We start from the raw sequence: 213379 nt of genomic DNA on the forward strand, positions 1-213379 counted from the left end.
CTAGAAATGAAACTAGCAGTGTACGTAAAGAAGGATGGTACTTAAAGGATGAAAAGGGAAAACCAGAAGTAACCATCTGACTTTTCATACTGCTTTTGTTACATAAAAAGTATATTTCTGGCCTCTTCCAGACTTCCAGTGGAAGGATTTAACCACACATGGAACAGGCCTGCCAAGATGTGCTCAATATACTCAGTCCTGAGTTGGCAAAGCCTTCTCACAAAGCGTGATGCACATCGCATCAAAGCTCCTGGGTTTTCTCATTGCGTAGGCGTATATTTGGAATTGGGGCTTCAATTAATAAACATCTTCTCTCATTACTGTCATCCTTTACTCTCCTCTTTTTTCCTCTGATGCCTATTTTCTGATCCCTCTTACTATGTTCACACCCTAAGAAGGCACCTTTTCCTGCAGAAGTATGTGAGTCTTGAATCCAAGCAGGGTTAGTTTCCTGTGATCTTTCTCAATAGGGAATGGTTATCATCTGCATCAGTTTCAGGTCCAAGACTTTAAGCCTTGTCTAAACAGGGAAGACCCTGGAGCAGTCATTGTGGAATAGCAGTTATTCTACATTAGCTCCTATATAGACTCTTCTGGTGAGCATCACATTCAAGCACCCATGTTACAGTAAGAAATGGGGCGGGGGGGGGGGGGGGAACAAATTTGGCATAGCTACAGCACTTTGAATTTCTGCTTTCCCAGATTTATATTAATTCTGCGAGTGTTCCTTATCTTGGCAAATCCTGAGATTAAAAACTGTTGAATGCAAGAATTACAATATTTGCTTGTTTCTCTAATACAGCTAGCAGATTTTTAGGCATTAAAGTATGCTTCTAATAGTAAGTGCATGTGCTTAGTGCTGGAAAATTCAAATTATTACCTCTGTGATAATGCCAGCAGAGTCATTTCATGCCGTTCTCTGGGACAGGCACACACTTCCTTCAAGAAAAGCATTAAGGGTGTGGATTATGCTCACAGTTTTGAAGTTGTCTTTAATTCTGTACTATGTGAGTTGTCTTTTACAGTTCTGAAGGAAGTCAAAGGAAGGCACTGCAGGCAAGCTTTAAGGGAACAGTTTGTAAATCCGATTGTATTTCCCTTTGATTCACCAAATGTGAGTTTGGCCCTCAGCCTCCCATTTTTTTCCACTTGTTTACGATGCTCACTTATGCAAAAGTATCCCTGTATTACCCCATGTATCTGCTGCATCTGTCAGATTGGAAGTTAAGAATTGCATTAGCTTGCCCATAAGGCAACCTTTCTTTGCAAAACAGACTGGAAAATCCAGGGTTTAATTGATCCCCATCCCTGATGAGGCACCTGCGTACTAATCTGAGGGCTTTGTACGGGGGAGGAGGAAGTGGGCAGCTGGGGATGTGAAGGAGGGGTTTGCAGTATAATGTTTGAGGGGGGCAAACCTGGAGCAACACAGAGTACTGTTTTTCCCAATTGTGTTCCTGTCCTTGGAGGAAGAGAGCGGGAAGCAGCTTGAGGCTCAGTGCCTTTGAGGATTCACCTGCTGTGGTGTCATCCTCCTTCCCCTGGATTTGCTGGAGCTGGGCTGTTTCCTAGCACTGAGCCATGCTTGTGCCTTGGGAAAGCTCAGGTGGAACCAACTACCTCTCCCTTTGTTGTTACCTTGCTCCTTTTGTCCAGATCTGTTGAGGCCAGTGATTTACAACTCACTGAGCCAGTGAAAGAATGCTCCAGCAATACAAGTGTCTCTAGAAGAGCTGCAAGATCTGTGCTTGGATGGGGGAGTAGTGAGTATGAGAAAAGCGATAGTAGGAATAAGTGAAAAAGAAAAGACAAGAGTAGATGAAGGGCTTGTAGGGGGGTTTCTGTAGGCATTTTAGTTTTCTTCTTCCTGTTTCATGTGCGTGTTTTGTTCATTTAGTGGGTGTCGGGAAGGGACAAGAAAGGGGGTAGGTGGGGAAGGGAGGACGTGCCTGTCACTAGATGGCACACCAGGCACGTCTGAGAGCAACCAAATACCTGCTTGGGGCGTTTGCAGTGGATTTCACAGCAGAGGGGGATTCTTAGCCATTTGTTTTAAAGATTTTTCTCCTGCAGCAGGTGGGATAGTCCTGCCTGTTGAGCTGTGAGACACTGATGACCCAGGCAGGTCGGTCTTCTCCTGTCATTCAGAAGTAGTAAGAATCGGGTATAAGGAAAAGCGAGACTGTACTGAACAGCAAGCTCTTTCCTTAAACCTGCCTTTCTCTATAGCTTCAGTAAATGCTCATTTTCAAAAGGAAAGTCTTAAAGACTTATTAAAATGGTAAATACAACGATTGAAGTCTAATAGCCTACTGTTGGGACACAAACAATACAGTGAGAAGGACTGCCTCCAGCAAGTTGTGATGAGGATGATAACATGCTGGGATGTGCACTAGAAATCAAATATTTCACTGAATCTTTAGTTAGTTAATTGTGCTTTTTTGCATGTTCTACATTTGACCACAGACTATGAGAATGCACCTCACCAAATGAATCTTTTTGAATTACTGATAAAACGCCATGTTGTGTCAATCACTCTTGAAAAGAGAAATTTCATTCAACATTTTGAAAGAAAAATGCCATTTGTTTGCATGTTTCTGAATATAAATGGTCTTTAGCACTTCCTGAGGAACTCATTCCCCATTACGTGATTGCACCTGTTTAATATGATTTGGATCTTTATGAGAGTATTAGACTCTTATTGCGAGTCTCTCAGAGAGAATTATAGAAGCAATAATACAAAGTTAGCATGCCAGATGTAGTGATGTGTTGAATGGTGTCCGTTCGCTCCCAAAGGGAAATTTGGGCTGCTGTGTCCCTGAGGGCCCCATGTCCCTTTACAGAGGTGGAGCATAATCGAGGTTTGTGCTGGTGTAAATGAGAATAGACTTTGGCTGCTTGTCACTTATTCAGGCTCATCACACTTTCCCACACAGAGAGTGTTCACAAAATCCAGGTCAGTCTAAAGCAATCCAGTTTATGCTTCTTCAAAAATTAATTTGTCTTCATCCAGCTAGTTGCAATAGGAAGAGAGGTATTTGGGAGCAAATTAAACCTTACTGAAATGCTACAGATGCTGTTGGGGACTGAATTTGAATCAGTAATGGCTTACCATTGTGAATCAATATAAAAGAGTAACAGCACAGGAAAGGAATGTGTTCCAAACACTTGCTCAAGAAGCAAAGTCAGGCATGTACTGCCCCGTTCTGCCACTGGAATATAAAAGCTCAGCCTGCAAAACCCCACATCCATTATGTAACTCCTCCTACTCTGCCATACTCAAAGTCCTTTGCAAACACTGAGTAAATAAGTTGTAAAATATGTTTGTGAGCTGTTGTAATAAGTCTAACAGTGGATGTTAGGACCTGGTCTGTTGCTAAGTTGGTCATTGCTACTAATGTCCAAGAGGAGAGACTTCAGTGGGAATACAGCTGAGAAGAGGGACACAGTCAGCCCTGTAGCCACGGCACAGTCCTGTCAGAAGTGTATTCCAGTTAGGTTCACGTGTATTCGTTGACTTCTTGTAATATCTTCAGTGCCGTTTGGAATGTTAAATAATGGAATCTGGTCCCAGCACAGAAGAGGTAAAGGTAGACTAGAAGTAATTCTTGATCATGCCTGTCTACTTTTCAAGGAATGCAGTGGAACATTTTTGCACACGTATGGCTTACTCACTGAAAAAAAGTTTTAAACATCTGAAAATTAACAATGTTGAGCTCAATATAGACTTTGGGGTGGAAGCAGAGTGGAAAATCAGAATGTTCTTCCTAAGTATTCCCTAAGCTAAACAGCTAGTTAATTTAAATTGATGATGTTGTTTAAAATTGGCCTAAATTCAATTTTATAATTTAATGATAAATTTAAAAAAATTCATTTTAAATCTCCTAACATTGAAATGGGTAGCACAAAATTCTTCCTACAACATAAAGTGATCTTTGATTTTAATTTATCTGAGAAAACTTTTTTTGTTTGTTTGTTTAGGTGGATCTAAACCAACATTTTCTGTATTTTTCATTTTGTTCAGAGAAGTAAAAAATTTGCATATTGCTGTTCCTTTTAACGAAACTCATATATTCAATATACTCAAGCTGCTTATAGTGAACATTTTGATACAAAACAAATTTGTTTAATTAGTCTGTGTAGAGAGGATAGAAGCTACGTTTCCATGCCAAACGCATGATTTTTCCTGTGTTTGCAGACTCGTCAATCAAAACTGACAGCATGATGATTTGTAAGAGCTGCAGCTGACAACTTGTTGAGCCCCATTTATTTGATTTGCCTATTAAATGCTTCAGCACTGGCAGGCCAGTCATCTACACAAGTTTATCTGGTCCCTTAACACTGCTGAAGAATCTGGCATATTGGTCCTGAGTGCCAGGGAATGGCACCACTTTTACATAGAGTAGGTGAATTATAAAGAGGAGAGACAGGAAGATTCAGAATTCCTTTGTGTTTACATTTTATTTAATGTTTTAACTGTAGGATCCATATGCCACAATGTCTAGATTACGTTCAGGGCTCATTTCAGATTTCAAGCACACCCATATTTGGGTGCTGTCTCCTATAGCCTCTCTTGTCTTCTATTTCCCCTACAAATTTGTACAGCAACCAGTTCCCATCTTGAAAGCAGCATGTCTAAAATCAATAAGCGGAATACACTCAACAGTGGGTATTCGACAGTGAATGATTTGTGATTTTTTGCAGGGCTGTTGTTGCTGTCTTCTTCAACAACACCTGCTTGTTCAAAGAGCTTGCTTTTTGTCTTCACTGCTTGGGCTCAGACAACCTTTCATAAAGTCTTACTGTATTTTTCATTTGTCTTGGTTTTTCTCTCTTCTCCTCCTCCTCCTCTTCTCTTTTTACAATAGCTTCTTCAGGCACCCCACACATCAGTACCAGCTTCAGAATCAAGAGGGAACTTATGCTGGAAACATGTGCTTCTCTGTGAAAATTAGTTCAAAACAGCAATCGTATTTCAGGCAACCTCTTCAAAGCGGGTCACCTTCCCTAGTTTTCCCAGTCATAATCTCACGTTTTCCCTGTACCAACCAGCTATTAAAGTGTCTACGCTGCATCATATTCAATTGCATTCAGTTAGGATATCCATTATAGAGAGGATGTGGCAAGTTGGATCCTCGTTTACCTCCATCCCATTTTGCAGGAGTATTTGCGTGATTTATTAAGTCCAGATTTTCCCTCTTTCCGGTTCATGTGAACATGAGGAAGGTGCAGTGTATGTTAGCTGTGAGTAAACGAGGAAGGTGTTCCTTCGGTCACTCAACGCTTCCTGTGCCAGCGTGTCTATGAGATAGCTGCTTTCTTGTCTGGATCACTGGCTGTCAGTTCAAACCAAAGTGGCTGAAATAAACTCAAGAGCTGTCTTTGCCTTTTGGCTAGGATCATTCCATTATATTAGTATCTGACATGCCCCATCTCTGTCAGGAACCAATATCATGCTCCAGCATACCAGCGCAATTTGTGATCTAGTAAGATTTTGGTTCTGCTTTACCCTTCTTCAGCCTGTGCTCCTTCATCTCATGTGAGCAAAGTGAATTGGCAGATAACTGATGAATGTCCTTTTCTTAGTTTCCTTCTTAGGACTTTTAAGCTGCAGTGGTTTCATCAAGGAAAACAAACCACAGATGTCTTTACACAGGTCTAAAAGTAATCTCAAGGCAGGTAAATAACTCAGTTTTCTCAAGGAACTTCCTCATCTGTTTTTTTATCAGAGGTCTCTGTGTTCAACCTGAATCCTTCCTCATTACCCTGTAGGAGTGGGGAGTTCATGCTGTTCCTGTTGAGTGGGAAGCAGGACTTTTGCGCTCTAATGCAGATAGTCCACATATCCATTTCCTAAAACCAGAAGGATTTACCTGTCTGCATCTTTTGTGTCATGTCTCTCTGCAGCCTAGACCTCACCTAGGCTCATCCCTTCTGCAGTGCTTCTCCACTTGACTGCTTTTGATCGTAATTTTTATTCATAGCAATGTCCTGACTGATGCTTAAAATTGCAGCTGGCTGTTTAATGTTAACTGAGGAAGTTACCAGGCAAGCAGTGACTCTACTTCAGCTATGGTGATGATGTTGTTTTCAAACTTTCTCCAACTAGTGAGTCATTAAAAGTAGTAATTAAGGGGTTTGTTGGGGCCACATGTCCCTTGGAAACACTCAGCCCATGCTAATTACAGTGCGTTAGCAGAGAGGTCAAGGCTGGTAAGTGCGTGGGAGGGGGCACAGAACAGTAATGGTGAGAGGAGTTGAAAACAGTTGCAGGAAATGTTAATTATACAGCTTGTTCACATCAACTTTCCCCTCCCATTGAAAACAAAGCTCATTTTGAAGACACTTGTAAAAGTTGCTCTTTAGGAATCAAACTCCCTTATGTCTCAATAACTGGTAACATGCCAGAAATGTAAAACTGCAGTAGAGCAAACAAAGAACTCATCAGTTGTTTTAGTCTCAATTAAAGCTGGAAATGAGATTTTGCATGACTGTGGTGCCGCATTAGGGCCAGTACACAGCTTTGCTCTGTGGACCTAATCGAGATTCTGCAGAGGACAAGGGAGATTTTTCCACTGACTTCCATGACCTTTGGACCAAGTCTGCTTTTGATCTGTTATCATTCCTGAAGAGCCACAGACTGTCTTACAGACAGATAGTGCACTTCATCAAGGAACTTCGCAACTTAAGGGCCCTGTTCTGCAATTATCAAAATGTGCAAGTACGTTTATGTGTGTGACTGAGCAAAGCTAGTACATGCGTAGATGTTTGCATGGATGTTAAATTCTAATAAAAGATGACAGTGAGGGGAAGGTATACAATAAAAATAAGATGATGAGAGATGTGCCATTCACAAATTCTTACCTTATAACTAAGTAGTATATATCTGTGTAGTTCATGTTGCTAAGAGTTTGCACTATATTTATTATTCAAAGAAGCAGAGCATTATAGCGTAGAAGCTGGTTCTTTTCTGGTTAGTCCCTTAGCCAAACTCCAGAGCCAAAAAGTTTTTAGGGTGTAGGTAAATCTGACAGATACTTAACTTCAGAACCTGTGCTTATGTGTGTTTCATAGTCACAAAACTGTCAAATCACAAATGGCAGGCGGTCCTCTGAGAATGATGTCTGTAGGAGAAAAAATGTTGTACTTGAATGGTGGTATGTCTGCAACACTGCAGAAGACAGGAAGAAATTAATTAAGACAGGTGAAATTTTCATGCAGATACTGAGAGAAAATATACTTTCAATCAAAAAAATCTGGAGAAATTTTGTTGGCAAGATTGAAATATTGTTTTGAGTTACTTAAAAAAAAAAGTAGGAGAACTCTTAAAATATGTAATCTTGTTCCCTAATGAAACCCTTCTCTTCCTTTTCTTGAGTGACAGTCTTTTATGGATGTAATAGAATGACTGAGTAATTTTCTCCATTGAAAATAAATGCTAGCTTTTGAAAGTTTTAAAGGGAGAATTTAATATAAAATGGAGAAAACCAGGATTTTTGTTTGCTTTTTGTAAATGGTCTTATGTTTCAAAAAATGCATGGGATTAAATAAGGTTATCAGATCCCCACCAGGTGCAAGTTCTAACCTACCTGCAAAATTTGAATTCGGTGATTAATTTTATTCTTTCCTAGGTTGCACTTGTAGCTCTATCTCCAGGTCTTTTCAGAGATAATGTAGCTCCATGAGCCATGTTTAGCATAATGAAAATAATCATGCAGGTGCAGGAACCCCAGGATTAAAGAGAACTACAACTAGCAGTAATTAGACAAATATCTGTGGAAGGTTAAGAGCATCCTACTTCATCCTCTTGGGATTTCTGTCAGGGCTGTCACTTTTCTGGCTACTTAGCAATGGTGGTTGCATTTTTATGGCGCCTCAGTAGCAGATTTGCTGGCTCTTTTGACTGTTGTGTATATGGGAAATATGATGCAGAAAGTTGTCCTGTATTCAGTTCTGTGTCCAGGGTCATCCTCTTTGAGTTTCTAGGATTTTCAAACCCAGGTCATTGACAGAAGCTCAGGTCTTTTGGCTCATGTTTCAGTCTCCAAATGATTCTGTTTTCTGTTCATGGACGTGTCAGGCCAGCATCAGGACCCATACATGTGCTTCTCTGAATAGAAATCTGTGTCCTGTCCTTTAAACTGACTACTGGCCTACACAAGTTGGAAGGGGATCTTTCACATGTGGTCTCACCCCTGTCCAGGAATCCCTGAGAGTGTTTCTGTCATTTTCCAGAGACCTTTTGCTGGAGTAACAAAGTTGTTTGTTTTTTTTAAAGTAATTGAAATGGGTCAGAGCTCTCCCAGTATCTGCTTACATTGTGCCTCTCCCAGCCAGGCAAATGCATTTTCGGCAGCTCCAAACTGAGGCAAATTTTAAAAACTGCAGGCATGATAATAATGACGTGATAAATCTGATTTACTGTAAAGTGCTGTCAGCTCAGGCTTGGCTTTTTAAAAAAAAAAAAAACAAACCAAAACACAAACCCAACAAAACAAAACAACTCAAAACCAATAGAAATAATTCCTTTAAAAATTATAGTAGTGATAGCCTTGCTTTTAAACTGATGGCTAGCTGCTGGCAGAACTTGGCATCTCTGAAAATACTGGAGCACTCAGAACCTAAAACACAGAAGATGGAAAAATTAGACTTACATAAAATCAGTTGTGCTAGCTTTTCACTGGCCACACGGAGAGGAGAGCACACTCTTTCCTTTTTAATAAGTGATTGATTTATTGATAATACAGCGCATCTGAGATTTACTCAGAATGGTAGATTTTGTAGGCAGTAACCTAATAGCTTGAACCAGCTGTTTGTAGCTGCATATTAAAAACTTTGACCTTGGGCTTTCATGCTTCTCTCCCTTCCGCACCTTGGCTTTCTTGTAGCAGCCACAGCAGCATCCTTGTCTTGCAGGAACTGTGATGCATTTTTGCTGTTGCCCATGTTTACCCACTTGGTAATTTTTTCTTTTCTGTTTTTCACTTACTTTGGACATTTTATAGCAAGTGGTAGTGGTCTTGTGTAGTAGTGTTCCCTGAGGTTTAAGAAGCATTCATTCATTGCGGGAAATGGTATATGAAATGGTATTCTTTAGAGAAAGCTTTTTTTGCCTTATAAAATGAAAACTGAACATTTTAAAAGGCGTCATATACAGAAAGTGTGCTGAAGGAATTTGAAGTGTATGGAATGCTCCCAGCTACCTCCTCTGAGGATTTCTTCAGCACTTGTTAATTAGAAACCCCCTGTCAATAGAAGAGGTCTGCCAGTTGTCACATGTATTAAACAGCATATTATCTCCAAAGTTAGAAATTGTTTGATGGACCATGTTAAGTGTTGATCAGCCTGGGAGCATCTAACTTCAGTGAAACTTGCTGAGATGATTAATTATTCTTCTTCAGGGCAACTAAATGATATGGCAAAACTAACTTCTATAACTGAGGAAGTGTTCTGAGGCACTGAGTGGGGAAACAATCATATTTAAAAGGAACACTCAAAGCACTTAATGTGTCTTGATGGTATTGAGAAGGATGAATGTCAGTGGAAAACATACTCGTTTATAAAAAGATAACATTCTAGCAAAATATTGACATGCTCTAACCTCTTTGAATGTACAAGAAGTGATATGAATAACTCAATGCACTCAATAACTGTGCATTAGTTGCAAAAATCAGTAAATCTATTGTTTAGACCTGTGAACAGGAAATCAGACTTCTAGTAAAGTTCCCTGTGAACTAGGTGACAAGGTTGCTGTGGGTTTAGCCCACAAGCATAATTTTGTGTGTCATACAGGTAGAAGATCTAAAAAGGGGATCTATCTATATTCATATCGTCCTTCCACTTCAGTAGCAAAACAGTTTTACATATAAACATGTGCTGACCACCAGCATGCAAGAAGATTGTGCCTAGAAAAATACCCTTTGATGTTAATTTATTTTTATTTAGCTTGGGTTGGTTTTATGTTTTTCACTCTATTACAGTATGTTTGCAAAATGAATAAGGACACCCAGAGTTGGCTATTGATGTTTATTGAATCATTCATATCAAATAAACACTTTCGGGAGTCTGACCACGGAAAGTAAAAGCATTCCTTTGAGAGGAGAGAAATCAGAAATCCTTATTGGAAGAAAAGGATGTCTGCTTGTTTCATTTTTAAATGTCTGAGGAGGAGGCATGATTTCAAGTGGCATGACTGAAATGTGGACACACCAGGGTGGGAGCTCTAGTATGGGGTGTACGCAGTCAGGTTCACAACTTGCGATTGAGATGCTCTGGGATGCATTTACCCTTTGCACTGTACAGTTTCTTAGATGAAAAGGGTTTTTATGTGCCAGTTCCAAGTCAAACTATGAAGTCAGTCATCTAATCTGTTCCGGTTGGAACAGTTCCTATCTCTGGTTAGTGATTACTGTCTGGACAGATTGTAGTGCACAAGGGTTCAGGTCCCATTAATGTATCATTTAGAATTGAAAATCTATTCAATTTCATTTTGAAATAATTGGCATATGTTGTTCTTTTTCTCCGTCTCTATTAATTTACTGATTTCACTGACGTGAGAGGAAACCATATAATTATTCCACTTTAATAGCATCAGAACAGATATTTAAGAGCCTGTTTTAGTCATTTGGGAACAGAAAATTGGACACGCATAGTGGGATTATTCTGGGGTCTGGGCCCGTAAGGAAATGAGCACTCTTAACTTCCTAAAGTGGGGGAGTTGAAGACACTCAGTACTTGCCTGTCCCATTCAACTGGGTCCTTTAGTTCCTTTACTTTAAGTGTGTGACAAAGCCATTAACTTAAATGGGAACATTAATGCACTGAAAGATAGGTGCAGAGGTCAGCAGCAGGAAGGCAAAAGGGAGTGAACAGAATTTTTTAGTGATCTGGCAGTTTACTTCACTAAATGCAAACGGTACACAATTATTTTCTCATTCTTCTGTTTCACTCTCCCATGCTGATCTCTTTCCTGGGTGCTGACGTTTTTCTTCTACCCTGCCTTTGCTAACATCTTGTACTAAGTCAAGCAACAAGCTGCCTTTGTTACAGGTGAAGGACTCCTGAAAGATGCAGGGGCCTGCATCATCTGGGCTGTCAGAATTCCAGTGCTGTTTTCCAGGGTGCTGGCGTTTCTCACCATATTGGTCATTTAGGTCTACCTCATCATTCCAGCCTCTTTTGCTAGGATGCTGGCGCTTGTACATCAGATACCTTCTGCCTGGATGCTGTCTTTTGGATAACTCATTCAAGTAGGTTAGCTGTGGACTGGAGGTGTCAGCATACTGATCTGACAATGACCTTCTGCCAGGATGCTGTCGCTTTTTCAGCTCCAGATAGCCGTCAAGGTCATCTTCCATCTCTCTTTTCCCTGGATGCTGCCTCTTCTGAATGTCTCCGTAAGATGTGTCTTCCTCAGAATCTCTTTTTCCAGGATGCTGTCTCTTCTCCAGGTCACTTAGGTACTTTTTCCCAGGGTGTTGTCTTTTGGAAAGCCATTCTGACAGAGGGGCATTTGATTCTGTCCAAAGAAAAGAATAATGTTAATGAGCCCCCATAATCCTCGCTAAGGAAGTTGAAATGGGAATTTGTGGAGTTCTGTGGTGCAGGATCATAATCTGTTGCTCGTTATGCCCATTTAATTGCACAGTTAACTGTATGGTTGTGAATTTGATCACTCTGGATGGCATCTGTCGAAACAGTTCTGGCACATTTTTAGCAAGGATGGATTGATACATTAGGAACTAGCTGCAGCCAAATGGGAAGACATGCAATGACAAAGCCTAATGTGTTGATTCAGGTAAATGTGTCAGGTTCAGGTAAATGGAGGTAAGTAAAAGATGCTGAGCAGCTGGAAGAAATCAGCTGCAGAAGCTGGGTATGGGGAAGAGCTGGAAGTCAGCATGAGACAGGGAAAGGGTAGGGCTGAGACACAAGTAGAAGTAGGGATGTGGACATTTGAAAGCCAGCTCAGTATTTCCAGCTACCAGTCATAACGCTATTAGTATCTCTTACTCATCCTTAAGCTCTTTTTAATATTTCAGGTCTTGGATGGACATGACCAACTCTCAGCATTCATGTGAAGAGGGAGGAAGGCTTTTTCTACGGGCACTTGGGGCCAGCTCCTCTTTCCACTCTGAAGGGGCTCTGTGCTCCTTGTTGGTGGCAGGCGCCTATGTGCTGCTTCTTGCAATCCCTGAGTCTGATTTGCTTCCACTGCTGTGATTAGTGAAAGCAGAGCATCTGCAAACTAGGAGGCAGCAGACACTAGAGCAGCCTCTGCATTCCCAGCCACTGAAAAGCCCACCTCTGTTGGGGTGTAGAAACCAGTGGGTTGAGGTAGTAGGTGAATGGCAGCACTCCCACCTCCTATTAACATTAGGTACAGGGTCCACAACTGAGGAATGTCCTCCAAGTGTCCTCTTAGAGCTTGCCTAGGGAAGTACTTGCCAGACAGGCAAGTTTTCTGTGACAGGCTTCTACCTTCTTATTATGCAGCAGCTGCATAGTGATGGTACAGCATCACCTAAGCGGGGAGATCGTAGAAAAGAAAGCGCCTTTTGAGAACTCTGTGTCAGTGTATTGCAGCAGACCTCCTATCCTTCCCTTCCCCTTAGTTAGAATAATAAAAATATACATTAGAACCTGGAAGCTATACATTGGATCTAATGATCTCAGCCAAGTACTATGCCAACATCACCAGATGGATGTCCCCAATGTTATATATACCTTTATTCATCTCTTCTTCCTTTTCAGCTTTCTTGAGGACAGACTGAAGAACGAGGCTTTCAGATCTCTGCAGGATGTCATCCAGGGGACTTCTTCCCATGTTCTCACTTCGCTCTGGAAGAGGCTGCCCCCGGTTGAGGCAAACACCACACAAGGTCAGGCAGAGGAGTAGCAGTGGCAGCTGGATAGATGGCATTGTGGGACGGGGGGTTCCTGCGACTTCCATGGGAGAGAGAACAACAGGGGAGGAGCATGGCGCAAACAAACCTAGCAATAATAGCAATATTTCCAGACACTGAAAGGCACTGCTGTAGGGATTGAAGTCTTTTATGAGGGTCCTTCCTCATTTCTGTTACTAACCTCTCAATTTATTTTGTATTCTTCAAAGAATCTGTAAATTCTTCATAATTAAAACCAGGCATTTGTTCACTTTTCTGGCAGAATAAATATGAACTTTTTAAACACCTAACTTCCTGATGCACAGATAGTTCTGAAAGCCAGTGATTTTGCTTTGCCTTCTGCCAAGAGGCAAAAATAATTTTCCTCTGGAACTCTGTGTTGTTACCCCACGAGGTACACACACATATACCTGCACTAACAATCTCTACCAGGCAATCCCCTTTGCTAAGGGTTCATTTTAAAATAATACTGGGATTTGCAGCACTTTCGTTCCACCTTTAGTTAAAGCCCAACTTTAATAGTCCATTAGTTTTTTAATATCTATTTCTATACATTTAAAGTAGCCGTGTGTCTGTGTATTTGTCAATATAATAAGATAGCTATGCTCTGTTGGTCAGGGAGATTTCCTGCATTAGGGAAGCACCTCATATTTTTTTCAGAGACTTAATAATAATCATATCCTCTCTTACCTCTTGCCTAGATAACAAGTGTTTTTGTGTTTCTTCTAGCTAGCACTGGAATTCCTAACTCACTTATTATGGATTTATTTTCCAGTAAGCAGAGTTCCTTCAGTAGAACGGAATACATCTTTAATACTAGTATAGCAGTCATTTAGCTTAATTATATCTTCAGAACATAAAAGAAATGCACAATTTTACAAAGTTCTACAAATTTAAAAAATAGAGAATGAGTATTACCTCTCTTATTGGCAGGTTTCTATCAGTTCTGATGAAGTCCTTGGATAACAGCCCTCAGAATATCACATAGGCTATTTGGCTCAGAGTAATCTTTAGAAGGAAAGTTAGAATCAACTAAAAAGGAAATGATTTGGTAAATTACCTGGTTTGTAGTTTCAGATTTTTGCTTGATGCATCTGCCAAGAGATTGTTTATTCCTTTAAAGCTGTTTGCACATCTGAGCTTCAAAGTTGCCCTTTTTCTGCTACAGACAGACAGAGTATCCAATAGAACTGTTGCTAAGTTCTCTTTGGATGGCTTGTGTCTCTGTACTTATACTGTACTGCCTCTGGACCCTTTATGCAAATAGCTGTGAGGTAATTTAGGTGATGTGTTGTTTTCTTTTTTTTTTTTACTGATGTTGAGATCTGCATTTTGAATGCATTTTAAAACTCTGATAGTTATTTGCTGACCTCCGTATATCCATGCTCGACTCCCAGAAATTGCTATTTTTCCATTCTCTAAAGAGGTGATGTTGAATTTTATGTAACACAGCATAGAGAAGAGGAGGTTTTTCTCTGCTTAACAAAAAGAAGCTTGTGTATTCTCTATAAAGCAAGCACTGCGGAGTAAATGCAGAGAGGTAGGTAATTTATTAAGCTAAGGAAGAAAAACAATGAAAAAAATGTAATGGGTTATATTTAAATAAGTTTATACTGTGACTTCTTATTGCGAATGACACTATACAGTTTTTGGCTCACAATTCCCTATTTTCTTGGCATAGGCTTCCATAAACAGTATATTAGAATATGGGGTGCATAGCATTAGATGTTAAAACATAGTTATGTTGTTGCTATGTGCTTCAAAAAGCATTATTCTGTTGTAACTAGAAATAAGGCTCCCTCCCTTTAACCCATCTGTCTATTTAAGATATTCTTCCACACAGTACTACTAAAAACAGATCATGCAGGGGGCACAGATAAAGAGCTAGTGATTCTTTGATAATCTTAGTGATCCTGATGACAATACGTAGGACTAAAACTGGAGTACGGATTGCTCACAGTATTGAAGCAATTCAGGATTCTTTTATTGTTACTACATGGAATGTTTCAACCAAGTGAAGTCAATGTTTTTCTGCTTTCCCATTTACTACCATTGTCATGAACACAAACCCACCTTTGTGTGTCCTTCTCATCACTGCCATCAAACTGAGTTAAAATGTGTTTTCAGCAGTAAGTAGTGACAAAAACCAACAACCTGTCACTATGGCTTGAGAACACCTGTCTTGGTAGGACACTGGCATTTTAGCAGCTTTCTAGGGTGCTGTGCCACAGTCTGATACAGAAGGCATTTTGGGGATACTCTTAAAAGCACTGCACTTAAAAGTGGATCAGTTATGCTTATAGGTAATGTGGATCCTCATGTGGCCCGTAAAATTTCCTTAAGGCAAAAATATTTTATGTCTGAACAGATGACGGAAGTAATACCATATAAAACTAAAAAGGGGTGAAGTCAGTTGTTCTCTATCAACGTGACTTATTACCCATCAGAATTTAACAAAAACCAGTCATCTTACAGAGCTTTTTTTGCCCACGCCATTCAACTTTATATGATGGATCAGAAAATACACAAGAATAATCTTGTTTTCAGTTCTTTAGGAAATGAAAGCTGACTTCTTTGGGGTGACTTCAGTGGAATGCAGCTGTTACCTCAGTCTTATTCCATGAGAGTGTGGTCATCTCCTGAATTTTGTCTTAATATCTCAGGAAAAATGTATGAGTAATTGTATATAGATGTGCTTTTTGATGCTAATTACCCTGATGTAATTTGAGAAGAGTCTTGGATGTCAGTGCACTTGTTCCAGATTTGCAGTGGGGACAGAGATTGGGGCTTACAGCATTATAACTGCATTTGTAACCTTTATATTTAAAATGGAATATGTTTTCCTTCTTGTTCGGATTTCTAAGGGAGTTTGAGACATCATGCACCTTATGTGCAGAACACATCTATGGCTTTATGAAGATGTTGTCTTTGTCAATCTAAGACCGCGTCAATATTGTTTTCCTGAGCAGGCATCAGAACCAAAGATCTGCAAGGCAATTAAATGCAAAGACCAACAGGCAATTTACTATAGCAGGCGAGTAAACAATGACTGGGCAACTAATAGTCCCTCATCCAAAGCAAAGATCCCTGTAAACAGTTCCTATGTATTTTTAGTTTTAAGCAATGCACTAGGACTTTCCAGGAATCTAAAAAATGCTGGAAAGTGTTTTAAATGCTTTCATTAATACCAGAGTTGCTTGTTTAACAAAGCAATAGCTGCCTGTAGCTTAGCCCCAGATTTGCCCTAACAAAACGCCTAATCCAGAGTCCACTGAAATCAGCCAGATTTCTCCTTTAATTTAAGTGGGGTTAGCCTTAGAACTTGTCTGTCTCTGACTTGAAATGATCCACATATTGAATTGATTTTTAAAAAATCCCCTCACAGTTTGAAGCATGGCTCTTGAAGAACATAGATGGGAAAAGAGAAGGTTAAACAGCTGAAACGCTTTCACATATACAAAATCATATAAGCAAATTAATTCAAGGAACAGCTAAGAATTTGATATTAAAAATAGCCTCCCATATGAATGTATTTCATCTTAGCACTGAGTGAATGAGTCAGATTTCACTTGTGATACAGCAGTTGACATACTGAATTTCTCAGCTACCTAGAAATGATAGGATAGCTAAGACTTATGCTTTGGAACTTTGTATGGCTGCAATTTAATAAATCTGCATTTGCCACATATCTTCAATGTGAAAATCCTCGTAATATGTAATTATGAGCTGGAAATAATTCTTAGCGTGTAGTTCTCCCTCCAGTCTGAAATTAGTCCAGACAGCATAGAAGGCTTGCATGTGTAGCTCCAGCTTAGATACAGCAGGAGCTGCTCCATGCAGAAGCCTCTTTCTCAATCTTGTAATGCATGTGCAGTAATGGCCAAATGCATGAGACTGTGCAGTCAATGCCCAGTCTGTCACCTAACCTTTGGTTACTTTTTTTTTAAGACCCTCCAATCATCACAAACCAAACTGTGCCCCCTGATTTCTCTGGACAAGCTAATGGGTCTTCTTCATTATGCTGTTTCTAGCATAGTCAAATACTAATGCCATAGATTTGGGAACTGCATTTTTAAACATGTCTTTAGAAAAGTGAAACAGAACAGTGAAGTTGTTAAGAATTCTGTTGCTGGCTCCCTACAATGCTTTCTTGATAAGCTGCTGAAGCCAAGCATGCCTTCTAAATAAAAAAAAAAAAAGGATGTTTTCATCATGTGGTTCAAGGCTTCAGTAATACTGAATAGCTTCTTAATCTTGCTTCGTTACATTTTTTTCTTCAGTTAATCACATTTTCTCTATTCTTTTTAACATAAAATATTTGGAGCACATTAAGCATTGTGACTATCTGTCACATCATAGGGTTTCTCTCTTCCGCAAGGCAAGAAGTGTGTGAAGTGAATTGGCTTGTTTTGGTGGGATTTTTTTTAAATTAGATTGCATGGATAGCTAGGTTGCTATCTATGTATTGTGAAGAAGCAAGGTTAAAAATTTGTCTTGCCCTTGGAGCACAAGGTGGGGTTTGTACTGATGGTTATTTTCTAGTGGATTTTATGCACAAATCTTGAGCCAATCCCTTAATCCCAATGGGAAGTTCTCTTACCTGCACAGACCATCAGGCAGCTGGGAGCAGTCAGGAAGTTCTGGAGTCAGCAGATCTGAGCAGTCTTCTTAATGTGTGTTTGGGGCATTGGTTCCTCAACAGCCCTGCTAGGAAGCTGGTCTCAAAACTCAGTGGAATTTTTTTTTCAGCTAAAATGTATTTACAAAGCATTTCAGTTTTGAAAAAGCATTTTCTGACAGAAACTTGTTTCTGTGGTACATCCCCAGTCAGCTCTTGTGGATGGGATGTTCTTATTAAACCGTCAGCTCCAGCCCTCTAAATCACAAATAGAGGAATAGATTTGCAAGGCAGGCAATACTTTCAGTCCCATAATGTCTGTACTTACAGTTACCAATACCCCCATCCCAGACACAGCTAGCATCAGTCTCTGGTCAAAATGTTGTCCAGATACCATCCTGTTCAGTTTGGCATTCACATGTAATCAGAGAAGCATGAGGTGACTTGATTACTGCGTTTATGTCCTTATATATGGAGGAGATAACAACGGGGTGTTTTCTGTCTTTATGCTGGTAAAAGCATAAGAAGGACTAGTACCTGGAAGCTGAGGTTTAAGAAATTTGATTGAATTCAGATTCCTAGCTATGATGATAATTAAACATTGACGTAATTTTCCATATGTAGCCTTGGTGTTGCTTGGAGATTTAGAAATGAAATTCATTTTCTTTTGGCAGGACAACTGTTTTACTAAGACATTTGAGGAAAAACATTTAGGGTGAGGAATTTTCCCCTGAGAATGCAAGAATCTTGGTGGCAGTGGACAGAGATTCTGCTCTGTGGGCCAGGATCATCAGGGCATCTCAGCAACAAATTCTTTGTCTTCATAGGAGTACTGAGATCAATGTTTCCCCAGCATGTAGCAGTCTGAGCTCTGGGGACAGAAATACTTTAGTCTAACAATTTTTTTTTTTATCTGATTTAAAGTACCTGGATGAAACTTGATTAGATTAGATTTAGCTAATGATCCTTTCTGTTCCTCTGACAGTAGGAACCGCCCAGCAATGAACACCTATGTTCTAAGACTGCAATGCAGTTTTCATAAGAAGCGTGCTTAGAAACAGAATTATTACAAACAGAGTACTGAAATGAGTACAAAGAGTGTCTTAGGCCTGCATACATGGCTACAGCAGCAATGTGATTTCAGGTTCACAAACGAGGAATAGGGCATCTCCAAACAAGTTGTGGGGTTTGGTTTTTTTGTCTGGGCAGACTTCTGGACCTCCGGCACCTGGTCAAAACAGGAGTAGCTCCAAATTGTCTTCTAGACATTGTAGATGAGTTCCTGGTTACTGGTACAGGTGTTCTACGTGGCATAAAAATGCATGCAAATCCCTCATTCCAGCAGGTAGGGGCTAAGAATTCCCTTTCTCTTAGGAATACCCTCTATGCCAGAATGAATAGGAGTACAATCCAATGCCAGGTCAGAAATCCTACGCTGTTTCCTACACTGTTCAGGGATTCCTTTCCCATAGGAGACAACTCAAAGGGAAGGCTTTCTGAGTGTTCTGGATCCAAAAGTCAGGCTCAGTAGAATTCTACAGGGTGAAATTTGGCTTGTATTCTCATTCATTTTCTAATCATAATTTCATAAAAGAAGTTCCCTTATCTGTTGACAGAAACTGTATGTCAAAAATTATTCATGGAAGCACATGAAGAGAGGTCAGCCTGTTTTCATTCTCATTAAAATCTGCCTCTTGACACCTTTGAGCTGAGGACTCCCTTTAGAGAACAGGGATGAAATCCTGTGTTACAACTACATCCCCATGCAGAGCTTCTCAGTAGGTGTGAAATTATATCCACAGTGCAATGGCCAGGACTTCCAGCTAAGCATCTAGCCCTTTGCTCAGACTTATTTTTGTCATATTTTGGACTGATGTAGTAGAGCTTTAATGCTTTGTTTAAAGGAAGAAAGTTAAATTTAAGCACCTCAAAAGGTCTTTTGTTTCATGAACAATGTCCTTTTCCTATTTCACAGCTGCAAAACTGTCTCTTTTTAATATGCTAGCTTTCTTTTTAGAATTCTCTTTTGCTTTTTTTGGCCACATTTTTTCTGTTTCATTTTCCCCACAGGTGATTTTTCTATTTAAAAGATTTCTGGAGGTTTATTTTATAAGTGTTAATGTCCTTTCTTCCCACTCACTGCACAATTACTCATGACACTGTGAGCTGAATTCATGGGTAGGAGGGAGGGTTTCTTTTCTCAAACTCCAGAGCCATCTTCCAAGCTGTACTTTTCTGTCTGTCACAAATCCACTGACACCCCAGGCTGACACCCTGTCAGCACAGGGTTTGTCTCCCAGTACACGTGTATGTCTGTGGTTGGTTCTAGACTTGCACACACATGTCCAACTATCCCGTTTCACACCTAAATACAGCATTTCAGCACCACTGTGATCCTCAACCCCTTTGTCCAACCGCTGTCTTTTATCACAGGTGCTTCAATTCCCTTGAGCTTCTGTATCAACTCTGTTGATGAAGTTACTTATTTTTCTTTTAAATATTCTCAAGGGCACACCAGCTTCTGAAAGGGCTTCTAAATGGAGAAACTGAGAGACAGACAACTCCTTCAAATCCAGAGTCAGACCCTTACGTGTGAGCTGTGAGGACTGAGGTTTGTGTTCCTCCTCTCTCCAAGCTGCTTGTTGCTTGGATTGCTGGCTCGGCTCACTCCCCACGTCTGTGCAGCAGCCTGGGTCCTCTACTTGTGCCGAGTACTTGCCCAGCTCCGTGTCAGTGTTTGTAACAATTGGGCCTTAGCATTAGGTCTCTCACTGGGCACACAATCATTGGTACCTAAAAAGATCTTGAAGGTGAATAATGAGAAAATCTGCTGCTAACCCAAGTCTGATCTCTGTTTTAAAGAATATAAACACTCATGTTTTGTGCAATCAGTCAACTATGACAGCCGGGAGTTAGGCAGAAAGTTCTCCTTGGCAGATTTTTGCATTTTTACATCTTCCTTGGGACACCTTGCTCTGGTCACTGTCAGAGATGGGTAACTGAAGTACATCGGTCTTCTTCAGTATAGTCGTTCCTCTAGGAATCCTGAAATGTAGAAGTTGTTATGGAAACTGCTCTTCTTTTCTTGAACTATAGGATAAAAAAATATTGTTGTGTGAAATTAATGTGCTGCCTGCCATTGCATTTGTTAGCAGATTCACTGAGAGGTGCTGAATGTTTAAGTGGTTTGCCCTAGGTGGCAGAGCTGTAGTGGCAAAGTCAGGAAGTGAGAGCAGAATCCATTCACTTCTTCCATTCACTTAGCATTCCCTTATTAAAACAGCTTGGGTTTTTGCTAGTACACCACAAGACACACATCTTTCTCATTCAAAAGGTTGCCTACATGACATTACTTCTGTGTGCAAGGCTGAGAAATATCTCCACTGGCTACTTAAAGCATCCCATTGATTTTTATTAAGTGTACACTGTCACTGGGACTGTAGTTTCTAGCTTCTCATCTGTTTAAACAATTTTATTCTCTTGGTTATTTACTAAACTGTTTCTTGCAGTGACTGCAAATCTAAGCTGTTCTGTCTGAACCTCCTCTTGTTAACAGTGTTGTAAATTAGGAATGACTTGTTTGCTAACAGAAATGAGAGGCAAATCAGCTCTTCTGTTTTCTCTGGAAAATCTAAAAGCACAGCTTATTTATATCGCTTCTCCCAGTTTGTTCCTTGAATTGAACTAATCAGGGAGAAGATGATGGAGATGGGTATCAGTAATAGGTGGACAATTCTCTCTCTTCCTGTGTGATCCTTTCTAAAATGCAGCTTCTCATGCATCAGAATATGTAAATAGTTTGCCCTGCAGGAGGACATACTGTATTTTTGTGAGAGGTATAATTCCTGCTTCCCTTCATCTTGATTTTAGTAACATCAGAATGCCAGAGTGAGTACAGCCACAATGATCTTTATGTGGTCCCTATTATTAGACCAATAGTATAGTTTTACAAGGCTGGCAAGCTTTCAGGAATACGGACCTTTCTTAGAGCTAAGGAAAGGCATTTATGTCTGAAAGTTTGTCTCTCTTCTTAGGACTAAAAAAGGACTTATGATCCCCCCAAATTGTCAGCTTTTCCCAGCAATAGAAGTCACTATAATAAAAGGTATTATACCTAACCTACAAATCCTGTATTAAATATTAATCATTGCTGGAGGCAGGGTACCAAACAATTTGTATCTACCTAGTCCTCAAAATTCGTTTGCTAAGTAAATGGGCCTGGATAGTATGCAGTGGATTTAATGACACGTGAACTAAGTTTTAGAAATGCAGCCCACTGTAGTCACAGCCAGCATTAGCATTAAGTGAGCCCCTTTGTGGTGGACATACCCAACTAGAGGAGCTTCACGATAGTCAGCAGCACAGCATGTCACAGCCCAGCTGGCTTTGTTGCGATTCATCAAAAAATAAAAACATTGAGGAATAATAACAGTTTTTTCCGCTCATTTTCAGTAGTTGGGAATATAAAATCTAGGAGGGGAAATGAAGGCAACTCCTCTACCATGTTCTCTGTTCCAGCACTGAACCCCAGCTGTGGTGCGTCTGCTGTTGCTCAGTGCAAGCACCTGTGGTGGGAAATACTTGTTTCTGGTATGAGCTCTGAGGCCTTTTGGGGGTAGCTGCTAGTTAAAGCCAGGTGAATGAATTGGCCTAGAGCATCTAGTGGAATCATTAGAAGCTCTGCTGGCTAATGCTGAATGTCACTTGAAGTGTGACCTGAAAATGGTGAGGAACAACAGTAAAGGACCTCTTTTGAAGCCTCTGTAACTTTCAATTGACGCCCTCCTTCTCAAAAATTCCAGAAATGGCAAAACCTTCTGCTCTAACTGTAAGCCCCAGAGTTTTATAGTTTTGCAAACACAGAAGTGTTAAAGCTTAATCTTTTGAATTCCTTGAAACTAATAGAAAATCCTTTGAGGAAACTTAATATCGGGAGAGATTAGGTCTTCTGTTTTAAATAATGAATAGGACGAGTATTGAATGAGATGAAAACATTAATTTCTGTGCAGGGAAGCTCTTAATAGAATTACTGAGTAAATTCCACATGGAACGCACACAGCTCCCCTTACCAATTTAAACCCATAAAGGCCAGGGAAGGCTACTATATTAGAGGGAAGGGGGAGTATCCCACATAGCATTAAAACTGTTGCCAAAAGGAGTATAAATAACATGTTGCTTATATCAGCTAAATTGTTTTATAGTTTCATGAGGAAGCAAAACCAAAGCATTATGACGTTAATCCCACATATTGGTTTGCTGACAGACTTTCAATATTAAACAGCATATTATGGAGTCAGAACTTGACAGGCTTAATTGTATACTTAAGAGTCAGTCTAACTCACAGTTTGTTCCTTCTGGGATGGTGGCAGTTTGGAATTAAAGATCTCAATGGATTCACTGTAATGTTTCTTTATTTTGTAATTATCTCCTCAATGTTTATGCAGGGTCATTTCTATAGTTTTCTAGTCAAGAGAACCCTGTGATTTGGGAAGAAAGTGGCCATCTTCAGAAAGAGTATCACTGTGCCCTGTCTCTTCTTTCAGGCACAGTCCAGGATCTTTCAAACCAAATAATGTCACTTAATGAAACAAGCAAGACCCTATGCCTCCAGGCACCAAAAACCCCAGCTGCCCAGCCTGGTTTTTTTTCACAGCTGCTAATGACAGCACTCAAGAGATTCTTGTTCACTTCCAACAGAGAATTAGTCATTGGACAAAGCAAATTTACAGCTCAGTATACCTTGTCAAAATACTGTTTTTAAGGTGGGGTGAGTTTCATGATGTAGCAAGAAGAGATTCAGGGAAATTTGATTTGGTATGATAGAAATGGTGGACATCCAGCTTCCTTTTAAGAAGTAAGTCTGATTCACCCTGTCAAGTAACTTGCAAAGTCAGTTGGAGGTTTGTAAATAGGAGATTGCTACTTCCCACAGCAATTAAAGGAGTAACATGCTAATTTGTTTCCTCTATGCTGTTCCTTTACACTTGCTGCTAACACATCCTAATTAGGATAGAGGAGCCATAATTGGGTGTGAAAGGGAGCAAATTTGTGAGTGAGAGAAGAGTTGATAAGAGATTTAGTGTTTGGCGCAAAGTGTTTGAAAATGCTGGTTTGGATTTTAAACTCACAAATCCTCAGCTTGCAGCTAGTCCTCCTGTCAAGTTCACTGGAAGCAATCAGCACAGGGCATATTTGAAAATCCCACCTGCCAGTCCTTGCTTGTTCAGATGTCAAAGATACAAGGCTCAGAAGCTCCTGAAGGCTTGACATACATAATGCATGCCCAATGGTTAGAGATCAGAGACCACAGTGGGAGCACAAATAAGAAGATGGAGTAAAAGCAGAATGAAAAGTTCCAGAGCTGGACCCTGTGGCTGACTGTAGAACATCTTCCTCTTGAAATTCAGACATTTCTATAGCAGCTTTTAAAATTAAAGAATTTTATTTCTTATTGTTGCTTTCAGTTGCTGTAAAAGACAGCTGTTCACTTGTATAAATTATTCAGTAAAGTGACCTCAAGCCTTGCCTTAAGGATGCAGTGCAAATGTGACTTGCCTTCAAGTTGTCTATGTTGGTCTGATAAGAAAGGGAAACGGGGCCAGTGGCAGGACCACATCAGCAAGGCAGCTGCATTTGTGCCTACCTATACACAACACCCAAGAGCAGCTATTCTTAATGGAGGTGCAACCTGGAATCAGATGTAGAGAGGAGTTTTGAACAGGCATCTGGCATTAATAACAAAGTTAATTTCAGGTACCAGTCATATCAGCTGATCTGGTTGAAATAGATAACAGTTAGTTCAAGTATTGCTCCCTTCCCCTCTATTGTTTCTATGTGCCTCTGAGTATGCATATGCATTATGTGTGTGTTTTTTACTAATGAACTGTTCCTGACTTTTTTCTAGTGGCTTTATTGTTCTTAGTAGTTACTAAGTTATTTGGCCTGCTCATTTTGTGAGGGCTTAAATTTGCTCACCATGTGTTATTCTTCCTGCAGTAAGATGAGTCATTTTATCTTTTAGGCTGCTGGTTTTTAAGAGTCCTGTGGCACAGCAACAGTGAAGATCAGAATCCTGTTATGGTAAGTACTATACAGAAGAAAAACTGAAACTGTCCATCCCAAGAGAGTTAGAATGAAGTGTAGGTGTATGTATATACACCTACCTATACCTACACCTACTGTACATATGTATATACACCTGCAGGTGTATGAAATGATTGAGCAAGTGAGAGGATGGAGTAATCATGTCAGTTACGTTGGGCAAAAATATGATATTTCAAGAGTTTTGGTAGCTGTAGATCATCATCAAGCTAATCAGGGCTAGGTTACAGTTGATTTGTAAGCTTTGCTGCAGTGTTTCAAAAGGACTTGAAAGAAAGAAGACAGTCATTTTATCCTGGCAAGGATTTCTTCCCCCTTGTAAGGACAGGCTTACAAGAAAGCTGGTCACCTGGCATTACCAGCAGGATGAAGACAACTGGAGTTTTTGCTCTCCAGTTCCAGCATGGACCATTTATGGCAAGGTCTTAGCAAATAGTAGTGATACAGTTTACAGTTTCTGGTACTGTCCATTAGTCCCACTGTGTCAGCAAAGCATGTGGCAAAGAGAATAGTTAGGGGCTTTTTATTTCTATCACTTGCACCCATCACTAATGGCACCAGTGAAACTGGAAGCTGTTACTTAAAATCCAAGCTTTCACTGTATCAAAGGTAAGGATTAGTGGCTGGAAATCAACTGGGAAATGCTTCAGCTTGTACTTGGCTAACCACAGAAGCCACCAGAGATCTAATACAGTGCTGAGATGTGCACATTGCGTAGAGCACAATAGGTCAGCAAGTCCCTTCTTTGGAGGGTTGAGTGAATTACCTGGTTAATATGAGGGAAGTTCATAGAGTACTCAGTTTAGAACTGTTCCCCTGCCCATCATTCATAGTCATTTAGATGAAGCTTGATGCCCAACAGAGAGACTTGGGGGGGCGGGGAAGAAGATCCCCACAACCAGTTGTTCAAGTAAGATGATTTTCATATTGTACTACTAGCTACATAATGACAAAGACCTTTATGTAATTTGCATCTTTATAACTTTCACAGTCATTGTAATAACAATAGACTTCTCCGCTGGTGCTTAATGGGTTTGTTTACAGGCAAACAGCATGAAGTGAGAATCAGTGGGTATTCAGCTGCTGTTTGGGCACAGAGGTTATAATTAAGGCTGTTCTACAGGCCAAATACTGGACGTCATGCTTTATGGGACAATAAAGGCACATATGTGACCAGTGAGGTATATGCTGAGACCAGGAGTAGTATTGGCTTTTAGAAATGGCTTCCGTGATCTTCTTGTGGCTTCCTCTTCCCATCTGCCCAGCTGGCACACTCTGTGCATCCCAAGGGAAGCTGAGTGAATGAACATGTAGCACTGGAGTAGAAGTGCCTTGAGTCATATGGTATCTGCTTCTGCTGAGAAAACTGTGAGGCACAAAGTCTATATGCTTCTCAACTCTTCTGTCACTCCCTTCCCCCCGGGCCTTTTCGGCTGAGCCTGAATATGAACGAAGATACATTTAAAAGCAGTTAGAGAATGGTTTGCAGATGCAAACTACGGCAGCTGGTGTATTTTATAAGCACCGAGCTGGGAGGTCACATGGTCATTTGGTTAGAATGGAGTCTGAGAATTGGGACAGCTGTATTCTATTTCTGTCTCTCCCACTGAATTGCCTTGTGACTCTTAGTGTTGCATTAAGGCAGAAATCTAACTGTAGTTAAAATCAGAGTCAGACTTTTCATAGATGGTAACTGAAATTAGGTAGACCCTTAAATACCTGAGTTTTGTGTTCCCTGTCCACAAATAAGCGACAGAGATACAATACAGTAACTTTTGATGCTTGTGATGTGCTTTGAAAGTCTGAGATTGTGACAAGAGAAGCCAAAAGCATTGTTAGTAGTTGGATTTTTTCCTTTAGGAAGCAAGTAGAATTCACCAAGCCCAGTGGGCCTGGCGTGGAAGTTTAAGTCAAGAAAATGGTAAATAGAAAAGTTGTGTTTGGACTCCAGTGAAGCTTTGGTGTGACTGTTTGTGATATGAACACTTTTCTTGGCCCATAAACAATGATGTAACATCCTGTTAAATGAGCGATTTCACAGGATTCTTTCTACAAACCACTGATGACTTTAGTAAACAGTTTTCTCCTCCAGATTGCTTTCCTTCCTTGTCTGTATCTGCTATCAGATTTGAAGTGTTCTATGTTGGCACCTAAATGGTATGATGGAATTCTAGAATGCACTCCTGGAATGGCTGGTGATGGTCTTCGTATCCTTGAATGCAGAGATAGCTGTAATGCATCAGTGATTTTCAACTTGTGGTACAAGACAATGCAGGGTTTAGAGTGACTTCAAAGGGATGAGTAAAACGTCATTAATAAAAGCAATCCTTTTGTTAAATTTGCTCTGTGATAATCTATAGGTCACCTAGAAAATGCTTATAGATCCAGAAACTATAAAAAAAGTAAAGCAACTAGAAAAAGTAAAAAAATATTCTTAGAAGTCCTGCATTTCCATGACTCTGATTCAGAGGCCATCATGGAAGATGCAGAGTTAAAACTTTCATAACATTACATTTTTGTAGCTATTGTTCAAAAATGTGACCCAACATTTTGACATTTGAAATGGCTCATCAAGAACAAGAAGCTGATAGACTGTTTTTAAAATACTTTCTGGAAGATCTCAGCAATAATCTGTGATTATTTCTCAGCCTCCGCTGCTCTTGTTGAGTAAGCGAAGCTCAAGTCTTATTGCATGGAGAAATTATGGAAATGCCAGGGATTGCCTGATAAACAGGTAGTGCCATTGATCACTAACTGTACTTTATAAACATAGTACCTTTGTCATTTGAATAACAAATGATCTCTAAGCCAACACCAGAGTAAATCTTATTGACCTTTTACAACTACTTGTGCTTTTATTGAAAAACAGTAACTCCATCTTCATTAGAATCACTTTCAGTTCTGTATGGGGCCAGCTACTGAGCAAAGTAGTTGTATAAACACATACTTGCATAGGAAGAAAGAAGGCATGTAGCAGTTTTCTTTACTTGAAGGTACATAGCATTGGTCAATACAGCCTGTAATGAGGAACTGAAAAACACTGCTAAATTGATACTAAGTTAATGATGATACCCACATCTGTGAGTGTGTTACATAGTTCAGCTGGAACTGGGTTATATTAAGTATTTCACATCTCCAGCTGAAGTTTGCTTCCATCAGTGATGGTTCAGCTGCTCTTTAACGTGGTGCTGTGAAAAGAATCTGGAGACTTCAAGCCAGCACACTGCCCTGGCCTTAGTTACGTATGCCTTTGTCACCTCTCTGACGGACAGGAGTAACTGTCTAGCTAAGCATGAGATGTTTACAGAATTCTGCAGAATTCTGTACATCCCTCATCATTTCTGCCTATGAGCACATCACCTCAGGTTCAGGGTCTGCCAGGTTTTCCAATAGTAAAAAGGTTGTCTAAGCCTCCTGGGTAAAGACTGGTATAAGACCTTGTGTAGATTTAAGAACGGAGATGATCTTGCAGAGAGTTGCTTAAAGGCATTTACCTTTTGCATTTCTGTCTCCTGTCTGTAGTGTGAGATGGGTGCCTAACTTAGAGAAAAGCTGTGTGCAGGAGTCCCAAGAAAAAGTGAAATTCTCCACTTAAACTGCTAGACCCCCAGTGGTGATGACAGACAATGTGGATTTTGCCCTCCAGAAGCAAAACTTAACATCCATCTTATTGGGGGCTAGAACCTGTCAACTGCTGTTGCCTCAGAGAGTAGACTTTAACTTGGTCTTACATAGGGAGTTTCATACAGCATATATGTAAAATGACATCAAATCAAGAGAGGAGAATCTTGCAGTTGGCACCTTCTGAGCACTTGGACATGGCGCGCTGCTTAGTACTTGTGTTAACTCCATCCCAGCCAGACCCAGTACAGCAGTAGATACAGAGGAGCTCTGAACTATTGGTAAAGCTGGCTCTGAGTTAGCAAGTCCTTTTCCTGGCTTGTATAAAGAAGCCAGTTTTGCCAGTCAAGCCAGGTGCAATGTGCTCATTCTACAGAGGACTTAAATTGCAAGGTTATTAAGTCTCTGGTAGCTGCAGACCACTTAATTACAAGGTCAGCGGTGTATAGTAGTAGAGAGTTGGGGGACCTTATGAGGCGAAACAGTACCTGATTACACAATAAATCATGGCTTATCTGGACTTCTGCTTCAGAATCCTGATTACATGGTGTTATTGTTTGGACCTTCCTAGTATAGTAATTTAGCAGTCTGCAGGACTACAACAGTTTTGTTACCACTAAATTCTGGTGTTCAGAGTTCTCAACTGCTTGGCAAATTGACAACATAAAAAATTAAAAACAAATTAATGACCATGAATTGACAGTTATGTGATGATATTTTCAAAAGTTTATCTTTCCCATTTAGACACAAATGAAGTAGTCAGGTTTGCTGAAGTAGTCATTGTCTTGGGCACTTTTGTCTTTTGAAGACCTGACAATACATGTAATAGTGGCAGCCTCTAGGTGCCAGGTATGTCTGACAACTGTCCCTTCTTTCTGGGTGTGAGAGTGGAAGCAGAGCCCTACTATAGCATGTGAATCAACTTCAGCCCCTGAAGTAGTACAGATCTAGAATAAAAGTCTGTGATTTTAGCAGAATTTACATGCTATGTCCTGGAAACCCAAGTGAAAAGATCAAGTTAAATGAGCGATATTGTATCATCTTATTTGATATCGCTAGAGGTTGCTAAAGGTCTTTGGTTATTTAATGTTTTTCTGCTTCAGAAAACATGTTAATGTCCTTGATCACATCCATGCTTCAAAGGCACTGAGATAAACAAATGACTCATGAAGTGACTGCCTATTATTTTTGCTGCAATATGGGGGGGGGGGAATCAAATGAAGTTGATGTCTAGTCTCAAAAGAAAGTTTCTTTATAGTGATGCTAAAAAAATACCAGTTTTGTGAAGCTTAGAAGACTCTGGAATAAGTTTCCACACAAAGAAATCTCATTTAAGCATGTTCAGTGGATGCTATAGCAGTTGGTAAATCCTCTATTTTAAATTGGCACCAGCAGTGTTTGATAGCCCAGCAGAACCAAATTTCTCCCTGTCAAAACTCTCTTGATTTCAGGTTCAAGACTGAATCAGGGTTGGGGTTGAGGCAATAATTTCAATGGAGTTATATCATGGATGAATTTATTTAATTTTTAAAAAAATTAAGATAAAGATTAAATAGCATGAGGCTAGAAGTCTAGGGGGTTTTTTGGTTTTTTTGGCTTATGAATAGGAAATAGTCTATTCATTGTTTCTGGTCCAGTCTGGGGTAAATTTTCTATCTATCTGGTAGACTACAGCAACTCCTCTGTTCAGTGGCATTTCTTTCCAGGATTTGGTCCGTAGCGGCTGTGGCAGGCTGACAGAGCTAACAAGGTACTCTTCAGAGCTTTGTACTTGCCAGTGCTGCTATGCTGTTCAGAGCCCAGTGAAGCAAATGGGAGCTATATCCATTATATCATCTTTAGCTGGTATAAATTAATATTGTGCTTGTATTATTAAATTTTCAGCATTCAGATGATGCTGAAAATTTTCCATCCAGATGTGCTTTTCATTCCTGGGGAGCTGTTCTGTTTTGTTGGGTTTTTTTAAATCTCCTCTAAGCAAGACAAGCCATAGGTTGTAACAGGGCTGAGTTGGTATTGACCCAAATGTTTCAGCTGCTCCTGTGGGTCTGGTATCGGTCAATATCAGAAAAAGCAGTAAAATAATGTGAGAACTGCAATACAAGAGAAGTTGAGTAATTACCTTTGGGGCTGTATTAGAAATGAAATGCATGATCCCAAATTGAACATCGCAAGATACAGCTGTGCTCTTTTGAGTGCCATCAAAACTGCTCCCAGCCATGACTCCCCCCTTTCTCTGCCTTTCTCTGTATACCTCCTCCTGCTTCCCTTTTGCCTGCTCTCCCCTTGTGTTCCAGCTCTGAAGTCAAACTCTGGCTGCAAAAGACACCACTAGTCAGCCATCTGGCAGTAAGCTACCTAAATGGTCACAGTACTCAGATTCCAATTTCAATTTTCTGTTAGAGCTCTAGAAGCATTTCTTTGTTCAGGGAAAGATGAACATAGTAAGAAATGTTTTGCTTTGAGGAATCAGATTAAATAAAACTAAACTTTTGATTGAAGTTTCAGGAAAACTGAAATCTAGACTGAGAAAATTTAGCTGTGATGAAAGAACAGCTCAGAAAACCCCACACAATCCCTCAGTGTCAGCTGTAAGACCTGGCTGTACTGACATTGCAGGGAAATTATCAGCTTCTGGTTCGTATCTGCGCTTCTCAGACTTCAGTCACTCAAGACACTCCTTTGGGTGTATCAGAAGTGTTCAAGTGGGGACAAAAAGTGCAAGAAAAGCTTGAAAATGCAGAAACATGAAGGATCTTTCTTTGACACAGAGTTGCTGGCAGAGGCTGCATAGCGTGTATTCTAAGTTAGCTGCATTTTTCTCCTTTAGAAGTAAATACTGGGAATAACCAGTGTTAGAAGTTAGGTTGAATATCTTTTAGCAGTGTTTCTTGGGCTGATTCCTCTCCTTGTCACACTCACTGAGAGCATCAGGAGAGACACTGGTGCCACACTAATGTAAAATAGTTCAATAGACAAACCAGACCCTCCGTGGAGGCACACAGAGCCTCATTTAGCAGTCCTTCACCAGGACTTCCGCAGGAAGTGCTGGTTCTGCCCAGTCTGTCAGGATCAGACCCATAAGTTAGTTGAAACAAAATTATACCTGTTAATGATGCTGCTATTTGTCCAGCATCATCCAGCAAAGTCCCTTTGCCTGTACTACTCTATTGCAGCAAAATAGGAGTAACATCTTTTATTCAAATGTATAGTTCACTTTCAACTCAAGCTTGAGGATTTATTTCCTGCCTGTAGAATACAGCAGTTGCTTATCTGAAATCTGACAGAACTACAAAATATTCACTTCTAATATCCTGTGAGCATTTGTATGAAGTGAGTAATCGCTACAAGTCATTAATCAGCCTGGAAAGGATCCTTGTGCTAGTTGTTTTTGCTTTCCCCATTGCCATAATCAGTTTCCTCCTGATTGCCTGGTAATTTGGGTTCTCTGGAGTTTCAGCAGCAACAATCTCAGACAGACTTACATAGAAAACTTACCTGTTGCAAAGCAAAACAGTACCTGGCAGGATTTACTGCTTTTACAAACAATGACTAAACAGCTTAGCTTCCAGTCTCTCATCTGAGTGCTTTAGGAGGAACATGTAAACAGATGCTTGACATTTCCCTGTTTGCTGCTTCCACCAGATGAGAGTAATTCTCTACCTTTCCATCTGCTCTGATCATTGCAGGCCCGGTGACTGGCCTGCCTGTACTCCCAACAAGCTGAAAAGGACCATATGGAGTCTGGTTTTACTCCTTGAGGACTTGCTTTTATCAGCCTCCTCTTGAAATGTGAAGGAGAGAGAATCACCAGACAGGTCAGCCTTGATCTTGGTTTCAGTGGGCATCACAGTAATTCCTCAGTGAACGAGAAAACTAAGGCAAACAGGCAGTACAAGCATCAAAGGGTGACCATACTTTCAGCTTGAATAGCTTCCTGGCTATAAAAACATAATAACTGAGCAGGCTGATGAGGGAACACACGGATCTACAGTGTGAAAACAAAACCATGCAAAGGTTATTCTCACAAATTATTCACTTTATAAGAAAGGCCTCAGTCTAATTCACTCAAAGCAGGAGCATGCAGAATGGCCAGCAGGTCACAATCATCAGGCAATACCATTAAGCAGGCATTAAAAACTAATTATTAGGTTCATCCAAATAGTAATAATTAGATTTGAATCAATCTGTGAGCAATTAATAAAATGCAAAATAATTAAAGCGGCAGTTAAATGTAAATTTAACCACACCTTACCATTTAAAACATGTTTCTCAGATTACTGTTAAAAGCACATTCAACCATGCTACATTCTTAATGATTATGTGCAATGTCACATGGTTCTTGTTACCAAGCAAAGGGATTTAGCAATCCTGGATGTTAAGCTGTAATGCAACTCCTGTCTGGCAGAACAGAGTCGAATTGCACCTCCATTCACATGGGCTCAACCTGAGATTTGTGAATGTGTATTTAATATTTAATCATTGAGCACTTAGCACAACATACCACTTAAAAAGTACTACCAAAATAAATATATTTAGCATAGTTTTGGGAATACTAAGACACTTTGCAATTATTTATAGTTTATAATTTCAAAATCTCAAAATACTTCCCAAACATATAACCATACATGGAAGCTAAGGATTAATACTTGGTTCACAAGTGATAGGCCCATTAGAATTTCACAGGGATGTGATTGTAGAGTAAGGGTTAGACTCTCAGTACCAATGAAAATAGCTGAATTACTCATTGGCTTTGTGCTGATGTGGAAGAAGGGCGCACAGATGACTACAAAGCAGCTCTACTGGAGAGGCAGTAACTTTTAGGGAAAGGTAGCAAACAGGTGGGCAACAGTAACATCCAAATGTCTGTAAGCATCACATCCACTCAAGCTGAAAGGGTATTTTTCCATTACCTAAATATAAATAAATAAATCTGTTTCTGATATATGGCTACCTATGATAGCTCCACCCTTCCCCTCCTTTTTTTTTTTTTAATTGTGTTTCAGATATCAACAGATGTATTTTTCAGTGCTGAGCCTCCAAAGAGGTTTGAGCTGATATTTCTCTGAATTATTTACATGCATGGGATAAGAGGTATCTATATAACTGGAACCTGCAATGAGCTTTTCTAGAAATGCACCTCGTGCCAAGAAAGATATAATAATAGACTCTGTTTTGTTCTTCGCAGCAAATTACTGCTTTTTCCTGCTTTCAGTGCCCTTTGGTATTTCCTGAATCTCAGCAGAGTTCACAAGGATGACTGAATTGGTTCTTTCAGACTGGTATCTGTAAAAAGGTTCTTTAACAGTCCACTGTACCTATTTAGAGATTAAACGAGCGGATCAGTAATATTCTCATCTTCCTAAGAAAACCAGCTTATAGTTTTTCATTAAGCATATTGACTGGTGTTCTGAATGGGATTGGATTTATTTTTTTTTAATCACAGGTTGTTTTCAGATTAGATTCAAGCACCAAATATTCCTTTATGTGCAATCTAATGGGGAAAAAACCCCAACAAACAGCGATGGAGCACTGTTCAAAAATTTCTGAGTTAGATTTGAACAAAACAAGTCAGGAATGAGAGCAGAATAGTTAGATTGACACACTGTGCCCAGGCTAGATAGCCTTGCTGATCTGCTTCTTCCAAGGTGAGTGTTTTTGTGCCGTATGGACATAAAAGAGCATATTAAACACAATTTAATATGTCTGAGGATGTTCCAGAGTTCATGAGATGAGCAATGAGCCAACATAGGTTCATTTGCTGGTGAACTTGCCAATTGTTAATGGCATACTCAGGCTGATTAAAGCCTTGCAATGTCAGATCTAAGATATTTCCTCAAGTATGAAGGTGTGATTCAGTTCTCATCTGGAGACACCTGGGATTCATAAGGTAGATCCTTCATGGACAACGTTGGTAGACCTGGACTGAGAACTTGATATGATCACTTCACATGGTAGGAAGTCTGCAGAGGCCCTTTTCTCCCAAACTGTGCAAGTTTTCCTTGCTTTCAGGATATTCTCTTAGTGTGCGTCTGCATTTGCACAGAAACCCTTACAAGAGCAGCCTCAGCATCACCAATCAACGGGAACAGGCAGACTGGCTGACAGAGATGGAATTTACCTTTCCCATGCTGCTGTGTTGTGGCCTCTTTGTAGTCTGGTCTTTTTAAGGGCAGGTGACTCCATGGCTTTGTGAGGATGCAGACTATTGTTGGAAGCAAATATCAGGTTCCTTTTTAGCTTTTTATTCCAGTTTCATGTTCAGCAAAATGCAGGGAGGTTTCTGCCTTGTTTCTAATCATCAGTTTGTATGCTTTATTTGACAGATTTTTTTTTTTTTAATTCTCTGTACCACGCTCTAAGGGTGATATTAAAAAGTCAGGCAACAAATTAAATCAATGCTTCCACAGAATTTCTAGAGCTCTGGTTATTGAGAAGGAAGAAGGCAGCATGCAAATTGGTAACAAATGAAAATGGGAAAGAACATAGCAATAAACCCACAGCAAAGTTAGGCCCCATTGCTAAAAACTAAGGTTTAGTCTGCCTAAAAATTAAGTTAACATGGTGCTAAGGGAATATATCCATGTCCCATGGAAAAAAGCCCATTAACTTTCATCCATTCACACCTGTGGAAAAGAAATGCATTCAAGAGCAAGGATGAAAGGGGTTGGTTTGCCAGTAAAGTTAGTTTTGCCAGGTATTATTTTCGATATAGTTCCAAATTACCTGAAAGTCTTGCATATATTGTTAAGAGAACCTGGCTGCATATTTCTTGGTTGTAACACTAGTGCCTTTGTATTAGAAGTGGTCCTGAATTAAAAGTCCTGATTTAAACCTTCTGAATGCTGAAGTGTTCACAGTTGATCTCCAGGCGTTCAGGCTTGCATTCATACTGGGTCTGTACTCTTTGTAGGCTGTTTCTGATCAGTTATTCATTAGCAAAAATGCAGGAATCCAGTCTCATCTGAGCTGACCTGAAAACACCTATTAATACAGAAGAGCTCAAGCAATGACTTATTTTTGGCGTCTTGTATTCTGAGCATACCCCCACTTATCACAGTTGAAGGCCATGTGCTGTTTTCTTCCTTCATTTGATTATCAGTAGTCTTGCTAATTGCACAGGTGCAGTTTTTCTGCAGTGTGATGTTAGAGTTGTCAGCCAAAGCAAGTATGGATTAGAAATTCTACTCATGGTTTGTTTGGCTACTTTTGCAGCTGTCAGTATTGCTGCTTTAAGACAACAGTGGTAGGAATGGGTCTGCCTCACCTCTGTGGCTTGCTTTGTTTAAAAAAGCGTCTTACTGCTTCAAGGAACCATGTTTGCTGTTTATTAAGAACATTTAATGAGAGAATCTAGCTCTGCTCATGGACAAGATAGTTATGCCAGGCTTCTGAGAGAACATGTATCACTTAACAATATTTTAGTTACTGTTTTTGTCATGGAATGGGTTAAAATGCAAAAAAGCTGACTGTAAAATTCAGAAGTGAACATCAGTTCCTCCAATATGAGGATCTATCCTCACCTCTGAGTGGGAGTTCTGCTGTTCAATTGGTGTAAAGCTTCTGGGGGGGAAAAAAGCTGTCATTTATTTGGGAGTCTCAGAAACCTACAGTATCATGAAAGGCACTGTAAAAGGGCAGTAAGAGCAAAAGACCTCCACAAAAAGAGATCAGAAAAGTTTCTGATTAGAAGGCAATGACGGAGTAACTGTAATCCAATTAACTGTGCAGAAGAAGCAGGTTATACTAGCCTGTGTCTGAGCTGTGTGAATATAGTTGGCTCATGTGTGATGCCACATAGGTATACCCAGGATGCTTTGAACTTTTATTTCAGTTCACTGTGAATTTTTTTAACCTGATCACTGTATCTTCACATTTTCCATATCTTGGCAAAACATGATATGATACAGAATGCTTTGAGTTGGAAGGGGCCTTTAAAGATCATCTAGTCCAACCCCCTGCCATGGGCAGGGACATCTTTCACTGGATCAGGTTGCTCAAAGCCCCGTCCAACCTGACCTTGGACACCTCCAATGACGGGGCATCCACAACTTCTGTAGGAAACCTGTTTCAGTGTCTCACCACCCTCATAGTAAAAAATTTCTTCCTTATGTCCAATCTAAATCTACCCAGTTTCAGTTTAAAACCATTGCCCCTTATCCTGTCACTCATCGCCTTGGTAAAATGTGTCTCTCTTATCTTTCTTATAAGCCCCCTTTAAGTATTGGAAGGCTGCAATAAGGTCTCCCTGGAGCCCTTTCTTCTCCAGGCTGAACAACCCCAACTCTCTCAGCCTTTCCTCACAGGAGAGGTGTTCTAGCCCTCTCATCACTTTTGTGGCCCTCCTCTGGACCTGCTCTCACAGGTCCATGTCTTTCTTGTACTGAGGACCCCACAGCTGGATGCAGTACTCCCGGTGGGGTCTCATGAGAGCGGAGCAGAGAGGGAGAATCACCTCCCTTGACCTGCTGGCCATGTTTCCTTTGATGCAGCCCAGGATACGATTGGCTTTCTGGGCTGCAAGCACACATTGCTGGCTCACGTCCAATTTTTCATCCACCCGCATCCCACACGGCAGCTCTCAATCCATTCATCCTCCAGTCTGTATTGATACTGGGGATTGCCCCAGCCCAGGTGCAGGACCTTGCACTTGGCCTTGTTGAACTTCATGAGGTTCACACTGGCCCACTCCACAAGCCTGTCAAGGTCCCTCTGGGCGGCATCCCTTCCCTCTAGCGAATTAACTGCACCACTCAGCTTGGTGTCACCCACAAACTTGCTGAGGCTGCACTCGATCCCACTACCTGTGTCACTGAAGAAGATATTCAATAGTACTGGTCCCAGTACGGACCCCTGAGGGACACCACTCGTTACTGGTTTCCACTTGGACATTGAGCCATTGACTGTAAGTCTTTGGATGTGGCCATCCAGCCAATTCTTTATCCATCTAACAGTCCATCCATCAAACCCATATCTCTCCAATTTAGCAGCAAGAATGTTGTGGGGGACCATATCAAAGGCCTTACAGAAGTCCAGGTAGATGACATCCATAGCTCTTCCCTTGTTCACTGATGCAGTCACTCCATCGCAGAAGGCCACGAGATTAGTCAGGCATGATTTGCCCTTGGTGAAGCCACGTTGGCTGTCTCTAATCTATACATATATATATCCCCCATTCTTTACTTAAGGAGTAACAGGGCTCCTTTATAGGGAACAGACACAAAGGGAGAACATGCACTGGAATGATGAGGCCTTTCTTTCTCCAGAAGGAGAATGTAGAGAAGCTGTGGCATTATTCTGTCTAAAGAGTTTTTTCTTGCCACTTTAGCCTCCAGTAGAGTCTGTCGCATTCTTCATTAATAAAAACCATTATCAGCGTGATTTCTCAGGCTCACAAGCAAAATGAAGAACAATGAGAATTTCATCTAAACCTGATTGAAAGTAGTAAATTATTGAACTACCCCTGATTTTAATGAGCATTTGAATCTCTGGTATAACACTGTTGGCAACTTCAACAATCAATTCCTCAGCTGTGTAAGAAAGCCTCTGCCAGTCAGATAAATGAAGAGCTTCATAAACTCATGCAGTTCAACATCAGATGTCATTAAGTTGACTAGAGTCACACATCTGAGACTGCTGTACCTTCAGGCTATTAATTTAAATCCATTTAGTTTATTTTGTTTGGGAAAATCTTTACATATAAGCTGCAAGTCCAGCCTGAATCAGACCAGATAAGGATACAAAGTGCTTTTATTACTGGTCAGCATAAAGGCTAAAATATTTTATTCCTTCTTCACCACATTGGAAATCTTTTATTACCTGAGGAGATCACAGGCACTCTGGAATGAAATACACTGAGGATGCAATGTAGACATGTTTCTGCAGACTTCATTGATGATGTGCACTTAAACCAGCATTTCCAGGGTTCTCCATAGCCACAGGTTGACCAAAATCAGAAAGACAGGATCAGCTTTTAAGTCCGTTCACAGCCAGATAATCCTTTTGGTGCAACTTTGGACTTGACTGTGAATGGCAGCTAATCCCATGGGGGAAGGGGAAACACAGATCTAGGCTTAAATAGAGTTCAGGAGCCATTAATGCCTATTGGTGCACTCTGGGCCCAGACAATTGAGAAACAGTTGCAAATCCTACTCTAAGCTATCTATCTGTAGACAATTTAGGATTCCTTCCTTACAAGACTCATTGATTTGTGTATGTATATCAAAGTTGTAAGATACACTCCAAGCAAGGTCTTGACCCACTTGTTGAAGAAGTAATTCTAACTGCAGACTGACCTAAATGTGACACTTTCCACATAGCAAAGAATAGTGGCACAATTCAGATAAATCTGGAGCTGTTTCACCATTCTACATGCCCTAGCACTCCAGTTTTAACAGTAGTGTGAAAAGCATGGCCTATCTGAAACCTGTCTAGAACAGAGCAATTTTGTAGTGTCACCTTTATAATTCCAGTAAAAGTAATTTGAATGAGCCACATTCTGGCAACTTGTCTTGTCTGAATGCATGGTCCTGTTATCAAAGGAGGAATCTGTCAGAAACATCGTGATCTCCTTGAAATTTCAGCTATATGCTAGGATGTAGAGCCTACAAATTGTAATAGGATCACATAATCACAGACTGGCTGAGGTTGGAAGGGACCTCTGGAGTTCATCTGGTCCAACCCCCCCTGCTCAGGCAGGGCCACCTAGAGCCAGCTGCCCAGGACCGTGTCCAGGTGACTTTTGAATATCTCCAAGGATGGCGACTCCACAACCTCCCTGGGCAACCGGTGCCAGTGCTCAGTCACCCTCAGAGTGAAAAAGTGTTTCCTGATGTTGGAGGCAACCTCCTGTGTTCCAGCTTGTGCCCATTGCCTCTGGTCCTGTCACTGGGCACCACTGAGAAGAGCCTGGCTCCATCTTCTTTGTACCCTCCCTTTAGGTATTTATACACATTGATTGATGAGATCCCCTCCTGAGCCTTCCCTTCTCCAGGCTGAACAGTCCCAGCTCTCTCAGCCTTTTCTTGTATGTGAGGTGCTCCAGTTCCTTCATTATCTTCATGGTTAATTGTGTGTAAGTGAGATTATGTGCAAATATTACCTGTGCAAGCAATAGAGGCAATCATAAAAGGTGTTTCTTACTGTAACTCTAGGCTAGCATCTCATTTTAGTATAATTAGAATAGATTTCCAATAGCATGTATGATTGGCTGAGGATCTGGCTAATTGGAGTTTCCCATATTTATGGCAGGAGTGGGTTTCTTCTCACTTTTACCATTTTAAACTACACTGTTATGAGCTTTATTCATAATTTCATTCAGAACTACCTCTTTCATTTCATTTCATTTAAATAAAGCACGAGCTTTTAAGAAAAAAACATTTTTTCTTTGTAACACAGAGCATCTTCATTTGCGTCCTGACCTTTTCTGCCTGTTCTTCTTTGAAGAATCTTGGTTCATTTAAAAAATGACAGCAAAACCCAGAAGAAAGCTGCTTTCACATTATTTCACACATAGGCTGATTTCCAAGCAGTCGTTCCCAGACGCATAATGACTGTTCCATGAGCACACTGTGAGAATCAGAATAATTTATTCGGAGAAGGAGAGCATGTAGCCCAAGTACAAGAAGTGCTATATAAAACCAAATTTTATTCTGTTTTATAAACACACCTGAATATTCATAACTTTTTTTAAAATGGAAAAATAAAACCTGAGGGCATAAAATTTGAGCTGAAGGCTGGTGAAGAAATCAAGTAGAAGTCGCTCTACTGCAGTGGACTAAACTAGACTGAAATTGATTTGATTACTCTGAGAACAGCAAATCGTCAAAACGTAGTGATGCTATTGCTTTCATAATACTAGAGATGAACCCAACCCATGGCCTTGAGCATGTACTTGAGATTTGAAGGTATTAAAACCCCATATCTGATAGGTCCCTAAAAATGTATAGAGGATATAATTTGTTTCCTCAAGATCAGTCGTTATGACCAGAAGCTGCAGAAAAATCTTTTGTTTTGAAAAAAGCAAAAGAATTTCAAGGTACAGCAACCACTCCTGGCAACAGCTGTGACCTGCTGATGGGGACGGGGTTTGGTTGTCAAAAGATCTTGCACTGTAATTCTGGCTTTGCCTTTTTTCCTTGTGAATAATAATAATAATAGCAGTTGCTTCAGAGATGTTCTGGAAGGTTTAGGGTAAGTGGCCACTACAAACTATTTGTGTTCTTTATAGTGAAGACAGAATAAATGGGATTTTAACTTAGATTAGCAGCTCAAGTTCACGTTCACAGATAAGACTGCCGTTCTATGACCTACTTAAAACACCTGTAACATTAGTTAGTGTGAGTGAAACCCAATGAAGAGAACGGATGATTTTCAAGGATAAGGATGCATCCCCTAGTGTTTAACATAGGTGAAATGGTATGTCCTGGAGCACTGGACAAAATGGCATAGTTAAGCTTCACTGAGTGGAGCTAAGCTAAGGGGATGGACAGGTGACATAGGGTATCTCTATCATTTTAGTTCAGGTCAGAAGTGCACTTCTGAAGCAAAATTCCCAATCATCTCCGCTTACAGCACTTAGATCACATTGCAAAGTACCAGGACACAAAAGAAAAGCTTTCATTTCATGCCTCCTCATAGCTTTGGATTCTAAAAACTGAATTATCCACAAACTGAGTGCTCTTAAAGGAGTCCTGCTTTCCTCTAGAACTGCCTTGGCATTTGCAGCAAAGAGTACTATTTTGCACTTCAAGAACTTGAGAACATTTGGTAAGAAACTTAAACGCACCTCAGCATCTCTTGCTGTATTAGCTGTGAGCTGCTGGTACTGTTCAGTATCATGTGCTGCATTGCTGCTGAAACCAGAGGTGCTCAGAGAATGGATTAGAAAGTGACAATCAGTAACTTAGAGCAGGCACTGATTTCTGAGTTATGAAATGTGTAATTATTAATAGAATTAATATTTGCTCGCAATCCAGCAAACAGCAAAGATTGCACAAGGCAGTACTTGAAGTGAAAGGAAGAATTATTTCCCAGCTCAGCAGGAGCTAGGCTGCTGCCAGGCTCGGGAGATGGGACCAAAGCAGGGGTTGCTGGATCAGTGGGATGTGGGAGCTGGGACCAGCTGCCTCTCACAGAAGTGAAGTCTTGCTTCTGGCTTCTTCTTCGGGGCTCAGGTTTGTGTCTTTAGGATTGTGTGGCTGAAATGACAAGTGATAAGAATCATCTAGGCATGCTAGGGAGCATATACATGGTAAAGAGGTTGGTTCAGTTGTGGACAGCTGTGAGTTATAGCTGGTAATACTGTATTTAGATAGCGACATCTTGAAATGTACTCACAAAAGCTTTAGCATGGGAAAAAACCCAAGGGAATTGTGAACTGAAGAAATGCATCGCTTTGGGACAGAGAAAGCCTTGAAGTGATGCAGATGTGGGTAGCTGACATTGGAATTGTCGTCTGTTTTATAAGGGATGTTGAAGGCAAAGGGGCCTAGGAGAGCCCTTAGTGCCAGATGCCTGTTGCTGTGTGTGACTCAAGGGTAAATGTCCCTTTTACCTATATTACTGTAGACCAACCTTGTAGTTTCTGATCTGCAGTGGTATTTAGAAAAATGACCAGGAGCAGGAGTCTGTGTGGACACCTTGTCTATACGCTGTACACCAACCTTCGCTCAGGGGAAATCAGCATAGCTACGTGAAAGCATTAACCTTACTCCTGTGCTTACTGTCTCAAGGGATAGGGAACACGAGCAGCATAGGAAGTGTGTTTATACAAATGCTTGTTATGAATGGAAAACAACTCTTAACACTTCTGTCCTGTTCTAATGGATAGCACACTATGACTATCTTAATGTTCTCTGCTTCGAGGACCTAATTACTTGTGTATAACATACTCATTTGAGGACTTTATTTGCTTTTAGATTCCGGTGATGGGAGCAACATTTCTGAAGTCACCTTCCAGAGAGACTTAGGTTTCAACCTTCCCAAAATGTTGGCAAAATTATGTTTTTCTGCCCATAAAAATGGAAGGGGCTTTTACAGGTCTCTGCAGCTAATCTATGCACCTATTGTGAAATGTCCATACATGAGGATATATTCTGGGGTGATTCTTCTCCAGGGTCCTTGCAGATGCTTCTAACTAAGCAAAGTGACTGGGCCTGAACTTCTTCATCTCAATTCAGTGGCAATCCTCCTGGTTCTCAGGAGTGTGAGAGTTTAACCTTGACTTGTTCAAACTCTTATTTTTTATTCCAGTAATGTTGACACAAGCCCTGTAGCCTGTCTAGTAACAGGGACAGAGCACAAATAACAAACAGTTTCTGCTTTTAAAGAGACTCACATCCAACTAAGGAAAAACAATCAATGACCATTTAGATGTTTCTGACTGAACAAGATGTCTTTAAATTGTCTCGCTACTTCTCATACGAGACTTGAAAATAAGAACACTCTGACTTCCTAATTTAGCCACTAAATAGCAGAGAAAGAAGTTTTATTAGGTTGTTTGGCCAGGTGACAGGCCTTAAAGTTCCACCAGGGTTCTTTGTCAGGGAAGCATTTTTCCGTAGGGTATCTGTCACAGTGAACAAACTACCTGTAGGGGAGCATAAGGACTGAGGAGAAAACTAAAATACTCAATTGGCGACCTTGTAATTAAGCAGCAGTTGATGATAATTCTCAGACTATTATCTTGGTTCAAGGAACTAATTAGTTTTGTAACTAATTGCTGGTGCAAGGGACAGAGCACAGTCGCACAGCTGGAGGTATAGAGAGGGTAAAATTGAGGCAGCCTGGTTTTAGACCAGTGTCAGTTGGGTCACTGTTAAGCATAATCAGATCTAATTGCAAGTCGTCACTGAAAAAGATAGTCTCATTCCTCTTTCTTCCTATCCATACCATATTCTTGCTTGCATAAATTGTAGGGACTGCTGAGCCCCAGTTGATTTAATTCAGCATACTGGTCAGATGGATCAAGAAGGGCCAGAACTTCTTGGCACAGGGCTAGACATTCTCAGGACAAAGACTGAAATATTTACTCTGCCTTCATCCCGATGTGATAAGACCTGCTTCTCAGTGCAAGTAATTCTAGGATTGCAACAAATTGTGCTGTTGATCTTTGCTTATTTTATCAAGGGCAGGGGCTACTGTTATCTGCTTATTTAGAAAAGAAAGATCCCAAACATTTATTTAATTACCGCTTGCCAGAGAGAATTCCAGGGCCTCTGGGGCTGCTCTGTGACATTGTTCTTCACAGGATGCTTCCAGGTAGAATTGGAACACAACTCAATTATGTTTAACTATGACGAGGTAATGAAGTGTGTAGTAAATATTATTGTTTCATTAGCAGCTCTGCATTTAATTTAGATATGTATTTCTGCACAAATGAGAAAATGTTGCACACTCTAATGATAGCACTACCCCATGTAATAATTATCGTTTGTACCCCAACCCAGACACTCTGACAGTGTGGGCCCACCCTGCAAAGCACTCAACCCCTGAGGCAGGGAGGGGAGGACAAAATGAAACTGATGTATTGGGACCACATCTCAGACAGCCTTTAGGTGTTGGCAGAAGGAAATATCTTTTCTGATTCTCTCTTTGGCATGGGTCACACACAGCACCTGCAGGCAGTTTGTAGCCAGACTTCTGCCTGCTTTCTGTTCTTCCTCATCCACAGACAATGTGATGACCAAGCAAGGCCAGTGACTGTTGAGCCAGAACTCCGAATTAGAAGGACAGTTACCTTTCAAACTGCAATGCCTTTGCTTTTTCTGTCCTTAGATCGGTCTGGGAGCTGCCTCTTCGGAGCTAATACAACAGCTTCGAGAGGGAGTTTATCAGGCATCTGAAAACATCACACCGATTACCTGAGTGCTGGTTTTTTTTAGCAATCATTGTTTTATCAAAAGAAAATCTAAATTGTATTCATGCACTGCTCTTTCTGCTTTGATAACAACACCCCATTTGCAACTGTAGGGTGGTTCAAACAAAGAATTTCTGAGAGCAGAAAGATTTTTGCATACAGTTTGTATCTTACGGAAGCTAGACAAAAGAAGCAGCCTAAATCCCTAAACAGGGTAGATCACAATAAGGAGAAATTGTTTGTGATAAGTCACTGCTGCATCCCAACTAATTCTACGCTGACAACCCCAAAGAACTATTCACATTTGTTTCGGGGATGTTCCTGGGATCTTAGAGCCTGGCACAACAAGAGGGATGATCTTCATGATGGTTTTTGAGTGAACTGCTTGACTTTTAGCCTTTCCTAACATTGGCATAGCTCCCTGGAAGTCACCAGACAGCCAGAGGAGGACACATGGTGTGGTCTGTTGTGGCTTGGAAATGATGACCAAGACTGACTGACTGCATTGTCATGTGCCACACTGTTATTTATGTGCAGTAGCCATGCTCCTGTGCATGGTGCTGTACCAACATGTAAAACAGTATCACTCACAAAATGTTAGCTGTAACACTTTATACAAGATTAATTTCTCTCCCAGAGGTAGCTGTGATCTTTGTTTGTGTCTAATTTATGTCCTAGTTTACCAGCTTGTTCTTCTCTCAGTCATGGCTCTTGGACACAGAAAGGAAAATGCCAGCTTTGCAGTAACTTTGTTATGTGAAATCCACCACTAAGCAATAAAACAGTACTTTCCACTTTCTTCTCCGATGGGCCAAATGCCTGTTTCTTTTAGGTTTTAATTAAAAGTTCCCATATTAATCAAGCTGTTAATGTGTACTGCTGTTGATAATTGTTGAGCAGAGGATGGGGGGCATAGGAATTCACTTGTGTGTAGGGAGATTACAGAACAATTTGTAGGGATGCCACTGGCAATCTTAGCACAGTTTGTCATATAGTACTGTCTTAGACCAGTGGTCCATCAAATCCAATCCCTTGCCTCCAGCATTGCACAAGATGTGCTGGTGTACTTTATTTACTCTGTTCAAAAATATTAATGCTCTTCAACAAAAATATCTTACAAGAGAGAAGTGAAAACAGCCATAGTGGTAATACGTGAGAACATAGATTTCCTTCCCACTCACATGGAATTCTCTAGTCAACAGACTTACTAAAAACTCCTCTTCATCCCAATGCCTATCCTCCTACCCTTTGGCTTCCCTTGAACATCTGTTGAAACAGATGTCTCTGGGACCATATCCAGCCAGATAAGCAGACTGTGGTCCCAAAGACTGAGCATATTTCAAAGGTGAACATGCCATGCATATCCTGGCAGTAGGATCCTCTCTTCCAGTTTTATCTTATAAGTGATGGTAGTTGTAGTGAAGTAATGCAGGGAGAGAAGTGACTTCTTAATGGGAATGGAAGATGTAAGTTGGGCTTTATATGTCAAAGTCTTACTCTTATAATACTTGTATATTCACACAGTGAAACAGGACATGGTGGAACTATACGGTATCCACTTACATTTTGTGGCTCGCATTTTCAGCAGGGCTTCATCCAATCTTTTTTTGCTTGGGTGTCTCATTATAGCTACTGGCTCTGACCTGAAATAAACCATATGCACTAGTATTAGGAATTAAAAGCCTTAAAAAAATCTCTTGGACCTGCTACTCATTTGAGCCACAAAAGGGGAGCTGCCAAGTTGCTCTCATAAATATCAAAAAGTTAAATCTGGTATGGAAATAAGAGCCAGAGTGATTAAGAATTGATTTGCAAAGCAAGGATTACAAGCTTGTTTGTTTTCTCACACCTGCTCTCCACTTCAGCAGTACAATAAAGCAAGGCGTATCTAATGCACCTTTCCCTTAATTGGATAATGCACTCAAGGGAATATGATCAACTAAGGCTTTTAAGATCACACCACCATTTGCCCAATTATACCTAATGACAACACATTGTTCCTGCAAAATGCGTCGTCATTCCTTGGTAGGTTACATTTCCTTTCAGCCTTTTACCTATTGATCCAGCAGTACCTCATGTAGAACAAACTTCTTTGTTGGCAAGTCTTGTTTATGAGACCAGAAAAATCTTTTATGTCATCTTCTCAATGTCTGACCAAGTCAGCGAGAGAAAAAGCTTGTTGTATGGAGCATCACAAATTTTAGCTATCTTTGTAAAACAAAGCAATAAACAGAATGTCTGTATGATTTGGGCTATACAGATAATTAATATTCTGTGTTCACTATTTCTTTGTGTACTTGCTGCTTTGATTTCATAAAGCATCTTCAACTATGTGAAGAAGGTGCCTGCACTACATAGCACTTGGAGTAAATGATAGTTTTAATCTTGGACTCCAAGTAGGTATATACTCACTTCATTACAGAAAATGAGATGTTTGCTGAGCAAAGCTGCAGCATCATGAAGGTTGAGGAATATTTAATTCACTTTTTTTGTGGGGGTAGAAGGGCTTGAAGAAAGCTGGTGAAAGGATGTATCCCTAAATAAAAATTTTTGTGTCTGTCTTCTCTGAGTATTCATGACTACAAGTACAGGCTGATGAGTAAGGGCAGGGTTGGATTCTGATTGCTCTCACAAATTGTCTCCCTAGTTATTTTTACTAGTTGTAAATTACAACAGAAGAAATATGTTTTTACAAATGCAGAACCATTTTATAACTTCATAGTTGTCATGCTAGCTCACTACTATCATTCAGCACTTTCTAGTGGGGTTAACCTCAACCCACTGCTCTGGTCTCCAGACCCTTGCCTAAATGAAAAAAATGTATCCTTGCCCTTTCCAAACGTAATCCTGATTTTTGCCCAACCCTAACTGCGATGTAGTTCCATTGCCGAGGGAATAGTTTCAGTATTGGCCAGCACACTACTTCTGTTTTCAGTAGTTCCCTCCAGAGCCTGTTATGGAATATGAGCATTCCTGTGTCACCCACGTGTTGCCCCTCCTTGTCCCTTTTCCCAGCTCTCCCCGTGGGATAGCTGGAGCTGGTTCTATTGACGTGAGTGATTTTATTATGTCTCTTCTTCAACTAGATGAACTTCAAGACTGAACAACACATCCGGCCAGAAGGTCTTACAGTCAGATAAGTTATTTCTCAGAGCCTGCACTGGTATAATTGAGATCAGCATCTGGCCTAATGGGAGTTACGGCTGCTCAGAATGAGCTCTGGTAGGAACTGTTTTTGGAGGAGTGAATAGCAGTTCTGACTGTGCCATGCATGCATTAATACCTAACTACTTCACCTCAAGCAGCCTAGCACACATGCCACTTTATCAGGCTTTGAATGTACTCTGCAGTGTAGGCTGGCATGTGCAAATGTCTCACAAGCCTTGCTCAAGATCCTGTAGGAGCTCATTGACAGAGTGGATTAATGTCAAACAGCAACCCCCTTCAGTCATAATCCCTCTTTGCTACTTATATACTGAGCTGATAGAAAGAAACAATTAAATTGAAGAAGAGTTATTTTATTTAATGATACTTCATCTCCCCCAGCACAAATAGAAATTATAGATTTTATTGCTGCTTTTGGCTTGTATCTGTGTTTGCATTTTCTCATTTCTTATTACATACATGGATCTAGAACAAAAGGCCTGATGAACCTAAATTTCTCAGGATGTCCCATTAAATAGGTATCTTACACTACTCAATTTAGTCTTTAAAATTTGCAACCTCATCATTATTGTTGTCCTTCCTTCCACCATTTCTCCTGAAGTGCTCCCTGTACAGTGGGCTCCTTCTTGTAAGAACATTCAATTTTGTTCTCACAAAGGTTCTTACCAGTGAATTGAGCTGGGGGAGTATATATGGGCTTTCTACTCCCTTGTGAAGCCTGAAAGCACGGAGTCTCTGAGAAACACAACTGAGTACACTGTGCTCACCTGCTTGAATCCATTTTGTCTCCTCCACAGACTTCATTTTCTGCATCCATCCTCAGAAAGATGACAAACCTGGCAAGTTTTACTTACATTGAAAAATGGAAACATGTTTTTTCTGTCGCAGTGTATGAGAACTGGGAGTTTAGCACTCATTGTTGCAAAGAAAGAAACTCATTATGCCACCAAATCATTCCTCCCAAGCTGTCTGTCTGAGTATTGATCCCTTGTTCCTGAGTAAGTAAACCCTGCGGTTGATCATAATTATTCTGGGACATCTCATTCCAGTGACTGGATCAATAATGTCTCTCATGGCCTCCTGCTGTGTGTTCCTGTCATGCGTTGGCACCTCTGCATCACCTGCCGTTCATCAGGAGCCCAATGAAATAATTTGCTGTGGTGGTGAGAATGCTGTCAGCCACTTCACACTCATTTAGGTCTCAGCCAGGACACGACATGAAGCCTTGGATGTACAGCATTTGTAATGAATGTCAGTATTAACTTCACACTGTCCCACACGTTGAGGCTGGAAGATTTCCCCTCGATGTCACGTTAAGTCAGGCATAGTGCCTATAGGATGCTTGTCATGAAGCTGCCTTTGAGCAGAAACAGGGATAAATACCCAAGTTCCCCTTTTCATCCAGAGGCTCACAGTAAACCTGTCAGGGAGCAGCAAGGCCAGGGGCTCACTGAGGGATGGAGAACCAGGAGGTGAGTGGCAACAAGGCCAGCAGGGCAGGGGCCTCGCTGACCAAGGCTCACACTGCGGTACCCGAGTGCAGCAAGCACGGCAGGCCTGAGGATGGCAGCCAGGGTGAACCAGATCATCAGGGCAGTTTGTGGTGACAAGGTCAAGCCAGGAAGTCAATCCGCAGGTCAGGGTCAGGATCAGGTCCAGTGACGGTGACCAGGGTTAGACACAGTCCAGTGATTGCCAGGCAGGTCCATAGTGACAAGGCCGGTTTGAGGTGAAGCTGGGAAGTCAATCCATGGTCAGGATCCAGATCAATGGGGCACAGCTATGAACGAGCAAGAAACTGGTACACTTTCAGTGTAGCTCAGGCAGGGACTGAAGGCCCAAGTTGCAAAACAGAGTGGTGCTCTGTCACCAACTTATCCAGAGAGTTAGACATGTGCTAATCTTAAATGATTTCTGAATCTTTCTGATAGATGAGGCCAGTTGCGTGTTTGTTATGCACGAACCTTGGTAATTCAAAAATTGTCGAACAAGGGTGTGGGTTTTCTTTGGGGCTTCTTAGGTTTCTCAGGGATGCGATTTCTTCCTTTTATTTTTATACTACTTTGGTGATACAAATCCCATCTCTTGTTTAGATGGGGTTATAGAGAAACCAACTACATTTGCTATAAATTTCTGTTAGATCTAGTATAAGTATATCCCCATGAAAGTTTATATTAGATAACTGTTGATGCCTCCCACCAGCTTCAATGTTTTTAGCACACTTACACACCTGGAGACTAAGAAATATTTGGATCTGCCCTAGAAGTGTAAATGCGTAAGTCTGTAATGGTAGTGCAGAAAAAAGCTTTATAGAAAGTATTATAAATAAAATTTAAAAATGCATCCTGCCCCATACTCTCTTAGTCATCATCACTTGAAAGAAAAGCTGCATTCTTAGATCATAGCTTAGAGCCTGAAAGAAATAGGCCACAATGAGATTTTGTTCTGAGCGAAGGATGTCTGGTAGAAATTTGATCTGCCAGCACTTTGTCTGATCACGTGTGAGCACCAATGAATAAGAAGCCTACATCCTGGTTTTTTTGTCTGCACTGGTTTAATGCATGCATGTGGGATTTCTGGTCTCATTAAAAAAGAGGCCCTGCAGTTTTTTGGTGTCCATCCCTTCCACCTCATGATCTCAAACACAACTATACCTAATGTCATGGTTTAACCCCAGCCAGCAACTCAGCACCACGCAGCCGCTCACCCCTATCCCCCTCCCAGTGGGATGGGGAGGAGGATCGGGAAAAAAAAGTAAAACTCCTGGGTTGAGATAAGAGCGGTTTAATAACTGAAGTAAAATAAAATATAATACTAACAATAATAATAATATTATAATAATAGTACTGAAAAGGAATGTAACAAAAAAAAGAGAGAGAAATAACGCCCAAGAAAAGACAAGTGATGCACAATGCAGTTGCTCACCACCCACTGACTGATGCCCCAGCAGCGATCCGCCCCTCCCGGCCAACTACCCCCAGTTTATATACTGGGCATGACGTTCCATGGTATGGAATATCCCTTTGGCTAGTTTGGGTCAGCTGTCCTGGCCATGCTCCCTCCCAGCTTCTTGTGCACCTGCTTGCTGGCAGAGCATGGGAAACTGAAAAATCCTTGGCTTAGGATAAGCGCTACTGAGCAACAACTAAAACATCAGAGTGTTATCAATGTTATTCTCACACTAAATCCAAAACAGAGCACTGTACCAGCTACTAAGAAGAAAATTAACTCTATCCCAGCCGAAACCAGGACACCTAGCTGCTTCTGTAATTCTTTGGGGAGGAGTATAGTTAACTTCAGAGAATGGAAATACCAGTGACAATCTGCTAAGGAAATATACAGCACAGTGACCCATTCAACTTACACCCAAACAGCTATTGCTCTAAATATATTTCCCCTGCATACATACATGTTCTCATAGCATTCATTAGCTTTCTTATAAATTTGGGCTGGACTGTGGCTGACAAGGTATCAGCAGCACCTCATTATAGGCAGTTTTCTGCCTGCTCTCCAGTCTGCCCAGGTACTCAGAGTGGACTTCAGGGAACAGGTCTGTTGCATGATAATCCTGCCTGCAAAGAGCTAGCACTCGAATTGCAGCACACTCCTTAAGCTCTGACTGATTTCTGTGAAATAAAATGGCAAGGGTAGAAGCCTGTGTTTCTCTTCCTCCAACGTGAACAATTATGGCAATCTCTTGTTGCTCAGTGATCATCTTGCTAGAGACAGTGTCAGTTTGGTGCATGCAGCTCTTCCAGGAACAGTGACAAGACTAGGTAGGAGTTAGCCAGCTATCAAAGACTGACAAAGCCTGCCATAAAGCAATAGACAGCTTCCCTGCAAACTGCTCTCACTTTCCCATGGGGTGGGGATTCACATAGAACTCGGGTATGTTGGATTTTTGTCAGATGCTCCCTCAATGACACAATCCCACAACCCCTTTCCGACATCAGACTGCTGCTTTCTATCCCATCGGAGTGTTTTCTTTTCTCTTGAATTAAATAAAGGCAAACTGTCCCAGTGCAGTAGCACTGGGAATGCTCTTCAACAGCTCCTTAATGATGTTGGTCCCTACAGGATATATTTCATATCTAACCCATTAAGCATTTTTGTATTTCTGATGTTGATACAAAAATATTTGAATATTTTATCTTTTCAAAAGTGTCAGTCACATCTGCTGTGGGCCCTGGGATATGTAGCTCATAGGATTGTCCCAGGAAATAAAGTCATGTTCTGTCCCTAGGTGAAAAACTGTTAGAGACGGGAAACAAAATGTGCTGGAGGTTCTGGTTTTCCCAGAGTCAAGATTAACTTAGATAAGGCAATAGGCAAGACATTACTACATTTGAATGTAGAACCGAGGTGTATTACAGTTCAAGGCAGTTCGAAAGGAGCAGTTTGGTTTGCACTTAATTTTATCCAGTGAGTATTTTTAATGACTACCTCAAAACCCTATTCCGTCACGTGGCAGGGGCAGAATTCTAGTTACAAAATGCTTTTGTCCTGTTTTGTGCTTTGCTCTATTACATGAACAATTTTAATTATATTTTCTTACATCTATTCCATAGTTACACTACAAATCTAGGGTAAGACGTCCTTCTTATAAATTCAACCGTAGAATATAAAGTCAAATGGGATTGTTGTAATCCCTTTTTCTTACTTCCTGCATAAAATAGGCCTTCTTCATCTTTGATTCAGGTTCTGTAAATGTTACAATGCCGTGCCCGTTACAAGCTGATGGTTCTTGCATCTAACATGTAACATAGGGTGTACCTGGTCATTCTGTCGCTGTAATAATGGTATGACAGCTTAGAGAGCTTTTAAGACTCATGATTTTCCCTGCCTATATGAGCTGGGCAGGTATCAAAATTAAAATCACATTCTGGTCACCCAGATAGGCTAGTCTCTTGCTGCTACATTTCCAATTACCATGTTCATCTTCCAGTTTTCTTCCTATGCCCAAAAGGATCATATGGAAAGGAATTTGGGTCTAAGCAGAAAGTGGATTGAGATTCAAAGGGGGAATGCCAAATAATGTACCCTTTCTAATTTGCATAATGCAAATATTTGAAAAGTGGGAGAAATACTAAATTAGCAGGAGGTTTACTGGAGGAGTGCAAGATAATGTTAGACCGCAAACAGTGACAATGAACAGTAACTTAGAGAGGCTGGGAGTAACACATTGATAAGTAAGGATTACCTGGGTAATTAAAAGCAACTTAATTACCTAATTTTTAAAATCTTATGCCTCCTAGAGTTTCAGGCAGCCTCTTCATGTTTTGACTGCCTGGATGGGATACTCGGATCCCATATTTTTACAATAGAAAAACCTACTCGTAACAGTAAAGTTACGTGACTTGATTTCCCACTTCATCAAACTTGTGCTTTTTATGAGCCATGCGTAAGCAATTCAGAGGTTGCAGCTCATCTGGGATGGGCAAATAATGAACAGAACATGCAAGGGTGTAGCTGCTTTGTACTGGGGGCATTGAGCATTAGCTCAATGACATGAGAATTTAAAATCAGGCCATACACACCAGCAAAGCTTAAAGGCAATGGGAGTTGGTGTAATGTAACTGTTCTTATTGACATGTTTGCGTTGACGTGTACAGATAATGTATGTTGAATGCTTGCCATTTAGATTTGATCTTGTCGGGCCCCCTTCAAGTGATAGGGTGTAAGGTGTGGTGAGCTACACTGGTCGCGGGGGAAAGTGTAAGGCTCTGAGTATGGGCAGCCAAGTGAGTTACCCAAAGAGGCTAAGGTATGTACTATGCTGGCTGTTCAGCAAGTACATGCTTTTTCTGTAGGTGTTCCTCTCCCGCTGAGAGACCCATTACCTGTATGTGCTGCAGGGCAAATGAACTTGTGCAGGCTTCTAGCACAGAGTGCTTGACCCTGCGCATTCACTGCCTGACTCACTTCACGGTCCTTTACACAGCACAACTGAATTGGCCCCACAGGGCCTGGTCTTCCTTCCAGTTATGTAGACTTTGCAGTTGAATTTGATCTGCTTTGACTAGGCTTGCACCCAAGTACTAAAGTGGGAATTGGAGTCTGATGCGGTGTCTACATGACAGACTTCTGTGCAGCCCTGCTTGTGCAGGGTGTGAAGAAAGCTCATCTCTGCCTGGCCTTGCGGCACCAACAGAAACCTCTGGAGCTCTAGCAGTGTACCTTATTTTATTCAGGTTTATGGTAGCTTTTTAAATAAATTTAAACAAAACTACAAGAAGTTCTCTTAGCTGTATTACAAATGAGTAGTCTTCCTATGCTAGTAAAGCACTTCTAATGAACACAGAGCAAAAATTTTAAGGAATACTTTAAAAAAATTGCAAGTGGATTTGTATTACATGACTTACCTGCAAGTCAAGAATTGAGCTTGACCCAACACATTGTTCCCATCCTCTGTTCTTATGATGCTATTTTACTGCAAGCTTAATTCCACACTGGTTAATGAACTGGAGTATGTCAAAGGTAATTTTAGTTTAATGCACTGGGATTGAACTACATAATATTGCATAGCCTTCGTCTAGCAGTCTGAATAGAAGCCTGTTAAGTGCTCTAAAACTTGGTGCATCCCTAGATGCTGTAAACTGAGCGAGGTTGAAAATGGGGTGGACAGCTTTTAAAAAGAGGATTCTGAGCACTTCTTTATTTAGCCTAGAAATGGTACTGTCACAATCCTTTTTTATGCTGTTGGAACAACCACTGGTGTTTCTCTAAAGCCTTTATATGAGGAACTTGTCTTTTACAAAAGCAAATTTTGTTATTGCTACTTGGAAACACAGAAAAATGAATTACAGCAAGGTACCACGACCTCACTCCTATCTGTAGAATGTAATTTTAATTCTGGATTAAAATATCCCAAATTCAGATGTTACCGTCCAGATCTGAACTCTATAACCTGAATTCATCACAAAGTCCAGCATCAGTTGCTCACCTCAAACCATCTTTCAGTTCACTGATACTCTACGCTTCAGGGCACACGGTGTGCATAATGCTGTTCTCAAGCCAGTCTTATTCCTTTGTTCTCTCTCATACACACAGTTAAAATGGAAGACAGAAAAAAAAAGCAGGAATCAAGGACTTCCTGCATTCTTGCATTTCTTTTTTTCCCAGCCTGATTTGTGCTTCTAGGCAGATTGTGAATATTCAGCTCACACAGTACAGCCAAATCAGAGCCTACACCCAGCAGTCTCTTGAAAACGAAGAGAATATGCTCTATACAAGTCTGTACTTCACAGTCTGTTCCCTGAACCAGCTCATGTGGCCTGAATACCTCAAAGGCCTGCCGTTTCCACATTTCAGCTGTATCCCAGTGGCAGCTGCATTTTAGTGGATAAAAAGTTCTTAGGTGTTTCAGCTGAAGTTTGCGAAGAACTTTGTGGGGAAAAAATGATGCAGAAATGTATTCATGGATTAATAATAGTCAGGTTTGTTTATTGATTTCTAACTAACTGACCTGAATCTCTCCATGTTTCCTGAATCCATCTTAGCACTAAATTGTTTTGAATAAAACCTCATTTTTACTAACCCACCCCTGTCTGTGTCTGTAATTCAGTGTTACAAGCTTAGCTTCTTATATAGCCTTTACGTGAACATGAAGCGTGAGGCAGGAAAAACATTTAGACGGCAAGAGCAGCTGCTAACAAGACATTGCAAACAGGCAATGAAGTCCCTGTGGTCCCAGACGAGGATGAACACAATCACTCTGAATGGTGCAGTGCTGCTGGATATGTTTACAAGAGTTCAGACTAATGAGTTGTGTGTTAACATTTGATTAATTGTCACTGGTCATGATGTAGCTGAGTACTGCATCAGAGGAGCAGTATGAACTCTAGGGACAGAAGCATGAACAATGCCTACCCACTCCTTTCCCTCGGAGAGGGGTACCACTTGATTCACCAGTCTGAGCCAGATGCTGTGATTTATTCCACCTGAAGATCTGGCCCATGTGGAACCCCGTAACCTCTGCTATGATACAGTTGTGTTGTGTGTCCCCCCCATGAGTGACCTGCTCTTAAAGGTTTCATTAGTCCACCACCTCCTCAGTTCAGGCATTCTTCCCATTTTATACAACAGAAGGATTAAACCATTTCTCTCTTGATTCTCAGACATGAGTTCAACGGAACAAAGTTTGAGTTAAAAATGCAAAAGCAAGGAAAAGTGCAGTAGCAGTGTGAAATAAAAATGGTGGAAATGTCCAGAATGGCTATAGATCAGATAATAGCTTGGGTTTTTGCAGGAAATAATACTTGCATCCTCTTCAAGTCCAGGGTACAGTTCTGTAGTAAGCAGTAAAGGATCAATATGAAATTCTAGCCCAGACACTAGATATGAAACATAGGTTTCAGCCCTAATTTGAGTGTGCGCTCTTCCTGGAAGTTGCCAGTATGTGCAGTTCTGGTCTGACACTTTTTTCTTTTTTTTTTTTTTTTTTTGTGTGTGTCTTCATAATACCCATTGTGTGCAATAATAGTGTCTTTCTGCTGCAGATTAGTCATGCCGGAGCAAGCTACAGAGCTTGCCTATCTGTTTCCAGAGGTCTGTTGTGTAGACATATCCTGGGCAGGTATATCCCAGCCCTTTCATTCTTCTTTGTTCTTCAAAGAAATAGAATTGTTTTTTGTCAACAGTTAAAAAAATGGTTCTGTATCGCCCAGTTGAAAGATGGCAGCTCTAGGCTCACAGGAAGAATGAAGGGGCATCACGTGACATGAGAGTGCTGTGAATTCTATATATGCTGGCATTGTTCATGATGATCTTCAGGGGCATAGATTAAAAAGTGAAGTATACCCCCTGGAAGTGATCTGTCCAGAAATGAGAGTGATGGATGTCTCATGTTTGGTCAAAGAAGGCTTTGGATTTTGAGTAGTCTTAGATGCTGTACTTGACCACTTCAGAAAAAGAGCTAGAGGGAATTATCCCAGCAACTCCCTAAGAGGTCTACTGGTCTGTATAAAGGCTGCTCACAGCAGAAGGAAGTTGTCATCTATGAATGTCATTAGGTTTGTGCCTGCTAGAAGAGGATTTCCAGCACACCTAACTTGCGAACTTGCCTGTAGTTAAAAATCGTGATTATACGCTCTGCAATACTTCTATGGACACTAAAATGACAACAGAAAATGTGATACTTTTCTCCCTTTATAACTTTTGCTTCCTCAGTGAGGATTTCTTTGTGTGGGAGACCTCCAGCATGCTTGGGTTTTGGGCAGGCTACTGCACAGGCTCCCAGCTTGCAGAAAAGCACCTAGATATGCGAGTCCACCTATTTTCCTGCTGCACCTCCCCGACTGACAGAACAGAGCGAGGACAGAGGAAAGCTGTACCTGCAAGGCGCTCCTGCTTACGATCCTCGCCTGGCTGCCTTAGCTTGGACAGTCCAGAGATCGCATAAGTATTCGCAAAAGTGGCATAATTCGCCTACGTCTTTCTCCTTCCTTCCTACGTGAGGTCCCTGAGGAGTTGCTCCCAGCGCAGGGCGCAGCAGGGATCAGGAGCGTGCTCGCCCGGCGGGGTCACGGAGGAGAACGGGCACGGGGGGAACCCCGGCACGTCCCCTTGGGAGGCGGCTCTGGCCTCCAAGTCGCCGACCCGTGGAGGCAGCGAGGGAAATGGTCGTGCGTGGCCAACGCCGCGGCCCCCGTGCCCATCCCACGGCGCTAACGGCTGCGGCCAGCCCGGGGGCGCGGCCAGCCCGGGGACGCGGCCAGCCCCGGGACGCCGCCAGCCCCGGGACGCGGCCAGCCCCGGGACGCCGCCAGCCCCGGGGCGCGGCCAGCCCGGGGACGCGGCCAGCCCCGGGACGCCGCCAGCCCCGGGACGCCGCCAGCCCCGGGACGCGGCCGCCCGCAGCGAGCCGGTGCCGCCGGCCGGTGCCGCCGCAGGGCGGTGCCGCCCGGAGCGGCGGGGCGCTGCTGCCCTCTGCCGGGGCCGCCGCGCGGGGCGAGGGAGGGCAGGGCAAGGCGGGCAGGCTCGCCGACCGCGGCGGGGGCTTCAGGCGCCCGTGCTTGAAGAGCGGGGCTTTCTCCTGAGGGGGCTCGGTGGTTATCGAAGCAGCCGATGGGTACAGCCTCTGCGTGCGCACCCTGCCCTGTTTTCAGGCGAGGCGGTATGCAGCCTGCTCCTGCGCGCAGCTGCGCTCCGGGTTTGATTACTGGGCGCATCCTGGACTTACGTAGTGGAAGCGCTCATCCGCCGGGTGTGGGGTGCACATCCACTGGCTGTACAGATGTGACCAGCTCATTCTGAATGTGAATTGCTGGGTCTGAAATATCAAAGGGGCCCTCAGGTGTGTTACGTGTTTTAGGAGCACACACACAATTTGTTCTGCCGGAACACCAGCGGCGTGCAAGTCAGGCCAACATCACAGCCTTTGTATGTTGCTCCAAGGCTTGGCTTTCTCATGTGTATCATGACACCCAAGGAAGCACACACTCGCTAGTGATGCCTTTGCAGCACTGGTACCGTGGGCTCCTCAGCCAGCAGCTACTGCGTGGTGGTACCTGTGATTCAGCCTGTGAGCTCCCGCAGGGCGAAACCCGCGGGCAGCAGGGGCAGGAGGGCAAGAGGAACTGCTGCACTGCAGGGCCCAGTGAGGCAGTGGGGAGCTGTGCCCCATGCCACCCTCGGTACTCGGCCAGCACTCGCCCCCTTGCCCCCCTGCCCCCGTGTGTGCAGGGGAGCTCTGGGAGGGAAGAGCCAGCGGGTACTCCTGTGCGCAGGACCCCAGGACAGCCAGAGACTTGGAGCAATGCTGGACTGGGCATGTGATGATGAGGTAGGCTCCTTTGTCAGCCCAGTTGCAGTGAGATGACAGGAGCAGGAGGTGGCACTGCTGGGTAAAAAAAGTAGATTTCACATGGTCAGTTTGTTATGCTCACGGGCTTCTTGCAGCAGCTCTGCCCCCCAAGGGGAAAAAAATGTCCAGGGTTTCATTCTAGTTCTCTGAAGACCACTGGGAATCAACAGCAATCCATTCACGAAATAAGGAAATGTACAGGCATGCACAGCAAGGTGTAGTTCAGAGCAGCTGTGGGGCCCAGACATGTTCCCTGCTGGTAGCTGTGATGCTGAGCATTATGCTGGACTAGGCCCCCGTCCTCTAAGCCTCAAACTCCCTATATCGGGAAATTTGGGAAACACTGTCCCCCTAGCTTGGCAGGTGTAATGCAGTTCAGTTAATAGTGGATGCATCAGCATGGGAAGTGCTATATCATTCTAAATATTCTACACTGATTTTGTAGATTTGGGACTTGACTAGATGAAAGGCCTTTGAAAAATTAGGTCATCCTGAAATAGAGTGAGAAACGCATGAGATTTGCTGCAGTGTTGTAGCAGAAACAGGGCTAGTCAGCAGGGTGCCAGGTGCCCAGGGAGGCAAACAGCATGTTTGCAGATGACACAAAACTGTGAGGAATGGCTGATATGCCAGAGGGTCGTGCTGCCATTGAGAGGTACCTCGACAGGCTGGAGAAATGAGCTGACAAGAACTTCATGAAGTTCAAAGTCCTGCCCCTGGGGAGGCACAACCCCAGGCACCAATACACGCTGGGGGCCACCCAGCTGGAAAGCAGCTTGGCAGAAAAGCACCTGGGGGTCCTGGTGAACACCAAGTGGAACATGAGCCAGCAACATCCCCTTGCCGCAACAAAGGCTAATGGTATCCTGGGCTGCATCAGGCAAAGCATTGCCAGGAGGTCGAGGGAGGGGATCCTTCCCCTCTACTCGGCACTGGTGAGGCCACACCTGGAGTGCTGTGTCCAGTGCTGGGCTCCCCAGTACAAGAGAGGCACTGGAAAGAGTCCAACAAAGGGCCATGAAAATGATGAAGGGACAGGAACATCTCTCACAGCAGGAAAGGCTGAGAGAGCTGGGACTGTTCAGCCTGGAGAAAGGAAGGCTCAGGAGGGGATCTCATCAATGTATATAAATACCTGAAGGGAGGCTGTAAAGAAGATGGAGCCAGGCTCTTCTCAGTGGTGCCCAGTGACAGGACCAGAGGCAATGAAACACTGGAGGTTCCCTCAAGCATCAGGAAACACTTTTTCACTCTGAGGGTGACTGAGCACTGGCACCGGTTGCCCAGGGAGGTTGTGGAGTCTCCATCCTTGGAGATATTCAAAAGTCACCTGGACACGGTCCTGGGCAGCTGGCTCTAGGTGGCCCTGCCTGAGCGGGGGGGTTGGACCAGATGAACTCCAGAGGTCCCTTCCAACCTCAACCAGTCTGTAATTCTGTGAAACACACCTTTTACAATTTTAGGTACAGAAAGGGTCTGATACTGACGAGTGCTGAGACCTTTCTGCTTCAACAAGAAGTGCTAAAACTCAGCACTTACAGAACCAGACCTAAAAAAAAGGAGGTTCCTTCAGACTACAAAAGCATTTGCCCTGTTCAGTTGAGAGTCTTGGCTGTTGTCAGCCTGTGCTACACACGTTTCGGCCTGGGTCAGGCTCTGGGTGCGAGGGGGAATGACTTCCCATGAAAACTGCTGTGGTGTTGATTCCTGAGCTGAGCACTGAAGGGCTGAAGAACCCCACCAAGGTGCTGAAATGACAAGGAGCTGAGGGAGTTCAGCACAACCTGGATCAGGCTCTCAGTAGCAGAAAGTCACTTGGCAGTGTCCTTGCCTTTGCTAGTGTGAAATGCTTGAACAAATGTAAACAGTTTACAAAGCAAGAAAATAGTGTCTCGTTTATAAGCCAAAGCAAATAATAAAAGTCTGTCCCAGAGATACTGCATTTGGTCTTCTCTGGCAAATGCCACAGAACATCATCAGTTTGGAATTAGCACATTTTCCTCCTGGTTCGCCTGCTATGGACTGGGACAGGATCCCAGAGGAGGGGGCATGGTGGGAGTAGCACAGGAGCTGTTGTGCTGGTGAAACAGAGATTGGGAACTAGACCCAGCCACTGAAAAGGAAAAGGGAGACAAATTTTAGGCCCTGCCAAAATCTCCTGTTTTATCTTTCATCCTAAGAGTGCCTTTCCAAATTCTGCACCCAATGGTCACAGGTTCTCAAAACCTCTTTCTTTTTGTCCGTCTTATCTTGGCCAGGCACTGATTTGCCTGATTCTAGTTGAGCTGCCATCTAATCAGTGTTGCATGTAATTTCCTCGCACAATATTACCTCCTTCTTCCAGGAGATAAGAAGGAAGATACTGTAGCCAACACCATGCTGTGAAAAAAAATGATGTAGATGCAGAGTAGCTTGCTTTCTTGCTGTATACATTGAACAGAGCCTTTCACACTTAAAGAATCACACCTAAGCCATTTAACCAGATTCATGCAGGAATCACTACAGGTTGTTCAGAAGCACAGCTCTCTCTTGGGCTGAAGTGGCAGTCAGAGAAAGGGTTGATGGTATTCTGTAGAACAGCATGAGGCACGACGAGTTTTAGCCTAGCTGCTCGAGCCTAACTTCTAATCTTACAGCAATGCCATCATCTCATTAATGTGTAGAACTAGCAGGTAAGATCTTTGTTTTATGGTCTTAGTGCAAACTAATGTACCAGCCCTGTCTCAGTTTGAGGCAGATCAACCTGAATTGGAAAACATGGTGCTGGCAAATTTGGATCTATCAGACTTGTTACATTGCACTGTGCTGAAAATGATGGCAATGCAGTAGCTGTATTATTTGCAGATCAGCTGTCCTTGCTGTGTGGGTAGCCATGGCAATAAAGAGTGGAGGTGGCTGCAGGACAGAAGATGGTCACCTATGTACATTGTTCATGGTCTCAGTTATTAGCTGAGAAAGTCCTGTTACATTTAGCAGCTTCCACACTATGTGCAGAGACTGTGATTGGATACTACGGGAAAAAGTACAACACGAACATTAATTATGCTCAGTTGCTTTTTTTCAAACTGAACAGAGCGGATAGCAGCTAAGCTGGGGATTCCCAGTTGAGCAGGCTCCTTTATCTTCTGCCACTTGCTTGCAGGTACAAGGAGTTCACCAAGGAGAAGCCTGGGAAGACAGACCTGCCGAGGTGCCAGCATTGCCTCCCCAACGTGCCAGTCTGCGTACCTGCCATTGCTCCAGAAGACTGAAAAACAAGGTGATGAGTCTTTAAACCAGACAAAGATTAACAGGAAAAACCACTCTTGCCCTTTCCTATGTAGTGTTGGAAGCACGGAGCAGTCTTTCTCTTAGCGCTACCAGCAGAGCCTTCATCCCCAAAAGGAAGTCAGGAAGAGATACGGTCCAAGCCCATAGGCCCCCATTGGTCTTTCGGTACCAGGACTATTACAGGGAAAACATTCCCTGAAAGTATGCAAGAGCAATAAATTTCCTCCATGTTTTATTGGCTAGGGAATGTTACTCATTTTCATTGCTTTTTATGACTGGGTATTAATCCCTTCAGAGCATCCCTTCCTTGTTATTAGCCCAATACCTGGGCTTTTCTCACCTGTTTCCCCCGAGAAACAATGCTACCTGCATACTCCAGAGCCATTACCTTGTACCAAATGTGTTTTGCTGTTCTTTTTCCTTCCCCGTCCCTTGAAATGTGCCAGCCCTGTTACACACTGCCTGAGCTCTGCTTGTGGGAAAGTGGTTTGGGACATTTGCAGGCCATCTTTGCCTTGTGAAATGGTCACTCACATATTCCCAGCCCCTATTTGGTTGGTGTCAGTATCTATAGGAGTCTTGCCTTTACTTTCCTTAGCTACTGAATCTGGAGATGGCCCCAGACAGGGCCTTTTGGGGCAACAAAAGGACTTTTTTTAATTGATGAGTAGAGCTTGAGATTTTGCCATTCCAGCATCAGGACTTAGTAATACTGGTGGTTTCGTTTGCAATAACTACAGTGTTTGCTTGATGAGCGTCAGACAGAGAGTGGATCTGTATTTTTAATCATTGATATTAGTGATTTTACTTTCAATGTAGGAACTTTAATGTAGGTCCTGATTGCTCACAGGAGGCAGAGCACTTTGAAAATCAAAGAAGTGCATTACTTTTTATCATATTGTTACATTACACCATTATCTAGAGAATGAGGTGAGCCATTCAGGAAACTATTTGTAAAGCTACTGGCCTGACAAAGTTGAGCAGCACTTCACCAGCGTTAAGAAAAGAGGGTAAGCATGCACACATTAAGAGAAAGATTCCTTTCTCTCCTCCTCTCCCTCATTCCTGCTGATCTGGAAAAGAATGTGATAATGCAGAAATGAACTGTCCTCCTTATTCTGTGGAGTCAATAGTGATTTGAGCCTAATATTCCATTGGTTTATTGTTGTAATTCTATTGAAGCCAGAGAAACACACCAGCAGAGAAAGTAGCCCAGCAACTCATTGCTCTGTCGACATCCTCTAATGGAAAGGACACAGAATAACTTCCTTGAAAAATTCCACAAGTTTTCTTAAGTGCTTAGCTGGTTGTTTGCTATCCTCTTTACTTCTTTAGCGAATGGCAAGTGGATGATACTTCGCATATCCATGAGCCGCAGGCATCAGTGTTTGTGAAAGGCTCAAACTTTCCTTCAGCTCAACATCACATGTTTTAATACAGCATCTCCATCTGCAGAGGGGGTTGATCGTATTTGTCTAGCTCAAGAGTAATGATATGAGGCTGACTTGCTTGGAAATGCCACATGGAAAAGGCTACATTTTTATTACTATTTGCATTAATTACTTTTCTCTTATTAACTGCCTCGGCTGGATTGGAGCACTTACAAGAGACAGAGCACTTTGCAAATGAAAGTACATTATTTTTCATCATATTATTGCATGACACCATTATCTAGAGAGTAAAGTGCACCCTCCAAGTTATAACAAGCTGTAATTTCATTGAAGGCTCCCTAGGATTTCTGGACCACAAGAGCAAAGCTGCAGCAATTTAGTCACAGGAGCCACAAAATCAAATTACAACCCCTTTAATACCTAACTGGGGATATGCTATTGCTCTGATATACCCGAGGTTGGATTAAGTGTTTCTGATATGCTGAAACTGGATGGATTGTACCTTTTAAGGACATTTCAAGCCATAGTAACCATTCAGAGCCAACCTTGGCATCACTGTCCTTTTACTGCTCCTTTGACATAGAGGTCAGAGCCAAGAGTCTGTTTGGCAAGGAAAGGTGTGGTTTTTTCCTGCTCCTTGGGAGGCTGTGCTCTACTTTGTGAGCCATAAGGAACAAAAGTGAGGAAGTACCTAGAGAAATGTTTTCTGCAACTGAAGTTAGCTGCTGACTTCAAGACCTATGGAAGTAAGCCACTTGCTGGCAGAGTTTATGGGAAGTCTGTTTGCTTACCACACAGTGAAAATCTCATTGCTCTACAATGAATGCTTCACATTTTGCAGCACTCCTCTTTGCTTTCTTGCTAGTGTTGTAGCTGGGTGCATCTCACTCTCACTATGGTCTGTGGATGACTTGTGTGGGATGCAATGCTCAGCTCAGTCGGAAACACAGAAATGTTATGATACCTGGAGCTTTGTTTGAACTCATTGCTGAAACATAAGCAGCTGGCTCACTGGTACAGTAATATGGCATGGCTCTATCTGCATATCAGCATTAGAGTAATTTCTGGTCTGGGATTTTGTAAGTTGTTCATACACGTACCTGGGACTAAGTGAGCCCCTGATCAGGAACCACTCTTGGAGAATTTCAAAGCAAAGCACTGTTACCGTTCTTGGACTTCTGGGATTTAGCCTGAAAAGATTCCCACTGAAGCACTTTACTTCCTGCTGATTCTTGGCCCTAAAGTCATTCTAGCCTTTTGTGATTTGGAAGTTTTAATAAAAATGACTCCATTGTGTCGGCCCTGGAGGGAAGGGGGGCCCAAGAAAGCTGGTTAATATTCAAGGATCACCTCCTCCAAGCTCAAGAGTGTTCCATGCCAATGAATATAAAGTCAAGAAAAAATGCTAGGAGGCCTGTGTGGATGAACAAAGAGCTCCTAGCCAAACTCAAACACAAAAAGAAAGCATACAGAGAGGTTGGAAGCAAGGACAGGTAACCTGGGAGGAATACAGAAACATTGTCTGAGCATCCAGGGACAAAGTTAGGAAAGCTAAAGCCCAAATAGAATTGAATCTGACCAGGGATGTCAAAGACAACAAGAAGGGTTTCTGTAAGTACAAAGGAGACAAAAGGAAGACTAGGAAAAATGTGGGCCCATTGCTCAACAGGACCTGGAAAAACCTCAAGTACTGAATGCCTGATTGCCTCAGTCTTTACTAGCAAGACCAACCTTCAGGAATCCCAGGTCCCAGAGACCAGGGCGAAAGGCTGGAGCAAGGACAATGTACCCTTGGTGGAATAGGATCAGGTCAGGGAATACTTAAGCAAACTGGACCGTAAATCCGTGGGCCCTGATGGGAGGCACCCAGGAGTGCTGAGGGAGCTGGCCGATGTCATTGCAAGGCCACTCTCGATAATCTTTGATCGATCATGGTGACTAAGAGTAGTGCCCGAAGGCTGGAGGAAAGCAAATGTCACTCCTGTCTTCAAGAAGGGCAAGGAGGAGGGCTCAGGCAATTACAGGCTGGTCAGCTTCACCTCGATCCCTGGCAATGTGATGGAGCAGCTAATCCTGGAAACCATTTTCAGGCACAATAAGGACAAGAAAATCATCAGGAGTGGTCAGCATGGCTTCATCAAGGCGAAGTCATGCTTGACTGCCTTGATAAACTTGTACAATGAAATGACTGGCCTGGTAGATGAGGGGAGAGCAGTGGGTATTGTCTACTTGGACTTCAGTAAGGCCTTTGACACTGTCTCCCATAAGACCCTCATAGACACGCTGTAGATGTATGGACTGGGTAAGCAGTCAGCGATGTGGATTGAAAACTGACTGAATGGCCAAGCCTGGAGGGTGGTGATCAGCATCACGAAGTCTAGTTGGAGGCCAGTAACTAGCAGTGTACCCTAGGGGTCAATACTGGGTCCAGTCCCGTTTAACATCTGCAATAATGATCTGGATGATCTCCATCCTTGGAGATACCAAAAAATCATCTGGACATGGTCCCGAACAGCTGGCTCTAGATGGCCCTACTTGAGCAGGGAGTTGGACCAGATGACCTCCAGAGGTCCCTTCCAAACCCAACCGTTCTGTGATTCTGTGTTACTAAGGAAATTTCTTTAATTCCAGCCACTGGCTTTTGAGAAAAACAAGCTTTACATTTTATCCCCCTTAAATTGCTTCCAGTGGTGATTGTTTTATTAGGGCACTTTCTGTTTTAACTTCCATCTCTGTTATGCTGCAGCTCACGAGACTTTCCTTCTGTTGTAAAGCAACATGATTTCACTGGGCTTTTGTTTAACAGATGCCTTGCAGGCTTTTTTCCATGACACTAACTGGGACTTCGTTTATCATGTGGATACCACACACCTCCTAGATGTTAGCCATTGCTAAACACAAGAGGGGAAATAGGATGTAAATCTTTTAAACTAATATTTTCTGGCAGAGATACCTATTTGATCTTTCATTACTTTACCACACATACAGAACATTTTTAACAAGTAATTTTTGATTCCTTCAGCTTCTTCAAACTTCTGTAACCCTTTCTAAGTGAACAGTCTGAGTGTTGCAGTTTCTGTCTTGGCAAAACTACCAGCCAGTATGGAAAGAGTCCCCAGATTTCTCACGCAGAGACTGAGCCAGGCAAAATCAGTCATAACAACCACCTCCTCTGCATCAGCCCAGTACGTAACAGAGCAGGCAGGATACAGAGCACTTTCTGGGAGGTCCTAGAATTTTGTGGAGCAAATTCTTAGTTATATCCATCAGCAGACAGTTTTCCATCTCTCTCAAGTTACTTCTGTTGAAGTAATGAGTGAAAGGCTCAACTGATATCTGTAAAATACTTTGGCTTCATGCTTTGCCAGCATAAGTGTCTCCAAAAGCTGCAAAGGCAAGGTAAACTGTGAAGGGTTCAGCTGGGTTTTGGCTGGTGAAGGTGAATACTGAAGGGAGTCTGCAGAAGGATGCAGCACTCATTTCATCCTGTCTCCTGGGAAAGATGCTCATCCGTTGTCCAGCCTCATTTTTTTTTCTCTCCAAGGGAGGGTCTTCCCATTAGGCAGTCTTTGCTTCAGAAATCCAGCCTCTGCCTTAGTAATTCACAGGTAATAAATCTAAGAGGTAACGAAGAAGCCATAATTATGCACCATAGGGTGCACATACAGTACCTGCTAGCAGGATATATGAGCCATAGTGTTTGCAGGCCTTAAATGTTACGTAAGTCCCGCTCAATTCAGGGGAGATGCCTTTTTTGGCTCCCCTCTCCGCAGTGCCTTCTACACATGCAAAGCCACATGGAAATCAGGCTTCATTTACAGCATTTGCAGCATGCCCTGCAATCTGTGGAGCATGAAAAACAAGATGTTGCCCAGCTATGCTCCGTTCTTTTCGGCAGAGTTTTCCGCTTCATTGAGAAGAAGTTTCAAAGCAAGGAGTGTTTCTTCTGCTCCATGCCTTTTCCGCACACGCAGCATTGCAGCATTATCACTACTGTGCCTGTTCTCAGCACAGGCCCTCCGTGGGAGGGCAAGGCAGTAGAGGTTCAGTGGACCTCTGTGGAGGAAAATGTGTCCCACACAACATATTAACGGGCCCAAACACAGGGGTGTTTCCTGGCGTCACCTCACTAGTACCGTCAGTTCCCCAGCAGCACAGCCTGCTGCATGGCGGGGGATGCACTGTCACATGCTGGAGCATGGGCTCTCCCCAAACTCCTCACAGATAAACAACCCATCTCTAACTATTCTTCCTCATTGATCCCAATTTTGTTACATCTGTACCCAAATTTGGTGTTTCTGACACTGTTACGTTTTGGCCTGGTAAGATATTATTGATACAGTTACCTAGATGAAGGTAGCCTTGCATCCCTTCTCCCTTCTGACCCTATGGTCCATGCTGGTTGTATTTAATTACCATTATATGCTTTTTGGACAGAATTATCTTACTTTAGCCTTGATACCCTGTCGTGGTTTAACCCCAGCCAGTAACTCAGCACCATGCAGCTACTCACCCGTATCCGCCTCCCAGTGGGATGGGGAGGAGGATCGGGAAAAAAAAAGTAAAACTCGTGGGTTGAGATAAGAGCAGTTTAATAACTAAAGTAAAATAAAATATAATACTAACAATAATAATAATAAAAATATAATAATAGTAATGAAAAGGAATATAACAAAAAAAAAGATAAATAAAACCCAAGAAAAGACAAGTGATGCACAATGCAATTGCTCACCACCCGCTGACTGATGCCTGAGTGACGATCTGCCCCTCCCGGCCAGCTCCCCCCAGTTTATATACTGGGCATGACGTTCCATGGTATGGAATACCCCTTTGGCTAGTTGGGGTCAGCTGCCCTGGCCACGCTCCCTCCCAGCTTCTTGTGCACCTGCTTGCTGGCAGAGCATGGGACACTGAAAAATCCTTAACTTAGGATAAGCGCTACTGAGCAACAACTAAAACATCAGCGTGTTATCAACATCATTCTCACACTAAATCCAAACCACAGCACTGTACCAGCTACTGAGAAGAAAATTAACTCTATCCCAGCCAAAACCAGGACAGCAGGGTAGCCCTTCGGTGGACTGATTAAAGCACATGAGCTTTTGTACTGTGTAGCATCCAAGGAAGTAGTGTGGCTAACATTTACAGTCCTACTGACTAGTGGCTATAGGAACTGTATAGGAAGAGAAGCTCTGGCACCTGGCCCATGAGCGCACGCTGCCAGAAGGAAGATGCTGGGAGCTTGGGTGCAGCCACACAAGGCTCAGGCAGCTGAAGGGCAGCTGTCTTACAACTCCCATCACCCATGGGGCATGTGACATCAGGATCTCCTCTGGGCCCCGGTCCAGCTTGTCTGTGAGCCACTTGAGGCTGCAAGGACAGATGGCAGCAGACTAAATGGGGCATACTCTACTGAGCTCACCCATACTGCAAGGGATGCGGTCTAAGCTTTGAGATGCTGGGGTCAGTCGCTCTACAAATCTGGGAGTTAAACAACTTGAAAACTTCCTTGTCTAACACTGAAACCAGAAGGTTCACTGCAAGTGGTGGCCAGACAGGCCCATGCTCAGCCTACGTTGGACTGCCTGGCTTCCAAACCCTGTAAAGTAACCCCTTGCAAAACATTGAGAATTGTTTGTGACCCATTAAAAAAATCCTTTTTTCTCTTCTCTTTGCCCAGTATCATTCTGAACCCTATCCCCAGACATCTGTTGGTACATGTCAAAGTAATAATTCCCTCACGGTGAGAGCACTACAAAACTGAACCATATCACATGGATATTGGGAGACATCTGTAATGTAGCCATGTCTTCTGACGCTATGCAAGAAGGAATGAAACTGCCATGTGAATGTAAAGGGAGTCAGATTTCAGGAGGACGGCAGTCACAGAACAAACTCATGGTTGTTGCAATGAGATGCTATGTGAGAGCTGATGCTGAATGAAAAGGTACATTTTTTCCAGGTCAGATCAGCAAAGATTTTTCACCATTCTAACCAGAACTGCCCTCCTGAGCGTGTGTTTCTCTCTGTAACAAACTCCCAGGGTAGCTCATGTCCTTTATTCACCATTTCTGGCAGTATAGCTGATGCCTGCTGGTGCTTCTGAAATGGCATCCCAGCAGTCAGGCAGGGTTAGTTTCTATAGTGACTGGAGATTAAAGAACTAAGCTTTAATCTGAATGTAATTTATCAGCCCATTACATTCCGTTCACCTGGTTATTTCATGTCCGTCTTCAGTCTGCTACTTGGTTTCTTCCCAGCAACTCCCTATTGAAAAAGCAAAAATTATACAAGGACAGGACCAAAAAAAAACCCAACAAAACCATCTGGAGGCACAATGGTTCATATCTACAAGGCTGGGGACTCTCATCTTACTGACGGGCCTGGCTAAGAAACCAAGGGTGGCATCATCAGAACTGGCCAGGGTAGTGTAAGTAATGTTTTGAGGAAGGCATAGAAAGGTAAATCTAACAGTTCACAAGCTGTTTTCTTCCCCCCACGGGAATCAAAATCAATTAATAGAAGCACAAAGAGACCCTCCCCAGTTTCAGCCCCATGCAAGCTACTTGCTCTCGTGTTTTAGCCCAGCTTTCATCCTCCTACATTCTATTTAGACCCACAGTCTGTCACAGGACTTTCCTGAGCAAATGAGCATTAGGAGCTGTGCTGAATGCCACCAGCTCGGAAAAATAACTGCTGTGCTTATTTTGCATTCGCTTTGCACTGGCACAAGCCACTGTGTTGGACAGAGACCAGTGAGGCCCAAAATGTTTTCTCCTGTGCAAGGAGTGAACTGATTTTAAGTTGGCACATTGATCACCTGAAACTCTAGAGCTCTCTATTAGTGTGATAGCTCAGATAAGTGTCCAAAACAGAAGTCTCTGTAATAGGTGTTGGTTCCTGTCCACAGATACACGTAGGTCTACAGATCTGGAGTGTGCATGCACAAAAACACTGTGCTGTCTGGCTTTCAAAGACACTGAGCTCCTTGGGCTTCAGTTGTTCTGAAAAAAGCTGTGATATAAAAGCCATTCCCTGAATACCTATTTGTAGATTTGCAATGTTCCCCTCTTTGAATTAGTGAATATAAAATAGTTTTTGAAAATGGATTACACAGTACAAGATCAAATATGTAGAAATATATTCCAGAAAGTCCTATTAGAAAGTATATAAAGAAGGCATATAATTAGTAAGCCAAAACATCAATACCCAGTACCTGCAGAGAGGGACAATTGTACTCTAATTACTTCCTTGGCTACCTGGTTCATCACTTCTGTGTGTTGTCTAAAACCACAGATTTCTTGTGAACTTTTGAATCTGATATTCTTAATCATGTTGTAGTTATTAGACTTAGGTGTTTAAAGCCAAATGTAATGTCAACTGGAGATCTAACTAACAATTTGTTACTTACTTGGATATTTGTTATTAATAAATAAGAAAAAATTGAATTAATAAATATGTTGACTATAAATGCCACCATGTATGCTGTTTGTTTACATTGTACACGCTCTGAAGTTAGCCAATGAAATTCAGCGGGTCAGGTTCACTTGCTGCTTTTGGTCAGTCTCACTTTCTGTTCTCATGTGCTGCCACAAGATCCCAGCGCTTGATTATTCAGCTTTGAAAAGGAGGAGAGGTGAAAAATGGTTTAAAGAGGAATTTTAAAAGATCTCTTACTAGTTCTGCAAAATGTTTTTTTTAGGAGATAGGGGAAGGAACAAAGTTCCCGTCAGCTTTAAACTGTCCTTGTTTCCTAGCTCCTGCAAATCATGCAACGCCCAGCCAGACCTTAAGATGACCAATTGTTTATGAAAAGGCATAAGGCTTATTTGACTACTGAAGCATCAAAGGAAGGTGGTAAGGAGGGAGAGGCCCTTGACAGATGATACATCCATCACACTCCTCACTCCTCAGCGGAGCTCTGACTATGTCAGTGGTGCATATTTGCTTCAGTAGGCAAAGATTCACCATCTCTTATTTCCTGCCTTTAGGTTTTCTTGGCATGTCAGGATCCACGTCCTCTCTGCACACCCTGTGACTGTAACTTCAAGTGGCAGTGCTTGACTGCAGCACACAGCTCTTGCCTTCCCTGTACACCCCAACGTGTCAGCCAGGCTCTGCTCTAGCTTCAGGACACACTAGAGTGTGACCTGGGGGAGGGATGGGGGGAGAAGGGGAAAGATAGCTGGGGACGGTGAGGGAGGGATTTGAGTGGGAAAGATACTGGCTGGTGTTCATTAATTCTTCAGCTTTACGTGAAAAAATGTAAGAAGTAATGAGCACGGGTTTGAAATAAAAGTCAAGTTGTATAAATTCCAACTTTTTTGCAGCTAAATACATTAATTGCATCAGACAAATACAGATCAAGGCAAATTTTTCATCGAATCAGCTTCCAGAAGGGGTGCAGCCATCTAAAAATACACAAGCACAGTCACCCTAGATAACATTGCTGTTCAGATGAAGAGAGATGGTCAGGTCAACTGAAGGAGTGCCTTTGAGATCCTGGTCTTTGGTGTCTTCTCAGAGCACTTCATCTAACTCACTGTTAGATGAAAACGATGGTGGAAAACCAGAAGCAGCTGATGAAGGAGCCCTTCTGAAATACGTACAATACAGTTTGACTATTCTAGAAGTTTCTGTATGGTCATCACAACCCTAAGCACTATTCCATATGGCAAACTAGAGGTCACAAACCAATTTGCAACCCGGTACCATCTATGAATCCTTCCTAGAGCATATGGTTTTATGGAGAACCTCAGTGACTGCCGCCCATCACGGACTTCGAATGGGAGTTCATACAACCATTTTGTCAGGATTGGAGGAGCAGCGAAACACCTGCGCCGAGAGATCTGGGGCAGCAGAAGTCACTGCTCAAGGCAAAGAGCCACACAGTGGAGCTCAGACATGGCAAAGCTGTGCCGTATGAGGCCTCTCTCTGGCAATGGCTCCAGCAGCAGGGCCTGCAGGGCTCGGTGTAAGTTGCGCGTACGGGAGAAGGACCAGGGGAGTAGAGAAAACCATTTCAAAGGCGCTAGGAGAGGAGGGGGGCGAAAGACCTCTTGTCTACAGTTCTGGATGCCGGAAAGATGCTTAGAAGTGACGAGCGATACAACTGTTTACTCGCACCACGGTGGTCATCAACGCAGCACGGCGCGCCCCGCGCTGCGGCCAGCCAGCACGCGTACGCGTGTCACCGAACCGACCTCCGGTCCGCTGCAGCAGCCGGCACAGGCAGGCCGCCCCGGGGCCCCGGAGCCTTCCCGGACGCCGTGTCCGGTGGAGGGGGCCTCCGGCCGACGGGGCACAGCAGCAAGCCCGCCGGGGTAGGTCCCCGGGGAAGGGCTGGGTGAGTGGGCGCCACACCCAGGGCAGAACGCGGGCCGCGGCCTGCTCGCTGACGGGCGCCTCCCTGCAGGCCGCAGGCGGGCCGCGCCGGCAGGGGCCCGGGCTGGGCGGGGCCCGGGCCCGGCAGGGCGGGGCGCGCCGCGCCACCGGTGGCAGAGCCGGGCACGCGACAGGGGAGCGGGGGCGGGCGGCGGCCGCCAGCGGCGGCCACGGACCAACGCCCCGGCCCCGGCCCCGGCCCGCACGTGACCGCCGGCAGCGCCGCTGGGGGCGTGGCTTCGCCGCGCAAGGTGGTGTCGGGAGTGGCCGCGATCTCTCGCCTCGCTCCGCCCCGCCGGCTGACGTCACCGCGCGCGCCCCGGCCCGGCCCGCCCCCCGAAGCTGCGCGCTGACGTCGCTGCGCGGCCGGGGCGAGCGGACTGGCGGCGCGCGCGCGGGGATGGAGCAGCCGCCGGCGACGCGCTCGGGGCGGCTCCGCTCGGCCGGTGAGTGACCCCGCGGGCCGCCCCCCGCCTGCCCGCGGCGCGGGAACCGGGACCGGCCCCGGCGCGGGCTGAGGGCGCCCCTTCCCCCGCCCCGGCCCCGCGCGCATGGACCGGGGCTGAGGGGACCCCCGCGGGCCGGGGCGGGCGCGGCGGCGGCCCCGGGCTGCGCCCAGCGCGGGCGGCCTCACCCGCTTCCAGACCTGTTGCTCGGCCGCGCTTTCCCGCCCCCGCCGCCCCGTTTTTCTGTGGCCGGTGCAGAGCCCCCCCCCCCCCCCCCCCCCCCCGGGAGGGGGCCGCGGCCCAGCCGCCTCGGGGCCGCCCGCCCCGGTCCGGCTCGGCCCGTCGGGGCTCGCGGGCCTGGCCGGCGGGGGAGGGGCGGCGCGGCGGGCCGGGGGCGCAGGTGCACGGGGGCGGGGGGGAGGGCTGGCGCCCGCCGCCGACCCGCGGGGAGGCGCTGCCTGGGCCGGCGGGGGCGTGAAGCCCGCGCAGCCCCGCCCGGGAGGCAGCGGGGCCCGGTCCACGCGTGCAGCAGTGTCTGCAAAGGCGCTGCTGGTGCGTGGGCTCTTTGTTTTGGAGGCGCCGGCTGCGTCTGACCGTACGGATTTTTAAGGTAGCTGAAGTTTGGGTGTATTCTTCACCTGTTCCTTCCCACTTCAGTTGTCTTTTATGAGGTAATTAAGATACTGATTATTTAATTGTGCTGACATGTAAGGGAGCTCAAATTTTGCTGCTCTGAAAACAGGTTTTCAGAGATAGGCCTTTAAAGTAGAGAATTTCAGATGTAAAGCAGTGGCTTCTGAGCTTTACAAGTACCAAAAGTCATGAGGCTTAGAACTGGAACTGTTTGTCAGCTTAACTCGTGTGTACAGCTGCTGTCGTCAGTGGTACCAGAAATACCTAGTGAGCGTTAGTAACAAATACTGTGGCCAACAAAGCACGTATAGGGGGTTGAGGCATCACTTTCACTACAAGATTTGATCAGTGAGGAAACTTAAGGAGGCTTCGTGGTGGGCAGAAGGTGTAAAGGTGTGAACTGAAGGTATAAAGATCTGAGTGGAAGCGTAGAGGAGGAGGAGAGTGACGTAACTACCACTGCATCAGAAACGGTGTCCATCGGCCACAAACCTTAAGTCAGGTGTTTCTGCGAGGTGGAAGCCCTTAGTAACACACATCTGGGCTACAAGCGTGGCCACTGAAGTAGTAAAGCCCTGAACCTGAGCCAGTGCCAGGGGGTCCTCCTGAGTGGCACTGTCCTTGCTGCTTGCTTCTGGTCCTGTCTGAAGCAAGATTAACATGTGGATAGCTTCATGCTTAGTCAACAGGACAGTGCTCCTCTCAGGGTGGATTCTTTGTCTGTCTTGAAATGTCCAGAGGTGAGGAAAGCCAGATGTGCTAGCTGGGAGGATTGTTCCCCTCTCGGTGCTGGGGGACTCTCTCCCCTCTCTTGTTTGGGGACAGTGGAGCCCCCCCAGCTTGCAGGACTTGCACTGCTCAGCGACCTCCGCAGCCTCACAGGGTTCCTGTGCCACATGGACAAGTTTATTGGAGCTTGGTATGCACTATGTCCAGTTCAGCTGCCTGATAAACCCACTCAACTGATCGGGAAGTCATTCAGAATATGGAAGCAAACTGAATTTGGAGGAAAATCTACTTTGTGTAGATTTTGCATTAGAAATAAATTGGGACTTCAGGCTTTCATGCCATTTAAAAAAAAAAAAAAGTTTTTTGCCATTAAAAAGTTTGGGGTTTCCCCCTGCCATGTACCACATAAAAGTTGCTGGGTTTTGTTTTTTAAGCAGGTCTCTGGCATGGTTTGGACTCTCTCACATCTTATTTAATCATAGCTAAAGATCCAATAATTAAAAGCTGCATCTAATTCAGATACAAAATAGAAATAATCAAAGAACTACAGGTTTTTTTCTGTGTGTTTAAAAAGGTACTTTCTTTAGGAAATGGCTTATATCTAGCAAGTCAGCAGTTCTGGTCCGGTGAATGGTTTGGTGCCTGTCTGTAAGCTGGCGGCATTTGTATTGAGCGGGCTGCTGCGGCTTGCGCTGGAGTTAGGCAAACCTTGTATTAATATCTCGTCTGGTCTTTCAGAGAATTGTTTTTGAACCATTCAAAAATAATTGGCGTGATAATATCTTGGGCTGGGTTTCTAGGAAAGTTTGCTTAGAGGTCTTGTGGAGGAGTCTTCTCTCTCCACGTGCTTCTCCAGTGTGTCTTCCCAATGTGGTGTGTTCTCCTCAGCTGGTTTTCATAGCTGTCGTCTAATGAAAGCTGGGCTTTGAGAGCTGGAATCACTGAGTTTAAGCTGTTGCTCGGGTGAGCTGGCTGAGTGGCTTCCCCTTGATGGACCTCAAGTCTCCTCACCCCTAAAATATGGCTAGTGGTTCTCCCTTATGTCTGTCCTCTAAGGCATTGTGAAAGCTAACTACTGCAGTGTGCTCGGATACTGCTTGATAACATGGTACTTCCAGAGAAGATCATACCCTCTTGATGAGGATATGAGTTTCTTTAGAACTAATAGGGGACTCATGTTAACTCTCTAGCGTGAGAGAGAGGGTAGTGTTTCAACAGTGAGACTTGTTAAAGTGGTTTGTGGGCAACCAGCTCTAGGTGGCCCTGCTTGAGCAGGGGGTTGGACTAGATGACCTCCAGAGGTCCCTTCCAGCCTCAACCAGTCTGTGATTCTGTGAACTCGGCACAATGTTTAACAGTGGATAAACCAGCATCTTTGGAAAAAGTGCAGATATGTGAATGAAATGCAACGTGAAGGTGGCAGGCTAGACGTGATTTGTCAGCACTACTCGAAAGTGAGTAGTCTGCTATGACTTAAATAGTTAAATTAAAATTCTTGAAACCCCTAAACAGTCGAGACACTGGATATTGTCACAGCGCAGTGAGCTTATTCTTTAAGCTTGATTATAAGCTCCAAATTCTTAAAATTGTTCCTCCAGCCAAGCATGTTAAAATGGTCACAGAAGGAAAAGGAAACAAGGAAACAAGTGATTGTATGGAGTTAAATGTCTTTTTTGCAAAATGAAATCTCTTCATACTTTCAGAAGCATTTTATGATAATGCAACGCTAGCTGACCTTTTTTATTTTTAAAGAAGAATCCTGCTGTTGTACCAAAAGTACAAAAACTTGTATCACAATAACATTGAACAGCTTTGATTTGGAACCTAGATCTGCCATACTATGTGAAATGCAAACACAGAATAGAAGGTCTCTGCCCCAAAGGATTTACATTTTATTAACTTAAGTCCTAATTAGATAAGTTCAGAAGTACGCCAACAGTCCTAAATGTTTTTGCCATGCAGGAACTCCCCTAGTATGTACCTTATATCTGTGCTGTGTTGGACTTCCATCACTCTCTGTGTTGGTCCTCGTTTTGGACAGCAGCTTAATTCTTTGGTCTGACACTGGTCACACAAGCATTCCTGTGTGAAAATACGCAGTGAACATCGAGGCATCTAATGAGTTGGGAAGTTTTGTCTGAAACAAGGTAGTGTGGCATTGTGTGGCACGCTCTGTTATGATCAGACATTATCTGAATGCTTAGAGAATTTTCCTCCTTGAGATAATTTATTAGGTTAAAGTACTCATTCTGAGGTAACTTCAGAGGCTGCTTCTGATTTTAAATACGTCAAAGCTAGCAGAAACCCAATATTTCAAATGAGTTAATTCTTTTTTTTGAAGGAGTCTCTGAATCTGTGGTGCTCTTTTGTTGCTTATCAGATGTTAATGATGTTTCTTACTGTGCTTGTTAATTTTGGCAGGTCTTTCTCCTCTACAAAGAAGCTTTGTTGCCAAGATTTACTCTGAAAATGACCTACACTACTGACTGCAGATGTCTGCAAATGTAGAAGCTGATAAGTTGTATCTCCTTCCCTCCCCTGACTTCCCTGTTTCCTGTGGAATTTATACTTCTAAGTATTTTTAAAATTAGACCTCTGTTGAAGACATTTGGATTACAACTGTGAGCATATCTATGCAAAGAGACGAGCTAGCCTGAGCAATTTTGAGGTATGTATGCCTACTATGACTTATAACAAATGGGAAGAAAAGGCCATCTGATTATAGGGCAAAGAGAACTCTAGGCATACATTTTCTAGATTCAGATGATCTGCACCATTATCCATGGTTTTAGCAATGGAATACACATATGCACAGTGAGACTGTACGAGCACCAGAATATCCAGCTGGCATTGTATGGAGGGTGACCTTGTTTGAACCTGCTGTAGGAGTATTCACAAGATTCCTTTCAGAAGAGCTTGTGTTGTATGACCTGAGCCTTCACTGCTTACCCGTTCAGTTCTTAAATGTCACCAAGGTCTGTAGAGATTTTCTTCTTCCAAGCATTTGACAGACATTAAGTAGTCATTCAAATGCACTTGGGAGGCAACGGTGGTTTCTCTGTTTGGTTGTTAGAAGTTAGAAGATATCTGCCTTGAATTGGAAAGCATCTTCAACGAAGGCTAGAAAAGAAGTAGGTCTTGCTTGCCTTCCTATGCACAGGTCATAGCGCAGTCGTCTTTTTGCTCACAGAAAGCAGCGATCTCGCGGGGCAATCTGCCTGTAATGCACAAGACTAGCAGAGCTGGGTGGGCTTTGCTTTGTGACTGTGCAGCTTTGTCCCACCCAGGTAACAGAAGATGGAGAACCTTAGCTGTTTAAAAAGTGCAGAAATTCACCAGCTTGCACAGCTGTATTTTACCTTAAGGCTTTTTGCTGTGCTTTCATATTGAATTCTAAACCTGGAATGAGGAAGTCTGCTAACTTCCTCTGTATGGGCTTAGAAGAGGCCAGTGTGCACTGATAACATCTGCTGACTCTCCTTTCATAAACTACTTGGACATGGTTATCTTTTCTGTGAGGTAGGTGTTCATGCTAACACTCCAGGGCAGTGGCAGTCTTATCAATTAATTGTGGGTTACAGTGAAAGGTAGCCAAACACATCTCTGTCTTCTAGAAGAGACTGATTATTCATTAGGTTGGTTTTTTTTTTTTCCCCCCAAAAGGAAAACTAATGTGCTGAAAGTAGATACCTGACTGAATCATTTAGCGTACTACATTGCTGTACAGTATGTATTTAGCAGACACACTTTTAAGAGCTTTTGTTCATGAGCTCCAGTGATTCGGGCTGAGAGAATACTGGAGGGACACAGAACTAACCTACCTACCTGTCTGGCTTAATAGCCTGATGATGTTGTTCCTATAACAGGAAGGCAAAATGGACTGTGTCTGCAATGCTAGTGTGAACTTTAATTGGCAGTGAAGTGCTGTGGTTGAGAAGGGGATCCTTATCTGCACTGCGGTTACTCCTCCCGTCATTCCCCTACAAGCAGAGCTAGGGTCAAGGGGTGACAGCTTGGTACATTTCTCTGTTGCGAGTGGGCAGAACTTAGTGCAGCGAACTTTAAACGTGTTCCTTGGTCTGACCGGGGCATTGTTATTTGGCTGTGGTAGTATACTAAAATAACATTGGGCAGAAAAGCGTTTTTGTTTCCTGTGAGTGGCTTACATGAAATCTGGAGAAACACACCAGAGCTTCAGGAGTGAAATGGTTTTCTGAGCTGCCCGTTATGATCTTAGTGTGTGTTTTAGATAGTGTACCAGGGACTTGGATTCTGTAACTCAACTAGGCGCCTTTTCTTAGTTGTATATAAATAAGTTATGGTCTTTGTAATTCCATCAATTAAAATCGGTGTGCGTTTCCCCAAAAAGCTGCTGTTCTGTGCAAATTGAACAATTCCTGCAGTAGCTCTGAAAACCTGTCAGAATACATAGATTCCGTGTGTCCCTGACTGTATATCCCTAAGCGAGGTATGAATCTTTATTTCCTTATCTAAGATGAGGTTGATCTACTTCTGTGAAACATTCCGTTTCATGAAAAGCAGCATTTAAGCGTTGTTTGCAATAACTGAAGTTTCATTATTCAAACGCATGTGACTAAACGTGAATACTAATGTGTGGAGCAGCAAAGAATTTGAGTATAAGATAAAGTTTCCTTTTGATATAAAGAAATGGTCTGAAAGGTGAAATTGTGTACATTGGAGAATGTTGCCCTAAAACTGCCCTACAAGGTGTCTAAAAAATTTCAAAGAACGTTAGAGGGCACTGAGATGTTGAGATGGATGGTAGTGCCATTGATTCAACTTGTGTGGTGGGTTATGGTAAGAAGTTTGCAGACATCTGCTTACCGTCTCTTCAGAGGTATATTTGGCAATTTTCAGTATTTTTCAGATTTGTGTAAGCTGGTTGGTCTCCCTTAACAAATTCCTTAGTGGCCTGTCTTTGTCCTGGAGTTGTTGGCTGTTATTTTCCTGGAAGCTAGTTGCCACGGTGATTATCCTGTTAGCAAATAAATGTGTTTTTCATGATCTCCAGGTATACTAGTTTGGAGCAAAAAGACTGTAGCCTTTTCTGGGGTCGATAGAAGTACTGCAACCGTAGAGGCTCAGTGTTTGTCCATCACTGCCTGTGGGAGAGTGCTGAACAAGCATCTTATGCTTTAGTGGGTCATAGTAGTAAGGTGTAATATCATTTGTCTGTAAGGAGCATTGAATGTGTGTTACCATGAGTCTGAGGCTGAATAATGGTTAAAATTGGAGAAATGAAAAAAGAGCGACTTTTGGTCAGGATCTGTTACGACTGAACTTACCTGATTCAGGCCAGTAATGGTTGAATGACTATTAAGGTGGAAGTGTTGAAGGGACTGTTTTCCAACAACAAGGCGTGTGGTGCTGGGATCCTTTGCCGTGTCGGCTTTCAGTTGGGATAACCTCTAGCTCCAGTCTTCAGCGTTCCTGCTGGAGCTGGGGTGCTGTTTGTGTTGCACTGCTTTTTGTTTTCAGCTCCTTAAAGCCAGGGCAGTGAGATGTGGTCCCAGCTGAACCTGCCTGTGCCAGTGCTGTGGCGTGGGCGCTGCAGCTCGCTGCAAAACCCCTGCATATCTGTCTCCTCATACTCCTCCAGAAGCAGGTCTCAAAAGTGGGATATGCCTGTGTCGTTGCTAGGGGAAAGCGCAGGTTGATGTGGCTCAGTGGCTGTTGATTAACATTAAGTTCTTTGCTGGGGAAGAGCATGAACTGCATACGTGAGCCTTTTCTTAACAGGAAGAGCTTGGTTAGTTCGCATTGAATACCTGTGAGAAGTGTGACTGCTTTGGTCTGCAGAGCGTCCCAGGGTAGAGAAGTGAGGGCTTGTTGTGTGTGGTGGGGATGGGGAGGCCGTAACGGTTGCTGCTTGCTGGTCTGCAGAGCAGTTTCCATGCTGGTCACGCTTTTGCTGTGGGTGTTGGTTTTCAGATGGTTTGTTGTGCTGAAAGAGTAAGTTTTGGTTCTGGTTTACCAAAGTCCTTTAAATGCTTCAGGTGCAATTCCAGTTTGTGGGAGAAGAAAAAAAATCTGAAGTGGTTTTTGGTTTAGTGTTGGTTTGACTCCTTGATGAGTGTCTCAAGTTTTCATCTCTAAAAAGTCTGCTCTAGTTGAGACAGTCTAAGAAAACAACATTTTCTTTTTAAAAAGCAAAATTTATGTGTGTCACAGATGACACTCACAGAGTCACTTGAAGACATCCAGTAGTTTTTAGGATCAGCTCGGATTTAATTCCAGTGCCAAAAGATGCCAGTTCAAACTACTAAGCTCCTGGCTTCGTGAACTCTTCTGGCTTCCTAAAGAAACATGCCCATTGAGGGCTCTTTTGTTTTGGCATCTGTCACTTGCTGGGAAGACATCCATTTTCATGGTGCATTCCAGTAACTACTGACTTCAGTCCTCCTCTGCTGAAAACAGGCTCCCTCTACTCTTCTCTGAGTGTGCTGTGTGTATTCTCTAGTAAGCCTGCCCAAGGAAACCTTCAAATATTAACGTAAACAGCAAATCCAACAAATTCCTGTTTAGAGAACAGTCAGATATGTTTTTTGGTTGCTGCTGAAATGAGTTAAGAAATTGTTCTGACTTTTTTCCTCGCTCGCTCTGCTTCCTAAGCTAGTTTTTCTTTTTAAAATTTAGATCCCTTTAAAGAGCAGAGTTAGGGAATTCAGCAGACATCTAGCAGAACGGAGGGGATGGCAACCTTCAGTGGAGGATGACAAGGGGAGCAACAACCTTTTTGCTTGTTGGCTGCTGCCAGTTTGGGCTCATCTGACTGCTCTAAGTTACCCTTCATCTGTAAATAGTTTAAAGAGAAGCTCTAGGTGATAGGGTACTTCTAGGTCATTAATGGACAAGCATCTTTAATTGTGATGACACAGTTAATACTTGTCCTTACGATTTAGTGATAAAACCTCACAACTGTGGATATTCAGGTATACAAGGAAATATTTTCATTCATTTTGTGGAAGTGTAAGCTTTTAATGAAGCATGCTTTTTATCCAGGAAGTAAAGTCTGTCTTCAGCTTTTTTTAGATGGTTTTGCTGAAATAAAAGATCAGGCTGCAAACTTCTACCCAAAGGGAGACAAATAACCTATAATCCAATGACTTTAGCCATTTCTCATTGGTTTTGTGCGCGTGTTTGTGGAGATAACAGTAACTCAGCTGAAGGCTGTCTGGAGTTGAGTATGAAGCTATACCAACAGTGAATTTTGACCTGGTCTCCTCAGGCAGTCTCTGCTGATCACAAAATAAAACAATACACTTGCACAGAGAATCACTATAGGCACTGTAATCACTATAAACACTATAGGATTGTTGTGAAACTTAAAGGAGGATCTTTACCCCTTTAAGTTGGCACTTAACTTTTAAAAAAAAAAATGCTTATGTTTTAGCAAACTCGAGGAACTGGCAGTGACCCACTATTGCTGACTCACCTTTTTTGTGCAAGGTTATTAAGGAAGTGCTAGAATAGCATGGGTTTTGTGTTCTGTGGTCGTGTTATATGAGACTTTGAAAAGATAAGCATGTGTTTCAAAAAGAAAAGAACTGTCGCTATCTCTAACCTTGTTCAGTTGCTTTGAGGATAGCAGCTTTTAGATTGAGAATCACTGTGCTCTGCTGACAACTGAGCCTCCACTCTTAATTCGTGAGAAAGTCCAGCAGGTGTATGTGATCGGTGTAGGAGCTGTAGCCTCACTTACTCCCTCATTAGAAGACAACCAGCAATCGTTTGTTGAACACTCCGATTTCAATGTTAGCTTCTTACTAGCTCTTGCAGATAATGGTAAAAGACAGGATTATTATTGGATGGCACCATTCTTGGGCTGGGAGAGTAATTTCATCTGCTCGTTGGTGGGTAATATAATTGGACTGTTCCAATACCTGAGCTAGTCTATATAGTTCTCTATAACACTGCAGTTCATAGTGTGGTTATAGCATGCATGTCTATACGTTAAGCAGTACTAAAAAAAGCTACTTGATTTCAAAGACCACCCTAGAAACTCAGTACTGTCTTACATCCCGAGAAGCGTATTTTTGTTCTGTCAGAAAAGATAAAAGGGAATAGTTGGTTGGAGTGCTGTTTCTCCATTTGGAGTAGTTCCTCAGATCTGTGGGGGATCTGTAACACAGGGATCTGTGTTACTGTTGAGATGGTGTAAGGAAACTCACGATTTGGAGGCGTCCTTGTATGCCAGTTTGGTTTTTTTTTTCCTCGTGTATTCATGTTGATTCACTGCCTGAGATGTTTTGTCTCCATGCTTTGCTTCAGGATCGTGATCGAGTATAGCTATTGGTCCTCTTATCCCTGACTGGATGATTTCAAGAGTGGACACCTGCAGTGTTCAGTGAGGCTGTGCTTTAAAATAGCAGTTGTGACCGTCTAATGGAACTACGTTCTCTACTCCGTGCCTTTGGCACTTAATGTCATGGTGTGTCATCAGGTTCTGCTGATTTTTAATGCCTGAAGTAGCGTACTCAAAGAAATCTGTAGAAAGTTCTGTAGCAAGGATCATAATAAATAGCAGCTGAACTTACACATGTCCTTTGGTGGCAGTGGAGAGTAATTGATGGCTATTTACGAACAATTTGGTGTGAAAAATGGTTTTTACTGAAACTGGGACTTCCTGAACAAATTTCCTCTTAAGTGGGTTTGATCTTAAGTTTCAAAACAACTTCTTTCAAAACCGAAATGCTGGAGAAGGGAACCTATTGTGCAATAAAGGCAAAGATTACTAATTTATCTTGTGACCAGATGCAATATTGGTGTGAAAAAGATGTGCATTTTTTACTCTGATGGATGAAAGTTCATTTCTTGAGGTTTTGGAATTGGAGTTACTGATTTCTTAAAAAAAAAAAAAATTGTTGAAATTCCTGTAAACAGCTGCTGTCTTGGCCTTTCAATACCCATCACGTAGCTGCATCTGTGCTGCTCAAATTATCTTTGTTCTTCATCTTTTTTTGTTGGGGATATCACTACAGAAATGTTTATTGTTTGGCACCAGTGCAGCACCTTTAAAATTCTGGTGTAGGTATGGCTCTCTTGCAATGACAATTGCTAAGGAAGAGCCAACCTGAGATCACACTACTTAGCTGCAAAACTTCCATCTAACATCTCCAGAAGCCTTGGAGGAGGTAAAGGTGGCAATGAAAGCAAAGTTTAAAGCCACAACATCTAAAGGAAGGCTGACACTCCAAAATCTGTGACTGCCCATGCTTGGGGGAGAAATGGAGACTGTGGTGAGCAGTCTGGCTCCTTCCTCCTGGTTCCAGGTTTAGGAATTTTCTGGCCCCAGTGTGTGAGAGCTAATTTGTTTGAATCTTCATTACCTTCTTTTTTCCCTCTTTTCAGTTTTACCTTTTTTAATCAGTTGGGAAGATGTTTACCTATGAAGGTGTTCAAATATTCGTGACTATTAATGTTTAATTAAAGTCCATCTGCAAAAAGTGATGGAAGGAAAACTTCCTGAGATTTAAGGCTGAAACAATGTAGGAAACGTTAATCTCAATCCTCTGAGAGTTCTAAGAAATTAATTGATAACTGAACTATAGAAGGAAGTCATTGAAGTTTGGCTTGGGAAATGCTTAATATGATTGGGAATAGGCTAGAATATGGGCGGCTTGCAATAAAAATGTAAATCAAGGGGAAACTTTGAAAGTGAACCACAACTACATAACCAAACATTAGCTTATTTCGTCTTCATGTTCAAATGCTCACCAGTTCAATCTTGGTAAGCATTCACCTAAGTAAACCTCAGGCATTTTATGACTAAGTGGCCAGACTAATAAGGATTTGTAAGGGTTAAATTATTCTAGCTGTGGAAAAAATGAATTCCTATTCTATAAGAAAAGTCACTGATGGATTTCTTCTAGATGATAACTGTTTTTCCTTAAGTAGCTGTTAAAACTATACTTTTAATAACTTCTAAAATTAGGAAGACATCAAGATATGCAGTTCAAGAGAACAACTGCTGGCTGTCTTGGTGAGGAACATGTGTTCAAACTCTTCGGGAGACAGTGATCGATGTTGCCTCTCCAGACCTCCTGTAGTAAATTTCTGCCCCTCACTGGGGCCTGTCAAGCAGAATTTTCTCTGGAGCTTTAGGTCCTACCCATTTGTGGGTTTTGGTATAATTTTCTCAATCACCAGGACATGGTGAAAAGCCTGAGTGAATAATAGGTGAGGAACAGGTATAGCAGGTTCTAGACCAAAGATGTCAGAATTAGTAACAGACTTCTCTATTCTAAGAGCTCTTCAATTACGTAACTGCCATAGCTATGTATTGACGCTGTTTTTAAAAAAAAAAAAAAAAAAAAATTTGGTCATAGAATTTGAGTAGTGGGAGAAATCTCTGAAGATATAAAACTCTTGCATCTTAATCAGTTACATGTAAAAAAAAAAAATCATTAAAACCCTTTGTGTGAACTGTTTTGTTCTGTATCTCTGAGTGGGAAATCTGAAATGATAGCCTAGTAGAAATTGTTGTCTGAGAGTGGGTAATTAGAGTGGTGGAAGGGCTGGGTGTTTTCTGTGTTTTACAAAAAAACCCTGTAGCTGTTTGGCCTGGTCAGTTAAATATGGCTTTTGAAAAGTATCTGGTGATTGCTTTCTTCATCTTGGTCTTACCTGAAGGATCATCTTCCCAGTAATCCCAGATCCTTGTCACAGTGGTGTCCTGGTTTCGGCTGGGATAGAGTTAATTTTCTTCCTAGTAGCTGGTATAGTGCTGTGTTTTGGATTTAGGATGAGAATAATGTTGATAACATGCTGATGTTTTAGTTGTTGCTAAGCAGTGTTTACACTATGTCAAGGACTTTTCAGCTTCTCACACCACCCCAACAGTGAGTAGGCTGGGGCGTACAAGACGCTGGGAGGAGACACAGCCAGGACACCTGACCCAAATGAGCCAAAGGGATATTCCATACCATATGATGTCATGCTCAGTATATAAGCTAGGAGGAAGGCTGGCTGGGGGCTGCTGCTCAGGAACTGGCTGGACATCGGTCAGCAGGTGGTGAGCAATTGCATTGTGCATCACTTGTTTTGTATATTTTACTTCTGTCATTATTTTTTTCCCCCCCTTCCTTTTCTGTCCTATTAAACTGTCTTTATCTCAACCCACGAATTTTACTTTTTTTTTTTCCCAGTTCTCTCCCCCATCCCACTGGGGAATGGGGGGCAGTGAGCGAGTGGCTGTGTGGTGTTTAGCTGCCTGCCATGGTTTAATCCAGGGGAGAGAATTGGGGGGGGGGGGGGGGGGGGGGGGGGGGGGGGGGGGGGGGGGGGGGGGAAGTAAAATTCGTGGGTTGAGAGGGGAGGAACCACCCCATGTAGCAAGTGGTATACCCTATATGGGCCACCCTATATACCTGTATACATGCTGGGAGCCCGACCAGCTGGAAAGCATGTCTGCAGAAAGCGACCTGGGAGTTCTGGTGGACACCCAAGTTGAACAATGGTTCTCTAAGGAGCCATTAACATGGGTCTTGGTTTTGGCTCTGGTTATAAGCCTGCATCTCCTCAGTGGTAGGGAAACTTCAGCCTTATTTCAAACAAATCTGCTCCCTTTTTGTGCTGCTTTGGGTAAAGATTTTGTGGATTTTTTTTTGTGTGGACTCTGCCATGAATGTGGGAGGAAACATTCTGATTTTGGCTGAGGCTTTAAATGTATGACTACTTGATTCCCATTGGCAAGCAAGTCGTCAAGCCCAGTTTCTTTATACCAAAATCACCGAGTTAACTACCGTCTTTGTGCAGTTGGATGTGGAGGTGGATATTGAAGAGCTAGCATATTTGTGTGTGTGGCTGCTTAACTGTGCTGTGTTTGTGCAGTTTGTGTGTGTTCTCTAAAAAGGCATAATTAGATCTATTAGAAGAAAAGGACCATAGATGGGCATCAGTATTTTTATTGCTTTATTTTTATCAAAAGTGTAGGCCTTTACTCCTTTTAAAAGCCTTCTCAAGACTAGTCAGCCAAAGTTGAATCTATCTCACCTTGTAGTGAAATATTCAGTGTCTGTGCCAAGAAAGGTGATTAAAAGTAAATGTGGAACAGTGATCATACTTGTGGTATGTCAAAACTTGCACTAAAAAGGTCCCATATTAGTGCACAAGCAATAAAATAAACCTCAGCGTGCGTGGGATGCACGTGTTCATGTTCAGTGAACAAAGCAGAGAAGTCACAACTCCCGTGTGGTAACAGTTGCGTCTACAGCTAACACAGACTCCGTTTCCAAATGCATGCTGTTGTGCTGTAATGAGGAGTTGCGGCTACGTTGAGTTCCTTCCTCAGCACTAGAGAAGAAGCCTGGCAGCATGCCCGTGTACTTCAGGACAGGTACTTGTGACTCTGCTTGGGCTGTGTTCCTGAGGCACAAGGGCTAATTTGCCACTATTTCTACCTGGTAGGGTACATGCATACGCGGTTATGTTGTTCCTTGTCTCAAGCTGTGCTTGAGCTACCTGAGACTTGGAGAAGTGGCTGTAATGAGTCGAGTTAAAAGCACATTATGCCTGTATCCTATTTCTGTTGGCAGCTGGTAGCAGATTCTTAGGAATGAGAGTAGGTAAGGAGGTGTGGATAGGGTAGTCTTTTACTGGTAGGTCCTCCCAGCCTCTGTCAAGTGTTGGCTGAAGGACTCCAAGCGGTGTTTAATGGGCAAACGGAACATCTTGTAGCACTGCAAGGAGGGACTTGCTAATGCTTAATTAGAAGAAAAGAGCCATTTAAACAAACCAGCCCCAGATTAAGGCCATTACTGTTATACTAATGTAATTTTTTAAGAGTTGCACTTAATTAAAAGCTCCCTGGACTAACTCACTTGAAAGGTCAGGAAGGACAATTTTCTTCTGAAGAGCAGGGATGACACTGTTGTATCATGAATATGAAAGACAGTTTTGGAAGTGGTAGAGCAATGTAAGCCATCAGTTTGTTAGTGAGTCCTGTTAACTTCTGATTGGAATTTGTCTGTCTTACCGGTTTTGTGTCACATTTTAAGCAATACTAACGCAATAAGCTGTCAGGTTTTGCAGCCTGCAAGCAGGTTTTTCCAATGACAATGGTCTTCAGACAGTAGAGCTTTTCAGGTATCCTTCTCAACAGCATGGAGGGAACTATCACATGAGATGCATATTGCTTCTTTTGAGTCCAAGTTTTATGTCTGTAGGGAGTGGTTAAGGTACACTGTTTAGAGCAGATGTGTTAAAGAACTGGGTTGCGGTATGGGGATGGTTATCAGTGTTTTGGATTAGTAGACTTTTCCCCATTTTGGGACTGAATATGGTTTGAGTTAGTCTTTGTAAACTGTTCTAAGTCAAACTTCTACTTTGTAACTCATTTGATGCTAAATATCAGTGGAAGACTTTCATATACCTAATACCAAGAGGACCTGAATCAATGGGAAGAGCATTGTGATTTTGCTGATCCAGATGAAAACTTCTTTTGATCTGTCTTTTAGTCTCAGTGAGTTGAGTCAACACTTCTGAAAGATCAGAGAATTAATACTGGTTTTGAGTCATCAGGGGGAGTATTTTACCACTCTGTGCCAGGTTAGTTCTACTTTCTTCTTTCACGAGTCATTGTAAATATGATACTTTCCAAAATTCAGGGCTAAAAGCACATGTTAAAATCGCACATAGTGTGGGTTGGTGGTAGATGGTATCTTTCTTTACAAGCCTGCTAATTTAACTTGCTTTAACCCTCTTACAACTCCAAGCCTGGAATAAACCTTTCTTTTAGAACTAGAGGTGCTAAATCTTGCCAGCTTCTGTGCTGGCATTGTCACAGATGAATCTGCTAGGAGTTAAAATGAGAGGCCATTGCTCCCCTTTTTTTTTTTTTTTTTCCTGACCAGCATGCTTAAAAGTCTCTCTGTAATGCCTGAAATAGCTGTGGTGTGACCTTTTGTTTTGCCTTGGAAGTGGAATGAAAATACCTGTATTTCCACTTTGTGGTTCACTTGTTCCTGACATTTGAGTCAGCTTTGACACACTGAAAGTGGCAGCATCTCCTGGCAGACGGGCAATGAGGATAAGAGCAGCTTTGATCTCCTCCCCAGCCCTTCCTCTCCTGAAAAGGTCCTGTCAAAATTTTTGGCATGGCCTAGTAATGTTGCATTTTTCCAGAGGCTGGAGAATCTGATCCAGATAATGCAAATGTTAATAGGAAGAGTGGATAATAGGAGTGCAGCTGACCACAGAAACATTTGAGATGCTTCAAGGAATTAAATCTGTTCCAGTGAAAGATTTCTTTAAAGAGGGGGAAGCTAAAAGAAACTGAATTACTCCTTTTCACCTTTGCACGTATAGAATTCATTTGATATTTGAAAGTAGGCTTTTATTGTTGCTGTACTACTCTGAACAGGCTCAGTTCAGCACTGAACAGGCTGTACTACTCTGAACAGGCTCCTGCCTGTGAAGAAAAAACCTCCATAGCTGGTCTTACCCACAGTAATCAAACAGTTGCATCTGCTGCAGTGAAATTGGAGCATATTTCTGCTGCTGTATATCCCTGCAGCAGTGAAAATTGATAAAGCAGCTTAAAACAGTTTCTTCAAACAACAAACTGTGGCTTGTTTTGACAAACGGGACTCAGCGCTTAAAGCTGCATTTTAAATGAGACAGACACTTATGAGTGTATATTGCTGTAGCAGTTTTTCGTTGTCATGGTCCGCATAAGCCTGGAGCTTTCCCCATCTCTGAATTGAGAGGGGAGCGAATTGTGCCGATGACCACGTTTTCTCTCTGTTCCTTATGCATTTTCCCAAAACATCACATATCTTAACTCATCTTCACCCTCTTGCCATCCTCTGGGCTGTGGGGCTTTTAGCTTCCCCTTGATTTTGCTCTTAGCCTCAGTGAGTGTGCCTCCAGGCAGCTGGGATGCCTCCAGCCATTGCTGCCTCTTTTGGACTGTGCACGTGGGACTGATGTGTCTGTGTCATTGTTTTCCCTGCTCGAGTCCTTGATAATCACGCTGCAATTGCTTATGACTTTGCTGTGTGCTGGAATGTAGAGAGTTAAGTCATGTTATTAAAAACCTCACAACTAATATGCAGATCTTCGTTGTTTGTCTGCTCACTTGTGAGCTCTGGCTTCAAATTGTGAGTCTATGCAGGCTTCTAGTGAAAAATGACTTGTTGCTAATGATAATGTTAGCCAGTACCTCTCTCTTGTAATCCTGGTCTATTTGTTCCTTCTTTACATACATACGGAGCTCTTTTCTTTGTGGAAGACCCAATATTTTGAATATTTGCTTAATACTTCTTCATCCTTTTCCTTTAGGGAAGGTAGTTTCTCTGTTTACCAAATGCAGTATTTGAACTGTAAAAAAGAAATTATTTTTGTTTTGATGAGTCATTGCTGAAACTCATGTGAGTTCCTGTTTCTCCAGCTGTTGTGGCCGTAGCTTCAGATATGAGGTTTTAGATAACACTGTTTTGGAGTAATTCTGCCCTGTCTCTGTACTGCCTCCCTTCTTTAACCTTATCCCAAAGTTGTTATAACCAGCTCTGTGGTCAGATTCTTCCCCCAGTCCTGTTTTCCTTCTAAGCTGAGTTCATTTTTTTGTTTTGGTTCATATCACAGCCCCGGAAGCAGCTGTGCCTACAACTAAAATGGTGGGACGTCATGCTGTGGGACTGAAAATGAGCCACAGGGGGCAAAAGAGGTTGGAAATTCTTTAGATTGCTATTTCTGTCGTGCTTCTTGTATTGTGAAAGGCCAGCCTCAGATCCCTGCTTGAACTGTGAGTGGAGATGGTGCCTTCAGATGCCCTCCAGTGAAGCACTGAATTCAGATTATGCAGTTGACTGGTTTGTAGAACATGTAAACATGGTTACAACTTTTTTCCCTTTAGCAAAAAGCAGAGGTGTTCTTGAGGAAATACTGTAGTTTGGGTTTCCTTTCAGTTTGGTTTTGAGGAAGAGTATGTGAGGATGTGGCTTTTCTGAAACAGATCACTAAATAAAGTGAAAGTGTCAGGTATCGGTCATCTCTTGGCAAACTGCGCAGTTGTAAATTGCAGCCTTGTGTAACTTCTTCCACAGTATACATACTTGTGGTGGACACAATGTAAAACTACTAATTTTTAATCCATCTTGTTAAAAAGACAGACTTGCTGATAGGCAAGTTTCCTCTTATGTCTGGTAAAACAGATGGTCTTTATAAGAATTCGTTGTATATACCCAGATCCATCAAATTTGTTTTTCTTCTGAAATACCTGCAGGCTGCATTGGTAGTGTTGTCTCTGAACTCTTAAGTACATTCACAAAAAAATTTGTAGAAAATGTGTATGATGTATGTAATTGTGAATGTTGGCAAATTAGAAGGCTCTAGTTAAATCTTTCTTTAACCTTGAGTGAGCTTTCTTGAAGCACTGATTTTATTAATTTGATGGAAAATAGCCTGTGTGTAGCCTTTTCTAGGAAAGGGTATTTTTAAAGTGGTTTTAGTAGGTTCCAGCTGTGGCACTGTACACTATCTGTTCATAAGCAAATCAGAAAGTGGCAGCAGTGAGAGATCATGTAGGTATGACATTAACCTTATAAGGGTAAATTTTAAGTTTCATTCTGTGCTCCAAAAGTCTTACATAACCTTAAGGCACCTTCTTGACCTTTCTATGTTGTTTTTTTCATCTGAAAACTGGGGAAGTAAGTAATTCAGTATAATATAGGAGCATTCCAAGGGTAAATTCATAGACTACTCACCTGTTATGGTAATGTAAGCCTATGAATACTTTATAGCTAAGAAATTCATGAGAGGTGAAGGAAGTGCTTTAAAGACAACCAGTGCTTTCTAGAAGGAAGAACAAGAAGCTCTGCTAAAGTGTGGAACCAGTAACATTGCCCCACAGTCAGACTATTATGGAATATCAGCTCTAGATGCAGCAGCACAGTCTTGAAAGTCTTCTAATAAATCTACAGGTCACAAGCTATAGAAATACAGCTGAAATATTTTGCTTTGATTTTCATGTGATGATTATAGCATATACCAAAACCTGAATGATTATGTATTGGTACCTCTGCATGGTTCTTCATTTTGGAGAAGTCTTGACCTCTACTTCATAGCTTTCATTCAGATAACAGCGTAAACACCAAGTTACTGGAATGTTCAGAGAAGGATGGAAAATATTTCAGTGGCAATTGGTTGTACTGCAAAGCAGTAGAAACATTTCTGAAAACCAGTCACTCAACTTTAAGCCACTGCAGTTTCCTAATAAACAAGGAAAACTACCTAATCTTTGATGTTTTTGTCTATGGTCCTTACACTGTAAACTTCTAACTTTGCAGAAGAACCATTGGTCTTTATAGTCACAGCAATCAATGAGCAGTACTTCTTACAGGACAGCAGTAATTTAGAGGTGGCCCATGGGTGGTATTGAAGATGCTTGATTCTGATGTAGGTGTATTCAGGAAGATGTTTCTTAAGTAATTGGAAGGAGGAAGGGATCTGTTGCTCGTTAAGAGAATGTTTGGTATCTGCTCATCTGTGACTTGAGTGTAATTTTATCTACAGGATTAATATTTGAGCTTTCAGGAACAAAAAACTGTGTACATTAGTTTTGTTGGTCAGCAGTATTAAATATAAAGTTATAGGAAGGAACTTTTTCAACAGAATGTGGATCTGAGAAGAGGCTGATGTTGAAAAATCACCTTCGGGTGTGTCTATGAACATGCTACCGTTGCACAGTACGAGCATGTGAACCATTAATGGATGCAGCAGTAGAAATGATGAATACATTTTGGTGTGCCAAAGCATAAAATCTTCTGCTGATGAACCCTTTGAAAGGACCATTTGTTAATGTGCATGGAGAAGGCGTGGGAAAAGGTGACTCTCCCTCCCCACTTCTGCTCCAGAGAAGAGGAGGACAATTCTTAATGCCTTTTGAGTGACCTCAGGGATCTGCTCCCACCCCCTTTTCCTTGCAGCATACTCACCCCTAACAAATGAGTAGATGTATTTTAGGTTTGTGAGGATTCTAGGAGAAAGGTTGTATGTCTCATGTTTTGTATGGGCTCAGACATAGTGCTATTTTTGTCCCTGAATATCTTAAAAATCTTACTAAGTTGCTCCTTGGTGATGATCATGTAATTCATACATAAACACACTGCCAGCCTCTCTTATTTTATTAACAGTGTGCTGGAGCAAGTTTTTGTGTTCTTTGGTATTCAAGTGACCTGTGGTTTATTGTGTAAGTTGTGGGACTACTAAATGAAGAATTGATTTATAGTGCATGTGTCAGTTGACTTAAATAATCCTTTAACCAAAAGAATACAGTTGGCTACCTTTATAAAATTCAGCAGCTTGGCATTCTAAGTGTGAGTTATTCTTAACTGAAATCTGTACACGTTGCCTTCAGAGGAATATAAGTGTTTTGCTCCATTATAAAGCATATTATTAAAGTCCCTTCACTGGTATTACCCTCAGTGTTTCTCCCCTTCTTCAGCTAGCTGGGTTGTTCATGTTTTGCATATAGAAAAACATTAGGCGCAGAGGCTGACTTTCTCAAGATCTTTTAACAAGGCTGACAGAGCTGATTTAGCCCAGTCTCCCAGCTTGTACTTTAGCCACCAAACTGTGTTCCTGCTGAATCTGTGATATGAGAAGGGAGAGCAAGGATAGCAGAGATGGCATCATTCCTTCTTGACTTCCAGATAATGTTGGGAATAGGTTGGAGGGTTTAGGGAAATCGTTAGGCAGAAATCAGGAAAACCTATTGTTATCCTACTATGTTGGGTTTGTCCTGTAACGCTGTACGGTTGGCTTAAAAAATAGGCCGTAGGTCTCTTGCTTTGCCCTGTGCCCCTTGTTCCTATTAAAGTGGCAGTTTCTTTCCATCCAGTGCGGCTTTTCTTGCTATATTGAATGGCGTGGACTCCTTATCCGGATCACTGTGGATTAATTCAGTGAATTCCTTGGGGCATGCCACCTGCCGCTCCTTATTGTTTCATCAAAAGTAGCTGGCTTTGGGCTATTCCCTTTTTCTAAAATCTTAGATGCAGAACCTCAACAGAAGTGTCGTGGTTTACACATTGGCTTGCTTTACACATACTTGAAGCTGGTTTTTTTTTTTTCCCCCCTCATCTCCCAGCTGCACTATTTAATATGCTGAGTCTTTCTATTTTTCTTTCAATTTGCTCTTTCAGCCACACTCCATTTCTGTTCTTGCATAGAGTACTGTCAGTGTCAGGGTTGTGGCCAGGTGAGGGGCTTTATGTGTATCTATATATATCTTTTGTCCCTGGTTTTTCTTTTGGACTTCACTAAAATTCCAGGAAATCTTTTCTTGGTTGAATTTTGGGGGAGGAGGAAGAAGAATTATGTCTTGAAAACTACAGATATCCTTTCTGTTAAAAATAGTATTGTTTTCTGGTCTTTTTTTCCCTGTATTCTGCCATCTTACCTATGTTCTTTGCATTTAATTATCTCTTGTACGTCTTTTTCTTCCATTCTTGCCCCAGTTCTCCACTCTGACATTTTAAAAATTGTTCTGTTATAATAGCTAAATATACCTGTTTCTCCAGGTATTGAGTAGTCATGCCACTATCCAATTGGGTTGTTGAGTCGAATTATTTACTCTATTACTGTTGTCTTCCTCTTTGAATGTTTTCCAGACCGCAGCCCCCTTGAATTTTACACCCATTCCGGTTTCTCATCAGTTCCTCTTTCGGACAGGACTGGCTCTGAACGCCCGGAGCGCGCTCTCCTTATTTGCTCTGCTGCTTGTTGCTGCTGGACAATGATGCTTTTAAAATATCTTAATCCTCCTGTGGATATAAATCACTTGCCAGGGTTCCCAGTTCCCATAATATGTGGTTTTCCAGCGTGTGACTATTGCCCCTCTAGTTTTTCTTACTAAACTGTTTGCCTTGATACAGAATCCATTTGGGGATGAGTTTCTGGAAGTAATCTGGGATTTCTCAAACTAAGCTGGGCTGTTTCTTAATAAATCTTATCCTGAAGCAACTGAAAAATGTTTTTCTTTTGCCAAATAGGAGGAATGGGAAGCATTTCCTACCTAAGATCCCTGCTAACTGTGGACTACAACTCTATGATGAGCTATTAAACTGACCTGTTTATGGAATAAAACAAATGTGAGGGTTCCTTAGGTAATTGTACTTCAACATTAATGTTAAGGGTTTGTGGTGTTCAAATACAGCATAAATAATAGGTATTTGAAATATTCTACAAAAAGGCAGAATCTTTTCTGTTTTCTTTTGTTGAAAATAATTTTTCTTCCCTATTTCTACAGTTCTGTACTGTTTATATCTGTAACAAGTACTCCAGTTGCAGCTAAGTCAGCTCTGAGCTGGGTTTCAATGGTAACTTCAGAGTTTGTTTTATTCACAAATAACAAATAAATGTAGTTTTGAAGGGAATTCATTAAACTGCAGTTAGAGTAAACTTTTACTTGAATAAAGTTAACTAAAATCTAATGGGCCAAAGTCTTTTCAGACTTCTGATCTTGATCTTAGATACTTGACAAATTTTTGAAATTTTCATGTTATGAATTATTTGAAGAAAAGTGAAAGAGTGGGAAGAAACTTTTTTGTCTCTATAGACAATCTAGCTGTCTTGAGCAAAACAGCACCGGCAATGCTTGATTTATTTCTGCCCCTCGAAGTTCTCTCTATGCATGTGTAGCATTCGTGCTAAGTAAATGGATCTGCAATAGGGCCATTATGTATGCAAAAAAAAAAAAAAGCTAAGATTGTGTCTACTCTTCCTAAGTACAGGAAAGTGAAGGAATTTTGATTAGCCCAGTGGAGTAGCTTTTCAAAGTTTAGAAAAAAATGGGGCTTCTGACAGAAAATGGGAGATTTGGTTTGTATGTCAGTGAAGGCTGTGATTCACAAGGGAGAAAATACAAGTAGTTTTCATGACTCTACAGCTCAAAGCCCATCTGTGGGCACTCTGGAAAGCGGACTCTGCAGTATAAAGGCTGGGTATTGGTCAAAAGCATCTGTTGACCTACAGGGTCCTGTAGTGCTGTAGGGCATATCTATGAAGACCTCACTGGCAGAAGCTCTTAGAGTTCTAATACATAAAAAGTAACATTAGAACTAAAAACAGAAAAAAGACAAGTAGAATGGCTATGAAGTTATGTTAGCGACACCTCATGTTAACAATACTTCACACATTGTGCCTAGTTCTCCACTCATACTATTGTAGAAATAGAATTTCTTCTATGTCAAGATCTTTTTCAAAAATGCATTCATTCATTTTTTCTAAGTTCTTCATATTTGCTGTCATCACTTTCTTCATATTCTAGCATCCCACTTCAGTGGTTCTGATTAACATTTTCTTTATCTCTGCTGTCGTGTTGGAGGTGGGAATCTGGCGTGTAATAAAATAGTCAAAATGCCCCAGTTGTGCAGAGTCTCGTAGTATTCTTCTGAGTGCTAATGTATGCTGAAGCTTGCGTCCCTGTTTTCAAGAACTAGTTGAGTAACTAGTAACCTTTGGAAAATCTGGGTGATTTAGCTGTGTTTCAGAATAGTATGTGAGTCTGGCTAGAGAAATGCAGTCATTGTATCTGCTCTCAGCTGTCCTCTGTTGTGTTCTTCTGGCAAGCATCTGACCTTACCTTGGGCTTGTCGCAGAAACGTTAAACAGATCATCAAAATGCCTTTGAAATACTCCGTTCCCTCCTTTAGGAAAGGAGAGCAAAGCCAGGATGGTGTCCTCGGGCATGGTGTGCTTTGCCTAGGTTGGACTCAAACCTTTGAATCCTTCACGCTCATTCTGTGGCTTGGATCCATTACCACGTCTCCGCACAGACGGGTTCAGCGTGTAGGTGGTCTGCCATTACGGAAGGGTGCTGCCATTACGGAAGGGTGCTGCCATTACGGAAGGGTGCTGCCATTACGGAAGGGTGCTGCCATTACGGAAGGGTGCTGCCATTACGGAAGGGTGCTGCCATTACGGAAGGGTGCTGCCATTACGGAAGGGTGCTGCATTACGGAAGGGTGCTGCCATTACGGAAGGGTGCTGCCATTACGGAAGGGTGCTGCCATTACGGAAGGGTGCTGCCATTACGGAAGGGTGCTGCCATTACGGAAGGGTGCTGCCATTACGGAAGGGTGCTGCCATTACGGAAGGGTGCTGCCATTACGGAAGGGTGGCATCGGGGGTGCTGCCATTACGGAAGGGTGCTGCCATTACGGAAGGGTGCTGCCATTACGGAAGGGTGCTGCCATTACGGAAGGGTGCTGCCATTACGGAAGGGTGCTGCCATTACGGAAGGGTGCTGCCATTACGGGGGCTGACGGAAGGGTGCTGCCATTACGGAAGGGTGCTGCCCAGGGATTAGGGCTGCGGTGGACAGGGGTTGGTTTTGTTGGCCTCCTGGCAGAGGTTGCTGTTACGCACAGTAGCAGTTCAGCCAAGGTGACAGAGGCTTCCCTGTGAAATGAACGGAAAGGTGCTCGTGTTTCACAGTGCTCACAATTCTCACGTCCTGTTAGGTGAACTCCAGATAAACAAAAGCAAGCTGTTTGACCTATGCCCAGAACGTTTGAATGACTAAATAGGAGGAGAAAATAAAATCTCTGTGGACCAGTCTGACCTTGCAGGCTGGAACCCTGAAATCTGCCTGTGCTTTCAGTGCATACTGGTGGCCATAAACCCCAAGAGAAAACATTCCTTCACAAGAACTTCTTGATTAACTCTGTAAGATTCAGTTTTAACTTCAATTATATTTGTATCCCTTCAGTTATTTGAAAGAGTTTAAAATAGCTCAGCTTCCAGAGGCACTTGCGTTTAAATGAACAAGAAAAAAAACAAACCAGAAGTTGGAACCATGCTCACTTTGTTGTTTGTGTACATCTTTCCTCCCATTTCCAAGAATTGCATCTCATACCCAATTTCTTTTGCAGTTTTGTTCAGTGGAGGGACTGCTGTATGTCAGCCATGCTAAAGGGCAAGTGATGGAGGCAAGTACTAGTTTATATATTCACAGTTATCTAATACTGTTTTTGCCAGTTTCTCCTTTTGAACTGTTTTGTTTCCCAGCGCTGCTGTGAAATAATTGCACAAATGAAGGACTATATTAGCATGTTCTGGGATGTAATAATGTTGTAACATCTGCTCAGTGTGACTGTGGAATTGTGAATTTTGTCCCTGATACATTGTATTCTCGTACGAATAAGAAATGTATGTTTTTGAACTTCATGCTATAAAGTACTGCATTTCCTCCCTCAAACAGAATATAAAGGTTGTTAGAAGTGGGAAAAAAACAAGCACAAAACTTGAATCCTAATGCAAATAAATGTGCTAATTAATTCTGCTGATTCACAGTTCTTCATGTTTGAGTAGTTTTTTCCCCAGAAGTAGATACTAGGACAAATAGGTAGTTTTAAGGATCTTCATACTAGATATGCAATTTGAAAAGCTCTTTTCAGGCTCACAATGGACTCATCATATGGAAATCTGAATAGGCAGATGACCACAAAGCTCCCTATAGGAGCCTCTTAAAGATAAGAGTCAGTGTAATTTCAGAAATCAGTCACAGCATACACAGGGGTAGTAGTGACTTGTTTGTGAGCTAACTGAAGGCTGATTTGTTTCAGGTTGGTTTCTAAATTGACCTAGAGCTAATTTAAGCAGGTTAATGGTTTCCAGCAGATAATGCATGGAACTCTAGTTAGACTGAAGTGGTATTCTTTAAAAACAACAGTATTACCAGTGGTAATCTGGATAGAAAGCATGCAGGAGATGAAAAAGATACTGGTTAGAGAGTATATTGGGCATCTTTGATATGAACTACAGTTCTTCAGTGAGTCCTGACTAAAAAATGAATACTGAGGGAATTAGCTAGAATGAAAAAGGCAGTTATGCGTCAACTGTCAGGTTTGTATTTTATACGCTAAATAACTTTGGGACTCTTGCTTTTTAGCCAGTGAGGTTTGTTCACTGCACCATTTGGTCTGTTGGATGAAACAGGAAATCTAGTTTTGCCTTTTTTCCCCAAAACTTAATTTAAGTGGAGACCTGCAATTCAACTTTCTGGAAAACCTGTTCTATGAGAAAAAAAGAAATATTAAGAAAGAGCAAGCTCAGAAGTCAAAGCATAATACTAGTCATAAAGGCACTTGAAGTCATTTAGGAAAGCGTTAAGTATGTAAAAAATAAAAGGTTGGTTGCACTTTTCTTTATTCTGCCACACAATTTCTGCATGAATATGGGTAAATATATATTTTTCTGGCATGTGGTTTATTACTTTGCGTTTAATATGTTATCGATTAAACTGGCCAGTATATTTAGACTCAATGCTTATAACATGTTCAAAGTACTGAGATAAAATCCTGTATAATTCTAGTGTTTTGCTTTCTGTAAGTACGGAGTTTCATCTTGCCTCCAGCTGATAGCAACGACATTTGAAAAAGAGCGTGAGGCAGCTCTTCTGATATTTTTGGATGCCAATTTGGAAAGCATTTTGGAATATCTGTTTAACCCATTGTGTCAGGTTTCAGATGCACAAAATTGAGAGCACTCTAATTGTAACCTCAATGCATTATGTTTCTGCAGCTGTTTTAAGATAAAAGTGAATGCACTCAAATCCCAAACCTATGTTGCATTTCAAGTAAATTTTTTTTTTTTAAAGCACAGGCTGCTTTCTGCCAAGATTGAGGTAGACCTCTGTGATCTGGTTTCTGTATTTATAGAAGCCTAATCAAAGCTTTCTCCTGCAAGAAAACAATGATCAGCTTCCGAGCATGTGATCTCATGGTGCTGATGTGAAACTCTTTCAGATACTGTGTCCTTCCTTCCTTCCTCATTCCTTTGCTGTACTTCTCCAATAGTGTGTTGCTATATAAGTGCTCAGCTGCAATGTCGTATAACCAACTCCTGCCTGAGCCCAGCTGATAGGTAAGGTTGAGCTCTCTTGGAGAAAAGCTGTGTGTTTCCTCTCTGCTAGAGACTGAGCTACACATACGTGGTGCTGCTCCCTTTCAGATTGGTTGCTTAATCTACTTTTTAAAAGGCATTTTTGTTTTCTCTGAGAACTATGGACAAGACTATGCCAATTGAAACCATTTCACTTGCCTGTTCTTGCTTGAAGACAGATTTCACATCTAGTTTCCAGTGCCATCAGCGGATGTTGGCAGTAATAAGCCATTTCTTACTATTTGGAAATGCATAACTGATTTGGAAATGTTCTGTTTTCTTGCATATATTAAATACTGTGAAGTTAGGCATTCTGCAGGAGAATCAGGTAGGCAGAGCAGACATTACATTTGAAGCACAAAATGTCAGATCTTTGTCAAGGAACAAAATTAATTCTGCCAAAGAGACTAACATGCTCTTCAGAAGTTTAACCTCATGTTCTGTTAGATATTATTATGGGCTTGTTCTTAATAAACAAAACCCCACTGGTTTCTCCTTGCTTCTCCCCCTTTTGAACAGCTTGTTTACCTTTCTTGCTTTCCTATACCCTTTGTGCTGGGCTTCTTCCCCTAGGCGATGAATGACTTCTCTCATACAAGCTTTGGCTTCTGCATACAGCCTAGATGCAACTAATACCACATGGAGGGATGCTTGGAAAACTGATACATTTTGTTTTGTTAATGGCATGTTTTGCGCATTGGATTCTTTAACCCACTACTTTCTGCATGGATGTATAATAATGACTCTTTTGTTTAACATTAGATAAGCATGAGATCACCGTGGCACAGCTGCATGTGTAGTCACTCTTGAAGCAATTGCACACCTAATTGGCTGACAATCTTGGCATTTTTAAAACAAACACAAGCCTTTTAAAGACAGGGGACGTACTTATGTATGAATAGTCAAATAAACCTATTGGGTGTCATCAATGGAGCCCTCTGGCACTGAACAGTTGTGTGATGACCCTGATCCTGGAGGCAAATCCCAAGATCAAGAGACCAAAAAACAACATGAATCAGAGCAAAAATTATCCAAAATAACCCATAATGCTTTGGAGAACATTAATGTGATTGGTCAAGGCTTGAAGCACCTTTTCCAGCATCAGCGCAGGAGGTCGTCCGTTTCTCCACATGATGTTCAGCAAGCTCAGGCTGATCTGGAGCCTGACATGGATTTGGAAAGCCAAAGCGTCTGTGCTGAAATTGATGGTGTCTCCACCCACCCCACAGCTCTGAACCGGGTGCTTCAGCAGATTAGAGTGCCACCTAAAATGAAGAGAGGGACGAGCCTGCACAGCAGGCGGGGCAAGGCGGATGCCCCGAAAGGAAGCCCGCAGATCAACAGGAGGTCTGCCCAAGATATTCAGTCAGGTCGGCCCAGATCGTCATCTACTACAGATGCTCCCACAAACTTGTCCGTGATGGAGATTGCGTCTTCTATCTGTGTAGGTGGAGAGGAGGCCACAGCAGCAGCAGTAAGTTACTCAGATTTACCTTTGGTCTTTATCATCTCCTTCTATGTTTTCTTAAGCCTTTTGAATCTTGTTTTTAAAAGCAAGTTTCTTTCAGCAAACACTAATGCTACTGTGTTCAAAAGCTTCTTCAGTGGTGAAGCAAAGAGCTTAAAAGATGCAAGCATTAGTCATTTTCTCACATGGCAGGTGGCTTATTTTATATGTATTTGATCAGTGAAATGAGAGCTACTTTTGAAACACATCAGGTTGGTTGGATGGCACACCACAGTCAAACAAGGAGTGATGGAAAGAGCAGCAGCCAGAGTAGTCCTCTTTAGCAGCTGTTATCTAGTTCCTGCAACAAAACCTTGCATTTACATGGGTGGCTTTTTTCTTCCCCTCTTGTTTTATTGTGTATTTTATAAAAGTGAGGAATTCCAGTTTGAGTGAATAGTGCTGTCAAGAGGCTCCGGGAATGCTGGCTGCAGCCTGCAACTGAACTGCAGTGCCAGGTTGACTGAATCTGATTTAGATCAGCCTGGCTGCTGTTCTGATTTGGGATCACTGCTGTCTTTTAGTTTGTCTAGCCTGTGTGGAAAACATGTTCACCAAAATGACAGTCTCTGTTCTGTGACATGTTCTTGCAAAGCTATGCATATCGGCTTATTGATGATACCAAGAAGTAGTGTTTGTCTTACTATCTCTCCTCTTTCCCAGATCAATTTAGTTGAAGCACCCCTTTTTTTGAAAAACTAGATTTCTGATTTAACTGTAGCTATAACCTACATTTTCCTAAAGTTCTTTGCAGGCTTGTTCATTGGAGGACAAACTCTTTGATAAAGATAGGAAGGACTGTGAAACTGATTTCTGGTTCGTATGCTCTTAATTAAACAGGGTCTGACCATGACTCTTGGACCAAGAGAAACAATCCTGCTAGTGTTTGATGCTGTTGAGATAGCACAGTCCTGAAGCTTACGTAGATTTTTTGTTATGAAAATTTCTTCTCATATACTACAGTTTCTTTGATGTTGGCTAGATGGCGATGGATTGGGGCCCAATAAGATCGCCTCAGTCATCTGGAGGTAGCCTCACCTTGCCTCTGCAGCAAGGTTGTTCCCTTGTTGTACATTGTGTTCCTCCCCTTGAAGCCTACTTTGAAATACTCCAAGTGAAAACCTTTTCAGAGTATTCGGTGGTATAATATGCTTTCAATGTATTTCCCTGATAGTCATCCAGAAATTAGCATAGCCTGCATTTACAGATGGTAATTAAAAAGTATTAGTGTAAAATCCAATATCATTCTAAGGCAGTGAGTAAAGTTTCCTCTTGGGAGAAGCATTGAAGGAGTCTGCCTGGAGCTGTATCTGAGGTTTTTGTTTCTTGCCAACAGTTAAAAGAATAGAAATAGTAATAAAGTAGTTAGGAAAAGTGTACGCTCTCCCAGGATGGGTTAACTTTGCAATTGAGCCATGCCAATTGAGCCATTAAGAGGCCTCAAGAAGAGCCCTCTTAACAGCTTCAGGTTTATTTGCTTACCGGCTCTCTTTTCATTGTGAGTGAACTCATGATCTTTGTTTCAAGAGAATTTTGGGGAAAGTTGATAGTTTTCCAAGTTTGTACCCCAATCCAGCAACTTAAGTTTATGAAGCAAGCTCTGGTTTGTTGGTTTAAAACTGTAGTTCCTTTACTTAGTGTATGAGCAGGGAGATTGAACAGGCCTAAACATACTAGGTGAATGTGGGAAAAGACCTGGAGTGAGGTGTCCTTTCTCCCCACTGTGTCAGCTGGTCTGATGAAATGTTACCACCTTCGCCTAGATCAGTGGGCTCCAAAGTAGGGTATGCGCAAGACAATCCATTGGAGTGTGGGAAGGAGATATTTTTTGTACCATTAGTAAGTAAAAATTTTTTGAAATTATGTTTGTTTTATCTTTCTTTTCCTTTTTAATTTATATTTTTGTGTATGTTTTATATTGTATTAGTTCAGTAGTACATGTGTATAGCTTATAAATAAATATACATGTATTGGCAGTCCATGCTCAAAAATTTTTTACTGATAGGGGTGTGCAATCAAAGTTTGGAAACCACTGGCCTGGATGAATTGGATCACTTGGCAGGAGTGACTGGAAAAATGAGAACTGTTAATCTGATAGTAACTGCATTCTGCTACATCATCTGCTATGTGTGAGAAAAAATTTAGGAGTCAGGTTTTGGTAGATAATGGCCCTTGGTTACTGAGGAGCAGCGACTGTAGCTGTTCTTCCCATTGAGAAGCATGCCATAGAGAAGCATTTTCTATGAACGGTGGCTGTTCTGCTCCTTAACCCAAGTATTCATCTCGGAGGTGGATGTGAGAGCAGTTCTCGTTGCTGTTTGCCGTGTCCTCAGCTGGACGGTCCTCATGCCCTGTGCCTTGAGGAAAAGGGGCTGTTCAGGCTTTCTCCCCTCCGTATTTAAGAGAGAAGGGAGGGGACTGGAGTCTGAAAGAGGAAAATGAAATGCATGTGAGGAAAGGCCTTCTTTGGGGGCTAAACCATCCAGAGACCTCTCTGACCAGTTGTCCCTCTGTAGAGTTCAGTGAATTTCCAGCTGCTTTTTAATATTTGCATATTGCACCATTTTTCCGGCAGACAATAAAGATGTATACTATGGGTCTGAAGTGACATAACCAAGGAAGTGCTGCCTTGCTTTTTCGTCACGCTTTGGGGAAATACACCTTTGTCTGACGTCTAATTTGGGTATTTTGGTCTGGTGGAGAAGCTTTGTACAGCATTTACAGTGTACCTGAGCTGACCTCAAATTTAGGTTTTGCCCAAGAGGATTTTCCTTTGTGGTAATGAACTGATGGATGTAATGGGGAGAAAAGGGGACAGGCAATGAGACCGTTGGACCAGCAATCCCTGGATTGCATCTGGAGCATAGCCCCCTGGACTGTGACTATAACATAAGCTTTTGGAAGAGCAAGGGTCAAGAGTGGCTAGAGTTCCTGATGGACCTGGACAGAAATGAATCTTTTAAAAACCTTTGGAACATGAGAATGGAAAATCTGATATACTTGGGGTTTTTAAGTGTAGCTTGCTTGCTTACAAACAGCTATTGCAAGAAAGTGACAGCAGCAATCTCTCCTATGCATATGAGCAAGAGGGAGGGAATCAGCTGTTCTAGCAATGTTCATGTTTTCCTTTCTTAGTGGTACTTGTACCTCTCTGGTGTGTGCCTGAAGGGTGGGAACCCTTTGTCATGGGGCTGAGGGAAACGGTGGAAATGAAGTTAATGCACTTCAGCATAGCTCCCTTCTCTTGCATGATCCAGAGCATGCGTGCTGCTTCGGGATGTAATACCTCACCCTCCTTAACCTGAGCCCTCCAGTTCCTCTGTTCTAATTGGGAATTGCTTTCTAATGCGCGTTCTGGAAACTGTGGGTGCATTTGTAGATAGAATCCAAATAAACACTTTGGGAATGCTGCAACATTTGTTGACAGGGCTCTGAGATTTGTTGGATTTATTTTTCCATTCTTGTTATGTGTATTTCTTAAAATCTCACTTAATTCTCTTTTAGATCACCTAAAAAAAAAAAAAAGAAAAACTGATGAAAAATAGCTGCACAGAAATAAAAAATGTTGTCTTCTCTATAAAGTAGAATAAATAAAATCTTGCTTACTGGTCGCTTCATTCTGTAAAGGTATTTCATTCCTGTAACGTGAAAGTGAAAGACTTGTCATGAGTTCACTGGAGTCCTGGCTTTGCCTCTGTTGTCATGTATGTGCTTTCTTCACTCATAAATCTATTCCCATTTGTAGCATAGATGGTACTTAAACGACACTTCCTAGCTAACAAGACCCTACCTGGGCGGAGGGAAAGAGCTGTTCAGCAGGAGGTAGTAACTGATCGAGACACACAATAAATAATGCATTTCTTTAATGAGAACAGCAGTGTTGGTGAAAGATTTAAGACTTAGTATCATCTATTCAAGTAGGGAGCAGTACTGCTTTTTAGCAACCCGTTCAGTTGCTTCCAGAAATGTAGCTATGAACTGGGATAGCATTTGTGAAGGCCCTTTGAGTTGCAAAAACAAAGAGTCAGCAGGATTTCAGATTGCTCAGAAAAGGGAATTTTTTATTACAGGTATTTTATTTCAAATAGTTCATGTTGATGAAGAAGCCAGAGGACCATATAACAAAACAAATTTAGGTATCATGGCAACTCTAAAACTCTCTAATACCAATCTTCTTGCAAAGTACATTTTTATTTTCTTAAAGAAGTATTTTGTAGCTATGTGTAAAGTTTACCCATTCTTTTGACTGCTGTTAGTTTCAATATTACTCTTGCATGTTTTCTTTGGTGAACAAAGACTTAAAATGAGAGCACAGAAATTTTTTTTTAACTGAACCAAGTAAAAAACATAGCTAAAGCAGCTCTGAAGTTTGTTCTTAGTTTAGTCAAGTTTTCTAAAGGAAAATATGTGTTCCTGCTTTCCTTTAGCATTATTGTAATTTCAGTGTTTGAGTGTTTATGCTTGATTATTGGCTTTTGTTAAATATAACTATAACATTCTGCCCAGAGATATGACAAAACAGGAACTTTCTTCATTGTGCGTAGTCTTAAGTGGGCTCAGAAACCTTTACTGCCCTCAGACTCATCAGCCTTTTGTAATTAAGCTACAGGCAAAAGCCTTGAGTTGTATAAGCTACAGTTTACTTCAGAGATTTGACATGCTTGAGTATGCACTCAAGCTGAGGCAGTACTGATTCTGGCTGTGCACTTACTTACACATGTAAAATTACAAGATAAATATGGCTGTTTAACAGCATTACATTCAAGATGCAATTAGATGACCCATTGTTCGCCTTTTTCAGCATTCTGCAGTTGTACTTTCATGTGATGTAATTTTTTTTTTCTTTTATCAAAAAGACTATGGGATTAAGTAATCTCAGATACAATCTTTCCTCATCCCAGTCCTGCCTGAAACTTCCTCATATCTTCACAGAAGATGATGTGTGCATAAATTGTAAATGTATCTATAGCTGGTAACAGCGCTGTCTCACAATGTGGCACAAGAATTGGAAGAGTTATTCAGGAGCTCAGTGCAACCCTACACCTCAAAAAGTGGGAATCTCTATTCCCCCCTGCAAGAGCTAGAAAGACTAAGACTTCTGCAGTATTGCTATGAAATCTGCATAATTTGGGGAGCTGTAATAGTCATGTGAGCTGTCCTTGACTTAACTTGCATAGGAAACACACAGTAAAAATTGGAAAATACAAATGCTGGTTTTTTTCACAAAGGACAGAATGTTGTCTGTTCGATATTCTGTGAAAAGCACTGTGTGTTGCCATATTAACATAATACCTTGCAGTTATTCCAGTCTGAGACATGCTATCTTAGCGATGGCATGTGTCTGTAGGTATTAGGCTTAAAGTGTGTTGATTCCACTTGAAGTTACAAATTAATGGTAGACAACTCTCAGGTTAAGTGCAGATGATTATACATCTTTAAATAACATATGACAGCTTTTACTGACTTTACAGTATAAAGATGTAATGCATTTAAAAATCAGCTACATGTAAATTTTAAATCACTGACATGATTACTAGCTGAGCTTCTTGGTTTATGATTGAGTGAAATCAGGGAAGTATGATGCAGCCATTTGTTAAATCAACCTGATAAGACATCAGTGTTTTTGGCATTTGAGAAGCCAGCTTAGCATTCAGTCTGCTACACTGTCGTAATTTTTGACTAAATTCATGAATTGCTGAATTGCTAAAACTATAACTCTTTGTTCAACAGTTTGCATTGCAAAATTAGTTGCAACACAATTCGAATGATGGAGTCAGTGAAGAGCCAGGTAAAATCTGAAATTATTAGAGCAGACTTAAATGCAACAGAGATGAAGTTAAGTGTGAACTCAAACTTTAAACACTGTCTTTGTTAGGAGACATCTGAAGTTGTTTCACACAGCATTACTTTAACCCTAATTTTTCCTAATTTATTTAATCTCATTGAGACTACATTATTTAATGAAGCTTAAGAAATAGAAATAATTTATTTAAAGTATCTGGCAGATAGCATTCAGTGATCAGGGTTGAGTCTCCTCTGGACCGCTGGGTTCTACTCGAGTCTGTATGGATCGTGTATACAGCAAACCTTCTGTATGGATCATGTATACAGCAAATCTTCCCTTGATTTTTTTGTTTGTTTCATATTCGCTTTCTCAAGACTTTGCCTATTTGTCTCTTTCAGCTCTTCATGATCTTATCTTTTAAATAAGTTTGCCTTTTTTTAATAAAACACTACCAATTTAACTTCCTTGATTTTTGGTGTTTGCTGATGACAGTGAAGATATGCTGGTTCACCTCGCCTCAGCAGGGAGTATTTCCTTTGAAATTCTTTAAGAATTTCATAAATCCAACTATAATTAGAAAAATATCACTGAGCTACAGCGTTGATCCATCTGTTGTGAACATATGGGCTATACAAGCTACAAGGACAAAGAAACAACGTATATAATGGAAAAGCTGTGATTTAATAATGACAAAAACTGCATAACATAGGAATTGTAGTCAAGCAACATAATTCTCATTTTTCTGATTCATGTCTTCTGTCATCATTTGATCTGCTGGTACTTATCGCTGTCGTGATGTAGCCTATTTTTGTCTGCAGTAGATGTCTGCCATCTATTGTGGAGCTCTTCTGCCCCCATCAGATATTGGTGGCAAACTGTACAAGGCTGCTTCCAGTGCCTCGCTCCTCCCGCGTTGCCCAGGCGTTCATCTCTACCGCTGTGGTTGGTACTGCTCTTGTAGCAGAAATTCCTGCTCTGCTTTCCCTTCTTTCTTTATTTTCCTCCCAGTGTTCAGATTTCTGTCGTTTGGAAAAAGTAATGGACATCTTGTTCTCTTGTAATGATTTGTTGTTGCACTATGGTATGTTGAAATTAGTGGCAATGCATTCTGTCAGCAAGACAGCATCCTATAGCTATGCTGCTATAGCATTATGCTGCACAGTGTCTGTGGTTATTAAGTCTAAGATTTGCCTGTGACTGCAGAAGATTTTGTTACATGTAGATGTAGGAGGTCAGCAGACTTGGATTGCTGAGAAATTAGCATTCAATTGTATTTTATTAGAGGCTTGTAAAAGCCCTTGTGGGCTGCTGTGAAATTGTCAGTGCTTCTTATTGGAACGGCAGGAACCTTACCTGTTGCAAATGTATTTGTGAAGCATGGATGAGCAGGAGCCCACGTGCTTCTGTCTAGAGTTCACTACTGAAGCTTAAGACCTGTTGAACACATCCAGACTATTTCCATATCTTCCATTTTCTGCGCAATCAAGCCCTGAGCTTCATCCTTCTGTGCGAGGCGAGGCTGCACAGTGATTTAAGTTTGTGCTCACTCTGCCTACATAAATGCTGTTCTGAGTTTGTTTAATGTTTGCGATTTATTTGCTTGTTCAGTTGGTCCTGCTGGAAACTGTTACGCTTGCTTTTTAACACTAGGTGCTGTATCTGAGATACAGTTTGGAAAAGGAAAAAAACCCCTTATCTTTATCAGCATGGCCAGGTCGATGAGGTAAGTGGCAAAAGTGAAAGAGAAAGTTTGTGATTAAATTTCCTGGTATACTTAGAAACTCAGGCCACAGTGGCATGGGGCAGCTGTGAAAGGCCAGGACGCCTCAGACCAGGAAAGACCTGAAGCAGATCTTGGAACCTGCGTTCTCCCACCTGCTCTTCAGAGTCCCCTCGCGGGGAAGAAGTTTCTCATGCCTGCCTGCCTGCCATGCACGAGTGCTGAGTGCAAGTTCTTGCCAGGAAAAGAGGCTAAACAGATATGGTACTGATATTTTCTGGTCTGATCTCTATTCTGTCTTCGACTGTGTAAATTTCTGAAAGCCCTCATCTACTGCCATGCTCCTATCTTATCACCATTTCCACCCTCCTGCCCCCCCCCCCCCCCCTTTTTTTCTTTTTCTGGTATGTTTGTTCCAACTATATGAGCCAGACTGAAGTCTTCTTTCTTCATGCGCCGGGCACAATTTTATAATTGATATTGCATTTTTAAAAATACCTACAGTCAGTGTCTGTCTTTCACTCCTGATCCAGAGTTTCTGGCGTGCCACAGACTTCTCATTAGGCTTCATTCTTCATTTTCCAGGAGCTGCTTCTTTCTCCAGCCTGCTTATTTCACGTGACGGGGTCAGTTTTCAGCTGTCTCCTGATTAGATACTCCTACCTGTCCCTTTTCATGCTGATAACCCTGTTACATCCCCCACACTAAACACACTGCCAGGAAGCTTAGGAGGTTAATCTCCTCAAAATATTGTATCGTTAACCCAAGAGGGGTTTTTGCTTGGTTGGTTTGTATTTTTTTTTCTTTTCCCTCCCCATGTTTTATGTGTGGATGCTGCAAAATTTTGGAAACAAGAGTCTTTATTTCTTGTTTGTTCTGCAAAGCCGCTCGAACAAGGTCGAGACTCAGCGAGGTAGCGAGTTGCCCAGGTACTGGGTCAGACTGAAGCATTTAGTGCACTGTCACTGCTGCTTACAAAGGCAATAGAGCTACCTGCTTAGTGTGTTGATACAGTTTCAAAGAGGTTCTCTCACCATACAAACAAAAGCATAATAAAATCTTTACAGCACTAGTTTATGTGAAGAACAGGGTTAAGTCTGGGGCAGCTGTCAGGGTTTATCATGGGGTGGGATAGTCCCTTTCAGGTAAACTTTGAGAACTGTGGTACTGTTTTAACTTTGCTTGTAAATTGGTTGATGTTGTAAGTGTTAACTCGTGTTTTTATGGTTCTCCAAAATAATGCGTACTGGATGAGCCTGATTCTGTGTGGTGCTGAGATCCTCTGCTCCCAGTGGGAATTAAGGACATGGAGTACTTTGTGGCGTAAGGGAGAGTAAATTCTTAATAATCCTCTGCACACAAAATATTTTTAGTTCACAGTATTGTTTCCTTCTCTGTTCTCTCAATTTGTTGTTGAAATAGAAGGGCAAAGTGTTATCCCAAAAGCACAGATTGGATTTGTTCTAACACCTCATTTACATGCATTTGCATGTGTAATAATCCTGCTGCATGTTGTCAGGCTTTGTATAGAAACTGAGAAATGAGATTGTCATAGCATGGAAAATAATGTAATAATTAAAGTCTTACCATGGTACTTCACTTGGTCTTGTATGTCAAGCAGTCTAAATTTAAATATTTTTGCATAAATCTTTTCTTGTAGAGTGTCTTAGTTTCGGCTGGAATAGAGTTAATTTTCTTCTTAGTAGCTGGTGTTTTGGATTTAGTGTGAGAATGATGTTGATAACACACTGATGGTTTAGTTGTTGCTCAGTAGCGCTTATCCTAAGTCAAGGACTTTTCAGTTTCCCATGCTAAAAACCAAGCAGGTGTGCAAGGAGCTGGGAGGGAGCACGGCCAGGACAGCTGACCCGAACTAGCCAAAGGGGTATTCCATACCATGGAATGTCATGCCCAGTATATAAACTGGGGGGAGTTGGCCGGGAGGGGCGGATTGCTGCTGGGGCATCGGTCAGCGGGTGGGGAGCAACTGCGTTGTGCATCACTTCGGGTTTTTTCCTTGAGTTTTATTTCTATTTTTTCTTTTTTTCCCCCTTTTTTGTTATATTCCTTTTGATTACTATTATTATTATTACTGTTATTATATTTCATTATTATTGATAGTATTATATTTTACTTTAATTATTGAACTGTTCTTATCTCAACCCATGAGTTTTACTTTTTTCCCCGATTCTCCTCCCTATCCCATTGGGAGCGGGGAGCAGTGAGCGAGCAGCTGCGCAGTGCTGAGTTGCTGGCTGGGGTTAAACCACAACATAGAGGCAGCCCACTGAGCTGAGAAATCAGGATTGTGGTGGTTTGAAAATGGTTGAGCCTGCATGGGTCTCATTTTGGTTTACTGTACTTCCAGAGCTTCTTGTGGGGTAATGAGTTATATGTGAAGACATGGACAAACAGAACAACATTCAGGTTCCAGAGATACAAAAGTAACAGTACTTTGGTGAGAAATTGTGTCCGCATGAACTTTTATCAGTGCCATGAAGGTAATGACGATGCCCAACCACTGCATTGCATTGCAGCCAGTGCCTCTGAAGTTAGTTCTGGTGATGGTTACCTGAAGGTTGATGTTTGCTTTCATGAAGAGACGGGGATTTCTGAATGATGTCCTGCTCCCGTCCCTGCTGGCAGGAAAACGTGTGGGAATGAACAATAAAAGCAAGTGTTACCCTGAAGTTTTACCCTAATTTTAGTAGGAAAAAAAATGCTTCAGGCGCTTTCAGGCAATAACTGTGCCTGCAGTTCTGAGTGGCCACCTTGCAGCAGTGCAGTGCAATGACCTGAGGAGGTCTTTCCCTCGGGACAGGGGAGGAGTGCTTGATGTGTCCACTCCATCTGCCTCCCTGCCCCCCCACACGTGGCGAGTTGTTATATCCTCCTGTTTGACATTTGAAACGTTACTGGCATGCTATATCTGGATAATAAATACACTTTAACCAGTCATTTCTTTAGGTTAGATGAGCAATGTGCGGAGCAGAAGCGTGGAAAACAGCCAGTAGGTGATCAAAAAGGTAACGGAGATATGGGAGGAATAAAGTCAGGATTACCTCAAAGAAGCAAAACCATTAAGAGTGTTAAAATAACGGAACAGAAGAATGAAGGAAATCACACTCTCTTTAATTGAAAGAAGAGTAGAAGACCTGTCCACTTCTGCTGGAAGGACTGGCATTTGTATAGACTTCCACGCTGGAATAATGAAACCTTTTGACATTGCTAGGGTTTTATGGAAAAAATACAAAATCAATCTTATTGAAACAGAAATCATTACAAATGTGCAACACTTTGGTTTTTTACCACTGAGATCTTATATGATTTGCTGTCATCTGGAGTTACACGCCAAGCATTGGTGTTAGAGCAAGGTGGTAGTGAGGTCAGTTTATTCATGCAGAGTTTCTGTACAGTGGATTGTTTTGGAATATTTGGTGGAAGCTCTTGTCTGACACCTTCTGGTATCGCTAAGAAGGCAGACCAGCCTGAATTAATTTAGTATCAAATTGTTTCGTGCATTTGCAGCTTTTTGCCTCCATAGACCCACACATTTCCAGTTTGCCATTTGCTTGCCTCAGGGTTACAGGAATGATGGGAAAAAGGATTTGCTGTCCTGCAGTGAGATCCCCATAGGGCAGCTTTCCAAGGCACCACTCACTTCACTTCTGTTGTGTCCTGACGGGACTTCCTCTGTCCTCATCCTCTTTTCGGTTTTGATGATCAGTTTTAATAAATATTTCAAATATCTTTGGATTTTGGTTAACAGCTTAAATCTATGTTCTGTTACTGTCCACATTTTGAAAAATGACTACATATGCTTCTGGAATAACAGTTTCCAGTCTTTAGTTTGCAGACTCCTCAATATTTTCCAGTGATGAAGCTGACCCCATGAGTATCAAAAACCTAATAACAGTAAGCTTGCTTTTCTTAGTTACTTATAATGACTCTTTTCAAGTAGTCACACTGGTCTACAAACTACACATTAATATAAACAAGGTAGCATATTCAACTGTGCCACCCTTCCAGTATATGTAGCAAAGATGTGGAAGAATGAACAGTTTCCCTCCAACTGTAAATGGTCTTAAAGCAGTAATTTATTTGCCAGAAACATTTTTCACAAATTCTTTTGTCCTAAACACCATGCAACACGCCTGGGACAACCACCTGTGAAAAGGCAAAAGATGGAGTTTTTTATAACATTAAAACTGTGTGGAAAGTCTACTGTGGCTATAAACTATTTCTTAGATCTATAAAAGATCACTTAGGCTTTAACCCATTCCCAAAAGAACAAGCAATCTTCTTAACATAATACTGTAATGTTTGCTCTCCCGTTCAACTTACGTAGGTGGTAAAGTGGGAGTTACTTGTATCCTGACAGCCAGGCGTACAAGAACCTGGATGGACTGGTGTATGAGGAGCATTTCAGGACAACAGTAATTTATTCTCTGTCTTAAAACTGGTGCTGCAAGCACCTGGAGCTACAGATCTGGGCTTCCAGCAATCTGAATGGACAGCTGTGTGCTGCACGTTGTGACTAATGCAGCTCCAGCCCTTGTGACAGCGAACGCTCTTCTCCTCCTCCCCCAGCAGAAAAGTGCAACCTGATGTTGATGCTTTGTAGGGGGATAGGGTTGCATTGTTTGCATCTTGCAACAAGATAAGATACTGGCAGGTCACCCTAATGGCTTAATTGCAGATTGAGATAGGTCAGGAGTAGGCTGAGGATTGTTTCACAAGCTCAGAAATTAATCTTCAGTTGCTTAATTGCTCTGATAGACCATGCTGTACCAGGCGCTGCTTTTCCCTGACTGGTAACAGTAACCTTTGTGAAGCACAAGAGTGGTGTTAGGCTCAAAGTCTTGTTTATAGGCAAAGGGGATGCACATTATATGTAAGGAGAGCCAAGAATTTAGTTTTACTATAATTGAAATCTTAAGGGTCTAATCATTATTAGTCCAGACCTAATTGTTGCAGGGGAAAAAAAAAAAAAAAAGCTGTTAAATTGTTATACACATGCTTCTTAGTTTATAACCCCTTTCTTTGGGTTATACTCACCCTTCCACTGCTTTTCTGGGTCCTACAGTTGGTGATTTCATTCTCGTCAGGGTGGAGATGTGTGGGTATTACAGCAGGTTGTGAACATTTGGAGTCCTTCACTGGGAGGAATTCAGTGTTCAGGCTGATGGTTTCTTCTTCCTCACCCTAGGAGGTAATTGGGGGGTTTTTTTAATGTGTTTGCAAACGCACGTTTAGACCTTTCTCTTTCTTTATTGGTCTGCAGCTCCACGTGCATCCAAATTTACTATGTATGGTGCCTTTTCTGTATATCACATACTGTTTCTTTGTTCTCTCTTCTCCCCCTGCCCCCAACAGCTGTCTGCTGCTCCACATCTACATTTCTTTAACTGACCATTGGCGAGTTATTTATAGCTGTGAGGTCTGTGCCCCATCTCTTACCAACCCCTGCCTGCGCTCCTCTGTGTCGCATCCTACATCCCCACTTGTCACAGCCTCTCCTGTTGTGATACAGGCCTGTATTTCATTATGCTACATCAGTACTGTGGAGCTGTAAGTATCTCGTTCCATGTAGAAAAAACGCTTGCTACTGCTGTCTATATAAAAGTATGGTTTGTACCTCACGATGATAAACACAAGTGAGGCAGTGTAGCCATAGACACCCGGTCAGTTGGGGAAATCGCTGTCACAGCTAAACCGAATGGAACAAAACTGTCAGTGGGTCAAGAAAAGTTCTGACAGAGCAAGCCTGAGTCCTGAGGCATTGCAAACTCAGCACAAAGCTTGCGGCATGTTAGTAACGATGGCAATACTGTGTTATAGGGCTACACAGTGACGGTGGGAGCTCTAAAACGCTTTGGTTTTTTGTTTAACTGTTAATAATCTGAATACTGTTTATGTTAAGAAAATAAAGGTTAGTCAGTTTTATTACTATTGCTGCAATGTGTAAGTTAATCCAGTCCCAGACAATGTATTATTCCTTGGGTTATCATATAATTTAAACTTCATCTCAGCGGAACCAAAAATTCTAGAAATCTGTTAATACATTTGTCCATCTACAAGTGTATGAGTGTTATCTATGATTGTTGTCTTTAATTTTGGAAAGTGGCAGCTGTTTCTAGTTTTCTTCATTATTTTTTTTCTCTTCCAGAATTCAGTTCCATGGAGAACAGTAGATCATCTGAGAGTTTTAAAGATTCCTTGTAAACCTGTTTTTTGCAACTTTTTTGCTGAGCATGGTTTTAACTTGGAAGTTTTCCAATCCAACTGTTTTTCTCTCATTTTCAACTTGCAGTACTTTTTCTCTGTGTCTGATTTCAGAAAGATAATTTTTTTCAGCTGAGAATTGTAGACGTGATTCTGCTGCACAGTTCTTTTTCCAAAGGCCCACAGACACTCTCGGGTCAGGGAGACTTTCCTTCCCTCAGTGTTCTAGAAGCCTGCATCCAGGGGTATCAGAGAAGCTCCTTGCTTGTGGTAGGTCAGGGCACAACAATAAGGGAAAGTGCCCTCTGCAAAGGACACTTATACATCCAGAAATTTAGCGGCACTGTAATTATAGATTTTTATAAATACCTATGTTTTACTGTAGTTTGAGTTTTTTTGAGTCAGAACAATTCCTTGTGACTGACAGTAAGTGAAACACATTAACTTTCCATAATAAGCTTGCTAATATTTTCTTGAGCAAGTGTGCAGTTTGGTCATTTGAGGATTATGTCCTTACTCTGAATACCTAATCTTATCTCAAGTTACTGATTTTTACTCTACAGGTAACAGTTGTTTTGCTGGTAGGGACTAAAATGACAGCAAGGCTCAAGAATGCAGTGTTGTAGATTGAAATCCCTTTGCAAGCCCGTAGGTTTCACTGCTTAGATTCAGCGTGGTGAACACCTTTTTCTGCCCAAGCTACTTTGTCTTCCCGAGTAACAGGGAGACACTGTTTATGATACAATTAGCTGACACTTTCCAAAGCTTTTTGCTGCAGTATTATGTATTAGGGAATAATAGTGAATGCTGTAGAATGGGAAGAATCATTCATTATGGTTAAGGGAGCATCAGTAGATACCAGCAAATGTGGAATTAAGAGGATATTTTCTGACACCACAACATGAAATGGACCAAGACAATAGAAAATATAATGTAGATGAACAATCCACACTGACTAGAGAATAGATAGAATGTCTTAATAGGCATTGTGCATCTTCAAGTTCCCTGTAATACAATACTGTGTTTTTCAGCTGAGAGCATATGCTATTTGTGGTTACCTCTTTCTCCACAAACAGCCGGTTACTTGGTTGTTCAATTACAAAGCTGAAAATTTAAACTTCTGTAGGCAGTGCTGTTAAAACTCAGCTATACATCTTTTGCTGACATCGTTCAGAGTCATGATAAAGCAAGCTATGGAGACATGTATATGCTGAAACTGGTAGCAGAGCTACTGGAGCTGTGTAACCAGTATTTTTGACAGGTTCACATCCTCCAGATTAGAATCCTATCCATGATCATCCCCAGATCTCCCTTAGGATGGCAGTCAATTTCAATAAAATGGTGATTTGAGCAATTAGGAAATGCGATGAACCAACTTTATCCACATTATCTTTAACTCTGGTGATGTCACCAAAGTTAAAGATAATGCCTTGTTTGCCTGTTGTTCACTGTAGCAACAGTGTATATGATAGTTATTGTGCTAATATCAAATTCCATGGCAACTCAAAAACATTTCAAGTCATTGCTAATTGTAGGATTGACTGCGATATGTACATATCCTATTTATAATCATTTTTGCAAAGTTGTCATGAGTGCTTTCTGAAGCTTCCTGAAACTGCTGTTCTGTGGTAATTCTAACCGTAACTTAGTTGGAAATTAATGTTAAAATAATAAAATTTCATTTCTGTTGCAGTAGCCCTTATACCTCCATTTGCTATTTTTCGAATGAAAAAGTGGGTGGCGGAGAGTGGTACGTATCAGCGGTGTCGGAACACTTCTTGCCAGGGTGCTCATAGCAAGTAGGGCTTGTGGCATTGCTGGTTGTGTTCATATGCCTTGTGCAGTTTGCAGCCAGAGATCCTGAATAAAAGAGCTAATCTAATCTCTTGGTCCCATGGTGTGCAGGAAGGGAGGAGATTTTACAAACATGGGAAGGCTGTGACTTTACTGATGAGAAGTGGAGACTTGCTGTACTCAGGCAGCAAACTGGTGCTAGCCAGGAACAGAAGTACGGTCCCTGGTAAAACTTTTTCTTTTAACTTGAAGTAATTTTTACTTCCAGTTTAAAAAAATATATCTAAGCAGTGCTATGTACATGTCCTCCTTTCTGCCAGCATTGAACGTATGCAGGACAGATGAGCCTTACCCGAAGTAAGACCACCTAAAATAAGGTGGGCAAGGAAGCCTGAATTAGGAGTGTTTGGTACTCTGAGTGAAGCAAAGACATGCTAATGGCAGCAGCAGCAGCGGCAGCAGCCGTCCCTATTGGCCTGAAAGCCAAGATGCTGGGGTAAGGGAAGTAGGTTTCTATTTTCCGCTCAATCATTAACTTTATTTATGGACTTGGTCATTGTGTGTTGCTGTTTGAGATTTTCGTAAATGGGGATGACATCTTTTAAATATGAGAGTGTTTTGGTTTTAAATATGAGAGTGTGAAGGGCTTTGATAGGAGAAGGTACGTGAGGTGGTTTGGTGGAGAGGCAGGCACAGTGGTTACTGACGGCGCCTCGCTGCCTCTTCCCCTTTGTGCGGGATGGGTGTCCTCCATCGCCCTACCGCTCACACAACGGTGGCGTCTTGAAAGCCAAACCAAACCCAACCAGAGCTGTTTGTAAGGTGCCTTCGGTTTCTGTGCGGAGCATTCTCATGGCAGCAACACTTTAGTCAACAGAGGGAGCTGTGACTTTTCTGGAAATGGACACAGAAACAGTTCACTTGCTCTGTCCTGAAAATGGAATGGTTGGAGCTACTGAATTGGCCTTTGGAGATACTGCTTATCGTCTGTGCGATGGTTGAGAGAGGGAATTATCTTAACACAACAACACAATCAAATGTTTTCTGGAAAATACAAGTGATTATGAAACTAGTTAAATATTTTTCTTCTGGGTTATTTAAATTCAAACACTTTTCTTGAATCTAATTTTGTTTTCCTAAAGCAACTTGCACCCTGTCATATATGGAAACCTGTAGGCTGATAGTAACAAATTTAGAACGTATAGGTATCTTTAAAAATATTTTATTTTGAAGTATATATAAAATAAACTGAAAGGGTTGATCCTGAGAATGTGTATGCTTGAATACATGAAACTTTTATCTTCCAAACTTTCTGTGGTAAGAAAATTTCTCTACTGTTGGTTATTCCAACAGGTCCTTCTGAAAGAGGTTATCAGTAAGACATCTACCTATTCGTTTAAATTTATGAAGTATTGATTTGACTTTTATATATATATATTTCTGCTAACCCTATATAATACTAAAAAATAATTTAAAAAACTGCTAAACACTGTGAATTTGATGTATAAGTAAAAAGCTGTAGAAGGTCTCAGTGAGACCCTCAGTGAGAGGGATATTAAAACAAAAAATTCAATTCTTACTGAGCATTTTTAAAAAGAAAAGTGGTTACAAGATATTTTGTACTAAAAATAAATTCTAATTGTGTTTTGTATTCTCATGAAAGGATATCAGGCGGAGGCACTAGTTCATTAGGTCAAGTTCATTTTAAATTAGAAAATAGAATTTGGTGGCTTTTACTAAAATCTGAATTTTCTCCATCCTGAATGTGGTAACAAAGTAAATAGTTTTCCTTGTCTGGAGAACAGGCTTAGGGTTTGGGAGAGGGACTGTGTAGAAATAAGAATTGTATATGGTAAGCTGCTGTTTTCATGGAAAGCATCGGTGAATTTCCAACACTGCTGAATTACTTTTTTAGACGTATCTCCAAGATCATAGTAATGTCCCCTCTGAAATGGTTTAGACATAAACAGGAGAGTATCGGCCGCCACTGGGGATGTGTGCCACTGGCCCCTCACAAGCCATACAGACCGGGAGGGTAGAGCTGTGTGTAAAGCATCACGGCTGCTACAGGCCCCCATCTCTTAACTGCATGTGTTTAAAGTTGGGTGTGTAAGTACTGACAGGTTGTTCTCCTGAACATCCTCCGTGGGAGGAAGAGACGTTGCTCTCTTGAGAAGCAGTACAGCGAAGAGGAATGCGGAGGAAGGACAGGCGGCTGTTTCAGTTGTGGACAACTCTTCCCACCCGGGGAATGCAAGTGCCTTGCTTTCGTTTGGCTGTAGGTTGCAGAGGGCAGTGAGTTAGCCCTGGGAAAGCCAGTGACAAAACTGCCAGTGAAAGCGGGGTTGCTCCTGGCACTGCATCATACTTGATCCAACTGTTGGGTTGGGGAGATTGCTGTTCTTTTCAAGAAATAGCATTATGATTGATAAGTGGCATGGATGCCTGAGCAGGTTTGTTTAACTGATAAAAATTGTAACCACAGCTTTTTTTTAAGAAAAAAATCTGGCAATGTACACAAAGACAGAGGTGCCGATGTGTACAGGAGACTGTTGGGCATTGTGTTGCCATCGGGAAGAGCCAGCGTACAGCGAAGCCCTGCGCTGCGTAAGGCTGATTTGCCTAGAGCCTCGTCAGAGCCCTCTGAAAGGATCTGAACGTGCCACCTCATATACAGAAGCAGCATTTGATCACTTGAGTGTATCAGCGTTTCGTCACGTTAGTGTGTTTTCTCAATCTGACTGAAATCTTTCTGTTTTTATAATTTTTAAAAATCTCAAATTGCTAAATGGTTGCTGGATGAGATTGTCTTGACTGCTCCTTGTAACTAAAAGTCATGTGTTTTCTGCCGACAGAAGCATTCATGCTGGTGACCTGGCCAAGGTCTTTTTACATTCTCCTTACCTAAGTTCCACTTGTGTTCCTATCACAAGAGGAGCAAATTGAGTTTTTTGGCCTACCTGTGTAGGGCTGCTGCTCTGAATAGAACAACGGAGGCATTCCACTGCAGAGGTGGCTACACTTTATAGTGTGTGGATCGATTCACGTAAAAGCCATGTGACTGTGAAGTATTAGCTGGCAGCAGTTTCTCTTGTAATCCCGTTGTCTGTGGAATGTGCCATTCATTTGGTTACAAGCCTTGCCCGTGTGGGGACAAGTTCGCAGAACTGCAGACGTACAGTGGGGTAATTCCGAACCAGCGGCACCGAGTGGAGCCTCCTGTTAAGTTAAGGCAGTGCTGCAGCCGGGGTCCCTGCCTTTGTTTCTGCTAGGGTTGATTACACAGCACATGCTTACTTTTACGCTCCTTTTGGCTAGACTTGTTGGGAAAAGCTCTTCATAAGGCCCTAAATTCTACTGAAAGCATTTTGGACTTGTGTGAACTAGGAGAAGAGAGTACACCCTCTTGCACAAAGCTTGATTGCATCGTCTTTGTTTAACATAGAAGTGCTGCTACTAAAAATTTACTGTTTCAGCAGTAAACTAAGCGGATGATTGTAACACCCCCCACCCCCCCCCAATTTATTAAAAAAAGGTTGGGGAGAAAACTGTGGTTTCTTTAGGAGGCTTCTTGAAGTTTTAAAACCATGAAGACAATACCTTGGGTGGAAATAGATTAAAACTATGGAAGTCTCATGTGTGGATATTATGTTGATAAATAACACTGGAGTGTCTGTACACATAGCATAAATATAAAATATTTCCTGATTTTTTTCCATCCTTCCTTCCCTTTAATTTACACAACATACTGTTTGTTGTTTATAGCCACATTTTATACCAGTTTGCATATAGAAAGCTTTCTGTTACTCACTGCTTTTACTTTTCAATATTTGCTAAATATTCAGATGTAGTTGATTGTCTATATATTACACATTTATGTATACTTATACATCTGTGTATAATTTAATGCCATTGCCTCTAGGAATTCTGATGCAGTAAGCTGTTTAGAATATCTCTTCGGAAGCTAGGTATATCCAAATCTTTTGCATTACTTCTTTAGTCTGTGGCTTTAGAAGTACTATATATTATAGGCAGCTTTGGAAGTGTTAGCATGATGAGAGATTATTTTGAATGGTTAAGTGTTTTATGTTCCTGAATAGAGGGAGGAAAATTCACCAATTAATCTATTACACAGGAATGAATTGCTGTAGGAAGGTAATACTAGGAAAAAGAGTTATGATAGCCCAGCGAAAGGGGACTAAGGGAAAAAGATGCATGTGTCTACATAAGAGTAGGAGCCATTCATTAACTATGCAGATCATAAAAATCAGTTTGGAAATGCTGAGTGTGAGGCCTTGGCTGCAGAGGCAAAGGAGAATGTTGCTATCATCAGTTTTGCTAATCTACCAGTTCCATCTCAGTCTGATGTGGATTACATTTCAGCCAGCTGGCTCCTTTCCCTTATCTATATCTCTGTCTCACCCAGACTCTGAACCATGCGGCCTGATGGGAAAAAGAGATATGGGTGTCCGTGAACAAACTGAGGCACTATGTGTCCGAAGTGTTGGACAGAGGAGGTACCAGGTAGTCCTTGGGACTTTTGGCACCGAGCCCTGAGGGTGGGAGGGTGATTACCCAGAGCCGCCTGTATCTACTGTCAGACAGCGTGGAAACAGGAAGGTTTAGATGGGGCAGATAAAACGGCAGGACGGACCAGCCTTCCCTGGCTGCCCTTGTTCCAGCGTTTCGTTCTGACGCGGTCGTGGAGGGAGTTTGTCTCCCACGCTGCATTACTGACTGACTGCACTTCCTTCACAAGTTGTCCGACTGGTCATTGGGTTCCCAGATGAAACACAGAAATTCTAGGTGTATCTTTGAACACACAAAAAAGACCAGGAGATGATGGAGAGAGAGAGTTCTTTGGAGAAGCTATTTTCAGCCCCGGGAGGATGTCGTCGCAGGAATGCTGACAAGCCTGGTGGTCTCAACAGCAGTGAGTGTGGCAGCTTTCCAGACAGGGAGACTATTCAAGATGGTATAGATTTCCTGCAGTAGGAATTTAATGGTATGCACAAGGCTTCTGAATATAGTCAGACTGCAGAACAAGAAGTACTGACCCAGTTCAGAGAGGAGAATGATGCAGCTGCTAGATGCAGAATCCCCTGAGCATCTGGTACGTGTTCCACCAGCACGACGAGGTTTTTCTAGTGTCTCCGTCCCATTGGTTTCCTTTGCTGTCGGCTCTATGTGGTCATTGTAAAATTGAGGCCTGGTAACTGGGTAATGTACTGTCTATGTATTTCCAAGAAAAGTGAGTATTTTGAAAAGGAGTCCAGGTTCTGGTAGGGAACGCTTTCTCTGTACAGAACACATTTCTGCATTTTCAAACCTCTGAGTTACCACTTACAGGGCAGAATGCTACCAAATAATGCTCTCTTATCACAGCTGAGGTTTTCAGTGCTGAAGTATGCATCTCTAGATGTTACTTTTGGATGACAGTTATAAAATAAACACCTCTGTTTAATCTTTTTGTAACTTTCCCATCAAGTTCTATTTAGAGAACCACACTGACCCTTCTCATAACCCTTCATGGCCCAACTGCAAATGTCTCCTCTATCTCTAGCCTCCAAGTCATTTGATGACTTTAAAAATAGGCTAAAAACATTTTTCCTTAACAAGGCAAATATTCTGGCCTAAGTCACCTTCGTTTTTCTACAAGACTGTGCAACCATGCATGGCAGTGAAGTGTACTTTCCCGGTGCATATCATAGAGAATAATTTTGTATGGAGTCAGTGCACAACTGTTTTCTAACAGCTGGGTGCTCACCATAGCCATAGCATGCCATGGGATCCAGCTCCCTTGATTTGTTGTAGCTGGAGCATGCCGTGGGATCCTCTTGGCCACTGTGCCAGGGCTTCCGTCCCATTGAAACTAAGGTCTGAGGAGAGTGCTGGTGAGCAGTGGAGTGCTGGATAATCCAGCCTTGCCCTGATATGGAGTCAAAACTCAGCTGGGACATGCTCTGGCCCCAAGAGTTGGGAGCTGTTCCGGATTCCAGTAGTTTTGCTCATAGACTAGAGTTACTCGAAAATATTTTCCTGTAGGTAGGTCCATGTACTGAAGGGATCAGTGTTATAGCCATTTAAATGTAATGCAAAAAGGAGCAATCCCTTTTGGATTCATGTTGCAATTCTGTGTCTGCGTTTGAGTTGTATTGTAAAAATTGTACATGACGTGTAAGTTCTCAGAATGCATGCTGAGGATGCAGACAAACATTATTCAAGTATATGGGCCCCCAGTCATTTAATAGTGGATGGATAAATTAGCAGAAAGGAATCAAAAGCATATAGTTTTGGAGGTGTTCAGCATCAAACCAGACATTTCCTGACTTCGGCAGCTGTTCTGAAGCAGCTGGAACCTACTTTGCAGTGTAGGGTACATCTTCAGTCTTGAGTCTGACATACGGTTAAGTTCAGGTCTTGCCCATTTGCCTTCTCTGTCAGCCCAAACATCTACTGAGAGTTAAGTACGTGGCACTGCTCAGGATGTTGTGTTCTGCTTTCGCTCAGATGAGCAATTTCCCTATCTTGTTGTGAGCATACAACTGCATGCTTAGGTCAAGTCACTTGTCTGGTGGTAGTCATCCAGTGCCTTTCTGTAGTTTTCCACTGTATGCCCAGAAAACTTCCAGTACTTTCCTGTGAAAGAACACTACAGTGGATCTGTTCACTGCAGCGTACGATGCTGAGATAGATGCCATCAGGTCCTAGCTGTGTGCAGCACATGCGATACCCTAGTCAAATGTGCGTGCATTTGCATCACGGGTACTCGGGCTCTGGTTAAGCTAACTCTGTATCATGCGGACTGGGTCTGCAACAGTGATGCAGTCATAAATTTTTTCGAATTTTTTTTTTTTTTTCAATATCAAATCCTTTTAAATTTCCTGCTGCTTTAAAGTTTCAGGATGTGTCCAGTGTGAAAGGAAACACAGCAAATCACTGCCCGATGGATTGATTTTATTTGCCTTTTTAAGGCTAAAAATACCCACACATTCATTAAAGTAACTTTCTTGTGGCTGAGCGTGAAAACATATTGGTTTGCATTGGTCTTCAAAATACGGATTATAGATGTAGTCAGGACAGAGAAATACTGCAATTACAAGTCAGCACTACATTCACAGAGCATTCAGATCATGGTTCTGGTGGTGGTGCAGAATGAGCTTTGTGGGTTAAGTAGTAATAGTCAGTTGTGAGTACTTCTGCCATCCCAAGCAGACTTTTTGATCTAATTCCATGTTCTTTCTGAGTTGCATAATGACAGCCTATTTAAGGTTTAAGTTTTACTAGTAAAAATCAGGCTGTGTAGTTGGCACTGAATAACTGCTGCTGTTGTAGATGATTGGAGCAAATGAGCTGAATGCTGTTTGAACAGTGAGCTTTTGTTTAATTAGACTTGGAATATGAAATCTTTAATGGCGGGTGGTTAGCTTAATCTCTGCTATCCGACAACATTGTCCATACTGGTGACACGTCTTTGGATGTCCTGAGTCAAATAACATACATATGGGGAGGAGTAATTTATGTGGTTTCAAAACTGTGACACAGCAAAAAGAACATAGAAGCAATCAAATAGAGGAAAAGTTTTGATATTCGTATGAATGAATTCCCGTGTTTTATGTAGTGAAAAATATTTGTCTACGTGTTAGGGGCAAAGCATGCCTGTAACTTTGTCTCCAACATGAAAGGAATTTCTGAATAGCATTTCAAATTCACTGAGGTGTGGTTTCTTTTTCATTTCATTTTGAATAATTGCTTTTGAAAAACTGGAATTGAAGTCTTTATCCGTCATGTTAAAATGTCAATCTAGTACTAAAGCAACTCCACAGTGTCTATGGCCAATATTGCAACTACTGGGCAAAAAGGAAGGCACAATGTTTGTTGCATCCTCTACAAAAGTCTGGCCTCTATCAGTAGTGGTTTAGTATAGACAATGGATTTTTTAAGCTTTTTGTCGTTAAGGACTGTCAAACAATGCAAAAACAAAAGACTGTAAGGAAGCATGCACTGTTCCTCTCATCTCTGTACAGAAGACTGCACCACATTGCAGCAGCAGACTAGTTGTACTGAAAATAAAGGACATGTGCTGTATTTTGAACAGAGGAAGGGCTGTATCAGCTGCTGAGGTGCGGTAGTGCTCGGTGTCCCTTTGTACTAGAAGACACCAGCAGTGTGAATGAGAAGAACTAGCTGTTAGAAAGGTGATCGTGCTGCTTAGAAATGTCACTTTTTCCTACGGTGTCCAGGACTATACCCATGTTCACCATTTAACAACTCCAGCACAACTTTTTATGCCTCGTTGTCTTCCATGCCAGGCAGAACTCAGCTGACAGGGTATTCACCAGACGTGAATCACCTTAGCTGTGAAACTCAAACTTGCTATTGAACCCTGTGTGTAAAGATAAACGGGCTGAGAGCCATGGTGATCGTCTGCTTGCAGAACGAATAAATCTGCAAGTCAGTCACTGAATTCTATTAGTATTAACAAAAATCTAAGACAAAGAGAAGTGCTACAGGAGTTGTGCCTCATATTTATGAAGCCTGTCTGCCAACTTGAGCCTTTTGCATGGCATGTGATCATTTTTACAAAAGTTTTGTATCTTCTCACATGGTGATTGAAGAACGGAAGACTAACCTTGCTCTCGAACCCTGGTTGCGTGCGGTACAGCAGGATGCACCCTTCTCCACACAGGAGGATGAAAAATGTATTCTGGGGGGCAAGTTCTACAGAAGGGTACCTTGGATAGGATCTGGTGATCTAAACTCCAAACCCTTTTCTATTATGCTACTTTAACACAGATACCAAGTCTGGAAACTCAGTATCTCTTTGCTTAAGTCATATGCTGTTAAACTAGGTAGGGGTGTGTGTAACCATCTCAGGTAGTCTCACGACCTTATTTCTATTGCTCTTTTCTGTTGCTTGCCGCATGGTTGCGTCGTCTGTCATATTTCAGTGATAATCCGTTCATGTCAGTGAATGCCTAGCTTACCTGTTTGCAGTGTCTGCAATGATTGCAGTCATTCCAACAATGAACTACGTGCCCATACCTTGTGAGAGAGATCCTTCCAGCACAGGCCATGGGGCTGAAATCAGTCCTTCCCCTGGATTTGCCCACTTTTCCATCCGCAAAATGGGGCTAGTAGGGGCATTTGAGAATTATGGAGCTGAAAGTGACATTTTACTGGAATTCTCAAACAGTTGGCATTTGCAAAGTTTCATGCTTGCTGAATTCAGGATGATGCTTTGAAACCAGCCTCCCCACTTCTTTCAAACAGAATTGTAGAAAATGTCTGTCAATTTTCAGGTGTCTGACTCTCTGGATTGCACCTAAATCTAGATATAACACATGTGCAATGGCTTGTATGCCTTTTTTTATTTTGTGTAAGGGGAGGAAGGGAGAATGCGGGATATGTCTTTAAACTTCTTGAATTTATTTATTGTATATAAAAAGAAGTAGGAAGGCATTCCTGTTGGCTTTTGTTGTATAGAATTTTATATCTCCTCAAAGTATCATTATTTTTTGTTCAAATGTACTTGATGTTTTCTCTTTAAGTATTGCCTCACTGCTTTGGTGGATCATGGTGCGAAGCTCCTGCCATGAGTGCATTCCAGAAACACTCCGGGTGAGGGGAGAACTCTGTATGGGAGGGTCATGAGGGATATTTTGACATCCAGAGCAGGAGCATGCAGTGGTTTTAAGTTGGAGGAATAGAAAGAAATGAGAGCAAAATCGCAGGCAGGAGGCAATTACAAAAGGGCTTGGAAATAAAATCCGAAGAAGTCCAAAATGAAAATGCTGAGACAGGGATACATGAGAAATTGACTTATTTCCAGAGATTTCGAGCTCCTCATTGTGTTTTGGGGTTTCCGTTTCCCTCCTGCTTTTATGAACATCCTGGCAGATGCCTGAGCCAATTTGTTGAGATCTGGACCTCTGTCTGAATGGCACAAATTGGAAATGCACGTCCTTGCTGCTGGTTTCTTGAAACCCCTTAGAGCATTGCTGCAGATATGGTAGCAAACTAATGGGGTCCTGTAATCCACTTTTCTGCATGAAGATAGTAACGTGTCCATCACTCACAAATACTGTAAGGGGAGAAAGAACAATTTAAGGATTCAAAAGCCACTCTTCCCAAGACGTCTGAAGAAATGAAAGCGTACCTGACTATTTCACCATAGATCTTCATTGTGCATTTGTGGTGGAAAGAGAGAAATGCTTTCTTCAAGTATTTTCAAGTGATTGCCACAGCGTGTTCTGTGCTGATTCCTGCAGAAGAATTAAACCTCATGTGCTATAATATCCGAAGACAACTAGAGAGCCGCACGGGGTGGCCCGTGTAACCTGGCCCAGTGACATTTTCCTTAGACTCTTCTTTGATGCACGGTGTCTGTACTACCTTGGAGTTGTAGCTTGTTTGTACTGCACCCTGTGCTAGCAGCCTTGGGTGGGCTGGAGCCGCGCTCTTCCACGGGCTGTACAGATGCCGGTATAGGGTGATGTTTCTGTTAAAAAGCACATGTGGGTGACGGCCGCCACGAGCCGTGGGGACGGGGAGCGGTGACAAGCTGAGCCTCGCTGCGGTAGCTGTCGGGAGGGCTCTGCCCTTCGGCGGAGAGCCAGGAGCCGCGGCCGGGCCCGCTCCTGCCCGCAGAGCGGTGCGGGGCACGGCGGGCAGCGGCACCCCGCAGGCCTCCCTCCCGCGCCCGCTGTGCCGGGTCAGAGCAGGGGACGGGGCGGGCGTGGAGGGGAGCCCTTCTGTCCCGAAGAGCGAAAGGCCGCGCTGGTGGAAAAAGCATCGAGGCTGGGGTGGCCCTTCGCCGGGGGTACCGGGCCGCCCCTGCCGTCCTTCCTCCGGCTGCCCGCGGGGCCGCGCCCCGGCCGCCTTGCCGGCGAGCTGCGGAGGCGCGGCCGTGCTTGCCGGGGCCCGCTCCCCGGCCGCGGCCCAGCCTTGCCGAGACGGGCGGGCCTGCCTCGGGAGCGGCGGGCAGCGCGGGCGCGGTGTCCCCTGCCTGCCCGGCGACGGAGCCCCTTCCCGGGAGCTCCGTGCTCGGCCCGTCGCTGCCCGCAGCCCCGCGCCCCGATCCGCGCCGCGCCGCGGCGGGCGGGGGTCCCGGCTCTGCTGCGCGGGGCGGGGGCAGCGTTCGACCGACTCCCCGCGGGGACGGGCCTTCCCGGCGGCCGCTCCCGGGGCTGCGGGGCCGGGCTGGGGCGGGGCGGGCGGGAGAGCCGGTGCCCGCCCCCCGCAGCGGCCAGGCGGGGAGCGCCCTGCCCTGCCCTGCCCCTGCCCTGCCCTCCCCTCCCCTCCCCTCCTCGGGGCACCCCCGGACAAGGAGGAGTCCCAAGTTTTCGGGCGGGAGGGCCCCCGGCTGCGCCTGCCGGCGGCCCGAGGATGCGCTGCCTCAGCTGACTGCAGCCGGCTGCCGCCCTGCTCGCTCCATGCCCCGCTGCGGACCGCTTTGTCCGAGGACCGAGGCAGACCATGGTCCAGCGCTTCAGCCTCAGGAGGCAGCTCTCTAAGGTGGGTCACGTCTGCAGCCGCGCCGCCCGCCGCGTTGCTGGATATCGGCAAAACCTCTGCGCGCCCGAGGTGGGCGAGTCTGTGCCGAGGAGCTCCGTCTTTTGTTCTTGCCTCTTAGAGACACAAAGGGGTTCTGTTTGCTGTTGGGTTTTTTGGTGTTTTAAGGCAGACTGTCTGTTAGTAGGTACAGGTTTTGTTCTTCTGATGCTGCAATTATCGTGTACGTTTTTGGGGAGTCTGGGGCTCCCTTACTCGGTTTAATCTCAGGACTGAAAGAAGGGGGTGTATGAAAAGGGGGAACAGAGCTAACAGTTGTGCTGACATATGGGCGTACGAGATAGTTGCCTGTGACGGTTACTTAAACATGTGCTTTATACTGGCTAGAATGTCTTTAGTAGTTGGGAATATGAATTGTCCCAGCGACACACCTGCAAAAACAGGACAAAAGCTTGCCCTCCTCTCTTTGAAGTGCTCAGCAGCGCTTGCTGTTAGTACAGTATTTAAGAACAAAGGAGTTGCTGTGAACAGGTTTTGCTGTTTAATAATTGCAAGTGTTGTAATTTATTTCAAGAAGCTGCTTTAGAGGAGAGAATAGTTAATCCATGCAATCTTGCAGTTTTGTCACTGAATCAATCCAATGCGTGTAGTTTGAAAAACATTTGGAAAAAAACAGTCCATGAATAAAAGCAAGGCTGCGTAGTGCACTACAGGTAAGAACACTTCTCCTGCAGAGCTGCCAGCACAGCGCTGTTCTTGCATCTAACCATTCCCATTGAGCAGACTTGGCTCTGAACATAGGGATTACAGTATTAATTGGACACTTAAATGGCAAGCTTAATTTTCACGTTACATTTAAGATGTGTGTCGTCCCCCCCCCATGCGTGTGTTTGTAAAGGTTTTAAAATGCATTCGTCAAAATTTTAAAATGCTGTTATCAGCATTTAAAACAGATCAGAGTTCACATCCTGCAGACTGTCTTGGGAAAAGCTATGGCTTTGCAATAAGTTGGTATCTTTCGTATTTATTTGTGGTTTTTTTGAGTATCTCATCTTAAAGAAATTGATGTGGGTATTTTTAGAGGGTGTGAAAAAGTGAAACTTGCATCTTTTAACGGTTTACCTTGTTCCATGTCAAGAGCTGTGCCTGCAAGCAGTAGAAGTCTCCACAGGCACTATGGAGTTTAATCTTCCCCTCAAAAGAGACTTGATCTAGTTAGTAATGAACTTCATATCTAAGCTCTGTTTATATGGGGTAGCCAAAAGAGCTTTAAATGAACTCCTTTGGATAACTCCATTTTAATTCTTATTTATCAAGGCAGGCAGGGTCATTTGGAAAAATGTTTACACTGATTTTTTTACTACAGCAGAACTGTTTCCAATTTGTTTTTCTAGCTCTCCGTTTTTGTGTTGTCTGACACAATTGTGTCTTGCACTGAGTTAGCTCTGGCTGTGTCAAGCCTACTTTAAACAATTGCCTAGCCTTGACAGGTTCTTAACTTTTTTGTTTTAATTGTAAAAGATGCACAACTTTTACAGAACAATGAACTGAAGGAGAAAATGAGAGCTTGGTCTGTATTTACCAAAATAAAAAGTGTAGTTGTACAAAGGAACAATCAGAACGGATTGTGTTTATCTAGGTTTGGATGTAGGGTGAGAACTTCATCTCCCTGTCTCCTCACTGCTCTTTAGAATGGGATTGGGAAGTCGCTTTGTGTTTGAGTCTTTGGGGGGTGGGGGCGAAGGGGTAGCAAATGGTGTTATACAGCGCTCTGTCATCTACTGGAGGGAAACGATAGAAAAGACGTAGAATTTTGCTAATATATTTATCAGCCAAAACATAATGACTGCCGGACTATATAAAATAAAGCAGTACTTTATTAATATTTCTTGTGCAAAAATCTTGATTCTTTCATGGTTGCTGACTTAGACTTCCAAGTTGGCAAACATCTATGTAGGACCTGGAGCACCTGCTCCCAGGATGTATTCACTTCTTGGGCGAAATAGGACATTATTAAATGGTGTGTCTGTGTCACACAGCTGCAAGGTCAAAATTCCAGTTTCTAACCGTATTTAATGGTGGAGGCTTCAAATAGAATGTGACTGTGCAGATTTGAGAGCTACAAGCTACAAACTGAAAAATGCTGCTACCAGTGCATATAAAACTTGAGCAAAGAAAACGTAGGACTTCATGCAGGAAGGAAAAATATGGCTTCGTGATACAGGGTTCAGCCTCAAATAGCTCGTTTCCCTTTCCAACATGGCTATTTGCACTGCATGGCTTTGATCAAATCCTTTAAGCTCTCCCAGTCTCTTTCTTCCTTCTATGATGGGGTTAATGCCTTTCTCTTATTTACATAATGGCTGTCAAATTTTGAAATACTGTTCTAGGGAGAGCTGTGTAAGCACTTAACCATATACTAACTTATGAAATGTTTGCATTTGATAGCCCATTTGTATCAGGAATTTCAGAAAGTTTTGCACAGACTTATCTTCAAGCGTTACTTCTTATTTCACATATACCAAATCAGTATTTAGTATCTATGGGTTACTGCTTGGATTCTCTGTTAGTTTGCTAACTTAAAAGGTCTGCAACTGTTAAAAATTTGAGTCATATATTATTATACCTTTACTGTTAAGACTTAAAGGCAAAATACTTGATGATTTTTTGGACTGGTTCAACAAATGTCTTCCCCAGGCCAAATTCAGATTGTTCGCTTTGTTCTCCACCCCCCTTTTTTTCCCCCTCCTCCCTAAGTATTCAAAGTGTTTTCCAAGCACTTTGGTTCAAATCACTCTCCATCTTGTACTGTCCTTGGAGGGCCTGCGATTACTGTCACCCAAGACCTCAACAAGTGCTGTTGCTGCTGTGTTATGTTTAGTTGGGGCATTCCCTCACTCTTGGAGTGATAGTACAAAACTGTAACCAACTTCTACTCAGCTTGACTTTGTCCAGATGTTTTAGCTGGGTTTATGAAAGGAAAATAATGTAGATAAATTGAACTGTATTTGAGGAAGTTTTTCTGAGTTAAAATGCATACCCTTTCTTTCAAAGGTTCTGCTCTCCCAGAAGAGATGCAGGTGAGCCGAATAGTGCTTTCATATATGGCTGAAGTTTTGACTAGGAAAGGCCAGGTTCAATTTAAAGAAAGAAAAGGCCAAAAAAAGTATTTTGTGAACCGCGATGATACTCGGTTCATTTAACCAGCACCTTAAATGATGTGGATTGAGTTTGTTTATGGGAGGAGGAACTTCAGTGAATTATGCCGAAATAGCCTCGGAATACTTTTACTTGAGCTACAACAACTTCCTGCTAGCCTGTCTGAAGGTTATAGCGGGTGAACGTGCTGTTGTGCTGATAGCACAGCCTGCGCTCCTCCTTGCCATTGATGCAGGTAAAGCTTCTTCCAGCAGTGCCTCCTCGGCTTCCTCTGGGTCACTCGTCTCTTGCGTCACGTTTGGTCTCAGGCAGATACGACCCAGCACTTGATGTCGTATCCCAAGTGGGTTGTTCTTCTTCAGCTCTGTTCGTTACCCGCTGTTGATGGATCGTTCCCTTTATTCTTTATGCTGCTGACCTTGTGTTTTTGTGCGTATAGGGTCATCAGTGGGAGTCTCTATCCACAGATGGAAATTGTTTGGTAAAGATGAATGCAGTATAAAATAACTTTTTTAGCAATCTAAATTTACTATGAACAGGTACGGGCTAATATATAATATTAAAGCAATTAACCCCTTAAGACTGTGTCCCTTAAACCGTCACCTAAAGACCTTCCTGGGCAGAATCATGATGCTTGGGATTCAAGAACTGTTTGTCTCAGAACAAAAAAGGTAAATAATGGTCTTTGCTAAGTTCTGTGGATTTCCAGAGCGTATTGCTTGAATTGTTCATGGCTATATCCTTCTTTTTTGTGTGTCTGCCTTTGTCGTGAGGAGGGAAAGTCCCTAAAGAAGCTTGTAATGCGAAATAAAATTACTCTGTCCTTTCTCAAGTCAGTAAAACAGTTACCCAGGGAGTTACAAGTAGAGTGACTTGATGCTTCTGAGCTCCAGGGCCAGTTGTTGTGTGGCTGTTTCCTGTCTGTCAGTGTTGTAGATGGAAAAAAATGCATTTATTGATAAGATCCACTATTAGAGGTACTCAGCTCTTAAGAATTTTTTCCTATCTGGAGTAAGCTCATTTTTACAGCAGCATGTTTTATTGGTGAACCCTTGCCAAACATCAAGAAATACCAGGCTGTGATAACCAGTTTATCAGGACAGAGCTCTCCTAATATTCAATATTCAAAGGAGAAATTACATTTAGTAAAGGTATGATGCTGATTCCACTTTTATAGCTAAAGTGGTCAAAAGGTGAATGCTTCTGTCTGTTTGGCCTACTTGATTTTTATGATCTATAGCATCAAAAATCCTGGCTATGTTCAGAGTGCATCTGTTCACTATTAAAATATATAAAATAATAGCTCTCATTGAGTTCTCAGTAAAACCTCATAAATTAGATAAAATTAAATAAAAGCTCATAAATTAGAGCTGATCTCTAATGTAGCTTGGCTACAGTTAATAGTGGAGGAGAGTCAGAAGTAAGAGGAGGGTTTGGAAATCTGGTGCATTTCAGCCCTATTCTCATGTTTAATAGAGCAGCAGGCAAACAGTTTTCCTGTGGCTCTTCAAATTCTGCACTGCTCACAGAATTGACGTAACATCATTGTACCCATGGCTGAGCGAAGCCAGCTGGATGGTTCGATCTAATGGGACCTTCAGGGGCAGAAGGACACATACGTTACCACATCGCTTGCTCAATGGTAGATTACCTTTAGATTACCTTTTTCTCGTGGTAGATGTGATGCAGCTTGAAGCAACTCGCTGCTTGGGGGAACTGATAGAAGGTCGCTCACCTTCACAACAGACTTTCTGGCATGCTGCAAGTCTGTCCCTGGCATACCTCACCATAACTCATGTATGTGCACTCCCTCGGGTCAAGTAGGGGATTAGTTTATCACTGTCAGCGCAAGGGCAGTTATTCAGAAATTTCCTGTTGCTCCCAGTGGAAAGGGAGATTTGCTTGTGTTGGCCATTTTGAGTGCCCTGTCGTAGACAAGCCCACCGGAGCATCTCAGTGTATTACTCCTCACATTATTTAGTTTTGAATCTGTTCCTGCACAGATACTTTGTAAGGTTCACTGGGCAAAAGGCTTGTCTCAACAAAGCTGAGAGGTGGTGGGATGTAAATAGCTCTCCAAGCATTGCTGGCCATGCTGGTGTTGAATAAGTACTGGCAGTGATCAGAAATATCACAAACTTTTCTAGGCAAGGCGAGTCCGTCAAAAAGCGAATGAGCTTCCACTGCATCATCTTGCTCGGAGGAACGTGTGGGAAAATGTTGCAGAGATATCACCTTCATCTTGGAAAAGAAAATGAGCTTCTGGCACTCTGTTTTAAGAAGTAGGAGTAACAAGTTTCATGAGGAGTTTGTCCTGTCTCAGTGTAACAGCTTCATGAATGCCATGACAGTGCGGAAGTAAAATAGACTTGAAGCCTCTTCTCACGTTGGTAATTAACAGGGTATGTGAGCCTACACCTGCAGAGATATTAGAGGTAGAACTAGGGACTTCTCTTTACGAGAAAACATTACTAATAATCCAAAGAATTGCCCTTATACATGCTAGCTGGGGGTCTGGTGAATTGCATGTGATGGCTCATTGCCAAATAGATTTATGATGTTGAAGGATGTAAATACAGACTACAGGTGGAATGCAGCTTACATAAATGCATCTTTCCTTTTAATAATGAAATTCCACAGCTCGTGGCAGTTTGCTCTGCAGAATATCATCATACTTTATAATAGGTGCTTACATGGGGCCAGATAGCAATAACAATTGGAATTTCCTACCAGCAGTGATCAAAGGAAGCATTACAAGTGTGGGCATCTTTACTCTGAATTAGTTACCTTTAGGGGTCCTTTGTAGAGATTTTGGCTTGTGTAGTATTTGCCCCTGTCCCCTGAATTCCCTGTGATAAACCAGCTGGCTTCTTCCTCAGCCAGTGTTTCTTCAGAGGCAGAGAAGAGTTTGCTCTCATTTTGCAAATCTTTCCATTCTGGAAGTGACAGTCAAGGATAAAAATGCATATGTAAACTAGGTCCTTTTCAGAAAGTATAGAAAAGCTTTTACGCTGGAGGAAGGCCTCAGAAGTTTAGGGGAAATGAAATAATGGGAGCAAGAGAACTTGAGTTAGTTTTCAACATTTACATGACATTCAGTTTGGGACTCCCTGTCTTGACAAAGGATGCAACAACAGCCTCCAAAATAATTCTAAACATTTGTGTTTGGTGAGCAGAGAAAGGGATGGTAGAGGTTTCATACAGAGGATTTTGGTTGTTCAAAGACGGGATTTGCCTGTTCTGTCGGTCAGATCTGCTCAGTTTTCCCAAGGGCATCCCTCGGAGGTGGCTGTGTCTTCTGTAAGATGAGTTGACTGTTGCAGTCCTCTTGCTACCAGACTGTAACTGCATCATAATACACTTCCATGATGGGCACATGAGCACCTGACTTGAATAATAAAAGTTCTAGAGTATCTTTTCACACCATGAATTTCATATTTGGGATTAGATTTAAGATAAATTGACAGGTAGTAGGGCTCCTCCGTGAGTTATCTCTCCATTAAACTGACTTCTGCCTTCAAGGCTGTTATTCCAACTTCCCTCAAGGTAAACGCAGTCTTTGTTTCAAGAAGATAAAGATGCTCAGCACTGTGTGGTTTTGACTGTAGACTCCCCCCACCCCTTGCCTTGCCATTGTGTGCCTGGTGCCTTAGGGTTATAAGAAGCCCATAGTTGCCCAGTCCGTTTCCCACCCTTGCCCACACCCTGCTGTTGGTAGGGCTGGTGCCCCCTGCTCGTCGGTGCAGCTCGGTGCTCCTGGGGCGCAGGCGGCAGCAGCTCCGCCGTGGGCAGCTGGAGGCTGGGGAGGCACCAGCCCACGGCACGGCCAGCTCTGCGCCGCCGGCACGTCTGCGCCTGGCATCACCCGCCCGGCAGGGCCTGCAGCGGGTGTGCCCATGCTGCCCTGGGTGTCCACAGAAATCGCTGATCGCCAGGTCTGTGCAAGAAAATACATTGATGCTGGCGGTCCTAAGTGGGTTAGCAGCTGAGACGTTTCCAGGGAAAAATGGTCAAAAGCTTTCATACCTCGGACTAAATGATACGGCAGAGCTTCCCTTCGGTTTGACAGTCCAAAGGGAGTCCAGGATGCCAAAGTAACCCCTCTCCAAGCCCACAAAATGCTGGTGTTAGTAAGGGGCCGGGGATGTTTCTTTGTTCCACGTGCCCGCTGAGCTGTGGGTGGTATGGCAGCACTCAGCGGTCTGAGAATGCAGCAATGTTGCTGTGGGACTGGCGGGCTCAATAAATCTCTGTCGTAGCATCCGTCTCCATTGGAGTTTGGCTAAAAACATGAAATTCTTCTCCACAGCAGCCCCTCCACCTCCTCGCAGACCCCTTACTAAATAAAGCGTACGTGGGAAAGGCAAACAGCTGACGGGGCGGGCGGGCGGGCTGTGCACGGGGCTGCCACCGCGGCCTGCGCAGGCTCGCGCTCCTCTGCGGCCTGCCCGGGCCGGGCTGCTTCCTGACAAGCGTCCGTGCTTCGGGGGGTGGTCTGCTGTTCTAAAACTCGGTGTGCTGGAGTACTAAGGGATGACAGGACAGACGGTTTCCCTGACGACTGAAACCGCTGTAGCGGCCGCCCTTACCCCCTCAGCCCTCTGGGGTTCATAAGAACACAGGACACCTTCTTTTGCCATAAACTGTAGTTACTGGATGGCCTGTTATTTCGTGTAAAAGTTCACAGCCGTACAGTGTGTTAGCTCTTAATTAAAGAGAAGAGGACAACCATATTCCACGGCAGTTATGAATTAGCAGAACCTTGCAAGTGAAGTTTCTTGCCTGCTTTTTGTTGTTTATTTTTAAATGTGGTTTCATATCTTTTGTGTCTTAGAAAATATTTGTTTTTTTGACACCTGATTTAGATGTTACACTAAGTAAAATATTTATCCCAGTGCTGCATGCTTGCAATTTAACCTTTCTTGTGTTTGGATTGATTCTTTCTGTCCCATCCTTAAACAGGTCTTCCAGGTTCTAAAACCAGTCTCCCTGCAAAATTAATGACAAGAGGAAATCGGGGCCAATCCCATCAGATAACTCTGTCCACACTGATGTTAAGTAAATTTTAAATCAGTGGAAGTTTTTGTTAGTATACAATAAATGAAGTTGTATGTGCAGGTCAGACTACTCACTTCGGAGGTGGTGTGTCTGAATAGCCCATCTTTTGAAGACAAAAAGTAACTCATTTGAAAACATAGTCTTAAGTTCCAGGACACTCTGATAGACATTGACAAGAAAACTAGAGGAGCAAGGTTTCGTTTATTTTTTTCCTAACTTAAGACACAATTTGGATACCTCTGAGATCAACTGGTACCTGAATAGGGAATTCAGCTTAGAAAACATTCCCTTCTTGAGCTGTGAGCTTTGAGACTATTTAAAATAGACAGGAAAAATTGCTAAGGAAATGAAGCCAGGTTCTAATCCTTCAAAGAATTGCTATGAACATTTTAGTATGCATAAAAAAAGAAAATTGTATTTAGATTTGAAATCAGAGTAATAAAATGTTTCAGCAACACATTATAATGCTATCATTTGACTTTTTTGATAGGGCATTCAAAGGGCACATACTTAGCAAGAGTGGAGTCCAAGATCACAGGAATGCAAACTGTAAAGTTTTACTACAAGGGGTTTTTTGTTGTTTTTTTCTTGTTGAGTGTTTACCAACAGCACTCTGCAGAAAAATATTTTCTCCATGTTACCTGCATACATCATCATCTTAACTCTCAGAAGCCTATGAGCACTGATGTCATGTTTGGAAAATCCGTAACTAGTGAAAATTTCAATTGTAGAATCACTAACTACTCCCAAAGAAAGTGAAATCTGAAGGAGTGCTTAAATTAGCACGGGATAGCCTTTATGCAGGCACATTTTTTTGCTTGCTCAAGCGTGTCTGCCTTGGGGGTGCACTGAAAGCCACCGCCTACACCATCGATGTGGAAGGACCCAGGATCCTGTTGGTGGTGAACAAAAGCTTACAGGGAAAAGAAGTATTTCTATGGTCAGAAATAAATTATTTCAGCCTGATGACATTGGCAGCAGAACAATAGGAGCAGAGGAAATGAAGAGCTTCAAGTTGGTGTGGAGGAGGTGTTTCACTGGAGGCTGGATTGCGAAGCATGTGAAATATTAGTGCAGAACTGTTGCCCACAGGTCTTCAGTATTTGGACTACTGTTTTGAAATGGGACTAAAGTTTCTAACAATTTTCTCTATTTAAATAAGCTTTTAGTTGGTGTGTGTTCTTTCTTTCTGTATTTAAATAAGCTTTTAGTTGGTGTGTGTTCTTTCTTTCAGTGAAATGTAGGTTGCCTTTCTCTTTGCGCTGAAGACACACCACACCCCCCCCCCCCCCCCCCCCCAAGAAAAAGAGGAGAGGCATTCCTCTGCTTTTTATGCACAAAGCATTAATTTCAGTAGGACTTGGACATATCTTGGGATCAGGCCCATTAATCTCAAAAATAATAGTGTATTGCAGAGGTGTGGAGACTCAGAGTCCTGGAATTGAGTAGGGAAATTATGTCTTAGTCATAGTTATTATGTGGTAGGATAAAGTGCTATAAATTTAAATACTTGTCAGATTTGGAGCTATTCTCGCATTTGTTTAGTGCTTTCAATATTAATGTTCTGAATAAAATAGTTGCTTAATTAAGGTAATGTATTGGCAATGCTCTGATAACTTGATCTGTTCTGTCCTTCAGTCTTTTCATTGGTTTACATATGAGTTCATTTAATTTGTAATTTAATTTTTTTTTCCTAAAATGCTGTTTAATACCAGCTACAGAAGTTCAGAGATATGCTGTAGCCTCCATACGTTATGTAAAATTATCCTTTTTGTACCATAATGGACCTGAAGAGAGAACAGCATTTGTACAGAGACTGCCAGAAATAAATGGTTGTATAAAATATGAGATCTGAAGCACTCAAAATGAGTCATTTTGAAAATTAGGTAGTCCACTGAACAGGTAGAAAAGGTTGTGGATTATCCAAACAATTTAGCTAATCAGTAGTGAGGAAAGAATTTCTCACTGGAAAAATGAAAGTCTTCATGCATTTTCTTTCACCTATGTCTTGCTTTTAGAGTGAGGGAGATGTCCCAGCCTAGGACGTTGCTGATGCCGCAGTGAAAATGTACATCTCTTGATCCCTGCTGTAGTAAGGGGATACAGCTCTTTTTGAACACATGGTTAATTCTGCAGGAGAGGAGGCTGTGTTCCAGCTACTCCTGCTATTTCATACTGTCCTGTCTCTAGCTAATCAGATGTACCTCAGACACCATCTGTAACCAGCAGATATATATCCTTTATATATATCGTGAGTTTGAGCAACTGGCACATTACTCAGCTGAATACTTGTCGTGGTTTAACCCCAGCCAGCAACTCAGCACCACGCAGCCGCTCACTCACTCCTCCCCGCTCTCAGTGGGATGGGGAGGAGAATTGGGAAAAAAAGTAAAACTTGTGGGTTGAGATAAGAACAGTTTAATAACTTAAAAACCAAACAAACAATAATAGTAATACAAATATAACAACAATAATAATTGTAATGAAAAGGAATATAACAAAAAAAAGAAGTAACACCCAAGAAAAGAGAAGTGATGCACAATGCAATTGCTCCCCACCCGCTGACCGATGCCCCAGCAGCGATCCGCCCCTCCCCCCCATTTATATACTGGGCATGACGTTCCATGGTATGGAATAGCCCTTTGGCTAGTTCGGGTCAGCTGCCCCGGCTCTGCTCCCTCCCAGCTTCTTGTGCCCCTGCTTGCTGGCAGAGCATGGGAAACTGGAAAGTCCTTGGCTTAAGATAAGCGCTACTGAGCAACAACTAAAACATCAGAGTGTTATCAACCTTATTCTCACACTAAGTCCAAAACACAGCACTGTACCAGCTACTAAGAAGAGAATTAACTCTATCCCAGCTGAAACCAGGACAATACTGGTTTTAGTTACCTTTGATGTAGCTTTCATCTAGCCATCCAGATCTGACTACCAAAACTGCTGCCAAAGAGCAAAGATGTTTGAACCTTTTACGCATAATTAAAGAATTAAAAAAAAAAAAAAAAGCTGGATAAAAAAGGCCTCCTGGTTCTGTAGTATCATTCAAGCCATTTTCTTCTAGCATTTTAATAGTAAGCAGTACACATTTGAAAGGCTGTTGTAACTATGTTTTGTTGCTGAGCCTGAAATGTCGAGGCTTTGAATGCTTTCTTGACACTTGAGAAATGCATGTACTATTGATCAACTTTAACTTCGCTGTTCTGATTTTTTTCTTAAATATTTCATAAATATTTGCCTGGTGAATTGGTGCTCTCTATGCAACCTTCAGTGTCTGGGCTGTAAATTGAAAACTGTTCGTGAGTACCGAGAGTCAGTAGCACACAAGCAGTTTGCGCATACCTGGGTCATAAGTATTGGCTGTGGAGTACTCTTTCTGATGTGTGTTGATGGCCTCGGTGCTGCGAAGGGAGAGGTGCAGAATGTGGGGGAAGCGGGGGTGTGTGACCATCAGCGGGGAACTTCTCACATCCAGGGTGGTTCTGCAGTTACAGCACTGGCTAACGCACTGCTCAGAAAGACAATGATTGCATTCCAGGGTTGAACCTTGGATAGGGCTCGGTATAAAACCAGACGTGGAAGGAATTCCAAGGTTTCTTAATCATTTTTGGGTCTGTGATATCTTGCAGATTTCACAGGCAGCTCATCATTAGACTGGCACTTTGACCTGTGTCATACACTTAAATCAAACTATCACAGTATGTTGCAACCATACACAGCCTCTAGGCAATCTAATTAAAGCTCTGGCATTCGTTAAGAGAAAACCCTAGGCGTTGTTTACCAAGATTAGATTAGTATGGGGTTTGAAAAAACTGTGTGATAACTTGCAATACTGAATGTAATAGTTATCTACAGGAATTCCACACATTTCTCTTAAATCCAGGCCCTATACAGAATGGAATCCCTGCAAGATGCATTTTTCACGTATTAATGGAGGGTGAACTTCATTTTATAAACCTTATTTTTTTCCATAAAAGGTACATGCCAGTGGTTTGTTATAGCCTGAGATGGAGCACTTTCAGAGCACAGCTTAACAATCTGGTGAGAGCATTTGGAGAAAGAAAACATTAGTTATTTCAATAAAATCTACAGACTTGCAATCCACTACACGTTAACTTCATTTTCTACATTTGTCCATCTACACTGGTGCAGAAAACTGGCTGCAGGTAGCAGCCATGGTGGTACTTGTTTGTCAGGCAGAAAATTGAAAAGAGCTGGTCTCTTGTCAGCCAGCATCACTGCAATGAAGCAGCATTAGTGAGAGGCCTTGTAAAGTTATCTTGACACTCTGCCTAAAGGTGGGATCTCCAGGAAGACCATTAACGTATTTCTATTACTAAACATCATTTTTGAAAAATATTGCAATCCCTCAAACGTGATGGTAACCTCCAGGTATTCCAGCGCAGGTGACTTGAGTCGTGCGTAAACTAGTGAAACACCCGACAGGCAGCGGCTCTGCGGCGCGGGATGCGAGCTGCCGAGCGTGGTGTTCCCCGCATCCCTGTCTGGCAGGGAGGAGGCCGCTGGGTTTCCTGCTTTTGTCTGGTTCTGCGTTGCGAGGGTTCTCATTTACGCAGACACCTTCAGGGGCTCAGTGCATATGGCAGAGGGTAGAGATCATTAACGTGAACACAGTTCCTCCTAGCTGTTAGTTTCTTTTCTGAACAGTTACAACTATACTGTTGCTTTTAGTTAACAAAGCAGCCCTTCCATATCTGATCTCTCACATCTTTGAAATCAAAAAGTAGGCTGTTGGTGTCATTAGCCAATGCCTCTTTAAAAGCCAAATCAAAGGGTCAAATATCCACAGTCAGGGAGCAGTATTCAAAATTAATTTCATTGAAATTGGCCCTTGCAGCAGTGCTTTCCTGTGCCTGGTAAGTGATGCCATGTGTCTGATTGTTCAGTGTGTGGACATCATCTGAGCTAAGGCATGATGTACCCAGTCTTCGAGGGAGAGAATGAGACTATAGGTTAAAACTGCCATATAACAGCCACTGTAAATTCAAACCAGTTGGGTTTCGGGCTCACTAACAGTAGTTCTGCAATAGGAGGGTTCAGAGGAGGAATATAAAACCATCTGTTTCAGGGAATGCTTAAAAAAAGATCAAACTGATTTTTAAATGTCCACTTCTTTATATAAGCATTTGATACATAAGTGGGGTACATTGTGTCTTAGAGATCAAATGATGAATAGAAGCGACTTGGTATCGTGATTTGTCTGTGAATTAATTCGTTGCCATTGCTTCTTGAACATTAACCCAACCCACTTAAGAACTCTGCCAGGCGGGGCTTTGGGTTCAGCATGCTGTGTGTGTCTCATCTCAAGCACATGGGTTTAGGGCTCGTCAGTTGAATGCTTCCAGCTTCAGCTCTGTCATGCTGCTCACCGCTGTTGCATGATCCAGTCCCCTCTACACCTGAAAAGCCAAGTAGCTTTCACTGAGGTTTTGCCATTAGCACATTCTGGTGGTTTAGTGAGCTGCTAATTAACTGAGGGTTAATGCATCAGCAGGTGGCTCTAGCCTTGGTTTCTTTAGTTTCGTGAAATGGATTCAAGCGTGAAAAGTATGCTTGGTGGTGGGGAATGAGTTTCGCTACTCTTGCTTATATCTGGGATGCTCAGAGAACTGGTTCCCCGGAGGGGAAGTTACCACGTTAAATAGAGAGTATTCTGTAATCTCTTTGCAACCCAATAGCATGTTGTCTTGAAGAACTATTTGGGACTATTAACAGCTGACCTGTCTCTTGTATTGTTCAGGACTAGAAAACAGTGTTTCTAGTCTTTTTGCTATTAATTATCCTAGATAGATTGTCTCAGATAGACTTGTGGATGCTGCAGTCACTCTTCTAATTGTAGTGAGTAAATATGGTCTTCGGTTGCTTGGTTTTTCCCTTTTCCTCCCAAATAATCAGATGGATAGATGGATTAGCGGCAGATAAGCTCCTACACTTACTAATGAGCTGCGAAATTCCAAATGAGACCAGGAATGAAGATGTCTCTATTATGTCAGACAGTCAGCGATTTCACAAATTTAGGTAAAATTCCATGTTCATGCACTCATTTTCTGAAGAATTTTCTATTTCCATTTCTGGAGTGGATTTGTGTTACTAAGTTTTGTGCTTTGGCTGTGATGGTGGTTGTATTCTGGTTTGGGAGTACACAGTAAACCAACTGCTGACAACTACTTTGGTAGTTAATTTTTCGAGGGAGATTTGCATGGCACAGTGTCTTTCAGTTCTGCTGATTATCCTGGAGGAGAATGGAAGGTGCTTTTGCCACTTCTTCATGAGTAAGGCTCTCTTCAGAGCCACCTTATTGGCACAAAGGAGAGGGAACAAAAAGCCTCCGTTCTTGAAATAATTGCTATTTATGAACTTACTGTGGGACTGGCTATAGCAAACTTCTGGGGTGCTCCGCTTAATGAGTTACCTTCTGGTAAGAGGGAGCGTGGGTCTGTCACACAGTTATGTTTTCATAGTTCAGTCAGTCACTTTTCCTCTTAACACCCATATCTCTTCCTCCCCCTCTGCTTTCTCTGAAACTGTTGGACTCTTAATGCAAAGGACTTTTCAAAGCAGGGCTGCTTTTGCAATTTAGCATTGTTATCAGTAAAAAAACCTGTGGAAGCAGGCATTGCACATCTTTTATGCATGTTTCCCCTGTGATGATCAGGCATGTTGCAGGTAGCTTCCCTGAGGTTTGACTGTGCAGCACCTGTGCTGGAGCTTGATCAGAGCAAGCTATGAATTATTGAGTACTCTGCTTCAGTCAGACAGGAGGAAAATGAAATGCTGCTCTCTTCAGCATTAGAAGCTTTAAGCCAGTTTCTTACTGAGATACACCAATTCTTATTAGAGTGTTTTCTTATAAAGGTATGTAGAATACAGTGATCCTTCAGATCCATACAGTTTTCCTTAAGAAATAATTTAAACACATTTAAACTCTCCTTTTAAAGCTAGAAAGAAAACTTCCTATACATTTTGACAATTTATAATCCTTAGGAGGTAATATTGTATTGAGAGTCTTATTCTGTGCTGTATTAAACATCCTGACTGGATCTCTTATCGTTCAAGCAATTGCTGAAAAATTGCAAACGTTTTTACATTTCAGGTCACTTACTCAAAACAGGCCCAGTTCACAGGGGACTGGAAGTCTGCTGCAACCTGGGCACTGCTTAGACTTGTACAAAAAAAGTATGAAAAGGTATTAGAAACCTGAGAGGTCGTCCAGCACCATAAGCTGATTTGGTTTACATGGAAATGGAAGATGAAATACATTAAGCATGTTTTAATCAGATGCATCTAATGAAGATGCAGAGTGGCTAATACTCTCTGTGCATGGTAATTTCCTGTGTGTGTATTTGTCTTCTGTTTTGATTTGGAAGCTGGCAGAGGCTTTTCTCTTTGTTTTTCTTGGTACTTTTGGAAATCTTAATTTCAGTAAGGAGTTCTGTGGGTATTCTTAATGATCAGAAGCTCTGTAGTCCACAGGTGAAGAAACCACCCTGGCTTCCCCAGGGGACAATGGATAACTGGTGCTACAGCCAGCAGAAATCAGATGCAGTTGCAGAAAAGGAGGAAAAGCAAAAGAAATAGCTTGATAAAGAAGTCGGTAGTCATCTAGCAGAAATATGATGTGGACAGACATTACATAGTCAAGCACGATGTCTGCCAACAGACATTAACCTATTAAGATCTCCTGAACAAACTGGAACTGCCACAGGGATGCTGGAGTAGGTCAGTGATTAGATTCTTTGGGCAATCAGATTCCATTGAAGCTGTGAACCGTGGAACTGCAGCTCACAGGTTCTGTACCTCTCCGTCTTGATGACCTTGAGGAGATGGCTTTAAATTGTTGTGCTTCAGTTTTGCTACCTCTGAGACCAACGGACCCCACTGTGGGAGATGCATATTCCCCTGCTGCTGCTACTTCTCTTTCCTGCAAACCGTATCGGGCTAAGAAGCTCTATATTGGCTGCAGTTGTTTTCACACACTTGTGGAATTGCACGCTAACGTAACTATAGCTCAGACATGGTCTTAGCAAGGCTTTGTATTCATAACATTTAGACAAGTATCTACCCCCCCTTCCCGCTTCCAAGGGTAAAGAAAAAAATTACCTGACATCTTGTGTTAAACTGCTTTTGTGCAGCAGTACCTTGACTGTTAAACACGTATTGTATTCTCCAGTGTTCTTTGTCTATACCTTCTTTGCCATGTAACTTCTAAAGCAGTCTTCTCTTTGAAGGGAATATTTATGCTAAGTGACTTTTGAATGACTGTCTGCTGTAATCCACAAACAGGCAAATCCACTTCAGTACTGCTGTCTGCATTAATGCAGCCAATTGAAGCAGCCCAGAACTTTGAAACAGAAACATCTTACATGGGTCACACATGATCCCTGTCTGCATTGTGGGAGTACAGTGACATTCAGATATAGGACTTTTTCTTTTCTTCCTTTTAACCTATAAATAACATTAAAGTATTTTTTTAGCAGGGAATAATGAGGCCACGGCACTCAGCTATACATTGACAGCTACACTTGCTATTACAGCTTCAAAAAAATGCCTTGCAGCATTAGTATGTCTTACTGGTAGGTAAGGTCAGTGGTTTTCTTCCTGCTCTGCAGTATGTCTCGCTGTTTCTCCCTCTCCATCCCGCTGTCTCTCTGCTGAAAGTTAATTGTGGTTGGACATACCCTGTTTAAAAACAAAACAAGAAACGTAGTTGGAAGGGGAGAAATAATAATGGGCTTAAGGGTTTAAATCACATTGCTTTTTAATGTAACCAAATGCATGCTTGAGCCTATTTTTTAATGAATCTTGACACTCAGAATAGCAGAACATACATTTCAAGGAACATCCTCTCTGTATTTTGGTATCCTAACTCCTTGACTGTTGGAAGCAGTATGAAATCATGGGAACCTGAGCTAATTTACTGTAATTTGAAAGTAACAAATATGTATATTCAGCATTTCTACTGAAATTCTCTGAGCTTTTCTGCCCACCAAAAAGAAGATAGGATTTTAGGTAATCTAGCCTGTAACAAACAAAGAGAGCTGATGAATGGACCACCATGCTTTATAAAGAGACTTGGTCCATACTAGCACATGCTGACTTCTCTTGGTATCTGGCCAATTTTCACTAAAGCTAGAATAGATAACCTGTCTTGGTTATGCCATGTAGACAGATTTGCAAAATTTGGGCTTATGTATCTGCAGTTGCACCAGCATTTTACTGTATAAGTACCTCTGTCCCTGTCCATAGCTCTTTTCACTTTTACCAGAATTGTTGTGTTCCACACAAATTTCATTTCCGAATGCTGCTGCTGCTCTCTGAAAACCCTGAGATTTGGGCCAGATACTCTTCCAGGCAGGAGGTGGCACAGAACAACACATACTCCGCTGCACTCCAGGTTCCTGCTATTCTTAAAACTCCTGGACCCCCCTTACTGTCCTTGGGGGAATTTCAGTGTTATGCTCAGGGACCTTTTGTTTGTGTGTGATGCTGCTGTGCGTTGCTTCAGGTGTAGCAGGAGCTGGCGAGTCAGCTGGGCTGTGCGTGTGAGCATGCGCCTGTGTATTTATGCATGTACATTAATGTCTGATGCTCATTCCAAACTTTTTAAAAATAGCTTTCATCATAATCTAAGAGAGTGGTCATATGAGGTCACATGATCATGTTTTTTCATAGGTATCTGTCCACACTTTCAGTCTTCTAGGAAACTGAAATACACGTGCTTTTGGTCCAAATCACAAATACGCAATGCATTTCCGTTTTCATTGAAGAAAATGATATGAAGTGTCTTAGGGTGCGTTGTCTTACTAGAGCCGACCTAACCACAGAAGTATTTGCCACTAACGGGAGCAGACCCCTTCTTCCCCCTTACTTACGCCCATGTGCTATTACAGCTGCCCTTGGGCTGGATCTAGCGATTGCGCAGCTGTGGGGAGTCGATTCAGCTGGTTTATGCACGGGAGGACAAACCGCGCTGAGAAGGAAAGACAGTTCTCCCTTGGATCGGCTGCCGGACCCAGCTCACCATGCTGTGAGCATCTGACGGGAGGGGAATGACGGGAATGTGTGGAAGACAGGGTGTGTGGAGGAAGGGACTGGGAGCACCCCTTTCAGTGGCAGTTTTCTGTTAGATCTGAAACACCACCTTAAAAAAAATTAGTAGTGGTGGCTACTTTGGAGGCTGAGGAAATGGAAGCATGCTGCTACATGTGGCATTTCTCGCTGGCGGGGTGCTGCTAAAAGGACAGTGGGTTATGTCCTTGGTTTGCATGATTGGCAAAACTGACCTTACAAGAATCTTTAAATAAATGGTTTCTTTAAATTAGTTTGCGGTTGCTATCAAAATGTTGATCTTTTATTAATATTCAGTGACTTATACATACATAATAGGCTTTGGAGCTTGTTGGTTTGTGCCAAGAGTAGAGATGAAGAAGAAAATACTGCTTTTCATGCCAGCAGTGAGCGAAAAAGCTAAAGACTATGCAAAGAAATCATTGTGCTGTTTTAGACTTGAAATAATAGGGTCTAAAAAGGCCAGGCAAGGAGCTGTCATTGACTGCTGCAGTTCAGTCACAGTTCATGTAATGTGACTGCATCTCCCATTTATTCATAGCTAGGTAAAGAGTCCCTGAAAACATTTTCTTCTCCAGGGCAATGTTGAAAGCTTGCAGGCTCGGGAGGGACTCGGGCACCGCTGGAGTTTTGTGGCTTCAACGTTACAGGTTTGTCAAAACAAATGCCTGTTGTGTGGTCGGCTGGCAAAAATAGAAAGCTAGTTACTGCCGGTTTTTGGTTTGAGAAATCATCAGCTATCATTAAGCTGTTTTCCACACTGAACGTAATATAAACATCTGCTTTAGAAAGAAATCCTTCCTATGTAAAGAGTATGGTTATAGGTCTGGTCTGGTTTGGAGGGATACTCGTTCTCCCTTTACAAATTTTCTCAAAGCCGTTGAGATTTGTTGATCTTTTCAAGTTCTTCACTAACTACTTTATTTCTACATATTCTTCCGAAGTTTTCTTACGTAAAATACCATGAGAAGGTCTTCATTCACTGTGTGGGAAAAATTTCTGTGGTGAACTGTGAGGGACAGTAGGTCAACTTCAGTATTTTATTGACAGTCTGTACTGATGGAGGCAGGAGGACTGTGAAGATTCAGAGAGTATCCATTTACATGAGCCTAGACCTAAGTGTTTTGTTAGATATGTAAAGTTCGGGACTGTGCTATGTTTCATATTATCTTGCTTAATGTTAATAAAATTCAGTATGCACTGCACTTCACTGATGTGTATGCAAACATATGGTCTCCTCTTTGAGTATTTTTAGTATTAGACTATCCAAACCCAGCAAGAGTACAAATGGTGGCTCCCCAAAAATGGTAAATGGTACTACGTGATTGTCTCTATAGGAGATTGTCTTTTGTGTATCTGAAACATTGAACATAAGATTGTAGGCATATAGATCATCTCATTTCCTCAGGAAATATGGAACTTGGTACTGCTGCTCAGAAATGTAGAAAATGGACCTTGCTGCAGATGTCACTGGAGAGTCGCTGGAGGTCAGTCAGATGTTTATCCCACTTGTTAAACTTTGAAATTGTATCCTTTCGGAATCTTCTTGTCTGGCAAAATGAATGTGCCTTGGGTAAGTAAAAATCATGAGTTCAAATGGATGGAATTATTGTAGATTCGTAGTATAAGTGTGAAAACCAGAGGACAGCCACTTGCAGGCATTCCCCTGGCATTGCCTTTCTCCAGTAATCCTGCTGTTATAGGTTCATGCTACAAATAATTTTCTACGGTGTTTGGTTCTTTTTGCTGTCTTGAGAAATGACCTCAGTCTGCATGAATTTGTGCCTGAAGAATACACTTTACACTTGGTGAAGTAGCTGTTTGCAGCCGTTTCTTGGAACGGGTCCTGTTACTGCTGCCACAGTCCTTCTGCAGTGTAGATCCTCTACTGATTGCAATGTAATTTCCTCATCAGCTGAGCTGGAAATATTCCCTCCCTCATGCCTCAATCACTAAATAACACTGGATGAGTGGGGGAGAGAGACTAAATAAGAATGCTTAATTATCCGCCACAATTGCATGCTTTCGTATCTTTGGCATGCAGTCTCCTTCCCTTCTCTCCCTGTTTTGGTGTTTTTCTCTGTAGCTGTTGGGCTCTGCTGCCTTCCAGAGGAGTAGTTAACTAGACAGATGAGCCTCCCAATGTGTTTTGGAGTGATGTAGTTATTTATTTTTCTTCATCTTCTCCAGCCCAAACACCCCTCCTGCCTTCTCTCTCCCATAGCAATATTTTGAGGTATGGTTTCTTTTCTGGTGCTATTTGGTTACATATTCCAGATTTAACAGAGCCTTGTGCCATTTACATAGCTATTTCATCTTCCAGTTAAATGAGGGGGACACACACACATGACACCCAACCCAAACCTTCAGTTCTATCAGTTTCTTATTTGTCAGTAAGAAAGCTTATCTGAAATGTTTAGAGATATTTTTAAAATTATAAAGTTCAAAATTAGACTCATTAGCAAACTGAGGGGGAAGAAATTTAGGTTCTTCTACTGTTCTGGTCTCAACAGAGCGGACTTACATCTAGTAATGTTTGTCTAGTAATCTGTCTTTAATCTATTTAGGGAAAGACTCAGAACTGTGCTGTGCTAGCTTGGGAAGATTTACTGATCTGGCATTTAATTTCTAAAGAAGCCCATGTTTTTAGATGCTTTGGTGTATGGTGCTGTGCACTGTCTTCCTGGCAATGTCTAGCTCAGTCTATGCCTGCACTGCACACTATAATTACGTGTAGGAGAAGTAGAAGCCCACACAAATTTGCCTTGGTCAGAGAGCGTCACGCAAGTGAGTGAAATGATTATACTCGTTTTGAAGTTTGGTATGAAAATTCAACTTTGAAGTAATTTATTCCTTATTCTGCTGTGGTGTTTCCATAGTAGTTCTTCTTCAATTTAGATTATATGTACTCTCATCGTCCCGAGTAGAGTGTTGCTGTTGCTCAGGTTGATGGTTGAGTTGTTAGCTGGCATGGGCTGGTTTGGTTTTTTTAACCTTCTGTGTAAGCTGGGTTAAACGTATATATTGGTGAACATAGGGTAATGGAAGGGATAAATTTTAATGCTACCTTCAGTGCTTTTAACTAAAGAAGCTCTTGCATTTAGTTACGGTGGACAGACTAGTCTGTAAGTCCTTTTTTGCTGATGTTGATGGTCTGCGTCCATATTGTTTGCCGAGTTGCTTGCATAATTGGCCCTGCTGTGTCCGTGCGCCTGGAGCTGGGATCAGGTTCTTGCTGACAGCTGTACAGGATTGGATTACCAAAGAGATCACGCGCCCTGGCAGGGCTCGGGGCGCTTGGCTTTCCCCGCTGGGGCAGGGCAGCCCCGCAGCTGAAGGCTCATTCCCGCGGGCCCTGGCTGCTTGGATTTAGAAGGAAGACGTGCCTCTCCTGCCGGTGTAGGACAGAGAACGCGAGACTGGTTAGTGAGCCTGGGGGAAAACTGGGGAGAAAAGAGACCAAAGTGCCGGCTCATCCGCCTTGCGTACAGTCTAGGTGTAGAAGCCAAGAAGCTCTGACCAGTCTGGCGTGTGATGAACAATTAGTGAAATTTGTGCAGCTTTACAGTACCAGCGCTTTATTTAGCATGCTTGCATTTTGCTGACTATGGTGCATTAAACCTGATTGTTGCGGCTGTTTTGTCGTTTCTAGATACCATCCCTGAGTTCTTGTCACAGTTCATCTAATGGACAATTTTTGGTACACTTGGACACTTCTCAAGGATCATCCTCCTCTTACCTGCTCATGCCCTGGCCCTTCGTGATCAGGTTTCATTGACAGTGTTTGTTTCAAGATGTTTTTGTTGATCCAACCATCTGGAATGTGATCTTTGTATTTATTTTTTTTTTAACTGTATATACTTAATGGTTTTAGCAAGGTAAAGAGAAATTTGACATTATTTGACTTCAAAGTTTTAGAGAGAAAAAGCGTTTAAAGTATTAAGATTTGTTGAAGGGCATATATGTATACTATGTATGCTGAAGACTTTATAAGTTTGGATGGTTCAATCTTACCAGTCAGTGCAAGGACCTGATGCTGCGTCCGTGACCTCCTCGGGGCCTCTGCTGACAGGACATCTCCCAGACCAGTGCCCCACGCTGCCACATCCCCATGTATGGCTGGAGTAGCAGGTCCTCCATGCTGATGTAAAGGCAGCATTTAGCTATTACACTGGCATTTACCACCTGAGTAGTCATTTACTGTCTCCTCCAGAGAAAAGGTAGCAGTACAGATGAGATGACCTCTGTTCTTTACCACTGAAATACTGCCATACGGTTGAATGGCATAAACATGTTCGGCAAGGAACTGGTTCGTACAGTCTGCTAGTCTGATGTCTGCTTATTCTAGAGGTCCTTCGGTTTCATAAGACTGTTTCCTTCACAGTTAATCATGCTCTGTAGACATCAATTTTGTGAGGTTGGTATAGTTCATTATTGATAAATGATGATCTGGTGGCTGGATTCATTTGGCAGTAGATCCAAAATTATGTATACTGAAGAATTTAAAATGCATCCCAAAAGTTGGAGAATCATAGAATCACTGAAGCTGGGAGGGACTTCTGGAGATTGCCTAGTCCAACTCCCATGCCAGGGCAGCTAAAGCAGGTTGCCCAGGACCATGGCTTGGGTTTTGGCTGACTCCAGGGATGGAGTATGGGCAACCTACTGCAGTGTTTGATCACCCTTGCAGTAAAAAAATGGAGTGGTTTTTTTGTCTGTTTGTTTTGGGGTTTGTTTTTTGTTTAGTTTTGTTTTTTAATATTTGAAGTGCCTCCTATGCACCCTTCATAACTTCACAGTAAACAGCTTCAGCACAGACACGTCTTTTAAGGTATTTGCTCTCCTTTCAGGACTTAAACTTTCTTTGAAAATCGCGGTTGATTGAATGCTGTAACCCAGGAATCCCGTTGGACTGAGACTTTAAGGAAGAGAATTTTTATGATAACATGGGTTGTAAGGAAGATGCAGAGCCCTTTGTGCCCTCATAGACTGAAAATGGTTACCGAGATAGCAGGGGAGTAGGAGCAAATACTTCAAATGAAAAAGTACGTAACTCTATACAGTGTTCCTCCAGGAGGCCTGCAATAAAAGTATATAACGCTTCAGTACTTCATGTAGTATGTTCGAGTTAGTATGTGAAAGAAGGCAGTTTTCTGAAGTTTCTCTAAACAGAGATGAAATGCTAGGAAGATTTGAAAAGAAAAACCTAACTTGATTCTGTGAAATACAAGCAGTTTGTGCAATATGCAGCGTCTATGTTACCTGCATATGTGAAGATTGCATTTTACATGTAGCTCTTTCAAAACCGTACATACACTTTTTTTAAAAACCTTACTGTGCATCAGCTACTATCTGTCACTCTGTCTAGCCACATGTTTCAGGTTACTGAGGATTACCAGTTGAGAGTTTCTTCTGCTTCCTTCTGCGTAAACGTGATTTCTAGATTAAATGACTGCTCTGTTCCAGGAGGTAATTACCTGAAAGATTAAATAGCTTGTGTGTAGAGAATGGTGCTGATGTCTTGGCAGCCATGGTAGTATTTCAGCTAGAGGCTTGCTGCACAGTACTATAAACCTTATTGCTATTAATTTCATTGCTGAAAAATTAGCAAACAGTATTTATATCACATTTTATAGAAAGGACAGTAAATTGCATTAGATACTTTGTTATGTCATGGAGAAGCAACACTTAATTATTCAAGTGGCTCAGTGGATATTTTGACTGAAACTCCATCTGCCAATGCAGAAATTAGTTCTATTTTTAACAACATGAGACGCTCTTCTGCAATTATTCAGCAGAGTTGCTTCTGAGAGGGTATTTTCATGCACTACTTTTGACTGTCTCCTGGGTGAGGTTTGTGTGTGATCTTCTGTGTATACTCTTTGTTGTCTTACAACAAAGCTAAGCTGTCTTCAGCTAATCAATGACAGTTTTCATTAAAAATGCGTGGAAAAACTCCAGTCAGGAAGCAGAAAACAACTAGGTACTTTCAGAAAAGTTTTATTGCCTGCTTTGAGGCCAGGTTTTTGAATGGGGAGAGTTGTTAAGCAGTTAAAGTTGGTACAATGAGAAGGCAGGACTCCGAGCCCTGCTCGTCAGTGCATCGCTGCTTTGTTTGTACATGGCTCCCTTTCATGAGATGGATGCCGAAGGTTACACAGCTGGAAAACGGAGATAGTGCTTTTGGTGGAATTTGCTATGTAACTTCAGCTGTCCTCTTTTAACTGCCAAAAATTAGTCCAGATAAGCTGGGTTAATGAAGAATACCCTGGTGTAACCATTTAGTTATCTGGGGTGATTTTACTGAAAGGTCAGCAAGCGACTCTGGAAGCAGCTGTGCGCAAGCTGGTGATAGGGAGCTGGGGACGGCACGGACAGATGCTGCCTGGAGGGAATGTGCATCCGTCGACTGAGGAAGACACTGCCTTTGCCATTTGGTTCCTAAGCTACTGATTAAAAGTAATGGAAGTGTAAGAATTTCTCTGTGAGCTAATTCCCATAGCAACAAATTTTACTTTAGTGCCAGTTGAAGGTTTGTATGTGTTCTGTTCATGGCACTGCCACGCAGCCACAAAACCTTTTGGAGCAGCATGTGCCAGGAGCGTGTTTGTGCATATGGAGCAGTCATGGGCTCGAGTGGCGTTTCAGAAGCGCACGGTGCCGGTGGGCAGTGACCGGTGTCCCAGTCAGGCTGGTGGTGGCCTGGCATGACTCTGTGCAGCTGTAAACACTGCTTACCAGCGGTTTGGAGAGGTGACCGTATCTGTGTGGGCTCATTGTGACCCAGGTGGGACCTTATCATCCATCTGAGTAGTCATCGATACTAAATACTAGGCAGAGCCTGTATGGTAAATTGAGAGTAAGAATGAATTATGTGTATTGGGATCAATGCATTATTACAGTAAACCTTATAAATGTACCAGTCTGAGTTAGACCAAAGCTTCCTTAATTAATTGTTACGAATTTTTTTAGAACATGCTTTAAGTTAACCCAGACTGAGACATCTGAAATTTTTTAATTTTAATTAAAAAGAAAAAGAGGTGGGGACAAGAAAGGACTCGCTTTCCAAGTATTCAGTAGTATAAAAGCTTAAAGCAGTGTGAAGGAAAGGAATTTCATGATAATTCCTGTGCATCGTAGGGTTATCAACAATCCCTCCACTATGGTGGCTTCTGCAAAGGTTCACGCTCTCAGTATGGATTTAGAGCATACCAGTCCTAAAACTACCTATACACTTGCTGAGCAAGAAGATGGGAGAAGGTTCCCTTTAAAAACTGATCATAGTTACTGATCAGTTGGCAGAGACTGCTATAAGAACAAAAGGTGTGCTCACTGGCTAAACTTGAAATGTTTTTATTTCCCAAAACTGTAGACCCAAGTGAGGTAGCAGTTAAGTCAGAAAACCAAGCTTGTGTGTTGATGTTGAGGGGAGCGGAAGGAGGAGCACAAGACTTGTTGTTTTTAAGCCCATCTTTTGTTGTTACCGGTTTTTCTAAATATTTCTGCAGTTCTTGCACCTTTTTCATTTTCCTGTCTTTAAACAAGGCCTTTGCTCCTGTTGCTGTTGAGCAGGGCTGCTAAGCAAAAGCAGAAATCAGGTGAGTGGGAATAGTTGGCAGATTGGCGTTTGGGGCTGGATCCCGGTGGGCCACCCTTAGGACAGCTTGTAACAGAGCAGACTTCCCCTGAAACAGGATGGTCATAAACTTGTCAGACTGCTACCAAGTAGATAGTTATTACAAATCCAGAGAATATACTAATGTAGGTTATCCGTGTTTGTGACCTGAAAAACTGTGAGGGAAATACGGTGTGGTGTCTCTTAGACTTAGTATCCACGTCTGCTTTCCTTGAATGAGTATGCTACAGACAACGAGGCTGACGAGCAATTAACAGAACATAATCCATGTGAAAACATGCCTGGTGAATAAATTAGCTTTTCTCTTAAAAATAACTTTATTTTTAAGGATAGATCTGTTATGAATAGATGGCAAACACAGTTGTCTGACTGCAGAGCAGTAAGCTATGAAGGAACTTCTCTCACTTCTCCTTCCCCAGAAGAATAAATTGTCTCACCACCCAACAGTTTCCCAAAACATACAGGGTATGCTTGCTATGCTTACTCAAGGCATAAAATAAAAGCCTCATCTTGACATGTTTTCCCCAGAGGGCTCCTTCACACCCCAGATCTTGCTTGGGATCTGTTCTGCCCATCGTGCCTTGTGGATTTGCGCATGGCAGAGGAGGGCAGGAGGAAGGCTCCCTGCCTGCTGCCCAGAAGAACCTCACTGTCTGTCCCGCCAGGCAGGGACAGACCAGATGCACTGTGTCTTTTAGCCACGTTTCCAGCCTGACAGCTCCTTCTACTTTTCTCTGGGCATCCTAACTGTAGTAGGGCACCCTAACTGTAGTAGGGCACCCTAAAGCTGCGCGGGGGGCACCGGCCAGGTGACAGTGTTTCATTTGTCTCACCTGGGACTGTGCAATGCACAAGGCTTCCGTGCCGTCTTCAGCAGGGCAGGTTTTGAATTTGTCTGCAGTTAGCTCCTTAACTTGTAACAGGAGTCTGAGCAACCTCCTGTGGCAGGCTACAGAGGAAGAGATTTTTGAGTTTACACCTTGCCCAGAGCTCTAGAAGAGGTGTAAAGCGGGTCATTCAACCCAGCAGTCTTCCTGTTGGAAGAAAATGTTCAAGACTTCGTTGGGTTTTTGTTTGTTTGTTCTTTAAAATGAACTGCCAAGACCACTGCCAGCAGATGTATTTTGCTTTTTGGTTTTATTATTCTCCAGAAAACAAGACTCTCACTTCAGATGTGTTCCTGATGGGGTCAGCGATGAAGTATTTTTAGCAGACTCGGCAACTCTTCTGCAGTGCATTCATGCCTTGCTTGTTCAGAGCTGCAGTTGCTTTCTCAAACATGCGTTCGGGGCTTCTGCCAAGACACCCAGGGTCCTACTGCTTCATATTACAAGGTCCTGCTTTGTCAGGGCAGAACTCAGCCTGACAGGGCTGGAGCTGGTCTCCGCTAACGTAACGTTGCAGTACAGCATGTTCGGCCGGCGGAGGGGCGCTGGGGTTAGACTGCATGCTTCCCTCGCTGCGCACTCAGCATGGAGGGCTCGCTGCCTGCCTCCGAAACCGTACGTCTTGTGGCTTTCTCCTTTCTCGGATGTCAGCGGTATTAGGGTTGTGAATGCGGCTGGTTTGCTAGGCAGAGACCTGGGTCACCAGTGAATGCCCAGGCTCAGCACTTTTGTTAGCTGCTGCTGCTGGAGTTTGCTTTTTAAAAATCAGTCTGCAAGCTGCTGCCTATTGCGATGCTGGAGGGGTAAAATCAAGTATCTTCTGTCCGTCCTCTCATGAGACTGGGTTAGATTTTTTTTCTCTACTGTTGCTATGTAGTAAGCAATGTTTGTGGCCCAGCTTGGACTCAATATTAAAATAAGGAAAACTGCTTGCACTGCTGAGGTGCTGTTTGTCTTTCAAGTTTTTGATCTGTTCTTGCTGTGGGGGTAAAGATTTTGTGTTGGGAGATTCCCCGTGAATGCAAAGAATCTGTGGTTTGAATGGTTTAGTGATTAGAAAAGATTTCTAATACCAGAAGTCCGTGTCTTTTGGGCTTATGGTTAGAGCTTCTCCAGTTACGGTAGGTGATTTCTTCCAGGGAGCTTTGAGGTCAGGCTTCCTCGTGGTTGTCTTCCACAAAGTATTCTGGAATTTGTCCCAAACAGCACAGAACGTGGAGAATTTGTCAGAAGGTGCCGTGTACAGATTTAGTGAACAGCAAGGAATGTGAACAGCAAACGTGGCTGAGATCAACTTTTAATAATGTTTAGAATCTCTTTAGCATTTAATGATTGTGTTTTATCAGGACAGTAAGGCAGTTCTAGGAAACTCCCTGTTCTTCAAGAGAGAAATGCACTTTTTTGAAAGTCTGCCTGCATATCCTAGTTTCACTAGAAATATTTTGGTTGACTTCAAAATTGGGTGCTTCATTAAGAAAACAATGGTGAACCCCATAGCAATTCCCTTCCCTTAGACCAGAGGAAATTTCATCAATCCTGGGAGTGCTGGTAGCATTAGCACTGATTTTTATCTCCCCGTGCACGTTGTGGTGCTGTGCCTAGCGACATTTCTGCCTTATGCTCGCTCTTGTGAATGCAGGCTTTGTTGGAAGCAGGTTCTGCTTCGCTTTGGGATCTGCTGGTTGGTGGGGCGGGGGACCTTTCCCCGGGGTTACGGCAGGTCAGTCCGGGCTGCGGGGCTCCCAGCCCGGCTGCCGCGCGTACCCGGAGAGCCGGGGGAGCGGCTGCAAGTCAGTGGTGCTCCGTAGGGACGAAAACGGGAGAATGACATACTGTGTTTGGCCCGCATACGCTCATTCCCAGAGGACAGAGCTGCATTGTTGGGACCAAGAAAAGTGAAAATACTAAAAGCATTCAAACTATTTTCTTTTTATTTGGGGAGCCTTTTTCTTTTGTGGAGCTCTGCTAAGCGGCCAGACCAGCATGTAGAGCCACTGACAGAATTTAAAGGTGAGCTGAGAGTAGAAGGAAAATCTTGGCTTGTATGGTTTTTGCTTTTTTGCAGCTTACAAGGAAGGGGGGGTTATATTTTCATATGAGACATTATCAAAGCTAGGCTAAGATGCATGGAGAACAAGTACAAAAGATAAGTGACGACTGATCTATTTAAAAGGAGAAAATATTTTTAGTCAATCTATTTTCAGCTTTTTTTGTGGTACATATTCCGTTTCAGTGACTAATACTTTGGGTTTTAAAAATTCAGCTTTCTTGTGTCGTCAGTTTAGCTGCAAGTATCTGGGTCTTCAATACCTCTCCAGCAAAGCCAGGAAAGATCACATTTTCTGCTATTCATATTCCTACAGTTTAAGGAAATGTGGGTTAAAGTGAAGAGTTTTTGTAGCGGAAAGGACACGTTATGTGTGTTCTTTTATAAGCTGTCAATGGAAAAAATAGCACAGTGCTACGTATTTAAAAAACTTTTTTGTAGGTCATCTGCAAGGAAGAAATACGTATTCGTTGTTAAAAACAATTTTGAGTTGTGGGGGTTTATTTTTTTGTAAAAGAGAATAGTGGGTGTTTGGGTTTTTCTGGGTTGTTTGTTTTCTTGTGGTGTTGGTTTTGGTTTGGGTTTTTTGTTGGGTTTTGTTTTTTTTTTTTTTAAATACTGCTTTGACATTCTGCTTTCATCAAGGCCACCAAGAAGTATCAACCCAGGACAGTGACTTACTGTTCAGGATGATTTGTCATTGCTATTCAGGATGCTGCAGCTTCCTCACATTAACCAAGCTATTAAATTAGCAGGATATTATCAATTGGAAGCTTCATTGTTATCATTAACCGAGAGAAGATAGCTGTTAAAATAGCCAAGGCAAACAGCGGTTCATTTTTTTACAGAACTAGGGTCATATCCTGAACAATTTAATTGCTAGTCAGATTTCCCTGTACTGTGAAACATCTTAAGAGATGATCATAACCCAAGTGAAAATGAAAAAACAAAACCCAAACAAAACACCACGACAGTCTTAAAACAATGAGAGGGCAGCAGGGGAAAGGGAAGGGGAAGTTCCAGAGACAGAAAAACCCTAATAAGCACACCTTCACAATGGGGGGTTGACATTTGGGAGAAAAGAACTGAAATTAATCCAAAGTGGAGTGGCTGGAGCGTCAGGAAGCAGAAGAGGATGGGCTTCAGGGCGAGGCAGCAGAGGCACTTGGAGCATTCATGGTGGCTCTGCTTCCCGCAGGCTGGTCATCGGGCTGAGGATATGCTCTCGTATTCGGAACTGGGGTTTAGCAAATCGACAGAAGTGCAGAAGTTCAGAGGGGAAGCAGCGTGCAGATCAAGCTTTCAGAAGGAGCAAAACTGAGCCGAGGATGAGCCTCTCAATGAGGACGCGATACAGTGGGTTCAAGGGATATTTCCCATGATTTTTGATTGTAAGAGTGAAGGCAGAGGTGCTGTCAAGGCTAACACTAGATAAAAGAGCTTCTGGAAGAAGAGCATTGTCTAAAAGACGTAGAAACAACACATTCATAAGGTGTCCAAATGCGTAAAGCAACACCAAAAGTCAGTACTGGCAATGAGTGTAATGTGGGAGACAAACCAATGAAAAAAGGTTAAAGACGGTGGTATCTTCCTGAGCAGTCTGTAGTATTAAAAGATTTTTAATCAAATAAATTAAAGAGAAATGCAAAAGCAAATGCTTCCTGCTTTATGAAGAACTCAATTCCAAAGACAACATCAATTTAGCCATTTCTTTGCCATCAGTAATGCGTCAGTTTGGATTTAAGGTCACGTATGCTATAACCCATAGACCAGTATTTATTTGGAAAGGAAAGGGGTGCTAATTTGGGGAAGATGGATGGAGAAGACAAATACAACCTGAAAATATTCAAACACAAATGCTAGTTTCTGTGATAGCCACCTGCCTCTATAGTCTGTGGGAAAGGACAGAATTTCCTGCTTTCTGTCAGTGAGTTGAGCTTGAACACATCTTGAGAGCATTTGATCATTGTACGGCTCTGCCCACATACAGTCGTCTGGTATGATGTAATTTCGTAAGCTTCTGGATAGGATCACTGTGAGCAAAGAGTATCAGAGCTCGTGACTTTTGGATTGATCAATCAATGAAGTCGCTCAAGTTATTATTTTGTTCTTTAAAGAAAGGAATAAATAGGGATTGTTGTGTGCCAGCCACTGACTTCGGCAGCCTCTTGCACATCACGAACCCAGAGCGCACACAGAAATGGAATCCTTATTTTGTTCAATACTCGCTCTGAAACCTGCAAGAGCAACAACATTTTCTTTTGTCTGAATTCGTCCATGTAATCAGTGGCTCTCTTCATAGTTTGCATTCACGTCTTGGTTTTGTATTCTGGAATAAAGGAGCTTTCTCTAGAATGTATTCACATCTTATTTATGGCTCGTAGGGAATCTGCTTTGCTCCACACCCAGTCTGTTGTGACATTAGTTCTAACTCTGTAACTTAAGAGTTTACTTCATAAATCATATTATGCAAATCTGATAGATGGGCTTGCTGAATTTTATGTGCTGCTATCAGTGAGTTTCATTGGCTTTTCTGGTTTTAGGATTTTTGTAGAAGTTCTGCAAGTTCCAAATATAGTTTCAAATTTTCAGTTATACGGTGACTTTCATCTGCTTTCATGGCAGAAGAGCATTCAGAAGCAAACAAACAGAAAGAAAGAAAAGAAAAACATACTGCTTTCCAGAGGAAGTACAGCTGTAAATGACTGTGGACGTGAAGCTCCTTTAGAAATCAAGAAGCATATTCTGAGATTATCTTTCACTTTTGAGCTGAGAGGAGAGCTATCAAATTCAATGTATCCAAGCCATTTTAATGAATGTAAGACCTATTGAGTTAACAAATTAGTCTGTAAGCTCTAGTAACCCATCACGTCATGTGCTTATTGCACACTTTAAGCTCATTGCAAGGTAGGAACAAAATCTTAAATCTTGATCCACAGACTTTAGGTTGAGGCAAATGCATCATGCCTCGCAATTGCAGTGGCCAAGACAACTCATGTTTTCAAGTACTGTGATTAACACACAGCAACTCAGTATGTCAATACAGGCTCTTCGTTGACACTGTAAGGAAGTTTGGTCACTGAATGGTAAAAACTAAACCACCAAGACAGTTGCTGAAGGATGAGAAGATGCTTTTTGTGGGTTCTTTGTTGTTGTTGTTGTTCATTTGGTTTTTTTTCTTTTCTAATATTTTAATAAGAAGAAAGTGTGAGAGGGTAAAGGTTGGTAGTTCAAACATCTTTAACAGTGTGATAACTAGAAGTAATCAATTTGATACACAGATATCCAATAAAACTGAAAACTGACAAGTGAAATTTTGTTTAAAGGAAATGAAAGTGATTTCAACCACAGTTGTTTGCCTTTCCAAGTTGTTATTGGGGAAAACATAGTGTTAAGACTAAAAGAAATGTTTTTTTGGGAAGTGGATGTATTCTATATCAGTTAGACTTATATCAGACACTGTGATGATGTTCATGCCAGCAGTATTGAGAAATGAAACACCAAGCCTACTTGGAAATTTTCCATTTCATCACTATGCAGTTTTTAGGTTGCAGCTTTATTGGTAAACTTAATCCTTTATGCAGACTAGGCATTTTGCCTTGATTGTGGTTTCTGCTGAGCCAGAGTAGTGTTGCATAGTATGCTAAAAGTCTTTATTTTGTATTTTACCATGTCAGGAAGAAGGAAGATAGTTTTTTATATGCAGATTTCTAACAGGTTAACCAATTTATTGCTTATTTAAAAAAAAAAAATTAAACCCATTTAAAGACCATCACCCATTTATTAATCAGGTATATTACATCTTAGGCTGTGTCTAAAATTGGAACTAGACTATGAATGCTCAAATTTTACATTTGGTGCCATTTGAAGAAAACCAGAGCTGTGAAAGTAGATATGCATAGAATGAATGACGTTGTAAAGACACTCTTTGCACTGTCCTGTATACAACAGTGGCTGCAGTGTGGCTCATGGGATGCTAGTGGCAGCCTGTTGTGGTTTCTTCGAGACAGGGAGTAGCAGCATAAGGTGCCCTCAAAACTAAGTGCTGTTTCTTGTCAGCAGCCAGGTGCTTCAAGCCCGGTCTGCTATTACCTCTGGGTGAGAAAAGGGGTAGTCCTGGAGGCACACCTCCTCCTGTTTGCAAGCACAGCTTGGTAGTTACTCCCGGATAAATGCTACTCTTGGACCAGTGCAGCCAGTGAAATAAGACAAGATGGGATTTGGCTGTCAGAGCTGTAGGTGTTGGACCATTTTACCTAACAAAAATGCCCAATGAAGATGAAAAGTAGAAAATAAAAAAAATCTTTTACAAGGAAATTTTTGTGGCTTGTGGCGAGGATATGAGAGTTCCATAGACTTGAAGAATAAGCAGAGGAGCGGTTCAGAGTGTCAGTGGTAAATTCTGGAGCACGGGTCAGAGGTAGGATAGAGTATTACGCTGAAAAATGATAGTGGGTGCCAGCAGCTGCCTTCCTGATCTGTTAGCTGGTGAGAGCAGGCTGAAGACAGTGGGTCTGTTCAGGACAGATCTCGGGAGCTCAGTGCGTCTCCCCGCATCCCCTCATTCACCACCGTCAAGAGAAAGTGTCCCAAAGTTTGGAATTAATTGCAGCTAACGATCAAATGTAGCTGTTAGGGATGAGCAGAAACGCCACCAGTTTTGTCGTTGGACCATGTTTACCTTTGGCCAGCTCAGGGCAGCATCAGCGCCGGCAGGCTGCGGGGCTCCAGGGCTGCCGGCGCCTCGGCAGTGCCGCCCACCCGGCGGCAGGGCCTGCGGGGGCCCTCCCGGTGAAAAACGGGACCCCGCCGTGCTCAGTGGGGCACGTCGTCTCCCCAGTTAGGCGGCCTGTAATGACTGGCCATTGATTACAGCAGAGCAAAAATAATTGTGCTGTTACACACCCACAGGTTTACGAGCAAAATCTAAGCAATATCTGAAAGGGATGTGGGTTTTAATTTCCCAGTACGACTTGTACCTTAGTGGCATAACATGTAAATGTTCACTGTTCCGGGATTTTTCTAGTTGCGGGGTGTCAACACGGCGGTGGGTGCGATAGCGGAACGGCTGGGCGTGCTGGTGGGGCGCCGGACCAGGCTCTGGAACCTTCTCTGGCGGTGGCACGTGAGGGGCCAGGAGCTGCTGACCATCGCAGCACTGTGCCAGCGCTACCCCTCAGCTCCCTGCGGCACCCCGCTGCCCTTGCTATTTTTGTGTGCCTTCTAAGATGACGTGCCGAGAGCCTTCCCAAGTACGCAGCATAATACTGGGGGAGTGCATTGGGTACCCTGGGAAGTGACGTGAGGGACTCTGAGCATGGAGACCTGCTGGGCAATGTCAGAGGGCTGACCCAGGCAGTGACTGGCCAGAGCAGACCTTGGTCAATGTGACTCCAGATCTCCAGATGTTGTTCTCAGAGGAACCATTTGGCCGCCGCAGGAATGCAGCAACAGGCATGTAAGTGTAGACCACGGGGAACACAGACCCTGTAGCTAGACAGGATCGGGCTCCACTGACAGCACGGATACACCGAGAGGGATGGACAGTTGGTTTCTCATGAGGAAGAAAAAAAGAGTCAGCTGTTTCCATTCAAGACCAGCAAACTTCTGACTTGATCTTATACCGTCAAGCTAGAATTTTCTTTTGCACCAAGATCTCCTTTGCTTTAATGGGATTTAGTGCAGTTTTGCGTGTCCTTTGGATGGAAGTCTTTGAAGTTCCATTCTACGTTTGGAAGTGGAGCTTAATCAGTACTAACAAATTAGCATAAAGTGAGGTTTTGGATCATCGCTTGAATAGCTGGAATAGACAAGCTCAGCAAAAACTTTTTAAAGTCTCTCCACACTAGGTTATGAATATTGAGAAGTCCTTTTCTAAATAGACATCATTTTAACCATGTATGCAGATCTGGTCTAGTAGCAGTTTGGCAGGCAGCAACCAGATTTCTCTCATTGTTACTGTGGGAAAGTTGATTTGATGCAGCAGTAATCAGGAGAATGCCCTTGGAAAACGTCCTTGATGTTGACAGCCTCCTGAAGGATGATCTGCCTATTCATGCACAAGTTTACTCGCTAACCTGGTTCCTGGAGCCATCTACTGGCTAATAACAACTCCAGCTATGGGTCGTCGTTTGGTAGTACTTAGTTTTGAGCTGCATCACCACAGCCTGCTGTGGTCTCTTCCATGAGATTCAGAGTGTTGGTATTGTGCGCTAAACTGGTTATTAAAAAGCACCATCAATATGGCCGCACTTCACATCAGGGCTACAGGATGCAACATTTATGGACTAACCTTTCTCTCTCTCTCTCATTATTAAGTGCCGGTAGAAACATTTTTAATACTTCTGCAAGTGTGTGCAGGGAAAGGGAGGGCTGTTTTTCTTACCGTGATTAAAACTGGGGCAAGAAACTGCAAACAGTAACAAGGCAAGCAAGTCCTGTACAGAGCATCCTTTGAGTGAAATCTAAAAAAGACAAATATAGTCAAAACTAACTTTATCCCAGTGGGTCTGTACAGAGGAGGGGAACTCCAGTTCTATGCAGTGACTTTGAAGTCTGGGAGCTTAAATTAGAAGGTAAATGTTAAATAATGTATTAGCTTAAAGTGCTTCTGATCCAAATGGTACCTTATACCATTAGGTTATTGCAGCTTTTATAATCACACACGGTTTTGTAATTTGTATATGCCAGCAAGAACGTTAAGGTGGCTTTAGCCCTTGTCCCTGGGCAGTAAGCATGGGAACAGACTGTTGGTTTTCAGTTTTGGGGGTTAATATGGCTCAAGCCCAGATAGCTGTGATGAGGTCTTGCAGCTGTGCAGAAACTTAGTAATCACCACATAATTAACCAGAAAGCCTTATGAAAGATGCCTCATATCACTGAGATTATTGATCCAGGAGTAGCATTTGATTATTAACTCTTCACTGGCTGTATAAAGTTCTAATCAATAAAGGCAAATCTTGTGGCTCTGAATTTTCAGTAATCTGTGTTCATTTTAAGGCTTTATGGTAGCAAGTCATTTAACTTTTTCACCTGTTTACTTAAGCAAAATATTGTAAATTAATTAACTGTGTAGATACTCTTACATCCTGTTAGTATGCATTGGTAAGTTTAGGGGATATAAATCTCATTACTAAATGTTGCCCTTTCTAGGAGTTTTGTGGAAATTTAGCGAAATCGTGAATTCAGGGTTAACTATAACCAATTTCTGTATCTGGACAAAACTTAGAAGTGAACATCCAATTCTTTGAGAGCTCTTAAATATTTAATACCACATATTGCAGAAACAGATGCAAAGATTCAACTAGGTATTTAAATAAAATTATTTTGAAACTCCATTAGTTCCTCCCACTACTTGCCGATGTTTGATTTCATGGTTCTCCATCTCCACTGAGACAGTGGAAGACATCAATACCTCCTGCCAAGAGAGAGACATCCTGGTTCAGCTTGAAGTGCTTATAAGGTTGTCAGCAGCTGCAAAATGGGCACAAAACCTGGGCTGAAATGGCTTATCAGATCGAATTTTCAGCATTGTCAGTAGTTGGTTTTCTGAGCTCTTTACCTGAAGGCTTAGTGCTTTACTGTTTCTCTTCACAGTTGGTAGGTAATATGGCCCATTTTAAACCTTCACTGCAAACTATCATTGTGTTGTGTCATTTTATACTAAAGATATCTTTTATTTGTCCGACAAATAAGATTTTGAAGTCAGTGGTTTTTAAGGGGGATCCTCCTTGCCCTGAAAGCAGTAGTAGTAGCTTTTAAAAAAGTTAGGGAGAAAGGTTTCCTTTCCCGAGAGAGAATACCTGTTTGTGGGTCCAGAAGTCTTGTTGAGCACAACAAATGAGGTCCCTTTCTCTCTCCTCTTCCATATTTTATCAAGCTGATATTTTCAGTGTGGCTAAGATCTCTTTACGCCAAGTACAAGGAAAACTGTACTCAGAAAACTAGGACCTGCAAATAAGCAGTGATGCAACCCCAGTTGATGATAGCCATCGTAGAGGCTGTAAGACAGGAAAACTTCACTGTTCATCATTGTGTCATGCAGCACTTCCCAAACTGAGGTGAAACATTTTAAAGAGGTGAGTCGTGTCTATTCCAGCTCCCAGCGTTAAGGATCCCATTTACCTTGACTTAGAAAAAGCCACAGAAGTGAACCGTTCTTCAGGAATGAGCTGATGAAAAGGGAGGGAGGATGACATTTTTTTGTTGATGGATTCAAGTGCCCTATCTAGAATAAGGTTTGCAGTGTTAGTAAGAGGTGCAAGATAGTTCCTGAAGAACCATATTTCTAGGGAGCCCGTGTTTTGGTTAAGAAGTTACACTGCTTGAGCATCTTTGTGCCTGCTGTCTGTCTAAACAGAGTCCTTTGGAGCTGAAGTGATCTTTAAGTACACTGTAAAGCAGGTGTTTTGTACTCCTTGTATAAAAATACAGTCATTTTGGATTTTTCTAGGGGGGATTTCCTAGTTTAGTTAGAAGAAAGCTGAGCCTGTTACGTTTCAAGCAGATCAGGAGAATTATGAATTCTTTGGACTTAGGAAGAATGTTTTCTTTCTGAAGTCCTGAAAATGAGTTGACTGATGTTGAGTGTGCAGTCCCAGTTGAACTCTGGCAATGTTTGCTGATTTTGATGAGCTTTGTTTTTAGTCCCTGTGCTCCGTGCTTAGTTGCTGACACACACATCTTTAGTTGAACTGGCAGAAAAACCACACTAGACAGTATAGATTATTAATTTGAAAACTGTGACAACATTTGCTATAATTTACTATTTTACAATTGCAAGTGGATAAAACTAATGTATGCACTGTACAGTTTACATGCATTCTGATAAATACTCGTATTATGTTTAGCTTGGATATGAAAAAGTATTTACAATGTACAGCCACAGATTTAGTCAGGCACAAAAAGTACATGATGAAGAAATTGATTTAACTTAAAAAGCTGTCACTCCCGTGAGTATCAAGAGTTAAGAAAATGAAAACCTAACATACACATCCATGCATAACCTGCTGGATGTAATACTTGTTTAAAATGTGTTGGCTGCCAAGCAAGTCCTTCTGTCTTAAGATTTTAGTAAGCAATTGTTCCTTTGCTTCTCCCCTTCCTTCCTTCTCCTCATATATACACTTGTGTGCACACACTTCCCTTCATTACTATGCATATATACATACATACATACATGCACACCCTTGCTTTCCGCTTGCTCATCTCCTTCCGACCCTGCCTGCTGGTGGTGACTAGTTAATTGTCTGGAAGTCGCTGCGCACGGGGCAGTCGTGTGTAGCGTTTCCCCACGGACTGTGCTTCCTCCGGTGGCCAGCTTTCTGCCTTCAGCTACCTCTGCTCCTTTATCCTATGCAACTCTGTAATCCCACTTGCCTTGGAGGGGAGGGCTGAAGCTGCATCATCCATATGTAAATGGCTGATTAACGCTTACATTTAGAAGAGATTCTCTATTTGAAGTTTTAGTCTTGAAACTGTTGGGAGTGACACAGTGACAGAAGCAGGTTCCTCAGCTGGCTTTTTATAATTAACGTTCAGGATTTGTGAGCTGTACACATGTTCAAGTGCCCCCTTTGAGGTCAGTCAGAAGTGGAAATTTTTCCCTGATGTAAGTAACTTAAAGTTTTCCCTTTTTATAATTATACTTGGAAGTACCAAAAATTTCCAGATGTGTAAAGAGACAGAAGTTGTATTGCAGGAGCCCTTGCATACCTGCAAGTTGATGAGTTTGTCTTGGTCTAACCCCATTTTTAGTAAGACCTGTCTTACACATGCAGTTTTGCTTGAGTGTGTTTGCCCTGCATTTGTGTCTGTATACAGAGCTGAAAGAGTCCATCACCTGTGAGAGTCTTCTAGCCTGCTCTGACGTTTGTGATTGGTTTTGTCTGCATTTGATGCAGAGAAGAGATGAAATCATTTGGGCATGAGAGAAGGCTGAGTCTGATAATCCCCCCCCTCCCCCCCATCTATTATGTTGGTCATGTGATATGTCTAGATGTCTAATCTAGTATTTGTAATTTGATGTGCTGATACCAAGTGCTTGCACTTTACCGCCTTGTAATTTGGTTCATACCACTTGCTTGGCTTTCCGGCTCTCCTCCCTCTTACCTGTTGTCCTTCCCTTGGAGAACCTGGTTCAGAAGGTTCAAAGCAGATCTTGATTTCATGAACCTTGCAGTTTTCCTGTACCCAGAAAGAGAGAGTGAAAGGGGCTGATACTCCAGCTTACTCTCCTTTTATTGCAGTGCTGTGTGCAAGCGCTAGGTTGGCCTCTTAGTAATCCTTCCTGAATCACTAAGAAGCAGGACCTGTACAAGTATAAAGCCTGTGTCTGAACAGGTACTCCAAACCCAGGTTCTTAATTAATGACTAGTTTCAGTACTGGATTTAAAAAAAAAAAAAAAAAAAAAAAAAAAAGACTGTGTTTACTTTGCTGAAGCTTCTGGTTTGCACTTGCTGAATTCAGAGCTCTGCCTCTGTTTCTCCAAATGTTCCTCTCTGATTTTATGTAGCTTTGTATTAAATGGAGTGATCCAGTTTCTGCTGCACGAGAAGGCTGTGCCAGGATAAGCTCTGATAAGGGTATGGCTTCAGCAGTAGCACACAGGGTTTGAGCACGTGCTTGCTTTTCCCACTTACCTTGCTGTGTATCAGTTGTACCTGGTATTCCAGTGTCTTTACGTGCAGTGGTCTCAAAAGTGAATAATGGAGTTTAGAAATCTGAACCATAAAGCTTTAGAAACAGCAAAGTCCCAAGCTTGACAGGACAAAGTTATATCATATATTTCACATTAACTAGCAAACTGCGAATCTGATTTTTCTCTTAAACGTGCCCACAGCACTGTGGGCCTCGGATCACTTGAAGTACTGCTGAGGGCACGCTTGGTGCGCCGGCGGTACCGGCATTCAGCCACACGCTCCCAGACGCTCGGTTTCTGCAACGGGCGGGTTAATCCTGCAGTGGGGCTGTGCGTGGGGTCCCAGGGAGGCAGGTCCCGGGGGGTGGCAGGGGCAGCCGCCCTGTGCCCGGCTGTGCCCCCGCGGTGCCCAGCCCTGGTCCTGAGCCCTCTGCTCCTTGTGTCTCTTGAGGACTTGGAGCCAAATCAAGGATGTCCTGCTATGGTGCTGGCCCAGTTTTCTTCTGGTAATTATAGTCTGCCTTTTTAGATGACTCTGCCATTTCAGTTTCAGGGTTTTGTCTTCTGTAACTGTTACTTTTGTGTCCTCATTTTCCCAGTTTCGCTGATGCAGAGTGTACTGTTCGGTTGTTGCTATGAGGAGCTTGCTAACGCTGGCTTCTCTTCCCATCCGTTGGATGTGCATGTCAGGTGTTCAAAAGATGCATTTCACATATGAAATACTCTAGATGAGGGAGAGGGCGTGGAGGTCGCCTTTTGTGCACAGTCCAAGCACCACTTTAGGGTACAGCACAGTGAAGGAATGATCACAACTCAGTTCTTGAATTTTCCACCAGTTGCTCACACTATTGCTTCATATTTCACCTTACTTAATATTTGGCAGCATTCAGATTTCCCCAAATATATGGATCTAGCCCCTGCTGTATTTTGTCCCAAAACTTTTTGGTTTTAAGGGGTCTTGGAAACAGTTCTCACATTGTTATGGGGTCATATGAGTATCTAATCTCCGTAAGTTTTTAAGCTGCATCAAAGCTCATTTGCCTTCCCTGCTGCCCCGCGCCCCCCGCCATCCCGCCTCTCTCCAGTTTTACTAAGTAGCTACAGGAAAGAAATGCTGTAGAATGCAAACGAGCTACCCGTCGCTGCACCTCCCGTGCAGCTGGGGGACTCGCCGGCGGAGGCTGTGGGAAGGTGCGGGGAGACCACCCGGAGCAGCGAAGGGCTGCGCGCGAGCGTGGGTGCTCGGTGCCCCCATCCCATCCCTGCCGTTCTCAGTGCTGTCTCGATTTATGAGGCTTTTTCAGTTCTTGGCTTGGACACCTGGGAACATCTGCGTCCCCCCCACGTTACTGAGGCTTGATCCTGTCGTCTGGGTTCTGCTGTGGTAGCTGTTGTCTTCTGCTGTGCGAGGCTTGTGGAGAACCGAGGCGAGGGCGGCAGCGCCACGGGAATCGTTGCAGCAGTGAGACTTGCACAGGCTCGCTGCTAGGTTGCAACTTGCCAGAGTGGTTTGACTTTCGTTTGCATGGAAGAGTAGCTGTCGGTGCTCTTTTTATGATGTTTCTATTTCTTCGTGGGTATAGAAGTCTACTTTTAACAGCTCAGAACATCAATGTACTGTTGCCGCACTTCGGGAGCGTAACAAAACTTACTGAAGAAAACATGCATTCCTCTTCGATGAGGAGTGAAACTGATTTCTCTTAATGGAAGTGACACTCAGCCTGGTAGGTTGGTTTTGGTTTTATTGCTTTGTAAAGCTTGTGAAGGCTCTATGATTATATTAAGTAGACTAATGAGCATATTTTCATGTGTTTTCATGGATTTGTTTGTTGCTTTATACGGTGAAATGACCTATCTGAATAGTAGTGGAATTCCTGTGAATCAAGCTGGGTTGTACCCAACATAAACTGCTTCCTAAATAATAAGGCTAATGACGTTCTTTCTGCACAAGAAATTTCACCTCCCTTCCCTTTCACCTCTGTTAGATGGGATCTGCTATCATTAGTAGATAAAAGCTCTGAGAAATCTGGAGGTTTCTCAGTATAGATACTGTTTTTCAAGAGTGAAATCTGCCATATAAATGTAAAACAGTTCCTTGAAAAAGTGAATCGTGACCCCTTTTTTTATTTTTATTTTTTTTAATTTCTTGTCATTGTGTTAGATTGCAATTCCAAATCTAGTGTGTGCCCTGAACTTTGTGCAAGTATAGAAATTGTTTCAGTTTCTGTATTTGGCCTGGACAGGTTTTTTTAGTGGAGATTTCTCACTAGACTCTTGCGACGGGGTGGATGCCTTTTGGCCTGGTTCTTGCTTCTAGTTGGTCTGGAGCACAGCTGATAAAGTCAGAAGTTATCTGGCAGACATGTGGCACATTGCAGCATTGTGCAATGCAGTGCAGCGCGTTGTTGTAAAACTCTTCTGCAGACTGGCCGATTTCATACGTTTGGTACATATGCAGATGTAGCGTAGGATCCTCATTTCGTATAGGTCAGTGACTAATACCAACATTTCTTTTTAAAAGCCTTCTTTACAACAGCTTTGCTAGATTGAATTCTCTGTGCCGTTTGTTAGAACAGGGCTCTCATGATCAGAGAATCTCAATATCTAACATTCCCATAAGGTAATCAATTTTTAGAGACCCTCTTACCATTTAACCCTGAGAATACCCACAGAGAAATGGTAATACAAATGTCGGTTGAATTAGATTTCCTGTACTTTCTGGGTTTTGCAATCATTTTCATGGCACTACATTGCAGTTTTGAATATATGGTAATATGGTAAGTTACGTTGTTTTCATTTTCATTCATGTTCTGTGCATGTTTCTGCTTCAGTTATTGCAGTAGTGCTTCCTGGGATCTCTTTACCTACCGCGCAGACCTGCTGAACAAGGAATGGCTTTGAGGCAACTTACGTTGTAGCAATGCATTACAGAATGGGATTAGGAGCAGACGTTACTGATACAGCGATGCTGGTACTTGTTGCTGCATGTTTGTGCTAGGCAAAATGACAGTACACTCTCCGCTGCGGAACCCAGACCTATGCCGGAGACTGGTGCGACGTATTACAATTTGGTGACCGCGTGCAGCCCAGTTGCAGAATTGCACCACGGACTGTTTTGATTGCCACTTTCCTTTCTCCTTTCCCTTCATCCTTTGCCCTTCATGTCCTGTTCTCTACCATCACAAAATGCTTTTGTGGATGTATCTTTTAATATCTCCACACCAACATGGCTTGTCTTCTGCATGAATCAGACTTTATTGTTCTTTTCTATGTCATGTTTTCATTCTCAATTCCTGTTCTAAGTGCCCCTTACAATATACTTTTTCATTATAATGCTTTTCCAGAAATGCCATCTGACGTACCAGTATAATTTAAGACAATGGGGTTTTTTTAGTTGTTCTTCCTCTAACCCTGGTTCCTACAGAACACATTTTTACGTTTTAATTCCTCTTTTTTCTCTTTTTCCTAATGAAAACTGAATTTTGCTCTTAGTAATATTTTCTTGTACGTTACCCATGTTTTGAGTCAGTCAAGTTTTCTCCTCTGTTACACTGCAGAAATTTATATTTTATGAATTAACATTTCAGTGCAGAATTCCTTCACATAACTTGCAGTAATGCACAGGTAAAGAGAATGATTTTTAAAAACCCCCAAACCTACCAAACCCAATGACTGTAATGTCTGTCAGAGCCTCTAAGAGTCATCTGGCTGAAAGGGACAGACGAAAAGAAAACAGGGAAAGTTATGTCCTTGTATCCATGCTGGCTGCAAACATGCTGCATGGCTAATGCAGTAGGAAACTTCTAAAAGCCCACTTTAATTCTGTCGTTTTTGCCGGTTCCTGGTGTCTTAGCCTTGGGAGCGCCGTGCATACTCTGAATTAATGGTTCTGAAGATCTTAAACTTAGATTATATATGGCTTGGCTTTGCGATCATCTGTCTCTATCCTAGGTGAGTAGTAATATTTGCTACAAACAGGAAATACCAGTGAGACAGAGGAGAAGAGCAAGGGGAGAAGCAGCCATGAGGTGAGGGTGGCTTTTTAAAAAGGAGTCTGAAGGAGCAGGGCTTGATGGCATAAGGTGCTGTGGGTCAGAGCTGTCACAAACAGGGTGATGGGTCTTTGCTTTACGTCTCCTAACTGTGATAGTAAAACGCCTTTTCTTTGACAAGGAGGTCGAGGGTAGTGGTTAAGAGGTGGTGGTTTCTTCTTGCACCAGTGACAGCTGTGGTTAAAATGCTGTTGCTGGCTCTGTTTTGTACTTGAGTCCTTCTGTGACAATTAGTTTCTAATTAGAGTTTCAGCCTTCCAGGAGATCACATTAATCTTCTGAAAATTTTATTTAGTGATTTTTAAATAGCAGTGTATCAGTGGTGCTATAAATAGAGCATATAGTTTATAGGTGGATTTATGTCCTGCTGTGCATCTTTGAATCTCTATTTTTAATTCTGCTTGAATCTTGCTACCAAGTCTGTTGTTTTTTGTGTGCTGAGGAACGCATATGTCTCCTTGATGCTATTGATTTGCTCCCGATTTGGCTGTCTGTTATCCTGTACAATTTTTTTGGCTCAAAGGTGCAGTTTTAAAAATAGCGTCATGCGTTGAACACGGAATGGAAAGCCCTGCAGCTTTAAATCTCGCAGTCCTGGCCCTTCTCTGCGTCTGAAGCAGATACTTCCAGCTGAAGGAGAGGTGCATAGCCCGCCTGTGAGCTCTGAGCCGAACTGTTGGTTTGCATCAGCAGCACAGGAGCTCTGCACACAGCGATGCTTGTTTTGGCAGAGGCGCTCTGTTTATACAGCGAGTGCCCGGAGCCCTCTCAGTCTGGCAGATGGATGGAGCCGGGTAGGCAGTGCGGGAGGCTGCCCGAGCAGTACCTAGCACTGGGGCCAGGGCTGCAGATGGCCATGCGGTGATGTTTATGTGGTGCTGCTGTACCTGCGTGTGCTGTGAAAGGGACTTCTGTGAGCCTGTGAAGGTGAGAAGATTGTGGAGCATCACTAGAACAGCATTAGTTATCTTATTTGGCTGTTTTATTTAAATCTCCAGTAGAACTTGACCTCGTTTTGTGGCATCAGCCTTGCAAACGCTGCGTTTTCCTCCAGGCACTGCTGCTGAATTTCTGTGGTTGGTTTTTTATATAGCTTTTCTTTACTTCGGAAGCTGGGAAGTGTGAAAAAGGCTCCTGTCTGAGTGAGTGTTGCAATCTATAAACAAGATCAAACGTGGTGCTGCTTTTGGGGGTTTTCTGGTTTTGTTGTTTTGGGGTTTGGCTTGTATGATACAACGAACGATGAAAGAAGGGGCTAGTAAATGCAGCCTGATGTCAGAGGGAGATGTTTGGATTGGTAGCTTTTTAAATGGGACCTCTTGTTTTGCTGTTTTAGCTGTGCAAAATGTATTTTCAGGAAGTAGTAAACAAACTGCAGAATCATATTTTTCCTCCAGGTAAAAAAAGAGTAAGAGCATACTGCTTCCCATGGAGTCGGTGACCTTCAGAAATGAATAAGTACTTTTCTTTGGTTTCATTTAACTGTGTAGCTAGGCATTGCCCTTTCACAAGTCTGAGTTAACAATAAGCTGTACTTCCCCCCCCCCCCCCCCCCCCCCATTTATTAAATATTGAAGAGAGACATTTAGGGCTTTGACGCTCTGATCTCCAATGCAAAATAGAAGATACTTCTCTTCGAGTTGTTGCATTTAGCTCTCCAGTGCATTGTGGCTCCAGTGTTTGGAGAAAAAAGAAATGTGGGATCCAGACTTTTTTTTGCCATTTGCCTTTGCCGTAGATGAATGTTTGCCTAGGGTTTGTTATCACCTGCAGAAGACATGGTTGAGAAATTGCGCACTGTTGTGTTTGAAGCATATATGCCTAATCACATTTATTTAATAGACTCGTTATTTTCCTTTGGGAAGATCTGGATCTTCTATACTGGGACATGTACTTTTTCTCCCTGCATTCATCAGTCTTCATAATAAAAGTGACACGCAGGTGGCTCCTGGGAACAGCTCTGTTAGAAATGCAGAGCTGAAGTGGTACAGACCGTTGAGGTAGAGGGCAGTACGAAAGGTGGGGTTTATTTATATTCCATGTTCCAGGTTGATAGATCTGTATACTTTGCATCTTGGCATGTGTAACATCAGGCTAATACATCACCTCTTGAGAGGGGGAGAGCATAGGATACCATGTTCTGTGCTCTCTAGATCAGGTATGGGCAGTTCTGCTGTCAGGGTAGCCTGAGAAGCCTTTCACTTTGTGTTGTGGAGGTGCTGCTGCAGTAAGATTTGTCTCTAGATGGAGTTCTGGATGAGGCTTCTCGCTTTTTACAAGAATACTGAAAGCAACATAGTGATTTCAGTATTTAGTTAATTCAGTGTTTCCTATGGATTTCTAGACAAGTGCCCTGTTGCCTTACTCTGCTGGGTATTTGTCATCCCTCGAACGCACCTCTCTCTTTGATGTCTCATTGTTTAGTGTTTTCTTCTTCCAGGTTTCTGGAGGCACACATGCCGTGTGTCTGCAGCCCCAGGGAGCGTGCGTGTTCTTGTGCTGTAGTGACTGCCCTTGCCTACATTGCTTCTCCTTGTCCTTGACAAGCTAAGTTTGCCACTTTGAGCAATCTGATGGATTTAGCTGGTGCTAACGTAGGAGCACCCTGCAGCACTTGGAGCTAAACAACAAGCTACGTTTGAACAAGAAAGGAATCTCTGAAGCCAGCTCTATTGCATAGCTTTCTGGCAAGTGTAATATTAGCTGATGTACTATGTGTACGTTATATTAGAAAGGCTTTAAATAAGGGAACAGTATGTCGAGAAATGCTGTACAGGAATGACAAAGAAATATGTTCACAGGAAACATGAATCCTGCTGTTTTGAAATAGTTGTCTTTTTGTATAAACTGTTGATTGGATCAACTGCTTCCAGGATGAATTTTGGTTACAGTCACACTCTGTTGTACCTGCAGAAAATACTACAGCTAAAAATAAATTAAAAGGAACTGAAGTAAACATAGAAGTGTAGTTGCTGTGCTCATGTACAGGAGCCCTTTAGACTAAATACTTGGAGATGACTTGCATGTTAAACTTCAACAGAGAAACGTCCCCTGAAAAGGGGGAAAAATCCTTGCTCTCGCATGTGGCTATTCTGTGCAGAGTAATCACGCAGAGACGTTTGTTCTCCCAGACTCCAGACCCAGTTTGCTTCATTGCTTTGCAAGTCAAATTTGATTTGCAATCTGAAAATTAAACTCTGTTCTTTACAAATGAATATGTAAGATGCAATAATAATCTGTATTTATCAGATAGCAGCTTGAAGCATACAAAAACCCAAACCAAACTACTCTCTGGGAAGTGTTAACGGTAATTTTGTCTCTAAGGTAATGAGACGTGATTTGGACATACTGGGGAAAACAGAATGAGTAAAAAAAAAAAAAAAAACCCACAACAAAAAAAACCCTGCAAAAAAACCCTGTCATTTTACATAGTCACTTTCTGATAAAAGCTTGTATAAACTTGTTTCCAAATCCACCCTCTCCTCCCAGTTTCTATACTTAATTTTTGTTCAACTTTACCTCATTTCCTATCCTTATTATTGTGACTTCTGGCCTGATTGGCAGTCACCCCTTAATTAAATATCTGCAGCTGCTAAAATAAACATCCATGAATGTTATTTTGGCCGTATCTTTTGCTGTGTCATCCTTTTTCACCTCAAAAATCAAGTTCCTGCAAGCCCTTGTGTATAATTCAGTTCTTTCCTATTTTTCCATTCAGATTGTTGTATTCATTCCCTTGGACTTGCCTTACCCATAATGTTGGCGTTACTGCCCCGTTTATGCAACCAGCACCGCTGATTTTCTCCTTGACTAGTCTGTAGCTTTGGAAAACCATTACTGAATTGGACCACCAAGCCTTACTCTTTTGCATTCAGAAATATCTTTTCGCAAGATTTCAGAAGTTTGAGGTCAAGAAGGTAAGGTCTTTGGCAGCAATGGGGTTTTTAAAAGGAATGAAAGGGGCCATAGACATCATCTTCAGGGAGATGTTACACTGTGTTGTGTCAGTCCCCTTCTGTCTCTAGGGTGTAAATAAATACTTGCGGGCAGAGCTGGTGCCTGGTCCTGCGTGTCTCCATCCCATTTGAGGAAACAGCTTGTGTAATGTTCTTTGCCTCAGCCCACCGCTCCCGGCTGATGGGCAGTCAGGGATGCATGTGCGTGAACTGCAGGTGGGAAAGGTGTAAGTCAGCTTTGTAGCTTCAGTTACCTCTTAACCAGTTAGTAAGTGATAGCATTTGCTTCCTGAGAGGCGTGATGCCCCAGGCAGGTAGATTCAAACAGGGGGAAAGCATAGAGCCCGCCAAGCTCTGCCGCGCTGGAAGTGCTGTGCTACAGGGAACACCCATGACCAGCGATTGTACTGTACTAACAGAGGCTTTCCTGAAGCTCCCCTGTGGAATAGCTTAAGTTGGTTGTGATGGATGCTGCCTGCAATTCTTTCTGATACAGCAAGTACGATGTCACGTGGCAGCAGCATCTTCCGCCGCTCTGCCTGCCCCGCAGCGACTGCTGAAGTTGAAATATTGGTCTCCTTTGGGGACTTCTGCCGCTGACAGATATGAGGAAAATACAGCTGGTTGCTTTATAGCTAAACTCTGTTTCTGACACTTGAAGCAGCAAATGAAGTCACATCTCCATTTCATATTGAATTAGGTGACAAGGCCATGGGAGAGTCACGCTGCAGCTGGCTTTACCAGATACCAAGTTGTGGGTGAGGGTTTGTACGTGTACCTCGGGCCGTAGCTTGATGTATGTTTCTTTTGGCACCAGTGCCAACTTAAGCAGTCCCAGGTCACTTTTCCCTCCTGTAGTGTTCCTGCAGTCCTGCTGGTATGCAGTGTGTGGATCCTTATGGTGAACCAGGTTTGGGAACTTATTAAGAATAAAAACATCTCCGAGTTCCTTATCGCTGGGTCGGTCCCCAGGTTAGCTCGCACCTCGGCCTCGCAGGGAGTTGTTGTTCTTTCTGTCCTCCTGCTGTGCCAACACAAAGTTAGGCAGGGAGCTGCTTAACTTGGCACCCCCACCAAAGAAAGGGAATGCTAAATCGCACGCGAGTCTCTCGAGCATATTGTAAAATGTTGCTCCGTTGCAGTTGCTGACTAGCCTTGCTGTCCCTTGTTAGGTATCTGCCATCTCTTCCCCTTTCTGCAGAGTGAGGACGTGCTGGCCATGCAGGAATGCTGGGACCCACATGCGTGGCTCTGGGTTGGCAGATGTAATGTGAGCGCACACGTGTTTTAGTAGTCATTGCTCATGATTGTTTAACTGCTGTGAGTAAGGTATAAAGCCATTTCCTCTTGGTGTCGGTTCCCTGCTCTAGCTGTTATCTTAGGCAGGCAAAGGGATTGTACTGGATTTTTTTCTTGTATTGTTTTCAGGGTCATTTTTCATTTTTGTTTTCTCACGGTGTTTTTTTTTCCATAGCCAGGATGATCTTCCCACCATTTTGAGGGTTAATTGCCCACAGGCAAAGGCTGTTTATCTCTTTTAGAAACCCCAGTTATAATCTAACCGATGAGCTGTACTATGAAAAACACACAGCAAGACTTCCTTGAGTTGTCCATCTGTTTGTATGCTTTCCTTAGCCAGTTTGGTTTTGATTTGGATTTAGGAGCGTAATAGGGACAGCTGAAAACAGTTGCTGGCAATGATGACCAGTAGTTTCTGTTAACAGAAGCCTGTTAAAATGCAAAGCTGCTATAGTTTCTAAGATTCAATCGGCCAATAAAATTTTGCAGGATAACTGCACAATGTGTCATGAGGAATCACACTGGACCTGTTCTTTGTTTTTCTTTTGTATTCTTCTTGGCAGTAAAGCCAAGGCAGATATTGCATAATGCAGGAGCATGTATGCGCACTGGACACTTGCTGAGGGAAGGTGGAAGGTGGATTCTTACATGAATCCACACGTGAGTGGACAGTTGTGTTTCTAGGGATGGTTCAGCGCAGCAGTATTTGGATCTTCTGTCTGTATTTAATCGAGAGGTGAATGAACAGAAATCTTCTCCCTTACATATGCTATTACAGAGGATTTGCAATGATATAAACATGCAATTTGAAATAAATAGTGAACCAAAGAGTCGGTAGTATCAAATGTGTGGCAGTGTTGCAGCAGACAGACGAAAAGGATTACAGGTCCAAGTTGTAACTACAGACATATCCGCAAATGTAATATGTGGGTGTGGAATCTCTGTTCTTGGAGATGCTCAGAAGCCCCCTGGACACAGTCCTGGCCAACTGGCTCTAGGTGGCCCTGCCTGAGCAGGGGGCTTGGACCAGAGGAACTCCAGAGGTCCCTTCCAACCTCAGTTGGTCTGTGATTCTGCCACATCCTTTAAAAAGCAAAGCATTAGAAAAAGCTCTCTCAACTGTAGGTCATAAATAGCTTATTGCATCACCCAGGTGGATCAGGCAGTGTAATTTGTATTACTTTTTTTGTTTACTTTGGGACCCATGATAAATTTTGCAGTATGCTATGTCATTATCAGATCCAGGAGGGACACTACACGGTGTCTACTCATGGGACAGTAGGGTTGATATCACCTTGACTCAGATGTTTAAAGAGTCATGTGCTGCAGGTGTCACGCAGGGAGGTGACTTCTGGCTGTCGATTGCATTTAATTGAATACGTTGAAGGTACCTCATAGTAATTCGTGATGTTTAGATATCTCTTCATTGTACCTCACAGGGATTCTATGCATGGCTTCATAGAAATGTGCACTTGGATGTTTTAATGCAGATCTATAATGATACTGAGGCCTAATGGCCTCCGTACATTTTTTGCGCTGTACAAATACTGAAGTAGAGAGAAATGGGGAAAAATGCAGGGCCAAATGAGAAATTACAGTGTAATTACAAGACACAGAGGTTAACAGCCCTGTCCCTGTATCAAGAGTTGTGGTTTTTCTACAGCCGCAGGTTGTCAGGCTCTCAGTTTCATACCTCTTAAAAAGACAGTTCTTATTGAAGTGCAGGAGTTGTGGGAGTAATGTGAATTTGGGGTTGTTACTAATTCAGTGGAAACTGCAGCAACACCCAAAAGATTGATTCTGCTTCCTGTGACACATGGGTTGTTGAACAGATGTTTGTGTACTAGTGTTCAAGTCACCCCTGCATGAAAGCAGTAAAAGGTATTCTCCTTAAGCCTCCTTTGACTCCTCAAAATAACAAATATTGCCAAGAATATGTTGGGATGGAAACAAGAAAATTAAAGCTAAATTTGAGAATCATGCATTTTAAGTAATCTCAAGCCCCCTTTTCTACAGATATCTTCCTATTCACAAAATTTCTTGAATCTAAAGGGACTTGATCCTGAACATTGTCAAGATACACTTTCTCTAAATCTTCTACTTAGTGCAGTTTGCCATCTTTTTGCTTTTAGAGGGAAAAATAATATACAGTATTCCATGTTGACAAATATACAGGAATAAGTCCATTGGAAATGTGAGAATTTACCAAGGTCCATTCACCCACCTATAGTTCGCAGCAAAGCAGCAAGTAAAAAAACCCCTCCTTTTCCCTGGCATTTGGTTTCTCCATCAGCAGCAGACCATAAGCAACTGGTCAAGTAAAATATTTTCCAAAATTATTTTGATCCTATCTTTTATAGTAGTACTGTCCCATTTTCAAAACCCACTGTTTTGTGTGGGTTTTAGTTGTTTATTGGTTTGGTTTTTTTTCCTGCGAAGAACTTTCTCAAGCACTTTTATTTTTCACTGGGTTTTTTTTTTTCATTTGCACTAATTTGTGGTGGGTCCCCCATCCAAAGAAATTTCATATAAAGATACCTTAAAATAATTTGTCAGTTTGGAATTCAGAGCCACCGCTCAGCAGACGGGAGCAGGAAGTAAATAATTCTGTATCCAGCTGAAAGTTTAAAGAGACTCGGGGGAAGTGAAAAGTAATTACCTATATCGAGCATTCAGTTAATAGTTCTAATAAATACAGAGCGTGTTCTGGGAATACAAAGAGCAAGCACTCAGGCCCTCACTTGGCGTCTCGGATGAGAGGGGGCACTCCAGGTACCCCCGTGTCACCGGGGGTCTGGGGATGCGCGGGTCGGCAGGACGTGTGCTCCGCAGGGCGCTGGGCGAGCTGGTCCCAGCCTCGCGGGGGTCCGATGGAGCAGGGCCGGGGGGCAGACACGAAGGATGCTCTTTTTTTTTTTCTCCCCTCTGATTTTTATTCCCTGTAAGGTGTTAATTAGAGATCTTATTTACTAATGAACTAACTGTCTTGTATCTGTCGTCAGAGACTGCGGGTCTCCGATCCTGTGCGTGCCTGAGGCAGGAGACCATCTGCCCACCCGATGTGAATGCTTGGCCCGAGTCGCCGTGCCTCGGCTGCTCCCTGTGCCTGTCCCTGCACCTGCGGCACGCTGTCTTGGCCAGCCACGCGCTAACGATGCTGTTAACGAGGAGTGTTTCCAAACAGGAAGTCTTAAGTCTTAGGACTTTCTATGAGTCTCCTAGATTTTTCTGCTTGTATCGCTGTACTGCCTTCAGCACAGTGGGGAAAAGAAAACAACTTCTGAATTTTTTCGTGATTAGTTTTCACTGCCGCTCGGGGTGCTCAGTCACCAGGAAGCGTGATTAATCCAGGCATCTTAGGCACTGTTAGCTGCCTTCCGGGGCTGCTCTCCGCGGTTGTCATTCTCAGCTCCCCTGTCTCACCTTGCCCTATATATTTTTATTCCAAGTAACATGACGCTTTTCAGTCACATTTTTAAAGCTCCAGATAAGGGAGGAGGAAGCAGGAGCTGAGCAATCTCCTTACAGTAGGCTTGCTCTGAATTCTGCTGTTTGCTTAAGCTAGCTGCCCTGCTTGTTTAAAAAAAGCAGTCAGTCTTCTTGGTGAATGACTTTGTGGTATGTGCATTTGCTGAAGTAGTTTTAAAAGAAGGGTGAAACACCTTTAAAGGAACGGTTGTGTTTAATCTTCAGCAACACCAAAAGGCAAAATCATAGGTTCTCTTTGGGCTGTGTGTTGCAGAATAGACACATAGAAAAAGTTTTACAAGAGGGAAAGCCTGACAGTGTTGAAAGTGCTAGGAATTGGATAAGATCTTGAGGGGCAGAAAGCATAAGGTCCTCACGTGGTTTCATTCGGTTCACGGCATAATGCCAAAGCAGTTTTCAGTATACCTCCTGGTAGGAGGTCATGCAGGTCCAGTCTATCTGGACTGAGTCAATATACTGGAAAATTGTCTTGCAAGGGAGATTGACTAATTGAATTGTAATACCTATTTTTATACAAACATTGACCATTACAGTATTTAGTTTACCAGCATCTGTTCAGGACAGATTGCCAGTCATCTTAAATCAATAATATGTCACCAGCATTTGCCAGGGACCCAGTTTGTGCTGAGTCTTCCCTTTCTAAAGCCTTGTCAGTATGGAGAAAGTACTTACGTTATCTCAGTTCTGTTCCAGAATAGCACTTTGTACAGCCGTTCGCTTTTTAATTGGAAAAAAACCCCTTCTTGTTATTCCAGAATAATATCCACACAGCTGGTAATTATAAAGTAATTGTCCCAACATGGTTTAATCTACTATAGCTGTTCTGGTTTATTTTGTGTCACAGGTATAGGAAGATAACCTGAAGAGATATGCTGAAGTCAATTGACTTTAAAAGGGGGGGAAGAGAAAGTTTCTACAAATTTTTTCTCTCACAAAACTCGTGTCTGAGAGGAAGAGTGTACTACTAGTGTAATTTATAGTAATTATACACACACTAATTAGACCCAACTGGGAGTAAATTAAGCTTATAGAAACTCTTTATTGCAAAGTAATGTTGAAGTCCCATTAGTTCTACGACACTGAAATGTGCAAATTTCAGCTCAGAGCGAATCTCTGCTGTGGAAGAGCTGACAGCCCAACATGATCAACAGTTGTTTGGTTCTGGGACACTAGGTCAGTCCCACTCTCGCTCACCTTTACCACTGCCCAGTACAAAAGTATTTATTTATGGGGGCGGGGGGGAAGTTATTTCAAATTACTTTCTGAAAAATTTGCATCAAATTTGTGGATCTTTCTTTTTTTCATCTGCCATTAATACTAAAATTTCCTTCCTCTGGAGTAGATACAGATCGTTACAAATGGATTGATAGGGTTCTTTTTGAGAAGCCAGCTTGTTTTGTAAGGCAATTAAGAGGAGTAATAAGATTGTATCAGTGTGCTGAATAGAAAAGTCTATGCTGTGCGGATTACAGCAAGTTGGCAAAGCAGTAAGTCGAGCTGCGTGCTATTGCAGATAAAGGATCTGTGGACAAGGAGCTAAGGAGTTAGGCCACAGGGAGCTGGTTGACGCTCTCTAGGTCAGGCATGCCCTGTGCACGAAGGATCTTTGTTTCCTTCTAGACCATACGAAGAAATCGGATCAGTGACAGTCCTAGGAAAGTCTTAATGAAATTACAAATTCCAAGAAGAGGTGTCTTACTGAATGTGTACCACTTCGACATACACATGTCCCTAGATCTCAGAGACAGCGTATTCTCTGTACAGTACTAATGTCATGCATATTGTTGGTCCTGCTGATTAATATGAATTCTCAGCACTAATTTTCCATTAATCTATCCAGAGATCCAGGGTTTCTACAACTAAACTTGCTTAAGAGAGCAGTTGATATTTCTGCAGTCACTACAGGCTGAAAGCTGATATGCTGTGGTTTCTAGCAACTGAACTCCTCTAGAAAATAAATCAGCTGAGTTTTCCATATGTCTAATTGGTTTTCCTATTGATGTGATAGCAAACAGAGAACCTCAGTGTAAAGCTGCGGGGAAGGAGCCTTGCTGACCCTGCTCCGCACTAGCCAGTGTTGCCTGTCCACTGCAGGGTGTTAGTTTTGTTGCATTAAATATAGAATATTGAAACTAGAGAGAAGGACACAATTAACTCTAATAGCATTTTTTGTTTTGTAAAGTCTATATTCACAAGACGAATATGGAAATGTGTTCTGCATTTGGGGAGTAAGCCATGAGTTAGCTGGTAGTTGTTTAAATAAAATAATCTGGGATGCTGCCCAGTGTTTAAATCAAGCTGCTGGGTCTGGGGAGAAATAGAAATGTGTACCATTAAAGCTTGTTTGCTAAATGTGTAGGGCATGAATCACAACCTGTTTATCCAGCGTGTTACAGGGCTGTTTGCTGCGTCTACAGAAGCCAAAACGTGTATTTGGTTTTGCATGGTTTAAAACCAATTAAAACAGATTTCTTTTTTGAAAACGTAAGTGGCAGTGGTACCGAGTATCACTTTCAGTCTTTACCTTTCAACATGCTGCGAGGCCTCGGTAAACAGAGCGGCGTTCTGCCCGAGACGCGGCGGTGGCATGATCTGGAAGCGAAGTGGTTTGTCACCGGTCCAGCCCCGAGAGTCAAGGGGGGACAGACGAGGAGCACCCCCGGCTCCGCAGCCGCCGCTGCCCGGCGGGGCCCAGCGCCCTGCTCCCGGCCCTCCCCTCCCGGTAACGGCGGGCGCGCCCGCTTCACTCTCGGGGGCCGAGGGCAGCCGGGCTCTGTCTCCCCGCAGCATCCCGCCCTTGTTCCCCGCGGGCCCCGCTGCTCCCCGCCTCAGAAGCCCCTCTGCAGCGCTGGGGCGCTCCCTGTCACTCTCCGACGCGCTGTCGGACGCGGCCCGCGGTCGGCGTTTGCCTGGACGGGGCGGCCCCGGGACGGGGAGCCGCGGCCGAGGCCGGGCCGAGCCGGGCGGAGGCCGTTGGGCGCCGCGGCTGCCGCCCGGTGAGGCGGCGGGAGGCCTCCCTCCCGGAACGGGGCGCCCTTCGTGGGGCCGGCGGGGCGGGGCCGCTCTGCCCCGAGGCGGGCCCGGTGCGAGGCGGGGCCGGGCCCAGGTGGGGCGCGGTGGCGGTGGCGGCGCAGCCATGCGGGCGCCCGGCGGGAGCCATGCACTGGGAGCGGGCGCTGCTGCTCCGCCGGGCCAAGGTACCGTGGGGCAGGGGCCGGGGGGACCGGCGGGGTGGCCCCGGGCTGGCGTAGGGGGCGCCGCGGGCTCTCCTCGGCCGGAGGGACCCAGCGCGGCCCCGGCCCCGGTCCCGGCCCCGGGGCTGAGCGGGCTGGTCCCGCGGCGGCTGGGCGCTTGCTGAGCCGGGGCGTTAAAAGCGCACCTGGGCCGAGGAGGGAGAGCGTCGCGGTGCAGCTGAACTGCCCGGTCCTTCCTCCTTCCAGCCGAGGGAGAAACGTCGGCGTTCGTTCTGGTTGCTTCGCGTGGTTCGTTTGCGCCGAAATCGCGTTTAACTTTTTTTGGGGCTAAAAATGGGGTTCGTCCTTTGAAACTTGCTGTCTGTTTTCCTTCCACTTGGAGGCACCTGCTCGCAGGGTTTGTCGCTTACAGCAGGCACTGCAGGCCTGACAGCGTGAGGCAGGGCATGTTTTCAGAGGTCTGAAGGGCTCTTTATTTCTGTTTTAAGCACCGACCTTAGCAGATCTCTTGTTTTCTGGTAAGTTTCGTTATTGCTTGCTTTTGTACAAACAGATGAAGCACTGGGAATAGCTTGGGTTTGCCGTATACTTGGATTTGTTTGGCTTTTGCTCTTTCACGGTTGCCTTCTCTGCCTTTTTACTCGCCGGCTGATAGAGCTACTGGCCCTTTACCAAAACTTCAGGGAACTCAGCCTGCCAAACTTGGGTGCCCCGTCTTGCTTTGTGCTTGAGATTTTGGTTGTTTGAGGGCATTAAGTTGGCTTAAGTATGAAGGGTATTGCTTTTTTCTCAGCTTTTACTAGATGTCTGTAAAGCACGTGAACCTCAATTGATTGATACTGTACCCTGGCCAGCTGAAAAAAGGCGCATTTTTGCAGAATTACATCCACTTGTCAAGTTGGTTGGCACAAAGAAGGAAGGGTTTTACATTAGTGAAGCTGGTGATCAGCGCTTATATTTCTCTCTCTCCTTGCCTAGATCGAGCGATTGGAAGTCAGCAGCCTAGCGCAGACCTCCAGTGCAGTGGCCTCGAGCACTGATGGCAGCATCAATGCAGACTCTGTTGATGGGACCCCGGATCCTCAGCGTACAAAAGTGGCTATCACACACCTGCAACAGAAGATACTGAAGTTGACCGAGCAGATCAAAATCGAACAAACAGCCCGTGATGACAATGTGGCAGAGTACCTGAAACTGGCCAACAATGCAGACAAGCAACAGAGCGCCCGCATTAAGCAAGTGTTTGAGAAGAAAAATCAAAAGTCAGCCCAGACCATCTTGCAGCTGCAGAAGAAACTAGAACATTACCATCGAAAGCTGCGAGAGATTGAACAGAATGGGATCCCTCGGCAGCCGAAGGATGTCTTCAGGGATATGCATCAGGGTTTGAAAGATGTTGGAGCAAAAGTCACTGGCTTCAGTGAGGGAGTAGTAGACAGCGTAAAAGGTGGGCTTTCCAGTTTCTCCCAAGCCACGCATTCAGCAGCAGGAGCTGTGGTTTCCAAACCCCGGGAGATTGCCTCCCTCATAAGGAACAAGTTTGGGAGTGCAGACAACATTGCTAATCTGAAAGACTCCTTAGAAGAAGGCCAGGAAGATGGGACAGGAGGCAAGGCCCTAGGTGTTATTCAGAACTTTCAGTCAAGCCCAAAATATGGCAGTGAAGAGGATTGCTCCAGTGCCACGTCGGGCTCAGTGGGAGCCAACAGCACAACAGGGGGCCCTGTGGGAGCTTCTAGCTCCAAAACAAACACTCTGGATATGCAGAGCTCAGGGTTTGATGCAATACTGCATGAGATTCAAGAAATTCGAGAGACACAGGCAAGACTGGAAGAATCATTTGAGGACCTTAAGGTTCGCTATCAGAGGGATTACTCATTAATAATGCAGACTCTGCAGGAGGAGCGGTACAGGTATGTACTTTTGTACTTTGTTTCAGAATTAAATACTGTGAGTTGCAGAGCACCAGAGTCCTGGATAATACTACTCAGCAGGCTGTTCCCAGCAGCCTGATTCAGATGGGAAGTTCTGCGGTCTTCTCAGGATTTTGCCCTCCCAGCTTTGTCTTTTGTAAACATTGTTATCTTATTGCTCATCTCCCTTTCTGTACAAGAAAGAAATAGTGAGGAAAAAGGTTATTTCATAGTGTTTTCAAGATAAATAGTTAAGCTAAAGAGGTTTAGAAAGGTGTCTCAAAAGGCCAGGATTACATTGATGCAGTTACTATTATCCAGATAGTGCTTTGCCCTGCAAAAATCCTGCCAAGGTTTGGGTCAAGGCAAGAGACAGGGAACTACATGTGGACAGTGTCCTGACCCTGCCTCCTCCAACACTCAGATCTGTATCTACCAGAGAAAGAAATACCCAGCTTTCTTAGGGCTCTCCAAAAAGACATGATCTTGCCCGTGTGCCAAAACTAGGATATCCCCTTCCCTTCTCCGCTCAGCCCCAAAGTGGCAGGGTTCAATGAAATGAAGTTAAATTAAATGTCAGATATTGGCAGTGCTCTTGTCGTGCAGGTCACGTGGCTCTGGAACGGGGTAACCCATGTTTCCCTCAGCCTTCCCCTCGCTGGAAGGAATGGAAAGGCGGAGGAGTTGCTGCAGTACTGCCGGTCCCTGGTCAGGTCACAGGGGAGAGGTGATGGTGGCTTCAGGGAGGCAGCCTGACAGTATGGTATGGCAGCCAGCTCCTCTCACCACCCCGAGGCTACCCCCACCTCCCCCCCAGGAAAGCAACCCACGGAAAGGTGCTGAGGGAACGCTTTCCTTTCCCCTTCCATGCTGGATAGGAGAGAGCTCTCAGCAGGCTGCCCCATGCTGTCCAGCAGAACATCTTGCGTCCTCGCCGTCACACGCTGGGAGCAAGGGCTCGTTACCAGCTGCCCTTCTGCAGCCGTTCAGGACGCTGCAGTCTAAATCAATGGGATTCTTAAACTGCGCTTTTTAAACTTTAAATAACAAATGGAACGGGACCAAGTCCTCATTCTGGTGGAGGACAGCAGGCTTTTGTAATGAGGTTGCTTATGGCCTTCGTCACTTCGGCCAGGCTGTGAAGCACAACCTGTGAGGCTCAGCAGAGCTGCTGGGTGTGGGGACAGGCTTTCTGAAGTACCTTCTGCCACTTGCTGCGTTGGTTTGCATGGTACGACATGGAGTTGTCCTACAGCTCTTTAGATGTGCTGGTGCCAGATCATTGGAAAAACATTTGAAAAGGCTTAGCCTGCTAGGATCTGTAGAGACAGCAAGCTTTCTGTGTGCGTTGCAAAGCTTGGATAGACAAAGCCAGGCCAACACCACTTTCTAATCCCATTTTGCAACAATCAGCGATTTGACTGAAACCAGCGCCCAGCACAGCAACTTTGGTTCCTAGTGCCTCATTGTCATAAAGTCACATAACGAAGCAATGTGGAGTTTGATCTTCCACTCTGCAGCAGAGAGGGGTCCTGTTGTCTGTTGCTGTGTAGGTGGTTGTTTCACACACACAGCGGCAGCCATTCGTGGTGGAATGCTATATGCAAGGACAGTACAGCTGAAGGAGAGGCCTGAAAGTACGATAGAAGACCTTGGGGACTGATGTATGTTGTCAGCTAAACTAGCTAGTTATTCCCTGAAACCATTTAGCAAGGTTCACGTAGGTCCTCATACTAGTGCAATGTGAAGTCCTATCTGTCATGTGCCGTTAACCTTTACTGAGTCCTCCCGAGGTGAGCCCAGAGCCTGACCATGGCAGCCTGGAGTGAAAAGCTTCCGGGAGAATCTGTATTTGGCTTATAAATGCTTAAAAAGATAGTAATTTATACCTGCCGTTTGGAATGTTGATGCAAATCAGTTAAAGGTGTGACCTTTAAAGAGGACCAGTTAAACCACACTAAGTGCCCTTGTCTCTGTAGGCTTTCAGAAGTGAGCAGGTAACTGCACGATCCGCAAGGAGCTCATGGGTTAATCACAGTGAGCTTAATACCTTATTGTACAAATCTAGATTCTTGTTTGATAGCTTCTGTATTTTAAAACATCATGAAGATAAAAGGCAACATCACCCTGAGAACTGGGAGGTTACGTGATGTGTCTGAGGACAGAGATGATGCTGCCGCCTTGGCAGAGAAGGCTGGCACCTGCTCCTCCGGCTAGGAACCCCTCTCGTTCCTCAGCTCTCTTCAGAAAAAATGAAAAGATAGGAATGGAGGTTGTGGTTTGAAGCTGGGAGTTCAAATTAATCATAACTGGCTTTAAAAGCTGTAAACACCTCATAACTCTGCTCTGTTTCTGGGAAGCTTTCAAAAACAAGCACTGAGTTCAGTTAGAGCTTAAAAAAAGAAGTATTTTGGAGAAGCCTGTGCTCGTAGGGCAACACTGAGTGTATTGCACCTGGAAGCTGGAACAAAGCACGTGCCATGACATTTTCTCACCCGGTCTTTGTCCATTTCCTCTTTCTTAGATGTTCTACTTTTTTGCAGGTTCTGATCTTTTTTCCTTGCATGTTCATGCAGTGTCTGTTTATCAGCCATGGCTTGCCTCGCAGGTTTTCCATGACCTCCTCAACCTCCTCCCTCCCTCTCCCTGCTTCCAGATCTTGCCTATCAATCCATGTAGCTGCCAGTTTGCTAACTGGCTCCAGGGCAGGGACTTGCTGGTGCAGTCGCTCCAGTTCTCCCGCCCTGGTGCTGCAGGGAGCCCAGGCTGGCCTGGTGGCACCTCGGCAAGGCCGGGGTGGGCTGTGCTGCCCTGCCTGCCTGCTGGCAGCACGTGCTGGCCCCAGAGCACCGTGCCGCTCCACCGGAGCTGAGTCATCAAGGAAGGAAGATTCTGGCGGCGCCTTGGCCGTCATTGTGTTTCTTCTGCACTGGGAGCGGGCGCCGAAATAGCCTGTTGCTTATCTCATCGATTAGAAGGTGGCGGTTGTTTACTGATACGAGCAGGGACTTTCTGTGCTATTGAGACTGAAATTAAGTTCCTGCTGAGTATTTTCATCTTGCGTGTCCCTTTAGGAACCTGTTTGTACGTGGTGAAATCGTGAGCTCACATATTTGGAGCGTGGCCAGTCCGAGGGTTTGGGTTTCTTCCCAAGTCTGGCATCCTTGGAAAGGGCATTTAGGTCTCCCACGCTCCTGTCGGGAGAAATCCGTCAGCCAAAATGCTAGACGTTGGTGCTTTCATTTATCCGATTTTTGCTGTAGTCTAATTGTTGGACTTCAGTCTGTTCTCATGATTTATTTTAAAATAGATCAAACGTGCTAAACCTTTGAGGTCTAGAAGGGTTGAAGAGGCCTTTCTGGAGCGTGGCCGGGCCGCAAAGGCAGCGTGTTGGGTCAGGCGGGTGCTCACCCAGCCATGAAAGCACTGAAACGTCCCTGCAAAGCTGTCGTCTTCCGCCGGGGGAGGTTCAGAGCTGGAAGCACAGCGTGATGCGGGCGCCGAGAGCAGCTCATGCTCCCTCGGGAGCAAGCTCTGTCCCTCGCATATCGTCTAGATAGAAGACTTGGAGTATATTGCAGATAGATACTGCTTTTAGCTGTTACTCTGCTATTGAAAGCAGTGTGTTCAGTAGCATAAAAAATTTATTTGGATGACAAATAAAGATCAGATGAAATTTTGTATGACATAGCTATAAAAAAAAAGGTCCATCTCGAGAGATGCTTGAAGAGAGCTATTAAACTCCTTTCACAGTGTACTGTGAAGATCTTTTAGCATAAGTTTGGTCAGAGTTTCTTTACTCACCAAAGCACTTACTGACTGCAGATAAAACATCTTTTTCATCACGTGTCTCCCTTACATACGCTGTATGAGCCGTGTATTTTGCAGCTATTACTTTAAAATGCCTTAAAGCTCTTAAAAAAATGAGATGGTCATAAATGTGCTTCTCAGCCTTTTTCAGATCAGTTCCCTGATTCCCCAGCAATGAGCCTCAGAAAACATGTGGAAATCTGACATGGCTTTTTTAAATGAAGTGTTCCTATATCCCATACTTCAGCCGAGCACCCCAGCAGTTTACTGGGTGTCTTCCATATGAACATCTCTGATGATCTCTGAGATACTTGTGACAGTCGGCACTAGTCTGTTACACAGAAAAGTTTCTGTGCTGGAGCTTGTTAATCTAGAGGCTAGTAATTTTAGGGAGAAATTTCACTTTTTAGCTAGTGAAAAAATAATTCTTAGACTCCAATGAGGAATTTTCCATACCTGAAATACAGTGGGATTTGATCATTCAGGGCACTGCTACATTCACAGACAAGTTTAGAGTCTGTTGCGTAGACACTGGCACTCATAGGTTAGAGAGGGAAGTGTAAGTATAACCTTAACCCTCTTGACAGGTGTCCTATCCCTTTTGTTTTTGTAATACCTCTGAGTTAAATGTGAACCGTCCTTCAGTAGGAAAGCTTCAAGCCCTGTAAGTCACATGAACCCCTCTTAGCTTTTCAAATTTGAACACCAGTAGAAAACAGCAGGGGAAAAAAGCATTTTCTAAATTGTACATAATGGGACAAGGAGTGAAAAGGAGATGAATGGAGGAAGTGTAATTTCAAAATAAGCCTGGGTAGGTGGTGCTGGTGGGGTGGTGTTGTTTTGTTTTGGTTTTTTTTTTAAATAACCCAATTCCAGCAGTTGCCTAACACGCCAGTTTCTGAAAGCGCAGATGATTCTTGGGTGCAAACTGCAGAAGTTCTGGGGTTGAGCAGGGAACTGAAGTGTGGTTCAGGAACAAGCCAGTAGCCCTGCATTCAGGGCAGGGAGGATTGGAGCCAACCCTTTTGCTAATCATGTTATGCTTAAACTCTTAACTGTACGGATTTGCAGGGTTTCCTTATGTTTCCTGTAGATTGAGGTAGTTTTGAAGTTATTAAAATACAATTGTTTCTTGTTAGAGAACAGGATTTGAGCTGCCTGGCAACAGCTGTTTTACGAAGGGCGTTTATGTGGGAGGAGGTTAAAAGACATAATCGCGATATTTTCAGAAATGCTAAAGTCCCTTTTTGTGTAATAAACCCACTGGAGAATTTTGTAATGTATTAAACTGAATATATTTCAAGTAATTGATGCTGCCTTTGGGACTTAGAGTGGGTTTAGTTGTGATTTCTTGGTGGTGGCAGGTTGTGTTTTTTTAGGTTGGGTGGGAACAAGTGGCAATATTAATTATCTGGGCTCCTTCTTCATTAGCCAGCCTTCACATGGCTATTCCCTTGTTGGCAGCTTGTCGTTCTTGGGAAACCAGTTCTCCTGTGTGTCCTGTCTCGGTTGCACAGCTATTGTGGCACCTTTCTGGGCTGAGCCGTGTCAGCCAGTGGTTGTCTTAGTCTCACTACTGGTTGACCACATGTGTTTCATTGCTGGAAATTGTCATGCTATGTCTGACTCCTCCTTAGTTTAAAGCAATATTGCATTGGGAATGTAAATGAAAATTCTCTTCAGACTTCTCAATTAAAAACAAAACCCCAAGACTATTTTTAAAGGTTAGCTTTTCCCTACAGATTCTGAATATTTAGCTTGTGAAGCACCAAAAAAATCTTGAAAAAAACCAGAAGCAGGATTTTTGTCTTAGTTTCAGAACTTGTAATTAAATTCTTCATTCTGGATAAATATTGTTTATTCATTTTATGCGTGTGTGTGTATGAATTAAATTCAGATGGAGTCAGAGGGGAACTGAAATTAAAACAAGGAGTTATCTCTGTGTTGAATTCCTTAGAAATTTCTCAGTTATTAGTATCAAGGGTCAGATGATAAGAGCTGTACGGTAAGCTTTTTCCATGCTGTTATGATGAGTAGACAGTGGAAATTGGAGTGGAAAAACCCCAATGACCGCAATAGCTGTACCCATACCTTAGTTACCATCAGAGCTGTCGCTCGTAATGAACCAAGAATGAGAAACTAGAGGGAAGTGTGGTGGAAGAGGATGGTATGGATGGTGCCCAACTCACTGCTCCCGACCCTTGGGCTGTGGCCCAGCTCTCTGTGTATGTTTACCTTTTGGAATTAATAGAAATACTTGCCTGATTTTAAAAGGGTGTTGAAGCATCAGTTGCTTGTAAATTTGGACTTGAAATTCCAAAAATGAAGTGCTACATACAAATGCAAAGTAACCCTAATGTATTTTGAAAGTGCTAAAATAACATTATGGAGTTATCATTGAAGTCAATTTAAAACTCCCTCAATGAGAAACAAACTGTATGTCTCAGAATTGTCATAACTCAGGTTTTCTGGGCAGCCCTCTTCCTCAGGACTGCTCCAGTCCATTCACCAGTAGCAAATTGAAAAATAAGCCTGCAGGTTAATGATTCATGTGCCCTCCTTACAAATAATATGATGGTCTTTGCTGGTTAAGTTGCATCATTCATGGGAGATAAAGAAAAACTAAGTCAAAGATACCCATGTGACGTCACACATAGAGGTCAGACAGGACCATTGTGTTCTCTGAGGCGTCGGTCACATTTCATTTTTGTGTCATTTTTATGCCTGTTCGTGTTCTGAGTGTAGATGAAAATGCTTAAGAGCTTATGGTATTAGAAGGGAACTGTTTGGTTTACAGAGAAGTTTGGGGAATAACTTAGTCTATTCTAATTCTGTCCTTGATTTCTTGCATCACTTGACAGTTGTCATTTAACCACTCTGTGTGTTTTTCCCCAGGATAGAAACAGGATTAACATTACCTTACTTGGTAGAAAGGATTTCCTTAGTTCCCAGTGAGAGGGCCTTACATTGTAATGCATGCTTTTGTAATGACTGAGGTAGCCACACTAGTTTTCAGTAAAAAGTCTGTGATGTTCATTGCTCAGTTGTTACTGGTGTAATTTTGCCATCCTCTTCTCATTCAAGCTACTGTACTATGTATATAATTTCTAGATGTGAAAGACTCGAAGAGCAGCTAAATGACCTGACTGAGCTCCACCAGAATGAGATCCTCAATTTAAAACAGGAGCTGGCCAGCATGGAGGAGAAAATTGCCTATCAGTCTTATGAGCGAGCCCGGGACATCCAGGTGGGTGACAGAAACAAGGAGACTCAACTCCTGTCTTCCACCTGCTCTTTCCATAATTCATTCGCTTTTGAAATACTTCTGTGATTCAATATTTGGTTTTAATCCTTGCAGCTTTATTGCTAAACTGCATCTTGACAAGTTCTGAAAGGGCCTTTATTCTGTCTCGGACCCTCGGGTATCTCTCCAAGTAACCTCTTTTGTCAAGAAGGGCTGTGCCCATGCACCAGCAGGCAGGCTCTTCTGCAGAGGGACCCTGCCACGTGGTCCAGAGCAGAGTTTTTAAGTAAGTTGTAGCAAAGTGGAAGCCTGCGTCCGCTTTTTGTACAGGGTTTTGTAGGGTATTAGAAACTAAGGGGCCATGACCTGAACACTTTTTTTTACAGTAGTGTTCCCAGTAAACGGACCCTAGGGTGTGTTTGTGTCACTGATTTTAGAGCAGCAGTCACATACATCTAAGGAAAAATGGCTTTGTGTATCCACTGCATTGAGTCAGGAAACAATTCTTTCTGTTGGTTTTGCCCAAATAAGGAGATATTTTTAAAAGAGAAGTTTCTTTCAGTACGTAAAAGACCAAAGCTATGGAAACAGAGATTATGAAGTTGGAGGGCCTTCCACAGAGCAAAAGAGCTGGGAAATGATCTGAGCAACCGCTAAACCTTATACAGAAAGGCCTATTCAGAAACAGGCTTTTCGTCCATTTTAAATAGTTGTTGTGCTGGTTTTAGCAGGCATCTCAGTTCTGATGGCTGACGTGAGATATTTATAGCGTGAGCAGAGAATTGCAGGTCAAAGTTCTCCCTCTATCCTCCCCCCGAGGTGCTTCAGCCAGGTGATTTCCTCAGGAGACAGAGCAGGCTGTGCTTCTGGCACACTCGTAGATCCAGCTGCGAGTCCAGTTGACTCCGTGTCCTTCCAGGTTGCTTGCTGATAGAGGAGGCTGAGCAGTTCTGTTCCGTACTCTCGGGGACCATAGCTGAAGAGAAGCCCGTCATGTTTCATTGACCCCCACAGACATGATGCAATGACAGAGAAATGGAACAGGTGACAATGACCTTTAAGTTAAGGTTAAAATAAATCAGTGTCTGTGGACAGTGGTGCCATGGCCTCCGGCAGAGCAAACAGGAGGTTCTCCCTTGGGGGAATGTTAGAATATTCAGGGTTTGTTCTCTTCTCTAATTTAACACGGCAGGAAGAAGTAAGGTTGAAAACTTAAATGAAAGTGGGGATTTCTCAATAGCTATTTTTAATCTTCATTTTATGCTTCAGCGCTTTTAGTGTAAACTTGCAAATTGGGACAGACTATTCCTGAGCATTGCTGGGGAAAAAGTAAGTGTTGAGTTTTCTTGCATGAAAAACTGATTAAGAGCATGGGCTAATGTTACAGAGGAACAGAGTCCTGGTTCCTTTTTCAGCGACCAGTCTGAGAGAGACTGCTGCTTGCTGCAGACTTCTGGATGTTACCCAGAGTTGGCCTTTATGTCTGAGAAAAGCAGCTCTGAGGGAGGATTAATGGAAAAGTTGTAACTTTGTATCTCCAAGAGCAGAAATGTCTCATTGCATTAGCTGCCTTAAAACCTCTCTTGCTTCTCCCTAGCCCACCCACTGCATGTCGCCAGTGTTGTACTGTGGGTTGGGTTGGTCCGTTTGAGGTTCAGCATGGCGAAAAGGTCTGAAAACAATCACCCCCAAGTCAGCGGTGCTTTAGAGATGTTGTTTTGCACAGGACAGTCTTCTCCTTCCATGTACTTTTGCTTTGCCTCTTCCTAGAGGCAGTTTCATAAATCTCATGCTTCTTACCCTTCTCCTAGACATCTCCTTTCTCCCACCCTTGCAGTGTCACCTGGAGCTATGCCAGTGCCACAGCTTGCTGCAGTCTGGAGGAGATCTTCCTCCTGTGACGCCAGCTGTGCAGTCCCAGCCTTGGTACTCCTCAAACCTTTCCCTGAGCTCATTCAGCTCACTAAGCAAGCAGAATGCAGCCGAGTCTTTTTGGTTAGTTATTTTTGTTGACTTAGTTTTCTGCCAGGTTGACTAGAGAATTGAATGGGCTCACAGAGGGGTCAGATAAGCACAGGCCACTGCAAGGAAAGGGATGGAAACAGGAGGCTCTGGGAATGCACATCCCAGAGAAGGAAGAGGAGGAAGAGTGCTGGCTAGACGCAGCACCTTTGTCCCCTCAGTGGTCTCTTGAAACCAGAGCTGAAGTGAGCAGCTCACTGGGTAGCCCCCCCTTTCTGGACAAAGGCTGTCTGATTGCTGGGGGCTGTCGGCATCCTCCTCCCTCTGGGTCCGACGGCAAGGCAGGAAGGATGGTCAGGTCTCGGGTGACCATTGCACCGTGTGCAGGGACAGGCAGCTGACAGTGCAAAGAGGCAGCTGAAGTGTGTGTTTTAACAGAGCCTGACTTCTGCCCAGCCTGTCGTCTCTCTGTCGAGCCTCTCTGGTGTAAACGAGATGACATGGCGTGTTACAAACTGCAGTACGTAGTTAACGAGGGGCTCCTCACGTCAATCACATGAGATGGCACAGCTTCCTCTACTCCCGCTGCAGGGCATGAAATCAGTGTAGTGACTCATGTCCTGCAGGAGCTGTGTGAGGCATGAGGAGGGTGGCCCTGGTCTGGCCTAGTCGATAAGGTAAGAGCTGTGGGCTGTCCACCACTGGGGCGGACTTGTGGGGTGCTGGCAACCCAGCGGTGTGTTCTTGCCAACAGGAGGCACTGGAAGCGTGCCAGACCCGCATCTCCAAGATGGAGCTGCAGCAGCAGCAGCAGCAAGTGGTGCAGCTGGAGGGGCTGGAGAACGCCACGGCCAGGAACCTGCTGGGGAAGTTCATCAACATCCTCCTGGCTGTCATGGCTGTCCTCCTCGTCTTCGTCTCCACTGTGGCCAACTGCGTCGTGCCCCTCATGAAGACTCGCAATAGGACGTTCAGCACTTTATTTATAGTGGTTTTCATTGCCTTTTTGTGGAAGCACTGGGACGCCATCACCGGCTACTTGGAACGGTTCTTGTCTCCCCCCAGATGATGGTGGCAGGAATTGGCTGCGTCGCCCTCCTCCCGGCGCTCTCAGTGAGCAAGCGTGGCAAAGATTAGTCAGCAACTACTCCGCTGAAGTTTTAAAGTGTCCGAGTGAATTTGTTTACATTTAGAATAACGTTTTTTCTCTGCGAGATGCATTGCAATAGTATTTTTTAGATTTTATTCAAGAACTCTTTTTGGCGAGAATCCTGGATAATTTTTATGTAGCATGGTTCTCTTTGGATGCAAATCTTAAGATTCTTTAAAGTGTACAAAATAAATAAATACAGAAATTTGGAGCATACCAATGGGCAATTTAAATTGTGGCTTGAACTACTGTACTAAACCTGTCAGGAAGAAGAGAATGTGGTTAGCCTAAGGTGAGCAAAGCTAAATCTAGTGCACAGCCTTGAATGATGGTACCACAGCAAACCTGTAACACTAAACTTTTACTGTGAAGTCTGCTCACATTCCATGTCCAAATGTATGCGTTCAGAGTGGTTTCTTTCCTTAACAAGAGAAAAACAACAACGTGTGGATCTCTTTCCCAGCTCAGCGTGTGGGTTCGCCGTTTGTGCTAACCTGACTTACAGTAACTTTCTATAAGGCTGGCTAACTTTGCTAAGCATATGAAGTGGAAGCCTCATGCCATACACAGTAACTGCACAGTCGTGCTACAGTATTTTGAAGTAGTCCTTGAAATACTTATCTTTAAGCAGAAGCCCTTGGTCGCACTTTTAAGGTTTTTTTTATATATGTATATTCACAGATTTAAAAAAAATCCGAACAGCATACTTGAAGAGTGTAATACTCAAACTCTCAGTGCTTCCTTATTGTTTCTAATAGGATTTTTTATTGTTGTTATTATTATTATTATTGGGGGTTTTTTTGGAAGGGGTTGGGAGGGTCATTACTTTTTTTTTTTTCCTTTTAAATAAAAGAAGTGATGTTTTTAAATGAAGAAATGCGTGAATAATTGTGAGCCGTCTTGTCCTGAAACAGTTTTGAGGAGGGCAGAGAGTAGTTTCTAGTGCCAGCCTGTCTGGAACGCAGTGCTGTTCATATGCCATTTATCTGTCCTCCTGAGCATACAGATGCAGCATCATGAAAAACATCTGTCTTCTCCACACATTTTTGTCATGCAGGGCTTTTTTTTTCTTTTTCCAGATGTGAAGGAGAGTCTGTTTGTATTTCTCATTTGCACGTCATCTCTCATTCCTGGCCTCAGGATAAGAATAAGGAATTTCTCTTCCTCCCTTCCTAGGGAAAAGACAGGTTCTTTTAAGGAAAGAAATACTGAATCAACACTCCACTTAAAAGAATGGTTGTCTCAGAAATATCTCTGATTTAATGTTTAAATAAACCCCTAAAAAGTGAAACCAAAGTTTTCCTCCTGTCAGGCTCTGGTAAGATCATTTCTGTGTCTGTGTCAGGATCTTTGTACGCTGTATGTGTGTTGTGTGCCATAGAGAGCATCCTCTTCTTCAGCCATGGGGGCAAGTACTTGGTGTCGATACCTTTTCAAAGCTCTAAAGGAAATGTCAGCTTCAAATGTAACCCTCAAGTCCTAGCAGCATGCTGTTGCTGGTGACTGGTTGGTACTGGCAGGCAGGCTTCATGTCCAAGGAATCTGCGTTCACTCTATGCTGTTTTTTTAACTGGTGTCCCTTTCACTGTAACAAAGCCAAGATTCAGCTTCCGTCTCTATGAAATCCAAAAAGACTCCAGGATTCTCTTTCAAAACCAGTTATGGTGTTTAGTCAGATCTTACTGTTTTCCTTCTTTCCAGGCTTCAGTTCCCTCTGGGAACCAAATGTTGCCCAAGTGACCTAAACCACTTGAAATCATACATACACATATATGGAACATGTACATCATATATCTATATATACAGAGAAGCCTAGGACTTTATGCTGTGATGCAAATTCTGGGTTCTGAGGAATTCCCTCAAACTAGGTTTAACAGCCTTGAGGGTCTTCTGATTGCCAGCGGAGGCAAGCCCTCTGCCGTCCAACCATCCTTCTTCCTTCAAAGATTCTCTTTTTCCATAGCCACAGGAAACTCAGGTGTCCCCCTCCCCAGGGATCCCAGCACACCTCTCTTTGTCACCATGTGCACTAATCTGCTCCTGTCCTACTTAAAACACAAATTGCCAATTGCAACTGACTCAAGCCAAAAATAATTATGCTTTCTACAGAGTTGCAGACAGAGCAAAGATTGCATCAACATTCCCTCCCTAGACCATGCTTCTAGCTCCAGTGAAACTCTATTCTGTTTACCGCCCTTCACTGATTCAAATTACGTGGATAACTATTGTCTTCCCATTACGTAGTTTTTGTCAGAAACAAAGGTGTGACTAACAGTAAGAACGGATTGGGCACATAATTGAAAAGCTTTGTTGCCTTTATTTCTGAAACCTGACCTTTGCACCTCTGTTTTTCTCAGTTTTGATCACACTAGAATTGCTCATGGTAGGTTTTTATGTGGTCAAAGCAGGAAGGAGTTGAAAGCCGGTGGATCTGGACACTCGGTGCCACTCGTCCATAGTATTTGAAGGAAGTGTTTGTCCCTCTTCTTCTTTATATCCTAATTTCATTTAGTGTCTCAACTCTGTGTCGTCTTCAGTAAATACCATTTGCTAATTTGCCAGAAGGTGCAGGCTTAATAGAAACTTACCACCTCAAAACTGTTTGGTGAAGGCCATGTACATATGGTTCTGGATGATGTCTGTCTGTCTGTCTCTTTCTCTCTCGACAGTTTCTTCCATTCCAGAAAGTTGTCTGCAGTAATGCCATATGATGCTGCATCCACTTTTCATATCTTAACACGACTGCCATGTGTTTTGCCTTTTGCATTAGCAGAACGTTTTGGGGTTTTCCTCCCTCTTCAATTTGAAGGTCTGTGATGATTTCTGATAGCTTAACAATGATGATATTGTTGGAAATGTGATTCTAGCTTTAAAGCTCCCTTTCCTTGTAAGCGGTTGTGTTTGCTTTCTTGATGAAGCGTTTCTGGATGACACGTAGAAGACAGTTTCCGTCATGGGTGTGAGTGTGCATGTGAGTACCTTTTATTAGCCTTCCTTATGGATGTGAACTTTTTAGTGACCATCTCTGAGTTGCAGAATGTTTCCCAAAACATTTCATATTCAGAGTTGAAACGATTCTGAAATTGCTTAGATATGTTTAGCACATATCAACTTGGCATATAAAAAGGGAAGAATATAATGGACTGTGTTAGTTCAGAAAGCAGCAGCTCTTCAGTGAAATTCTGTGGTTCAAATGAAGTTCATCTGTTTCCCCCATTTGCTTTCTCAATGTAAAGAAGAAAGAAAATCTTGATGCAAAAAAATTTACCATTTTAAATTTTATAAGGTTCTCTTTTTTCTCAGCCTCATTAGTTTAGTTTAATGATACTCAGCATGCTCACAGCAATTATTTCATTGGTTTATTCCAATCCCATGAGTTCTTTGGGTCTGATCAGATTAAATGTTGACTTCTGTACATGTTGCACTGGGACAGAAAGCACTGTCTTTCAGCTTTGAAAATATGCATTTTTTTAATTAAAAAAGCAGCATTATAACAAAAGAAGCCAAGCTACGAAGGGGTTCAAGATTGGGTAGTTTTGCCAGTTTTAAAGTGAATTCTGAATGTGGCTAAAGAGTTAAAAACCCTGTGTGTCTGTGTTGTGTATGCCAGGTGGTATAGTAGTAGGCAATTGACTTAGCTGTAAGTGTGTTTTAAAAGTGTAAAAAAATAAACAGAAAAACTCACTTGCACGGGTTGAAGAGTACAGAAATGACACTTGTGAACGTAACACTGTAGTTTATAGATCTTAAGCTGCTAATTGTTGAGAGAGATTTACATTTGTCTTGTCTGATTGTCGCAGATTTATCTGTGACACTTTTACTGTATATAAAAAACTTTAAATAAAGACCTCAGCTATTAACACTGGCCTCATCTGGCTGTTTCCAAAGGGGTGGGGTGGGGCGGGGAGGGGGTGGTCAGGAAGAAAAAGAAAGGTGGGTTAAAACTGTGCTGAGCCCTGATAGCTTCAAGTTTGAGCAAGTTCTCCATAGATCCGATCATCAAACTTCATCCTGTAATCAGCCATGCACCACCTGGGCATGGCGAGAATAAATTGGCTGCATTGTTTCGTCTCTGCGGGCAGAGGAGGAGGAAGAGCAGCATTGCATTCTTCCTCATCCGTTTCCTTCCAGTCCACCTGGAGCCTGGGACAGCCTCTCTGCAGGGTCACCGCCGTTCCCGCAGATGCCTGACCTGTCCGTGCGGCTCGCACATCACGGTGTTTCCGTACCTTCCCTCCCTGCAGTGCTGTAAGCCTCAATTTGGAGGTGGGTACAATTAGATGAGGTGACTTGCCCAAGAGGTGTCGGTCTTTGAAGAACCGGGAGTTGGTCCTGTGTTTTCCACCTCTGAGGAGGTCTGTCATCTGGACTGCCCCAGCTGAGATGGGGTGGGGGCCGGCTCTTGCTTCTTTGGACTTTTTCCTTACTGGGATTGCAGGATCAGCTCTGTGCTGAGCTGCGTATGCAAAGCAAGGTGCGATTCTAGCCTCACCTGTATTTCTCACGTGGGTCTTGTGATGGAGCAGCTCCAGGCCCCAGCTCAGCTTTGACGAGGAAGAATTCAGCTGGTAGGACAGCATTCACTAACCATAGTGAATAGGCGCTGGTTGGACTCAGTATGGTTGTTGGAGATGGCTCAGGATCAACAGGGGGGCATGATGACCGAGGGTAAAAGCAGTGGCCTTCTACTCCCACGTCAACAGTTCTAATCCCGTAATTTAGAGGATTAGGAGTCGTTACTCAGCTTTTTGGTTAGTCTGTGGGCAGTGGTTTGATAGCTCCACCCAGGTCCTGGGGGACAAACAGAGATGTGGCAAGGGTATGGCTATGCTGGGTTGCCACAGCGGAGATGAAGAATTGGCTGATCTTTCTCGCTGGAGCAGTCATTCTCCCAGGTCAAATCACAACACATTGATGCGTTGATAGTGGAAATTTGGGCAAACAGGCAGCTCCGTACCACAAGACATCTGTCTTCAAGTTGTTTCTTAACAAACACCAAATCCACTTTCTTCTTTAAAAGACAGTGTTGGTTAGTGGTTTGCTGGTGTCAGTGGAGTCTCCCTCAGTGACTGGAGTTCAGCAGAATTGGGAAGTGGGTTCTCTGCTGCCTGAGTTAGCATGAAATGGTACATCCCTGGGCAAACCAGCTCTGCTGAGTGGTTCACTCCCTAGCCACATCCCCTCTGAACTTAGGAATAAGAGTCACCATATATGCGTGCTCTGCCTTTGTGCCAGCATTGTGCCCACCCTGGCCCAAAGGGGCAAAATAGGGAATGCTGATGCAAAATAGGGAACGCTGCCTGAGGAGAAAAGCAAGAACAGGATGGGAAGCTGTGGTGTGTTTTCAGCCTCCCTCCCCAGTGCAGGTTTGCCTGTAGCCCTGCCTGTGCACAGCTGATGCTCAACTCACCTTGCAATCAACAGGTCTGAACGAGTTCCAGAGTTCCTCCACTACACACACAAAAGCACTGAAGTCCTGCAGGGGTTAACTATCAGATCTCTGCCATGACAGCCTTGAGGACATCCCTGTCTCCAGTTTTCATTGTTTGAAGAAAACTTTCATGCCTAACACTAGCTATGATACGTAGGGAGCAGGAGCCCCAAGAAGTGACCCGCGAGCCTGTCTGGCCAGCACAGAGGAGCAGGTGAGCGTGACACCACATTGCTCCGTCTTGTCACTCGGCTCCTCGTTTCCAGCTGGTTTGGGCATTGCTGCCACACCTGCGCATCACCCACGTCTTTCTGCAGCCCCTGAACGTGAACACAAGCTCTGGGTCAAGACAACTCCCATTCATCCTTGGCCTTGCCACGTCACTTGAGGGGAGACTGCTGACACAGGTGAGCGGACTCGGGGAGGGAGCTGCTCGGTTTGCTCGGGGAAGGAGCTGTGAACCGGCAAGCACGGCTCATCCTCATCTCAGGCACACCCCAAGAGCTAAGTGGGGTATTTTGGAAATGAACGTCCTGCTTACATGGGGGAGGGATCCTGAGAAGAGAACAGGGATCATAGGAGGAGCAGGTCACGTTTCACTGGTGGAGCACTCCTCGGCAGAAAACATCTTCAAGGAAACAACATCTCTCTGATCCTCCTGACGGCTGTCGTCTCATGCATCCTGAGGCGGTTACGATCCTCGGCACGGGTGTAACAGCGCTCGCCCAGACTGCTCAGGAACTTTGGTTATGTTCCTTCCAAAAACGTTCCTTTGAAAGATCTTTTGCTTATTTCAGATCAGCTCTGCTCCTGCATTGCTCCCATCTGCATTTCCCTCCCTCTTCGGAAACAGGCTGTAATGTATCAGCTGGCATTCCATCTGTCCCATCCATCCCTTTCCCAGCTGGGAAACGCTGCCGATTGCCGGGGTGTGCAGCCTGAGTCCCCGATGCCCTGAGTGCGACAACCCAGTCCGGGAGGTGGCCGGGCCCGAACGCCCCGGGCCTGCGAGCGCGGGGCCGGCAGCGCAGGCAGGGTGGCGGCGGGGAGGCGACCTCCGAGCCCGCAGCTCCCTGCAGGAAAGCAAACGACCCTTCCGAACGGCGGGAACCCCGTTCTCCCCCGGCAAGCCTGGGGTAGAGGGTGTCGTTCCCCCCCCGCCCCGCAGCGCAGGGGCCCGGCCCGGGGCACCGGGGCTCCTCGCAACACAGGTGCTGCCAGAGGGCCCTCACGCAGGGATGTGATCTGAGCCGCTCTCGTCTAAATCGCTTTAATTACGGGGGATTAACTAACAGATTTTAACGGTTCTAATCTAATTTGCGCTGATCTAAAGGACGCGAGGCCTCCCCCCGCCACAGCGCTCCCGCGGGGCCGGGGCCGGGGCCGGGACCGGGGCCGGGGCCGGGGCCGGGGCCGGGTCCCTCCGCCCAGCCGGGCCGCGGGGGCCGAGCTGCGCGCGGGTCCTGCCGCCCGCCGGCCAGAGGGGGCCCCGCCCCGCCCGGTCTCTGCCGCCACCTGCCGGCGGCAGTTGGCACTGCGCGCTCGCGCTGCCCGCGGTCTCTGGCGACACCTGGCGGCCGCCCGGCGCCGCGGGAGCCTCTGGGCCGCCGGGTGTCAGCGGGGCCGGCCCCGGGGCCGCAGGGCCCCCAGCCCGGCGGATTTCGTCGCCTCCCGGGGGAAGGCGCCGCTGTCCCTCGCGGCCGCCCGCCCGCTTCGCGCGGGAGGGGACGCCGAGCGTACCGGGGACGTGCGGCAGCCGCGGCCCCGCTTCGAACAGGGGGTGCGCCCTGTGCGAGGCCGTGCGGGTGGAGGGAGAAGCCACGGGTCGGGGGGCCGCGGGCCAGGCCCCAGGAGGGCGGGTGGCCCCGGTGTGGGACAGGCCAGTGCCCCCAGAGCCCGGGGCGGGCGCTGGCCATCGCCAAGCAGAGCGGGGTGGAGCGGACGCCTGGGCTGGGAGCCTCTCGGCAGCCGTGCCAAGGGGCGAAGGAGGGCAGGGACCCCCCAAGGGCTGGTCCGAGCCACAGGGGCTGCACTGTTTGCCAGCTGCGACCTGGCACCCCACCGTGCCACCCGGCTGCATCTGGCTGACCAGCGACGGGAGGATGCGCAGAGGGCATGGGAAGAGGCATGAGGAGCAGCCCTGGGCGCTCGCACAGCCCAGCTCGCCCCACGTGCAGGCAAAACCATTGTGTTCCCCAGCACAACCGTCTTCTCTGGTTTGCCATTGCTGTTTCCTCCCAGAGCAGCACTGGGGAATGAGAGGTGACATGGAGACCTTCACCCACTCAGTTACACAAACACCTTGCCGATGTTGCCATGGGCTCCGGAGCATCCCTGCCATACAAACGTCCCAGCCTCTCTGTTTCTGGGCCACAGGTGACAACTGCAGTAGCACATCAAAGACCCTGAGCAGTTCCCGTTGCGCGGGACCCCTTGCCCCCATGGCTCGGCGTCACTATAGAAGTAACTCAGTGGTTATTACTGCTTGAATCCACTCCTGTACCCGATGTTGGCCCAGGCGAGGAATAGCCTCTCCCTGCTCGTGCTCGGTGGTCCCTCTCTGGATCCTGCACACACAGTTACCAGCACAGCGTCTGGGCCTGCGCTCAGCTGCGATGTCTGCATGGAAAGGGATCATGCAGCCATGGGCCGTGGCTCTGCAACGCATCATTGCCCCAGCTCTGGAGGGAGCTACTCCAAGGCATAATTGTTTACAGCACACGTTGATGGCTCTCAAACCAGCTGTCACGTACGACTGAATGCTCTGCTTCTGTTGTGTTAAGCATGGCTGGGTCTGTGATTACAGTGAAAATTAGTCATTTGTCTGATCTGGAGCTTTCCTCTCCTCTCCTCAAAGTGGGGCTGGAGTCTACAAAAATTTGGTGGCATGCTCCTCCCTGCTTCATCCACCATAGCTAGCGTGCCAGACAGGCTCTGTTGGGCACACAAGCCTGAACCCCTGCCGCTGCCTCTCTTGTTCCTGTTTGCGACACGGTGTGCGTTTGCTGGCAGTCCTGGCTCTCGAGGCTCGGTGCCTCCTCCGGCTCTTGAACAGCATGTTGTCTTGTTTGCTGACTGACTTGCCCCAGCAGCAAAGGGGAACCATGCTGACCAAGGCTCCCCAAGGGCTGCCCTCAGCCCTGCTCCGGTGGGGTTGTGTGTCCAGCAGCAGAGATCACACACAAAGGCGTCTTTTCTCTGATGCAGGGTAGGCTCCTAATAAAAAAAGAAGAAGGGGAAAAAATCATATGAGATTTGGAGGTTCTCTGGGGACAGGACAGAGAGAGCGCAGGAACAACTGCCACATTGATAAATCCCTGTTTCCTGACGCTGGCCGGGGAAGGAGGGACCCCTGCAGTGGCAGCGCTGCAGAGCGGCAGAGGCTGGAGGTGGCAGCCGGGCCAGCGGGGTGCGGAGATGGCCCACAGGGCATGCAGGCACACGGCAGCGTGGGCAGAGCTGGCAGGGACAAGCTGCCCGCTCCCCCTGGGGCAAGATAGGCCTGCAGAGGTTCAGCCTGAAGATGCTCTCTCCTGTTAGCAAAATGCCCGTCATCTTTCTGCCATGTCCCCCTTCCAAGCGGTGCTTATGGCTAGCGCCTTTTGCCAAGTGCTAGTAGTGCGGTTAACTACTGGGGGCAGGGTGTGGAGACAGCCAACACTGGGGAGGGTGCGGTGTGTAGAGCGAGGGCTGCCCGTGGTGTGGGAACAGGGCACAGCTGTGAGCTGGTAAAAGCAGGGTGCTGGCCGGGAAATGTCTTTTAACTGGGCTGCTAAAAATCCTTCCCCCTCTCCCCATCAGCAAAAGGAAATCTGGGGCTCCACTGTCCATGTTTTGCTCTGGCGCATGGACAATTGCAGGAGCTGCTCATGGACCCCCACACAGGAATGCACCGACTCAAAAAGCGAGTGAGCCGGGATGTCCCGTCTGACCCCCGAATGACTCAGGTCCTTCTGTGGGGCTCTGTGGGGACAGCTCAGCCCCACAGCGTGTTGCCCGGAAAGCCTGTGAGCAGAGGCTTGAACCTGGGGCTGAGACTCAGTGGCTCTGGGGACGGTGGCTTGCAACAGGGCTTGCTGCTGGCACAGCCAGCTCTCGCGAAGTGCTGCGGTGGTGAAGTCGTTCCTGCCGTGGGTGTTCACGGGGAGGCCTGGAGCCAGCTGCTGTGGAGTGCTGATATACGGGGGAGCATCTGCTTTTCCTCTCCGCTGCGCTGGCTGATAAGCACAAAGTGTATGAAGAGGAGAGGCAAAGATGGACTTGCCCAGTCTCCACGTCTGATACAGAAAAACAGGCAATGCACAGTTTGTAGGTCGAGATAATAGCTCTTGCTAGGCTAACCTAAACATGTTTTACACACAGATGTAGCAGTGAGCAAGAGTGATAATGGCAGTGGAGTAGATAGATTGCTACTATCTGGGTTACAAAAGGGCTTTTATTTAATTATGCTCAATTCGCTTCCTCTGCCTCTGGATTCCTGCACTGCCGGTGCAGGGCTTGCCAGTGCCTGCTGCCTGGAGGCAGCAGCAGGCAGCGAGGCAGCGGGTGCCTGCACCCTGGGGACCTGCCCTGACGCGGCCCTGGGGTGGTCGGAGCAGCCTCGCGCTGGCGTTGAGCCCGAGCTCAGTGCAGCCGCGCCGTAGGACCCCTCACGCGCCAGCCAGCTTCCCGGGGGTCTGCGGGTGGGTGAAGCCCGCGCCCCTCCCGGCTGGCTTGGCTCGAGCCCCGCGCTGATTTTATTGCAGCTGCGGCACCTGGCAGAGCTGGCACGCGCTCCGCCGCCTTCTATTTTTAAGACTTCCCTTTGAGCATGTGCATGGGGTAGCTGCTGTCCCCGCAGATCTCATCGGGTGAGGGTGAGGGTCAGATGGTGGGAGACTGCTGCCCCCCTCTGAGACAGAGGCATCCAGAGGAGTCACGGGTCCAGCGACAGCCAAGGCCAGCCAGGACCGTGAAGGTCCTCCCAGCTGCACCACCCAGACCAGAAGGCTTCACACTGGGGTTTCCTCTTGCTGAGGTGTCTCCCCCTGACGAGACCAGGGATGGGGCGCGGGAGGAGGTCCAGCCAGGGTGCCCCTGTGTAGCCAGGGAGCCAGCGGCCCCGCTGCGGCCCCCGGTGCTGCGTCAGCCACCAGCAGCTCACAGACCCAGTGGGGGAGTGGGGACACAGTGCTGGTGCCCCCGAGTGCCTCCCCCCAGTGATGCCACATCCAGGCTCAAGGCGCAGACTGGGGACCAGGGAAGTCCCCGGGGCTCACTGCCCGCCCCGCTGGCGGCAGTAGTCGAGGCCTTGCTGGACGAGCCCCCGTTTTGCTCCCGGAGGCTGGAGGTCTGGTGCTGGGCCCCAGCCAGGGATCTCAACCTGTGGGCGCGGGCTTTGGGCAGGGAGCGGGGGCAGAGGAGAGCAGGAACTCGCTGTTTTTTCTTGCCACACTTCCCGTTTCCACAACTTGTGGCCATCCCTGCAGTCCAAAGCCAGATCACGGCGTTTAAAGGTGCTGGTTTTGCTTCTTTATTAGCACGCCTCAGCTCTGACTCACTTCCTTTCCCACCACCGCTCGTCGTTGGCGAATGCTGAAGGAGGTCCCTGTGCGAGCTCCCATCCTGGAGGCCGGCGGAGCAGCTACTGGCGTGCTTTGGTCTGTTTCCTTCAGCACGAGCAGTTTCAGTAACTTGCCAGGTCACAGACACACAGGCTGAGGTTCAGGATATACCTGTGCTCCCCGAAGGCCTGTTCCCCACCCACGGGCTTCTTAGGAGGAGCAAGCGAACACTAATCAGTGCTCGTGTTTGTTTCCATTTATTGTTGGCTTTGAGCTTGTGGGCTCTCCGCCAGGATGTTTGATTTTTTTGTCTGGAGCGTCTGGAAACCCTGAGAATTTTGGACAGTGCAGGTAGTCGTCACAACATATAGGTAATCCATCCCTGCCCTTTCAGAGGAGGATCTGGGGAGGGCTGAAGTTTTTCACCAAGGAAGCTTCTAACACATGCTTGAAGCTCTGGCTAAGGAGGCGTTAATTCATACTCAGGGACTCATGCCAAGCAGCCTGGCAGAGCAGCCCTCCTCCAGCCAGGCACAGGGAGGTGGAATAACATCCTTGAGGCCACTGATGGCACGGGTGGCAGGTCTCTGTGGGCTGTTGGCAGGAAGCTGGGCTGCTCCTGCACAAGCTGGGCTGCTCCTGCGCGAGCGTGAACAGGGGCATGGGTGCCCAAGGGCCTCAGAGCGTGCTCGCTGCCGGGTGCTCCTCCTCCAAGGTGGGTGCCGAGTGCTTCTCCTCCGAGGTGGGCGCCGGCTGCCCCGATGTTGATGCTCGGAGCCTCCTGCTACATCCCTCTGGTGTGGCGATAGGCAGGGTCCTCGCTCCCCCAAGGAGTCACACCAGTCTCCAGCCACTGCCTAAAGTCTCTTTGAGAGGTGGGAGAGATTTTGAAGCACCCGCCAGCCCCCAGTGCGTCCCCTCTGCCCCAGGAGCCGCAGGCAGGGGCAGAGCACGGTTTTTGTCACGATCAGAGAAAAATCGTATGAAGCCTGGTTGCTTTTCCACCTTGATTTACTATCAGCTTTGACAAGCTCCATCTCTTGGCTCCTCCGATACTGCCAGCCGTGTCTAATGCTGTTGATTTGATAATATATCTAATCTGGCTTTCTTGAAAACGCCCGGTATCTCAGAGCTGCTGTTCTCCTACTTGAACCATCTTCCTTGTTGCCTTCTTTCTATCTTTCCCAGCTGGGGCCAATCTGTCCGGGAAATAGTCCAATTTGCTTCCATCTGATGGGAGCGGATCCCAGCTCAGTTCCCTTCATCTACTCCGGAGTCGAAATCAGCCTAGGTCATTATTTTGAAATCCTTCATTTTCCTCCTCTGCATTTTTGCTGCTACTTTTCTCCCTCAGTGGAGGCACTGGTGACAATACCTCTAAATACCTCTTCCTTCAGGGTTTTCGCAGAGCAACCACCACCCACTCGGCGCGACACGGACGTCTGAGGTCCGGACAAGATATTCCCCACTTCTCAGACCCTCCCGTGGTCTGAGGAGGAGCACCAGCATCCCGCGTTAGATACAACTTAAACTAGCGGGTCTGGGCCAGGCTTAAATCTCTCCGCAGGCGACCCCTGAGGGCGGGGGGCACCTGAGGCACACAGAGCCCCTCCAGCCCGGCGCCAGCCCTCCGTCACACGCCTCCCACAGCTGCCTGGATGGGCTTTGGACCTATGCTGTAGCCTTGTCTCTGGTCCTATCTTCTTTTGCTCCTGGCGGGATCCCCTGGATGGGCCCTGGACCTGGTGCGTTGCTTGCCTTGCCTGGGGCTGTCGATGGACCCTGTCAGCAGCACCTGCCTCTGCCCGCTGTGGTCAGACCCTGCAGGGCTGTGCCCTGTTGGCGAGGGCTCTGCCTGTGCTGGGGCCGCTCTCGCTGCTCCCCAGTGCTCAGCATGGGGAGAAGGACTCGCTGTTTCTGCACCTTTCATGGTGCTCAGCTGGCGTCACAATCGCTTGGCTCAACCCTCCAGGACCGTGATTTAAGTGGAGCCGTTAACTCAGCTGGTGCTGTGCATCCAGGGTCTCTGGATGCAGCATGAGCACGTTGATGTTATTTACATAGTATTTGCTGATCCCAAACACTGCCGCTTCAGCCAGCCTTTGCAAAAGTGGGTGTAGCTTCAGACTGAAGTAGATGCTGTCTCTGCTGTAAGAGACCTTGCAGGAGAGGGTGAAGCAGTGGGGTTGTGTCAGGACCCAGGAGACACAGCCAGCCCAAGGTGCAGGGTTTCCCCGGCAGCCCTCTGACTGTCAGCACAGTGAAAGTGAGCACCGAGGTGCTCTGATCGCCTGGGGCAAGGAAACCGCAGTGGAGTCATCCCCCAGCCAGAAACATTGCAGATGTTATAACCACGCATGGAGCTTCACCCAGAGCTTGCCCTTGTTTAACACAGAGGCCCACTGCTATGAGACCTGGGTCTGTTCTGCTGCTGCTCAGTGATCTGCTGGAGGCGGGGGCTGCGTGCACGGATCCACAGTCGAACGGTTGGATCTGTCAGCCCCAAGAAGCATCATCAGGAGAGATCAAGGGAAACTCCTTGCACCCAGCTCTGAAACACAACTACACAGAGAGGCAAACGTGGCCTGTTGAGGAGTGCAGAGCAAGGCTGTGTGGGGCCCAAGGGCAGGCTGTGGAAGAGCGGGATGCATGCCGCAGAGCTGCTGGGAACTGCAGGTGAGTGCTGTGTCAATACCTGAGAAGCTGCCAGGACGTCCTTCTCTTGCTGGGTGGGTCTTCAAGCATTACAGCCACAGTAGCGCTGGCCATCCATGTCTCTGCCATCCTGGGGAACTGAAACTGGTAAAGCCTCTGAGGAAGAGCTCCCAGTTTGCATGACTTGGGGTTTCCAGAGCATTACTGGTCACCATGAGGTGGCACAGGAGGTCCTGCTGACGCAGCTGGGGGTGGCCCTTGTACAGCTCCCTGGGATCAGAGCTGTGCCCCTGAAAATCGGTGCAACCCTCATCTGGGGGTCATCCAGGGAACAAGGCTTCCAGCACCCTCATCTGGGCACAGGAGGGAAAGCGGGGAGGCCAGACTGGCCCCTGCTTTGGGGCACCGAGCTCAGAGTGATCTTAGCTGGGTGTGTAAATCAGTGCTTGTGAAAATACTGAGTTGGCCAGTGTAGCTGGTTGGACCTTATGGGTAACTGCGTGTCCGTTTGGCCTGCAGTCAAAAGTGCTTTAAGCGAACGAATGCAAACCTGGAGCAAAGTCCTGCCCTCCTGAAGGAGGGGAGGCAACACGGCAGAAATCGGGGAGAGACGGATGTAATGTACTCATCTGTGTGCGGGCTGAAACGTTCTCGTGGAGTGCAAGGGGTCTCTGCTCTTCGGTTGCTGCGCTGCCTGCAGAGGACAGGCTGGCACATCTGACATGGTCACTAAGCTTTTTCTAACTTGATAGCGGTGAAAAGAGAATCGCCGCTGAATTGTTTAGTTTATGGATCCACCAAGTTAATTAACCATGATTGATAAGCCACTGCCAGAATGAACCATACTGCAGGCTTATCTGTATAATCCCTGTTTGTGTGTTTAAAGACTGATAGGAGAGCCAAAAAAAAAAAAAAATCCAGACAAAAAGATAAGGCTGAAGATGCATGGTGATGTCTTGGAAATTTAATTTAGCAGGGAAAATATCCCTTTTAAAACTACATTATTAACTGCTGTCAAGTGACAGCCATTTGGCCTTCACGTGCTGTAGATGAATTCAGCCAAGTTGTATCAGACCTCTTTTGAAAGCACGGTGTATGCCGCTAACCAGGCTTCTTCCCTGGCGCTCTGGATGCATAAAATCTGCATGATTGCTTTGCGATGGGGCTTGTCAACAGAGACTGCAGCTGGGTTATGAATCACTTTAATTTGTCATGTGAGCTGGTTTCACACCAAGATCTCCGGAGGGAAAATGCTGGAAAGTTGGGGGAGGGAGGAGAGGGATGTCAGACGCAACCCCCCTGCCCCGGTTCTTGATGGAAATGTTTCTCCCTCTCCACCAGCTAATGACTAGTCCTAATTTAATTGAATGGAGTGAAGTGGCCAACATAAAATGTATGTGTTTTGTTTTCACATCTGAGTTTAACATGGCCACAAGTCATAGTCTGAAATGATTGGGGGTGTTATCAGTCACACAATCTGACATTTTGCCAAAAGGTCTCTTTTGTCTCTTCTCTGAAGTGTGAAAACAAGGGATGCTATTTCTTGTGTTCTGTAAAGAAAAATGTGGGTTGCAGAGTCTTAAGGAGCCATTAGATGAAGGAAACCAAAGAAGGAAAGAAAAATCAAGACCTCTTCCTTCCGATAATCACACAAATACTGGACCTCTAGGGACACTTAATGGAAAACATTTTAGGAAGCACCTGAAAAACTGCCATGGAAATTTCCCAGCCCAGCCATCATATTGTCTCCTGCATCCTTTACTGGGATAATCTTGAGAAATATCAAAGAATCAGATAATAATTTGATATATTTCTTTATTTTGTATTTATTTATTCAGTTGCCATTAATAACAATAAAAATGAAATTACCCACCCCTGACTCTGAGTTCCCTTGACACTTAGTTAAAGTACACAATTATGCAAAATAGGCAGACTCCCACTGCACGTTATCCCAAGCAGCAAAAGCATAAACCAAACATAAGCCCCTCCACAGAGACAAATTACTCACCCATCAAAAGAATTACTCACTGTGGACAAGTAGACTTTTACAAGGTTGATTTTTAAGTGTGCAGATGAATGTTACAGCTGGTAAGAATTCATTAGTCAATGAATCTGCAGCAAAGGAAAAGATAAGGAGATATAGATTTGTTTTTCCTAAGTGGAAAAGGAAAATATACGCATCTCTCTCTCTCGTATACTGTGCTGCTCAAAAATGAAATGCCCGATTCTCTTCCTTTCTCAAATCAGGAAGGTGTTTGATTGTGTGTTTAGCTTTAAGCTCACAATTAGCCCTCCTGAAATTAAAAGAATTATTGTTTTTCTTCAATAGAGTTGCACTGTTAGACATCTTTGCAAAGACCACTGCTCCCTACGAGAGGGGCAATGAGTGCAAAGGTATAATATGAATGCCTTTTTCTAACACTCCCTCAACATGCTGCCGTTTCTCTCCTGGTACGTACAGAGCCAGGGATCTGTAGGGCCACCGTGCAGTCTGGCTGGTTTGTGGCTCTGTTGGCATTTGCCAACATCAGGGCTGATTAACATGCTATTGAAAACCATCCCCTCCTGGTCCTGAGCAGCCAACCCAACACTTCAGCTCTTCCCAACAAATTACTAATCTGGCCTTGCAACAAGCAGCTCCCCACAGCAGCCTGACTGCAATCCTGGTAAACAACATATGTGAGGATGAGCTGGGGAAGCTGCCGTAAAGGCATTCGCTGCTCTCAAATTCCGGCTCCCGCGTGGCGCACAGACCTGCTGTTACAGCAAGCAGAGCCCACCTGTTGGCAGCACGAACACAGAGGCTAAAATTCAGCGTATGTGCGTGCGTGGTGACTGCAGAGTACCGCAGAGTCCCTCTGGATGGGGATGATCAGATGCTGCAGCAGCAGAGCACACCTGGGCATCTGGCTGCGTACCTCACGCTGAAGCCTGTTCGTGGCTAGCGGGCAATATTCACAATGTCTGTGTCTAGCACCTTTACCGAGCGCTACGTAGACGTAATGCTAACCAAAGCTGCGCTGGGACCAGCTTCCTGGGTTACTTGGTATTTCCTAAATCCATTCATTCTTCAGTTGCTTCTTCTGATGCTTCCCTCCCCCCTCCCTCCGCAGGCCATGTCCATGGAGGATATGCACATGAGAGGAGGGAAGAATTGGCCCCTTAGGAAGGAAGTAGACGTTGGCTTTTTTTGTCTGATTCTGGAACAAAAAGCTCCAGCCAGGAGCTGTTCTGATTAGGTCTTAGTGTAAAACAGATGCAAAGTTTCATGCAACAAGTAAAGTGGCATAGGGAAACTGATATATTTTTACATGCTGTCTTTCCCCATCCCTTGCATGGGATCAGAGCTATTAGATCTGAAGCTGATTAAGTGTGAGACCCCAGCACAATAACAAAAGTATTGGCCACCAGTTTCTTAATCATTGTCTGGGAGCTGGAGTGCAATGTTCCTTTGAAATACAGGCCACAAACAAGCCCTTCCCATTTTTTACTCCCCCCTACTTTCTGTCTCAGAAAGAATGAAAGAAAAACAGGTTTGCTCACAGTGCCAGATCTGGAGGCAAGAGGTACATTTACATTCAAACCCTTGCATGAACGTCCAGCTGCAAGAGTTTCCAAGCAAGGCAAAAGCTAGCGAGTGAAAGGAGTTGGACAATTACACTCATTTGTCTGCCTTGTTTTCATTGAAATAATTCAGGCAAGGCCAACTGTGTTACTTGGGTTCTCTAAGGTATAATTTAGGCATGAGATGTTTACAATCAACTCTCATTTGCATCAACCGGGAGGAAAACATGGGATCTGTTGGATATTTCAACTGGCGGGTTAATTACTAGTTTAACCACTAACATTTATTCAACCTTCTGCATCTGAACAGCCACCGGGCCAGATCCTGCCACTCTTGCTGCAGTGCTTACTCCGCAGGTTTCGCGCAAGCGAGAGGGGAGTGCAGGACAGGGCCCTGCGAGTACGGTTCTAGTTTTGCTAAGCAGAACTGGTGCCAGAGATGGGTGTCTGACTGAAAGCCCTAGAAATGTTACATCTGCTGGGAACAACATGCACTTCCTTTTTGCAGTTCCAGGAATGAGCTTAAACAAAGATACTGTTTACTATGGGCCACGCTCTGTCATCCCTGCTAGCAATGATTATTGAACCTCTTAGCAAATAGCTTGATAAAATCAATGGGATGGTTTGTGAGATAGGAAACCTCTCCGTGTATGCAAGGAGCTCAGGGAATGCCCCCCAGACTCTTTCGTGAGCGCTGCACAGAGAAGTCTAAACACTGCTAAGCAAGACTAAAATGAGCAAGGCAATTGATTGACAGTTTTGATTGAAACCAGAAGTAAGTTTTGCTGTTTTTTTTTAAACCCAGGCTTAAATAGACATCACTTAGAAGAAGAACATCGATCGAAAGATAAACCCAGTGCATGAGAGGACCCTGAAGGTGAAAAGTACCATTAAGTAGGTTAAAGGAGTCTGCCCTCGTATGACAAGCAGTTCTCTGTGCGAGAGGACAGAGGGCACCAAGAGGGAGATAAGAAGATTATGAGGTCAGATTCCAGGTTACGGAAACCTCGGTGGCTCTCTCCGTCTCGGGCACCCCTGTGCGGGTTGCAGGCGAGAGCCTAATGCGTGCCAGCTGTGATGGTTTTGGTGCTACTTGCACCTCTCCTCCGGGATCTGACCCAAACCTGTCAACTAATTCCTATGTGCCTGTGGCTCTCTGGGTGGGAACAAATTTTGGCTATTTAGCCGCCTGGCCTGAAAGGGCTTGCTGGCAGGGAGGAGAAAGGC

At 43.6% G+C, this 213379-nt stretch overlaps 2 protein-coding genes and 1 long non-coding RNA gene across 6 annotated transcripts; 2 read left to right on the forward strand and 1 right to left on the reverse strand.

Moving 5' to 3' along the window:
• Positions 1–10931: 10931 nt before the first annotated feature.
• TRH (thyrotropin releasing hormone) lies at positions 10932–12922 on the reverse strand. Its single transcript, XM_050904454.1, has 2 exons — positions 12727–12922; positions 10932–11518 (listed from the first exon to the last, which is right to left on the reverse strand). Exons 1-2 carry the CDS (start codon positions 12920–12922, stop codon positions 10932–10934), a joined length of 783 nt encoding a protein of 260 aa, XP_050760411.1.
• A 59601-nt stretch (positions 12923–72523) lies between these two features.
• LOC127021417 (uncharacterized) lies at positions 72524–96886 on the forward strand. Its single transcript, XR_007767214.1, has 3 exons — positions 72524–72564; positions 76348–76594; positions 96825–96886. It is a non-coding gene; the product is annotated as an uncharacterized LOC127021417 (long non-coding RNA).
• A 2715-nt stretch (positions 96887–99601) lies between these two features.
• On the forward strand, positions 99602–195175 carry TMCC1 (transmembrane and coiled-coil domain family 1). 4 transcript variants are annotated; one of them, XM_050904448.1, is made up of 5 exons: positions 99602–100309; positions 101595–101597; positions 183859–184793; positions 191715–191850; positions 194564–195175. In XM_050904448.1, exons 1-5 carry the CDS (start codon positions 99764–99766, stop codon positions 194876–194878), a joined length of 1935 nt encoding a protein of 644 aa, XP_050760405.1. In that variant the 5' UTR covers positions 99602–99763; the 3' UTR covers positions 194879–195175. The 4 variants fall into 4 exon arrangements, with proteins under 4 accessions (XP_050760405.1, XP_050760402.1, XP_050760404.1 ...); XM_050904445.1 differs by lacking the exon at positions 101595–101597; XM_050904447.1 differs by lacking the exon at positions 101595–101597 and having other exon boundaries at positions 99602–100306.
• The last annotated feature ends 18204 nt before the right edge of the window (positions 195176–213379 follow it).

This window comes from Gymnogyps californianus, chromosome 13 (genome assembly GCF_018139145.2).
Source record: "Gymnogyps californianus isolate 813 chromosome 13, ASM1813914v2, whole genome shotgun sequence".
Taxonomy (NCBI): domain Eukaryota; kingdom Metazoa; phylum Chordata; class Aves; order Accipitriformes; family Cathartidae; genus Gymnogyps; species Gymnogyps californianus.

Coding starts and splice junctions, on each gene's coding strand:
- TMCC1 (XM_050904448.1), top strand. CDS start 99,764: ATGGAGCCCTCTGGCACTGAACAGTTGTGTGATGACCCTGATCCTGGA. Junction 184,794..191,714: donor CTGCAGGAGGAGCGGTACAG/GTATGTACTTTT, acceptor TATAATTTCTAG/ATGTGAAAGACTCGAAGAGC. Junction 191,851..194,563: donor AGCGAGCCCGGGACATCCAG/GTGGGTGACAGA, acceptor TCTTGCCAACAG/GAGGCACTGGAAGCGTGCCA.
- TRH (XM_050904454.1), bottom strand. CDS start 12,922: ATGCCATCTATCCAGCTGCCACTGCTACTCCTCTGCCTGACCTTGTGT. Junction 11,519..12,726: donor GGAAGAAGAGATGAATAAAG/GTATATATAACA, acceptor TTCTTTGGACAG/AATCAAATGCCCCTCTGTCA.